Source organism: Neopelma chrysocephalum, unplaced genomic scaffold, assembly GCF_003984885.1.
Source record: "Neopelma chrysocephalum unplaced genomic scaffold, ASM398488v2 Primary Assembly neopelma1_128, whole genome shotgun sequence".
In the NCBI taxonomy this organism is placed as follows: domain Eukaryota; kingdom Metazoa; phylum Chordata; class Aves; order Passeriformes; family Pipridae; genus Neopelma; species Neopelma chrysocephalum.
In genome coordinates this window covers 366,613-648,520 of record NW_020897790.1, presented here as the reverse complement: position 1 = coordinate 648,520, position 281,908 = coordinate 366,613, and the positions used below count along the sequence as shown (strand labels likewise).

At 45.5% G+C, this 281,908-nt stretch overlaps 7 protein-coding genes and 6 long non-coding RNA genes across 40 annotated transcripts in view; 10 read left to right on the top strand and 3 right to left on the bottom strand.

Annotated features, from left to right (window-relative positions):
• The window catches only part of G3BP2 (G3BP stress granule assembly factor 2), a 19,893-nt gene extending 13,807 nt beyond the window's left edge, over nucleotides 1-6,086 (top strand). For both annotated transcript variants that reach the window (XM_027698535.1, XM_027698534.1), the window contains 4 exons: nucleotides 1,631-1,733; nucleotides 1,990-2,118; nucleotides 2,308-2,426; nucleotides 3,164-6,086. In XM_027698535.1, coding sequence (XP_027554336.1) covers nucleotides 1,631-1,733; nucleotides 1,990-2,118; nucleotides 2,308-2,426; nucleotides 3,164-3,436 — 624 coding nt within the window. In that variant the 3' untranslated portion in view covers nucleotides 3,437-6,086. The remainder of the gene's footprint in view (nucleotides 1-1,630; nucleotides 1,734-1,989; nucleotides 2,119-2,307; nucleotides 2,427-3,163) is intronic.
• An 8,172-nt stretch (nucleotides 6,087-14,258) lies between these two features.
• ALB (albumin) lies at nucleotides 14,259-23,936 on the bottom strand. The gene is made up of 15 exons (XM_027698450.1): nucleotides 23,793-23,936; nucleotides 23,461-23,521; nucleotides 22,515-22,647; nucleotides 21,582-21,796; nucleotides 20,891-21,023; nucleotides 20,621-20,718; nucleotides 19,716-19,845; nucleotides 18,609-18,823; nucleotides 18,335-18,467; nucleotides 17,425-17,522; nucleotides 17,146-17,284; nucleotides 16,264-16,487; nucleotides 15,645-15,777; nucleotides 14,671-14,727; nucleotides 14,259-14,440 (listed from the first exon to the last, which is right to left on the bottom strand). Exons 1-14 carry the CDS (start codon nucleotides 23,875-23,877, stop codon nucleotides 14,677-14,679), a joined length of 1,848 nt encoding a protein of 615 aa, XP_027554251.1. The 5' UTR covers nucleotides 23,878-23,936; the 3' UTR covers nucleotides 14,259-14,440; nucleotides 14,671-14,676.
• Nucleotides 23,937-24,262: 326 nt separating this feature from the next.
• Nucleotides 24,263-36,717, bottom strand: LOC113974907. 3 transcript variants are annotated; one of them, XR_003536689.1, is made up of 3 exons: nucleotides 36,345-36,717; nucleotides 33,730-33,857; nucleotides 24,263-25,175 (listed from the first exon to the last, which is right to left on the bottom strand). It is a non-coding gene; the product is annotated as an uncharacterized LOC113974907 (long non-coding RNA). The 3 variants fall into 3 exon arrangements; XR_003536690.1 differs by lacking the exon at nucleotides 36,345-36,717 and adding an exon at nucleotides 35,961-36,318; XR_003536691.1 differs by lacking the exon at nucleotides 24,263-25,175 and adding an exon at nucleotides 32,602-33,449.
• On the top strand, nucleotides 32,267-35,691 carry LOC113974911. The gene is made up of 3 exons (XR_003536696.1): nucleotides 32,267-32,316; nucleotides 34,170-34,236; nucleotides 35,579-35,691. It is a non-coding gene; the product is annotated as an uncharacterized LOC113974911 (long non-coding RNA).
• Nucleotides 36,718-53,004: 16,287 nt separating the features above from the next.
• ANKRD17 (ankyrin repeat domain 17) lies at nucleotides 53,005-105,812 on the top strand. 11 transcript variants are annotated; one of them, XM_027698426.1, is made up of 36 exons: nucleotides 53,053-53,097; nucleotides 68,560-68,691; nucleotides 71,220-71,373; nucleotides 71,929-72,085; nucleotides 73,341-73,488; nucleotides 73,774-73,921; nucleotides 74,972-75,205; nucleotides 76,288-76,382; nucleotides 79,497-79,734; nucleotides 79,906-80,097; nucleotides 80,475-80,584; nucleotides 81,405-81,492; nucleotides 82,060-82,187; nucleotides 82,406-82,549; nucleotides 83,117-83,219; nucleotides 84,751-85,506; nucleotides 90,460-90,608; nucleotides 91,696-91,807; nucleotides 91,984-92,129; nucleotides 93,147-93,289; nucleotides 93,725-93,938; nucleotides 94,308-94,483; nucleotides 94,726-94,888; nucleotides 95,624-95,719; nucleotides 95,910-96,026; nucleotides 96,522-96,693; nucleotides 96,943-97,390; nucleotides 97,482-97,637; nucleotides 97,849-97,998; nucleotides 98,475-100,126; nucleotides 101,081-101,278; nucleotides 101,918-102,166; nucleotides 103,582-103,689; nucleotides 103,891-104,066; nucleotides 104,178-104,342; nucleotides 105,218-105,812. In XM_027698426.1, the coding sequence occupies exons 3-36, from the start codon at nucleotides 71,262-71,264 to the stop codon at nucleotides 105,275-105,277; spliced, it is 7,503 nt and encodes a 2,500-aa protein (XP_027554227.1). In that variant the 5' UTR covers nucleotides 53,053-53,097; nucleotides 68,560-68,691; nucleotides 71,220-71,261; the 3' UTR covers nucleotides 105,278-105,812. The 11 variants fall into 11 exon arrangements, with proteins under 11 accessions (XP_027554225.1, XP_027554227.1, XP_027554230.1 ...); XM_027698424.1 differs by lacking the exon at nucleotides 68,560-68,691 and having other exon boundaries at nucleotides 53,005-53,097; XM_027698429.1 differs by lacking the exons at nucleotides 53,053-53,097; nucleotides 68,560-68,691 and adding an exon at nucleotides 53,273-53,291.
• A 1,382-nt stretch (nucleotides 105,813-107,194) lies between these two features.
• Nucleotides 107,195-111,283, top strand: LOC113974888 (cytochrome c oxidase assembly protein COX18, mitochondrial). The gene is made up of 7 exons (XM_027698420.1): nucleotides 107,195-107,255; nucleotides 107,369-107,553; nucleotides 108,355-108,455; nucleotides 108,648-108,811; nucleotides 109,713-109,825; nucleotides 110,171-110,281; nucleotides 110,983-111,283. The coding sequence occupies exons 1-7, from the start codon at nucleotides 107,195-107,197 to the stop codon at nucleotides 111,154-111,156; spliced, it is 909 nt and encodes a 302-aa protein (XP_027554221.1). The 3' UTR covers nucleotides 111,157-111,283.
• Nucleotides 111,284-120,185: 8,902 nt separating this feature from the next.
• On the top strand, nucleotides 120,186-218,669 carry ADAMTS3 (ADAM metallopeptidase with thrombospondin type 1 motif 3). Of its 12 annotated transcripts, none has more exons than XM_027698438.1 (32): nucleotides 120,186-120,286; nucleotides 122,081-122,300; nucleotides 126,023-126,158; nucleotides 127,046-127,161; nucleotides 131,328-131,498; nucleotides 132,524-132,587; nucleotides 134,291-134,392; nucleotides 139,491-139,623; nucleotides 150,644-150,763; nucleotides 150,979-151,159; nucleotides 155,726-155,865; nucleotides 157,235-157,495; nucleotides 168,609-169,009; nucleotides 181,404-181,560; nucleotides 201,630-201,820; nucleotides 203,927-204,010; nucleotides 204,118-204,274; nucleotides 204,845-204,950; nucleotides 205,335-205,478; nucleotides 205,881-206,013; nucleotides 206,442-206,555; nucleotides 207,194-207,339; nucleotides 208,092-208,267; nucleotides 209,108-209,241; nucleotides 209,675-209,798; nucleotides 210,836-210,916; nucleotides 211,589-211,752; nucleotides 211,886-212,051; nucleotides 212,461-212,593; nucleotides 213,028-213,235; nucleotides 214,420-214,537; nucleotides 216,548-218,669. In XM_027698438.1, exons 12-32 carry the CDS (start codon nucleotides 157,486-157,488, stop codon nucleotides 217,096-217,098), a joined length of 3,498 nt encoding a protein of 1,165 aa, XP_027554239.1. In that variant the 5' UTR covers nucleotides 120,186-120,286; nucleotides 122,081-122,300; nucleotides 126,023-126,158; nucleotides 127,046-127,161; nucleotides 131,328-131,498; nucleotides 132,524-132,587; nucleotides 134,291-134,392; nucleotides 139,491-139,623; nucleotides 150,644-150,763; nucleotides 150,979-151,159; nucleotides 155,726-155,865; nucleotides 157,235-157,485; the 3' UTR covers nucleotides 217,099-218,669. The 12 variants fall into 12 exon arrangements, with proteins under 12 accessions (XP_027554239.1, XP_027554241.1, XP_027554236.1 ...); XM_027698440.1 differs by having other exon boundaries at nucleotides 132,524-132,675; XM_027698435.1 differs by having other exon boundaries at nucleotides 131,328-131,504.
• Nucleotides 218,670-219,508: 839 nt separating this feature from the next.
• The window catches only part of LOC113974898, a 423,368-nt gene continuing 360,968 nt past the window's right edge, over nucleotides 219,509-281,908 (top strand). The window contains exons 1-2 of the mRNA XM_027698460.1: nucleotides 219,509-219,553; nucleotides 219,606-219,868. Of these exons, the coding sequence (XP_027554261.1) occupies nucleotides 219,522-219,553; nucleotides 219,606-219,868 (295 nt within the window). The 5' untranslated portion in view covers nucleotides 219,509-219,521. The remainder of the gene's footprint in view (nucleotides 219,554-219,605; nucleotides 219,869-281,908) is intronic.
• LOC113974901 lies at nucleotides 219,967-221,183 on the top strand. Of its 2 annotated transcripts, XR_003536680.1 has the most exons (3): nucleotides 219,967-219,994; nucleotides 220,255-220,380; nucleotides 220,930-221,183. It is a non-coding gene; the product is annotated as an uncharacterized LOC113974901 (long non-coding RNA). The 2 variants fall into 2 exon arrangements; XR_003536679.1 differs by lacking the exon at nucleotides 219,967-219,994 and having other exon boundaries at nucleotides 220,002-220,380.
• Nucleotides 221,745-227,290, top strand: LOC113974903. The gene is made up of 3 exons (XR_003536681.1): nucleotides 221,745-225,788; nucleotides 226,677-226,789; nucleotides 227,208-227,290. It is a non-coding gene; the product is annotated as an uncharacterized LOC113974903 (long non-coding RNA).
• LOC113974906 lies at nucleotides 228,683-230,117 on the top strand. The gene is made up of 3 exons (XR_003536688.1): nucleotides 228,683-229,042; nucleotides 229,768-229,835; nucleotides 229,968-230,117. It is a non-coding gene; the product is annotated as an uncharacterized LOC113974906 (long non-coding RNA).
• LOC113974905 lies at nucleotides 267,983-268,787 on the bottom strand. Its single transcript, XR_003536687.1, has 2 exons — nucleotides 268,246-268,787; nucleotides 267,983-268,101 (listed from the first exon to the last, which is right to left on the bottom strand). It is a non-coding gene; the product is annotated as an uncharacterized LOC113974905 (long non-coding RNA).
• Nucleotides 269,192-281,908, top strand: part of BMP2K (BMP2 inducible kinase) — a 41,873-nt gene continuing 29,156 nt past the window's right edge. The window contains exon 1 of one of the 3 annotated variants that reach the window (XM_027698447.1): nucleotides 269,192-269,579. In XM_027698447.1, the coding sequence (XP_027554248.1) occupies nucleotides 269,429-269,579 (151 nt within the window). In that variant the 5' untranslated portion in view covers nucleotides 269,192-269,428. Of the gene's footprint in view, nucleotides 269,580-271,711; nucleotides 271,836-274,601; nucleotides 274,821-281,908 lie in introns of those variants that run through there. The other 2 variants (XM_027698449.1, XM_027698448.1) reach the window with 2 other exon arrangements.

The window sequence follows — 281,908 nt, the reverse complement described above, 5'->3', positions numbered from 1 at the left end:
TTGAGTGTACTCTGTGCTGGCAGATGGGAGTTGCAGTTGGCTGCTGCTTGGGCTGTGAGTGGCAGCCCTGATCAGGGATCTTGGGATGCTGCTAATAATGGCAGGGGTTTGGGGAGCACAGTTTGGCACCAGGGAGCACTGAGGCAGTCTTCCTCTGTAGAAAAGGATGATGCTGATTAGAAAACAACTAATGAGATTAGCTGTTTGTGTGCTAGATGAGAAGTTCGGTGGAATGCAAAGCAAGCAGGTACAAGTTAACTGTTACTCAGGATTTAATAGGAGGACACTAAGTATCTGAGGAATGGGAGTCTGAATGTATTAAATTTTGCTTTTGAGGTATAATTTATAATACATTAAAGATGTGTGAGTAAAAGATGGCAGAGGAGCTCCAGTGACCCATGAGGGAATATAATGGAACAAGATTTAACAGGAAGGCTGATTTTTCTAGCTTATTCTTGGAATTGAAAAAGTGATCCTAGAAGCATTTTAAAGACAGAATAAGGCTTAGCTGTGTACAGCACAAGCGATAGGAGGGCTGAAGCATTCATTTGGTGTGTAATACCTGCGTGTTTCCTGTAAAATCCAGCCTTTTTTCCCCTGGGAGGTCCTGTCTGGCTGGAACTGCCAGTTGTCTTGAGTGCTGAAAGGAAAATAAGGGAGATGTTTAACATAAACTACTTCTCCCCAGCAGTGTGGGCCTATAGCTGTTCCCCTTGTGTTTCATCTTACTTGCAGGCTAGTCCTGTATTTTTATGCTCCTTTGTTTTTCTAAGATAAGAACCCAGCGCAGCAGCAGCTGCTTAACTGTTGTACAGAAAATGGTATTTAAAAACTGTTGAGAATTGCTTCAGTGACCAGCAGTCTGCATAAAAATATTTTTTATTGTTCTGTCTCTATTTCTCAAATTATCTCTAGAAGCATTTTTTCCTGGCAAAATATAAATGGAATAGGTGTTGTAGTACCCAAATATGAAGGGTGTACTTTGAGCATCGTGGTCTTGACATCAGCAAAGTTGAACAGTATCCTCAGCAGGGTAATCACTTCAGGTGGCTTTATTGTATCAGAAATACTTATTACACTTCCAAGGGCTTTTCTTTCGTTCTTCTCTTTCTAGTGGGTAGTTTTCATATAGTTGTTCTACACCGAAGGAAGAGAATTCCTCAGGAACTTGGACAGAAAATGTGGTTTTCCCATCTCTTGGTGTTCATCTTGGACTGCCTCCTATCTGTGAAATTTGAGCTTGGCATGAGGAAGCTTTATGTCCTCTGTGATTTAAGTCAGGTTGAGGGATTTGTGAATAATGGAGCATTGGGGTCTCAATGCCTGGTCAAACATGGAAAATTCACCTTAGCCATGTTCTGGGGAGATGCTCTGGTGGAGAGATGTTTGCTTTGCACCTTTTAACAGAGATAACTGAACACTGCAGTCCTGGATTGGTACAGAGGAATTTATAGAGGTGAAAAAAACATATTCCCAAACACATTGACATGGATGTATATCTTCTGGAATTCATTTTGTGCATGCCCCTTACCTATGCCTTGCGTTGGGGGGGGTTTGTTTTGGTGAGTTTGGGGGTTTGGGTTGGTTTTTGTTGGGTCAGTGTTAAATAATGCACCTTCTCCTGTTTTAGCCAAGAGTGGAAACTAAACCTGAAGCTCAGTCTCAACCTCCTCGTGTTCGTGAACAGCGTCCCAGGGAAAGACCAGGTTTTCCACCCCGAGGACCTCGACCAGGTAATGTGGATTCAGCTTGGACTAATGTGTCTGCTTGGGACTAGTTAATGAGAGGTGTCTCCTGGACAGGCCTGTGTTGTATTTGGCTGATAATTAACTGCCTGTTCCTGCTGCCTTCCACTAGAAATGAGGGAATGTGATTTGGAGTCCAGGCTGGTTTGAGTGAGTGTGCTTGGGGCTGTCCGTAGATGTGTTCATCTGAGGTTATGCACATCTTCTAACCCCAGTGGTTCTACCTTCCTTCTGTTGGCCACAGGGAGAGGGGACATGGAACAGAACGAGTCGGATAATCGTCGGATAATCCGCTATCCGGACAGCCACCAGCTCTTTGTGGGGAACTTGCCGCATGATATCGATGAGAGTGAACTGAAAGAGTTCTTCATGAGTAAGTAGTGATTTCAGCTGCAGAGACTGAGACAAAAAGCTGTGTTAAAAAGGCACATAGCAGTGACTTAGGGCCACACGGGGAGGCCTTTACACAGTGCAGCACTGCAGAGGTCTGGAACAAGCAGAGCAGTCATACAACTGGCACTGTGGGTTTTGGTAAAGTGCCTCTTCCTTTGTGTTTTCCTAGGCTTTGGAAATGTGGTAGAACTTCGCATAAATACTAAAGGAGTGGGAGGAAAACTGCCTAATTTTGGTTTCGTGGTATTTGATGATTCTGAGCCGGTCCAGCGAATTTTAGTTGCGAAAGTAAGTATTGGCATTGAGTTGCCTCTTCCAGGGATGGACTGAGTGCCTGAAACCCCAAGTAACGTGGGCCATTCTAGTTTGTATTGCTGTTGGGTCTGGTATTCGAAAAAGAGCAGTAAGAAAACCAAAGTTTTGTCATTCTCATTGTGTCAGAAGTGCTGTGTAGCTCACAAAAGCTGTGCCAGTGTTCCTCAAACCGCATCATATGAATTTGGGTCTCTTACCTCCACACATAGACACCACACTGAGCTCAGCGCTTGCTCTTAGAGATCCTTTTGAGATGAAAGTGGAGCAGGTAACCCTTCAAAGGGTATCACCTGGATGTCTTGAGTTCTGCACTCTGGGTCTGAGAGAAAGGAGCAGAGTTATTTGCAGTTTTCACTGGAGGAACTGGAGAGGAGAAAGCAGCAGTTTTCGTTTCTATGATGTGATAGTGAGACCTGGTAGAGAATTCTTCAGGAAGCTTAACCCTAAAGTGAAAAGGCTAAAGCTGGATGTGAAAGAGGCTAAAGACAGCCCTGCTTTTACTTGAGACAAACACTTTATTCCTTGCATGCCAAGTGAATGTAAAAGTGGTGTTGTGCAGGGCTCAGGCTGCGTGCTGCAGGGAACCTTTCCCGGGTGCTGTTTGTGCCGGGCACGAGGCGTGCAGCCAAGGCAGAGCTCTCGCGTGCCTCGTGTCGGTGGCCTGTGTGACGTGGTGACTAACGTGTGCCTTGACCCCTTTTCCCCATAAGCCCATTATGTTCCGGGGCGAGGTGCGCCTGAACGTGGAAGAGAAAAAAACCAGAGCTGCTCGGGAGCGAGAGACCCGCGGCGGGGGCGACGACCGCAGGGATCTCCGCCGCAATGAGAGAGGCCCCGGCGGGCCCCGTGGAATCGTGGGGGGCGGCATGATGAGAGACCGGGACGGAAGAGGACCTCCCCCCAGGGGGGGCATGGCACAGAAACTCGGCTCTGGACGAGGAACCGGGCAGATGGAAGGCCGTTTCACTGGACAGCGCCGCTGAAGTCTCCACTGGGGGCAGACAGTCTTGTCAGTGGTACATTATCCATCGTGTTTGCATTCTTGTTAATTTTTTTTGGCTTTGGAATGTGACACAGCCCTTCTGATCATTTCTTTGATGTGAAAGCATCCTTTGGTTTCCAGTTTGAATTGAGGTGGACGTTCTTTCCCCAGTTTCACAACAGGAGTCACACCGTTAATTTATAAATGTAGACTTGGAGAATTGAGGACTGAAAAAAAGAAAAGAAAAAAAAAGAAAAGAGAAAAAGACCGGTTAACTATCTGCAACAAAAGTGAACTAAAGGACACGCCCAGTAGCTTTCAGGTCCTTCCAATCAAAAACCTTCTGCTGCACATTTTGTGTAAGTGTTGCCGTTTCTGCCTACTCCTGTTGGAAACACAAATAGTGCAATTTGTGCAATTGGAGAAGCTTGCCTTTTTTTTTTCCTTCTTAGAACACTCGGCTCCAAACCAACTCGTGTTTACGCACTCATCAAAATGCACTAATGGGTCCTCTGAACTCATTCATACTGACAGCTGCGGGAGGCATCGGAGGGAAAGCCTTCATCCTCTTACTCAGACAGAATAGCTTGGGGAACGGTGCGGGCGTCCGCTCTGCTTGCTGTGACCAACCTCTGAACACACACAAACCTTAACAAGACTACACCCTTGTTCCAGAAGGAATCCATTTAGCTGTAAACTAAACAGAACCCAGAGTTTCCAAGTCGTAGCCCTGAGTACGCAACAAGTTTGATAGCTCACGTCAGATTTTTCTATCTGCCCCTCTTCAGTGCAGGGATGGCTGCTCAACACACTCCTCCTTCCCCTTTCCCCTTCGAGAAGCGTTGTACAGTGAAACTTGTCTTGACTGTATTTGAGTTCTCTGGTAATGTAATAAGCATGATGGTGCCTTCTATGAATACATCATTCCAGTCTTGCTGGTGATTTTGTACAGTATAGTGTATGAATTACTGTGCTGCAAAGCCAAGTGGCTGCAAAGCATTTAAAGGAAATAATTGGAAAATTGTATTAAAAAAAAAATTGCAGTATCTTTCAATGAGTAAACGTTGCTAAAATGATCATCCACCTTGCTCTTCAATTAACAAGTTCGCCTGTGTTTTTGCAGAGGGGGGAAGGGAGGAAGAAGGCATCCAAGTAGACTCCAGGTTGTCTCTTCTCTTTAATCAGTATCAGAGTTAAAGGAAGCAGAGTTGCAATCTCTCTTGGACATGAATTGCAGAAGTCAGTCCAGAACGGTGGACGCTTCTGGCCAGCTCCTAGTGGGTAGACCTGAGCATCCTTTGTGAAGATGAGCTTCTAAAACGGGGATACTGCAATTTTCAGAGAACTAAACAGCAGCTCTTAAGTTCTTGCATTTTCCAGTTGCACTTTTTTAAAAACTCGTACTCATGTTGCACATAACTCTCAGCTGAAGTTGGCACTGATGTGGCTCTGGAGCGAAGGATAGCAAGGAGACCTCCTCTTCTGCAGTTTGACCGGTGGGTTTTCCAGCAGAGAGCTGTGTTCCTGGCTGATGTGGAGCGCATTCCTGTAACCTGCAGCTGGAGCAGACAGTTCAGCTGGGCTCTGCCAGGGCACGCGGCCGGCGCCAGCTCCAAGGTGTCAGGAGCAAAGGGGGGGTGCGTCTGTGCGAAAGTGTGACCACTTGAAGCTGCTGCTGAGCACGGGAGACCTCAAATACAAAACTGGCAATTTCAAGCAAAAGCAGAGAGGGCATGCTAGCAATCTGTCTCTGGATTATGCAATCATTTGCTGGTTTCCAGTAAGCTGGAGGATTTTGCACATATTTTCTGTTACGCTAGGCAAGGTGGAGTGGCATCTGTCTGTTCTCTGCCAGACTTGAGGTCTTCTGTGTTCCATGGTAAGTCTTGCACTATTTTCATACGCTTTTTTTCCCGGGATGCATTTACCAGTTTGCATTTTCATATTTCAGTTTTTTTGTTGAAGGTCTCACAATTTCAGCTGTTACCTGGAAATCTGTAGTACTTGAACTGCTGGCCACACAACTCCACTCCTTAGGTTTGAAGCCCTCGGACAAATTGCTGTTACCAGTTAGCAATTTGCCACCAGTGTGGTTTGTGTAGCCTAGAGGTTATTTTTCCTTCTATAGTGCTGTGGTGTTTTGCTGCCACCTGATTCACTCGTACGGCAAATGGCACTGGAAATAATCAAGAACAAAAAGCGAGTAGTAAAAAGAGCCACTGAGCCATTCTGCTTTTTGGCTTGCTTCTTGTTTAAATGACACGAACCCTTGGAACATCATCCAGAGAAGTTTACATGGTGATAGCTCACCTGCTGTACTGTGGACTCTTATGTGTTCTCGACCCTCTCAATAGTAAATGTATCTCTTAGAGCAAAGGAAGGGATTCACTGACCATTACTGTTAGTTGCTGATTTGTGAATGGTGGGAGTATTTTGTCATTACGGTTCCATTTCAACAAACTTGGCTGACCATCTTGGCTTTAGTAGGTATTCAAGACAGTGGATTACCATCTTTATTGCTGTAACGTGTCAAGCATTATATGCTAGTAGATTCTAGTTTAATTGTTGCAGGTGGAAAGTATTTTTAAGTTTCCATTCTGAATGTGTTTTGACTAAACATACCAATAAACTACTGATGTCTGCAGCATTTATCCATGTCCCTAATTCTCTTGCATGCAGGTGCTGTGGAGCACTGTCACCCCTGGCTTACAGGAAAGCTTGTAAGAACATTGGTGCTGACCTGGCCAGTGACAGTGGGAACCCACAGTACCGTGGCCTCGTGAACCTTGAAGTATTTGACTTTGGTGGCTTCTCTCACCTCAGGGTGTGTGTGGTCCGGGAAGGTCACGAGCTCCTCTCAGAGGTGTCCCAGGTGGCATTCCTCCACACCCTGCCAGGCTGCAGCATCTGGCTACAGGATACAGCTTCCATGGATGTTGTGGTGGTGCTGGGAGGATTGTGAGCTGAGTTATCTTAAAAACATCAACTGGAATTGCTTGCTTTGCACTTTAGGGCTTCTTGCTCTTGATGGCGCAGAAGTGATTGTCCCTGTTTTGTCACTTCTTGTGTTTGTTAGCAGTTACCCAAAAAGGTTGGTAAAAGGGTTATTCTCACCCTGCTCATAGATGAGGTGTGGCTGAGTCATGGAATCTGGAGCTCTTCAGGGCATGTTTTGGCAGTAGCATTTCCTGATGAATGGCAGTTGGGAAGTGTCTGAAAAGTGGTGCAGTTGTGTGAGTTGAAACACTGGAATGGAAAACCAGGATCCCGTAGGAGCCCCAGATCTGGAGTCACCAAAAAGTCCTCAGAGGAGCAGCCTCGACAGCTACAAGATCTGCTGGCACCAAAGATGCCCGGAGGAGCACAATCCCCTGTGCCACTGCTGGGGGCCTGCAGCGTTCAGGCCTTGGGGCCTTGGCTTGTGAGGTAAATGGTGCAGACTTGTGTTCTCTGGGGCTGAGGGGGAGGGCAGGACATCATGGGATCTGAAACCAAACAAGGTCGGCCAGGGCCTGGTTTTAGTTGTGCCACAAAGTCTTGCATCTTTAAAGTTGTTCAGGAGCACCTTTTATCAGCACCGGAGTTGATGTTTAGGCCTGTAGTGGCAGTAAAATGTGAGGAAATGCCGGGGCAGCTGAGGGATGCGACAAAACAGCGACCTGCTCTGTGCTGCTGAGGCCTTGCCTGTTCCCTTGGCAGTGCCCATGCTCAGGCCCAGTTAGAGAGTCCTGTGGTTTCACAAACGCCTTTGTGGTGCATTTCATGTGGAGAAATACAGCATGGAAAAGTGATTTATTGGATAGTGGAGCACTAAGGACCAGGGGGTGCCCTGCAGCCTGCACAGCCAGCGAGTCCCAAAGTGTAGCTACACAAGTGCTGCTCTTGGCAACGTGTGGTCAGCACATGTGTCCTGACGGACCAAGGACAAACTCAGAGCTCTCGTGTCACCTCTTGGCCACTGTGACCTGCCAGCATGGAGTGGGTGTGCTCTGCCTGGAGTGCACGTGAGGGAGGTGAGGGGTCTGTTTGGGATACAGGGTGGGTGATTGTTTCCATGGTCAGGACCAAGTCTGCTCTCTGGCTCAGGGCCCCTCAGCAAAGAGGAGAAACAAGAAGAGTGTCTCTCGCAGCACATGCAGCGAGAGCTTCCCCGGGCAGGAGGAAGCGCCTGGCCTTTCCCTGGCGCATCTGCTGCTCTGCTCCTGCAGGCGGCACGCGGGCAGCGCTGGGCCGGGGTCGGGGACAGATGGGCTGTGCTCAGCAGGCATAGGATCGGGCGGAATTCCTATGGAATCCCTGTGGTACTCGCAGTACCGGTTGGGATTCCATTCCCGCCCCTGCAGTACCGGCTGCAACTCGCCAGGCGGCGCCCTCGCGGCTCGCGCCGCCCGCGGCACCGCTCGGAGCTCGCCAGGGGGCGCTGCCGCCCCAGCGCCGCAGCTCCGCCTTGGGCATGCGCAGTGCGCGGCCGCGGCCCGGCGGGAGCTTTGGTGTGTGCGGGCCGGGAGGGGCCGGCGAGTGCCGGGGCTGTGCGGGGAGGGGCCGGGGCTGTGCGGGGAGGGACCGGGGAGTGCCCGGGGCTGTGCGGGGAGGGACCGGGGAGTGCCGGGGCTGTGCGGGGAGGGGCCGGTGACTGCCGGGGCTGTGCGGGGAGGGGCCGGCGCTGCCCGGGCCGGGTGTGGGCGCGGGTGCGGGCGCGGGTGCGTGTCTGGGCTGCCGCGCCGTGAGCCCGGGTGTCCGTGCCCGGTGGGGCCGTGTGTGCGCAGAGACCTTGGGGCACCCGCGGGACGGACGGTGCGGAGCTCGGCCCGGGCTCGGCCCGGGCTGTCCCGGCTGCGGCTCCGGCCGGGGGGACTCGATCGACCGCCCCTGGGCCGTACCGGGAGCTCGGCTGCGCTCGGGCCGGGGCCGCTCCCGGAGGGATGTGCGGCACGGCAGGGAAAGCGCCGGGAACTTTGTGGTGCGTACGCGAGTGTTTTCCCACTGTCTTTGCGCAGGTTCAACTCTACGGGAACTGCCCGGGGGGCTGCCGGCCAGAGCCCCCCGAGGATGGGGCTCCCCCCGAGCACGGGGCAACCGAGATGCTCCAGTTGATTTCAGCTCTGGCTATGAGATGTTTCAGTTCATTCCAGCTCTGACTCCGAGATGCTCCAGCTGATGGCTGCTCCAATTGGTTCAAGCAGTATCTCCAAGATGCTCCAGTTGATTTCAGCTCTGGCTTATTAAATGCTGCTTCTTGTTGCAAGCCAATTAAAGCTCTAGCTGCTTGGAGTGATTTGGGCTTTTGGCCAAGTTGTAAATCACTCACTGTCATCAAGTGTATATGAATATGAGCTGTCATAATTGTGCCTTGTTTCAATGTAATAACTATAGTAATTATTGTAGTAATTATTGTAATAACTATTCCGGTGTTTGTACAAACAAACAGTTGGACAGTTGGAAAAAGGGCTGGAACACTTTTTTCGGCCTGGTGCACGCCGGCATCCCGGAGTTTGGGGACCAATGCGACCAGACCCCCCCCTCCTCTGGAGAGGGTCCTTATGCCCAGCCCTCCCACCAAAGTCCCTGCCCAGGCCTCTCTTTTGGGGGCTGGAAACAGCTGGCTGAGCTGCTGGTTCCAGCCTCTAAAACAAGGCCCTGAGTGACTTTTCTGAGGCCCAGAAATGCAGCCCTGAGGCAAAGTCTGTATATGCCTATGTATCCAAGGGTACCAAATTACAAAGGATCCCTGTTAAATATGTCAGGCCTTGTATTAGCCCTCCCCTACAACAGAAGCAATCAAGCAGAAAAAATGAGTGAAGAAATTAGATTGAAAGAAACACAACCAACAACAGTAAAAGGAACACACCACACATTAAGAAACGTACTCTAAAAACACAAAAAAGAGGGGGAAAGAGGTGTGGATCCAGTCCCTATATGTGTAAATCTACATTAACACTTCTTCAAAACAGGAACAATCACAAAGAAGCGATAAATGATACAACAGAACCAAAAGAAACACACAAACAGTAACCAACACAAACCCAAACTCCATGATTCAAACACAATAAAGGGTTTAACAATGCACGTGTGAGGAGAGAATGAAACGGTGGCCACCGGAGTGTGAATGAGACAGTGGAGTGGACACAGGTCTGTGTGTTAACGCAAATACACTTTAGAGCCAGACATCTTAAACACTGCCTCAAACAAAAGCACCTCGAACACAACATCCACAACCCAGCACATTTCCCTTTTAAATAAAGATGATGCCATTACACAAAATCACCCTCAGATAAAAAGTTATACACAACTACAAACGCTGGGTAATTTGAGGGTGCTTGAATATTGCACGAACTGATAAAGTTGTAAACAGTTCAATAAAGGCCTTGTGACAACAGGCCCTGTTTTTTATAAATAGTTGAAATAAGATTGGTCATGATAAGAATGTTTAAAAATGTATTGTTTCGCAGCTTGTTAATTATATAGAGAGAGGGGAGATGTGGCAGGAAGAACGTGACAAGGAATCATGGGAGTTGTAGTTTTCCGGGTTCTCGCGCACGCTCAGACAATACTCGATTGTCATTGGGTGGGAGATCACGTGACATCTTTAAGCGCTGGATTTAAACCGAAGTGTTTGGAAATAAACCCCAATTATGCCCCCGGCACTTGGTTGTGTCACCGGCGGGGTCCGTGCCATAAACAACAGCTCCCTGGGGGACCCCACAGTGACAGTGTGTGCGGTGTGTGGAGTTCCCTCCCACCCCGGGACCCCACTCCTCTGGAGGGGGTCCCCCTGTCCTCCCTGCCCCCCATCCCCTGCCCCCCCGGCTCCCCCCGCCCGCGGAGCCCCCCGTGTGATGTCGGGACGGGCCGGAGCCCCAGCGGTACCGGGCGGTGCTTGGGAACTGCAGGGGGGGACCCGCCGAGCGGGCCCGGCCCCGGCCCTGGATCCCCGGGGGATCCCGAGGGGGCGCCGGCTCCGGCCCCGCAGCTTTATTAAAGCGGCGCTTTATTAAAGCGGGGGACAGGGGGACGGAGGGGACGGGCGGGGGGGGGCAAGGACGGAGCGGGGGTACGGGGGGGGTCGGGCTGTGCAGCGGAGCAGCGAGGGGAGAGCGGGGGGAGCCCGGGGGGCCGTGCTGGGCAGGGGGGCAGCGACAGGGGTCGGGGGGAGGCGGCGTGCGGGGACAGGCGGGGCGGAGGAGCGGGAAGGAGGGCTGGGGGGATCGGGGTGTGCAGCAGGGGACGGAGGGGGAGAGGGGCCAGGCGGCATGGGGGGCCAGGGAGGGCGGAGGACGGAGGGGCAGGAAGGAGGGCTGGGGGGGTCGGGCTGCCTCTGCGGGGCAGGGAGGGGGCGCAGGGGACGAGCGGGTTGGGGAGGGAGGGGGGGACTAGGGGGGAGAGGGAGGGGGAGCTTGGAGGGGGAGGGCGTGGGGGGGAGGGGGAGGAAGGGAGGGAACGAAAAAAAGAGGAAAAAGTGAAAGAAAGGTAAAAAGAAAAGCAAAGAAAAAGAGCCGCGGCAGCGCGAGGCCCCCGCGGCGCCGTTATCGCTCCGCGTTCTGCCGACTTAACAGGGGCGGGGGCGAGTTCCGGCCCTCAAATAACCTCGGGTCCTTAAATCACCTCCGCCCCGCCCCGCGCACCTGTGCGGGCCCCGCGGCGCTCAAAGCCGGCAGAGCCGGGCCCGCCCCGCGCCTGGGGAGGATGGCACCAGGACGGGCACCGGGACCAGGACCAGGAGCGGGACCAGGACCGGCACTGGAGGACTGAGGTTGGCGATGGAGCTCGGTACCAGGACCGCGACCGGAGGACGGAGGTTGGCTCGGGGCTGGGATGGGGCTCGGCATCCGGACGGGGACCAGGATCGGTGCCGGGCTCATCCCAGCCTGGCCTCGCCGCCTGTGTCCCGGCAACGCGGGCGGGAGGAGCCGCTCCGGGGCGGGCGCTGGGGCCGAGCCCGGCGGGGCCGCTCGGGCCGGGGCTCTGCCGGGGCCTGGGAGGGGGAAAACGGCGGCGCTTTCCTCGTGCAGACGCGGAGCCGGGGCTGGGACCGGCCGGGGCGCGGGGACACGCCGGGCCGGTCCCGGGACCCCCCCGGGCCCGCAGTGCCGCCCGCACCCCCCGTGGTATTGGAGCTCCCCCGCTCGGGCCCCCCCGAGGTCACCGCACCCGCTCCCGGGGAGAACATCATCCGCCTGCCCCTTCCCTGCGGCCGCGGTTCCGGGGGGGTCCCACCCGCAGGGCCCCCCGGGAACGAGGGGTCTGGGGCCCGCCGGGGCTCCGGCCACGGGCCCGCTCCGGCCGCGGGGAGCCGGGGTCCTACCGGGACAGGGAAGAACGGAGGCAGCCCTTTCCCTGTTCCTCCCACGCTCCGGGACCACCAGCACAGCTGTCAGTCTGTCCCCGTGTCTGTCCACAGGCAGCCCCAGGAGCTGGCACGGACCGTGCCGCGGGTCGGGCACAGGCTACTCCCACCTCTGCTTTCAGAACTTCGGGAATTGCTAACAGCAGTTTTTTACTCCCTTTGGCATCCCCTGCTGAAGGGTGGGAGCTGCCCAGAGCCAGCAGCATCCAGCTGGAGGATCCAGGAGGATGCAGCTCATGTTTCCCGGAGGTAAGAGGTGGGGGTGCAGGAGCTGGCAGGGGTGTTGTGCAGGCAGAGGGAGGGCAGGAGCAGGAGAATTGCAGCTACAGCAGCTGTGTCAGTGCTGGATGGAGTCGGGGCTGGGAAAGGGCCCTGAGTGTCAGGGCAGGGAGAGCCCAGGGTGGCCCTGGGAGCCCTGGGGCTGTGAACAAGTGCAGTGGGCAAAGGAACGGGCACTGGAGAGCTGGGCAAACAGCTGGAGGAGTTGCAAGGAGAACCAGGAGACTGGACTCCAGGAGCAGCAGCTCCTTGTGTGTGTGTGTAGAACCAGGTCTACTGCAGCCCTGAGTGAGGTGGGAAATGAACCTCAGGAGGCTGGGAACGAGTCCCACAAACTGGTTAGAATGGGATGGACTCTTCCCAAGTGCCTGAAAAGCTTTTCTTTGGTGTTGCTTTATCAATTGAAAACTGGAGTGATTGTCGAGGTGTTGGCACTTGTTTTCCTGTGTCTTTGGTGAGGTGCTGACTCAGTACCTTTCTTGGAGCTGCTGTTGGATGAAGAGGTGCCCCCAATTGACCTGTAAAGTCCTGGTTTTCTTCCCTGCTTCTCCCAGCTTGTCCAGGAGATGGAATTCCAGTGCTACGGTCTAGATGGTTTGTGGTGCTCCCAAAAGGAGCCTTTGTGCCTTCAGGACAAGTTCTGTTGCCACTGGAGCTGTTGGGAGAAGCGGAGGGTTGGCGGTGAGAGGTTTGGAACGACGTTGTGGCACATAAGAAATGAGCAGTGATGGTACAATTTGCTATTTTCTTTTCAACATAATGGTAAGAGCTCCAGGAGTGCCAGGTGTGTGTTCCAGTCCCCAGCATTTGGATTGCACATGTCCTGGTCAGACACAGGTCCAACTTACATGGTGTAATCCAAACCATCATTTGTCTCACTCAAAGGATCCGGTTCAATTTCTTTTAACTTCAGGGAACAAAAAGACTCGTCCATGTCTGTTTTCTCCCTTGTCTTCAGTCACTCTGAGGTGTTTTGTGGGGCCCTTTGCTTTGATGTCAAGTGGCAGAGTGTTCCCCGTGTGTGGGAAATCTAATGAGAAACTCAAGGTTTTTGACAGATTTGTGGGGTTGGTGCTGATCTTTGTGCCTCAGAATCTTCCCTGAACCCCTGCCACCAACAGGCTTAACCTGTCCCACTTCACTACAGCCTCACCATCCTAGAGCAGGTTGGTTTTAGCTGCAGGGAATGACTGTCATGTTTTTGGATTAATTAGATATGAGAATGGTCTTTCTAAGGACTGTTTGTGCTCCTTTAAACTAGGGGGAAAAGCTGAACTGAAACTGCCAAATGATTCTTCCTCAAATTCACAGAAATTGGCATCTTGATGTTTGTGAAAGCCTTGGGGTCATGTCAACTCTCTAAACCAACACATAACTATGACTCAGAGTGATTGAACGTTCAAACCTTTCAACTGTAACAAGATTGATGAGTCTTTCTGTTCAATTTTCAAGCCAGTACCTTAAATACTTAATCCTATGGCCTGGAGAGCGCTCCCAGTTCAAGAACTCCAGGCACAAAGCATTTCAAGGCCAAGAAACCTGCCCTTGTGAAATGCTTTGTTACACAAAGGGCTCTTTTAGCAGTGCAAGGGTCCTTGTTAAAGTGTTGAAGACTTGGGGGGATTGTGTTCATGGACTGACAAGAAATATGTACTAGAAAATCACACTGCTTTGGTGGCATAGAACCAGGAAATGTCTCCCTTGGGAGCTTCCTGCAATGAAGGACATGATTTAGGTGTGGTGGGCTTTTCAGGAGAAAATTTTAGAAGTTTTTTTAAAAACAAGACATGAAAAGTGTTTAAAATCAGTCCTGTTTGCAACTCTTTGCAAGTGAAGAGATACTTGATTTGTGGCTGATGTAATAATAATCCTTTTTTTAATAAGAGCTCCTTGCTAATAAATTTATTTAGACTAAACAGTACCTTTGAATCTTCTCTTAAGTATGTAATTATAATGGCCGAAGTAAAGCCTAAAATGAACCTGCAGTAGAATCAGAGTATTAAAGTCTGGCTAAATGTCTTACCACCTTTCATATTCTTTCTTACAAACTTTCCAAGAGCAATAAAGAAAACAAAAATCTGGAATATGGAATCCTCGCCCATATATTCTACTTAGAGCTACCATTTGGTGTAGGGAGCACTGCAGAGCTGTGCCTTATGGTAGTAACCAACAGACAAGGTCAGATGCAGTTCTATAAAGCTTTTATTTTTATTTTTATTTTCAAAGTAAAGGAATTGAAAAGTTTCTGGAAAAGCCCGTAGTTCGACAAAAACCAGAAGAGTCATGAAATATTCATTCAGTACCGAAGGAAAAAGGGTAAGGGGTGGGAGAAGTTACACAGAAGGGATTTTTTCTTCATGTTTTTCCCACTGGCAACCTAGACTGGAGAGACAAAAAAGAGCATTTGGTAAAATGGCATCATACTGGTAGTACTTCAACTTTTTGTGTCCTGTGCAATGGCAGGTGGTAAAACACCCATTAGGGGAAGCAAAGGTGGTGGTGAAAGGGAAGCTGGATACTTTTTGGGGACAGAGGAGTTAAGTGGATGGAAGGGTGGGCGTTGGGGGGCAGACAGACAGACAAAGTTAACGTGCATTATTGCTGTCACCTACCTTGGGTTAAGCACCAATTCCTAATGTGGCTCTGCTCTGGACTATCAGGGCTGCACCCTAGGAAAAGGAACACACACAGTGATGAGAGAGAAACCAAGAGCAGGAACTGCTATAAACTTAAACTTGTGCCTGAATTATGGTTCAAAGGATAATTCTAATGGTACCTCCTGACCCTATAATCTATCTGCTCCTGGATGTTGAGTAACTTTCGTTTTTGCTAAGGTAGAAAAGAAGCTTTTGGAGTGGATTAGAGACAAAATAATTCTTTCCTGAGTCTTCCTAATATGTTTACCTGTGCAATACTTTGGGTACAAATAAAAGAGGATTCAATCAATAAGCAGTTTAAGATATTAGTAGTAGAGTTCTATGCCTTACATGATAACGAGGCTGCTATTGGAAACTGTCATTTATACTTCCTAGGAATGCAATATGGCTCCATATAAAACTTTTCCTGTGGCATAATCAGCTGAACTCCCCCTGCCAATATATCTGTATTTGCTAAGCAGTTCTGATAATTGATCCACATGCAATTTTTACTGGTAATCCCAGAGTTCTGTAAGGATCTGCACCACAAAAGGAAGTTCACATATGCTAGAGATCAAGTTGAAATTAAATGGATATTTAAATTTAAATGGATACTTTTCAACTGTAGCTTGTAAATACTCAACTCTTCTGATAAGGTCCTGAAGAACTTTATCTAATCTAGGATTTAGATGTGCTTTGAGCAGATGATTGGACTAGATTACCCTTAGACAACCTTTCCAATGAAATTCTTTAATGACTGCAATCTGGGCAGCCAAGGTATATGTTGTGCTCTGCACATGTATTGTAAGGGCACGCAGACAAGTGGTCAGAGCAGTTTGCAGAACCACTTTTCCAGCGCACAGTTTCCAGCTTCCCCTATGTGTTTTTGGATTGGGGTTTTTTCTGTGGTTGGGTTTGTTGTTTTTTTTAAAAAAGAAGGTGGGAATTACCTCCTCCCCGAGGCACGTGTCAACATCTGCTGCCTTGCAGCACTTTTCCACCATGGCAGTGAAACCCCCAGCAATTGCCTTTATTTGATCTTCTGTCATCTGGGGCTTGCGCTTGATGAGGTTGATGAGCAATCTGGAAGCAAAGCCACAGGACACAGTTAATGCTGCCTGTTGTAGCTGGGTGCCCCATTTCAAAAGACCCCATTCTAACCGGGTACAGCTCACTTATGGGTTTTTTTTGGTCATGCCTAGAGGAGCCTGTGCCTGTTAGTGACTCCGAACTCCCAGTCTTACACAACCACCTCTTTGTTTTGTGTTAACCCAGTTACGGGGGGGAAAAACTTAAGGAAATGATCTGTATGTTGTCTTATCTAAGTACATCTTAAGACTTGCACTGGCAGTGGACCTTCCTAAAACTTGTCAGTTAAGAGAGTGATTTTATTTGAAAAAAACCCCCTATTTTGCCTCTTCCAAATTGCATGATGTTACACATCGAACCAGGTCAGTGCAGACACACAGTTCCATCTGCTTTTCTCTGTCACTAGTGGAGCTTCCTTCTGCACCCCCTCAAAGGGCTGTGCTTCCCAAGTTTTCCTACAAAGTGTTTCTCGGTGCTTACTTGAGCTGGCCTTCTTCCCGCTCGGCAGGAGGAGCGCTGCACAGCTTGTCATCAAAGTTGAACATGGTGGGGTCAAAGGGGGGAGGCACATATTTGGTGTCTACGCCCATGGCAGTGAAACATGGTCTCTTGTAAGAGTAGAACTCGTTGCAGCACTGTGTAACCTGGTCATTGATGGGGGTGCTCTCCTGTTTCTTGCACATTTTTTCAATCACGATGCTCAGCTGAAAAGAAAAGGACAAAGGTGAACTACACTTTTCCCAGAAACAGAACAACTAGGTGAGGTTTGTGTCACAACAGCAACCCTGGAAGTGGAAGCTGTTGGATCTAACACCTGCTGGGAAATGGCATTGGTTTAAAATTTAAAATAAATAGATATTCCTGGAGTTGGGCATTTCTTATCTGCAAACAGTCTGGGTGTTGGGCTACAACCAGTAAGTCTGGGATTTTTAAGAAACTATTTTGCTTTTCCAAATGCAACCTGCCCCAGACTCAATCATAGAGCTCTGAGCAACCTGGTCTAGTGGAAGATGTCCTTGACCATGGCAGGGGTTAGAACTCAATGATCTTTAAGGTTCCTTCCAACCCAGGCCATTTGATGGGTTCGTGTTCTGTGACTCATGATTCTATGATTTTTATGAACTTACTTTTGCTTTCTGAGGGAGAGAAAAGTTTAAGCAAAATTTTCCCAAGCTACCTTCAAACAGCTATTGAGGCTCTCACATCCATCAAAAATGAACAGACTTGGAATTCTGCTAGGTGGACGCTTAGCTCGGTGTTGATGAAAAATCACTGTGAGTTTGCTCGCTCACCAGAACTCAGTATTTTTGAGAACTGGAATCTCCAAGAGGAGAAGGGAGAAGAATAAATGCATGTACTCACGTAGTGCTCAGAACAAGACAAGCGCTTCTCCTCGGGAAGGCTGCAGCACTTGGTGCCCACGGCTGTCATTTTCCTCCCAATTTGAAGCAAGGTGTCAGTTGATACTTGGGGCATTTTCTTAGTGTAGCGGACCAGAATTCTGACAAAGTCAAATCAAAATGACTGTCAGTAGAGCATTCTTCAAATGTGAGCAGAGCTAACCTCTGAAGACAAATCAATTTGCCCAAAGCTGCCAGCATAGTTGATTACACTCCAGAATATTTATCAGGAAATTCTCACCCTTTAAGGAAGTCTCCCTCGCCGTGGGTATTGTAAAGGTCACAGTTTGTCTTCACAAGCTCCTGAGTTTCCTTGATATGCTTGTTCAGTTCCTCTTCCTGCAAACAAGCACAAGTTTATCAGTAACATTAGAGCAGGACTTGTTGGTAAAAGTCATACAAATACCTCCTCTAAACCTTATTAACTACAAAATACTCATTTTGCAAGGTTGGTCACTTCTGTACAGCTAGGATAGCATAGGCAGGACTTGATTCCCTTGCAGGTCTTAAGTTCTAACAGAAATTCCCTTCAAGAAGGCAGATACATTTTTGAAATTTAATTTATATTAATTATCTGTTGGACTTACTTTCTAAGCAGAGGGGTTTTATGTTTGTTTAAATCAAGTTAATATTTTTCAAGTATAGGATTATCAGCCATGAGGGGAACTCTTTCTATCTCTTAGCCAAAATTGTCAGGGGCTCAACTTGTGTTGTGTCTTGTGTGTGATTGAGTTGAAGATTAAGAGACCTAAGTTTAGGTGTCTCTATGTGAGCTGGTCCTGCACATTCCCATCACAATCCATGAGCAGCCACAACCCATAAGCAGTGCAGGCCATGGAGCCCATAGAATAATTCAGCTATCAATTGTTGTCTTCAGGACAAGTAGAATCACTTTAGAGAGACAGAGGCATCAGACAGTTGAATCACACTAGTCTGAAATGTTACTCTGTGATTTGAGAAAAACCCTGTATTCTTGCCATTGGCCCTGGTCTGCTTCATGTCCTATCAGAGCACTTAATTTCCCCTGGGATTAGACTCTCCAAAGCTTTCTGTCTGCTCTTCCATAGGAGCTTCTCAACCCCAGTTGAGTACTTTCATGGCAAGTACTAACCAAGCATTCCAGTAAGCTGCAAACAAAGCTTTACACTTACAGCGTGTCCGTAGCACTCAGCAGGGTTGTCTGTCTTGCAGCACTTATCCAGGAGTGTTTCATATCCCTTAGTAATCCTCAGAATCACTGTTGTGGAGAGCTCGGGGTGTCTCCGTGAATATTCATAGACAAACCTGCAAGGCACACGAGCAGGCAGAATTAGAGCTCCTGAATAACGGGCTGCTTTCATCAAGCACAACGCAACAAGGACAGCTCCGCAGGTGAGATCCAGCCAGGCAGACAATGAGCTTGGAATGCTGTTTGGCACTACTTACTCTGACAGGAATGCATCGTGGCCTGCCTCATAGCTTTTACACACTTCCTTATCTTGAATGTATTTTTCAACCAGTGAAGGAAGATTGTCAGGCTTTTCATCAAAATCTGCTTCCATGATGCACCTGGTCCGTTCCACAACTGGCTTCTCGCAGCAGGGTTTGAGTTTACTTGAGAAAACATCTTGTTTAGCGCACAAAGAGTTCACGAGTTCTGACTGTAAAATTAAAACATAGTATCAGACAAGCTATAAAATAATAATTTAAAGACATTAATTAATCAATCTCCTCTCTCTGCTTTGGACTCTTCCATTTTCATTCAGGTCACCTATTTAGTTAGCACTTTCCTAAAGAAATGCTGTCTCCATACAAGAGGGAGGAGCACGTCCTGTGTGTGCTAAACACAACGTTCACAGGCTCAGGGTGAATGGTTCCCTCCCTGATCTTAGAAACTCAGAGAATCCAAACTCTGGAAAACCAAGGCAAGTCACTGAGTGCTCTGTCACAAGGATGCCTGATGGATCTTGTCAGTCCTGACAGATGCCCAGCTCTGGCAGAGGACAAAACATGATAAAACCCCAGAGCACTGGACACCAGCTGGTTCAAAAAGTGTGCCCAAGTTTCAGTCAGCCAGGATATATTGAAATCGTGTCACTATTGCACAGACTTGTTAATCTGTTCTCTGGCATTCATTGGCACTACAGGAAAGCTGGATTAATGGCAGTGCACCTGACAGGACAGGAAAAAAATTGTGGCCCTTTTGCCTCTGCTGCCTTTCCCTTTGTTTATGATTGATTTAAAGGGAGTAAATACCATCAAACAACTTCCCTGATAAATGTTTTGATTTCAGCCAAACACACTTGCTGCGAGCAACAGTTCCTTGCCCTCGTGATCCTTAAGGGCTAGATCCAGAACTGGGCCAAAACCTACTTCCAGTAACAGCTGAGCTGACCCTGAGTTTTTCAGTGCCTGAGGAACCTTCCAGCAGTGTTGAGTACAAGTGTGAGTTCCCTGCACCATGAATCCCTGCACCATGAATGCCTGCACAAATTATTATCTGTCTGAACATTTTTCAAGTATGTAAGCATTTGTTTGAACTAGTGAGCTTACCCAGTCATCCACGCACTCGACCATGTCTCCTTCGCAGCACTCTTTGTAGACACCCTTCACCTTCTGGACCATCTTGACAAGTTCTGCAAATGAAGCCTTGGGGTATTTCTGGCTCAGGCGAGCAAGTTTGCTGGGTAGAAAAGGAGAAAAATACCCTTGTTTTAAAGCAGTGTGGGGAACAGAAACCTTGCAAGTCACCAACACGTGATATGGTAGGTCACGATTCTTCCAATGAAATATTCATTCTTCTTATCTAATTTCTGGTGGCTAAAAAAAAAGGCATTGACAGCTGCTAGAGTAAACCACAGCTCCTTAAAAATAGCCAGAAAGAAACAGGTTTCTGGTGGTTCTTGCCTGTGTAAGAATCGCACCCTAGAATTCCCCATCACTCTTGAGTGACTGGAAAGCACTCCAGATTACTTGGCACAGATGGATACAGTCCTGATTAAAACTTTAAATCAAAGCTGACTATATCTGTAAGGTAATCCTAGTCAATGTTGGTGTACCAGGCTGGTCACAGAAGCAGTTCTCTGTGCTCAGGCAGGGGATTCACTTATTAATTGTAAAAGTTTTTCTTAATCTTTTAACAACTGTGATTCTGCCAAATTTGACTTTCTCATTGCTTTAAGGTTCAAACTAGCAACCTACTTTGCTGATTAGTGATGACCCATCACTAAAAGCTGTGGGCATTGGAATGGGGCACAGCTTTGGAACAAATATGGATTAAACACACTGTAATCTCTGGTTCTGAGTGACATTCCATCACTTAACTCTGCATCTCCTGGATTTGTTCCAGACACAATTTCATTGCTCTGCAACTCCCACAGCTGAGCTTTTTCGTAGTCCTCGCTCTCAGGCTGACAAGCCCACTCTTTATAAAGAGGTGAAGAGCGACTGGAACTCACTTTGCCTGGAAGGTTCTCTCGCCGTACTTCTCGAGGATGCGGCACCCGTGCTGCTGCTGCACCCCGATCAGCTTGGCTCTCTCCTTGATGACAGCTGCCTGTGGGGACAGGGGGCACATCGTCACATTCAACAGATCGCACCCAACACGTGGGATCACTCCTGACCTGTCTCTGCAAGTTCTTCATGCCAAGACTTGCATGAACAGCAAAATCCTGCCTGTCTCTCCCTCAGTAGCTTGGTGTCCACCCACAGAGACAAATCTGCCGTACCTTTTCATCCAAGCAAGAGCCAATATCACTCTCTGAGCAGCAGGTTTTAAGGGCATTTTCATACTCAGCAGCCAGGCCCAGGACTGCTGGGGCGTGCAGGAAGGGGTTTCTTCTTGCAACAGTGTAGACGAAACTAGAAGGAAGAGGAAAACCTAAGTTCCATGTTCCAAGGACAACAGCAAATAGCCTTAAATCTCTTGAAGCTTCTCTAACTTTTTTTCCCAGTTTAGATATGCAATCTACTTTCCTGACATAAAGCCTGAAATGCTCTGCTAAACCCCACAGGACTCAGTAAAGTGAGGGAAGGGTGAACTCCTGATGTTGTCTGCCACCTGGCTTGATGTATGTCTGCTTTTTTAAAAATGCATTGTCAAATATTTGAAAATTCTGATTTTCAGTGTGAAAAATTCATCTGTGGCCCTTTCACCAAGATTTTATTGCCAATTTTTATTCTTTGTACTGTTCTCTCTCTTCATTCTTGCCAATTACAATGGGGGTAAGTGGGAAGCTGGAGTAACCAAGTTATTAAATAAATGTTGAAAGGCTGTGGGCTTTCAGTGGTTTTTGGAGAAGAAAAGTCACACAAGGTGTATAAAATGTGATCCCTTAACCCCCATTCTGAATGGAAAAGCCTGCATGCAATGAGAGAATGTAATAAGTGTAAGGAAGCAGAAGCATCCATTTTCCTTACTTTCCCAGGAGTGCCACCCGGTCGTCCCGGTACTGGGTGCAAATCACATCGGCATCAGGTCTCTGGTATGGAGGAATGAAGTCTGGCTGGTGAACTTTGAAGGACAGGAAGCACTGGTTTCTCTCGGGATCAGCTTTCCCACAGCAGTCAGCCATCTCACCGTAGGAGTCGCGGAGCTGGTCGACTTGGCAGATTCTGTCCAGGAAAATGGTGGGCTGCAAGGGAGATGCCAAGGGTCAGGATTAGTGTTTACAGACAGGGGGATGTATTTTCTATTTATCTGCAAAAGAAAACCCAGGCTGAATAGCAAATATGTTTGTACTGTTTAAGATTTAGACCATAAATCAAAATAATCTACTGTTTTTCACGCAATCTTATGAAGTTTTATTTTATGTGATCTGATATCCAAACCGTTCCAATGCTTTATTGAAAAAACATTAATTATAATTTAAAATACTCTGTGCAAGACAGTGATCTCCTTTTACTTATAATCCAACTAAAAGGAATTTTCAGATTAATCAAAGAAAGATTTAATATTCCATGTAATGAGCAGCTTGGGAAGCCTTTAGGGAGAACCAATATCCAGGTGACCCACATGGTTGGGTCACTTTAATACCTAGAATTAGGCCTGTACTTTACAGCTGGGATTTTGTACTAAATGCCAACACTTCTTTCCAGGCAATGCTAAAGTTAATGTGCCAAACTGTGGTGTTTGGTCTCCAATATAAGGTCCCACAGATCATTTGGGTGCTTCTGAAAGGCAGAGTTTCAGAACCCGACAAACCCAAGTTCTTTGTTTGAGCACTAAAAGCTGAGCACTGGCTGATGGCAGCAGCCACACCTGAAAGGTTAAGGTATAAACCCTCAGCAAGGGTGATCCTGGCAGCTGCACAGAGCAAGGAGAAACACAACACTGAAGGATTCACTGCCTACCAGTGGCTTTGTGCACTCGGGAGCGTCCTCGTTGGCCACACACTTGTGTGCCAAATCAACAATATCCGTCACCAGCTTAGACAGTCCATCGTAGGAACATTTCTGGAGGTACTGGGCAAATGTGATCATGGCACTGAAATACAAAACACAGTTGAGAATATGAAGCTGAGAAACATCTCAGTCAGGATTTTCAAAGGTGCTTCTGAATTAAACTTGTTTGTTCAAATGACATGCACAAAGGTCAACCAGGGTACCAGGAAGAGCATCCTGCCAGATCCCACATCCTTCCTCTTCTCACCTCCCTTCTGAACAGGTTTTTAACCTTACTTCCCAAAACCAGAATCCTGAATAATAGATTAGGAATAAACCAGAAAAGACTGTTGATTGGAGTTTTCTGCCACTTTTGCCAGCATATTCATAAATGCCATAACCTAAACTGGATTTGGCCACTGTTACAAATTATGATCTTCAGGCTGTCTTCTTTCACTACTTATGTTCCTGTCAGAGCCCTCTGCCTTTCCCAAATCCAGTTTGAAACAAAAATCACTGAACTGTCTCAGAAAACCCATTGCAGGTTTGGTTTTTGAGGTTGGTGGTTTGTTTGTGATATTTCTGCAATGTCTCAATCCAGCATAATTTCTCTTCATTCTAAGGATATCAAACCTATATTCCTCATGTCTATTTTATTTTCACATAAGGAAGTGAGGTTTTTCCTAAGGTTTGCAGGGAGTTCTTTTCCCAGAGAGCAAGAAAGTCATTATGACTTTTGCAGGTCTTAGAATATTCATAGGCTTTGCACAGTAACAGTAAGAGGCTAACTCAGTGTTTCAGTGAGACATCCACACTCCTCACGAGCTCATACTGTGTGTCTTAGTTTCCCTTTTTGGTACAATATCAACAGAGACAAAAAAACCAAGCAGAAAATGGAAGCTGAATGTTCACTTACACTCCCTTAAATGTCTCTTCCTTCAGGTCATTGTAGCGATGGGCAATCTGACTCTTGTGGTCTAGGAAGGAAAGTAAAGAGAACAGTGATGCTCTGCCACTCTGGCTGGGCTGCACATCCTGGGCACCACAGGCCAGACTGTCACAAGAGTTCAGCATTCAGCCAACTTTTATAGTCAAGAGCATAAGAAATTCAACTCAGACTTGGTTGAGGCAACCTTTCTTGTCCGTTTGTCTGCAGATACCCAACTCTTACTTGTTTGCCAAACTGCATTAAAGGCATTAAATTGATAGAACAAAGACTCCCAAGACAACTAATTAGTCCTTTCTTACCTGCATCTCGTGCAGCTCTGTGCAGATTCCTGGATCTGGCCGAACTTAGGAGGAAAATAAAGGAAATTAACGTTAACCACTTCATGGTTTCAAATTATGATGTGAGCAAAATTGCTCAGAACTGCTAGGAAGATTGAAGGGAGAGCATGTGCTTATATACACTTTACTAGCTGTGCCTGTAAAATATTAACCCTTGAGCTGGCATTTGTACATTTCCATCTGGCCCGAAGAAGATTACAAAACCTGGGCTGCCCTTGCCAAAAATGAATTTGATATTAGTTATTTATTAGGTGTTGTTACTCTGGGCCTTTTCGTCCCGAAGAGGTCGAACCTTCCAGCACCCAAAAAGATAAAGTTTTGCGTAAATTTCCTTATCAAATGACAAACAAGGAGTTCAAGGCATCAGACAAAAAAGTTATCAGGGCTAATCCTATAGCCTTTTTTTTTTTGCTGGTATTTGTTCAGAAGCAAAGCAGGTTGGTATTGTACAGTAACAACTCACCCAGACAGGACTTTGTCCACTTGAAATTAGAGAATTTTAATTTTAATTCACTTTAAGAAGATGAGATGGCTCATCTAGACATCTAGGGCTGATCTGAGAATCTGATTTGTTAGGTCCTGTTCTGGTTTTCTGTGGGTGCTGCTGCTCACCAGGGTCCATAAAAACAGCCAAACACATGGGTAGATGTGCAAGGGCTGTCATTTCAGAATTTTTGCAATTCCTCCTTTGTACTGACATCCTCCCAAGAGTAATCTCTTAATTAAGCCCCACTCTCCTCTCTTAAAATGTCCTATTGATTAGTCAGTAACTTAGGAGATCAGACACAGGAAGAATTGTGCAGTTTGCACAGAGCCCCCGGACATGGAATAAAATTGAAATGATTTTTCTAGAACACTCAGTGAGAGGCTTCAAAAAAACCCCAACAAGTATAAGGTTGGATCCTTACTGAGCGCAAAGCGATGTAGCTCCACAGTGGGGAATACTAGGATTTATTTTCATGAATTTAGCTCCCCAGTGTCTGGATGTCAACCCACACAACTGGAGGTCGTGTTCTGTCTTGCAGCTCCTTGCTTTGTCCTTAAGGTTCCCTTTTCTACTCTGTTTCTCTCCTCAGCTGGGCATTTTTGCTTTAACCCTGTTTTATTCCTAATGGAAGTAGCAAGAACAGATCAATTTTCAGTTTTCTGGAAATCTGAAAAAATAAATTAAAAAAATACTTCACTTGATTCCTGAGAGCAAACTTTTAAACATGCCTGAAATAAATCAAATGACTTGTCTAAGCCTAAAATACCTGAAGGCAACCTCCACTGAGGAAACTGCCAGGGCAATGCATCTTGTGTTTCAGAAAGGCCATTCTGTTCTTTAGGAATAACCCCATGGACCTTAAATGAGTTCACAGAACAGTTTGATACAATGAATTTCTACTGGCTGCTGCTGTTTCAAAAGAGATTTGTATTTTGCCAAGTCTGCTCCTGAGATTTTTGTGGGTAAAGAACAGCATTCCTGTTAATGGTTTAAAGGAACAAGGCTCTGTTTTGGGAATTAAAGGTTATGTGGATACCTCTTACATGAAGGATGGTGGAGGGAAAGCCAGGCTGGCAGAAAAGCAATGTTAGAATGTCATAATATTAGACATTGGGATTACTTTCAGGTAATTGTAGCAAAATCCCACATTCCTGCAGAATGATGGGAATTATGATAAACAATTTGGACTTTTCAGGCCTGTGCTGCTTTAACCTAACAAAATGCCAGGAAAGAGCTGGTTAAATGATTCAGTCTGTAATTATTTTACTGTCCATATATCAAAGAACCATCTCCTTTCATATCTTAACAGAGCATTCAGTTGGACAGAAACACATGTTTAGAAGTCTTGTGGACAACCATGAAGTGGCAAAAAACTGTGGCAGTGGCGAGTGATTACTTGGAACAGCTCTTGAGATGCTCTCAAGCTGCACCAAAGAACTCTCCAGAAAACTACAGTCAAAGGTTGGAGGGGAAAGCTGAAATTTGGGCCAAGAAAAAACCTCAATATGAAATGTTGCATCCTGAAAGCTCTCTGGAATTTTCCCCTGCAGCATTATGCAGTGTTAGCAAGAACACTCCTGGTCCCCTAGAGTTAATATGTAAGTTTGGAATACAGGGTCCATGTTTATTTCTAGATATCTTCTGTTGTCTGTCCTGTACTTCATGCCAATGGTTCATATACCTGCTGAGAGGGAGCTGAACTCCAGTGCTCATGTTTGTTTAACAATATTAAATATTCTACTGAGCTTCCTGTTACACAATTCTTTCATACTGTGTGGTGTACACTCCACCAAAGCTGTCCTGTTAGTAGAGAAAGGAATACATCAATGGCATTTTAAGATGAATCCATTTTCACACACATTTGTGTCTAAAGGTACAGGTGGTAACTAGTGTTATTCCAGGTGTGGGGGATCAAAGAACAGGAATTCCAAGAGTAAGTGACCTGAGAAAAAAGGGATGCACAATTTTTAAATGTTCCATCATACCAGCCTGTGCTAAGTGAAAGAGTAGATAAGAAGTGGACCAAAATGTACTATAACGGCTCGAGTTAACAAATGTGATATATCATCATAAGAACAACTGCCAGAGCCCTTTTGGAAAGTAAGTCCTTTTCAAAGTGATGTCTCAAAACCAAAAGAACGTCAAGTAACCCCCTCAATTTTATTTACTGCTGTTTCTTCTTTGTTTTCAAGACCCAAAGTTTTGTTTGTGTGAGTGGACCACGAGGCACACACCAAACCCAGAGACTCTCTAGGACATACTGTGCCAGTAACCAAAGCTCTGTTTCAGAGGGGGTTTTGTTCCTGGCTTTGCTTTGGCTTTTTACATATCTCATGATAACAGGAAGGAGGGCAGCCAGCCAGTGATCTTTTTTCTTCCTCAAAATGTAAAACTTTCTTCTGTCAAAGCAGAGGGAACCAGCAAAAAGAATGTTCCTTTTCACCTGTCTGCAGGTGGAGGTGAGGGAATGCTGGAAAAGGTGTTGCCAGCTCACATTTCCAGTCCTGTGCCTACAGACATGAGCCTTGCTTGTTTTCTTTTTTCCGTTGGACAGCAGCTCATTTTTTAATAACTGTAATGATCAGCATTTTCTAAATAAATGTCTGTAGCTCTGGACACACGGACAGGTATCAGGTATCATCTTTTTTCCCTGCTCTAGTGCATGTTTGCTATTCTTATCACTGATGTTTAGCTCCCACGTAGAATGAGTCAGAGATCTCAGATATATGGCTTTTATTTGAACAGAGATGGACTCATCAATGTAAAACAAGCAACCATGAAGATGGAAAGGGTTTGATCACTGTGGCAGAACAGGCAGAGCCCTGCTCAGGTGTAGCTAACAGCACTCCAGGACACGTGTATCTCCTGGGCACATCCTCAGTTCTGATGCTAAACTGTTCATCTTGGGGTATCAGCCACTCATCTGCAGTTTTACAGAGTTCTTGGTCATTAAAATAAGGATTTTTGAATCAACTAGAATACTGTTCTTGCTAACCCTATACATTTGATCCCTAGGGAATTCTACCATCCCTACCCATTTGCCTCAAAAGTCCATAGTGTGGTGATGTGGCTATTTTCCTTACCAAGTACCAGTTGCCAACATCATCCTTTGGCAGCAGGTACAAGTACAGCTTTGCTTTGCCTATTAAGCACCCAGTTGCTTGAATGTACCCGAATTCAGAGCCTTCGGTGCTTTGGGAGGGTGTCAGCTGGCATGTTCTGGGACTTATCGAATATCTCTCTTCTCTCCATATCCCCAAGACTCTTTTTTCTGTCAGCACAAGTAGGTAATCCGCAAACTAGGTGAGCAGTGGCTTGATCTTTTTAGCCATTTGTAGTTACAAGGTCCTTCAAACAAAACTAGTGTGATGTTTTGGTACGGGCGTATCCAAATATTGCATCTAAACACAAAACAGGGGAGGCAAAGAAACCCCCCGAGGTGCAGTGTTGCTCAGTTCAGCGGGTCCTTCTCAGGGAGTTCTCCTGCTCCAGTGTTCCTTCTGAAGCCTTTGATCTGCTCTCTGGAACCCCAGTGGCTGTGGTGGTGTGACTGATGTTTGGTTCACGATACCACTGTCGTTGGGGATCTTTTTTCTTCCTCTTACATAACTGCCCGGAGGCCTTTGGAGTCCAGTGAGTTCACTTGTGCCCTATAAACTTTTTGGCACTCAGTTCCCAATTTCTTTGCTGCTCTGCTGTGCTGCTTGATGGCCTTTGGCAGGAGAGAAGAGCCACGGGACGTGGTTCAGTCAAGAGCCAAGGCTGAAAGCTTTTGTTTGGTAGGAGATTGTTAATATTTCTTCCCTAGGTCTGATGCACTTCGGGTTTAACAATAAAAGATACTGAAAACTTTTGAGGAACAGCAGGAAATGTTGGGAGGTTTTTTTTTGTGTTAATTCCTTTAAGTCATTTATCCAGGATCTCCAATCTATTTAAAAACATGGCTACACACTTTTCTTGTAAGTGTAAGCAGGTGTATTTGCTAAAATCAGAAGCAAAGCAGTTTGAAAATGAACCAACGATTTTGGGAGCCCCACTGGGTTTGCTCCCAACTTGAAACACTTCCAGAGTTGAAAACATTGCTGTATGTCTAGAGGGCCTGAAGAACTAGTGGAAAATTTGTGCTACTGTGCAGGTGACCCCCCTGACATTACTGCATCACTGACAGTGCTGACACTCTTATTTTGTCCTATTTTCATTTACTTTCATTGTAAACTCTCAGTTTTCCCATTCTGGCCTAAAAACTGCCAAGCTAAATAAATATTTTCTCTTTCATGTCCATCTCCATAGAAACAGAATCTGTGTTGCTGCTATAATTGTTCTCTTGTGCTGTTTTTTCTGTTATGGCCTTAGGTTTTTTAATATTGCTTTCTTTTTTAATATTGCTTTCTTTCTTGGGAAGGTACCAGTTCATCTACTTAAGACAACTTGTAAATGCTCAAGCATTAAGGAGAAAAGAGAGTGATTCTTTTCTTATTCTTTCCTCTCTTCCTGAGCAAACAATTCCTGAAGATAAAACCCTGACAACTTTGAAAAATGGAAAGATAGTAATTTTAAATGAAGTCCTGGAGCAAGAATAGCATTTTCTACCTCAAATATTCCCTACTGCCTTCAGTATTTCTTTAGCTGAGAGTCATGGACTCAAGTGGCACCTTAGCAGGAGAATAGAAGTTTGTAAAGCCATTTTAAGTTCTTGTTACTGGAGCAGGCAGATTAAGACATTTTAAAATTGGCACTGTCATTCACTCACTGAGATAGAAAGATAATCCACTTGTATACTGCTATAATGAATTCTGAGACTCCACGAATGAAATGTGGAGCTTCCTGCCTCCCCAGGTGAAATCCAAAAGCCCAGTAAAGTACTTCCACATTTTTGTCTCAGCCTCAGAAACAACTGTCAGTTAGTCAAACCTAAGGACACGTACTTTTCTGTTGTAGATACCAATTGTTTTTAACAGCTCAAAGTTTTTCAAGCAGCATTCAAACAGACCGCATTTATTAGGTGAGCTCTGGCTTGTAGTTCCAGGTCCAGTACTGCCCTAACTGTGAGTCGGATTCCCAGGGATATCACCAGGATGTAACGATCTCTTAGAAGAGAACTGGATTTGCAGCAGCAGCAAAACGTTGTCTTTCTTCCGGTTGCTGTTTTCCTTCCTATGTTCTCCTTTACCTGGATTTGTCACGCTATGACATGTAACAGCAGAAGCCTGGGATTCCCAGAGTTAAGGAAATGACTAAAAATAGCACAAAGCAGAGGAAATGTTGCTTGCTTTGTTTGTTTGTTTGTTTTTCTTTGGAGTAGTACTCGCAAACTCTGATTTTCAAAGGAGGCAAGTGATTAGGATTTGAAATTCAGTCTCCCTGAATTTGAAAGCCTTCAGAAAGATCTGATTTTAAAAGAGAGGTTCCTCAGTATATTCCCAGAATCAGGACTCATCCGAGACCAAAAGCTGTGTCTGAGGTTAGCAATGATCTGTACGGTCCCTGTGGTTCTCTTAAATAAGCAATAAAAACATGGGCCCGCACATCCAGGGAACTATAAAAAGGTAGCAGGCACAGTGGCTCTGCACAGCCTGACCAGCTATGATGTTTGGTTTTTAAAATTTGAACACGAACCCGAGAATCCTTCTCAAGCCATGCAAAGAAATATTACCAAGCTCTTTGCCCACGAGGCTTTCAGTGTTGTCTCTCGGATCAATCAGGCCGAGGCCGTTCCTCTGTGGTGCCCTCCAGCCCCACTGACAGTCCTTGATATTTGCTCTCTGCCCAAAGGCCTTTCCTGCTCATACCAGCAGCGCTGCAATATTGCCAGTCAGGCATATCTGTAACCTGTCCACAGGCCTCAGAAATAACTCAGGAAATTCAATTGTAACAATTAATTTGGAATTGCCCTTATCTGGCACCTTCACTTCTGAGTGAACTCGGGTTTCTGACTTTTCTCCTTGACTTTTGAGTGCTGGAAACACAGAGTGGGGGTCTGCAGTACAGGCACAGGAGCTATTCCATGCAAACAGGATTGAGACTTCCCTTAAAATCGGTGCAGATCTAGGCAGGTTGCCTAGGACTGCCAGATTCCTGGCTCCCTGGGCATGGAAGTTGGAAGCTGTGCGAATTAGGCGTTGAACCACATTTCTCACTGGCAGAGGGGAGAGCGCAGCACTGAGGCAAGACTCAAGACTCTGTTCCAGATAAATCCAGCACGGCTGAAGATGCTGAGAGCCTGATCTGAACACGAGTCTCAGTCACCAAGGCCCTGCTGCACAGTTGGGCACTGCAGCCTCATTGCTGTTAGCACTGAAAGACTTTTGGGATGGATCCTTTGACATTCCAGAACACAAATGTTCTTGGATCATCTGACAGAAATCCCTCAAGCAGAGGGTCTGCTTCCCTGGGGGTTTGTCAGAACCAATATGGAAATATAACCACTGATTTCATGAAAGTTTTTCAGAACTCTGATGTTTCCAGTGAAACATTTTGGATACAGCTAATTGACACGGTTTATTGGTGCAATTGCCTATTGGTTAATGGTTGGACTTGATCATTTTAAAGAGACCAGACAAGTGGTGATTCTAAAACTGATGTTCAAGCCTAATCCTTTCCTAAAAGAGAGCTCTGGCAGGGAAAGCTGCGGTGTGTCCTGAGTAAACAGGTACCAGCATTCCATAAGAACTAGCCCGATGAAGCCTTTTCCAAGCTCTCACGTGGGATATGTCTGCCACCTACTGTTGACCAAACTATTTGCACAGAGAGGCCGTGGACCACGAAATAGAAAAAAATTTAATGTTCCTGTGGGCAAAGAAAGAGCCAGGTTTAGAGAATTTGCGATAATGATGTGTCTAAAAATGACACCAGCTCTCTCTGGTCCTCGGAGAGAAAACTTGGCTTGTTGATTAATAATAATTAACGTGGGATTTATTTGGTGCTTCTATTGCAAAGTATTTGTGTAAGGCTTTTAGAAGTACTCTTGTTGAGAAATATTTTCATTGTCCTCACATCGGTCTCTTTAAACTAAAGAAAGACAGCTGAAATAGAGAAGGTGAGAAGTTCCTTAAGATACCAGGTAATGCTGATAAAGCATTCCAAAAATTCTCAACAGCTTTCCTGGCTAGTGACTGTCACTATTCAACAAAGAGGTCTGCAGGATTTGGAATTAAGGTACCTAAAGGCTACATGTGAAGTGCTTTGCTGAATCCAAGGTAGTTTAAAGTTCACTGAAGTGGCATTAAAGAGCTTTGGTGAACATGGAGACACTGTAGCGATGTCTGAAGGTAAGCTTGGGAATTTGTGTTCAAACTGAGCTCTGGAACACAATGTTAAATACTGGAAATTAATACCTTGTCTATAATTGAAAATGACACACTGGGTCTGTGTGTATCAGAATTTATGAATGAGAATAAAAGATCCAGACCTACCTTTCAACACACTCATAGGCTCACTCACCAGACAGCTACAGGTAAATGTCTGGCTGACTTTTGAGGTACTTCCTCTTTTAGAAATATAAATTAATTCATATTCATGAAGGAGAAAATGAGAGAATGACAAGTGACAAAAAGGAAAATTCACCCCATCAGCATTTTTTCTCCTTATTGAAATGGTCACTCATTCAGGAATACAAAGCTGTTGAAGGCAGCTCCTAATGTTGTAATTATCTTGCATTAAAGTCAATGGCATTGTAAATGTCATAGAGGAAAAAAATCCCTGTATAGCCTGCTGAAATAAATCACACAAAAAGAATCACTTTATTTTTACTGTAGAATGAAAAAATACATCTGTTTTAGGACATATACATTTAAGACTCAAAAGCTTTAGTAAAATTTCTTTTCCACAGTGGTGGAAAGGGAGACTAGTTTTAGCTGTGAGTGGATTGCCAGCTTCTAGCTCCATCTACTGAGTCAAACTGAAATAACAGAAACATCGAGTTTTCATCTTTTTCTAAAAAAATGTATCCCAACTGCCCCCTAACACAGATCAGGAACCAGCAATATGGAGCATGAGCCAGTAAGTAGCACAGCACACAGTAAACAAGGCAGGGCAGGCTCTGTTGGAAAACCAGAGACTCCCTGGGACCCTGGGGGTTATGGAATTATAGACCACTAAAAGCTTGTAGACAGTTTTTCTAGTTCTAATTTGAACTCTGCAAAAAAATGTTCTTATTCCACTTGACATGCTGTTTGGAGATATCACAGGCATTTCTTACATTGCTTTCCCTGAATCCAAGGTCTCAACAAGTTTTACACGGAGATTCTCACTCCCTTCCATGTCCAGAGATAAATTACCCTGGGAGGATAAATATTTTCAAGGCACACTTTATATGAAGATAGAAAAAAACAGCTTGAACCTCGTTGTTCTGCATGTCAGCAGAAGGCTGCTTGCACTGAGATCTCCCAGGCTGCTCTAAGAGAAACCATTTCAAGGACTAATTTCAGAACTAATCAATTGTTTACTTAAAAAGCGGTTACTATAGAAATTATCATTATGGACTGGTAGAACTCCGGCAAAACACAAAGTGTAAGAAATGTTTAACCTCCTAGCTGACTCCTGTGCAGTCCACAGTTGATGCTGCCTTAAATGCCAGTAATAAAACAAACCTCCAAGAGCAAAATATTAATTTGACACATAAACTTTGATATTCAAACACAGGCGAGGTGGCTTTGGCTTGCGAGGTCTCATTTACACTTTTGGATTACAGATCCATTATGCACAAAATGGACCAAAAAAAAATCACTTTATCTTATGATTTGTCTTGTCTTTACTTTTACCTCTGACAGCATTTGAAGAGAATGAGAAAGAATCCAGATGCTCACCCAGATGCCCTTTGCCTCAATTTGACATGGTGTTTTTCAATTTTATACTCACAAAGGATAAACATTTTGAAAGCCTGTGTAGCAAATTAGAAGCCTGAAGTACACTTTGAAAAATCATTTGTGCATGTTAAAATATAAGTCTCACAGAGTACTAACGCATTTTAGGATTTCAGGTGCTCAAGCCATTTCCTAACTAAGACTCCCAAAGAACTAAATATATTACAGAACAAATGTTTTATTTTTTAACGGAGCACTTGCAGATTTCTTCAGCAAATCAATTGTTAAAAGTGTTGCTTTCTGGACTTGTTTTTCCTTTCCCAGTTCTCCCTGTGAGGAAGTGGTCAAAGCTGGCACAATGTTTTAAGGGCAACTACCAGAACATGTAATACTGGTATTTGAGGTGGAATACAAATGATTCTCAAGACATTAGAGCAGGACATATATGTGTATTTGCAAGTGGCATTTATGATTAATAAGTATACCAAAAGGCAGAATCACCTGGCTTACCACACCAAACTGCAGGCAGAGGTGATCCGGAACCAGTGTGTTTGTGTGTTAATTGGAATGTAAATGCAGAGTTTGAGTGGTAACAGCAATGTAAATTTACCTTCTGCTGTGACTCCAGGCACTGCTCCCCAGCCAGCACCACTGTTCTTGAATTCTCAGTCTGTCTGGATTGTCTTCATTTTCTTTACTCTCAAGGCCACACCACTTGAGACGCTCACAGGAACCTTGCTGTAATGCAGAAATAGAGATGGTAAAAAAATAGAATTTAAAGCAAATGTCATGGCTACATAAAATCAGCTTTTAATAATTATTTTCCACATGTAATTTACAGGTATTCGAACAGAGTGTTTTAGACAAATCTTAAATTGTATATCCCAGAAAACAGTACTTTGCTGAAGTAGAGACATTTGTGCTTTTTTCCTTCTTTCTCCCTTTGCTTTGGACAGCAGTCCATCATTGTTGAACAACTTTGATTTTATTATTTCCATTAAAAATAATTCATGGTGGGCTAACTTTAGTTTATTTTGACTCCGATTTCAGATGGATCTTCCTTTCTTTTGGGAGACAGCGCTATGCATCAAGGAGGTCCAGTGAGCCAGTCCCTTTGGTATGTGTGTTGAAACAATACAATTTGGGCTTCAAAATTCCCAGAATGATATGAATAAAAACAGCAGCTGCAAAACAGTATGTGTCAAAGATAACAATGCATTCACCAGTGAGAATGGCAGGCTTTGGGTCTAGGATTAATTTTATAGTTTATTTGATTAATCATCTTGGTAGCCTTGTGGCAAATGTAGCAGCCATGAGTTTGGGTTAAAAATACAAGAAGTTACAAACTTTTTCCAGTTCCTATATTAATTGCAAACAAATTCACTCCCCCTGCTTCCTGACCTTGACGATGACACTGCTTCCAGCAGCTGTATATGAAACTGAAAGCAGATCCCTGTGGATAATTACACCACAGAAGAGGTTTTCAATGTGTTGGTTGTTCCACGGAGCCTCCTGTTCTCCAGGCTGAGCTCCCCCAGCCGCTCTTCATGACTTACCTTCTAGACCCTTCCTCAGGCCCTTCGCCCTTCTCTGGACACATTCCAGCGCAGAAGGCTCAAAGGAGGGTGGCAAGGAGAGCAGGGATAAACGGGATCTTATAAAAATGGAGGAAAAGGCCTTGCTCTGCAGTGCAGGGTGAGGAGGTGCCATTCTTTGAACAGGACAGAGGTCACCCCATAAAAGAAACGGAACAAACAGTCTCCGACAGGCCACGCTGCCTGTGCCAACACAAGGGGTGCTGGTAATAACTCCTCCATCTCAGCCGGGGCTTATCCTTGTCACACCACACAGTGAATCTCAGGTGGTAGGGCTGAGCTTACCTATACTCACTTACAGTTCTTTTTTCTGCCTCTTGTGATGACAACAAATAGCGAATAATGTACAACATAAATGCTAAATAACACATACAATATCTTATATATTATATATAATAATAGCAAATGCTTAATCTGTGCTTGTACCCCAATAGAAGCCAGTAAAAATCAAGGCATTTACATTATTTTTAACGAAAAAAAAAAAAAGTGGTGCTCTCCAACACCAGCCAAATAAAAGAGGTAACAAATAATCAAATAATGACAGTCTCTTTCCATTTCTGAACTGGACTAGTTATAACTGGAATTGGTGTTTCTGGCTTGAAACACCGATTCCAAACCGTCGGTAGTGTACCAGTGCATTAGTTATGACTGACCTTTCCAACACGTTTCTGTGGTTAGAATAATTTTTATTTCAAACAGGTCTGAAAATAAACAATGGAAAAAAAGCCCATTTCTCCAATGAGCATGCACTGATTGCCCAAATTTAAATATTTGACATATTTAACTTAACTGTATATTATATATATTATATATATATATTTAACTAACATTTATGCTTAACACATTTAACTTTTGTTACTGCAGGACTTGATCTGCCCCAATGGAGGTGATGGTATTAATATCCTGAGGACATTTTAAGGGTGAAAAGTCTGGGCTGGGGGCCTGAGGGAGGAAATGTGGTGTAGTGATACAGTTAACAGGGGTCATTAAAGGAACACGGCCGAATTCACACAGGAATTTTGATGTTTCTGGCATTTTCAGTAGCGTTGTTTTAAAACAGGGTTTTGGAGGTTATCTTTGAATGCACAGTGCCCAGTGCGAACGAACTGGATGGAAGAACACAGAACTCCAGAATTATTTAGGTTGGAAAAAACCTCGGAGACCATCGAATTCAACCTTTGACCGGCCACCACCTTGTCTACACCAGGGCACCGAGTGCCACGTCCGGTCATTCCCTGGACATCACCTTTAATTGGAATTCTGCGCGTTGCGGTTTCGCCACCGCACGTGCACTAATTTATTTTCCGACATTTTCAGCGACGCCCCAACAGTTTCCTTTTTAAAAGGGGAGTTGGGAGGTTACCTTTTAATGCAAATTGCACGCATGGGTGCGAGGGAACATCGCTTTTAACCGGGATTGTGGGTGTTGTTGGCCGTCCCTGCCGGCCGCTCCCTCAGGAGGGTTTCCCGCCCATGGGCGCGCGCGCCCTCCCTCACTGCCCGGGGGGCAGCGCTGCCCCCACAGACCGCTCTGACCGGGCACCGCCGCACCCGCCGGAGGCCCCCGGGCGGCACTCCCGGGGGACGTTCCCGGGGGGGCAGGCTTGACCGGGGGTGCCGTTCCCCTCACCGAGGCGGGTCAGGCTGAATGCTGAGGGGTGAGGGCTGAGGGTGATGACGCGTGCGGCGGTTCCGGCGCCGGGGCGGTGACCGAGGCGGTGGCGCGGGCGGAAGGAAAGGAAGGAAGCGGAGGGGGGGCGGGCTTTCGCCGCCGCCGCCGCGCTCTGGTTGCCGGGAACGGGAGAGGGGCGTAAGGGGCGTGGGCTCGCGGCCGGGCCGCGCGAGGGCAGAGCGGGAGCGCGCGCGACACGAGGCGAGCGGGAGCGGCGCGAGCGGCGGCCGCAGGAAGTATCGCGAGAGTTGGCGCGGCGGCGGCGCCGGCGCTAGAGGTGACCGAGGCAGCGGCGGCCGCGGGCGCCTCCTACTCCTCCTCCTCCTTCTTCTCCTCCTCCTCCTTCTCCTTCCTGTCCGGCCATGGAGAAGGCGGTCGGCGCGGCGGTAGCGGCGGCGGTGACGGCGGAGGAGGGAGGCGGTGAGGGCGGCGGCGGCGAGGCCGGCAGCGCCACGGCGGGGCCCGGTCCCCCTGAGGGGCCGAGCGGCCCCGCCGCGCCCCCCTCGCCGTGCGGGCCCGGGGCGGCGGGGCTGGTGCGGGTGTGCGACCTCCTGCTGAAGAAGAAGGCGGCGCCGGGCAAGGCGAAGCGCGGCGGGCGGGCGGCCCGGCCGGCCAGCAGCAGCGAGAGCGGCGGCGGCGGCAGCGAGAGCAGCAACAACGGCAGCGACGACGACGACGAGGAGGAGGAGGAGGAAGACGAGGAGGAGGAGGAGGAGGAGGAAGAGGAGGTCTCCGAGGTACGGCGTGGGGAGAGGCCCCGGGGGTTTCCCCGATGATCCGGTTTCATAATTCCAGCCCGCTGCCGGCTCCCCCCGCCCGCGGCCCTGCGGCACCGCCGGGGAGAAGGGTCAGCACCTCGTGGCGCGGGCACGGCCCATCCCGCCCCCGGGCACCCCCGCCGCGGGCAGCGGCCCCCGCTGCCCCCCGTGGTTTTCCCCGGGGGTCGGAGGCTCCCTGGGAGCGGCAGCCAGAGGCCGCCTTCCAGCCTGGTGTGGCTTAATGCCGAAGGGAAAGGCCCGGGAGCTGCAGCAGGTGCCCTCTGCCGCCGTGCTGCGGGCCATGTGCCGTATCGCGATGGGTATGGGAGCCCGGAGAGCGAGGGCTGGGCGGTGGGAATGCTGCCGGCACGCCTGGGATGGGGCTCTGGGGATAGGCCGGAGCACTGGGTGAGTGTCTGGGAAGGTGTGGGCGCTCCCAGCCGTGGGAATAGGTCGTCTTGGAGAGAGTGTGAGGGAAAGCAGGTGAAGGTGCAGCCAAGGTGAAGGCTGTCGGACAGCCCGGGGTGTCCCGCTGTCGTTCAAAGCCCCCTCCACAGCTGCCAGCAGCCCTGACTCCAGGTAAAGCAGAGCCAAGCCCAGGGAAGCGTTAATAACTCGGTTTTGTCTAATGCTCGGTTTCTCAGGTAGGTATCTCCGGGAAAGGCCAGGTGAGGCTGGAAGGCCCTAATTTACATCCGTGCTCACACACAGGTCTTTGCTGGGTGGTTTTGATTCTGTAACCCCCTCAGCTGGACCTGCACTTCCGCTTTTTCTTTTTTTTTTTTTTGAGTAGTGTCCTCGAAAACGTCCACTTGAAGTTTGCTGGCTTTTCTTTGAACTCAGTTTGGCTTTCAAGTGGTACATCTGCATTTCGGTTAAAAATTGAGCAGGAAGGAAGAGTCTGATAGGTTCGAGGAAGGGCTGGGCCAAGATGCTGATAGGTTTTTCCCCGGTCAGGCAGCACTCTGCATTTTATCCCTGCTGAAGTTGATACAAGAAGCATTTTATCCACATGCTCTGAGATAAATTGCACGCAACAAGCGCGTCACAACAAGTCCTCGCACCCGGCATTTTGTTTCTGTAGTGTTGAGTTTCAGGAAAGTGAACATCATTGTGTAGGTAGAAGTTTTTGAGGTGTAAAACTTGTAGGATAACTGTTTCGGTGCTGAGCTGTGGTGTCCAGCAGTCCTACAGATGCTTGGAGAGCTCTCTCTTGAGCAGAATCCTTTGAGTTTTGCTGTGGTGGTGTCTGGCCCTTGAGTGACTTTGCTGTATCTGTTGACAAGCCCTGAGATTATTTGTTGTGATGGAAACAGAATTTGTGTCCAATGATGCTTACTGAGAGAATCACAAGTTTATTTAGTGGTCCACGGCCATTCTTCCCACTGGCTCCTTATGCTGGGAGCTCGCAGGTGGAATCACTTGTGCAGCCTGACGAGAAGGGCAGAGACAGCCAAGGAGTACAGGTAGTTGTTGAGGAATTCCCTACATGAGGTGAGCCTTTGTCTTCCTGTGGTGCCTTACGGAGCCTCAGGCACCTACTTCACATGCTTTGAGACCTGCAGAGAGATGAAAAAAAAGCAAATTATTAAATATCATGAGGCAGAATGCTTGGCTCTATTTTTATGTTTTTTTGACAGTATGACATGTGCTATAGATACTGATAGCTGGGAAGGCAGTTGGGGCATCTGGGAGCTTCCCTCATGGTTTCATCATACAGTAAGTGGAGGCTCTGCCAGACTGGGTGGTCTGGGATGAAATATTAGGCAGTGCTAACCAAGCAAGTGGATAATACTGAGTTTATGAAGTTCAGGATTCGTGGCAAAATGTGTGCCATCGGTGTCATTTGTAATCATTCTTTTTCTTGATCATGCAGGTTGCTTGCAAAAATCTGTTCTAGTCTTTCTCCCACTGACTTCAGGATAAAATGATGCAGCTTGTGGAACATGCACAGCTGAAGACCCTGTTTTTGGGAATGTGAACGTGGGGATGGCCTGATTAATGGAGCAGAGCATCCAACTTCAAAGTCGTTCCCAGCAGCTCCTGGGGAGGAAATGTGTTTTGAGTGTTCTAAGCAAAAGGGAGGTTTCCTTGTTTGAAAGCAACCTCATGGTTAGTTTTAGCTTTTAGAAGCCTAAAAAAAATCCCACAGTAGAAACAAATGGGTTTTTAGTTGTTTGGGGTTAATTTTTTTTTTTTAATTTCAGATTTACTTCAGTTGTGCCCAGCTCTGCAGTTGGATTGTGGTCTTCTGACCACTGTCAGTCTGGAAGGCACATAGACTGAAAAACACAAAAGAAATATAAGTTTCTGGTTTTGCTGTAAATGGAAACTACTGTGGGAACACTGCAGGCACTGGTGTTCCCTCCCAGCCATTCCCTTCATTATCTCTGTAAACTTAAGACAGTTTGTCTTAGGCTATTTTTTGCCCTTCCCATGCCTAATACATTAAGACTTCTCTAATCTCTGAAGCAAAGTGCTTCTAGATTTGACTGCTAGTGAGGCAGCTTCTAAAAATCAGGAGTACAGTAGCAACAAGCCCAAGGTTTTCTGAGGGGAAACCTGGCAGATCTGAAGTCACAGAAACCCCAGGAGCGGGAAGACATTGTTTGGCTCGTGTGTTGCTGAGCTGATGGAACGGAATAAAGAGTTGTAATCGGATGTTTTCATCTCTGTGTCTAAACTCCGTCAGATGTCCGTGTGGAAGCACAGGCACTGGAGAGAGCTTTGGCAGAAGTTAAATGGAAATTTCGAACCAGCAACTTAATGAGCTCCTACGACACCGTTCATGGCAACCTTCAAGGTGGATTTTTTTTAAAACTGCAGCAAATTACTGCAAAAAGCCAAGATCTGAGGTAGCGTGGTCTGGTGCTGTCTGCAAATGGCAAATTGCCTTTTTCCTAAAAACGAGTTAGTAAAAAAATGGCAGCTTTTCTCAGTACACAGGAAAAGGAATCTAAAGGTATAAGAAAAATAGCAGGGGAGGTCAGCTTGCAGGTTCCTTGCAGGTGTTCTTATACATACTGATTTTGTTCCGTATTTGTCTTCAACAAAGAGTAAAAAAAAAAATAGATAATTTCTGGTAGCAAGTTGCTACTTGAAAATCTGATGTCCAGAGTGCACAGAGTGCATTAGGGCTTCTCTTGTTTAACACAGAAAGGTTGGGTTGTATAATAAAAACTGTTCTCAAGCTGATTTCTAGTGTTTGAACTTAGAGGAGGCTTGCTGCTGGCAGTTAGGTTTATAACTGCTCTTTCCAATATTTTATCCATCTCAAGAGTTTGTAAGTTCAGTTTTCTCCCTAAGTTTCATGATGATCCAAAGTGTAGGTCCATCTTGCATTTGTGTTTATTTCTGTACTCTCTTCCATTTTATTCTGTGGCTGGATTCTTAAGTGACGTGCAAATTAGTTTCCCAGGACACAATCCTCCATTAACTCCCTGAAGGTGCTGTCCTAGGCAAAGGGTGCTTTTTGAGATGCTTTGGCTGTTTTTTAAGCATTCTTGGTTTCACTTGAGCCTGCTGGAGATACAAGGTCAATTTTGTTTTTTCAGCTGCAATTGCGTTAGTAATTGAACTGAGGTAGTAAGATGAAGGAAGTAGAACAGTAAAACACCACAGGTCCTCTAAAATGTCTTCATATAGGAGAAACTACTCTTAATTCTTCAGGTTCAGATTTAAGGTGTTAATCTGGGAACTCGGGCTTCCTGGTGTGGTTTCAGGAGCGTTACTGGCACAGGGGTGTAATACTTACACTGGAAGAGGCTTGCAGAGCTTAAGTGTTCAAGTGAGCTGATTGGAAACACAGAATTTATGTTACAAATCCCTGGGTTTTTTTAGGCCCCAACTGTCTTAATTAGAGTCCTGGAATAAAGCCTTTGGATTCTGCAGGGCCAGTAAGTCTGGCTTGACCACTGTGTTCACTCTGCTGCCATTGCTTTGGTGTCCTTGGGGTCTCAGGGAGGTGACTGAACGTGCAGCTCATCGGGCCCTGTCCTTGGGAGTGGGTGACATCCCGAGGTGCACTTCAGTCTCGGGCTCTGCCACATTGTTTATGTTGGAATTCTCTTTTTTCCTGTCTGTTTTGGCTGTTTTTTTGCCGGTGCCGCTTTGTTTCCTCCCTTCCAAAGACAAAATAATAGTGAAATCCCTTAGGATGGTTCTCAGAAATCCCTGAAGTATCAGGGCTGATCCCAGGGCTGTTAAAAGGTGAATGCCGCTGACCCCAGGAAGCATTAGGCAAAAATGTTTTATCATCCCTTTCTTACTGTTCCTAGGCTAGGCTCCAGCAAAATCAGTCTGAGTACACCTAGCACATAAGTTTTTTAAGAAATCATAAATACTTTGAGTTTTCTCTTACCTGCTCTACTTAATTGAAGTAATTACCAAATATCTGGGTTGAAAAAAGAAGGCCCTGCATAAAGTGACCACTGCAGAAGGTGGAGTTCAGCATTGGTGGCACCATGTGAATTTGTTTACTTCCTTAGATATTTCTTCAGGAAATGTCCCTATAAACATAATTCCACTGTGCAGGCTGGAGCCAAACACCCCATATTTTAAACCACTAATTCAGTTCTTTAAAGAGAACAGGTTCTCTGAAAGAGATTTGGCTGAGAGAATTTCCTCATCTGTCAAGGTTGAAAGCAAATGGGATTATGTGTGTTTGGTTTTTTTTCCCCCTCTGTCTGTGTTTTAAAACCAAAACTGTTGGTGCTTATTTAGGATATAGGTGATTTGGCAGTCGGATTTGGGAATTGAAAAATCAGTGCTGCAGGTCCAAGGCAAGTAAGAAGCCTTTGTTTCTGGGGTTAAAGGGAACAAGTCCTTTTAACTTGGTGTCAAATAAAAATTGCCCAAATTTGATATTAGTAGTTTTAGGCCATTTGAGCAGAATCCTTGCTGGGTTCTGCCTTGTTTTTTTTTTTCTGAGATGGTGTTCTCCTGGTTTGGTGGTGGGGTGGCTTTGTAGGTGACTAAACTGAAATGGCATCCTGAAGATGTGCTGTCTGTAGAGCTTCTGCACCAATGTGGGGCTTTTTTTGTCACGTCCATAACCTTTGATCTTTTAAGAAAGAAAACTTCCTTAACAGAAGAAATCCCAGGGAAGGATTAATGCTGGCAAATGTTTTGGGCAAGGTCATTCAGCTAACGTGTACTTAAGGGAAAAGTCTTCCTTAACGTGAGGTTGCCTTTGCCAGGGAATATCAACGTCTTGGTGTTTGTGTGGGAATTCTGGTGACCTCCATCCAGTCATTGTGCAGCGTCCACAGGAATTCTGGAAAAAAAAAATCCCTTCTTGACCAATGAAGGGCAGCATTTCCTCTCTGTTTTCAGCAAGCAGTGCTTTTTGTAAGTCAGTGCTTAGAGAGGTTATCTCAGTATCCCAGATGTTTGTCAGCCACATTGCCCCCCCTGTGCCGTCCTGAGCTCATGACTATCCAGAGCTACGTGGAGGTGTCACTTAACTGTTGTGTCACCTCATTTTCACAGGAGGTAATAGTTGTACACCAGGCTAAAAATCAGCCACGAAGCCAGGCATACATCTTTGTGTGTGCTTGCAGTGTTTTCTTTTAGGCTGCACGTTGTCATTAGGGTGATTTTGTTGGCGTTGCCCAAAGCAGTTTTTGACAAATTCACATCACTGGTGTTTGATGTACAGCCGGTTTTCCTCTGCTGTACTTCAAGCTGCATCCTCAAGCCTTAGGAGTATAATGGTGTATTCTAGGAAATGAGCTGAAATGAACCTTGATTTTATGTCTTCCCTGCCCCACCCCAGTAGTTTATGTGGCGTTAATCATCAAGAATGGATAACATGTCCAAATAGGCAGCTGCTCAGATGCTAGAAAAATGTTGGAATATTAAGAAATATGATGAAATATTGCTATTTAGAATATCGGTTTGGGGTTTTGGCCTCCATTCTACTCAAGTTCAAGTTGAAACAGTCAAAAAGTGAAGTGTCTAGATTTTATTTTCTTTTTAAGTAAAAATTGAAGGCATCCTGCACACCGTGATATGAGTTCTAACTGCGGCTACGGAGTCTGCGTTGTGTTTGGGCTCAGGTTGGATTCCCCTTGTCCTGAATGGTTGTTTCTAAGCCTGCACATCTGTCCAGCTGTGCAGGAGCAGTCCTGGGGGTTACAGCCCCAGCAGAAAGGGAGTGTGTGAAACCTCTCTGGAGGGCAGGGAGTGATTCAGAGATAAGAGGAGGAAGGTCGTTTTTTTCCTCCTGGCTTTACCTCCCAGTTCTTCCCACACACCAGAGCAGAACTTAACACTTTAGGAGAAGCTCCCTCGTGCATCTGTGTCTGGCAGGTGACTCACATGTTTTCCTGTCCCGGAGCTTTACCGTTCCCAGACTTCAGGTGTTTGTTGTTTTTCGTTCAGTCTTGTCCTGAAATGCTTTGCCAGCGGAATTTTCCTCTGGCTGCTGCTCTGCAGGTGCGAATTGTTCTCCTCCCCAGAATGGGGAACGGTGCTTTAATGAAGTTGAACATTTCAAGTCATGATGTGACTTACTGTTTTGTTTTTTTTCCTGAAGTGCTCCGTGTTGTTCAGCCCCTGTGTCAGCATGGGTACTAATTCCACTGAAGTTGGGGGAGTTGGGCTTGGAGGAAGGTTGGAAAAAAAAAAAAAGGCATTCATTGCTCCTCCCAGCCCCTTGGGAAATGATCTCGTTGAAAAAAAAATCCTCAGCAACAGAAAAACCACGTTTCCAGTTGATCAGTTCCTGGATCCAGTTTGTCAGGCATGAGAGCTTGTGCTGACACAGCGAAGAGCCAGGAACAGGCAGGGAGGAGGATGAGCACAGACTCTTTCAGGGGGATAATGCATTTAAAGGCCTGTCAGAGAAACACTTGCATTGTCTCCGGGGGCTCCAGTTGGTAAGAATGGTACAGAGCAGGGAGAATTTTTGTCTTCAAGGGCAAACTGGTCCTCTTGACACTTCCTCTGGATCTTCTGTTTGGAAGTGGCTGGCACAGATAAATCACACGGAATTCTTTTTTTGCATGTAGCTCAAAAACTTCAAGCTTCATGAGATAAAATCAGCATTGACTTTTTGTCTCTGGTATTTGTTCAAGTTCTTGAAAGCAGCATATTAAGAATAGGGAGAAAGGGAAGAACAAAGCAGGATTTTATTCAAATATTGCAGCATCTTGGTTTACGACCCTCGCTTTTGCGTTGCTTAGTGCGGTGCAGCAAAGGAGTCACTTTGAACACTGACTGAAAAAGTCACAAAGCACAATTGTGATGGTAACCATAAGACAAACCGAGCTGCTTTAGAGGAAAAGAGCACTTTGAACATAGCAGTCTGCTCCATGGATGAACATATGCCTTCTGTCCATCTCTGCCACTAACAGAACTGAAAGTTGGCATAACAGCACTCTGGTATTTTTGTGAAGCATCAACTTGATCCAGGATCTCCTCAGGGATAAATATAGTGGCCAACTTTCTGTGCTGAACTTGGGCAGAGGGCTTTTCTGGAGCTTGTATGCAGGGGAAATGCCTACAGTTCTGTGTAAAATCACTCTGCAAATGCACTTGTGTCTTGGAGTTGAGAAACTTGTGTCTCGGAGTTGAGGTGGGTTTTAGAAACATTCCAGTACCTGCGCCATGGTTGGGTTCTGCAGAATTCCTTGGGATACGGGATGGCACAGTGCAATGAGTTGTGTAACAGCTTCCTCTGTGCCCCCTTTAGCCGAGCGTTGTTGGAACAGCTGTGCCAAGTGTGGCGTTTGTTATGAAAGCTGATATGGATTCTAATTCCTCCCGTGCTTGGGAACACTTGTGTTGTGTCCCAGCACTGCTTGCTTATGTCAGAGCGTGGCCAAGACCTCTGTTAGGCCTCCAGTGATTTTACTGTTACTGCTTTTGGAGGAGTGTGTGAAGAAGTGACACCCAGTGACACACACTCACTCAACTCTTCCTTGAGTGAGAATTAGACTTGAAGTAAGGTTACTAGTAAAACTCTAATTTAAAATATATATTTTACATTGAGAAAACCCCACCCCAGAATTTGTTCAAGAAAGGCCTATGTCCTTCACTGGTGGCTTTCATTGTAATCCAGAGTTGGCTGTTACGGATTATGCAGCCTTTTGAAACCATTGGAATACTTGTCAATAGAAGTAACTGAAGCAATTGATTTGTAACAAAAGTATTGTGCACCCAGTCTAATTTTTCTGTACTTTTTGTGAACTTCCAAAGCATTTCTTAAGTTTTTGTCATACTGACACAATTCTTTAGGCTCTGTGCGTGTGATGTAATTTAAATGTGGTGGAGGGGAAGAGGTGCTGCCGTGGGAAGGGGATGCACATGTGTTGGGTTGACAGGGGACCTCAGCCTCACCTCTCAGGGCACTGAGGGCTTTAGTTATGCCTTTGAGGACTCCTGGAGATTTTTTGGGTTTGGACTCTCGAAAGTCTTTAGGGTTAGTCTTGGGCTAAAAGCAGGCTCTTGCTGCAAGCACATCTTGGACTGAGGGCAAACGTTTGCGGGGTAATTGTTGTGTTATATGGTAACCTGAGATAAACCCAACCTGTGATTTTATTGCTGAAGACCCAGTGCAGAAGAGATGGGGGAACAGGAGGTGTTGGACTCCAGTGTTCAGCTGGAAGTGTTTCCATCTGGCAGCTGGTGCCGCTACACTGACAGGAAACGTTTGGAGTTGTGCTGTGCTCCCCAGGTAACCTCAGATGAAACCAGAAGTGGGCAACCATATTAAAAGAAAATAGAGATCACAGTAGTATCTAGGTTTTTTTAATTCAGTTTATGTATTTTTCCTTCTTTAGCCTTATCTAATGGCTTGCTCTCTGTTAAAGTCCGGGCTTGATATTACTGTCAGTGAATGGAGTAGGGTTTCCAACCATTTTAGTCTGTGAAGTTGAAGATGCCAGCTAAGTAACTCTGATTATTGAGTGCTTTGTTAAAGAAGGAAACATAAAGTGCATTGCTAGGGGTCCTGCCTTCGGGATAGGATTCAAAATCTGGTATTAACCAAGTTTGAATTCATTGCAAACAGCATATCTGAATGCAGAGCTGCTGAAACAACCACCTGGTTCACGGCCAGGAGAAGGAAGGCAGGGACATCCCAATCCAGCAGATCTTGGATTAGAATGTGACGTGGAAATACTGGATATAATGTTCACTTAGTTGGAATTTATGCATAGAAGTAAATGATGGACGAGGCCACTCAAAGAGGAGGAGGAGGAGCTTTGTTCTAAAAAGTGGCTTTTTCTGGTTGAAGGGTTTTTTAACTCTTGGCAGGGAATGTGTCTGCACTTAAACTACTCAAGAGCTTGCACTCAAATTTCCACGTGCTAATGTGGAGATCTCTTGGATTGGTACCTGCCTGAGGATTTGAGAGGTGTTGCTGTGGATGTTTTTGAGCTGTACATGACTTTATGTATGGCTTATAATGTACATGTACATTATACATGGCTTTTCTGTCACCAGTATTTCACATGTGGAATGAAAAAGGAATATATATTCATTTGTTTGAAATAGAATTTTCCCTGTCCCAAGTTGGCTTTTCTGAATGTGTTTCCAGTCTACTTGTGTTTATCCCAAGCCCAGAGTTCTTTAGTGTGTTCAAAGTCCTTGGACTAAAGGCTTGGGCGTTGTATTACCCAGTGAAAACATGGATTACTTAAAGGAAGATCTTTTATAGAAAGCTCCCCTTGGACAAAAATTTGTGGCAGTAATCTTACACTTCAGGAAATGCTTATGTAATTTTGTCTCCCTTTTTCACCTTTGTGTCAGGTACATTTGGATTTGCAGTGGGCAGTTCCTCTGTATAGCAAAATCATAGAGACTCCTTGAAGAGGAGAGAAAAGCCACTGGACAAATGGGAACCACAGGAATGTATCTTCACACTGTTGCTTTTTCATAATGTTCTAGTCCAGTTCATCTTCAGGGCAGTGCAAGGGATGAGTAAAGATATTTTCTTTCCTCCTTTTTCCATGCTTTGATTTTCCTTAGAGAAGTGAAATCCGAAAGAATAGGGCTGACCTAAGCACTGAGTGGGGTGGAAGGCTCTGGCTGATGAGCAGGGCCTGTCTCTCTCTGGGCCAGGGTGCTGTTTGCCTGCTGGGCTATAAAACTGCCCAGGTGTCAGCTCCATTTAGGCAGAGATAAACACTTATTTCAGCAGTGGTTTTGCATCGTGCATCCAGCCTCTGTTTGGAGATGGATGGGGTAAGAATAAGAGGCTGCTGATAGAATTGAAGGTGATTAGCTTATGATTCTTGACTGGAGTGTTGCAGTCTCACTCCAGACAGAGCTTACTTTTGACATTCCTTGTCTTCCAGTTCCTGGGAAACGTGCTGTAAGCTGAATGCTTTTGGTTTGAGCTTGTATAATCTGTTGGTGAATCCCTGTATTTCCCTTAACTTCCTGGCATGATGGTGCTGACTCTTAATTCAGTTGTGGAATGGGTCACCTTTTTTTACTGACCCTTGAAGGAGGAATCTTCTGTGAAATGGTAATGCAGTTTGGAGGCTGAAATTCCCAGTTCCCCAGCTACTACTGGAAGGACATAACACCTATTTGGGAAGGCATCTCTGGACATGAAGTCCTCACCTTCCCCAGCCACACCACAACCAGATAGTTCATGTCAGCTCTGACAGTGTAGTGCTTTGTCAGGGGAGAACAGATCTGAGAGGGGTTTATGGAGGGAATTGGGCAGGTTGTTCCATCAGGCAGGTCACAACCATTCAAGAGTCTTGCAGATAGTCAGTCTTGAAACCTTTGTAGTGCTTTGCAGTCTTTGAAAGGGACATAAAAAAACCAGGATGTGTTAATCATGGCACTTTCAAAGGTAGTTAAGTCAGACACATTTCAAAGATCCTACTTTCCCTGGAGCTGTGGAAAACCTAGATCTCAAGGATACCACAAGGAATAGAATTTCATCCTCTCCAGCTTTGTCTCCTTCCTGAAATAAGTAACACCAAATGAACAGAAAACACTGAATGTGTCAGAAGGGTCTGGAATTCCTTGCTGCTGCCCTAGGCCAAGGAAAGAATAGGCTGGAGAGAAATGAAAGATCTGTCTTGGCAGAGAAATGTGTTTTTGAGTGGGAAATCATCTCGGATGGTCAAAGAAGTTGCTACATGGTTGTTAGAGAAGGAAAAATATGTGGATTTGTTATCGGAGTTTCCTTGTCTGTGGGAGGTAACGGAACTGAAGTGAGGGTGGTGTGATAGTGGGAATGGGCAGCAGGGATCATCTTGTGACTGGAAAACTCACGTGAAAGCTCCACTGCAGCTTCTGGCAGGGAAGTCGGAAAGGCTCAGAAAGAGACACCAAGTTATAAGGATAAGGGACTAAAAAGAAAACAGAATAAAAGTATGTGTTAAAGGGGGTAAATTTTTATCAGGTTAAAGCCCATCATCCCTGCATGCCCCCACCCCAATAATGAAAATAAAGGAAGAAGGTAGGTTTCTGTTATTTGGAATTCACCAAAGCACCTGCCTGAAAGATGTTGGAAATTCAGTCAGGCTGACAACTGTGGAGCTGTGATTGCTGCAAGAAGTGAAGAAAAAGAAAGCAATATTCAGTATGAAAATAGAAAAAGCAGATTAAGGTCATGACTTCAGACTTGAACTGACTGGTTTTTATGGAGTCACTAAGCACTGAGGATCTAGAGGAAGGAGTGGGGTGAACCTCTCTGGAGAGAGGAGCTGGAACAGTAGGTTTAAAGCTCTTTTTAATTGGTATTGACGTAGAACTGAGCGACCTTGCAAATTGCACAAGTGGGGACTGATGCAAACTTCTACAAAGCAGAGGTCACACTTTTGGGGTATCACATGATTTTTCTATTTAAAAAAGAAAAGATGATCCGAGAAGTAGCAGAGAAGAACATTTGTAGTGTCTTGGTGGTTATAGTGATATGATGGAGTGCTGAAAGCTCTGGGCTGTAGTTCCTAATGAAGGTTGATAAATCCTAGTGCAGTTATCTGGAGCAGTGAGTACCCTTAGGGGGGTGTGTTTGGGGGAAACATTCAGTTCTGACTTAGTTGCAGAGGCTTTTGAAAAACTGTTTTTATTCTAGGAGCAGATAGGAAGAACTGGGCTCAGTCCAGCAAAATGAGCGTGGGTGGGAGTATCATCACTCTAAAAAGGGAAGAATTGGGCCCAGCACAAGTTTGAAGCAGCCTTTGAAAAATATCTGGATATTCCCTGCACCATCGAGTGCTTTCTTGCATATAAACAACTGTTCTAGTATCTTATCATGGGTTTTTTATTTCATGTTAGAAGAGGAAATTTGGTCATTTGAACATTTTAATGATGGAAATTTCCCCTTTAGGGATTAATAATTTCAAGGGTATTTCTAATCCGTGTGAAATGTCAGTCTTCTCTTTGCAAGTGTGTCCTGCTTGGGGTTTTTATTGTGGTGGGTACCTGAGTTCTCAGGGTATTCCATGTGACAGTGGTGGGAAGTTTGCCTCCTTGCACTCTACACTTAGCAGATAAACAGAGTGTCACAAACTGGGGCTGGAAACCCACCCTGCTTTTTGGTCTTAACTGTCTCGGGAACTTTTGGATTCTCTGCGGACTGCCTGCCTACTACTGAAAAGGGAAATACTTGGAAAAGCCATGGTGGAGGGGATAACTGAGTGATCATTTGTCCTGTATTGAAGGGCTATTTTCAGCTCTTTATGTTTTCCATCTCAAAATAATTTGGGTTTTTAGTAATAAAGCACCTCCTGATTTTGCTGAATAAGGTGTTACCAGCTGCGTGGGACAGGGTTTAAACATCCCAACCTTGCCACTGTGCTCTGTGGCTCTGAAAACACACAAAAAAGTGTGTTTATATGCTTTGGGACAGTTGGTGACCAGTACTGCTCGATCAGCTGGAAATAGATAACAATGTGCTTTTGTGATATAAGAGTGGGAATTGTCTGATCAATTGTTCAATGCTCACATTTCTGGGTGCCAGAATCTGTCTCGGATCAATGGTTGAAATGCTTGTGCTTCAGGGTGACGTGATGCCAGCTCAGAGTTCCTGGTGGCCCGTGTGGTACTGGAAGATGGAATGAAGAATCTGCTGGAAAACTGTCTGAGCTCTTGAGCACTTACAGCTCCACTCTGCGTGAACAATTGTGTTCTTGTGGAGGTTTTTATTCTCCTTTTGGTCAAATACTATGCTTTTTACTTTATTTTAGTTACCAGTGCTGTTTGGGTAGTTCAGAGTAAACCAACCTTGATTTGTACCCATCCCTGGCTTTGCCTTTCCCAGACCACTCTCAGGATTCCTTCTGGTCTAACACATTTCAGTGTAGCTTGAAATAGGACTTCCTTCCCTCTCTTCTTAAGGCTAAGATTGTCTCCTCAAGCTGCGCTTCAGATGTTGCCTCTCCCACCTTCTGTGTGGGGAGCAGAAGGGATTTGTTTGTGTGTTTTAGGCTCAGAGGCTGTAAGGGACATGATGGATGTGGGCAGCTCAGACAGCTGCAGGGGTTTGAGGTACCTCTTGGTCAGGAGAAAAGGCAGATTTTTGGCAGTGGATGGTAATAAATGAAGGCACAGACTGGATCGTGCCCTTCAGAGTAAAGCTGAGATGCTTCAGAAAGATAAGGTGTTTTATCTTTTCTAATCAAACACTTCAAGTAATTCCTAGAGCTTGACTTGAAAGTGAGGAAGAAATGGGTTTGTGTTTACCTGTGCAGAACTTGAAGATGTATTCCTGGCCTGCGTGTAAAACCCAGAAACACACAATAGATATACAACAGAACTTAATCACAGACATCTAAATATGTTTTGGTTTTTCCCCTAGAAAGTTCTTTTTTTTTTGTTTCATTTCTTTATTTTTCAGGCACAGAATGGAAGCCTGCATTAAAGGCTTTACTTTGCACCATGAGATCTTCAGTAAAACACAGAGGTGGGGATGGGCTTTTTTTGGAAATTGGTGTTCCATACTGTAAATATTTTTGAAGCACAAAGGGAAGTACGAGGTGTCATTTGGCAAACAAATGCTTCTCTGTAAGGCAGGACCAGAGAGCTGTGGATTAAGGTGGGCCAGGAGAGGGGAGGAGGTGAGGGAACAACAGGGGGACAAGGGGGATTGGGGCATGGGGGGTTTTGAGTGTGAAATTTGGAGTGTTTTGTTTGCTGCCCTCAAACAAACGTGGAGGGTGACGTGCCCTCATGGCTCACGTGTAGAACCTGAGTCCTCCTGGTGTTTCTCACAATGTAAGAGAATGTCTGAGTTCTTCACTGGGGTAGGGGCTTGGAGGTGAAGTGATGCTGTTGCAGACAAGCCATCAGTTGGCCCTGTGTGGAGCAGACAGCTGCTTTTGTTCCTGTGTTAGGCTGTCTTTCCATTTGAAAATGTTTTCAGTGGTGTCCTGTGAAGTATCTCGGTCTCAGCGCTAAATTGTGTGTTTTATGCTTTTTTTTGGTGTGATATAAGGTATCTGTTAATTCTTTCTGAGGCTCAGAAGACTGAATAACTAGTCTTTTGAGACATGAGTGTTATGTGGGAGGTGGTGGCTGGTTTTTCTCTTTTTTTTATATATATACAAAGAAATCCTTCAAGCTGGCAGGGACAGCTTTGTGCTTGGGCTAACATTGGTGTGTAATTGCTGGGTTGCCTGTACACAGGAGCTGTTGCAAGGGGCTGCTGGGGATGTTAGAAATGCTGCCCTAAAAGTGGGACTCCAGAGGAATCACAAAATACTATCCTGTGATTTCTTCCTTGAATTAATTCTAGTAAACAGTGTAAAATCTGGGGTGTTCCTTAAAATGGAAAAATAGTATGGGCAGCCTGAGCAGGTATTGAATTTGTATAAAATGAGGTACTTTGTGATGGGTGAGTAGGATGTAATTCCCATTTTAGGTGATTAAATAACATTATTTTTTAACAGAAGAACATATCTATGCCTAAAATTTAGACTGATAACTAGAATTTCTGTTTAGGATGTTATTAGCCAATCTAGTGAGCTTTCTAGGAATTAGGTAAGAATATTCTTGTTGTTTGGAGAGTGTTTGTTGAAATTAGAGTGTTATTTGGGAAAAGATGATGCTGATTAAACCAAGCGATTACTGTAAGCATTTCTTCCAAGTCAGAATGTGAATTTAATTCTTTTGGCCATTAGACCCCTTTGTGCTCTGCTAAAATGAGATCACGAGAGAGGAGACATTTGTGGGGTTGACAAGATTTTTTGTCCTGCGTGTTTTGAACTGGAAAACGAATTATTTTGACAGCCACAGACCTGACTGCTCAGTGTGCAGAATGGGTATCACTGTCACCTGTGTTGATGGAACATATAAAATTTCATTTTTTTGGCCCAGTTGATGTTTTGGGTGAAGCAGAGACATGTGTCGCTAAGAAGTTGATGCCCGTCTTGGTGGATAGATGACGGTCCTCAAAGCTGCACTGTGGAGATGGGGTCAGTACCTTCTGATATTGGGGTCACAGCCTATTTCTGGAATTCCTGCCACCCTGGAGCAGCAGAGGAGGAAAGGATGGGGCGGCTGGAAACGCAGCAGTTGATGGAGCAGCATTTAAAAGCAGGTTGGTTAGGTTAGGTTTTGCTGTAATAGGAAGCCGGGTCACAGCACAGAAACAAATGTGCCACGGCACGGATCTGCCTCATCCGAGGGCTGGGGTTTCTGCGAGTTCACGGCGGGGAAGGAGGTGAAAGGATCCGTGAGAAAGGTGAAAAGGCGCCGGTTCCATTCGGGTTCTCCACGTCTGTCGGTGCATTTCCCCGTGCCCGCGGCGGAGGGGCGCGGGGCGGGCGTTGTGGAGCGGCGCGGGGCCGGGCGGAGCGCGGCCCCCCCCGCGCGCGGGTGGTATGCGCCGGGCGCGCACGGGGTGGAACGGTCCATTTCCTGTTCCCGTGCCGCCGGCGGGGGGGGCCCGGCCGTGAGGGAGGGGGCGGCGGGGCATGGCGGCGGCGCGCTGAGGCGGGGCGGCCGCGATGGAGGCGTACGTGCTGGAGGACATCCTGGAGGTACGGCCGGGCCGCGAACAAAGGGGCACGGGCGGCGCGGGGGGGCCCGGGGCCGCCCCCCGGCCGTTGGGGCTGCGGCGCTCGCTGGGGCCCGGGCGGGAGCGCGGCCGCACGGGGCCGGGAGGGCTCCGGGGCGCGCACCCCCGGCGGTGACATTGCGGGCACGGTACCGGGGATTTCGGCCACTGCCTGCCGTAACTCGCGCTTTTTAATCCTCATTTGTGCCAGTGTTTCATTTTTGTGGGCTCACAGAATCAGGGAATGGTTTGGGTGGGAAGGGACCTTCCAGGTCATCTGGTTCCAGCTCCCTGCCATGAGCAGGGACACTTCCACTATCTCAGATTGCTTCAAGCCCCATTCAGCCTGGCCTTGGACACTTCCAGGGATGGGGCAGCCAGAGCTTCTCTGAGCAACCTGTACCAGGGCCTCCCCACCCTCACAGGGAAGGATTCCTTCCTAATATTCAATCTAAACCTCCTCTCTTTCAATTTGAAGCTGTTTCCCCTTGTCCTGTCACTCCAGGCCCTGGTAAATAGTCTAACCCCATCATTCCTGTAAGTTTTCTTCAGGGACTGGAAGACCGCAGTTATGTCACTCTGAAGCCTTTTCCAGGCTGAACAGTGTTAATTCTCTCAGCCTTTCCTCACAGCAGAGCTGCTCAATTCCTCTGATCATCTTGGTGGCCTTCTCTGGGCTCACTCCAACAGGTCCATGTCCTTCCTGTGCTGGGACCCCAGAGCTGGATGTAGCACTGCAGGTGGGGTCTCACCAGAGCAGAGGGGCACGGTTTTGCACCATGTAATTTCTCTTACTGCATTTTCAGTTGTCTCAAGCATAGCCTGCTCTTGCTTCCTCTGCAGCAGCAGATCTCCCTCTGCAGCAGTGATTTATTATGAAATAAATGACATTATCCTTTCCTGTGAGGCTGAGTTGGAAATGCCCTTTCAGCCAAATGGAGAGGCCAGCCTAGAAATCATAAAGTGAAACTCATGTTCCAAGTGACACAGGTCTCTATTCCAGGTTATATTCACTGTAATAGTTCAAAGAAGTGTTCACTGGCACAGGCTGCCCAGAGGAGCTGTGGCCACCCCATCCCTGGCAGTGTCCAAGGCCAGGTTGGACAGGGCTTGGAGCAAACTGGTCTAGTGGGAGGTGTCCCTGCCCATGGGAGTTGTAACTAAAATGAGCTTTAAGGTCCCTTCCAACCCAAACCATTCTATGATTCTATGAAATGCCTTTTTCTTGTTCCTGTGGTTTTTCAGGTTTTGCAAGCAAAAACACGATTTCGTTGCCAGATGACTTGTCAAAATATTTGCATGTATTCTTTATTGTAACGAGAAGCTGCTGCCTTATTAACTGCTGTCAGAATTCACACGAAGCAGTTCTCCCAGTGATGCTTAGCTCGTAGGCTTTTTCCCTTAGCAGCCACACTTAGGTTGCTCTAAAATTTTCAATCAGTGGGAATACTTGGTGTTAACTTCCGTGTGACCCTTGGAATTGTTTGACATAACTGCATCCAGAATATTAACTCAGCTGTTCACTTTGTGCTGAAGAAACCAGCGCAGATGTGTGAGCAAGGCATTTCCACCAGTGTCTGTTTGTGTGGCTGGGGTTGTGTGGGGAGGTAGGAAGAGCAAGAGTGAACTGGGCTTTGTGCCACCAAACAAATATTTCTTGTACTTCACTTGTCTCATTGCATACTGAAAGCTTTTTCTTTTTTTTTTCTTTGTTTTAACCACAATTGTTATGTGAAGCTTCATTCTATGTCAAATTAATAAGGTGCGTGGTGCTTATTAATAGTCCTGTTTGGGAAGGCAGTTGGGAAGTTAATTTTGTCCGTATAGCAGAATTTGGGGGTTGTTGTGTGACTTGAGCAATTATGTCTTGCTTCTCAGAGTGGCTGTGGTAGCTTTGCTTTTGATAATTTCGTCACATTCTCTTCCTGGTCACAAGACCAACCGGATCCAGGTAAAACATCCTCAGGAATCAAGCACGGCTTGTCTGGCCTTGGTTGTGTGTGAATGACTGGTTGAATCAGTCCATGAATCCCTGGTAGCAGTGGAAGCTGTTCATAATTTCTTAGCACATCAGTGGAGGCAAAGTAATTGTCCTGCATTCCAGGACGTGTCCAGAAATACAGCTTCATTCCCTCAGAACTTCTTTCTGTTGTAACTTAGAGCAGTGTGTTTAAGGTGTGTGTCTTATTTTCCCATTTCAGGGCTTTTTATCTCCTGTGGAGCAGTTTCTGGTGCTCATTCCAAGACAGCAACGTGAAGGTTGAGAGAACTGCTCTTGCTTGTGCAGCAGGATCTGTCACCTCTGTTGCATTGAACATACCAGGAATTACATAGTATGTGGTGAAAATGGGGGTGATCAGACCTTTCCTCTTCACAAAATCTTCAAGAATGGTTTCCCTCTAAGTTGGTTATAATTTAAAACAGGGAAAAAAGGTGTTTTCTATAGAGTGCCAGTTCTGTTGAGGTAGCGCAGAGACCGAGGTTCAGATGTTGTTGAGGTCCTTCCTGCAAGGGGTGTGTGAGTCCTTCTGGGGCCAAAATCCCTTCTGAGGGATGAAACAGAACTAAGTCTTCGGCAAATTGAATGCAGCTTCAGGCAGGCATGGCTGCCAGCCCAGAGGATTTCATGCGGCGTCCTGGCCACCCTGAGCTCAGACCACCTTCAGAGAAGGTGCACTTGGTGCGGAACTGGAGCTGCTTTGCTGCTCTCAGCTGAAGGTGAACATTGTCTTGGCTCTGGCATTGCAAGCTTTGTGTGGGAATACAGTTGAGTAAAATCACAGCACCGTGGGGTAAATGTGCAGTCAGCTTCCGTTCACTCGGTTCTTCTGCTCCTGGATCCTGGCCAAACTTGTTTGTTGATGTGTGACCTTACTGACACAAGGCTTTTTTTGTTAGTGTAACCTTTCGGGTTTTGGCTTTTGTGTGCCACTGAAGGAATAATTATGTTACAGGAGACGTCCGTATGGTATTCAGAGTGGGTGTAAACCTGTAGTTGTGCTTTTGCTGCTTGAGTTAGTCAACAGAAACATTTTCTGGGGTGGGAGAATAGGTTCTGTCCTGACAGATGAGGATGTGGTCTGCATTATTGTGTGCTGAACTCGAGCTGCCAGCTCAGAAGCCCACTTAGGAAGCTTAGGACAGTGGAGGGGTAAATTTATATTTGCTCTGTTGATTTGATTTATATTTGCTATCTTTTGAAGAGAGCAGCCACGTGCTCTGACCTTCAGGTTCTTTGAAAGCTGGTTTGTGCTTGGCTTTAGGGAGGCAGAGTGGAGTCCAGCACAAGCCCATACGTGGCACTTCCTTTGTGTCCTTACTAACTGCTTTTATGTCCTTCAGCTTTGTCGTGTAAGGTAAATATCTTCCACCTGCCTTGAGCTGAAACACGAAATCAGACCAAAAAAGTCTTCATTTGTTGCTGTGATATTGGGAGTATTTCCTGACTGCTCCATGGAACACCGATGGAAGGGAGAGCAAACATGGAATAGCAGAGTCATGTCTACAATGCCCGTTCAGAGATCAGGGAGGCCTCTGCAATGCAATTTTTCTTTTCTTTAACGGGCCAAGGCTTTTAATATTTATAAACATTGTAGTCTCTTAGTCTGAAGATTAAAATCAGCATTATATTGCAGTATTTGGGCATTAGTAGCTTTCCCACGTTCCAGCTCTTAAACAGGCTAATCCTTTCCCTGTTTTCTTTCTCACAGTTTCTCTTGGTAATCTTGTCTGGTTTACTTTTTACCTGTTTTCCTGTCTTGTTAAAGAATCTGCCCATATGAAGTTGGTATCAGCCACTGATGTGCTCCAGCGTTCCCTGGTGATTTCAGTCATAGGATATCCTGACTGATTCCCTGTCCCTTGGAGCTGCTCTGCTCATAAAGCCTCGTCTACCCATTTTTGCTGTGATGTGAGGCAAAGGGCTTGGAACAAGCATGTGTTGAACCTTGTAGAAAAACAAATCCCCTCCCAGCTGATTTGATCAGACTGTTGTGCAGGGCAGGGAGCAGGAGCTGGGTTCCCTTGTGTGGCAAGTAAAATGGGCAGTAAAATCTGGGAGATGCAATTTCTCTGGGTCTTAAGCTGTTTCTCCTTGACTTGCAGGAAGAGGATACAAGCTTGATGGCATAATTTGGAACCATTCTTGTTATTTATGCTTTATTGCTTTATCTTTTTCAGTAATGGTTTGTTCTTGGTGCAGTAATATGAAAAGGCAATTATTATGCGAGAAACCTCTAAGGCAGTAAAGCAACTTCATACTTGGTAACTGCTGCTGAAAGGTCAGTGTTATTCAGTGGTTGTGTCTGCCAGGGAGGGCCTTGCTAATTGGGAAAGCTTAACCAAGGCCTAGACTAGTGGGTGGGCTACGTGATTTGCAAAGGTCTCTTTGGACCCAGGCTCTTCATCTTTTAAGCTGTTTGTTCAGATGGAGTCCTTAATGAAAAACATGTAGAGAATTGAGAGAGGTGTTTCAGACCGGTGGATTTATTTAGCTTTTTTCCCCCCTTTTTTACACCCTCCATATATCCTGTCTTTAAACTTCCATGGAATGTGTAAAAAAGGTTGTTTTCATGGCTAAGGTACTGGTTCCTTTTTTCCTGCATGTGCCTGAAATCTCTTCAGATCTTTGCCTTGCTGGAATTTGCTGGCTGTGTTGACTGATGGGAAGTCACATGCTCTGAAGCTGTAACCCACACTCAAAACAACCTGTTGCACTGCCTCAGCATCAAAATCCTGGGGGAAGGAAACCCAGGGAACTGCCTGGTATAAATAGTGCTTCTCTGTTGCTTTATGCCCGTGTAAACATGGAATAAATATAGGAAAATATCTTTGTGGAACAGCTGTGACTGGAAGTATTAAGAGGAGACTAGACATCAAAATTATGGTGACTTGAAGGAACTTGGCATGTGATGTTTATATCTAACATGGGAAGCCAACAGTGAAAAGGAAGGACTCCACTTAAATTGTTTTCATTGCCCTTAAACCTTGACTTACTTTTTTTAATAGAGCCTGGTTTTGATATGATGGGAAAAATAGATACATTTGGATTTAGTCATACTTGTGCCTTGCTTTAGCTACCTTCACAAGTCTGTTCATTTACCATATGTAAAAACTGTTCAAATCTGTTCAATATGCAGCAGCTTTCAGTTGGGTGTGCCAAATAGAGCAAAAAAAAATTATAATTCATTTATTAGGTATGCTTAACAGTAGTTTGTATTGGTGGAAGAATTCAGTGACTGTCAGGCTTGTCAGAATTTTAACCAAATGAGTCCAAATTATTAGAAATAATTCCTTCTGTGCTCGGTTCCCCAGGCGGTAACAATAGGAATTCTAATCAGATACTGAATCCAACTGTCTCCTGCTGTAACTTTATCATCCTGCTTCTCTTTGGAAGAGAAGCAGGATGAACTTGGCCATACTGGTTCCTTCATTGAAAAAATCCTTCCATTGTAAATGCCAAAAAAGGGAAGGAAATCCACGTTCCGTTTCAGCTGGTTCATTGCACTGCTTTGTTGGGCTCAGTTCTGGGCAGTGTCAGCGTGGTCTGTGGTTTGGGACAGTGGCACAGCTGTTTATCCAGTGAACTTTGTAGGGCAGGAAGAAATACCAGTGAATTAAATGGGAATAACTCGAGGTAATGTCAAAGCTCTTGACCTAACTAGTCATATCCTCCTGAACTGCTTTTGGTTAACTTTATAAATATCTCTACATAATACTTTGACTTGGTTATACTGCGTGATGAGAGATACCAGCAATTATTACTAACAGTAATTATTTCAGCAGGATAATTACATGGAGAAATGTAGATGTCCTCTAAGGACCTCTGGTTTCTGCTGTCCCCTCCCTGATCCTGGTGGGTTAAATTGAATGTGGGCTGCAGAACTTCTGGAGGCAGGATACAAGTAAATTCTTGTCATCTGCACAGGGGGAAAAAATAAAAGGATTTCTATAGCTTGCTCTGCAGTTGAATGGCACTTGGCATTTGGTTTTCTTAGGATGAACCCTTTTCCTGTTCTTCATTTGAAACACTTTCCTTACAGAACCATTCTTGAGTCTCCAGGCTCCACTGGATGGTGAATTTTGGGCAGTAGCAGCTTTGCTGGTGCCTTGGCTGTTTCCTGCCTTGGGAAGTTAAGGTGAGGGGAATGGGAGCTAAGCCTGCATGAACTAAACAGTCTGACCATTTCACTTCAACTTTGGGCACGCTGGAAACAAAACGTGTGTCTGCCGAGTCTCCATCTTTTTTTTATCAGTAGAGAAATGTTTGACGTCTCCATCCTTCCAGGAACAATAATTTCCTCTGCAATATGTACTTTTTCTCGTTTCTAATGTGTTTTAGTGTCCACATGTCACTTAGTGTAGCATGGCTTGGGTAAAGGAGCTGGCGCCTGCCATCAAGAAAGACAAGTTATGGGACAAAGAAACCACATTTCTTTGGTTCTTCCGGACCCTGGAATAGTGTTTTGCGTTGGGACTGTGAAGGGAGGGGTGGAGTTGTCTCGTGGGGTGCTGTGTCAGTGGCTTGATGCTCTAATTGCTCTGGTGGTGGGAAGGCAAAGCTGTGATTAAGCCAAGCAACACATGGCATTGCTCGAAGAAAAAAATTTGTTCTCACATTGCTGCTTTTTGCTTTCCATATCTGCTCCCCCAGTAGATACTGTATTGCTGTGAAGAAGCCCGTGCACATGTCAGTGTTTCATTCATGCCAGAGGGAATTCTGAGTTGGACTGGAACAGAGTAGCTGTTTGTGTGTTCATGCTGTCCCTCCTCCACATGTCCTCCTTCCCTTCTGCTGCCTCATCCTTCAGTGCAGAGCACTTGCTGTTGTGAAGAGCAGCCGACCAAAACTACTTACAGAAGGGAAAGATTTCCTGCCAAATTTGTGTAAGAAAACATGTGGGCAGCTTTAAACTATTTCTGTTTCAAGCCCAACTGGTGGTGTGCAGTTCAGGCCGCTCGCTCACTGCCTTTTATGCTCAGTAGCCACAGTGAGTGAATGAGTAAATCTGTGTGTCCTTTGGGTGACTGCTGCCTGAAGTGCACATGGCAGAGTATGGGCAAGAGTGGTCAGAACTGAGAGTCTGAGAGGGTTTCCTTTTAGCAGGAACACTGAGGAAGAAATAGGCAGCTTAGGTGCATTTGCAGTAATGTTTTTCAGGGCTTTTATTCTGCAGTGTTGTCTTGGAGGAGAGAAACGGTTCTGGAGGGAGAATGGGTTATACACAGTGGGCAAAACAGGCAGACTGGAGTGGGAGGAGAACAGCTTTTCTTCCTTGCAGTGGTGGGAGAGATGGATGTCTGTCAGGGACGTGTCTTTTCCTCCAGAGTAGATCTCCACTTTCCTGAGCACAGGCAAAGAGACAGTGTGCTGCCATGGAGGGGACAGGGAGGGCTGGGGAGGGGCTGTGTGACAGTGCTTTTTTGTAGAGCACAGCAAGGTTCCTTCAATCCCTGCTGCTATTTTGGACTCTGTTTTGATTTGTGCCCTTCCCAGCAAGGTGGTGGAGAGGGCTGGGAGGTGCAGTGAGGTGCATGTGTTGCACCACAGCTGGGTCATTCCCTCAGTATTCTGAGGAAAACTCTCCAGGTGGTTTTTTGACATGAGAAGGTGTTTGAGGTGCTGCTACAGCAGTAAAGGTGGAGTTGTTTGTGCAGCAGGGAAATCAGTTCCCTTAGTTTTGCTGGTAACTGAGGGGCTTTGTGGTTGGGAAGGGGAAGTCTCCGAAGCATCAGGTTTGTGTGCAACCTGGATCCAATTGAGCAGTAAATTGGTGTGATGCACAGAGCCTCTCAAGTGTCTGCTGGATTCACAAAGGTTGGTCATATTTTCATGGAATGGTGGCACTGTGGGCTCCTTTTCCTGTGGCAGGAATGCGTGGGAGCCTCATCTCTGCGGAGACAAGGACAGCTGGTCCTGCTGGGTGGGTGGCTGTGGGTGCTGCTGGTGGGTTCCTACAGACCCTGTCATGGGGGCTACATTCCAAGAAAAAAACAGAGCTGTTATCTGGAAACCTTTGGGTAAGGCAAGGAGTTTCCTAGAGACAAGGAGGTCAAAGGAGAGCATTAGGAATCAGAATAACTTGTGACATAATACAAGGTTTTTAATCCTTTGTTTCTGTTCCCATTATTTCTCCTGTCCTGTGATCTTATCAGTCTGTATATCTCAGCATCTGTGTTTGGGGATGAAAATATGTGGACAAGCGTGGATCATTTGCCTTCTGATATTGTTGAAGGAAATTCCTGTTGGCTTTGTAGCTTGTCTGCATGTCAGAACTTCCATGGAATGGACATGTGTCTGTCTTCTGCTGGGAAGCTTTGGGGTGTAAATGAGCATGTGAGCTGCCCTCTGTTTTGAGGCAGATTTGACTTTTAGATCAGAGTTGGGAAACAGAGAGAAATAAGTCATTTGCCAACTGTTAGGGCCCAGGAGTATACTCCTGGTGGGAATTGTAGCTGCTGTCCCACTGCTGTAGTCATTGCAGCCGCAGGAGGAACGTGGCCAAGCTGACTAGGCTGATTGCTGAAAGTCTGTGCTGGCTGTGAAATGCTTCCTGGCACATTTAGTGTAAAAATCTAAAGCATCTCTTGGTGAAGACTGGGAAAATCCGTGGTTTGTCTCTGCTTAACCTTAGAAATGGAGCGTACTCTGTCAGGGAAAATGCACCATGTGGAGGCTTCCTTGGGGGAAATGTGTTTGGAATGGTAGAGGTGATTTGTGATTGAAGGGTAGGGAGGTGGTCTTGCCTGTGACTGACACTATGAGCTATAAATCCTCTGGATCTGCGTGGATTGCTAAGTTCAGCAGCTTCCTTGGCATGGACTCCCAAGCAGAGGAGCTGCTCTGGGTCATGTGAGGGCTGGCTGTGCTGCGAGGAGCGAGCACGCGTTGGGGTCGGAGCTGCTCCCGCATGGACACCGCAGCTCCCTGTGAGGAAATCTGGGGGAGGGCAAGGCCCCACAGCTCTCTGCCCAGGGCTTTAGTGCTGCTGCCTTTGTCCACAACCAAGTTGAGATGTCGTGTTCACATTGTTCAGCTGGGCTGAGCTGCAGTCCTTAGAAAAACAACTTGTTTCGACTGGAAATGGATGGGTGTGCACAGCTCTGAGCTGAAACTTCGACACTGTGTGTCGGGCCAGGGAAAGCAAAGAAGGGAAAAATATTCCAGGAAAAAGCATTTGGGAGAAGTTGGGCCACCTTTAGTGGTGCAAAGCTGCTGTAAACTCCCTTCTGGAAGGATTAGTGAAGGGTCTTGATGTGTTACAACAAAGGCTGAGAGTGACAGAGAAATGGCTGCTTATTGAGCTGTGAAAAGAAAGCTCAAGGTGCTTCTCCTTGAAGACTCCACAGGCAACAAATGTGTAGACAAGCCTCCTGAAGTTAATCAGTAATAAAGATGATAGATTATCATTGGGATTTCAACCTTGGCTCCTGTAGAGATAGCACAGAAACAATGCATTTGTGCTTTTAACAGCGCAGGGTTTTGGGGGGTTTCTTTTAGGTCTTCACCCTTGGCTTAGTTGTCACTTTACAGGAAGATGCTCCAAGGATCCAAGTCAGTCGCTGTGGATCTGTCAGTGCAGCAAGGTGCTTCACTGCAGGCTTAGAAGTGCTTGTACTGAGAATTAATTAAATCTATCCTTGGAATATACAGTCAAGGCAAAAGGTGAGTCCGGTGGAAAAGGAACGTGATCAACTGTTAGAGAAGGATTTTCTCTTTCTTGGGAGCTCACCTTCCTTAAACAAGGCTTAAGAGAATAATTAGTCCCTTGAAAGTAGGGCAGTGAGGAATAGGATGTAACAGTGCACAGCAGGACTCCTCAGTCCCTTTTTAGCAGTGCCCTCGCCGTCTGGAGATGCTGGTGTTGCTGTGACTGAGGTGTGCTCCAGGTGGATGCCCAGAATCTTCTGTTAGGAGCAGAGTCATGCCTAATGTGCTTTCCAGCTTTTACATATTGAATGACAAAACTGGAACAACTTCATACAGCAACGGTGTTCTGTACTCCTTGTGTTCTTTACAGTCCTTAGTTCTTACTGCTGGATCTGTCAGAGCTGGCTGTGTCATGAGTGAGGATCTGTCTGAGTCTGTGGTGGTGGGTCCTCGGGGTGTGTTTGTCCGGGAAGGTTGAGAGTCCTTGAGCTGTCCTTGAGGAAAACTCTAAAATGCCGTTTCTGTAGCTCTGATTACCAAGCCCATGGCACAGCCTGGGGGATCAGAGGAAGTGTAACCCCCCTAAGCTTTTCACACCTGTGGTGAGGAGACTCTAGTTTAGTGGCCCTATAAGTAACTTGGTAAGTAGCTTAAGTGATGCTTAACTCAGGTACTTGAGAGGTCTTGGGGGGCTGCAATTGCTGTTCAGGTGTGACACTGGAGGATTTTGGCAACGAAGGGAGGAGGTGATTCTGGGAAGCTCAGTTGGACCATCTCCTCCTTCGTGGTTCTGTGCTCCCTTTGCTTTGTCTCTGCTAAAGAGACTCAGCAGTGAGGAAGATGTGACAGGTGACTTGCTAAGGGTGGCAAAAGCTGCCTGCACAGGCTCAAGCTGTCCCTTTAGTATCCCTCAGTTGTCAGGGGTATTTTGCAGAGAGCAGTTTCCATTTTGGTTCTGCACCAGCGTGGGAACAGCCCTTAATAAAGGTGTTACCCGTTTGTCTGTGACTCTGAGGTACAACACCACGTCTTGGCTGATATATATAGTTGTGTAGGAGTTATTTATACACTGTCAGAGCTTTGCTTTGTGGTCACTTCTTTCCAAGCCCCCTCCAGAAGAGATGGTTTCTCTCAAAAGTTCAGCTTTCGTGGGGTTTGGAGGGAGAGTGAAGGTGCAAACCTGTGTTCAGGGAGTTGGATCAGAAATGTGGCAGCTTTTTATTTTTGAGTTAACAGTGTTGTCTGAAGCTGAGCTTTCAGAAGCATGAGTATGTGTTTCAATGGGTTTTTTAGTTGTGATTTTTATATCTCATTATTCATGTCAGAGACTAAAATGTGTATATTCCCCCCCCCCATGAATGTGAAATTGGGGCAGGGAACTTAAAACAATGGTGAGGCGAGGTGTTGTTATTTTTACATTGGCATGACATTTGTCTCGCACGAATGGTTGCAGCTGAATACCAGCTAATGCATGAATTTGCTTAATGTGAAAGCGTGCCAAGTGCTTGGAATTAGGATTCGAGACGGAAAAAAAAGAATATTATTCCTTGTAGTTTCCCAGCCTTCTCACAGGCACAGCTTTCAGCCTGCCTGCCTCTGTTTTCCTGGCTGTGTGCGCTGCTGGGGATGCAGCGTGCGGAGGAGAGAGGGAATTTTCCTGTGAATGCCTCAGCACCTGTCTCGTCATCAGAAGCACACTGCAGTCCTAATGCAGGTGTCCCTGCAGCAGAGACTCCGCTGGTGCCAGCCTGGGGACTCTGTTATGCCATTTCAGCAGCAAGGACTGTTACTCTTCTCACCTCCCTCCCCCTTGGTATTTTTTTTGGCAGCAGCGAGAGAAATGGACTGTATAGTTGAAGGAATAAAATGAAAGAAGATACTGTTGAGATGTTCCAGCTGCCAGACTTCAGATTTCTGCTGAACGAGGCGTTTTGGTTTGGGGAGGGTCAGTCCACGTTTGGAAGACAACAGCTGTGATTGTGCATCCCAGATAAATGGGAGTGATCCTCCCTGTGCAGGGAAGAGATGGTGCTGTCAGACGGAGTCTGTGCTGACAGTGCTGCTGTAGTAGCGGGGTAGGGCAAGTGAGAACCACACAGCTTGTTCCTCATGGAAAATAGATTGGAGGAAAACCCACCAAAGCTGCAAGGCTGAAATAGAGTGGGCAGGATCATCTGCTGCACTTGACTTCCCTGTCTGCTTTCCCTTGCAGTGACCAGGGAGCTGATCTTTAGATAAAGAAAATGGTGTCTTAAGGAGCCAGGAAACCATCTCTTTCACTTCAGAGCTATGTCATCTAAATTGGCTGGTAGTGACGCTCTGGTTTGATCCACAGAAATAGCAGGCACTGCCAGAGCCTTGGCTTCAGGAAAGCTTGGATGGAATTTTTTCTATAATACATTATTAATGCTGTGAAGATCTGCATCTTAAAATGCCTTGAAACCTGTGTAGCTAAGTGGTAATTTCACCTGGAAACATGTAGGTGAAAAGGCAGAGCCATAGACTTTGCCTTAATATTTAGTTTGAGAAAGCTCAAATACGTCCCCACTGTTTTATTTGAAGACACGTTAAGTTGATTTCTCTGTGTTGATGTTTCAAATCAGAGTATTTTTTCTGCTGAGCTGTCTTGAGACTGAGATGGGTTTATGTATTTTGAAAGCATCAGAGGTGATATTCTGGGGGCTTAAAGGCAACAGGGTGAGGGAGAGCAGGCATGAAGTTCCTGCTTCAGTATGGTGTATTATACATCACAATTTGCAGGTTCTGGGTTGCTTATTTGCCTGTTGGGTTTTGGATCCTGAGGTGAAAAATACTTGACCCGGTTTGCCACGTTCCAAATATATCATCTCTCTCTTCTAATCCACTCTTGCCTCAGGAATCCCTTGATGTGCATCAAATGGTTAGATATAAGACATTAAAAATACCTACCAGTGTTGTGCAAAAGGAGCTTAGTTAGTTACCAGTCAGAGCTGGACTTTGTTCTTGCACTGGGAAGGGATTTTATTTCCTCCTGTGTGTTCCAGTTGCAGGATAATGGTATAAACATGGCTATTTCTGGGGGAAGCAGAGTCATAGGGTGCATTCCTGGAGTGAACAGCGAAAAATGTTGTTGTAAAGAAATGCTCATCAAAGTTGTATGAAAGGCTGAGAGAGATATATATGTAGGGGGGTTTTTTTGGTGCGGTGTCTTGGAGGTGTGAGAGCTAAAACTGTTCCGGAGTGAAAGCTGAGATTATCTTGGACAGGAGCTGCTGGAGCGCCAGGGGAAGCAGTGTGGCTGGGGGTCAGGCATGAGGAGTTCCTCATGGAAAGCAGGATTAAAGCTGCTCGCCCTAAGGGAGTCACTTCTAGCTGAGTAAGGGAAGAATCTGGAGTGGGACTAAAGTCAGCGTAGTAGGGCTGAAGTTTATATATATATAGTTTATATATAACTGACCTGGCAGTGGTGGTGGTTTTGTTCTGAAGGTGGCTTTGCAACACCTGATGGCCTCAAAAATCCTTATTAAATTTCATGTCTTCAAAAACTTTTTGCTGCTCTACAAAAATTTGGGAGCTGGGAAAAGTCGACTGTTGCAGCCCTTGCTGATTGGCAGTGAGTAAGTACCTCGTGAAGAACTAATCCAAAAGCAGTGTCAAGTAAGGTTTGTTTGGGGGGTGCAGTTTGCTACCTGGCAATAGCCACTGGCTGTTCCTTGTCCACAAGGTTCTTTGGAAAGGCTTTGTACTGGTGCTTATAGGATCCACATGGCACCCTGTGGGTGTCAAACACCAAAGACCCGAGTGCCAAGGTAAAAATTTAGCAAATTCTATGTTGTATTCAGTGCCTAATATAAGGCAGAAGTTATGGGAGTCATCTGAGAAAAGCTTTGTTGGATTGTAAACCTGAAAAATAGGGACCAGCCCCAGGAATGAGGACAAAACCTGCAGAGAAAAAAAATTTTCATAAAAGGCAGGTTTTTTTTTTCTTTTAAAATACTTGTCTAGGCTACTATGGTTCATCCCAGTCGGGTTTCAGATGCTGTTGTTGTATGTTAAAAACACTGAAGGTTAAAAAATAAATCCTGTCATGTTAATGAGCCCGAGTTGCTATTTCCCAGCCTGTGGAGAGCTGTTGTGAGCCTGAGTGCCAGACACCTCACTGCAGTGCTCTGCTGCCGTGCTGCTGCCTCAAGAACTGCTTAGTGCTGCTTTGGAGCATGTCTTCCAGACAGAGAAATATTATATTGTCTGTTTTCTTATTACACATGGCCAAAATCCAGGGAGATGTCACTGGATGTTTGGCCAGAGGTGCCTTTCAGGGTCTCCTGAGCAAGTGTTTGGGCTGGGCCATGACACTGTGTGCCCAGATGTACCATTTAAGCAACTCTTTGCTCCTCTGCACATGTTACAGCCATGTTATTTTAGTTTGTGGAGTTTGTATGTAGTTTGTATGTGATGTGGGGTCTTGAGTGATTGCTCTGTGTTCGTTCCTGGCTAAATGCTGGAGAGCAGGAGCACAGCAATACTGTGTGCCTGCAGGATGGCCTGAAGGAGAAGGAGCAGGGAATGGGATTGGCAAAACGGGCACTTGGAATCAGGCAGGGGACCTGAGATAGGAAGCAGAAAATGACTTTTTACAACCTTTTCTTAATGGCTCTGGGTTGTCCTTATAGCACAGCTGTGATTGAGCTATAACTTGGCGATAACCTGATGCTAGAGATGCTCTGTTAATTAATGAGCAGAGCCATGTATTTATTAGGTGGATAAATAATGGGCTTGTGGCATTTGAAGTGAGGGTGGTGGGTGCTGGAAACCAAGTGTCTTCTGCCATTAGTCATACAGGACATGTGAAAGAGGTGATTTTATTGTTCTGTCCTATCGATAAAGTTCAGCTCATCATAAAGCTCTGTGGTAATGGTGGCGGGTTCTTCTCCTGATAATAAGATTAGAGTTGCTGTCATTTTAAGCTTGTTATGTTAATTTAGGCATTGTATACCCATTTTGGTATTTAGGAGACTTGCCTAGGGTGGTAGCTTAGTTGATGGTGTGGTTCTAGAGGAGCTGTTTGGTGTTGGGTGCTGGGTTTCTATCTCCGATGTGAAGAGACAGTTGTTTGTAGGTGGAATGTTTCTTCCCTCCTCCCTTCCTGGTGTGATGTAAAATTGGGAAAATGCTAATCCATGTTTAGCCTTATAAGTAATAAATTTGGAATCAATAGGTAACTCAAAGCTTTTCTTCAAGCCCTTAATGCATGGATGTTTTTATTTTTTGGGTTTGTTTCTGTTTTTTTTTTTTTTCTGTGTGTGTAGTTATTTGGGGTTTTGTTGGGTTTTATACTGTGAGGGAAACTATGGGAGGAAGATTCTTGTTTGACCTCAGTTCACATCTCTGTGAGATGATGTGGAAGCTTCTGTATGGACTTGTGTCCACGGTGGGATCTGTGCTGATGGCAGTTTTCTGTGACTGGCTGAAGGTGGAGTTAGCATCAAGAACTCAGCTCTGTCTCTGTTGGATTGAGCACTCTATGGTGGCAAGAGCCGTGTCAGAGCAGCTCAGTTGTGCTTTGTCTTTGTGTCCTAACTGGGCATTTCTTAAAAGGCATGTTCAGTATTTTGTGTTTGGCAGTCAAAGTATAAAATTATTGACATCTTACAGGGCTGTCTTCAGGGTGTACAGACATGAGTCCTGTTTGAGAGCATCTCAGATATTTGGGAATTTTGGTCTGTTTGATTGTGGAAGCATCAAGTACACTAGACATGATTATGAACCAATTAAACTTATGCAAGTACAGAACACGAGATTTTATTTTTTTTGCAGGATGAGAGAGGAGGAGAAGTCTTGTAAAAGGGCTTGTGTTGGGGCCTGTCTGAACAATTGGGTTATGTCAGAGCATTGTTGGATCGGAGGAATACTGACGGAGAACGCAGATGAAACATTCTGATATGTGAGGTGGAGCATTTGTGTGCTATTCTACACTTTTTTTTTTTAGTTAGGGGAAATAAAATACATCTGAAGCCCTTTAAAGGAAATGTCTGTTTACTTGGCTTGGTACATGGAAATGCTTTGTCTTCAGTCTGTAGCTTCTGTGGAGAAGGCAGGATTTTCTGAGAAACCAAAGAGGAGTTTTCTACCAAAACACAGTTGTGTTCCCCCACTGTTAGACACTGAGTCTTTTATCTCTATCCCCTGTATGGTATTTGATACAGACAAAACTGTAACTGTAAGGAAACTCTGAATCTAAATGGCAACTTTGAGACTACAGGGGAGTGTAACTGGACACTGGGTGAGAAATCTGAAAGCTGCAGGTTGAAGGTGTATCTCTTCTACCTTGGAAAGATTTTTAATCTATATTTAATACTATAAAGTAGTCTAAAATGTTTTTTTCAGTAAATGAATGTCCTGATGTTGTTCTGAAATGGTTTAAATGGCAGCACATAATACAAACCTTTTCGAAACTTTCTCAGAAGGAGGTTTTCTCCTGGTCCCTCGTGGGTGTCTTGGTGCTGTGTTGTTTGTGGGTGGATTGCTGCTTCTCCCCATTCTCCTTGGGTTGTTTATTTTTAATCACACCACGTTCATATTCTTAGCTGGAAGGAGGATTGGAAGATTTTTCCGTTTGAAACTTAAACTGCATAAAAGACCTAATTTTGGGGAGAGGATGTGAGTGGGGGAGAGACATTTTTCTATTTTGACTTCGTTCTTAGCAAATATTTCATAGTGTTAGGAAGAACCACGACCAGCTGTTCACTATCTCGCTGGGAGGAGGTTTTTTTCAGTAAGTCTGAGCAGTTGGGATTTTGCTTGAGTTGGGTGAGCCAAGAATCCTTCCGACGGCTCCGGGTTCGCCTTTCCAGTGGTGAAATCTGTCACTTGGCTCCCGAGCAATGCAGCGGTTCCTCTCCCTTGCTGCAGCAGCCTGTCCTCTGCAAGGAGACAAATGGCGAGTCCTCAGATGAACCAAAACTGGCCTCAAATTGGTGGTGTAGGTGCAGGGAGCAGTGATGGGCGAAGGACCTTGGTGAGGCAGCAATGGAAAGTTCTTAGGACCGGGCAGGAAACTGGGAATTGCCCTCACCAGTTTGCCAAACTGGAAAGAGCAGCCTGTGTGGGTATCGCTTGGAAAAAGTAGTACCGAGGAGCAACGAGGAATGCTGCAGGACTGTCCCACTGTTGGCATCAGAGCCACTGGGATCTGAAACTGGAAGTCCTCCCCTTCAGCTCCATGTTCCCAGGTTTGGAGGAGGCGGAGGAGGGCAGAGAGGCTGCAGAGCAGCAAAGGGAGGTTTCAGAGGTGCCCTTGAGATGAGTATTTGTGTTGCCAAGAGCTGACCGGAGGTTTTGTTTCTCAGCGATGCCGTTGAGATAAAACAAAGAAATTTGGGGAGTAGTTCTCAGCCTGTTTTCTTTAATGAAAAAGGTTGAAGCTGAACACATACTAGGAAGTGTTGAGCAGGAGGCAGAAGGCAAAGTTGTCTGAGCTCTGCCCTTGTGACAAGAGAATGGATGGGAGGCTGGAGAGACCTTCTGGGAGGCCTGAGATGAACCGTTCGCTTCTCTGGTTCATCTGCCCACACAGATGGATTCTTGGGGCATTTATCTGCAGGGATCTCAACTTGTGATGCTCATGGGACTGCTTTGAAACTTTAGAGACACACATGAAGCTGAAGAAATAAAAGAAATTGTATTTCTGTCTCGATGAGCAGTATTCCATGTGGAAATAGATGGCTGCTGTACTACAGACAGCGCTGCTTTTATGCAGAGGTACTGAAGTGTAATCAGTTGTAGGGGCGGCTGACCCATGTGGTTTGTCTATCAGGCAGAGTGGGGTTTGGATTGATTGTGATTTTGGATTATGACTGGCTTTCATTTTTTAATTCTTTTGGGGTTTGAAACTGGGAATTCTGGAAGCTGTTGAGTTTATAGAGGGGTGATTAAGCTAGGTCTTTATAATTTAATAAATGTTACAATGACTACTTCACAGGCTTTAGAGTGCGTTTGTGGAACTCTTAGAGAAGAATCTTCTCTAAACTGCTTGCCTCCTCTGACAGGCAGGCAACACAACTGGATATTAGGGGCTTTGCTCTCTAATATACCCCTCTCTTCCTTAATTTCTACGTGTTTCACAACAAATGGAGGGCACAGGGAAGTGGAATCTTGAGAAGAACTTGGACCACTCAGCGTCTGTTTTCCGAAAAAGGCAGATATAATGGGTTGCACGTTCTGTAGACAAAGTTTTAAATCAGGGTTTTCTTGAGCAAGAGTCTGTGAAGCTCTTGTGTGTTGCGTTGGAGCTGATGATACGTGGAAAGTGCTGCTGGTCCTTTTGGTTGTTTTCTTTGGATGTTGCATTAGGAGGCATCAGACTTGAAGTGAGATAGCTGAGGCCAACAAAGTACCTAAAAAGCAAATGCTTAAATGATAATTAGGTCTATTTTGGTCAGTTATATCACTCTTAAACCAAATCTGTTACTTTCCAGGTGGAATCATTTATCTTGGATCAGGATGACCTCGAAAACCCCATGTTGGAAACAGCTTCCAAATTGCTGTTGTCGAGTACTGCTGATGGTGCTGACCTGAGAACAGTAGATCCCGAAACCCAGGCAAGATTAGAAGCTTTACTTGAAGCTGCGGGTAAGTCCTCGTGTCCCGTACAGGTTTAACCCCGGAGCCCTTACCCGAGTCCATCCTGGAATCGCTTGCATAAGGCTAATCCATGGGAGCATGATACAGCTGCAGCTGTACCTCGGGGGGGGCTCAGCAAGGGTGTCAGAGAGGGGAAAGGAGTTTACAGAGAGCATTTCCAGGTTTGGAAAATTGTGCGAAGGTGCTTCTGGTCACATTCCTCCAATGTCAGATTGCTAAAAGCCTGTGTCAAAATGAACACCTGACCTCTGCTTGCACCCTTGTATCAAACCCTAAATTGCTGAGTGAGGGTTTATTTTTTAACAGTTGCTGTATGAAAAGCTTTAGTAGTTGCTTATATTAAGTAGTTGTCACTAGTTGAAAAGTGTTGCCTTCTGTGGATTGGAGGGCTTTAATCTGGTGCAGCTTTTAAACTAGTGTTGCAAACGGTTAATCCCATCACGGTGGAAGCTGGAGTTGAGTGTGCTTGGAATGTTTCTGCCGAGGGATCTCACAGGCTCAATTTGCACTTGTCTGTTCTCTCCCTCTCCCTGCCGATGGAAGGAATCGGGAAGCTATCGACAGCGGACGGCAAGGCCTTCGCAGACCCCGAGGTGCTGCGCAGGCTGACGTCGTCGGTGAGCTGTGCCCTGGATGAAGCTGCCGCGGCGCTGACCCGCATGAGGGCCGAGAGCACGGCCAACGCCGGCCAGACCGACAAGTAAGGCAGCTGCTCACGGGGGGATGGAACTCTTACTCAAGCGGAATTGGTGCCAGGTTATCACCTGGGATTCTCCTCTTAAACATTTCTGGACTGGTAGGTCTTGCAGTGGAGAGTGAAGCAATTAATGCTACTTTGAATTCAGAAATCACACTCCAAGGAATTTATTGTGACCAGCTATAAAAGCATTTCTAAGCTCTTCAATAGTACAGGCCTTAGAACTGTACCAGAAAGTTGCAAATCCTAGAATGGGTCATTCAGTGGCAGCATGAGAGTAGCTTTAGAATCAAAACCCACCTTTTAGGGAACTTCAAAAAATGCCTTTTTAATTGAGGAAGGAAAACAGTCTTGAGGGACCGGGGCTTCGTGGTGATCAGCATCACTTAGGACCCTGGACAGAGCCTCAGACAGGGAGTCGCTACTCCTATGCTGGACTTCTTGGCTTTATTAGTTGATTTCGTCTTGCTGGGTTGTTTAGGAGGGAAATTAAAAAAATTATTTCCTTCTGGGCTTTCATTAAGCTTCAATAAAGTGGAAACATAGTAGGAAGAACAAGTGCTGCTGTGCTGGCTGGACGTTTGTTCCTTCTACACTGAGTAACTCCAAAGGAACATTCCTTGATGAGGGAACAGTACACATGAAGAGCAGAATTATTTTGGGCTGTGGCTGCTTCTGTTCTGTGTGCATCCCTCCTTCTCCCCAACCTCCTCTTTCTTGGGAGCAATGACTGTTGCCAAAGTTTTTACTGGGACAGAGGATCTGAGAAATAAGAATAAAAATCGACACACTGTGAACAGACATATTTGAGAACTAATTCTCCGTATATTAAAATTGTGTCTGGTTACAAGATTCTGGTGTTTTCAGCACAGCACAGAGGGGAACTGGTTTATTTTTTTCCGGGAGAAGAGTGATGCAGATGATTTGTTTTAGTTTCATTACCAGTTACAGTGCTGAACAAATAAAGTTTTCCTAAGATGGACAGGTGATTTCCATGTCCTCTGGTCCTGGAGTCTCCTGGAAATGTTTCTCCTGGAAACTTGTATTAAAAATTATTCACAGGAGTGGATGTGGACATGCCAGTTTTCAGCCGAGTTAGCTGGGAAACCTCAAGTGTAAAACTGGCACCTCTTTAATTAGCAGTTGGCAGGTTTTTAGCTCGTGTTTCCTTTTTTGCTGACTGCATCCTCATGGCACGTTGGATTCCAGGCATTTCAAGCCCAGTCCGTTCTCACAGCTCAATGCTCTCTGTCTTTAGCCGCAGCTTGGCCGAGGCTTGTTCCGAAGGAGATGTAAATGCCGTGCGGAAGCTGCTCATTGAGGGCCGGAGTGTGAATGAGCACACGGAAGAAGGGGAAAGCCTCCTTTGTCTGGCCTGCTCAGCAGGATATTATGAGCTTGCGCAGGTTGGTTTCCAGGCTCTTTGTAGTACGTGTGTGTCGTACAAGAAGAAGTGTGAAATGAATATATTCCAGGCTTGGGCACCTGGAAGGGGGTGTTAATGGAGCGGGAAATGTCAGTTCACTGGCAGACGAGTCTCACACGTAAACTGAGTGTTGCTGATGCGTTCTGGGTGCTTACTTTCTGTAGGGGTTTCTCACACAACCCCGTGGGGAAGGTGGGGGCTCGGGGTGGTGTTTGAGGCACCCCGGTTTGTCCCTCGGGTGTCGTTGATCCCTGTGTGCTGGCAGGTTCTCCTGGCAATGCACGCCAATGTGGAGGACCGGGGAATCAAAGGAGACATCACGCCTCTCATGGCCGCTGCCAACGGCGGGCACGTCAAAATTGTCAAGCTGCTGCTAGCTCATGGTGCTGATGTGAACGCACAGTCATCCACAGGTGAGCAGCGTGCTGGGAACCCCTGGAAAGCTGGGATTTGCGCTTGGTGGGGAGCTTGGCTTGGAAATTTGGGAGGCGTGGCTCCCAACCAAGCAAGGCAAAATGCTTCCTTGTGGTTTTACTGTTTAAATTCTTCTTTTTTTTTTTTTTTTAATGAAACTCTAAAATGTTGTTGGAGAAAAAATACTATTGGGTGCAGACATACAAAGGTGGATCAGGTCAGTTAGTAACTTACAAGTGTTTGAGTACATAGGATTTGTTGTCACATTTTAAGCGCGGTTTGGGAAGTTTGTGTGTACATGTAAAAGTTATTTGGTGGCAGGTCTAGGAAACAAAAGGGAAAATAGGAAACGTGAGAAAATGGCCCCCTTCCCCCTCTTCCCATGAGAATTTGGTAGACATTTGTATTGAAGTGACCAAATTGGGAAATCGTCTGAGTTTCTGCAGCCTGGAAGTGGAGTGCTGGTGTGGAGTCAGCAGGGATTGACAAAGGGAGAGATGGCCCTGAGTGAGGAGGAGAGAGGGGTACCAGAAGGCACCTTATTTACTTCAATTATATTTTTTCAGGGAAGTAGTCTCAGTAACGATACTGCCTTGACCTTTAACTCTTTTCAGGGTATCTTTCACAAAGGCAGATTCTTGGACTGTTTCTGTTCAGATTGATGTTTTTGTGGTTTGTCTAGGGAGACGTGAAGATGATGGGCATTTTGGATCCAGCCCTTTAGAGGTGTTCAAAACTTGATTTAGAAGCAGCAGTTCATTCTGCTCCCTGTTTTGAGCTTGCTTTCTTACAGCATAGTGTGTCCCTGCTGATTAACAGGAAAATGGATGGGATTTTGTGGCGGAGAGGTGCATCAGCAGAGGCACAAGGAGATCCTCAGTCTGTCAGCACTGAGCTACTTGGTGCCATTATTTATTTTCCCCTCCCTGTAGCCTGGAAAACCCTGTTCCATCAGGTATCTGGGTAAAAACAGAATAGAGCATCAGGTGAGGTTCCCGCTGTAGGGGAATGCCCTGAAATTGTTTTTCCAACCCTCCTTCTGCCTTTAGGCAACACGGCCCTGACCTACGCCTGTGCCGGGGGCTACGTGGATGTGGTGAAGGTGCTGCTGGAGTCGGGCGCGAGCATCGAGGACCACAACGAGAACGGGCACACGCCGCTGATGGAGGCGGGCAGCGCCGGGCACGTGGAGGTGGCCCGGGTGCTGCTGGAGAACGGCGCGGGCATCAACACGCATTCCAACGAGTTCAAGGAGAGCGCCCTCACCCTGGCCTGCTACAAAGGTACGGGGGCACGGCCGGAGAGCTCGTCTGCAACATGGGGTCCCTCAGCCCTGCTGTCTGGGACCAAGTGCGTTTAAAGGCTGTGAACGGACACTTTGTGATGCTTTTACCCTGGCTGTGATACCCCACAGCATGTGTGTGCCACGTATAAAATGGTCTGTGTGGAGAGTTTAGGTGTCAGGATATAAACCTTTGGTCTGAGTTATGATGCTTAAAGATGCTCTGTGAAATGAATTAGGAGACAAGGAACTAGTACTGTAGAATAAGCATGCTAGACCTTCTGTATTGTAGCTGTATTATAAAGAAAACTCTGCTTACATAAAGAAATTATTTAATTTTATAGGACTTAGGACTTGAAAAACATGCAGAATCAAAGACTTTGCCTTCTAGGTGTCAATGCTTAGGCAACAGCCCTTTGTTGCCTGCCTTAGAGCATTAGGCAGCAATCTTGCATCACTCAGTGAAGAGATGAAGATGTTTAATTAAGAGGCCAAATACGTTCCCTCAGCTCAGCAACTGCTGTTATAGTCACTTAGGACATGTTTTATTGGAGCTATTAGGGTGGCCCTTGGCATCACAGAGTAGTTGATGTTGGTAGCAGAGGTACTTGTGTGGCACCTGTGTAGAAGCTGGGTCTTAGCATTTCATTCGTGTTTTTTATCTGCCTTGATAAATTCTTGGTTCACTGTTGCTGAAGGCTGTCATAAACCATGGGGATTTTTTTGCGGTGGCTGTCAGAGCAAAGACAGCCAGTGTTTGAAGGAGAGAAGTGAGACTCCAAAACCCTTCCTCCCTGAGGAAGTGTTCTTGGCCTCTGAAGCCTGAAGTGAGGCTGGAAAGCAGAGGTGAAAAGTTAAGACTGTGTGTGTGCAGTGAATTGGATCACATTTATAGGAACTACACTGTTAAACCCTGTGCATATCGATTGCAGAGATACAAACACGCCTTTCCAGAGGAAGTGGGTATTTTGTGTTATAGCATGGCCATCCATTACCTTCATTATGTACTTTAGACGCTTTCTGTGAGTTGTGAAATGCACTTTCTCAAGCAGTTTCTCTCTCTGAACTGTTTTCTCCACACAGGCCACCTGGAAATGGTGAGGTTTCTGCTGGAAGCTGGTGCAGACCAGGAGCACAAGACAGACGAGATGCACACTGCACTCATGGAGGCTTGCATGGTGAGAGACCATGGAATTTACAAATTACAGAACTTTAAGTGGAAGCTTTCTCAGTATTTGTTGAAATACTTTTAAGAATTCTAATGTGCTAAACATGATGTGCTGTTGAAGGCATTTCACATACTACCTAGATGATGTGGAAGGAATTTGTAAGCTGTCTGTCAGTGTAGGTGGTTACCCGTGTAACATGTTTCAGCGTGGTTCATATAGCCATGTGCTCCTTGAAAACATACAATCAGAAGCTGTTTGGGAAGCAACTGGGAAGTGGAAGGGGAAATTTTTAACTTCTTACTAATCAGTGCTTTGATGTTGCTGCTTTGTCCATCTAAGGCAGTTGTATTCATCTGAATATGTAATTTTGCTGTTAAACTGAGAATTCGTCTCTTAAACTTCCTTCTTCTCCTTCTCTCCAAATAGATTCCTCATGGGTTGGGTTTTTCATGCCATTAGCCTTGTGTAGTGTCACATTGTGAACCCATGGCCATGGAAGAGGGCAGTAAATCCCTGTTTAGCCTGCCCTTCCCTGAAACAACTGCAGTGGTTCTAAAATCAGCCAGTTATGTCTGTTCAGGGAAGGTAATGGCTTTGGATGGGAGAATCATTAACAGAAACCATTATACTCTCAAAGTTGTTAGAAAGAAAGTCACGTAGATAAACAGGACTCCAGCTGTCCTTTATCTCACCCTGAAATCTTACTAGAGCAGCCACATAAATATCCTGGGCCCTGGCCTGGCAGGTGATGATAAAATTACCTTGTTTGATGTGTCAGTCATATTCTCATCAGGACATCTTTTTGGCACAGCTGTGGATCAAGCCTTCCTTTACTTGCCACTGTTTTCCCCCTCTTTTACCTCCACCAACAGACCAGGAAAAGGCCATAAGACTCACAAAAATGTTGAGACCAAATTTTTATTAAAAATTACTGAGCAATAGGAAAAAATTGTTCTCTCATTTCTGGAGGAAGCTGCTCCTAGGGAGGCATTTCCACACTGCTACTCAGAGCTGGCAGACAGTTGAGAGTCTCATACCTTCATCTCTGCTGCAGAGAGGAGGCAGCTTTCTCCATCGGTATTTAAAGAGCTTGCTGTGTGAAATGAAGCAGAGCAGGGACTCCCATCTCCGCATGTTTTTTATGCAGAAACAGTTACTGCTCTCCAATAGCACAAGAAAACCTCCTTCTCTAGAACAGCATTAAACTTGGCTGTGTGTTACAGAGCTGTTTATCTGTGGCGTAGCAGGGGAGGGTTTAAACCTTGTCCTACAAGGCGTTCAGGAAGAGAGTTTCTATAGACTGCAGCTAATATTGATTTAATGCAAATGAGGTGTTGGGCAATGGCACTTGCCTTGTGGGAGCCAAAAGCAGGTTGGTCTAGTTTGCGTTTCCTCTTGCCGAAGCACCGATGCCCCCAGAGCTTCGTCTCTAAAATCCAGCTGGTGCTCTTGTGCAGCTCACTCAGGGACTTCTTCTGCTCTTTTAGCAGCTGGGAGGCTTTTCCTGGCTGTTGTAGGAGAGCTGAACGGCCCCACCCCATGGCAAGGTTTATGAAAGCGTGGATCCAATTCCCTTGTGTGGTGAAGCACCAGCAGTTCTCCTCCAGGCTGCCTGGCCCACATAGGAAGCTTTGAAGCCACCCTTGGTGCTGCTGTGTGCCGTTCTCCTCCTGGGTCGGGGTGAGCACTGAGCTGTCTTGCCAGAGCCTGATGGCTGAGGTGCCGTCTCTGCGATTCCCTGAGGAAAGATTCTTTATGGAGTCTTGGAGTTTCTCCCTAAAATAGTACTGTCATTTCATGTAAAAGGTGAATATGTCCTAGTTAATGTCCTAGATATTTTTCCAAGAGGAAATCGTGTTTTGCTCCCTGGATATCAGAAGAAGGTATAAAACACTTGGGAAAATGAAGCGGAAAAATGTCAGATGCAGTTGTATTTTGTCTGGAAAAGAGCTTTTTGGAGTTGTGGTTTCCAGCTTGGCAAGGACGGCAGTGGCTGCGATTTGCTGCCTCTTAGGACTTAATCTGAGATCAAGGTGTACTTAACCTTGTTCAGAGACAACCTTGGTTCCTGGGAGCAGCTGTTTATTCTCTGCAGCCCTCCCTGTTTGGTGTGTCAGGTTGTGGTTACTCCAAGTTGGAATGATGGCAATTTCCTCATGGAGAAAACCAGCTTGGAGGGTTTGTGCTGTTGTTGGAGCACAGCGACCAGGCCAGTCCCTGCTTCTGTCTGAACAGAAGCAGAATGGAATGGCAGTTGGATGTGTCACTGTCAGGCCTCCAGTGTAAACACAGAGCTGAAAAACCACTTCAAATAGCTCCTGAATTTATGGCATACTGAAAACATGACTGAGATCCTATGTTCAAATATTTCTGAAGGAAGAAAGAACTTAGGAGCTACCTTTTGGTAGAACGAGTTTGAGAGCGTGGTCATGGTACCTGGAAAACCCTGCCAGGATCCTGCCAAGGGAAGGCTGTTGCTCTGGTGGCTCCTGGGATGTGTGAGAAACCCCTGACAAATGGTTTTGGTTTGGCTTTCTCTTGGAGGGAGAAAGTAGGTCCTGACTGCTGTTAAATTGAGCAGTGAAATAGTTTTGCAGGAGCCAAGAGGCAAGCCAGGTCAGTGTGCACGGCTCCTTCCTGAGAAAGGAGGGAAGCAGAAAGATTTTAGTGTTGTTCTTCTGGAGGGGGCCAGCTTCTGAAATAGTGGTGAGCTCCCTCTCGACTTTCTGGGCTTTATTTTGGGGTCCCCCCCTGAAGTAAGTTGATCCCAAACACTTGAACTTGAATCTGATGTGAAGAAGTTGTCCAGCTTGTTACTTGCACTATCAACAGGCAGTTTTGATATGAGGTTCATGGCATTTTAGTTTTGAATTGAACCCTATTCAGTAAAAACATGCTTGAGGTTTCCTCAGGTGGTTGTTTAGGAGGAGATCTTTAGCCTTTATCCAAGTGCTTAGAGAAAATAAGAAAACTGTTAAGCAAGTTTAATTATATTTTTGGACTCATTTTACTCACTTCTTGCCTTCCGTGTCTGCGGAGGGAAGTTGAGTCTGTGACAAAGCTGTGGAGAAAAGCAGTTGTTCTGTTGGCCAGTGTGTTGACCTTGGTTTCTGGACTCCCCAGGACGGCCATGTGGAAGTGGCGAGGTTGCTGCTGGACAGCGGTGCCCAGGTGAACATGCCCGCGGACTCGTTCGAGTCCCCGCTGACCCTGGCAGCCTGTGGCGGGCACGTGGAGCTGGCGGCTCTGCTCATCGAGCGGGGGGCGAACCTGGAGGAGGTCAACGACGAGGGCTACACACCACTCATGGAGGCAGCTCGGGAGGGACACGAGGAGATGGTGGCGCTGTTACTGGGGCAAGGTAACTACTGGGGGGCCTTCCGGGGGCTGGAATTCCCCAGGACTTCTCTGGGGGGAAAAGCACTAAGTTGTGTGATTTTCGTTTGCTTTGGTGACAAGGTGCCTCGTGAACTAGGAAATGGTTTGTCTGCTGATCCTGCTTATTCTAACTGGAGTTTTTTGTTGTTTTAAGGAGCAAACATCAATGCTCAGACAGAGGAGACGCAAGAAACCGCCTTAACTCTGGCTTGCTGCGGAGGGTTTTTGGAAGTGGCAGATTTCCTCATTAAAGCAGGAGCTGATATAGAGCTTGGGTGTTCCACACCTTTGATGGAGGCTGCTCAAGAGGGACATTTGGAGCTGGTTAAATATTTATTAGCTGCAGGTATGGAGTCAATTTGTTAACAGTTTTGTAAAGGCTTAATCTGACTCAAAGAGAAAAACATCCTTTTTGATATTCATTACATTTTCATTAGCAGCTTCTTGAAGTTGACTGCAAAGGTCTGTGGAGCCCTAAATAATTTACTGGATGGACTCTTAATTTAGCTTTTGAAGATTGAATTGGTGTAAACTTGCTTGGAACTGGACTTAGAGTTTATTTCTTTATTCCTATAGAGTATGATCAAGTTAACAATTTAATAGCTGTTGGATTGGAAGGGGGAAGTTTAATTGGCTCTCTGATCTTGTAAAGATTATGCAGACTTGCATGTTTTCTGTACTGAACTTTGTAAAGCTTACATGGTTTTGCCACCACTTTTTCAGGGGCTAACGTGCACGCCACGACAGCAACAGGTGACACGGCGCTGACATATGCCTGTGAAAACGGCCACACTGATGTAGCAGATGTCTTACTTCAGGCAGGTGCAGATCTGGTAAGTCATTACCTTGGTAAAAAAATCAAATTAGGAAATAAAATGATTGACATCTAATGATTTGTTAAGTTTTTTGTTGTTGTTTTTGTGTTCATTGCTGAAGATTTACACGTTTGCTGTAAATTTGAATACAGCTATAGCAATTATCTTTTAACCTTTTCTTCTAACTCACTGAGAATTGGTGATGGTTCTCTAATGTATTTTAGGCTGTTTAATTACCTGAAAGTGCTGAGGTCAGTTACACTAACCAGTTACTCTGATGACTGATGTCTAAAGCATTTCCAAGCCATTCAAGGTTGCCTGGACAGGCAAATAGGGGATTTCGTTCTTTTGTCACGGTATTCAGCTTCGAATTGTTGAGCTGATTCTGGGTTAGTCCTTTTACCTGCAAATTTGTTCTATTCCTTATGCAACAGACAGTTCTGTTTGGATATGATCTATTTTGGTGTACTGTAACAGAATTAAGACGGTGGAGGTAAATTGATTTATACATTTCAGTAGGCTTTTACGTCAATGTGTTGCCAGAAAGCGAAGTTAAGCATGGCAGAAGACATCCTGTTGAACTAAAATCCCCACCATGTGCCTCGGTGCTTCTTGTCCAAGAGTCTCACACCTGTGCAGAGACAGGTGGTAGATGGCTTACCTGCCTTCAAGACAGCCTCAGTTCAAATCTTAGCTGGATATTTACGTCTGAGTTTGTGAAACACTAAAAAATGATGTTCCATGTCTAAGACCTTTCCATTCAAAAAACCCCGGGGCTCACTGGCCTCCTTTCACATGCAGTATTTTGGATTTTGAAGCCTTTCTTTGTCTGCTCTAGGAGCATGAATCGGAAGGTGGAAGAACCCCTCTCATGAAAGCTGCCAGGGCAGGTCATGTTTGCACTGTTCAGTTCTTGATTAGCAAAGGTAAGAGCGTGGAAAGGTTTGGGATCCCCTGATGTTAGAAATACTCTGGGTTAAGAACATGTCAGAACTAGTGTAACTTCCTTGGATTTGTTTCAAATGTCTTAACTCAAGTAGGTCATTGATTCTCAAATGAGCCATGTAATGATCACCTCTGTTTCTGCTGAGATTAGTGCCAATGCAACTAGTGATAAAAATAGTGTATTCCAGTCTTTAATTCCTGGTAAAAGCATCAGCACTAGAGGTTACTGGGGGTCTCCATGCCCCTGGTGCAGCCTTGGAGTACTGTTTTCAGGAGTTTTAGCTTCAGGTGCCTGTAGGTTTCCAGGTTTGGACTATAACTTGCTTGATGCTTTAATATAGAGCCTGGAATTCTTACTTACTATCTCTTGAGCTGATTCTGATGGTTTTTTCTTGTCTCTACCCTGTATGGAGCAGGACAGCCAGCAAGATGGAATTTTCCCTGTGTAGATTGCAGAGTAGTTAAATTTTGTTGCTTTTGGTAGAGTTGTTTTGATGGAGCTGTTGAAGTCTTTTTTTACCTGATCTTTTCCCCCTTTGTTTTTGCAGGAGCAAATGTGAACAGGACCACAGCTAACAATGATCACACAGTGTTGTCACTGGCCTGTGCTGGAGGTCACTTGGCAGTTGTGGAGTTACTGCTGGCTCATGGTGCTGATCCCACACACAGACTGAAGGTTTGTTCCTCAGCTCCCTCTTTTTTCCTCTTAGATAATTTATCATCAATCTTAAAAACTAAGGATACCCAAGCGAATTCTCTCCTTTTGTATTCTCTGCAACTGATGCAGTACCAGGTACTGCGCTGTGTCTCCCAAAATGCTGCGGTGTTGTTTTGGCGGTGTCGGTGTTGTTTTGCTGGAGCTCTTCTCTAACTATGTGATCTTCATCTCTCCAGGATGGATCCACTATGCTCATCGAGGCAGCCAAAGGTGGTCACACCAGCGTGGTTTGTTACCTTTTAGATTACCCAAACAACTTGCTTTCTGCTCCTCCACCCGATGCCACTCAGCTGACCCCACCATCCCATGATCTAAACAGGGTAAGATTGCAGGGCCGGTGGGCTCTGGGCTTTTTTGCAGTTCTTTTTGCAGCTTACTCAAGAGTTTAAAGATGAGAGAAGAGTCAGTCATGTCATTTCATGAACTGTAGGTGAACACACTGAAAATTACTTTGAGCTGTCATGAAAACGGGGAAGACTTTTGAGCATTATCGTATAGCGCTTTCATAATTATTATTGTTCTCTAAATATTATTAGAAAAAGTGTTGAAAGGGGGGGAAAAAACAGCAAGAGTAAAGGTCTGCTTTAATGAGGCTCTTCAGAATTTAATTTGTGACCCATTGTGGCTTGCATTTGCTGTACCACAGTATAGCACTGTGCCATGCTGAGTGTGGTTTGGCAAGTAATTTTTTAGGTTAAAAATGCAAAGTGTATGGAGATCAGATGATCTCCAATTGTTAATTATTGAACTCAGCATATTAAAAACCATATTAACTGTTCTTAGTGACCATTGGAGTCTGCTTTTCTAACAGGTTTTGCTTACCTTCTATTGAATTATAACTAGCATAGAGTATGAGAAAAGTAATCTGTTAGTCTCCGACGTTTTAGGCTCCTCGAGTACCAGTGCAGGCGCTGCCCATGGTCGTCCCACCCCAGGAGCCCGACAAACCCCCTGCTAATGTCGCCACCACCCTTCCCATCAGAAATAAAGGTCAGTCGTAGTTCTGCAGCTTATTTTCTACAGATCCTTCCGAGGCAGAAGGTAGAGACTTGCACTTGTAGCAGAGTAGTTCCTATGAAGAGTGTTTATGCATTCAGTCAAGGAAACTGCAATTTTGAATTTTTTTATTTATTTATTTTTTTTTTTAAGGATTTGCTTATCCACCAAGTATCAGTCATCTAACCCTGTAATCACAAAGCGTCAAGAAATCTGCCTAAGTAAATACGTTAAAATCTCTATTAGTCTGACATACTGGACTAATGCAAAATGTCACCCAGAAGCCTATAGAAATTGGATAATGGAAGTTGCAAAAATCATGTTAATCTCCATATTGTAGTTGATTTGATAACTTGTGTTTCCTTAGGCTAGTAGTCTCGGAGTGGGTTTGACTAATTGGATTGAAGGCGGAATTTCTTGTGCTATAAAATCTTTAGTCTGATGTGGCTCAGGTCCTCCCAGGACTAAATTTGCATCTATTTTGCTGTTGCCATTTTGACACTTAACGCTTTCTGTACTTAAGAATTCTCTTTCAAAACCAATTTTTATCAAGGATCAGCAGTAGGAAATACAGGCGTGCATGTCCTAAAATTAATCCTGTGTGTACACTTGTATTGTTCTGGAGATACAGCGAGGATGGCTGGAAGAAGCCGGGCACCTCCACTGCCTCAGATCCTGAGTTTTGATTTGCCTTTCGCCCTTCAAAATTAACCGATTGTTGCTTCTCCACCTGGTATGGCAGAGCATGTCAGCTGTGTTACTGGGGACTTCTGCATAAAAGACCAGTTGGATTAGTCCATCGCTCGTTCTTGCAGGAAGGCTGAAATATTTGCCTTGCTTGGGCAGAGAGCTGAGTTTTGACACAGGCAAAATCATGTCTGCTATGGATAAAATGTAGTGGCTAAACACACCCTGTTAGATCCTGCTAAATCTAAATGACTATCCTGGGTTCTGGCGCTGTTTGTCACCTGAGCAAAGCTGGATACCTGGAGCAAAAGGATTCCTAGTCCTAGAAAGCGTAAATGTACCGAGTACTAAAATGTACCGAGTCAGTCGCAAAACCGGTGGCCTAGGCCAGTCCCCAAGATGTTTTTGCATCCCTTGGGCTGTGTTCATCCCTAAGCATGTGTTCATGACCTAACAGCACACCAGACACAGAACACCAAGTAAAGAGACAGCATCCCCTTGCTTTTTGCTCCCAGTTTTCTCGTAGCACCACTCGGTCACAGCGGCTCGAGACAATCGCTTCCTTTGGCAAAAGCAGAACGATTGTTGGAGTAGACCTGTCACCGTAGCGCAGGGATACCTGGGCTGTATGTGCAGAATTGTGTCCTGTTAAATTGCAATCCAGCTGCCGGGTTCCAGTGGGTAGGTGTTCCTGGAGGGCCTTCAGTGCACGCTGACCTCCTGTGGGTGCTGTGCCTCGGTGCGGAGCCGGCCGGGCAGGGCCCAGCAGTAGCTCTGTAATGAGGATGCCATTCGTATGCACTTCCATTGGTTCTGAGGGGGTTTCTTTTTCACACAGCTGCTTCTAAACAAAAGTCCAGCAGTCATTTGCCAGCAAACAACCAGGATGTACAGGGTTACATCACCAATCAGTCTCCAGAGAGCATTGTAGAAGAGGCTCAGGGCAAGTTGACAGAGCTGGAGCAGAGGATAAAAGAAGCCATAGAGAAGAACGCTCAGCTGCAGTCCCTGGAATTGGCACACGCTGACCAGCTCACCAAAGAGAAGATTGAGGAGCTGAACAAAACGAGAGAGGAACAAATTCAGAAGAAACAAAAGATTTTGGAGGAACTGCAGAAAGTGGAGCGAGAGTTACAGCTGAAAACTCAGCAGCAGCTAAAAAAGCAATATCTAGAGGTAAAAGCGCAAAGAATTCAGCTCCAGCAGCAGCAGCAGCAACAGTCTTGCCAGCATCTGGGACTACTGACTCCCGTTGGGGTAGGAGAACAACTCTCAGAGGGAGACTATGCACGATTGCAACAAGTGGACCCCATCTTGCTTAAAGATGACCCCCAGCAAGCTGCTGCGCAGACGGGTTTTGCACCAATTCAGCCTCTGGCCATGCCACAAGCTTTGCCTCTGGCAGCAGGTTCCTTACCTCCAGGGTCCATCGCAAACCTTACAGAACTGCAAGGTGTTATAGTTGGACAGCCAGTGCTGGGCCAAGCACAACTAGCAGGGCTGGGGCAAGGAATACTCACAGAAACACAGCAAGGGTTAATGGTAGCCAGCCCTGCTCAGACGCTCAATGACACGCTGGATGACATCATGGCAGGTGGGTTTACGTTGTTATGAGCAGGTATAATATTTGCTTGACCAGTTGAGGGTATGTCCACTTCTTTTTATGTGTGTGTGTGTGTGTTTGTGTATTCCCATGAGCTCTACAGCAAGTACCACTCGTCCTCTGATCCCTGTCTCGAGGAGTTGGGAAAACTAGCTTTAACCTTTCAATTTGCAGGGCTGAGCTAATGGTGCCAGTTGGTCAGGTTGGTATGGTGGAGGTGGCAGTTTTAACTCTTCATAACTTCTGGGGGCCAGTGCTAGGTACAAACAGTTTTGTTTTGGTCTGATTGTAGCTCAGGAACAACACATGGACAGTACTGGTTAGTACTTTGGACTAGCGGAGAGCTGACTGGGAGGAAGCTGTGAGCAACTGCAGCACCACATCAAGCCTAGAATGTGCGAGGAGCTTATCTTCTGAATAAGAGCTGCTCTAGTAGGCCTGAAATAGTCTATCTAGGGAAAGTTCTTACTCCTCTTTGGAAAAAATGATGATAATCCTATGATTTGTAAAAATATCTACTCATAAAAATGGCTGCTTTGCCAGCAAGAACCATGTTTAGCCCGACCAGAGGCTTGTCATCACTTCTGAGAATTCTTTGCCCAGTGACATCAGTGCTTTAAGGCCTTGAGTAGTAAAATAAAAGAATGAAGCAGGTTTTATATGTGAGTTGTTAGCGTTGCTTTACTTCACACCTTCAGTTGTGTAGCACTTAATCCCGTTTCCATGCTAAAGCAGTGGCTGCAGTGCTCGCTGTGACTCCTCAGCTGAACACAGATGAACTGGTAGGACAGAGTCTTGAAAAATGATGTCACTTGATGAAAATGTACCGAGGTGCTCTTGCTTAAGCTGATGCACTTCTGTTTTTCCCAAGTGCTGTCTGTTTGAACAAGTCAGCTTTGCAAAGCATGTTAGGATGAGGGGTATGTGCCAGAGAGCAGCAGGTCTCCAAAAAGGTTTTAGCCCAGACCTGGTCCTGGTGTACTGCAGGAGTTGGAGTGTAATGGAGCAGAGTGAATAGAAGGTATGGTAAAATGGTTAAACTACCAGGTGGGGATTGTTTAAAACACTTGGAACAACACTTTTTAAATTAGGCACCTAATGAGTGACCTGGTATCCAGGCAAAGCCTCATTACAGATGACAGAAAGTTAGAGGAGCTGCTGAGATTCTTTACTGGAATTCTCATGTTAGAAGTGAAGCCTAGACATAGACTGGAAGTGAATAAAAATAAATGGATGCATGACCAAGTGTATAAAGCTACATTTATCGCGCTCTGATAGTGAAAATTTCTTTCCTGTGGAGATGGTGGGATACAGGACAATAGCAGTTCAAGAGTTGGGATAATTACAGTTCCTGGTAACTTATTAAGAATCTTTGCAATGCTCTTCAGTTGTGTTTAAATATAACTTAAACCTGGAGTTAGGACATTTGCCATGTGTTTAACTGCATGTAACGTGTTGAGAAGGTGTGATTTTGGGTCACCTGCCACGTCCCCAAATTCCTGTGTGTGCCTTTTGGAGCATGGCAGGTATTTGCCCCGTGACTTGGAGTGAATGTTTTTGTACTGCTCAGCCCCCACTCATGAGCACGTGTGGGCACACATGCACCTGGGAATGAGGGCTCAGCTCACTTCTGGGAAGGGGCTGATTTTCAGTAGAGAACTTCAGTGCCAACCTGAATACACACGTCAGAATTCAGCGTGGAGCTGAAATGTGCTCAGTGTGACACAGAACATTTAAACAGCACCTAAATGTTTGATCAGTAGCTCTGAGTGTGGCTTTAATAGAAGCTTCTAGAGTATTGCCATGGATTTAAATTCCTGATTCTGAGATGCCTTGAGTTTAGTTCCATGGCAGAGCTGTGGTTACAGCACCAGTTACAGAAACAAAGCTTCACCTTGACTGTGCAAACTTGATTTAATGTGCATCTCTGTGCCTAATTAGTTGCAAACAGAGATTAAGTAGTAAATAATCTTTCATTTTTACTTCTCTGATCCTGCTGGAATTGAGGACATGCAAAAAGTTTACTCTTGAGCTTCAGGTATTCTTGTTTGCTGTGAGGCTTGTAAGAAGAAGTATTTTTTAGTATTAGTTATGTAAGTCTTGAATGAAAACATTTAATCTGTTGAGTGGTATGGTAAAGATATAGTAAAAAAAAAGGCCCTGTTTTTAACAGTGAACTTTTTTCCAAGTAGAAACTATTGAAAGGGTTATGTTGAGTCCCACAGCCTCACAAAGAACTTCAGGAATCTTGAAGCACTTGATAAGATGAATTCCTGGAAGCAACCTTGTGGGATGAGTCAGTTCTAAATGAACCTGTCTAAATACATGACAAAGAGTCTGCATTGGCTGTAGGTCCTTAAAGCTGTGGAGTGCCAGCATCCCAGGAAAATCAGGCTGTGTGCCAGCTGGGACCCGAGCTGGAGCTGGTTTGGTGTGGGACTGCCCTGCCACAGGGAACTAATAACCACCCCTGGAGCCCTCAGTCCCAGGAGCAGTGCTGGGTTTGCAGTGGAATTCAGAGCAGAGCTTGGGCTGTTGCAATCCGAGGCATGTTGTGCATCTCAAGTGCTCTGGAGTGACGGTGAGCCTGTGTGACAGGAACACGGCCTCTAAGAACTGAGGGCACCCCGCACACACCGGGGGCACGGGAGGAGCTGATGTGGAACAGGCCTGGAGAGTTGGCCTGAAACCAGTTGGGAAAAGCTGAGGTGTGCAGTGCATTTCTTGTAAGCTGTTTTTGTATTCAGTTCTTCATCCTGGCTTATTGCAGTGCAGTGTGGAACAGCCTTTATCCATCCACTGCTGACCTTCCAGGAGATAAGGAATGAGTGCCTAAGGACAGCGCTGTGCCCACAGTCAGGCAACACTAGTGAGACATGGAATGGTCCACAAGAAGAGGAAAGGGGAGTCTAAAGGTGTAAGACAAATGCTTCTCAGGAGGGGGAGAAGGGAGCTACTGTGAGGTGGCCTTTTTTCATTTAAATTATGAGAAAGTTGAGATGTGCCCAGAAAGAAATCAAGAGCAGCTCTAGTATCAGTCAGCACAAAACTGATAGTCTGAAACACTCTGCTAGTGAACTGGCTTTGAAGACTTGGTTAGCCCAGGCATGAAGTAATGATGTTTTCATGGTGGAGTACAGGCTTGGAGTTCCATTTTGCCACTAGTCCATTAGAGTAGGTGGAGGAGCAGAGGGAAAAGATAAATACTGGACTATCAGTGTATTTAGATTTGATGATCAAGCTAGGTGGCTACTCTTCCCAGTGCTCAGGGATGTCGTGAAAATCTGGCTTATTGAAAACTTTGAATGTTTGAGTTTGGGCACTGTAAAGATTCTGTTCGTCACCCTTGGCACGGTCATTATAAATTACAACTCTGCACAGGTAATGTTGAAATAAATATATTCAAATCATTACCCATAAAAATAAACCTTGTGTCCTAGTGAAATGTGCTGTAGGGATGTAAAGTATATTTGTGAATTATTGATGAATCATATATGTCTCTCTCTTTTTTGGGGGGAGGAGGGGTTGGGTTTTTTCCTCCCCCTCACTGCAAAAGTGAAGAATAGACTTTACCTGAATTAAGGCCTTCTGAACTCTCTTTTTTTTTTTTTTAAGTTTAAGAACTTTAATAGTGTCTCTTGTAACATAGCAGGTGTTCCTCAGTCCCCATACTGGGACAGGAACAGGAATTCTTAGCAACTCTTTAAAAACACGTGTGCTGGTTTTGACCTTACATCAAAATATTTCGTCATAGCTTCTTTTATGTCTCTTTAAATCCATACCAGTGGGATTTCTAAGGTGAGATAAGTTTTCAAAAGGCACTTGAACGTAAAGATCAAGGGAGTTTGAATCCTGAATTCTGATTTACCTTTACCCTTAAATATAGGGGTAATGATACTTTTTGCCTTAGAAGTTAGGGGTTCTTTGTTTCTCACAGTGACATTTATTAGCTGCTTTGCTGGGATTTTGTGTAGGAAGTACAGAAATTAATAATAAGTGTAAAACACAGGTGCCTTGCAGAGATGGGAGCACACAACTTGGAATATTAGGGTCCAGGTTTTGGGGCATCTGTTGGAAAACTTTGTTTCATTTTGCATTTCAAGGTGCTTTTGTCAACTGCACAGAAGTGAGCAGTGCTTCATTTGCTCCTTTGCTGTCACACCTGAGAAACACCTGGAGAAATGACAGGGAGAAAAAAACCCATTGAGTTCTTTTGAGGAGAAGTAGGAAAATGGGAGTTTTTCCCCAAAGGCTGTTTTAGATTCAAGTTCTCTCTGTACTTGGAAACCTGCTGTGTATGGAATGAGTTTCGGGGAGTGTGGCAGTGGGTGCTCTCTGTGTCATGTCCACACACTGTCATCCCTGTAAATGGTGTTACCTTTGCTTACCTAACACCTTGGCAAAGTCTCTGCAAACTGGCTGTTCCGAAGCTTCCACTTCTCTGGTTTCAGCAAATTCTGCCATGTGAGCATCCTGACCCTCTTGCTTTTTCTTTGTGTTTATGGGGGGGTGGAGGGTGAAGGTTGGACAATATGAAAATATTTACACTGTTTTAAGAAAAATGTGTAGATACCCGTTGATTGGAGTTGTTCTGCAGCCCTGCTTCTAAAGGTATGGAACTCTGGTCCAAATAATGGCTGATTTGTTGGAGGAAAGATCATCGGGTTAAAAAAACCAAAATAATAATTTTTTTCTTGTGGTGGGCTTCTAGAAAACACGTCAAGCTGATACTTAACTCTTTCTTTGATTGAATACAGTAAACCTTTTTCATAGTTAAATTCAAAGAGTTAAATGTTCAAAGACTGGGTTAAATGTGTGGAATATATATGTTGGTAGAAAATACAGTTTTCAGGGAGCTCTGTCTGTCGGTGGGAGTTCCCTTTATTGTCACGTCAAACTTGGAGGTGTTTTGCTTTGACTAAGCGTGGTTCTTCTGTCCAACAGCAGTGAGTGGAAGAGCATCTGCAATGTCAAACACTCCTACCCACAGCATTGCAACCTCAGTGTCCCAACCTCAGACGCCGACTCCGAGTCCCATCATTTCTCCTTCAGCCATGCTGCCCATCTACCCTGCTATAGATATCGATGCCCAGGTGAGCCTGCTGCTCTCACAGAGCCACAGAGCTGTTCTTCTCTGCACCCTGAATAATTCAGCAGTGCTAAACAGCTCTCTTGCATAATGGATTGGGGTCTGGGGACTGGATTTGCTGCTTTTGGAAAGCCCGAACAACTCCCTGGAGAGTTGCAACCCACTCTGCTCTGTGCTCTCACCAAACAAAAGAGAAGGTCTCTGAATGTCTGAACGCTTGTATTTCTTTTGTTGTCAGGTTTATGAGAAACAGCAAAGTTGTCTACTGACAAATTAAATATGTTTCTGACCTGATGTGCTAAGACAAAAATAAGCCTTAGAATGTTGCACACTGATTTTTCTGGTTGTGCTTCAAGTTGTTGGCCAGTGATCACAGACCTATAGAAGTCTTGAAACTAATAATTTCTGTGAATTTTTTTTTTTACAAGAGGAAGTAATTCAAGCTCTCATTTCCACTAAAGAAAGGGCTTTTTTGCACTAAAAATAATTGTTCAAAGGGCGACTTTGTGTTGACTTAGAGCTAGCTGGCCATCAGCAAAAAGCATGCACGTACTACCTGGGCATACACGTGTGCAGAGCTCTGGGCTGTACATAACATGGCTGAGGTTTGGGCAGCATGTAGTAGAGGAAAGGCATGGGATCTTTGTGGAGGAAGGGAGAGAAACCTCTGGAAAGCCAGTCCTGGGTACCTCAGCTGCTTGTGGCACTTGGCTTGGTTTCTGCTGTGACCAAGCCTTTGGTTGAACTGGAGTGTTAAGATTAAAGATAGAATTCTTCCTTCTAAGTGTGACCATCTAAAGGTCACAGTCAAGCAGTGGTAAAGAAGTTAATCTGGTTAGGAGAGCACAGATGACAGCTCAGTTCCTGAAGAATCTCAGTTCTTGTCAGGATTTTTCCTAAATCTCCCAGCAGAGCTGACTCGAGAGGTAGAATCCTGTTAGGAACTAGCACACGGAAGATGGTTGTAGGGGAATCAATAAGCACATCTTTAGCTTACAAATTTTTTTTATTGTTTTGGCTAATGTGCAGTATCACATGGGCTGTCCTTGGAAAAGCAAACCTTTATCTTGTGTACGTGGTGTCTGTTTTAGACTGAAAGTAACCATGACACAGCCCTGACACTGGCCTGTGCTGGAGGCCACGAGGAGCTGGTGCAGACCCTGCTGGAGAGAGGAGCCAACATCGAGCACAGGGACAAGAAAGGTGGGTGTCTCACCATGGCAGTACAGAGCCTCTCTGCTTTTCCAGCCTCTCATCCCAAATAAATCCCCAGTAAACCCAGTCCTTTTGTGAAGCCTTTAGGCTTGATTTTCGGGTGGTTTAACTCGCATCACTTGAGCTATGAATGTGGACTCTTTACACATCCTTTTCCATTTCAGGGTTTACTCCACTTATTTTGGCTGCTACAGCTGGTCATGTGGGTGTTGTGGAAATCTTACTGGATAATGGAGCTGATATTGAAGCCCAGTCTGAGAGAACCAAGGACACTCCCTTGTCTTTGGCTTGTTCCGGAGGGCGACAAGAGGTGAAGTAAAACTTAAGTCTTCAAAAGCAGTGTGTGAATTATATATTGTGTCAGTATAGCAAGGCAACCTTCCAGAAAAGTTCCAGTCACTTAATTCAGTGCTCTTATTTCAGGCCGGTGTGGTTTAGAAGGATGCTAAGAGGTTCACATTGTTCCCATTTTCCAGTTTATACTTTAAAACATGTCTTCTATAGATTGCTTTCTCTCCTTTGATAACTGTGCAGGTGTCCTCATGACTGCAGTCATTAGTGCCTCTTTATGGGCCTTTTGCCAGCATAATTAGGTATGAAAGTGAATGTGATGAGTGTTGTTGAGAGCAGGAGTTAGACACAAGTGGGTTCCATATATGAGCCACATCATGGCTTTTGGGAAAGAAAATGGGAAGACACTGGGCTTAGGGCAGTAGAGGTCATGTCAGGATGCCCTCCTGCCCCAAATTTAGTGTTTGACATTATATTTGTCCTGTGATTTTATGGGAAAACATTCTGATTGAGAATTGTGCAGGTCTAATCTAAACATTTTTTATGCTTAAGAACTGGAAGTGGAGCAAATTAAACATTGCACGAGAGATGACACAAGAGGTTTTCACCTCGGTGTACATTGTGATTTTAAGTTGCCAGACAGTTGAGTTTCTTGTGAAGTCCTCTGCAGGGGAGGACAAAAAGCAGGAGTACTTTGTAGGCTGCGTTCACATTGAATCTGTGGCTTTGGCAGTCTTTAAAGACCGCTGAAATAATCATAAAAAGGGTTTTCTTGCTATGTTGTGCAACTTGGTATGAATGATTGAAGCATGCCAATGAACAGAAGATTTTTTACAGGAAGTTTTCCAGGGCCTTTGGGAACATGGTTGCAGCCTCATCTGTTCATGGAGGCGAGGAGTGTAGGGAAGCGAGTGACTGAAATGGCTTTCTTACCACTGCCATCTTCCAACAGGATATTCAGGCTTGGAAACCATTTGTCCTGGGTAGATTTGTAAGTTCTGGAGAAAATCAGATGTTCTTTCTTGACACCCTGCAGGTGGTGGAGTTGCTGCTCGCTCGAGGAGCAAACAAGGAGCACAGGAATGTTTCCGATTACACACCTTTGAGCCTCGCCGCCTCGGGTGGCTACGTGAACATTATCAAGATTCTGCTGAATGCTGGGGCAGAAATCAATTCCAGGCAAGTTCCCTGTGCACCCCTCCTCTCCTGGTCTTAGCTGTGAGTTATGTGAAGGAAGTGTGTGTGTTATCCCTTTGTTTTCCCTGCATGGTTTGCTCTTTGTGGGCACGTAGGTGATGCTTTTGCATCCGTTGGGAGGTAGAAAGCAGCTCAGGTGTGCACTGCACAGGTCAAAGGGAAAGGCCAAGCACAAGTTGTGCTCCTCATAAATTTAAAGCAATTAAAAAGTGACATGTGTGTTGTTTCTAAGTGGAAATACTAGTCCTGTGTGGTGCTACTGTGGAGAACCTCTCGTAAGTTCTTCAACAGTAGTTGGTGTGTAGCTGATTTTTCAGTCTTGGATAAGTACTCTGCTTTCACTAGTTAATCATAATCACGTTTATGAAATGACTTTTTTAAAGAGTTTTGGGGTTTTTTTTCGTCCTTCTCTTTCAGAACTGGTAGCAAATTGGGCATTTCCCCCTTGATGCTGGCAGCCATGAACGGGCACACTGCTGCTGTCAAGCTGTTACTGGACATGGGCTCTGATATAAATGCCCAGATCGAGACCAACAGGAATACAGCTCTGACTCTGGCCTGTTTCCAGGGGAGAACTGAGGTGGTCAGCCTGCTGCTCGACAGAAAAGCCAACGTGGAACACAGAGCCAAGGTAAGGAGCTAACACTGCAGAAGTCTCCAAAAAGAGCTACTTTTAAGTCTTCACTTGGCTGTTGTTACCTGATTTTCTTGCCTTTTTGTGCAAGTTAACTTCTCTAGTTCAGGTCTCCAGGCCAGTTAACTGAACTGAACCACATTTTGTATGGAAAAAAAATGGCTGCATTTAAGGAAGAGGGTTTTTGTGGTTACACGGTTCATCAAAAAGTGTGTCTTCTGAAGCCTTTATTCATCTTGAGGTGCTTATAAGCATAAGAGTAATAAACTATTATGTTCCTGGAAGTTGAAATAAATCCTGACTCTCAAGTGAACACCCCCCCCACCTCCTGAATAATTGCTTCTTTTTCCTGCCTGCTTGTCCCAGACTGGTCTCACTCCGTTGATGGAAGCAGCCTCGGGGGGATACGCGGAAGTGGGCAGGGTCCTGCTGGACAAAGGTGCAGATGTGAACGCTCCCCCGGTACCTTCCTCCAGAGACACAGCTTTAACCATTGCAGCAGACAAAGGGCACTACAAGTTCTGTGAGCTCCTCATTAGCAGGTACTGTATTTGTAAATGAACAGCTTAAAGAGAAATATGGCCTTACTTAGACTAATTTTCCCGATACACAATAATATTTCCCAATATACGCCACGGGGTAGGAAATGGGAAAGGTTCTGTGTCTGGGACCATTATTGTGAATTTGCATTTATCACAAGTGCTCAGATGAAGTTCTCTTTGGTGTCAGAGTGCTTCCTTTTGCCCAGAAGCAGGGGTTTGAAGGGGTGTGTTTGGCGTTGCAGGGGAGCTCACATCGACGTGCGGAACAAGAAGGGCAATACTCCGCTCTGGCTGGCAGCCAATGGGGGGCACCTCGATGTCGTCCAGCTGCTCGTTCAGGCTGGAGCTGACGTGGATGCAGCTGATAACAGGAAAATAACTCCTCTCATGGCAGCCTTCCGAAAGGTAGGATGTGAAGTTCAACTTGGCTCTTGTCTGGGCTTGTCTTGATCATCCCTACACAGTTGTTAGAAGTAGAATGTGGCTGTCAGACACTATGTCAGTTCATTTTAATACTTGGCATTGAATCTTCCAAAGTAAGTGTGTGTGTCACCTGTGTAATATCTGTGTTAAATTCTAGTAGGAATTTGCTTTATAGGCAGTTTACTGAGGCTGGTTCTGGAATGTGTGAGGGGTGAGAATTGCAGGGTGTTTGTGTGTGGTGGAACTGGGGGGAAATTGGATTGGTTCTTTATGCAAGAGAGGATGAGGACTTTGGTCTAAAAAAGTGCAGTTTAGCCCAATTTGAGTCTAGAGATGATTGTTGTTAGCCAGGGAGTGGAGTTGAGGTGCTGCAATACTGGGAGGGTCACAGATGAGTGTAGGAGCCTGCAGCTGTGAGAGCTGGGCATCTGAAAACTACCAAAAAAAAATAGAAGCAGAAGTTTGTGGAAGTACAACTGGAGCAAGGGCGATCTGACGACAGGTACTGCAATTCTGTGCCTTCTCTGCTGTCAGAAGTGTGCAGAAATGTGCCCTACTAGTTCAGGAGGCGAGAAAGGTGTAAAAAAGAAGGGTTGAGAGCATCATGTGTCGAGGAGTTGAAAGTAAATATTTCTGGAAGAGCACTGAGACTGGAATGTTTGTCAGCAAACCAAAGGCAGCTGGGCTGAAAGAGTCATCCTTGAAATGTGTTTGCAGGGGCACGTGAAGGTGGTGCGTTACCTGGTGAAGGAGGTGAACCAGTTCCCATCCGACTCAGAGTGCATGCGATACATAGCAACCATCACTGACAAGGTAAGATGGGAGGGCGGGGAAGATGTGAGAGGGAATAGTGCTGTGCCTCAGCTTTAGAGACTGAGTTCTCTAAAGGGAATTCTTGAGAAGAAACATAGCAAAAAAATGGTTACTAAATTACAAGAGTAAGCTGGACATCGTACATCCAAACACTTTGGAAAGCTGAGGGTCGGTGTACTTCCCATTTCAGGAGATGCTGAAGAAGTGCCACCTGTGTATGGAGTCAATTGTTCAAGCCAAAGATAGACAGGCTGCAGAAGCCAACAAAAACGCAAGCATTCTGCTGGAGGAACTGGACTTGGAGAAGGCAAGTGGGAAGAGTTTGGAGCTGGGAATACTTCTTTGGTAAAATTCCAGTTTCACGTTCCTTCAGGACGATAAGGTCGGTGAAAGTAGGTACTGAGCGTATAGGGGTTTGTGTGATTACCATAATTGGAGTGTCTAGAGATGAGCATCTTGTTGTTCAGGTAATCTTTGATCTTTGCTATTATTCAGAGAAATAGGATCAGGAAACACCAGTATAACCATTTCCTCTGGAATAATATTGTACCGAAAGAAGGATTTCTGAATATGTGTTTTTGTCAAGTGCAAGACAGATGGGCATTTTCCAGTCATATTGATTTTAGGTCTAAACCCTGTTTTGTGTCTTAAGTAAAATACACTAATTTACTAGAAACCGTAATACTGTAGTAGGAAGTTAACAGAAAAATCCAAGTGTAGTGTCCTAGGAAATAGAAAGCATTTGGATTTCTTGAAATGCATAGGAAATCTTGTAATGCTGTTCCATGTGCTTGACTTGTAGCTGAGGGAAGAAAGCAGGAGACTGGCTTTGGCTGCCAAAAGAGAGAAAAGAAAGGAGAAGAGGAGGAAGAAAAAAGAAGAACAAAGGCGAAAACTAGAAGAAATAGAAGCAAAAAATAAAGAGAATTTTGAACTTCAAGCTGCTCAGGAGAAAGAGAAGTTAAAAGCTGAAGGTGATTTGTTAAATTGCTACTGCATTTATTCCAAGGAAAGAATGGAATTCTGTGTGAGTTGATATAAAAAGGGGAGAAGCTCCATGTTATGATGTCCTGTAGCTTTAGAGATGTCTGCACAGTTACTGGTTTTGAGTGGTGTTTGGAGCCTTGTGAAGTTACTCCTGAGTTGTTTGATAGGACAAGTATGATTTGGAAAGCTAAACCACACAAGCTGACTTACTCCTGCTTTTTTTATTCTTCCATCAGATGATCCCGAAGTCCCAATGGAGCCTCCCAGTGCTACCACCACCACCACCATAGGTATATCTGCCACCTGGACAACACTAGCAGGATCCCATGGGAAGAGGAATAACACCATCACCACAACAAGCTCCAAGAGGAAAAACAGGAAAAACAAAGTAACCCCTGATAACGTTCAGATTATATTTGATGATCAGCTCCCAATTTCCTATAGCCAGCCCGAGAAGGTGAATGGGGAATCCAAGAGCAGCAGCACCAGTGAGAGTGGTGACAGTGACAACATGAGGATCTCCAGCTGTAGCGATGAGAGCAGCAATAGTAACAGCAGCCACAAGAGTGACAATCATTCTTCCACGGCCAGCACTAACACTCAGAGCAACAAAAAGCAACCGTCGGTGCTTGTCACTTGTCCAAAGGATGAGAGGAAAGCAGCTCCTGGCAAGTCATCCATCAAGTAAGTCCCTGGGACCCTGCATGCAAAATACAAGTCATCCTTTTTTTTTTTTTCTTCCCCACATAATAACAGCATTTCATTTCTTTTACAGGTTGTCTGAAGTTATTAATGAAGTGACGAGTAATTCCTTGTCTACTTGCACAAAATCTGCTCCTTCTCCCCTTTCTTCTCCAAATGGAAAGCTAACCATTGCTAGTCCCAAACGTGGTCAGAAAAGGGAAGAAGGGTGGAAGGAAGTTGTGAGAAGGTAAACAAAATTCTCCCCTATTTTCCCTATTTGCTGTCCTTTGTGTAGCCCTCCCTGGAGTTACTGAATGACCTTCTTAGGAGGGCTGAGATTTCACAAAACCGCTGCTATGTAGCTTGAATCAGGAAATAGAAGATTATTTTGACCAACCTGCCTGCAGCTTCTTGTCTTGGAAGCGTTTCCCACTAGATATTGTTTCTTTTTTATACAGATCCAAGAAGGTTTCTGTTCCATCAACTGTAATTTCCAGAGTCATTGGCAGAGGAGGATGTAACATCAACGCGATCCGGGAGTGCACGGGAGCGCACATAGACATTGACAAACAGAAGGATAAAACTGGAGATCGGATAATCACGATTAGGTGAGCAGGAGCCTTCATTTGCTCCTTCCTGTGGGGATCTTCTCATTGTAGAACACTTGTCTGTATAGCAAAATGTAAAGGCTTGATCTGGTTGCTCCTTGGAAGATCACTTTGAGGCAGGGGAGGTGAATGGGGAAGCACGAGTACAACCACCATGTGTTGGTACTAAATACAAGTTGTGAGATAAAGCAAAGCATAAACGCTGGGACATAGCTAAATATGTAGACTTGTTTAGGGAAGTAAATATTTTAACCATTTGGGGTTTTGGGGAGAGTCAGAGTTTTGAACTTGAGCTTCTTGAGCAGTTGTCAGCAGCAGGAACCTGCCAAGCTCAGCTTTCAGGTGGAGAGAAATTATTTTCCTGTCTGTGTTAGCATGACAGAGGAGAGACTGGATTGTGGATCGTGTGTTGGAGGTTCTTGGCTATAACGTGTGTAAATGCTTAGATGTGCTTTCCCCTTCCTTCCTTTTCGTAGGGGTGGCACAGAATCAACCAGGCAGGCCACGCAGTTGATCAATGCTCTGATTAAGGATCCAGACAAGGAAATCGATGAACTTATTCCAAAGAACCGTTTGAAAAGTTCAACCGCTAACTCCAAAATGGGGTCCTCGGCGCCTGCCACCACCACAGCTGCTAACAGTTCTCTTGTGGGCATCAAGGTGACCACTGTAGCTGCTTCGTCGGCGTCCCAGCCTGCCTCCGCGCTCTCCGTGCCTGCCATCTCCTCAGCCTCCACTCACAAGAGCATTAAGAACCCCGTGAACAACGTGCGGCCCGGTTTCCAAGTCTCCCTCCCGCTGGCGTATCCTCCTCCGCAGTTTGCACACGCTTTGCTCGCCGCTCAGACCTTCCAGCAGATCCGTCCGCCTCGGTTGCCCATGACACACTTCGGAGGTACTTTCCCACCAGCCCAGTCCACGTGGGGCCCGTTTCCCGTTCGGCCGCTGAGCCCCGCGAGAGCCACGAACTCGCCGAAACCTCACATGGTGCCTCGCCACAACAGCCAGAACAGCAGCGGTGCTCAGGGGAACCCGGCGAGTTCTCTGACCACGAGTCCCACGGCGACCACGACTTCGGTGGCCTCCACTGTGCCTGGTTCTTCCGCGAGCGGCAGCCCGAGTTCCCCCTCGGTCAGGAGACAGCTCTTCGTCACGGTCGTGAAGACGTCCAACGCCACGACGACCACCGTGACCACCACGGCGAGCAACACGAGCACGGCGCCCACCAACGCCACGTATCCAACTCCTACTGCCAAAGAACACTACCCCGCCTCTTCCCCCTCGTCTCCCTCTCCTCCCGCACAGCCCGCGGGCGTCGCCAGGAGCAGTCCTTCCGACTGCGCGGCCGCGGCCTCTCCCAACAAAGGTGCGCCTTCGTCTGACGCGGACGCGGGCAGCCCGCCCGCGGTGGAGGTGAGCGGCTCGACTGGCAGCAGGCAGCCCAACCCTGGCACCGGCAGCTCCTCCGTGCATCCCGCTCATCAGCAGCCCCCGGGAGCTCCTCTGCCAGAGGCCAGGCCCCCTCTCCAGCAACCTCAGGTTCCTGCTCCAGATCCTCGGCTGGTCGTGCCTCCAAATTTAGCGGCGACGAGCTCATCTGCTCCCGTGGCGGGTCCGACCAACACCCCGATGACCTACCCCACGTCCCAGACGTCCATGGGGTCTGCCCAGCCCGCAGCCAAGATGGAAACCCCGGCCATCAGACCGCCTGTCCACGCAACCGGCAGCGTCCACAAGAATCCAGCTCCTGTGCAAAACTCCTCCGTCGCAGTCCTCAACGTCAACCACATCAAAAGGCCCCACAGTGTTCCTTCTTCAGTGCAGCTTCCTTCTACCTTAAGTACACAAAGTGCTTCTCAGAATTCGGCCCACCCGGCGAACAAGCCCATGGGGAACAACTTCAGTGCTACTCTGCCTTTCGGGCCCTTTAGTACATTGTTTGAGAACAGCCCCACATCTGCTCATGCCTTCTGGGGTGGGTCCGTCGTTTCATCTCAGACACCACCAGAATCCATGCTCTCCGCAAAGTCCTCATTTTTGCCAAATTCAGATCCGTTACATCAGTCTGACACTTCCAAAGCCCCAGGTTTTAGGCCACCGTTACAGAGGCCAGCTCCAAGTCCCTCAGGTAAGTGTGTTTGGTGTCCACACCTTAATAATGCGGTTTAATCTGGATTTTTCAAGCCTAGTAGAGCTCATTTTCCTTTTTAAGTGCCCCCTCTCAAATCTAATAACTGGGTGGCAGCTGATGAGCTTGATAAAAGTCACTCTTTTTGCCATTGCAGTCTGCTCTGCTCTGGTAGCTGAGATAATAAAACACTTCACTGTTGTTTCTACCTCCCTTCCCTACCACCTAATGCCTGTTCTGGTTTGTGGTGACATCTCCTGAGGCTGTCTTCCAGGTGTGAACTTGTAACTTAAACTTATTTACTAAATTTGAGCAAAAAATGTTATTTCCTTGACTGCCTGAAATTTGTAGGGAAACACTGAGCCCTCTGCCCAAAGCAGAGGCCGGGGGTTGTCACAGAACCTGTTCTGTAGCTTTCAGAAAGTACAGACGTGGTTTGGACCATCTTTGCCTGTTTTTGTAGGACCTCTGAGTTGTTTATGAATCAATACAACAGCAGGTTTTTTTTCCTGTTTTGTGAATGTGATGGTGTTGAATTTTGTCAGTTTAATATACTTCTCAGCATTTTGATATATGACTGTATAACCATAAGATATACAAATATATAAATCTTAGACCCCTGAGATTTTATTTTCCCCTTTCGTCCTTGAAGAGAACATGAAGGGAGCAGTAAATCTTGTATTTTGAATATCTTGGCTAATTGTTGCCATTTGGTGTTAATCAAATGGGAATCATTCTTGGTTTATATGTACAGCACAGTTGCCACATGCAGGCCAGACTTGCAAAGTGGAAAGCTTGAGACTCCCAGTTTTCTTTGAAAAATAGTAACACACCCCCCCAAAAAATCCACGGGATAAAAGTTTTCCTTCTTTCCTTCCTATTTCCATAGTATGGGCAAGCTCTTGAGGGAGGTGCTGGAGTCCTGGGAGTCACTTGTGCCTGTTTCTCTCATAGGTATTGTCAGTATGGATTCCCCCTATGCTTCTGTAACACCTTCTTCTACACACCTGGGGAACTTTGCCTCGAACCTTTCGGGAGGGCAGATCTACGCGCCCGGGGCACCTCTTGGTGGAGCACCTGCAGCTGCTAATTTTAACAGACAGCATTTTTCCCCTCTTAGTTTATTGCCCCCCTGTTCATCAGCATCCAACGGTGAGTTCTGCTCAGCAGGCAGCGGGTGAGAAGCTGCCGTGTAAATACAGGGGTCTCACAGAACTGCGTAAGGAATTTCGAGGGAAAATCCTTAGGGCAGGTTCTGGTGCCTTCCTCCACCTTTGGCCCCTGCAGTTCTGCCTGTGAGGGGCAGTTTTGTGGGCAAAGAAATAAGAAGCTGTTGAGCGTTGGCTTATTCAGGGAATGAGTGAATCTGATTTATTGGCAAAAATAATGATAAAAAGCCCACAGGGAACAAATCAGGATTTAAAAAAGGAAATAAAAAAAAGAGGAAAAAATAAACCCAACGGCAGCATGGATTTCTTAGGGTTTATTTCAGCTTTGGTTCTGGCTATAATCCTCAAATCCTCTGCTTCTGATAGAGAGTGATGCTCAGTTAAAGTTTTGTCACATGTGTCCAGTGGCTGGGCTGCCAGGGCTTGATAAGCATTTTATATAAGGGACTGAATCAATGGTAGATGTCTCTCTGATCTGAAAGTAAGACTTGAATTTATCCTGAAGTGTGTGCTGGATGAACCTGGCATTGACCAGCTCCCCATTGCCAGTTGCTGGATGTTCAGGGGTGGGTTTGTGGGATCTGGCTGCCACCACTAAGTGCTCCTGTTGCTCTCCTTGCAGAATCTCCTGCTCAGTCCGTGTCCTCTGGAGTACGAGCACCCTCTCCCACCCCTTCAGCAGTGTCCTTGGGATCAGAAAAGCCCAGTAATGTTTCTCAGGACAGAAAAGTTCCTGTTCCCATCGGGACTGAACGGTCTGCACGTATTAGACAAACTGGAACGTCTACTCCTTCTGTTATTGGGAGCAACTTGGCTGCTCCAGTGGGACATAGTGGGATCTGGTCCTTCGAAGGTATAGGTGGCAGTCAAGGTATGTGGTGTTCATAGGTGCACTTGAATTGATCCCAGTGTTGTGTTTCCCAAACTCACTCCAGTGCTGGAGGATGATGCAGAAGTGAGTGCCTCAAAATACAGGAGTGCTCTTTCCGAGGAATTTGGAGCGGGGACTTCTGTTTGTCCTCCTGTCCAGTTACTTGTGTTTTAATGAGGTCTCAGAAAGCAGTTGTGAAACGCCCTGGCTGTGAAGATCTGGTACTCCAAGTAAGAAGTAACAGGAAAAATAAAACCACAGGGTTTACAGGGGTGAACTGGGTGAGCATCATTGGATTTAGGAAGAGGGGAAATTAAGGTGTCTCAAGATAACTGTCTGGGTTTTTTCTGTTGATGAAAGAGATTGTTTGTACAGTAGGAGATAATATTTAATTTGTAGCCAAGATAGAGCTTTTTGTGCTGAGGATGGTGCTTCTCTTAAGTGGTCATGTTCTACATATGGGTTTTTTTTGGTTTTTTTCCAGCCATTTGCATTTTACCAACACAAGCTCTTGGCTCTCCTGGAGTCACGTAGAATCTAGTATTTCATAATTTATTAATAACTTCATCAAACTCACCAGGAGTCTCAGATGCAACTTACAGGAGACTGATCAATTTTTGTCATATTGATGGGGGGAGTTTGGGATTGATTGTTAGTTTCTGTGGGGTTTTTTTCTTGGGATGGGAAATGTGAATCATAAGACCATGTTGAATTGGACCTCTGGAGGTCCTCTCAGCCTCCTGCACAAAATGGGGTTTGCCATTAGGCTGGACAAGGTTGCTCAGGGCTTCATCCAGTCTGCCTGGGAAAACCTGCAGGAATGGGAATGGGAACTGCTCAGCCCCTCTAATAACCTGTTCTGCTGCTTGACTGAGTCCAGACAGCTTAAGGTTTTAACTGACTGACTGCCCTGGGGTTTATCCCCAAATACAAACCTCATTTTACTTCCCTAGTGGTCTTCTCCCAGGTAAGGCTTTAGAAATGCAATATTTGTTTATATTGCCTGGCTGTAAAAGTTGTCCTTTGTGCCTGTCTTGGCCTTCAGAATGCTTCTTGCTTTCTACTTTTTCCAATTACTTGAATATTTTGATTTTCAGTTCACAACAGGATTGGCTTTTCTTGACTATTGGGATGCCTCAGAAATGTTTTTATATCCCTTCTCCAAATACAATTTCCTTATGTTTTGTTTTGAAAATTGGCTTTATGAATGTCTGAGGTTTGAACTGTAGCACCAATACCAAGCTCCCCCTGGTGAATTCATGTAATTAGTACACGACCATGTGTCTGGAGCTGGTCATTTTCTGGTTTTGCTTTGCAAAAGTACTTCTCTGTCTCTTAGAATATTAAATAATAAATGGAAGAATGGTAATGAAGTGGAGAAAATAGTCTTCGTAGCATACATACCATTTTCACAGCACCAAAGGCGCAAAGAATTGAGGTTTTTGGAGGAGGGAGAGTTACCCCAAATGCCAGCTTTGCTGTTGAGTTGGAGGAGAATGGCAGGGGCAGCGCCCTGGTCACAGGTAACTGTTCCCAGCTCCTGGCACCGCCTCAGAGCTCTGGCTGGGGGCTGCAGGGGCCCGGTGTGGTGCTCCCCATCCCACACGTGCCAGGGTTTGGGTGGGTGCAGGAGCTGCAGGCTGAGCACAGGGCACAGCTGAGGCTGGGCAGTGCAGGAGGAGGGGGTGTCCTGTGGGGGTAACGCTGTGTCTCTGTGCTGTCAGATAAAGTGGACTGGTGTCACAGCGGGATGGGAAGCCACATGATCCATCGGCCCATGTCTGACCCGGGCGTGTTCTCCCACCAAGCCATGGAGAGGGACAGCACGGGAATCGTCACGCCTTCCGGTACATTCCATCAGCCCGTTCCTGCAGGATACATGGACTTCCCAAAAGTCGGGGTAATGACCTTGGGCCTGATAGGCAACACAAAGCCCTCTGAGCCCTTCTGTCTGTGCAGGGATAGCAGCATCCATGAAAACATCCTGACTGTTGCTTTTCCTTGCCCTCAGGGAATGCCTTTTTCTGTGTATGGGAACGCCATGATTCCTCCCGTAGCCCCCATCACAGATGGTACTGGAGGCCCCATCTTTAACGGGCCTCATGCTGCTGACCCATCTTGGAACTCGCTGATAAAGATGGTTTCAAATTCCACAGAGAACAACGGGCCTCAGACGGTAATTGTTCCCTTTTTTTACGCTGTGTATTTTACCCAAAACCATCGTGATTCCTGTCTGTGCAGTTCTGCATTTGGGAAAACAAATTTTTGGGCAAAATTTGGTAGGAAAAGCCATTTATTTTTGTTGTTAGTTAAGCTTTCCCTTCCCAAAAATGGGAAACAGCAGGGGGTTGTTGCTGGACTCCTGACTGCATTAGGAGTGCTCATAGGAAGGGAGTAAGTAGCTCTTTGCTGCTCTGATCTTGCCTGGTTTGTCCACTAAATATAATTTAGGCAGCGCGTTTAATTCCCCTAAACCTCTTGCTCCTACTCAGCAACTAATACTCTAATGGAACATCAGTGGCTCTTGTTAGACTGTATCCTGTGTTTATTTTTAATTAGACAGTGAGCTCTGTTACACTGTTACTAAATAAAGATGTTTCTAGGCTTAATTTGCTTGGGAATGATCCAAGCTCCAGGGAACAGCTCCCAGCTCTGGCAGACCATAGGTGTGTGGAAGAGGGGGTTTGGCCACCGTTCAGGTATTGCTCTGAAGTGGCTCCTGACCACAATGAGGTGATTTCTGGTTTAATGAGGAAACTTTGTCCCCCAGAGAAAGCTTTACTTGGTTAGACTTGGGTTTCCTCAGAGCTGAGGGTGCTGGGAGGAGATAAGGTGCCAGAAATCAAGTTATTGATTGATATCAAATCTGAACTGTAATAGGAGGATGAGTCTCTCACTCTGGGAGCTGGAGGGATTCAGGCACTGGCCTTGCAAGTACTTTGGCACGTGCACAGAGTCCTGTTAGTTCTCCTGGGCCCCGCAGTGTCCCTGTGACTTGTGCCCTGCTCTGAGCAGCCCCGAGCAAAGGGTTAACACAGGTCTCTCTTGCAGGTGTGGACTGGAACTTGGACACCTCACATGAACAGTGTGCATATGAACCAACTGGGCTGAGTGGGATCAACGTGCTGGCCTTGAGATTCCTTGTTTTGCAGAGGAAACCACAAATGGCAGAAACAGTTTATGTGCTCCCAGATCATTCTACTGATGTGCTTGACTGAAGTGTGTAGGCTTTTTGCAGAAGAACTTACTAACTGACCTTTTTCTGTGAACATTGTGACCACCCATTCCCCACCATCATATGTTTCAACTTAGTTAGACTTTCTTCTTTCCTTTCCTCCTCTTTTTTTTTTTTTTCTGACATAACTTTCTGTTGAAGCTGTTCTTTGGCTGGTTGGTTTTAGTACTGTAAACTGCTTCTGAGCAAACACAGAAATTTAGCAAAATTATGTAAACTTGATCCTGAAGTTTTAGAATGGCAAATAAATGTACAATTGTTTACATAACAAATGGCTAAGCAGAAAGTAAATTTCAATATGTCAGTTATAGAGGCTCTACTTTATGTAGACTTAAATTAATGTGAGATATGTACCTTCATATTCAGAAATCTGGATGTTTCCTTCATACATTAAACTATTAATAAGCATAACTTTTCTACTTGTGTAATTTGAGTACGTTATAAAAACAAAAAAACCCCTAGGCATTATCAGAGGGCTTTTCCCAAATAAATATGTGTTGGATTTTTTTCAGAATACATACATTATCTGCTTGAAATGAGAGCTTCCCTGCTGAAAGCTCCAAAGGCAGGTTTATTCCAGAATAAGCCCTTTGAAGGTTTATTTGGAGAAGTCCAAGTGGGAATTCCCTTCCAGCCAGGAGCTGTCACCTGTGAACAGCAGTACCAGGAGGTAAAGTCTGCGGGGGTCCTTTGAGGCCAGACTGGGTGAGCAGTTGCACTGATCCAGTCAGGATTCCCCTGCAGTTCCTGTACATAGTGTTTAAAGGAGATGTACAACTCAAATTTAAGAAGTACTATTTGTTTTTATTATGGTGCTCCTTTGAAAGCCAGAAAAAATACCCCACTTGCCTTTTACACACTGGTATTTGAGGTGGGCACAAGCCTTGTGCATATACCTGCCCTTAGGTGGTGCTCTAAATAAAAGCAAGCTCCTTTTTCCAGCTGCAAATACATCGTGTGAAGATGTGGTGGGAACAACGTGGATCCTGAAATGAACTGCTCAGAAAAAGGACTGCAACTCCATCTCACACCTTACTGTGGTGGTACTGTGTCCTTCCCCTCTGCTGTGTGACCAGCAGCTCTCTGCTACATCATTTGCTCAAGGCTTTAGTGCTGTTTGAGGTTACTAATTGTTAATCCTACTGAGAAACAGTACTCAGTATTGATTAAGACCATGAATTCCAGAGTATTTGTTGACCTGACAGCTCAATCCCTGTGTGGGGCAGCACAGGCTTGATGCCACCCACTGTGGCTGGACAATGGGAAATCCTGGGTGGAGGGAATTGGACCTTTTTTTTTTTTTTCTCTCATATATTTTTTTTTTTTTAATTCTTCCACAATATAATGCTTTTTATTTGTCCAGTAAACCAAGGAACATGCTCTTTTGGGAGCTGGCAAGTGCCCTGTATTTGAGAAAAGGGAACAACCAGGGTTAGGATTAACATGGACAGGAGAACATGGTGCAGAGTGTGTGGTTTAAGGGTTATTTAGACCTCTCCTTGCTACACAAGAGGTGAGGAGACACAGTTCAGAACGTGGCTGGGCAGGAGAACACCGCTGATGTGGAATGAATAATTGCTCATTAATGAATATAGTTTTCAGGCTCAGAAAGCTGGGGCTGTTCAGCCCGGAGCACCTCGTAGCACCTTCCAGTAGCTGAAGGGGCCTTCTGGGGAATTGTAGTGACAGGACCAGGAGTAATGGGTACAAGGTGAAAGAGGGGGCAGACATTCTTTCCCGTGAGGGTGGCGGCACAGCGGCGCTGGCTGCCCTTCCTTCTCCCCTTAGCCGCCATGGCGGCCGCGGCGTCGCGCGCTCCGCCCTGGGGCGGGCCGCGCATGCGCATATCTGGGTGTGGGAGGGGGCGCCGTTGGCCATGTGGCGGCTCGCGCGGGCGGGCGCGCGGGCCCCGCGGGCGGCGGCGGCAGCAGCGGCGGCGACAGGAGCGGGGCCGGGCGGCCGCGGAGGGGACGGCGGCTGGTATGAGTGGGCGGCGAGCTCCGAGCCCGTGCACTGGGCCGAGGGCGGCCTGGCGGCGCTGCAGGCGGCCACCGGGCTGCCCTGGTGGGCCGCCATCGCCGGCGGGGCCGCCCTGCTGCGCACCGCCGTCACCCTCCCGCTGGCCGCGCACCAGGGGCGGCTGCTCGCCAAGGTCGGGGCGCTGAGGGCGGGGCAAGGGGCGTGGAATAAGCGTCTCTTAAACAATTCTTAATAACAATTCATTTACTGCAGCGGGTCTTGTGATTTTGGGGGGTTTTGCTTTTGGGGGGCTCAGAGGGGCAGAGAAAGCCATGAGGGGTGGGCTGAGGGGTCTCTGAGGGGCGGGAGGGGCTGTGAGGGAGAGGCTGAAGGGGCCGAGGAATAAACGTAACAATTCTTTTATTCCACCGGTTTTCGGAGGTTTTTAAGTACTTTTGTTAATTACCGTTTAGGTGACATTGAAGTTGGTGAGTCTTTGTAAGTAAAGTAGCTGGTCACAAGTCCTGAATGAAGGCAAAAAGATTAATTGTTAAGAATTGCCCTGATTTCAGCTGGGATAGAAACAATTTTCTTCTTAAAAACGTATAAAATCTGATAAAATTCTGTCTTCATGTAGCAGTATCTTAGATTGTTACTGTAAATACTTGTCCCTGTTACACTTGCCACTGTTATCTTCACATGGTTATATTGTTTAAAGATCAAAGGTGTTCACTTACCTTGTCTGCAAGACATTCAGGAGATTCCCTGTCCTTCACAGGCGTGTTTAATACCTGTACAGGTATTAAATTACACAGTGGTAATTAATATGTTTAATATCTGTACAGTTGTTAAGTTATATTATAGAGTGACAATGAATATCGTTAATGTCTGTACAGGGTGTTAATTACATAGGCATAATTAATAACAGAGGAGGGAAGAGGAAGTGGCTGTTGCCTGCAACTTTGCCCAAACATTTCTCGTTTTCTTTAGCTAGCTGGAAAACTTGCAGCCTGAGATTAAAGGACTCGCCGAGCGCCTTCGCTATGAGGTTTCAGTGCGTGGAAAGCAGCTGGGCTGGTCTGAAAAGGTGGCCAGGTATGAGGGGGATTGTACACAGCTCACAAATCCATTCCAGAGCCAGGGGTGGCAGGAGGGAACAGCCCACAAAGAGTCTGCCGTTGTGCCCAAAACTTAGATTTTTTTTTTTTTTCCCTTCCTATTTGCTCTTTTCCCTTTCAGGCTTTATCCATTTTAAAGCTCTGAACTGTTTGTTTTTCTCTCTCAAAGGTTCCACTTCAAGAAGAACCTGCGGAGGATTGTTACAGAGCTGTACATTCGGGACAACTGCCACCCCTTCAAAGCCACCTTGCTGGTGTGGGTGCAGATCCCCATGTGGGTCTGCGTGTCCCTGGCTCTGCGCAACTGCAGCGTCGGTGCCGTGGGCTCAGAAGGTGATTAACATGCACAGGGGGCTCTTTCATTGTCATGTTTTACTCACTTACTGTTTGCACAGACCCTCTGTTGGTTACAGAACACCATCTCTTGAACTGGATGTATCAGCTGATATAAAAAGTCAGCTACTGAGTTTTTAAACTTAATATAGTTTGAGCTTAATGTAGTTTGAACTTAGTTTTAAATTTAATATAGTCTGATAATCCTATTTAGCAAGTAATATTACCCATGCCACAGCACACTCACTATTAATCTGTATTATTTTTCTTCCTTGTGAAATACTATAGACAAGGTGAATGTGTGATGGTTTTTAAATAAAAAAAAATTATATATATTTTCTTTAGAGATGAGTTTTAGTTTGTTCTTCTAAACAAAAATGTAGCTAGTTACGCAGTTATTAATAAAAATAGAATTGTTATGTTTATATATACTATATAAATTTATATATAATATGTAAATGTTATACTATAAATATTGTGGATATTTATAATATATTATGAATATCATAAATTTATATATAATATATAAATATAAGTATATTATATATAATTATTTCAAAAACATGAAGTAAACACTATAGGTTACTGCAGTCTTATTTTCCTCATTGACTTGTAAAGTGGTGGTTGAGATCAAAGTAGTTTTTACTACAAGTTTACCTCTCTGTGGCTGTTGAGAGCTAAGCTGGCTCTCAGCTTTTATCTCCCACCAACTTTCACTTGTATTGATAGCAGATTGTTAAAATCTGTTGAACCAAAGATTTCTGCTTTAACAGCATTTATCACGTAGCTAAAATGTACCTAGAAAGTTGTGTGGTTGGATTGTAATGCGTGGGACGGTTCTGGCTCACTTGGGGCAGCAAATCCTACTCAGTTCTGTACTTGCCTTAAATTATTCTTGTAGTTCAAGAGCAGTTTTCATCAGGAGGAGCACTGTGGTTTACAGACCTCACAGCACCTGATTCCACATGGATTTTGCCTGTTTCCCTGGGGCTGGTGAATCTGCTGATAGTGGAGGTATGTTAGTAGAATAAACACAGTGATTGCAAAGGGATAATTCTTTTCATGGAATTTTTAGATGATAAAAACATAAGGGTGGTTCCAGATTATTTCTGCTTTAAATGCACTGGGCAGAACTGAACAATAACCTCTTCATTCTGTGCATTTGAATGTGTCGGTGTCTTGTTCAGAGGTGACAAATTGTGATGTGACATGTTTCAGATTTACTTGAACCTCAGTAAAATTTACTTTTGACTGAAATTTCTCTTAGAATGACGTTCTAATGAGCTTTCTGGGTGTTAACCCTCAGTTTGGTCATTTCAAAAAGAACCTGTTTATAACTGTGAGTGTCTCCTCTTTCAGATCTTTTCTTCGCAAAAAAAAATGCAAGTGTCCAGGTTCCAGAAGCTTGTGACGAATTTGTTCCGCGTGGTGTCCGTGGTGATGATCCCTGTGGCTGCCACAGTCCCCTCTGTAAGTACTGAGGTGACTTTTGTGGCTCTTCACCCGTGACTGGTGTGTTGTGGTGCCTAAAGGGCAGCCCCAATGCCTCATGGGTTTCGTATTTCTGCTGCTGTTTGCCCGAAAACACATCAGATGTTTTGTCTACAAGCGTGTTCAAATTTGTCATGCCTTTGGAATATTTTTGTCCAAGAGGGAAGAATTTGCAAACTTGGAAGGACGTTCAGAGCAAGTTAATGTCCTTTGTGTGGTCCCTAAACTGAGAAGAAAACTTTATGTATAAAGTCATATAGGCAAGAGCTTGTTAAGTGAAAGAGGAAACCAGCCTAGTTTTAAATGGGGACATGTTTCAGAGTTTTCCTCAAACACTTCTCATTTTTACTGCAGAATGTTCTTAGCAAAAACAAAGTGTCTGGTTGTTTTCTCATCAGTTTATAGTCTGGAATACAGAAGTTGAAACAAGTTTAACATGCCTTAATTTATGAACTGCAAGCCTCAGTGTAGATGACACTTTTGCCCAGAAGAGTTCAGAGACACAGACAGTTACATTTGACACAGGAGCCATTGTTGTTATTGAGAGGAGGAGTGGTTTAGGTGAGTTATTCCTGTCAGTAACTGGGGGTAGCCCGTGGCTGTGCTTCGGGAAGAGCTGCCCAAAGCTGGTGTTCTCCTCACTGCAGGGAGCTGAGCGAGCTCTGTTTGTCTCTTTGCAGTCCATGGCTCTGTACTGGCTGTCCTCGAGCCTCGTGGGGCTCTCCCACAACCTCCTGCTGCGCTCGCCCGCCTTCCGACGGCTGTGCTGCATTCCAAGGACCAAATCCGACTCGGATACTCCTTACAGGGACATTGTGGCTGCCTTGGCTGCCAAGTACAGCTTTAAGAAATGACATCCCTGAACTGCAGGAAGAGCTGTCTCAGGAGTGAAGCAGTGCTGTTTTACTGAGATGTACTTATTTGCTGTGTATTTATTTTCCAAATAAAGCACTGAAGGCCATAGAGAGGGACTGGTCTGCACAGATGTGTCTTCATTGGGAAGCTTTGTTTCAAAGGTGGTTGTTTTGCAACTACAGCAGTCCAATAATCCAGGTTTGTCTCCTGAATTATTGTAAGGAGCTGTGCAGGTGAGTGTTAAATAAAATGTGACTCATATAAGCCTGCCTCTTTTTTACTGTAAGTCCTAAAGGTAAAGAGGTTGTTTGGGGTTTTTTTGTTAAAGTGGTCATGAAATACTTGTTTAAGTTTTTTAATATTCCAAGTTAATATTTTGATGTAAACTAACAAAAAATGGGGATTGGAATTTTTAATGCAGAACTGGAAGCATCTATTTGAATTTGAAACTCAGCAGATAGGGCTGAGATACAGTTTCTGACTAAAAACAGCAGTTTTGGAGAAAAAGTGCAGATGTCACGGTACGAATAACGCTGCCCTTTACCTGTGGGCATGTTTTCACTGTCTGGTTATGAATCTCAGAACATCAGTGTTAGAGTTACATCTGGATGCTGGCAGGACATTCTTGCACCAAAAAGTAAAACATGTGAAACTGCGAGTCAAAGCAAGCAGCAAAAAGCATCTCGTCTAATGGTGTCTTAAAAATTCAAAACCCACAGGCAAGGAGGTTAGAACCGATGTGATAAAGCCTTTTCCAGGTCTGCAGCACAGGTAGGAAATTGTTTCTAGATTTTTAAAGGGTGTTCTGCGTTTCTCTGAATGTCATATTGTCGTTTTGCTTCCGCTGAAGGTGTTGGAAAAAGTCGGTGCAAAGGTGGAGTGAATTTTTATCTGGGAAAGTGTCAGTAGAGGGAGCTGGTGCTCCGTACAGCTCTGAGGGAAGTCCCCTGCCTTCCTCAGCAGGGCTCACCTGAAGGGTTCGTGTTCCCAGCCTGGGAACAGGGCATGCAGAAACCAGATACATCTTCTTTGTAGTAAGAAAATAACATGAGACTTCTTGGGAAGCACGAAGAGGGCCATGAAACTGGTCGCTGAAAAATACCTCACAGCCCTGCCACGACACCAAATGTTCAGTGCAGGAACTTGGCTGTGTTAGATTTGCACTTGTCCATTTATTTATGTTCGTTTTGCACCCTTTTTATCTTCCAAAACCACACCTGAGATCTGCCAGTGCCAGTTAAAAGGGAATAAGGTTCCTCCAGCAAGTGTATTTTGGAGGTGGATTTCTTACAGCATTATTTGAGGTGAACCCTGACTCTGGAAGAGGGTTGTTGGAATACTGCAGGTACTTAGGAGGGAACTGAAATGAGTGAAGTACAAGTTCCCTGAATAGGTTCTGTTGTGGCAGAACTCAAAATTGCTGAAATATCCTAGCTGGGTTCCCTTTCTATGCGTATAGCTGGGAGAGCACACACTGCACACTTCTTAATTTGGGATTAATGATCAAAGAAATATGTAGTGAGCTGTCTCAGGTCGAATGAGGTTGGCTGTGGAAGGGCTGAGGAGGGTTTCTGGAGGAGATATCAGAAAAACCTGTTGCTGTGTTGTCTGAGAAACACACTCTTGAGAAAGCCTGTGCAGGATTCTTTGTGAATGGCACCATATCACTGCAGTGACATGATCTAGAGCTCTGTTTGGCTTAACTGTGTCACCACCTCTTCTGTTTGCTTCCTGTTCTGGCTTTGCTAAAAACAAAGAAACGGTAAGTAAACGATCCAAAGCCAGTAGTAATAAAAGAATTGAGGTTTTAGAAAGGAGGTCCATTTCCTTCCTAACTTCCCTCTGCTTATTAGCCTGAAATACTGCTGGAAAGAGGAGTTGGTCCGTGTCCCATTGAGGAGTGAGATGTCACTGATCCAACACCTTTTCCAGGGTGCTGGAGGGGAGTGCTGCTGTCTGCCAGGGAACTTGGCACCCTGCCTGTCCACCTGCTTGTTCTGTGGAGGTGTTTTAGTGGGGAATCCAAAGTCGAGTCACTGGGGTGGATTCCTTGAAGTGCAAGAATTTTTTTCGAGGGTAAAGTGTGTTTTTTGGCATGGTTCCATGGTTTCTGGAAAGAAAAAAGGGCTGAAGTACTGTTGAACGTGCTGCTGTACACAGGGGGGTGCTCCAGCCCCTGTCAGCTGTGGGGCTGCCAGGTTCTAAAATCCAGGGCAAGCAGGCATGGGATTAAAACATTTTTCTTCCTCTGTCTTTCATCCTGATGCTGTTTCAGAACTTAATCAGCCTGTCCTTCCCAGTGTACACTGCTTTTCCACCTCGCTGCTGTGCCCCTTTGAAGTAGCCCAGCGTTGAACACTGCTGAGCTTGAAAATAATGGACAGAACTTGCTCGCTGCTCCCTCTTTGTGGCCGAGGATGCCAAAGGGAAGCAGGCAGGTGTCAGGACAATCCCTGGTTGTCTTTGCAAAGCCCTCCCTTTGTGCAGCCATGTGGCCAGCTGGCAGCAGGACTCCTCCTTTATTCCCTTGATATATATTATTAGACTACCTGCACTTAATTGATCTGATTTCTAGCAGTAAATAAAGTACCTTGTTCCTTTGAAGCTCAGTGTAGCACTCAGCAACAGCAGCTGCTGCTCTCCTGAGTGAGGGGTTTTGCTCTGTTTATCAAGTTTGAGGGATCACAAAAAATTGAGAATAAGGGATTGCAGCTTTTCATCAATGGCATTGTGATGGTTTTGATCAATTTTTGGTGCACACATCTATCCTCTGGGCCGTGGGCTTTGGGTCTGGGTAAGAAGCCTGTGTAAACTTGGTTCATGATTAAGGTGAGTGCACACATCCATATGTTCCTTTATTTAAGGAGCTGAGCTTTGTGGACTCATTTGTCAAGCTGCCAGCTCATAATCTGACTACCTAATTACCTTTGCAATTACAGTAATGGTAAATAACATTTTTTAACCTGCTTTACTTAATATAATCCCCTAGTTCTGTTTCAAAGAAGAAAGGAAAAGACTGCTGCTGCCTTATTTTTAGGGATTTGGCTTTGGAATGAAATCTTCCAGCCCTCAGAACCCCTGGTACTCAAATCCCTATGAAAATGTGGAGTATTGTACTGTGTGCTCTGAGGCTTAATAATACCTGGTCCTTTTAGGCTTGAAGGGTAGGGAAGGAAAACACATTTCCCTGTGCCAAGTACCCTGTCTTCCTGCAGGGAACCCACACTTTTGTATGCACACCTGAGCAGTAAAAAAGATGGGTTTGGTACTTGTTACTGAGTCCAGCTGAGAACTTGGGGTGCTGTCACAAGTTGTTGAAATGTGCTTCTGCAGCCAAGTAAAGCAAGCCAAGGAGTTGCTTTTCCACTCTCGTGTTTTAAGATGGCCTGAGATGGGCCAGGAATCTTCAGGCAGAGACTTGGTCAATTTGGAAATACTTAAACTTGAGCAGGGGAGATCATCTGCCTGGCTCTGGTCCTCCTCCCTGTTTGAGGGCGGTGCTGGGTTCCCATTTGTCCCTGGATTCCCATTTGTCCCTGTGTGTGTGTTTCACTTTGGGAGCGTGTCTTAGAAAACAGTGAACCCTGAGCTTTTTCTGATAGGATAACATTTTTTCTGATAGGATAACATTTTAAATATGGATTTCCTGGAAATTTTAAAAGGCTGGACTGGATTTGAGAGGTCTAGTGGAGGTACCAGAGCACTTAAGTGCAATGATTTTCTTTCAGCACCTCAGTTTGAACAGAAAACTGACCCCAGTCCTGCTGGGGTTGCTGACAGAGGCTTTTCAAACATACCTTAATGGGAGCTGCTGCAGGCAGAGAACACGTTCTTCTGGATGAATTCCTGACCTCGAGCCCCTTCTATCTAGAAAATAAACAATAAAGTCTCTTACTGGGGGAAATCAGTTGCTTAGAAATGTATCTAATAAAATACAAATAGTGGCAGTACTCTAGGCGTGTTATTTCTGCTTTGAGAAGGAGTTGGAAATTGGAAGTTGGCAAAGAGGAACTTTTTAGAGGTTCCATATCAGTGTAGCCTAAACCTCGTGGGTACTAAACTAAAGGGATTTTAGTTTAGACTTAGTTTAGAACTTGGGTTCTTTGTGCATTTTGTTGAAGTCCAGCTGGCCATGTGATGAAACAAGATACTTTTTTTGAAGGTTCTGTAAAGCAGAGGTACTTAAATACTCACTCAGCTGTTCGGAAATATTTCTGTTCCTTATTTTTAGGAATTTCTTTAATGCATGGCCAGAATTACAGTTGAGCACTAGGTCCTTATCAACTTTTGTAAGCAGAGAAGGTGCAGCTTTGTCAGAAGGAAAATGGGAAGGGAGGGACTGGAAGTGGGTCCGTTGATTCCCAAGTGGGGGCATTTGCCAAGAATCCCTGATTTTCCTCTATAATTGCTGTGCATTTCATGGGTTTTATTTCATTACTGCCTGTTTAAGTGCTTGCTCCAGAGTGCAACTAATAATTCTCTTGTATTTTACAACATAAACAAGCTCAGATTAATTTGCTAATAAAAGCTTTGCTAGGCTTGCATTTTTCCACTTTAAATGCTGTTGCTGGAAGGCTGAGAGATAAGCTTTGTTTGGAGATCTTTAGAGTAATGGTTTCTGCAATAAGTCCCCAGAGACTGACTGTGCACACGACTGCGATTTTTTAAAATATATACGGTGGCCTTTCCCCTTTCTGAGGCAGATTGTTTGAAGTGAACTAATTCTAGAAGGCGGGAGAAAATAGGAATGATGATGCTTTGAAATGGTTTAATGCAGCATAACCATTCACTAACAGCTGGTCCTGGAGGTAATTCCCATTCCCAGTGCTGTGTTTGTGTTGTTTCCCAATGTTTCCCAGTGCTGCAGGACAGGGATGTGAGTGCGTCAAACCGGACCAGAGTGTAGCTGTCAGACTGTGAGAGCGTGGAGTGAAGCTCCAAGTGTGTTTGCTTTTCTAGTGCTGCCAACTCCCCAGGGATTGGATCCCAAAGAAGAACAGTCTGGCTCAGGAGCAACGCTAGATCAGGTTATTTGCTGTCAGAAGCTGTTTGCTCTTGTGGCAATTCCAAGTTTGGATTGAAGATGTGGGTGGAAAATTGGGCTGAAATCTGGGAGGCGCTGAAATGCAGCAGTGAGGCCTTGACCACAGTATAGGCTTTAGAAATCCTAAAGATAGGGAAATATTGAATATAGGGAAAACTAACTCCCGTATTCTGGCCAAATGAAATCTCTTTGGTGCTTTAGGCTTTTAGAATCTTTCTCCTCCACATCCTGTGAGGCAAGAGGATGTTCTTACACAGTTAAATAGTGCAAACACAGATTTGGGGGCTGACCAAAGAAGCTGTTGTGTTCCTGTGCTGTCAGAATCCCTAGGTTTGGAATGGGTTTTGTTTTTCCTCATTGCCCTTTGGATGAGCATTACTTGGACCTGTTATGGGCCAAAGTTTTTCCAAATTTTGACCAAGTGTGTTGATTTTTGTGCTTCAATTGATTGAATTAATCTAAATTCATCCTCCCAGAGAGTCTGAAATCTTGAACCTGCTGCTGCCAGCAGGAATTCTGTGACTGATTTCAGTGGCATAAAGATTTCATTTATCTTTTCTCCTTTTTCTCCATTTTCTCCCTCCAAAGAGTAGAATGATATTGTTTCTTTTTTTATCCCTTTGGTGATGGCACGATTTGCAAGCTATAGGGCAAAGAAGCATTTCTCCTGCTCCCTGTGTAAAATGATTGCCAGAAATACTGCCATGATTTAACAACAAACAGTTGTTGTTCCCTGTACCTTAAGGTTTATGGATAAGCATTCCAGCATGCTTGGTAGAATCCTTTCTTCCTGTTTCCATCTAAATATTTCTGGTTTATGGAAGGAAGTCATGCAAATAAACTGCTCCTCATAGTTGCTCTCTCAAAGTTTAGAATATCCTTCAAGCTGCAGAACAAAAGCTCTGAGAGGTCAACTGTGTGAGCTGTCTGAAGTTTATCACTGATTAAATCCCCAAAGACTCTTTACTTTGTTTTGGGAACAAACTTAATTGCTGTTCCAGGCTTGCAGCCTGCGTTACCTTTTATTGCTGAAATGTGCTGTTGAGATGCTGACTTTGTAAACCCCAGGGTATAACCACCCCAAAGCCACGCCAAAGGCCTGATTCTGATGCCATAAAAGCTTTGTGTAGGGGAGTAGAAGCAAAACTAATGAAGGAATTTTGAAATGCAGGTTTTATTTGTAGTTTTTGTACTCCTTCACACCATGAACACAGCCATGAGACAGGTTTTTCTGCTGCATGGCATAATAGTTCACTGAACCCTGGAAACAGGACCTGACTTCTAAGAGCTGTTTTCCTGAGCGCGGAAGACGGTTTTGCTCTAAGGAATTTACTCAGGGAACTTCATTAATGTTACATGTGACATGAATTCACCTCTGGAGGTGTGTAATCATCACCTTGGATCAGTGCATCTGAATGACTGCAAAATTCTTTTATAACATCCACACAGAGGTTGGTTTGTATTGAATTTTAGTTTTTATGTAATAGACTATATGTTGATATATATTTTACTCCAGACCCAAAGAGGAAATGTGTCACAGTGCAGTGTTAAATGGCCACAGACTATGTCACTCCTGGCAGCTCTGCCTCAGTGCACAGAATAATGGATGTTCAGGGGTTTATGGGCTCTGGGACATGCTGTGGGGAATGAAGTTGGAATGAGATGCCGGTTGGGGTTGTAGGAAGGTTTTCCTAATGCTCTCTGCCTTCCTTGAGGAGCAATAGGTAGTTCAGCAGCAATCTGGACTTTAGGCATTCCACACTTGCCTTAAACTACTCCCACCAGCTTTAGCAGTGTCCTCCTGGAGGATTAGTGTGGTGTATTCCAGTTTTACTATCTAGATGCTGGCAGCTGCTCACCACGAATTTATTGAGCTCATTTAGACCCAAACAGGAAACACTAACTTGCCATTTGGAGTTTCCTTTGTGCTGCTCCGAGAAAAACCCGATGCACTCGGCTAAATGTTTCATTTGCTGTGGGAATTTGCTTTGGCTAATGCAGTTTTTAAGACCTGTTGGTTCACTCAGAGGTCGAGGAACATTTATGTAAGAGAGTCCTCAATAACATTCCTTTAACTTGGCAAGTTGAAAAAGCACAGCACCAATTTTTTCTCCTCCTTGGAGTATTAAATTTTTTGCATGGATCCTTTTGACTTCTATCCAAAGGGTGAAATTGCTTTAAAAATATGGATACAGCATCATGTAAAGGCAGAGACAGGAATTATGGATTAGTTTCCGTTGATTCTCCCATCTCCCTGTTAATGAGGGTTAACCCAAACCCCAGCACACTGAGTTTTCAGGGAGAAAAAGGTAAGATTTAGCTAAGCTTCCATACTCCAGCTTTCTGCTCTTAGGATTTTTCAAGCATCCAAACATTCTGGAGATGCCAGATGTGAGAGAAGACCCTGTATTCTATGTGTAGGTGCTTCTCTTCACTGAAAAATCTGCAGTATTTTAGGGTTTGCTGTGTTTCCCTCACACTTGCTAGGTGAAGAAATGCTCAAAAGCATTTGTTTTCTCTCAAATCCATAAAGCCCTCCACTTTTTGGGAAAGTCCAGACTGAAAGCATCAGGTTAGGAAACATTTGTAATTATTTCATTCCCTAGAAAGACAGACAGACTTCTGCCAGATGCAGCAAGGTGGGTTGAGAAGCAGAGATATGTATTTGATATAGCCAGAAAATATCCTTTATCCCAGGAGAATTAACTGCTGAAACCTGCTGCATTTCGCAGTTGTTGGGGAGGGAACAAACGAAAAAACCCAACACAAACTAGTAAAAAGACATGTGAGAGAACGGGTGGTGGAAAAAGTGCAAACTCTGAACAAACTTGTGATGACCTTGAAACGTGTTTGGCCTCTTTTTCTCTTACTGCGGTGGTTGCAGTTATACCTGGGGTGAATTAATCCCTTCGTTAGCCACGTCTGAGTGCTCAGGGAAATGGATCCCTCAGCGCCCAGCGTTCCAGCGTTGTTTTTATGCAAAGAGGTGTCACCACTTCTAATAGCACATCCCGGGGGTGGCTAAAGCTTCCCCCTGCTGAGAGAGACATGGCTGGGCTTTAAATGAAGTTGGAAAACACTGGTGTAATAGGTATATTCTAGTGCCTAAGTATATACACACCCCTCTGTCTGGGTCTGTACGTGTGAGCTTTAAGATGATCTGCAGTTTTGCTGCTGATCTAATAAGTGATTTCCTGTCTGCAACAGGAAAAATTGAGATTTTTTAATTGGGCTGTAATAGAAACTCATGTTATTATTCAGAATTATTTTATCCAGAATTCCAAGGGAAAACTCTATTGTAGAGAAGGTAAATTGTAGCTTCAAAACACTTCATACATTTATGTGCTTTTTTTCATTCTAAAATTCAATTTTTTGATAGTTACTCTCAACCTTTTTCTTGGGGCTTTCTTGTAATGACTATGAAGTGGCTTCTCAGATTTATTTTCAGGATGCTCATCTTGTAAGCAACACTTGATCCAAGTATTTCACTGTCTAGAACAAACAAATCTTTTTTTCAAGGTTTTCAATAATCAAAGGGCAATCCTGAATTATTTTTTTCCCCAGATTTTCCATACTGCTACTGTATTGGGAAAAAATGCAGTTCTCGTGGTCCTTTTTGATTTTAGGCCCTAATATAATGCTTTAGAAAAAAACTTGGTTTCTAGGTAAGACTTTTCTGTGCTTGACTTCCAAATTTCAGACAGTTCTTAGCTGAAATTGAACCCAGCCCGAGCAGAGTATTTGGTAAGGGATGGGTTATCCAGGAGTTAGCAGCTTTCCAAATATTTTATGGTACCCCAAAACCACATATTCCTTCTATCAGTGTTTTCTAACTGTTTTTTCTCAAAAACACTGATTTTTTTTTTTTCCTTCACAAACACTGATAGAATGAAGTGCCTTCTACTGTTTCACAGACTTTTCTGAGCCAGCTGCAAATAATTGGCCTTTTTTTTTTTTTTCCAAGCTCAGTTTTGGGAAGTTTCGGAGCAGAGGAGAGCTGGATGGGAAGCGCAGAGTCAGTGCCCAGGAGAGGGCACCCCTGCCCTAAGGAGCCCGAAGGTGCGGTCCCAAGGAATACATCGCAAGTACGTTTCTTTTGTCGTGGAAATAAAGTCTTTAAGGTTGGAAGAGCCCTCCAGGATCAGCACTGCCAAGGCCACCACTAACCCGTGTCCCCCAGGTGCCACATCCACATGGCTTTAAGTACCTCGCCCCACAGGGGAGCCAGGAATGGTGCACCTGGGAACACCGGAGTGGGATAAAAGGCAGTTTTTTATCAAGAGGCATTTACAAGATGAGATCTCCTTTCGGTGAGACCTGGGTTTGGTTTGGTTTGGTTGGTTCGTTGGTTGGTTGGGTTTTTTGAAAGAACTAATTTAGAATTAGAGATTGTTAAGCCTGGGCCCCTCAGCGGGCTTAGGGGGAGGTAATGTCATTTACTTTGGGCGGTGTGTGGGAGAAACAACAGAATTCTCAGGAGATTCGGTAACACACTTTTACTTGCAAACTTTAGAACATTAAGGTAGAATAAGGTACTTGGCAAATTTTAAAGCAACATCCAGACAAAATAGGGGCGCTTCACAAACTTGAACTTATCCAGACACAACAAGGCACTTACTGAGGCATTGACTGGAATTTTTTGGTCTGGCTTACAATGTATTTTGGGAAGAAGTTATGAGAGGAAAGAAACACAGAAAGAAAAATGAGAGAGAAAGCTATATATTCATCCCCTTGGGATCCAGCATGGACTCAGCTGCTTTTTAAATCCATTTTATTCATGAAGTCCGCCATTTTGGGCCAGACCAGGGGTCAGTCACCATTTTGGGCCAGGCTATTGGGTCAGTCTGCCATTTTGGGCTCTCAGAGGCCCTGGGTAACTCCCCACCATTTTGGGTCAGGCCCTGGGTCAGTCCCCGCCATTTTGGGGCTCTCAGAGGCCGTGGGTCAGTCCCCGCCATTTTGGATTTGGCCCTGGGTCAATCCCCGCCATTTTGGGGCTCTCAGAGGCCCTGGGTCAGTCCCTGCCATTTTGGGGCAGGCTGCGCAGACAATGCAGGAGCAGAGAGATGTGTATAATACTTAGGAAAGAAAAGATCCACCTGAAAATTCCACTTCACACCTGTGAGAAAAATCTCATTTATTAAATTTAGAAAAACGGCAAAACTTTGCAAAACAAAAGGAATAAAACGAAAAGGAAAAATTAATTACAAAACGTGTTGGGTGTCCTAGGCATGCAGGATTCCCAGGAACACACCTTCCAATTCAAAAGTCCTGCTTTTTAAACATTCTTAAGGTTCAACCCTGTTTACGTCATGGAAGAGGTATTCCCCTCTCCCTGGTTGGCTGTGTCGTGCTGGCAGGTGGAGTGTCCAGCAGCACGGGGGCTTCCAGGACCAGCCATGTGGTCTAAGGGGTTTCCTTACCAATATTCATTTCACAGTTCCCCTATTCCCGTCTGCATGTTTCCCTGACACCAGTTCCAGGCTGAATCAGGCGTCTTACAACTCCACGATACGCCTTATAGGTTAGTAAAGAAAAACTCTTACGTTAGTGATTTGTTTAATTCATTTGCTTGTACTAAAACCAATTCTTTATTTCCCACAACACTACAGTGGAATTTTCCGGAATTTACCCAGTTATCCAGATTATAACCCAGAACTCTTGAACCTTCCTGTTGAGGTGAGGAGAGAACAGACTTGTTCCACAAGGCTTCAGTGCTGTCTGCTCTGTAGCTGGAAAAGCAGCACTGTGATTTATAGTCTTTGGAGATATTTTGATGCATCCAAGATCAACTTTCTGCTTAAGTCGCACTAGACAAGTAGAGAAATCAGTAGATATTCTGACAGTTTGCAGAATGGAAATAAACTGTGTTTGTTCAGGTGGAAAAGGGATGGACTCGAAGGTGCAGCAGAAGGAGTAAAAGGCCACGGCGAGGCTGTCTCAGGTGGGAGGGAGCGAGGAGATGAGAGGGAGGCAGGCAAGAGGCGAGGAGTGATAGAAACACTTGGGGGGGAAGTGCTGACACATCCAGGCTCTTCTCTTTTACATGTCACCTGGCTGTGAATGATGCAATAAAAATGCGCTGTCTCTTACAGTCAGGTGAGTAAATCAGTTTTAAATTGCTCTTTTTTTTCCTCACCAGGTAGCACTCCTAAGCATTCAGGATGTTAACATTTTTCTGATTATCGTGAAACTGTTTTCTGTACCAACTGTCTCTAATTCAAGAGCAGTTTCCAAGCCATTCCAAGCAATTTTCTAACCTCTGCTAGAACATTTAGTAAATGTATTCTACAGCAGCACTTAGCTCAGCCAGACAAGATATTTACATCCCCAGCTCCAAGGTTTTACCACTCTCCAGAAAGGACACAGCAACTAAATCTTGTTGTGAGGAGGCAAAACTATCCCAGCCAAGGTTTTGCCTCTTTGTCTGGCTGATGTGTCTCCAGTAACAATTATTTAAGGCACCAATACTTCACTGTCAAGGGCTGTAATTCACAGATCTTTGTAAATAAAAGAGTTCCCTGGGGGTAGAGCTATAGCAGCTAATGGGGAAAGAGAAACTTGGAAAGGGCCTTTTAGTCGGTGTATTTCTCTGACTTCAGTTCAGCAGGACCAAGAATCTACCTGAGGAGTAGATTTACAGACTGTAGGGGAAAAAATCGCTGATCAGAGGAGGAAAAAAAGAGGGGAGATAAAGTTGGAAGTGTATAACAGTTTGATATACGTTAAAAGGGGAATGAATAGATACAAGGTGCTTAAACCATTTACATGTCTCAAAATTATTCATAATTAAGTTCAAGATTTAAAATTATCATCACAAATTCAGAACCTATTCTGGACTTTTATTAAGCTTCAATTAGAAATAGTTTAGCCATTTTTGTCTGGTAGTCATAAGCCCATTACTCAAATGAGGATTTCAGAAAGAGATTTTCCTTTTTTTTTTTTTTAATATTTATATTCTATATATATAAATATTCTTTTTAATAGCAATAATTTTCTATAGAAAATAATCTAATTCTTAAGGTCATAGAATGGTTTGGGTTGGAAGGGACCATAGAGATGATTTAGTACTGTGGGTGACAAGTGAATGCCAGATGTCAGTGAAGAGTCAGGAATTTCCCCTTGCTGGGGAAGGAAAGTTATGATGTAGCAGAGAGAGAAGGTTTGGCTTCAAAACTGCAGGTGTCATCAAGTGCAGTTTTATATTAGATCTGCCTGAACTTGGGATCTGGAATAACCTGGGAAGTGGATAAGAGACAGAATTCTTCTTTCTACCCTGGGGAGCTGGCTCGATTGCTGGAGCTCTCGCCAGTGATAGCACATGATTTTTAATGGCCACACCTCTTTAGGATTTGTGATTTTATGTCTCATCCAATAAAGGGTAGAAGAAGTGTTGTTCTGTTCCTGAAAAATACAACGTGCATGGTAAGTGCTTCCAAAACTTATAAGTCTTTAGAAAAATAACCATGTTCTGGGGAATAGCAGGTTCAAGTTATTTATTAGTCTAATGTTAGCATAACAGGACCATTATTAATTTCATTAGTATTTCTTGTGCTGCTCCGATTATAAAACATATACCATCTTCTTATGGGTTTTAGCAAGTTCCAAGGAAATGTAAGCAGTAAATTTTATCATGGAATCTCAGAATGGTTTGGGTTGGAAGGGACCTCGAAGCTCATCTCATTCCAACCCTATGCCAGGGGCAGGGACACCTTCCACTAGACCAGGTTGCTCCAAGCCTTGTCCAACCTGGCCTTGAACGCTTCCAGGGAAAGTGTTTCTGCAGTTTATATTATTGCATAACTAAAAGTTTGGATTTAGATGTATTGAAGTGACAGGTTTACTGTATTAACTTGCACCGTGGACTTTTCTGGGGTAGTTTCCAGCATTTCCTATAGAATTATACTGACATTCCTAATCCTTGAGAGAGCTTGAATTCGGACTGCCACACAGGATGTTAATGAAAGCATTCTTGATTTTTAAGGTTTTTTTTTGTGTGTGTGAAAGAGTTGCTGCTTTAGAGTGTGGTTAGAGGCTCCTTGGTGTCCTCACAAGAGCAGCCTCCAAACCAGCCCACTGGCTGATTTAGAGCCTCCGGAATTATTGCTGTCCCCAAACTGCAGCCAGCATCAGGAAACCACAAGAATCAAACAGACAATAGGGTTTGTTTGGTAAAAAAGATTTTTTCCTAACCCTGCAAGATGTCATTTGTTGTACATCAGGGATTAATGAGGAGGGAGGAGAATTCCACTGCTTTGAGGGCAGTCCCAAGGGAATGTCCGAGCATGTCTTTGGTCCTGTAAAGAACTTCTGAATTGCTTTAGGGAAGGCACACGCAGCTTAGGGACCGGTCAGGACAGCTCCCAAAACTGCTGAGGAAGTTCAGTGCAGCTCAAGTGTGACATGACTTCATCTCTTCAGCTTCTGACATGAGTTTTGCTTGTCCTGTGCTCATCCAGCACAGTGGTTAAAAGCTAACGGGATCTCTTTCCCAGTATTGTATATATTTCACAGCCTGCTGTAGGCTCTGTAACCCAAAACAGCTTGGAACTTTCCAAAACTTCCAGGATATCCTGGTAAAGCTTTCCATTACATGACATGATTTGAATATTTCCCAAGCATTTTTCTGAAAACACTTTTTTGAGTAAAACAGCAGTAAGCAGATATTTCTTCTGTCCTAAGGAAAAGAAAATAATTTTTCTAGAAGCAAGTATAGCTCAGAAACTCTTGTCCCATTTTGTACAGAATTAAAGGCAAATATTATTAGGCCAAAGTCCAACTAGAGTCTTAATGAACTATAGTTTTAGTACCATTCAAAACCTTAGAATACTAAAAAATAATGGTAAAACACTGAAAACAAACTTTGCAGAGTTGTAGAGGAAAAGTAATTGGCAGGACGTTCTCTCTGCCTATAAAAACCTTGAAAATTTAAGGGTACCAATAAAATCTTTAGAAAAAGAAAAGGGAAAAAGAAAAGGTTGGCCCAGGAGTCTGGTATGGGACCAGCAGCTCTTGGCTGTGTACAAATTCTTTCAAAGAAACATTTGGAAAAGTTCTTTTCAGCCTTTTTATTGTGTTTTTCTGCATCAGTTTCATTGCCAAAATAATTTAATGTGGGCTGAATACTCGCTGTCTCTTATTCTCTCAAAGTTCTTTGACCAAGAGCATCTCATCTCCAAAAAAAAGGTGACTCTTCTCTGTTAGACAGTTCAGGCTCTCCCTTTGGAGCAGAATGGCAGCAATGGGCTGTGATCCAGAGGGATTTCAGGCGGCCTCAGCCCAAGGCTGTGCATCCTGGGGACTCAGGAATCTGTTCATGGCTTCGCCCTGGCAATCAGAGGGGGCTGTTCCCTGGTTTGCACTGGTGATTAGTGAGGGTGGCAGGAGAGATCCTGACTTGGAGACATCCTGGGAGCCACAGATTGTAGTAAAACCACTGAAATGTCAGTGGTTCGAGTGGTTAGTGATTCATATGGCACCAAACCCAGGAATAATTGGGAATTTCTGTTGAGCAATGGTGTATTTTTTTTAAGAGTAGAAGAGTTGCAGTAGTAGAACAGATAATTGACCATCTGGCCTAATATTCCACTTCTGGATGCTTTAAAGCAAGGTGTTAATCTGCCTTTCCTCAATATCCTGTTAATTATCCAACACTATAGCCATGGTGGGCTTGGAGCAGAGGGGATTTCTTCCTGATCCCAGCTGGTGAGCAGCTTATCCCTTGATGATATGGATTGATAGCCCCAATAATTCTTATATAAGGCAGCAGCAGTTTGATAGTTATTGCTTCTCATAATGGAAATTGCATTTATGTTTTACAGGCATCAACCAGACGAGGTGGAATCTTAAATATTCCAGCAGCTTTTGGAAATTTGCTGTCTAGTTTGTCTCGGTAGCTTCGTTCACCCTCTTGTGAGTTTGGTTAAACCACAGCTGCACCGATCCTCTCATATAATGGTAAGAGCCAAATCTTTTCATCCATAATGAATGAAGTCCTATTATGTCTAATAAGATTGACCCCAATTTTCCCCCACACGACAGGCAGTGTTCCATCTGTACAAATTTCAGTCACCAGTATTCCTCTTCACTCCAAAAAGTCTCTGATTTTGTGGGTAACATGAGCAGTCACCGGGAGCACGAGCACTCCTGTTATTTGCTGGCTCAGTTCAAGGACACACAGAACTTGTGGTGGGGCTTTCTTGGTCTACAGAAACTCCAGGTGTTCTTCCATTGGTCTAGAAGAGTCATTGGAAGTTGGGATTAAATATTTTGGATTTCAAAGCTGAGATTTCTTTACAGAAGCCAGCTCTTGATCTCCCCTTCTAATTTACTAATGCTTTCCCTTCCTCCCGGTTTTTGGATTCCTTCCAGTCTAGTCCGAGCAGCAGCTGTGACCCAATGTATATCTTCATTAAGCTCATATTGTAAATCATTTGTGCTGTATCCCTGTTTGAATGCTGAAATGATGCTCTGCTCACAGTTGTCTGTTCCAGGTTATTAGGCAGTTTGTCTGGATAGGGAGTTTTCCAGTGCTGGAATGTGAATGGACAAACAGAACTCGGTTCTGTCTCGTTTGTGCTCAGTTGGCTGAAGCATCTGGGCAGTTCCATCTGTATATTCTCAGCCAAAGTCAATGCCTTCCTTATCTCCCAGGGAATGTAGGGTTGGACAAGGCCCCATGCCTTTGGAATCTAGCATTGCCCTGACTTTGTAAGAGAAAAAACAGGATCAAAACGTTGTTTGTAGCATTGGCAGCACCCACTTCAGTCTTGCCTTAGGTCACCAAGATGAAAAGAGAGAAGTGTCAGTGACAACCGTATCTTACATGTCATTGCACTTCACAGGCAGGTTCCAGCTGTCTGAAGGAGATCAAAGATGGAAGAGAGAAGCCTGGCTGCCTCCAACCTGCAAATTCAACGCAGTCCAGTTGATGTGGCTGCAGCGTCCGTGGGCCTTCAGGGTAAAGTATTCACCTTTTTTTTTTAAAATTGATGTAATGGAATGAGAATGTCCATATCAACAGTTATCATGTCTCACCTGCAGGCAAGAGCTTTTTGGGATGTGTCCTCATAAAGTTCCTTGTCCCTATGCAGGAATCTCTTCAGACTTGTGTCTATGAACCTTAGATATCTGATTTATAAATAGTTACAAATGGCCCTAATTTCAGTTCCTGGGAATGTTGACAAACTCTTGTGACAGGCGTTGGTTGGCTTTCTGATAGAAAACAGATACCATTTCTCACTCCTGGTTTTTATTTTCTATAGTTTGCAAACCCAGGGAACCTGATTCAACCTGTAGCAGGATGTTCATCAGGACCCAAGGCCTTATCATGTTCTTCTCTTTCCCTGTTTTCTGGTACAACCAGTGTTCAACAGGAACTATAAATCCACTGTAAATTTGGGCTGTGGCTCTGTGGAGATGTCTCTCACTCAAAATAGGGCCCAGTGCTATTTGTACCTAGTTTTTCAATCCTCTGCCTTCCCTTCTATCTTTCCAAACAAGATCCACATGGAAGGCCTCTAATTTTCTCTGTCAGACCTGGAGATGGGATCAAATGTCAATTGTTTGCCTTTTTCCAGCATGTGTTGCATTCACAGACCATGAAGAAGTCTCAGTCCCAGGGCCATGGGATCCATTGCCAGGTTTGGACTTGATGGACCAATTTTCATTTTCACTGCTATTATCGGAGTGAAAAACAATCCTTTCAGATGCCAAACCTGGCCCTCCCTCGGATTGCTACTAGGATTGGCAAGCATTCCATGAATCTCATGTTTTGACTTAATTCCAGCGTTCCCCAGTGCCTCAGTTGTTTGGTAGACAAATATGTTCCATTTGAAATGAAATGCTGGCCATGGTGGTGTGGGTTTGTGTAGCAGGTTTCGCCCCTAAAGCTCCCACCTGGTATATTCCTGACTGGATATCCGGGATGGCATCCTCATGGGCACAGCAGGGATGATGTGACTGGTGGTACTTCCCCTTGTACTGCCCACCCTCAGCAACCCCTTCTTTGGTGCAGTTGTTGGGACTGAAACCCAGCAGGAAAGTGGGACTGCACAGTGCTTTGGGAGAGGAAGTAGGAATCTTCTGGAAAAGCAGATGGGAGAGCGCAGGGGTGACCTCTCCCTCCCCTCTCTGTTTGATAAGTGCAAGATGTTCTTTGGCAATTAAACGTGATGAAAAGCAGTGTTATCTCACCCTGGGTCAGCCATCTCCCCCCCCCCCATAGGATGTATGGCTGGTTTAAACACTTTTTGAAATAAAAATCCCTAAGCTTCCTGAACCTCCCCAATTCCAGTCAAGTCCACAAGACCGGTCAACTGCAAGTTCAAGGTTTGTTGGGAATATGACCTTTAGAGAGTGAAGGAATAAGACATTCTGTTAATACTAGGTACTGTGGGGCTGGTCTTTATTTCTTCCTATTGATTTCTCTCAGGTAAACAGGAAAAATGCCTCTTATTTTATAAACAATAATTTCCTTGTCAGCCTTCAGCTATGAAAAAAATGGAAGCTTCTTTCATGCAAATTGCTTGTATATTTATTTGTATATTTACTTATTATTTATGTATCTGTTTATCCTGAGACTGACACCAGCCTGAGGTAAAACACCAAAAGGTCTATAGCAAGTGGTTCCTTTCTTCTCAGAATGACTCTCATCACTTAAACACCCCTGCTCTCAGCTCTACCATTTGCAAGGACTGGCAGGACACAAAGAAAAAGTGCCATTTGCTTTATGTGGAAACTTTGCTGCTCTTGGGATCAGCTGGAATGAAGCTGGAAAATGTGATACTGCTATTTTCCTAGCCCAGGTGGCACCGTGCAGCCAAGCACAGCGCCCAGCCCCACACTCTGCCAGGTTGTGTGGAGCCTCATCCTGGCTGCTGGAATGGGAGGAAAACTGGGGCAGAGCCGATTCCTGCTCCGTGTGTGTGTCTGTGGCCTGTGCACTCATCCCAGTGCTTTTCCTTGGGATAAGTGATGCAGGTAGGACAGAGCTGGGAGCTGCTGAGGACTTGCAAAAATGCTTTACAATCACACATTATACCCTTCAGGGAGAAATGGAGTTTATGTATACATTTTTACAAATACTTTGGTTTTCTGCTACATTAGAAATTCAGCATTATTCACCAAACCAATTAATAATTTACCATAAAGCCCCAGAATGACATTTCTAGACTTTGCATCTTTGTGTTCTTTACACAGGACAAGGTCCCAGCAAAGGTGGGACCAGCATCTCCTTTCCTGATACCCCAAGTCTTTGGGGTTTTGCTGTGCCTGGGAGACATTTCTACACAGAATCCCTTAATTTGGACTGGTTCTTTTATGAAAATGATGGCAAACCTGCAGGCTGCCTGCAGTCCGGATTTTCTCTGGCATTCTTCCTGTTGGTCCTGGAGAAGCAGGAGCTGGGATGGCAGATCAGATATGGACAGAGTGTTGTCTGCCCCTCATGAGTGTTTCCTCAGCCCCTCACGGCTTCAGGATATTTGCAAAGATGCTCTGACATGTCTTACAGTAAGTTTACAATCTTACCCTCCCTAAAAAACGGCTTTCCCTCAGTTTAGAACATATTCCCTTCTGGATTCTCATTTGAGAAAGGTTTTAGCATTCAGAGTAATCGATAACCTTTCCTGCATGTGGGCATTGCTGTGGCAAATTTAATAGGAAATGAGATCCTTAGCAGAAGGTTTGGTGGGATGTCGTTCAAACCTGGCATGATCTAACTAATTGTTTGATTTGTCAAGGTTTTATAATTTCTACAGAGCCTTATTAAAACCCATGACCAACATCTTGCTTTCATTCCTCATAGGTCTGTTCAAAAAGTCTGTGGTCCTTTTCTGCATTTCTACTAAGGATAAAATGGGTTAATCTGTCTGCACTTAACAGACAATTTACATTGATTTTAGCATTTAAAGGCAACAGGAAGTGACAAAACCCAAATACAACAAAAATCCTGGTATTTTGAAGTTTAATCAACACATTTTCAGATTTTTAGCCTATTTTTTTGCACATTTTATTCAGATCATCTACATTTTGCTATTGATGAGAAGCCTGTTTCAATAAAACGTTGTTTAAAAATAGGTTTACTGGATGGAGCAGGAATATCTAATGTCAGGTGAGTGAGGGCAGAGTTTGTATCCCATTATATTTACATGTTTTGGTGATGGGCAAACTTAAAATCGTGTGGATTGAGGCTGGTTTTGGACTCTGTTCCCTGCCATTTGGCTGCCTGAGCAGCACAATGTGGATTGAAATACCCAGGGACCTGTCCTAGGCAGAGCAGAACTGTGTTGCCTGGAGATTAAAACACACCCAGGAAACACAAGGTTTTTAGGTGACTTCATAAAAAAATACACAGAGTAGGTTTTTCAAGTTGTTTTTTAAATGCATTCAGCCCTCTGCATCCTCCCCAGCAATGACACTGGAACATTCCTTTAGCTATTACATGAGGCAGAATCTCCTTTCCAAAGTGTTGGAATGTGCAGTCAGTCCAGACATCTGATGGCTGGAAAAAAATAGCAGGGGCACTGTGCAAATTTTATTATTTTTATTAAAATCAAAATGCTCTGGGTTTGTAGCCTCCAAAGCACTTGGACTCCCTGCGATGAGCAGATAATTTGTAATTAAGGAAAGATATTTATGCAGATTCCATTGGAATGAAAACACACAAATGTTTTGATGTAGACTGCAAGAAGAGTTCACAGCCCATATAAAATTCTTGTGAAATACTGAAGTAAAAACCCTTTCCCTGGTGCTCTTTGAGCGTGTCAGCCATCAAGAGGTTGATATAATATAAAATACTATGTTAACACAGTGAAACCCAGTTATTAAAATAGGATTAAGGATACTCTGCTTGAAGACTGAGGCATTCTGCTTTGGTTTTTTTTGGTCACTGGACAATTCCAGGATTTCAGGGTTAATTCCAAATGTCATATTTTGCCACTACTCATTGACGGTTGCAAATAGCTACGCTAAAAAAAAAGGAAAAAGAGAACAAAAGAGGTTTCAGATATCCCAGCCCATTCCAGGAAAGCCTGCCAAGTCTCCAGAAAACTGAACTTAGTAAGTGAGACTATTAAAATCACAACTTTTTATAGAATTTTCTTTTCATTACACTTTCATCCTCAGGTATTTAATAGCAAATGTTGCACATAGGACGTTGTTCACTTTCCAGGCTTTATCTGCAAGGTCACTGTTTGTGTGACTACAGCAATTCCACAGCGGATCCCACTCTCAAGGAACAGCAGTTGCATCCCTTTAAAACTTTGTCCAGGCACTTGGGAATGTGCAGGCAACTAGGTGTGGGTGAGCACATCTCCACACCAGGGGAACTGTGGGCTCTCCCAGGGCTGTTCCTCGTGGTACAGAATGTGGGGGAAGGCAGCAGTAAATCCGAGAGTTGCACATGGAGTGTGCCACACGTTGTTTTAATAGTGCTGAAACAAAGGGAACCAAACAGTTTTGGAAAACATTGTTCTTGCTCTGACTGCTGGGGCTTCAATTAATGCTTTCCTTTTATGGGAGAGGAGTGTGGGACAGGAAAGGAAACAGCCTCCTTAGGTACAGTAAATTTTGCCCTTTAGCAATTATCTCTGCAAGTTAAAGGTGAAGGAGTAGGCATTATTCCATCATAAATCCCAAAGCAGCAGTGTAAGAATAAAATGATTACCAAGTGGAGGAGAGGACGAGTGATCAGAGCATTGGACAGACACTCCAGTTTCTTGGATTCTCTCCTTCCTCTCAGTACATCAGTTAGTCCAGGAGCTTCCTTTGCCTGTTGATTGCCTCAGGTGAGGGGTGACTCACAGCTCCAGGCAATCCTGAAAATGTGGAACTCGTTCCCCCTGGAGTTATGAAATGGGGACGGGCTCCTCTTTTTTACAGTGGAAAAGCGTGAAATCGCAGCCACATTGGCTGGAGTTGTTCCTCGTTGAACACTTACTCTTCCATGTTGTTTTACTGTTTGCTCCATCCCATTTTTATGGGCCCCAGCCTTATGGATTTTGCAGTTAACTGTTTGAAAAGAGGCAGAAGTGATTTGCCAGCAGTGGACCTTTCTCCCACTAATGCTAGGGTGATGTTTGTTTTATAATGCATGTGGGCATAGTGGGAAATGTAAATGTGTTAAGTTTTACTGTCTCAACTAAAAAGAAAATTAAAACAACCATATTCTGATGCTCGTCATTCTTTGCAATAAAAACTCACATTTCTGTACACTTCGTTCACCTTGGTCTGTGCCTGCTATCTTCAACTTATTAATCACAAAAAGTTTCCTGAATCAGCTTTGCTCTACCGTTAACTGGAAAATTTGTTTGATTTTGCAGAGGTTTGCACAGTGAAATTCTTCTCTGAGCGGCCCCTTTTCTCAAGGAAGCTCCAAGAAAGCAGGTGGGTGTGACAACATTGCTTTGGATGAGGCTTGGAGCAACCTGTTCTGATGGAAGGTTCCCTGTCCATGGCACCTTTGTGAAACCAGGTGATCCTTACAATCCCACTCCAAACCATTGGGGATTCTGTGATTCTGTTTAAATGTTCCCTGTCTATTGCTCACCACCTTTCCCATATGCTTTGAAACCCAGTTGGTGTGTAACAACCTCCACAACTCTAATCTCCAATTCAGGATAATCCCAGGGTGCAAAAAATCCAGTGGAGACCATGACTGTGCTGGGGCACTACTAAATAAGTTATTCCAAGGGCAGGCAGTCAACCGATTGTCCAGTGGGAATGAAGGGAGGGAGCGGGAAGCTGGGCAGTTTTGATTTAAATGTCAGATTGTTTTGAAGCGCCGTGTGTGCAGTATGTAGGTCAGGGCTGAAGGGACAGACTGGATCTGCAGAGGTGCTGAGAATGATTAATTTCCCTGGGCAGAATTCCCCGAGTTTTTTTTCCCTGTGTGCTCAAGTCAAGCTGCACATTCTCATGGACGACGGGCTCAGGTTTCGGACCGTCTGCCCAAAGGGGAAATTTATCCTGGCAGCTGCTGAAAGGGGAACTCTTGTGGATTGGCACCAGTTTGTGCATTAAAAGAATGATTTTTTTTTTTTGCTGTGTTTCGGGGAGCTTTTCAAGGATGGCTTGTTTACATTAGCAGCGACGAGAGGTGATATTGGGGTGCTTTCCAGCAGGCACCACGGAAGGGGTGGATCAGGCCCCTCTCGCTGCCCTGAATAAGCACTACCTGTGTTCCTGTGGAAAATTGTGCTAGAGAGGGACTGGTTCTGTGGGGATGGGCTGACTGTCCACTTGGTCCGAAGTGTTTTCAGTCATTAGCCCTTAGTTTGCCACCCAGCTCCAGTCTATATTGCCAAACGAGATGCTAATGAAGTACCATTGTTTTAAACACAATAAAATCCAGCCTCAAGGAATACTTAGGGAAGACTTAAAATCTCACTAATGCTCCTTTATATGAGCATGAGCCCTTCTGTCCTGTGATCCCACATAGTTTGAACTTCTCTCTACAACAAAACATTTAAAAACTCGGCTGACAGGAAGTTTTGGATGACAGTAGAACAAAGTCTGGAGAAATAACCTGATATTCTGAGATACTAGCTTTAAATATTCTCAACTACTGACTTTAATTAGCAACTTATTGTTTACTTTTTTGGCACTTTGGTGTTCCCCTACACAGGAACAGATTTTTCAGACAGGTTCTGTGACTGTTGCACAGTGCATCTGCTTGTGCTTCACACAGGTCATAGTGGTCCTGAAATTGTCCAAAGGAACGTGTCTGGAGGGCCTGGGTTTTGCTGGGATTGCCGGGATGCCTGAACACAAGCCCTGCCTTTGCCCCTGCTCACTCTATTGTCACAGAGTCCCTGAGAGATGAGAAGCAGGTGGAGGGATGCGCATTATACCCTGAATATTCTGTGCTGCAAGGGTGGTTATAAGATAGGTTTGTAATTAAATAATCATCTCAGCCATATTTCCTAACACAATTTTCTCCAACACTTCTCCTGGTACATACACACGTAACCTGTGCGTATCCTCGGAGTAGAGCTTCATCATTGGAAAGGAGGCTTGCAAACAGTGCTGTTTACTGCATCAAATGTGTTTTCCTGGAATCCTGATGGATTGATTTCTTGCCTCTGCAGTTTTTTCTGGAAGCTGCCCCATGGTGGAGTTGTGCCTTCTGGGTCAGAGATGAAAGGAGCTGGCCTGTAACCTTATGAAACCGAAACCCTTTTTTTCCGAAGGTACAGTAAAATTTTAGCTCTTGTGTTGAAATGCAGTTTTGCCTGCTCAGTAAAGCCTATTAATTCATATTTTTGCAGCAAAGAGACTACTTGGATTCTTTGTTGCTGGACACTTCTGGTTGCTGCTGGGTTTTTGAGTCTAAGTCAAAAATACTCTGTTTTAATTTTGACCTCTTTTTCATGGATCATGAAAAAAACCATGTCTGGCATTCTGTTTGTGCGTAACTGTATAATTTCCAAATAATTTCTTCTGACCCAGTAGAGTCCTGTATATGGGACAAAACCTGTTAAAGATACTTAAAGAAGTTTTACATTGAGAACTGTCAGGTTTTTTCAGACCTACCTTTAAAAGTTTGTCACTCTGCTGACAGGTCTTGGGGTCTGACACATTTCCAGTATTTATGGTGGGAAATGGCATCGTAGCATTAAGATAAATTCTTCAATCCTGAAGCAGAGCTTGGAAGCAAAGTGACAGGGAAATATACTGGGAAATGGCTGAGTTTTATATGTTTTTGTCACCGCTCAAATCACACCCAAGTCCAAGTGCTTTCTGATTTTCAAGCAGAAATTTCAAAAGCCTGCAATGTGCTTTAAAATTCCAGATTTCAGCTGAAACTCAAACTATTAAACCAGTGTAAAAGAATCTGTGCTGGAGAGGTTTCCAGCCAGCTTGAAACACAACCAATACTGGAATTTTTGAAAAATCTGATCTTGCAAAACTGCTCTGTGTGTTTCCAGGCCATTAAAGTCTGGACAATCTAAGATAAGCAACTAAACTCCATGGATTTCTTGCAGCTAAATCTGGCTTGCAGGGAGTCACACCACAGACAAACCTCCCATCTTAGAGGCTTGTAGAGACAAAAAATCCACAAACCCCAAAGTTGTTTAAAAGCACTTCATCTGGTTTGAAATAATTGGCTTTTTTCAATTAAGAATTTCCCTTTTTTCCCCCCATGTTTTGGATGGAGAAATTTTGTTGTTCTTAGTTGTATTTGTACGTGAATTTAACAGCTATAAATTAAGACTTTTTTTTTCTAAAACCACAAAACAAATTGAACTTGATTATTTTCAGAAATACCAGAATTTCTGGAACTATATTCAGAAATACAAAACTGGTTCATTTTTCTGGGATTTGAGTCTCCTCCTACCAAATTAAAAGGGAAAGAATTCTCCCAGAAAGTACAGACATGTCCATTTTCCAGGCAGACCTGTAATCACTTTAATCACTTCAGGCTTTGAGTGCAGGTTATCAGGGAGGAAATGACTTTTTCTCAGCAGTGACTGACATTCCCACAAAATGTCCAGGTTTTTTTTCCATGTTTAGGAGAAGAGGCTGAAAGGCAACATTGTGATAATCTTTTCTGATTTGCTGTTCCATTAAAAGAGGTAAAAGTGGTCCTGGATCTCACAATTTGGGAGATGGAAGTCTTCTAAGAACAGGATGCAATGTGCCAGCTGCTTCCTTATGGAATTGTCAGGAGAAGCAGAAGGAAGGCTCTTCTTTTATTGTGTTAGGTGGTTGGCTGAGTTGGGTTTTTTATTAGTTGGTTGGGTTTTTAATTCATCCAGGTTTTTCCTTCATCTCCCTCTGTTACAACCCGCTGGAGTTCCTGGAAAGGGGTAGCAGTGTGGAGGCAAATCTGAGGAAAAACGGGTTTAATTTGTGAACTTTTCCAATCTCTCGTAGTCTCTCCATACAGAAACTTAAACATTTTACAATTACATTTGCCCATCTTTTGGGGTTAGAATGGGAACATTCACCACATCCTCTGAATGAACACCAGGAGTTGGAAAGGTCCCAGATTTAGGGAGGTGAGTGCTTCTGCAGGTGTGCTGGGTTTTTTTGTCTGCCAGCAGCCATAAGAGCAAATCAAACCAATTTAAATCTGACTCTTCTCTTGCTTTGGGATCAGAAGACATTCCCTGAAATGCTTGAGGAGCTGCATCCAGACAAATCAGGGAGCTTTGGACAGTGTTGCTGCTTGGAGAATCCCTGGGAACCCTCACCTGGCAGAGCTCACCCCACTCTGAGCACCTTGTTTGCTTGAGTCTTTCTGAAGTTCACAGTCACAGGAACAAGGCAAAATAGCAGTTTGTCGTGCCCATGTCAATTAAGGAATAGAGGAATTAACAGGGTCTAATATTTCTGCTAATTTTGACAACATATATCAGAACTTGGAGAGTTCAATTCCGACTCTAAATTTGATTAACCATTTTTCTCACTTCTTTCCACAAAGGAATACAGAGCATCCTGATTTCATCTGAACTGGCTTGTTGTAAATTAAATTTCTCCTTCTGCAGGGAATCCACATCCTAAGTTCCCCTGTGTGAAATAAATTTTTCTTAGGAAACAAAGCATGTTTTTTCAATTCTTGCCCCCTCGGTACGTGATCAGATGGTCTTCAGGACTGCAGCAAAGGTATGTGAGCACAGTGGGCTACCTCTGAGGCAAGGCATGCCAGGGTTAAGATGGAGTGGCAAACACAGATTCAGAAATGTGCTGGTGAACACAGGGAATCCTGCAAATAATGAGGTTATTAAGTCCCACAGATATTAAGTATTTATTTTGCATTTTTTGCTTTAAAAGGAGAAAAAAAGTCAGCATGAAAGCAATGTCATTTTGAATGATGGATCTTGTAGTCCTCAAAAGAGTAACCACTTCAGTTTAGCCAGAAAAAAGTAAATATTTCCTCCTAAGGACTGGGTTCTTGAGATACTCATCAGTGTGTGCAAGAATATTACATCACTGTCCTTTGGGAATATCCATTTCCATCTTTTTCTGCCCCATTCTGTAAAACACTCTGTGAGAATGAATCAGTTCCCTGAATGAAATCTCGTTTTCTCTGACCTTTTCCACTACATACCCAGAGGAGAATTAAGCAGAACAGAGGAAATGAAGTTATACTTTTATATTTTAAAAATTATTAAGGCTTCTGCATCTGGGCGTGTTTATTCCCAGTCTGGAGAGTGGTGCTGGATTTTGGAGGAACTATGTCCCAGGTTTCCATATGTGTGGCAGTTGGATGGCAGACAGGAAGGGGCTTTATGTTTTGGTACCTTAAATGACAGGTTTGTCCTTGTCCTTGGGAAGCCCAAGGCCTTGATGGCAGAGATTCCTGTTGGATCCTGTTGTATGTTCTTCTGGAGCTGCTCAGCATCCCTAGCCAAAGTTTGCCTTGGAATAATCTCACTGAACTCATTCCCCTGTTGATCCCAGGGATGTTACTGATGCCAAGGGTGTGTTTCCAGTGCTGTTTATCCCTTTTAGTTGGAATCTTCATTTTCAAAAGGAAATCTGTCCAGTATCTGTTGAAAGGAAATACGATGTGGTCAGGAATGGTCATTCCTTCCTACAGCTTCCAATCCACTGTTCCCTCTGATGGATTTATACCTGGTAGAGGCCATGGAAAGCAAAGCAGTGAGGTTTCACCTTCTGTAGGAGCTCAGAAGGAACTGCTGCTGGGTTTGCTTAAAGCCAGGCTGCTTCAAGTCATAGAATCATAAAATAATTTGGGTCGGGAGGGACCTTAAAGCCCCTCTTGTTCCAAGGTCTTGCCCTGGGTGGGGGCACCTTCCACTAGACCAGGTTGCTCCAAGTCAAAAATAAAGAGCTTATAGCATGGGTTTCCTTGGAGAACTGGGGACCTCCATAAGCCACATGGAACTGGTAGCACTGCCATAGCGTTTCACTCATTTTCTGCACTGCTGGCACAAAATCTCCCTTTATAAAGAGCAGATGTTTTTGCTATTAAGACGCCCTTTTTCACCATGTTTAGCATTCAGATGTTCCTGTGGTTGGAGTCAGATAATGGCTCTTTTTTTGTTGGATTTTGGGTTTTTTTTAAGAACTGGCCTTTAACCAAACCTCACTGCAAGAAATGTTTCTGTACTGGATGAAGAGAGGAGTAAGTCAGGCTCTTTGTCTACTTTGGGAAGTATTATTGGAATATGATAGTAAGTTGTTCCTGGTGACTTCTGAATGTAGGTAGCCTGGGGATGTGGTAGGTCTGAGCCTGAGCAGGACCACAGCTCTGCCAGGATTATAGAGAAAACCTGTCTTCACCTCTTCCATTCTTAAAGCTCTATCTGCATGAAAAGGGAACTGTTATTTACAGGGGTTCAAACAGAAACTACTAAGGCCCATCCCTTCTCCTGTAGTACTCTGGATTTTGGCAACATGACATGTCATTTCTGATATTACTGCAGAGATTCAGCAAATCCCCAAACTTGGCTGAAGGATGTGTGACCAATCTTTAATCCACTTTATAGACACTCCACAAGAAAGTGTATCCATGTTGCCCCGGACATTCCAGCTGCTCCATGGAAAATGTAATTCTAAGGCTTATGGCAGATTTTAAGCTATTTTTATATTTGTTACAGATATTTTATCAAGCTATAATTTAGGAACTGCCTCTGGATTAAATTTATTCAGTGAGAAATCATGCTGGAAATTGCTGGTGAACAAGATTTCTCACAACTCCTGGTTTTGACAGCCTTGGAAGCATAACAGGAGTAGCCTTTCTGGTTTCCTACATTCCTTCGGGCTTCAAAGGGGCTTTCTGTCATTTTGGTTTGGCTTTTCAGGAGAACATGAACTCTGGTCTTAATTCATTTGAACTTTGTGTACATCCTCAGAGTGGGTTCTGTTGGAGAGAGCTTGGAGAATTTCGATTCAGTGAAACCTCTTTTATCTCTCTTTTTAAGTTCATACAGGAATAATGCTGAATAAGGCTAAATTCATTGTTTATGGAGCAGGCTCCAAAGGTCCCTCTGAACTTGCATTATTTCTGGAGCTGTAAGGTACAAGGTATTCTCTGAAGGTTGTGGTGGGGGATAGGTGTGAGCAGAGGCCAGGGCAGAGCAGCAGTACAAAAAAGAAGGCAGAGTCTATCTCAAAAACGGGAGAGCAGCAGCCTATGGAAGCTGTTCTGGCCTCAAGTAAGAGGATAAACCTATAAAGCCCAAGAAAACTAGGCATTGTTTCCTTAGGAAGGTTTGTTTAACTGATAGACTTAATTTGCCAATGGTTATCTTTAAATTAGAATTACAATCCTTTGCCTGATTGCTTCAAGATGTACTGTTTTTTTTTTCCTGAAAGGACTCTTAAATCCCAGGAGAATCCCGTTAAACATCTGTTCTGGCTACACAAGGGTGGCTTCAGTGATACTGTGATTAGAGGTGGCTCCTTGATTAATCCTTGGTCCACCTGGGGACACCTTTAATGGAAGCAAGTAAGTGCATCCAGTAAGTGAAATAAATGTGTCCATGATGTGCTGAAATGGGAGTCAGGGCTTGTTTTCCCAGCAAAATTTATCACTCATCAAAGCCTCGATTTGCAAAGCTTGGAATGCACATACAGGTATTGAACTTGTCATAAGGGTCACGTTAAGCAGGCAAGCATTATCTTTGAGGCAAAGCATAGTAAAGATACAGCATAAAAGCAAATGTAAATATTTTATGTGTATTATTTGTTTGATTTATTATCTACATATTATGGGGGTTTATATATTTGTATACAATTTATATATAGTATCTATATAATTATCTAACTTCTTTCATGTGTAATCTTGTGAAATCATCACAGATTAAATTCATGGTGTGGTGTAACTGCAATGAATCATGTGCATCCAGTGAACATTATTTTAACTACCTTTTTTTTTATGCCCAAATCCTCAGTCCTGATCTAATCCTACTCTATCAAAGGTGGCAGCCTGTTTGCCACAAGTTTGAGTGACAGTTGTTGTAAATTTGTGTGACCTTGTGTATTCTTCCTTACACCTTTTACAAGAAGGTTCTGACCGTTTTGTTAAGTGCATGGTCCTGCTGATGTTTAAAATGCCAGCCTGGCATTATTTAGCAGACTGAGCTCTTGTTGGAATTCAGTGGAAAACTAGGATTCTGAGTCCTGGACGATTATGGATGAGAGCTGGATGTAGCAGCTCCACCTCTGGGCAGGCAGGTCAGGTCTGAGCCCCCTCAGTTCCTGTGGCTCAATCTACAGATTGATCTGAATGTCTGTCACTTTTCTGCTTTGCTAGAGGAATGGGTGCAGCTCAGGGATTCCAGGGAAGTACCAGATTATCTCTGCTAATGCCAGTGGCCAGTTTCTAGAATAAAGAAAGAAAAATAATACTGCAATCTTACTTGATTGTGCTGATGGGATGGTGGTTGTGATGATGGGATGGTGACAAAGGAGTTGGTGAGTCGGTGACTTCCTTTTCTATTGGAGATGCCATTTAGGATTGAGTTTGGGAAAGGAGGGAATTCTTAACTAGTGGCTGCATCCTCTGTGCAGGGAAGCTGGGCTGGGCCATGAAACACCGAGTTCATATTCCAGCCTGCTCCCTGATCATTAAACACACACGAGGAGCTGGGACAGATGAGCCACATTCCACGTTTTCAAAGCATATTTCAGAATTAATTGTGCTGACAACATTTTAGAAAGAGCAGCTCCAGACTCTTTTCTCTTTGGCAACAGTGGCTTCTGGCTGCTGTCAGGCAGATGAACATGTTTCTCTGGGTTTATTATTTTGGGTTTGGCTCACATGCTCACTGTAAGATGACTGGGGGCACAGGGGAGCGTTACCTACGTTCATTAACCAGCCTTCAGATACTTGCAGCAGTCAACAGCTTTTTACCTGAGTGCCTGTGGGTTTGGGAGGGGGAATAGCACTCGGGCTAGATAAGGAGAGGTGGGAGGGAAGCCTGGAACAGGATCCAGGCTGTGTTGTTGTTTGTGGCCAGTAGAGATGGCTGTCAGGGATCCAGAGGGCTGAGGTCTGGTCTGTGGAGGATTCCAGTGTGGTTTAGTCTAGACTAAACATTTTTGGATGCACTGAGTCTATCACTCTTGCTCAGACTCCCCTGCCAGGGACTAATTGGAGCTGATGATTGCCTGCCCATGAGACTTGCGAATTCCATTTGGAAGGTGCTTTTTTTTTTTGTTCTTTTCCTTGTTTCAAAAGCATTTTACAGGTTTTGGCAAGAGGCTATTTTTGGCTCTAAAATGACGAAAAATATTTTCAGCACAGATTTAGGCATAACTGTTAATAGTCTCCAGATTCTTTCATTTAAAAATTATGCCAATTACAAACAAACAAAAATCCACCCCTCTCTCCAATTTAGCTAGCCAAATTTACTTTCTGTTCCTTTCTTTTCAGCCTATAAAAGCTCTTTCCTTCAGGCCTTGAAATGCAGAATGCATTGCTTCATCCTGGTTTTGATGGAGGTCCATTATATGTTTCTCATACAAAATTTGCATGTTGTGGTAGGATTTCCAAAGTATTCCCCCTCAGCCTTGTGTTTCTGTAGTTGGAGTCAATGGGATCAGTGGTAGGCTGACTCTGGGCACCTGGGAAATCTCATTCTTGCTCAGACAGTTTGGTTTTTGTTCATTCATATCTTATAAAACACTTTACCTGGATGGGCTTCGAATGCTTTTACTTCATTCTGAGTTTTCAACATATGTTACTTGACAGTGAGAGCAAAAGGAAGGTGATATATAGTGTAATATAATTAATTTTAGGAATTTCTTTCAAATCTTATGAGGAGTTTTGAAGCATCTCCTCACCCCATGTCCAACCTTAAGGGTAGACATTTTAATAGTAGCCAATGAAACAAAGAGTTTTTTGGAGGAGAGATATCAAAAGCCAATAATTATTAAAATTAAGGGGATTTTTTTTATAAACTCTTTTGTGTTTGTTTCCATAATGCTAATTCAGAAACAAAGGGATTTTGTAAAAGCCATGAAGTCCTTCATAATGCAGTTTTACTCCGTGTACATTTCCATATTCTTTTAAAATCAAAACCAGATCTAGAAGTAGCGGCAAGGGATCTGCAGAACTGGTGAAAACCAGAAACTTTGCAAAGGAAGGCGACCTTATCACATAAAGATCTTCAGGCTGCTGCCTCATGAGACGGTGTTTATAAGCATAAATAGGGATTGGAATCAGCATAAGGCTGTGATTGGGATGAGATGAAAAGCTACTACTTCTCAAAAATCCACCTGAAGCAGGGCAGAGTTTGAGGGCCTGAAGTTAAAAGATCCACTAATCACCCTTGCATATGTTGCTGTAAGAATCAGATAAGTATTGTCTTCTCTGTGTGTGGTGAAGGTAATTTCAGTATTTCTCTGGAAGTCCCAGCTCAGCTGTCTGGCTGGATGGGAAGAAATGCAGACTCCCAGAAAAGTTCTCCTCACTTACTCATGGTTTTATAATTTCTATGGTAAAACCTGTTTTGTGATGAGTCAGGCAGTTCTGGCTCCTGTTTTGTGGGATAAAACTCCTGACATCCTGTATTCCTCCTGTCCCAGTAGCAGCCCTAGAAATCGTGAGATCTTCCAAGCTCATTCCAGCTCTCAGTAGAGCAGCCTGGCTCTTGCAAAGAAATCTTCTCCTGGAGGGTCATATTCCTGCTTTACCCCTGCCTTGTCTGTGCCCTCTCATTCCTTGGAAAGACTTCTGAGGAAGTGGCAGCTGACTGACCCTAACAGGATCATAGGAATTGGACTCCTTGATGTTCCTCCTATAGATGAGGGAAATAGCTGACTGTAGGTACACACAGAGAAGAAATGAGCTGCAGTGAGAAATGCTAATTCCAGTTCTAGACTGTCATAGTCAGTCCAGGTGAAAGTCAAGGTAAAAGGCTTTTGTAATTAAATTTTTTTTAAGAGTCCAAGGCTGGTCTTTAAATAAAGCATTTGCACTCACTTGTAGGAGCTTAAGCCAGTTGTGTGCCCTCTAATTACATCAGCCCAGGAATGGGGGTGTGGGAACAGCACCAAGTACTACAGGAGCTGCCAAGAGTGATTTCTTCCAAGCATCCATGCGGAATGTCAGCCTGTGCTGAAGTCAGGGTGTATTTTAGCAGTAATGCTTTCACTCTCTGCCTTGGGGTTAGTTCAGTCATGGCCTTGTCACAGGCAAAGTGGAAAATGCTGGAGGAATGCCACGTTAAAATACATAATGCCAGGATGGGAAATATTGGGCTCTTACATTGTTGTAAAAATGAGGATATGAAAGACCTAAAACAAGGGCACAATGACCCATTTCATCTCAAATAGTAGAAACCGTGAGACAAATAATATATATTAGCATCACTCCATTAAATCAATGAATTTGTCTTGATTTAGACCAGCTTATTGTCAGAGCACATTTCTTATACTAAGGCAAACTGTACTTAGGAGATGTGCAAAGGATTTTCTCTTCAAGAAACCTGGGATTCAAAAGAAGCAATAAAAAGTATAAGAGGCCTTGTCACATAGTTTGAATTTACCTGGCCAGTAGCCAGTAGCCAGCAGCTACAAATCAGAGGTTTGATTTGTATCCCAGCAGGTCACTGCAGACCAGAGCATTTGTGCTAAAATGTGCTTAACTTTGTTAAAAGGCAGCACAGACAGACAGTGTGTGACCAGTTATCAATTTTAAGAGAATTCCCCCAAGTTGTCAAGAAAACTTCTGCATGCATCCACGTGGCCTGTTTTGCTCTCTCCTAATAGATTTTTTGTTTTTACTGTAATTAAATGCATTACCTAGTCTTAATTCTTTCCAAATGGCAAAAAGAGGGCATTTTGCATCATCATAATAAAAGCTGAAATGCATTGTAACGGAATTAACCCATTTATTAGAAAAAGGGTTTAAAAATCGATCAATATAATTATTTTAACTAAGTCCATAAAGGATAAACAGTGTTCCTTGGCTCAGGTGATGCAGGTGGTGAACAATCTTACAAACCTATAACAAGCTTTTTCTCTTACCTCAGAATAAGTCCAAGAGTAATCTCTCTTTTTTTTTTTTTAAATGCTCAGCACATTAGTTGTTTATTGTTACTTCTTGGTTTATCTCTGTCTTTAGCGTTAGAATTCCTTCAGAGTTTTGCCCTGGTTTCCACAGGAGCAGGATTAAACCTGCTAAAAGCCAGCAGTGGCATGAAAAAAGAGTGCCAGGCAGGCATTAGCCTCTTGGGAAAAGGAATTCCAGTAAGGAGCACTACCTCTCAGAGTATCCTAAAGCCTTCCTTGAAATTGGAAAGTTGTAATTTTAAACTGCTGCAACTGATGATGATCTTGGCACTGTCTCGGATGATCAGCTCCCCACAGGCTCTTCTTCATCCTTCTGGCTGTGACTTGATTAAATGGATGGATTCTAAAGGGAAAGCTCAGCAAACCACCTTTTGAGCTGTATTTATAGCATGGTGTTTTTCCAGAAACCAACTGGTGATAATTAATAGATAGCAGCAGCAGTGTGCTTCATTTTCACAGAGCAATAACTCCTCTCAGAAGCAGCCCAAATTTCAGGCCGATGACGGCATTATTGGGTGGCAAATGGAGGTGTCGGTTCTGTTGCACCTCTCAGACTGGGAGGGAAGTCATTTAGTGCTCACAGCAATCAGGAGTCATTAACATATTAATAGAGAGATAATATTTGCCTGTCTCTATCCCCGGCTGAGCTCTGATGCTCAGCCCACCCAGGCTCTGGTGATTGCTGCAGCCAAAGTCAAAATTCAGTCCCAAAGCGTGGCCAAGGGGTGTAAGAGTGACAAAATGAGTCAGAAAATCAAAAAACCAGTGAAACCTGAAGAGGCTACTGCTGTTCTGTTATCCTCTGCTGCAGGATTCAAACAGCGAGATTCAAACAGAGAGAGGAGTGAAGGAAAGGATGAAGCTCCAGTTTACCTGCCTGGTGTGGGAAGGATAAATGAATGGGATGCAAGTGATTAGATATAAAGTGATCAATGCTCCCTTTTGGATTCTTTCATCCTCTCACAGGTGACAAGAACAAAGACATACCTGAGAGAGTGCAGGGGGCTTTGAACAGATGCTGACTAAACATCTGTGGGATGTTGTGGAGCTGACCTCAGCATGGTGGAATGAAAGGAAACGCTGAGCTTGGGGTTTCTCAGGGAATGTTTGGTGGTTGCTGACCATGTCTGCACCACTGCCGTGTGGGGGACAGTTCACTCTCCTCTGAAGGGAATGTCTCAGTGACTTGTGCGGTGTCTGTGCTGCCTTTGCTCCATTTCACCAGCAGCCAACATGAGCAGAGGACGAGGAAAATCAGTTCTGTGAGTCAGCTTGGCCAGTTCTGAGTTTGTGTTGATCAGGGATACAAATTGTTGAATAAAAGTGATTTTGTGTTAATAGTGGGATGGGAGTTAATGTGTGGGACATGTGAGGCTTTTAGGAGAGCCGTAGGGATATGTTCCCTTGGGACAGAAGTCCCTTTCCATGTTATGTTGCAGAATGCTTATGTCACATGTGGGACAGTAAGAGCATGTTAATCTTCACCCCTTTCCATCCTCAGTCCTTGCAAAGGGAGACAGCTCTTGGCATCACTCTGGGCTCTGTACAGAGGGACATCCATTTTATGCTTTGTGCTTTTCTTGGGGAGAGAATAAATTTTGGGACTGTCACTGATTCCCTTTGTTCTGACTTGATTGGGGGGGATAGGACAGGGAAGGGTGACTTTTCTTTGAGATGACTAACCTAAGAAAAACAAACCCTGCTGGCACCAGAAAGGAGAGGAAATCAATGCCTGTCTGCTGTAAAGGAAGAGGCAGGAGCAGCAAAGCTGCCTCAGCAGCTCTGCCCCACCTCAGTCTCCAGTGCAATGTGCATTGATTGGGCTGTCTGCCTTTGGAACACTCCTTTGGCAATGCTTATGTGGTAAAATGGAGCTCAGTGGATGTGGAGGAGGTCAATGGATTTGAAAAAAATCCAGAACTTACTGAAGTTTGCTGGATTGAGGCCACGAGATGGATCTGTCAGTGTGTGTCAGGTATGAATTTTGCATTCAGTGGTTCATTTACTCTGGATAAATGGCAGCTAAACACAACTTAATGTTTCCAAGAGCAAACATTCTCCAGTTTAATGAGAGTGAGAAATTCTACTATTACCATTCATAGTCCAACCTTCCAGAAGTTTGATATTGCCCTATGTATACCCTGAGAGAAGGATCCTGTATTTCAGAGTCTTCATCATGGTACAGGAGCACCTAAGTTTGTTCTGCCACCTCTGTTTTCTTTTGGTGTGAAGTTGCTGAGATAATATCTGTGTTTAAGGGAAATGAAGTCAGAGTTAAGAAAATCCCAGCCCTAGGGGCTGTTCAGGCACTTGAATATATTCACTTTTACATCATTTCAGTAGGAGAACTTTGGGAAATGCCAGCTGTCTCTCTCTTAATTTTCTTTTTCTATGGACTCTCCATTTTGCATTGAGGTCCTCATCTTCCAAGGAAGTATCTCAGTCTTTTTTCATATTTCACTCTCTGCTTTGGTATTTCTGTTTCCCCTGCCATTCTCTGCTTATACTCTCTTCCTGGGGAAGTAGGAAGATTCAGGTGTTCATACCAGAAGAATTATTAGTGCTGTAGTTTCAGCTCTGAAATTTGCAGCTTTCCCTTGCTTTCCTTGAGCTGATGGAACCTTTTGTGTGGGAGCAGTGGCACGGATTTTCTGCACAGGTCACAGGGTAAGCAATTATTCTTAATACATCCAGAGTAAAATCCACAGTTGTATCATTGCAGCACAGCTCCCTGCAATTCCAGTAGGAACATCCAGCTGAAACGGATGGTGCTTTGCCAGGATGGAAAAGGAATCTTCCTTAGGACAACACTTCTACTTCTTCATCTGAAGTCGTGCCCTTTTTCTTTGTATTAGTACTGGTTTTTCAGCTTGTTGGTCTAACTCATTTTTTCTGAAGATCAGGAAGATTTCTGCATGGAGTGGTTATTTAAAATATTTTAATATATAAGACATACGGATCCAACTTGAGCCTCATTAAAAGATGTTTGCCAAAATTGGAAAGCCTTCGGAGGCCTATTAGAGTGAATTATCCTAATTAGAAGCATGAATTCTGTCTAACAGCTCAAACTGCTTCAGTGGATCTGGATTTTTTCCCAAAACCTGCCAAAATTTAAGGACCAATGTCTGTGTGGCTTCCCCATGCCTTGTAGCCAGGACAGAGAGCAGCCAAGTGCTGTCTCTGCCAGCTCTATATTCAGAGTATCATTGAAACAAAATGCTTAAGTAGCAGCAGAAACTGCTTTGGCTTTGCTGAGCATGTGTAAGATGTTTTTAGATAAGACTTCTCATTATTGCTGTGTACAGAAAGGACCTACTTTTCTCCCTGTAATAATTTTATACAGATGAGCAGTGGGAATTAAACCCCATATCTAGTCTCTGCTGTGAGCCACTCAGGAGCATGAAACACATGGAAATGAAGGTCCAAAGCACTCAGATTTGTCATTTTGAATGTAGTCTCCCCACTGTTCCTGGCCCAAGGTTTCAGGTAAATGTTCCCAAAGAAGAAGTCACTTTGTGTAAACTATCTCTACGTTGTCTGCTCTAATTATAAAAGCATCAAGGGGTGTTTTCTTCCCCATAAAATTCCCTGGCCTTACACTGCCAGATGTGGCCATAAGTCACACAGCTGTAAATCAGGCCAGTCCCTTTCTTCCTCTTGCTGAAACCTGCCATTCTCAGCTGCCCTTTGCTTTTGCTTTCCCCTCAGAATTAGAAGGTATTGTCACAATATGAACTGTCAATCTCCGGTTCTTACTCGGCTTTTCTGATGCTGATAAGCAGTTTGAAATGGTGATGTGTTACTGGCAGTGCTCACTTGGGGTTGGAACTGCCTGGAATGGTGCCCTGGAACCCATTCCCGAGGCACGGGAACCCTGGCCCCGGCCAGATGTGTGAGTCTTCTGGCACCTCCTGCCTTGCAAAATGAGGTAGGTTTGTGCCTCTCTGGTTTATGCTGTTTTACGTAGTGCACATGCTGATGGCATCCAGCTGGTGAGTTACTGTGATCCCGAGACCTATAAAGAGCTGGATATAAAAGCTGGAAAGGTAACTAATCCTTTTGAAACCAGGCACCCACTTCCAAGTTCAAGTGACTTTCCATGTCAGATTGCTGGATAGAGCAATTTTTCAATTCCAGATTTGACATGGAAGCCCCATTTCTTATTCTCTAAATTAGTTTTACTTCTTGATTAGCTCGTTCTGTGCAGAATATCCTTCTTCCTTGCTACCTCTGTGTTTTCTCCTGGGTAGCAATTTGCAAAGGGCTCATCTTAGAGCTCATTTTCACCTCTGAGTTGCTGGGAGTCTTCAGGGAACACCCACCTCCTCCAAAGGCGTAAGTCAGTGCAGGTTCTCTTGAATTCCGCCCATGCCAGCTGAGAATATTTGGATACTCGCTCCTTCCTGAAGAAAACAATCCTGGCAGCTACTTTAAACTTTTTATGTATTAGCCAGAAGTTGTGTTTGAATCTGGGATCACGTAGGAGACCTTTTTTGTAGGATACTCCCTTAGTTACATTTCTTTTGCCATATAATTTTTGCTAATAAACAGTATTATTCCTGCCCAGTAGCTATACTGTAGTAAATTATTACTGATTTTTCCTCTGGGACTGACATTTCCAGCAAAATGTGTCTGTTGCATTTTCTGTAAATGCTGTTTTACACAGAAGTTATTTATTTATGAAACCCTAAGGAGTTGATGGAGGGGTTTCTTCAATTCTATTTCATGCGGGAAATGCTGTCCTAAAAAATGGTGTCTCTGGAAGGGATGGAATCAAGCGATGTACAGGGAGGAGCAAAGGTGCAGATAAACGTAATAATGTCTTTAGATGGCTGTTTGAATGCGGCAGCTGCCAAGTAGGTTAAATAGCAGAATTTTGCAATGCAAAAGCTGCTTGAAGCTGATAATTATCGTGCCTTTGAGAAAGCAAAGTCCTCTCATTATAAATACGTAATGAACTATGATTCTCCATCTCACACAGAACTATCTGAGATGAAATCTTTTTCCAATTTGCATTGTTCAAACAATTATATCTGGCTGGGGTCAGGGTTTGGATAATGCATTCCCAGCCCCTGGGTTTATTCGCTGGCTCCAGGACCAGCCCACAATGTCAAACAGCCCAGAGAGGTTTCTCATTGTCTCTGTTTTGGCTGCTCTCAGCCGCGCTGCTCCTTCCTGCTGCAGTCTGAGCCGTGCCGCCGTCGGAGAAGCGCTTCTCCAGGCTGTGCCTTGCCTTGTTTCCTGAAGCTTTGCTTTCCAAACAGAAACATCCACTTAAAATGCAGAGGCTTCGTTTAAGCTGCATTCCTGGGAGTGATCCTCTTCCCAGTTCCAAGCAGTAACCACAGTTAAAGCAGGACCAGAGAGCTGGTGTGCGCAGCGAGGCGAGGCTCCGACAGCAACATCTGGATTTGTTAGGATGAGCTGGAGGCTTTGGGAGCAGCATTTGCTGTCTGTTGGGCGTTTTGGTCATGCTTTATCCTGTGCCTCGTGATGGGGTGGCCGAGAGAGCAGGGTGGGATGATAAGGAAGCTGAAGTATGGGGAGGGAGTAAAAAGGGCCTTTGCAAATGCAAATCCATGTCATTCCCAGCACCCCGAAGGTGCCCGAGGCAGTCGCCTCATTGTTAAGTCAAACGTGCTGCCTGAAATGCCGGATGGTTTCGGTTTGTGTGAGCCATTCAGAGGATGGAAAGCATGGAAATGAAGGTCCAAAGCAGTCGGAATTGTCATTTTGATTGTAGTCTCCCCACTGTTCCTGGCCTGAGGTTTGAGGTAAATGTTCCCAAATAACACAGTGGCTGTGTGTAAACTATCTCTACATTGCCTGCTTTAATTATAGAAGCATCAAGGGGTGTTTCCTGCCCCATTAAAAAAAAAACAAGTTTCATTTGAAGACCTCTTCCTCAAAGAAATAGGTGGAAGTTTTAAAATAAATTTCCTCCAGTCGTTTCAGTTGGGAAGAGGCTGTTTTCCTACACAGTTGTGCAGTGACAGCCCCCAGGGCACTGGTCCCCTTATCCCTGCTGGCAGTCAGAGCTCTAACATCACAAGGATGGGGCAGCAGTTCCTTCACTCTGAGTTTCCACGGGCATTAAATCCCTCAGGGAATTGGAGTGACCTCCTCAGGGTCACTTTTCTTTAGGTGCTGTGATGCCGCATAAATGTGAGCTGTCACCCGGTGCTGTTCCTACTGGTGACACCTCAGTTCTTCCCAGACCTGCACTGCCAATCCATTGTCTGTAGCTGCAGACAAATGAGCTGCCTCTGTGTTCCTGGAACTCCAAGCGACCTGGATGGCATTTGCTTTTATTCAGCAGCCTGTGCAGGTGAACTCCCAGTGAGTGTTCTCTTAAAAAAAAAAAGGGAACAGCAGCTGGCAAACTGCCCGGCACTGGAGGACACTTAAATCCTGTGCACCTTTAATTCCATTTTCTTTAAATTCTGCAGGGTTGTCACTTGTCCTGTGTTTTCATCCAGCACCTTGCACAGCAGAGGCACTGTCTGGGCTTGCAGCTTTCACCTCAGTGCTGATTTTGAGGATGGAGAATCACCTATTACCTTTCTCAGGTGAGGTTAAATGTCACTTCAAGTATGTTTGAGATCTTAAAGTAGATTTCTGATGAAGATGAGTTGGTTTTCTCTCTTGTGCTATATGTGCTTTAATGTGTCTAGAAGTGAGCATGTTTCCTCTTCTTAGAACACAGAATTCACAGATTACATCACTGAGTGACATTTTTTAAAGCTGATTTTGGTGTTCAGCAGTTTGTTTCTTTTCTCCGTAGCTCAAGGAAAGGACATGAAATGAGCCAAGAGCATTGTGTGAGTCAAGAGGTGCAGAAGTGCTGCCAAGCAGTGACTCCCACCCTGTTGGGAATGGTGAATTCCAAAGAAATGGCTCTGTGGTGCAGCTGGCACGGGCTGCAGCAGCAGCAAGGTCACCCACAGAAAGGAGCCAGGCAGCAGGTAAGAGTCTCAGCGTCTCACTTGTCCATCCAGACACTTGGTGGTTTCCCACTCTGTGGTGTGGGGAGCACATCAGCAGGTCACCCTTGGAACACTCTGGATGCTGAGCAAAGTAGGAAGAAGGTGAGAGTGAGGAGCAGGGAGGGAGGGAGTTATTGATTTGGGACTGCAGCAGTGAGAAGGGAGCCAGCCCTCTGACTGCAAGGTTTTTGCCTCGTTCACAGAAATAAGTAACCTGAGGTACAAGATTTTTAACACTTCAGCAAGATATTTCTTTGTCCTCTGTTGGCTTCTTCCAGTTCTAATTCCAAACTGATTCCAGCCAGTCTGCTGCTGTACTGGCACTGTTCCAGCCTACCTATGGCTGTGTGTGCCCTGAGAACTGAGTGCCTGTACAGCCCCAACGGGCAGAAGCAGCTGCATCACCTCCCCATTTGAAATTAGGTACTTGAAATAATCTTTATTTGGTGAAAAAATAAAGAATATTGCCTAATAAAGGTAGCTCTGACTCTCTGGCTATTTTTTTAACACAGTACCAGCCCAATATCTTTCTGTGTTTATTTAAATGGGAAAAGTTTAATCTTCAAAAAGCAGGACCTACTGAGACTCCCTCAGTAACAACCATTAGTTACTTTGCAAAAAACAGTGTTTTCAGCTCAGACTTTTCATGTCACAGTCTTGGCACCAAATGTCTTGTGGTAAATCTAATTTCATAGCTTGGACTGCACCCAACATTGGGATTATACCTTGACTATCCTATTGGAAAAGGCAGAGCATATTGTGCTGAGTACAGGTGCAGAAACAGCAAGCCAGCTTTGCTCTGAAGTGATGAAAACCAATTTCCTGGGAAGGTAGCTGTATATTTTCTCAGAACTTTAGGCAGCAGAATATTAAAATGTGTCACTTCTGGACATGCAGGTTTAGATTTCATTTTGTTTCAGTTCCTTCTTGCTAGATTGCAATCCTAAATTATGATTTAATTCCAAGAAAAGATTTTATACCAGTATCAAAACTGAAAAAATATCCAAGCCTGGATTTTTTGAAGCTTCAATATTATTAGGAAATCCCTAGTTCAGGATTTAAAATCAGTAAGACTCTGATGGGTATTTTTTCCATATTTTTGCTCCTAGGCTAATTCCTAAGAAAATTTAAAATCTTTTAAAATGGTTAACAGTTAAATCATTAATTTTTCTCATTTCCTGCTTTTACACTTTGAATTCAAATGATATGTACACATGTCCCCTGGCAAAGCACTCAGGAAGCTAAAAAAATAAGAGCACTTATATGGGATTATAGATGTTTCCTGTTCTTCACGTGTTTAAGTGTTTTACTGTAGCACAGCACTTCATAGATCCTTAAGGAAAAGTTCTGACAAGTATTTTAGGGGTAATCTGCTTTATCTGTATCACACTGAGTACTTTTGGCATTTAATCCAGAATTAATTTTCAACAGGTACCTGTGCAGTCAAAATCAAATCTTTCTGTTTTTCATTTAGGAACTGTTTCTGTGCATGTGATGGCATTGCTTCAATAAAGTATAAATACTTAAATAGAGGTAGTTCATGTATTTCCTTGGTCTGTTTTGAAGGACTTTTCTCCCTTCCAGGCTGATGGTGCAGCTTTTCTTTAAAGCCACTTGGACTCCTTCACCTTACTGCTTAGATTGCAAATTTAGCAGGAACAGTCTCCTTGACGAGGAGACTGTCTTGGAGATCTCCACCATTTGCCAAATTTTGCTAAAATTGGACAGTAAAACCCAAACATATTAAGGAAGCACATATGTACACACAGTCATAAAAGAAGTCTTCTTTATATAGTAAAATAGCAAAACAAAATACAATTATTTGCACTTTTCCATCATGTAGCTTCAACTTAATCCATTTTCAAGATGTCTTAGTGGCCTGTATGTTGATTTCTAATAAATGGTAGCAGTCACGAAGATGAAGAACTTGAAAATGTAGCCTGTACTGACAGTTCATCACTCCCTTGATTCTTAGATAAATCTGTCAAGTGAGAGGGTGAGACCAAAGATCTTTTCCCACTAAATTTAGACTTAAATGTTGACAATGGTGTATGGGAACGCCCTTAATGGGAGAAAAGGCCTCCCTCGTGGAAAATAATGTACCTTGGGTTGTATCCTCACTGGCAGGAGAGGTGTTTACTTTAAAAAGAGATGCTTTGAAATAAAAAGGGAAAGGTTGCTCAGCTTATCAGCCAGACTGAGAAGGCCAAGGGTCCTTTGATAAGGAGTTTCAGACCAGCAGGAGGGTTTCCAGAGTTGTTAACTTGGGCTCTGTCTTTTTTAACTGTCCAAAAAGTCTTCTTTCCTACCATACTTCTTCTTTTCACTTGGTGCCTCTTCCTTTTGTTTCTTCCTGCTGCAACAATATCCTTTATTAATCTGTATTTTAGGCTGAAATCCTGTAATCCCTTGGATGTACCGACCCTTTGGTGAGGTCAGGTACTTACCTGGTGGCATTCCAGTGTTTTCTAAGGAACTACACCAGTTTGTGCTAACTGGGGGTGTCTCCTTCTTCTGTATCACTGTACAAAAAACAGGAGTGCTTTGGTGTAGGTAGAGTGGGATTAATGTCAATAACTATGTTGATATTTGGCAAAGGAATCTTGAGTAAGTGTTGTGCTGCTGACTCACACGAGGTGGGCATTCCCAGCCCAGGCCAGCACAGATGGATCACATCAGTGGAAAGCTTGGATGAAAAAAAGACACGGATGAAGGGCTGGGAATGGTATTACAGGATAGATGAAAATGGGAATAAAGCATTGCTGTGCTGTCAGCACTCAGGAGCCATCAGGAGGGGTAAATCAAAGTCCAGGCAGGTTCACAGCCTCCGTTGCCTGCGATGGTCCTTGGGCTGGGCCCACCAAAGGGACTCAGTTTTCCTTCCAATGACTCACTATAAAGGCACCTCTTATCCTCCAGCTATTTTGGACCCTATTTTGGGCAAACAGACAAACATTTTATTGGACAAACGTGATTGTCACTCCAGAATATTTCAGGTTATTTTCAATGCTGGTTTCTCTTTTTTCCAGTCCTCAGGGCTCTCTTTGAGCCCTTCAGATGTATTTGCCTACTGTATTTGCCTCCCATACTTGAGGCACACCGAGGTGTTTTATACAGTGATGGGTTAAATATAGAAAGGGCCTTGGAAAGGCAGAACAGAGCAACCACTCAATCACTTCACACATGGAACGCTGGACAGTAAATGAAGGGCTTCAGTAGCAGCAGGGCTGGGATTCCTGACCTCTGGCAGGCACCCCTCCCACTGAGGGTGATTTTAAGGAGTTACTGTTGATTTCTTTCCACTCTGCCCCTTATCAGAGGGGACAGCTCACTGCTGGCACAGATGGCCCAGGAAGGTAACTTTAAATCATCCAGACCTCTGGAGTGAGAGCCAGATTTCAGTGTGGGAAAGCTTTCCTGTAAACTCGGTCCAATACTTAAAAACCTTTTAAATGACCTGAGCTGATGAGTGGTTTTGCTGTTTAAATCACATAGAATACAGAGCTTTACAGAGTTGTAAAGAAAAATAGATAAAATTATGCACTGTTTTATTTTATTTGTCTTTAAGGCGTTAGATTCAGTAAAACCTGCAAAGGACAAGGACTTAATGTACTGCAAAAGATAAAAGTTGTGTTACCAGAACATGCTGCTGCCAGCCCAAAGGGTTTAAAAAGCCAGCTAAAAATTACAGAGACTGACCAAAAAGTGCTGAGGTTAGTCACATTTTAGTATTCTATGTGATTGCTTTTTAGGCTTTCCACAGAAGGTTTTAAGGAAAAGGTTTAAATACTCACGTTGTAACATGTGAGCCTCACGTTCAGAAAGTCTTTTGGTTTTTATTAAGGAAAATGGGAAGACTGTGCCAGTATGTCTTGTAGGGCAATTAGAAACACCATATCCTAAGGGGGATAAACAAGGCTGAAGGGCTCAGCCATTGCCTGATGGATCCTGATCAGTGGTTTGGGTGAGTAGGAAGTGAAGGGGATCACCCACGTCCCAGAGCTTGCAGAATTAAGGAGGGTTTCTAATTTGAATATGGAATCAGTGAGCTGTGAGCTGGCACTCACTTTGCCCAGGGTTTGAATTCCCTCATTCTCCTGTGCTGAATTCAAGTTCTAGTTGAGCTTAGAATGAAGGCTGTGAAAAGACTGTGGTATCAAGTGTCTCTTCCACAAAGCAGCAAAGCAGCAAATAGCAAATTAAGAGACTAGGAAAAGGATCATGTGTCATGCTGCATGGCACTCTGGGAGAATCATTAAAGGAGAGCTGCTTTATTTTGTTTTACACTGAATAGTGATGGTCTAAGCCCTTTCTTCCTTTGAGATTAAAAACCACATTTTTCTTTAAGATGCAGTTCTTTTCTAATAAGAATCCAAGTTTACAAATTCTAATTATTTGGCTGTTTCACTAGAGGACCTTGCTCAGTACTTTCACTGAAGGTACTCTTGCTCAGGCTCTGACAAGGCAAAGCCAGGTGAGGGATGTTTGCAGGGAGTGAAGCAGTGGCAGTTACTGATATTTTAAATTTGGCTTGAACTTCCTCAGAGGATGAACTTCCCATTTGAAGCTGAACACTACACTTGTGTTTTGGACCTCCTGTAATTTGTCCTGAAGTCAGAACCTGCTGCACAGATTGGGAGGCTTGAGGGGAAGCTAAGATTCCCAATTAAAGTTGGAACTGTAAGGTAAGGAATATGCTTTAATTATGCTTCATTACTTCTCTAAGTCCACTAAAACCACCAGAATGCTTGGGCTCATGGCTGTTCATGTTCCTGCACAACTTCTGAATTTACTGCCTGAACTCAGCTGAATCCAGTAAATCCACAGAGGTATCAGGGCTCCAACAAAGGACACGTGTTGTGTGACTTTGCACACAACTTGAGGCTCAAGAGAGGGAAAAATGGTATTACTGGTTACACTTTGCAAAATGTACCGTGGTTTCATTTGGGAAATAAAGATGGAAAGAGGAGAGATTGGAATCCCTTAATTATGCTGATCTTGATAGTGTGATATCCTTTTAAAAATTCTGTTGGACATAAGAAAACCTGAGTGTTTTCTTAGTCTTCAGATGCTTTGCCATTTTTAATTGTTTTCAAAATGAAGTGTTGTGTGTTGCTGGGACAGACAACACTGTAGGGCACCTCCTGGAACCAGGGGCCACTTAAACTGAGCATTCCAGTCTGGATAAAGGTGTGCAAACCAAATAAATCAATAAAGAATTATATTTTTAAGCATTTCTCAATACAGTCATCATACAAAAGCAAAAGTGCACTTTGAAACGCTCAAAAGAGAGGGGCAATAGGACATAGTTTACAAATACTGCAGTGAGGAATTTCAGTAGGAACAAAGCTCAGCTTTTAAAATTGATTTTAACCATTTCTCCTTGTAACAACATAGTACAGATATATGCTTGTCTGTTGTGTTTGATGTCATAAACACTGATGAGCTTGACTAACCAACAGAAAAGCAGCAGGAAGCAATGAAGAGTCTGTGTTTATAGCTATTTCCCCACATCTTTTCATGTACACCCTTACCTGTGTGTAACTACACCGCTAACCTGAGGTGAATTTTCGGGTATTATCCTGCAATTTGTTGCAAACAGTCTGGAATGTAAATGAAATCCTAAAATAATACCCTGTGAAGTGTTATAATCCTTTTTTTTCATGCAGTTCAGAATATCTGGCCATCTCATGGTGTCCTGGGGGTTTCTGGAGTTGCAGCCCCTGTGCCATAGCACAGCTCTGGAGAATGCCCAGGTGGTGACAGACTGTCACACGCTGGAATTGGAGCTGGCAGAGCAGCCTCCATTACCTTCACTGGGATTTACAGATGTATTTATATACTTGAAACCAAACATGAGCATCCCCCAGACATGGTCCCTTCTGCTCGAGGTCTCCCTTTCCCTCCCTCTTCTTTGGTGCCTGGGATTGGAAGTCCCCGCTCCTTCTACTTTTGTTAAAAGTTGCCTAGAGGTTGAGCAAAAGTATCGCTGTGGTAGTTTCCCCTCTTCAGCAGCATCCAAGGTATTGTTTCCTCTTCTCTTCCTTTTCCCAGGAACAGCAAGCAGCTCTGTTGAATGGATTCCTCCATGAGGTTATTGTGCAGGTCAGGAGGTTAGCTCACTTTTGTCTTTTTACTCAACTGCTGCAGAAGAAATCCTCTGTGCGTTCTCCTGAATTGTAAAGGCTGGTAAGAAAGAGAAGCCAAAGTCATCCATTAATCCCCAGGCAAAGTCCTATTGAAGCAGCTGCAGTGAAAGCTCTCACACGCTGCCCTGGAAATAACCCCGGCTGTGACGTGGTGAGATGACCCTAGGTAAGGTCAGAAGCTCAGTTCTCATTTTCTTTTAAGCTTCTGGTTTTTAAACAGTATTTGGGGTTGTGCCTCGTGGATGTGTTGAGCTCTTAAAGCAGCTGGAGCCTCACGGAGAGCGAGCGGAGATGGGGAATCCGGACAGGCAGGGGTTTATCTGCTGAACATTGCTACTTTCTCGCCTCAAATTACTGCTGTTTTGGCTTAAATATTTAATGACCATGACCCCATGAGAGAGCAGCAAGTGGTATCAGGATTTTAGCTTAAGCCGCTTTGTGGAGACAAAGCACCTGTTTTAATTCCTTCTGGAAATGGAAGTGATTTGGAAGCGTCCCAGCAAATTCAAGTCAAAGTATTAATTCTTGCCTGCCTGTATGCTTTCCCAGGAAGTGTGTGGATTGGGAGGATCTGTGCACACAGCTCCTGGCTGGGATTTTCAGGAGGGCTAAGGGGGCCAGGGGTCTCTGTCCTGGCATCCTGTGATGCCAAGACGCATTTAATGGAAGGATAGTGGCATCAACTGTTTGCCTCTTTTCTCCATAGACACTAATACAATAATCATGCAAAGCTGATGTGTAGGGTTATGGTTAGGTGGGACGCAGTCTGCAACTTCCCCCGGTCCTGGTCAGCGTGCCCTTGGAGCCGCTGGCAGCTTCCAGGAACGACGTTATCTCTTGGGATCCAATGGCAGTGGTTATTAAAACATTATTAAAACATTTACGTGGGGACTGCTGGCAGCCCTCCTCCGGCTGCTGGGTTTGTTCTTGTGTCACGGAATGGCTTTCTGGGATAGAATCAAAGAAACTGCTGTGACAAAAACTACTGACGTGACGGATTTGAAGTATTTCGTGAGGTAACCAGGTAACATCCTAACTCTTCGGAGCGGGGAGCTGGAACTGAATCAGCCACTCCCATTGGCACTGAGGGAACTGACTTTTAACAGGATATTACTGATTTTTACTTTTCATTTTTAATTTCTGTGGTGCAGCTTTTGCCTTTTCTGGGTTTAGGGAGTCGCATCAGGAGAGCTGATTTTCATTATGTGTGAGAGGTAAGGGAGTGTTGGAAGTGTGCAACCTCCCTCCCTGCGAAGGGAAACTTGTTTTGTGTGAATCAGGGACAGAAATGCAATCACTGAAAAAATACTTACTTTCTCTCCCTGCAGTCATCCCCCTCCCCAAAAATTTCTATAAGAATGTGACTAAAACCAAAGCACTTGCTAAGTTACAAAGGAATAGTGTGGAGCTGGTGAAGCCAGAGGGAGGTGCACATAGAATCCCAGAATTGTTTAGGTTGGAGAAGACCTTCAAGATCATCAAGTCCAGCCATTAACCTAGACATGGAACAGGGTTATCATTTCTTTTGAGGATTCAGGGCGGGTTTATTTGCATTTTATTTGGCACACATCTTTTCAAAACTCACCACCTTAGAACAGAAATAATTTTATGGCATGTACCTATAATACAAAATTCACAAGCACTACCTCTTTCCCTTCCTTTTTATTTTTCACAATGTATTTTACAACTGCAATTTTCGTGTCTCACATTTTTTCCCTCCGGTTTCCTGTGGTTAAATCTTGACCATAAATCTTAGGCTGCTTTGTTAAAAATAACAGGTGCACTATATTTCTTCATGTAACAATCTGCTAGATTAATAGTGGCTTTAAAACAATTAACTATGTCTGTTTGGTTTAATAGTCCGTTTTAATGCGCCACGAAGGAGAAACTGGAGGCATTGTCATTTACAGAGTGCTTGTGTTTCATCTGCAGTCTGGTGATCCTTGTCTGGCACCTTGGTACTGGGATCCCCTTCTAACACAGATAATGCCAAAAAAAAAATTCTTGTGCAGGTTTGGAAATGAAATGACAAGTCACTGGGTGGCAAATGAGGTTAAAATTAATTTAACTGTGGTATCTCAGCCAAAAAGGCTTTAGGAGCATGACTGGAGTTGTCACACAGGGCAGCTGGAGAGGAGGTGGGTTTCTGCATTGTAATGGCAATATTTTAGACATAAAATTTGATTCTTGTAAATTCTACTTTTTATTAAGGCTGGAAACCTGAGCAGGTCATGGACACATGTTCTGGTGTGTCACAGAGTAGGATCTGGGTCTCCAGCCCTGCCTCATGGGGGATCCCCCCTTGGCTTATATTTCCATCCGGGCAGACTCCATGAAGAAGGAGAACCTGAGGCACAAGTTCATTAAAGGAAGGCAGGATTTTACACCAAACCCAGATTTCAGCAGAAAGAACAGAATTAATGCTTTCCAAACTGGCTGCTTGTAAGAAAGATCATCAAATGCACATAGCAGATCAGAAGCTCAGTAAATTATCATTATTCCTAAATATCAGGAAATGTCACTGGAAAATTGAGCATTAAACCACGTATGTGTGCAGGATTGGTGAAGACTGGGATTCGTCTGGACCACAGGTATTATTCCTAGATGTTATATTTAAGTTACACTATACATGAGTTTACAAGGGGCTTGTCTCAAAAAAATCAATATTTGAAGCCTGTATTAAGTAGCATTGCAAGAACTCCTGATCAGTAACTTCTCTTGGTCCTTTAAATTTCTCAGTTTGAGTTCTTGCTCCAATTATACCTTACTTTGAAATTGTTTTGAGTGCGAGAGGATGTGAGACCTCATGGAGATGCTGCTCCAGATAGGTAATGCCACGTTTTACTCCCCAGAGTATTATCCCTGCCAAGTCCTGCTGCAGCCTCCCTGCTCCAAACCTTGGCCCTGTGCAAAGCCTTCCAGATTTCAGTGCCTCTTTGCTTCAGGGCCCAACCTCAGGTTCATAAAATATTTGTGGCTGTCAGTCTCGTGCCTCAGCCAAAGCTGCACAGATGCAGAAAGCCTGAGGGATTTTAGAATTGCAAATGCTTAACAGATTTTTAACGGATATATATATGGACATGCATATGTAAATACATATATGCATATGTATGTATATCAGACTTGAAATACAACACAAAATCTGTGATTTCTTTGATAATAGTGGGGCCAAGCTGGGCTGTTGGAGATGAGAAATGGCTTTAATTGAACTTCCAAATACTGCCTCAATTTACATGTGTTACAGCTGTGGCACTCGGTCTTGTTTTTTAGTAGAAATAATGAGGCATCTAATTTTAACACCTTATTTTTGCTCCCTTACAATTCTGTCAAGCCTTTGACAGACCACAAAACAGAATATCTGCCCTGGCCCCCAACCCTGTCTGTTGTGTATCTTGGTTTCTTTGACATTTAGAAACTTTTTAAGCCAGTTTGGGAAAGTTCAAAAATGGAGGAGGGGAAGTAACAGACACAACACTGTATCACAAGGGTGTTTTTAAGAACATAGGAACAGCTCTCCTAGAGGTGAGGAGTTTGGATCCCTGTGTCTGTGGGAGGTGTCCCTGGCCATGGCAGGACTGGAGGAGGTGTAAGGTCTCTTCCAGGCCAAGGCAGTGATTCTGCCATGCCAGGGGCTGCCCCTGGGGAGCACTGGGGCTGTGCAGGTGTACAGAAATGATCCTACACGTGTAATAACGGATACATTCCCACTCTCTCAGAAAAATTCCTTTTATTTTTTTGGCTTCGTGAGAGAGCACGGTGCAGTTCAGGACCTGTGTCCTCTGAAACAGCAGGGCTGCTGTGGTTGGAATATTGAAGGTGTCTCCTGAAAATTGACCCTGGAGCTCTCCTCCTCTTTAATGGTTTTTTTGAGGCAACTTAGATTTAGTAGAACCAGTGTTTTCTTTTTCATGTAGATAGGATTCTGGTGGGCAGGGTCAACTTAAAACTCATAGTTAGGCTGTCACTGGCATTCTGAGAACGTTTGAGCAGCAGCAAACTGTGTCAGTAATATGTGAGGCCATCAGAAAGTGATTTGGGTTGGTCATGATGTCTCACAGGTGTGGTATTGCAGGAGGTTCAACAGAATGGTTTTAAACTGGATTTTATATTGGGATCCACATGTTCGGAACACTGGCTAAATCTGACCCTGACAAAATTCAGTCCTTGCTTTGAGTACTGTTTAGTCTCTGGCTCCTAAAAAGTGTTTGCAAAAGTTTTGTTCCACCCTTGGGGGTGGCACAGTGGTGTCTGTTACTAACTGGTTACACACAGTCTCAACTGTGTGACATCTAGAGAAAGAGAAGGGACCAGGAATATGCAGAGCGTGTTTGTGAAGATTTCTGTCTGTGGAAGGTCCTGTGCGAGTGGATTTTGGGTTCTGCCCAGACTGGGCACCGTTGCTGTTTGTGTTGTGTGCTGAGCTCCTGGCTGTTGGGGAGAGAAGTCACTTTGGTGTCGGACTCCAGTCCAGTGGGACCCTTGGGAACTGTTGTGACAGGACATGGGGTGATGGTTTTAAACTGAAGGAGCATCGATTCAGGTTAGATATTAGGAAGAAGCTTTTTATGATGAGAGTGGTGAGGCCCTGGCACAGGTTACCCAGAGAAGCTGTGGCTGCCCCATCCCTGGAAGTGTCCAATGCCAGGTTGGATGGGGCTTGGAGCAACCTGGGCTAGTGGAAGGTGTCCCTGCCCATGACAGGGGGGTGGAACTGGATGAACTTTAAGGTTCTTTCCAACCCAAACCATTCTATATTAAGACTCAGTAGCTTTCTCTGTGCTGCCTTGGGTTGATTGGAAATACGAAAGCTTGGGGATGTGGTCCCAGGCTGGGGAGCTGCTGTGGGAGTCCCTGCCAGGGTGTGATGCCAGCATCCCTGTGCAGGCAGCGCTGGATGGCGGGATGGACGATGAATGGACGGATGGAAGGGAAGGTTGTTTCTTGGTGGATTTCAGGCACACGTGCCAAGGACGGGGAGCACCAAGGATGCCGCGGGAGCGCGGTGGGAGGACTTCTCAGTGTGTGTCTGTGTGTGTGTGTGTGTGTGTGTGCGCGGAGCCGGGCGGGTTCCCCGGCGGTTCCCCGGCGCTTCCCGGCGGGCCGGGCCGTTCCTGACGTGGAGCGCCGGGCCGGCCGGAGGCGGAGCCGCCGCGGGTTTATCAGCGCCGCGGGTCGCGGCGGGCGCGCAGCAACAGGCGGCGCGGGGGACCCGCCGCCTCTCCGCCCGCCCGCCCTGCCGGCCCCGGCCCCGGGAGCCGCCGCCGGAGGGCAGGGAAGGAGCGGCAGGAGGAGGGAGCGGGCGGAGCGCGGCCGGGGCCGGGGCGCGGGCGGCCGGCTCGGGATGGTGCTCCTGCCCCTCTGGGTAGTGGCAGCCGCGCTCCTGGGGGCCCGCGCTGCGCCCGGCCGGCAGGTGAGTGACGGGACCCCTGCCCTGCCCGCCCTTCCCCCGGGGAGCCCCCCGGCCCGCGGGGTCCCTCTGCCCGCCGCCCCGGGATGCGCCCCCAGGTCCTCCCTTGTTCCCCGGCTGCCCCGGGGTCTGCGGGCGGCACCGGGCTGGGCTGGACCGGCGGCTGTCCGCCCTCCTCCGCGCCGTACACCGCTGCATCCGAGCAGCCCCGAGCCGGGCACGGCAACCCCAGCCCGGGCTGGCGACTGCAGCGGCAGCCCCTTCTCTCCAGATCCCGTCCCCCGGGGTCCCATTCCCCTGCCAAGAGCAGGTACCACCCCGTGGCATCAGGTCACTGCCACCGTCCCTGCGGTCACTCGGTAAGTCCACTTGGCTTTCCGATTCTCTAGCACAGATCCAAAGAAGCGCTGTCAGCTCTCTGCCCCTGCACCCCTGCTTCTTGGAGCTCATCCCTTTCCTGGCATTAAAGCCTTGCTTTGGCCACCAAACTTACTTTTTGGCACAGTGTCACAATACATAGAAGGGGTCATTCAGAATTAGGATTGCTTAGCAGCTCCCTTTATGTTAAACTTGCTACGGACTCTGTTAGTATATTGGTGGGAACAGCTGTTTATTCAGTTAAGGAAGAATTGCCATCCCAGGAAACCAAAAGCAGAAACGTATAAAATAGTGTAGCACAGACCAAGTGATTTTTCAGCCTTCTGCCGTCCCCCATTGCATAGTAATTGCACTAACAACTTGGTGCATGTGTTTCTTTTCTCTTCTGCAGGCTGCTAAAGAACAGCAGATCCAAATAGGTAAGTCTTTTTGGCTATTGTTGCTGCTGTCAAAGCAGAAATAAAAGAAGCAAGCTCAACAAACTAGTAATTTTCTGGAGAAATGATCTGTATGCAGGCGAGCATTCCCCACCATTGCCACCCAGGAGCATTTGTAGTTGCACGGTGACGTGGCATGGATTGAATTTGCATGTCCTCTCGTGCTGCAGTTTGGCATCCTGATGTCTCTGTGCTTCCCTTCTGAAATGTAAACCTACAGAAGTTACAAAATCTGTAGCTGTTCGCTGTTGCCTTGTGGACTGATAGTCCTGGGTAAGAATGTGCCGTGCAGCGAGTTTGGTGTCAGTGGTACATGCAGGTGCTGAAGGGAAAGGTGCCCGTGAGGTGCTTCATACTGAAACTTCAGCCTGTTGGACTTCTCCCACAGACAGGGAGGATGCACCCACTGTTTAGCTTCAGGTGCGTGTGTTCATTTAGACTAATGGGTAATTGGGTGCTCTATGGCTTGGAAGAGGTGGTGGGAGGATGTGGAAGCTGGCATTCCCTCTCCCAGGGTGTTAGTGCCAGGGAATGCCATGCTATGTGCTCCTTGCCTTACGCAGGATGAAGTGAGCCTTTCCCCGTGCTGTTGAGTGTGTGTCCCTGCACACGAGTGTGCTCTGGAGCTCTTCAGCAGTGGGAATGGACCCAGGCAGTTCTGCTTCCAGTTGCCGTTAGACCCCCCGCCCTGAGGTTTTGGTTCAGGTTTTGTTCAGAAAAGAATTTCAAGCATTTCTGTAAATTTTGGAAGTCTTGTCTCAATTTCAGTTCTGGCACTGCATCCTCCTGGGCTTAGGTTGGCTTCCAGTGCGATCACTGAATAATTGGAATGGAGATGGTGAGGTACATTTAAAGCTAACTGGCAGACAGAGGGTTTTTCCAGTGGTATGCTGATCCCGTGTTTTATTTCTAGTCCTTTCCATGAGAAATGGGTTGTATTTGAATTTCAGAAACCATAAGCTATATAGGAATGCATCTTTTAAATTACACAGTACATCAGGCAAAAACTCCCTGAATCTGGGAGACAACTTTCTGTCCTTTAATGTCTTCCTCTCTTTCACGGCCTCATCACTGCTGTACTCAGGAACGTTTGGGGCTCTATTTGGTCCTGTAAATTCTGATTCATAAAGCACAGAACCATAGAATTCCAGAATGATTCGGATTAGGAGGAACTTGAAAGATCATCCAGTACCAACCCCCTGCCATGGGCAGAGACACCTTCCACTTGACCAGGTTGCTCCAAGCCCCATCCAGCCTGGCCTTGGACACTTCCAGGGATGGGGCAGCCACAACTTCAAACTGTGGCTTCCTCAGCTGAGAGTTTTAATGAGTTGGAGGTAAAACCTGCACTGGGATTGTCTCAGATGTGCTGTCCTACTTCTGAGCCCCTACCAAGTGTCGGTTTGCATCGCTGTTGTGTATTTTGAGTTGGCCCAGGGCTGGCTGCTGTCAGCAGCTGATCTTTTCGCCTGAGAAGTCACTTAGGGCAAACTAAAGCACCTGGGGGTTTATTTTTGTTAAATATCAGCACAGACTGCAGTACAGGCACAGGGAGTTACCACATTTAATTACCTGCATTCATGCACAATGTGCTGCAGTGCCTGGGGGCTGTCAAGAGAAACTGGTTCTGTGTCACTCCTGGCACAGTCAGCCTGAAGGTGCTGATGCTTGGGGCTGTGCTGCATCTTCACTTCTCCTCAGCCTCCCACGCAGCAGCTCCATCACTGCTCAGTGCCACTTCTGTAAGAAATCTGGGATCTGACCTGTGACACAATGGTGCCAGGCCCTGCTGCCTGCAGAAAGCACCTGCAGCTCTGCAGAGGCTGCAAAAACACCACATCAGCCTTTTCTTGAGCTCTCTGTATCCCTGGGGCCAGTGACAGCAAAGTACAGCAATGAGGGCACCAGAGCCCTGTCCCATATCAACCTCTATCCTTGCAGTCCATGGCTTTTACTCATCCAGCTTGCAGTGCCCAGGTACAGCACAGTCTCATCCCTCTTCAGGTGCCGAGTTGTGAGGGAATTTTCAAGAAACCCATTGCCCTTTTCTGTCTTGTCTTTCTCTGTGGTCATTTCTGCCACCTAAAGGCAGCCAAAAAGAGCAAACAGTAGTTCTGGAGTGACCCAGGTTGTTGAGAGGCACCACAACTGCTCCTTTGTTTCTGGAAGCCACCAGCCAATGATGGGGACAGAAAATGGTGATGACAAAACCCCTGCTGGGCTTGTCTGGTGGTCTGCAGCCCATCTTGTCCTATAAAGCATTACTTTGCTGAGTGACCAGAGCAGCTCTGTGTCATCCCACTGTGCTTTTCTGCGTGGCACAGTCTCCCTATGGAAACTCGATCCTCTCCATCCCTGCAGCAGCAGGTAACTGTTTTTTCCCCAGTACTTTTCCTGCCATCCAGCAATCTGGTTGTGTCACAGCCTGTGAATTCCAGCCAGAAGGTGCCGGCACAGGAGGTGCTCTCAAGGTGTCACCTCACATCCAGTTCTCTTGCTGAGACTGTGTTTTTGAAATCTTCTCAAATAGATGTTTAGGCATTTGGAACTCTCCTGTGGACAGCCACGTTAGGAATTTTTGATCAATGTATTTCACAGAATCTTGTGTCTAAAAAAAGAATGTTTTTCCAAATGCAGGTGATAAAAAAGGGAAAAAGTTTAGGATTTTGGAGCCCCAGCTGTTGTACAGTGCAAAGACAACTCCTAGGAGAGCCAGCAGTGTTAATTCTGCAGTTTAATGAGTATTTGAGGGGGGAAAAAAAAGCCGGGACAGCTCTCTTCAGAGGCATTCTCTACCTAATTATGTTTTGGCACACAATGAAAGAATGTGATGTTCCTTCTTAAGCACTTCCTTTCAACTTAAACATTGTGCAACTGGAGCAGCAGTTTAAAGCCAGATTTAAAAAAAATGGAGAAAATGTGCAGTTAAGTGCTTTTCCTCTTGCTCTGATCAGCACTGTCAGCTTGGAATTAGCAGAGCAGATCGACTCTGAAATTTTAGCTTAGGAAAGGGAACACCTACAGCTGGAATAGCATTTCCTCGGAGCGTGCAGTCTGTGGAAAAAGGGTAATGTAAGTCAGTGGAGGAGTTCAGATGTCTTCGGGATTCAGTCATGTCCCATTTAATTTTAATTGCCTTTGAACAAAAGGCATTTCCTCTTCTAGCTCAGCATTTACAGGCTCTGGAAAGGGCTTTTGCTGACTCAAATCCTTGACAGTTCTCATTTTCCAGCCTTTGTTCCTACCTTCTTGTGGCTAGCTGGCTGCTCTTATTAGCAAAATAGCCTTTTTTTTTTGCCCCAGCCTGTGGAAATGTGGGAATTTATCTGTGAGATGTGCAGAACAGTTTCTCTGTTGTGCAGTAAGCACAGAATTCGATCACCAGACTGTGGTGCACTGAACCTCCTGCTTCAAAAGAAAAGAACAAGCCACAAGGAATCTCAGCAAGGTAAAAGGCGGAACATCAGCCTGGGAATGAAGTCCCAGCCCTGAAGCGCCGGGAATGTGAGGAGCAGTGATTTTACTTTGACCCAGTTAGGATGTACAACCCAGCAGCTCTGTCTTCTGTGCATGGCCTGGTGTCTAATTAATAAAAATTGCTTTAGAGTTTTAATTCGGTCCCTTCTCTAAGGAGACAGACTAGCAATCCTGGCTGAGAATTCCCAGTGCTTTAAATGGGAATTATCCTAAGGATAATGGCCTAATTAGGATGCCAGTTTTAGAACCTCATCTTGTGGGTGTGTGGCAAAGTAGGTGAAGTTGGCTGCTGCTGAAACCCACCCTGTGGGGTAGCAGTGGGCTTGGAAATGACTTGTCACATTCCTGGGATATAGTATTTCTGTATTAAGATAATTTGTAGTGCTAGAATTGAAATGTCTATGTTTGTCCTGCTAGTACCATACATTGTTTTTTGGTCGAATTCCTCAGTAACTGGCCTGAAAGAAAATGAAAAGCAGTTCTGTGAAGCCATTAGGAACATTTTCCTCCTGAAGTTACTCACTGGATGTTTGAGTCCTTTAAAAGCAGCAGCCTCTGCTACCAGGAGAGAGGAACTGGCTACTGAGCTTTTGCTCTGTTAATTCTCAGCCCAAGTGTGAGCCACACTGCGAGCAGGTAAAACTTAGCTCACTTAATAAAGTACATTTATTTGAGGAATTCTCAATGGCACTTAGTGCTACCATCAGAGCCACCCAATCTCGGAGGTTGCACTGAAGTGCAGGATATAGGTAAAATTTGTGCAATTCTGTGTTGTGGGTTTTCTCTGTTGTTTTTGATCTCTTGTCAGTCAGAGGAAAGGCAATAGCAAGTTGCTGGGTAAGGGGATTTGTAGAGGGAAAAGTTTTTGCCTTTACCATTGCTGACATGGATTAATTTATCAACGACGTGTGATATCCACTGGATTTTTTCCCTGTTTGTATTTCCTGAGTAACCTGTATGCAAATTGTGGTTGTAACCAAGCCTGGCACCTAATTTCCAAAACCTTAATGGGCATCCTGACACAGGAGCGAGCAGTTCTGTGCCAGGTGTGCAGTGGAGCTGTGTGGCATTTCTTACAGGGGAATTCGAAAGGGGCGCTGCCTCTCCTGGGGCTGTGGAGCAAACCTGAACCCCAGGGAACTCCCCGGATAAACGTCAGTGAATATTTCAAGGGTTTCTCTCTTAAGTTTTATAATTGCAAGTGATAGAAAGAAATCCTTCCCTGTGAGAGTGGGGAGGCCCTGGCACAGGTTGCCCAGAGAAGCTGTGGCTGCCCCATCCCTGGAAGTGTCCAAGGCCAGGTTGGACGGGGCTTGGAGCAACCTGGGCTAGTGGAAGGTGTCCCTGCCCATGGCAGGGTGGGACTGGATGGTCTTTAAGGTCCTTTCCAACCCAAACTATTCTGTGATTCCATGATAAGGGAGGAGCAGTGACATGTGCCTTACGTTTTCCTGTGTTGGTAGTTCGACCAGGAATCCTAGGTTGGGAATTCTGGAAGGGGAGGTTTGAGATAGCAGGGTCCTTGAGTCTTCGTGCTCTTGTTCTAATTTGAGTTTGATTTCGGGTGTTTCTCTTGGCAGAATTCCGCAAAAGCAGGCCGAGGCCATACGGTTTAGTGATTCCCATCAGCACCAATGCAGACGGAAGCTACAGCTCCAACATCCTGTCTGCGAGTCACCAAAGGCGAGCGCCGCGGGAGGTGTCCCAGAGCCCCAGGCAGCTCTACTTCAACGTCACTGCCTTCGGGAGGGAGTTCCACCTCCGGCTGAAGCCCAACACTCGCCTGCTGGCTCCCGAGGCCGTGGTGGAGTGGTACGAAGACTCTGTGCCAACCGGGAGCGATGGTGGTAACACGAGTCACGCTGGGACTGCTGCGGAGCGCTTGTGGAAGAGGGAGCCCCTGTGGACCAACTGCGCCTACGTGGGGGACATCACGGACATCCCCGGAGCTGCGGTGGCCATCAGCAACTGTGACGGGCTGGTAAGGCTGCTTTTGTGGGTCCTGGGTCTGGTGTTTGCTGCTTGGTGCACAGCTTCTGTGGCTTTTAACCACACCTTGCTAATGATGTGGTTTACAGAACTTAAATCCCTTAGGAAACACTGATGGGGACAATCCTACTGCTTTACTTTGGGATAATTCCTCTGAGGCTGATGAGCAAAGCCCTTCATGTCACCGGTGTGAGAGAGAGAAATAAAACCTGTGTCTTGTTGGGTGTCCTTTTTACTCTCATGAGGTGTTACAAACAGGAAAATTAATAACAAAGGCATTTTTAAATGTAAAAGGCGACCTCTGGATGACTGAATGTAGAATCTGGCATCCAGATCATCCCTCTGTAGCACTCTCAGGCAGCAAAATCACAGGTTCCCCTATAGTCCAAGTATAGCAGCTTTAAGTTTTAAAGAGTTTATTTATAAAGTGAGCACACTTTTTGTTCTCTTAGATGCAGTTTTGTTTCATCAGGAGGTGTCATATGAGAATTGAGTGGGTCACATCTGTTAAGGGTTCGTTCTCAGTCTGGTTGCCAACACTTGGGATTCCGTTGTGGCTCAGCAGATGCCCAAATCCCAAAGTGACAGGCTGAGCATATATGGATCCCACATACCATTCCTGGATTCAGTCACGTGGTAAAGCAAGCCAGCAACACTCACCTTGTGCTCCGTGAGGCGTGGGGGCAGCGGTGGAACACACCAGCAACATCCAGGGAGATGAATGTCCTGGCTACCCTCTTGCTGTCTGGGACAGCAGTCACATGGAAAGGCCTGCACCAGGCATCCCTTCTTGGCAGTGGGTTTCCCTCTTCCCCTCACATGCCACTTGGTCATGATCTGATTCCATTCTGTGATAAGTCCTTGCTAGGAAGGCTCCCACCTCACAGTGGGCTGGAGTCACTGTGAGAGTAACTGCAGAAAGGGCTCCAAATACCCATTCAGACTGCAATTCCTTGACTTCCCTTGCTTAAAGCAAGGAAATACTGGTGGTGGTTTGACCAGAGGTGATAACCTGTGTCAGTTTGGTGTGTTTTGGAGGGCTTTTGGTGGTTTTTTTTAGGAGAATCTGTTGTCAGTGTGCTATGTTTATGAAGGCCAAGCAGACATCTGCCTGGCTAGATGCAGCTTCTGATGGAATCCTTCCAGTGAATGAGACCCTGGGACTGGGAGCTGGATTTTAGCAGTAATCCTGAATGAAGTTGTTGTGTGGAGACAGCACGTGAAGACAAGCAATTGGATTAAATGGAATTAGCCTAAGGAGTGCAGCAGCTCCGGCAGAGATTGCCATGTGGCTGGCAAGCTGCTCCTGGGCTGTTTGCAGTTAAATGAAGCCACAAGAGACTTTTCGGTGGGGGAAAGGCCTCACACTGACAGAGGGCAGGGTTAGGTGGGATACTGGGAGGAAATTCTTGGCTGAGGGTGGTGAGGCCCTGGCACAGGTTGCCCAGAGCAGCTGTGGCTGCCCCATCCCTGGGAGCATTCAGGGCCAGGTCAGGTGGGACTTGGAGCAACCTGGGATAGTAGAAGGTGTCCTTTTTTTCTCATAGCACCTAGGAGAAGCACTTCATGTACTTTCCATGGTTTTAGGGACTGGACTAGGAGAATATGGGCTTTTTTCTTTGAGGAGAGGAGTGGATAAATGCTCCTGGGTCACTCTTGTCTCTGTTTGTCACAACCTGAGCTGTTGTTACAGCTCTGGGAGCGCTAATCATGTGAGTGTGACATAAATAAATAATCCTGAAGAGTTATTTAATGTTTTTTTTTTCTCCTGGCATCTCCAGAGGTAGCAAAAGGAACTTGCAGTTACCATTGCTGGCTTCTCTGTTGCTGTACTGTCTCTCTCAACCCAGCTAGAATATTTGATCCTCAGTGTTTCCCGAAGATGTGAAGGGTGAGATAATGTGGCTTAACAGAAACTGGAACAAGAGTGAGAAATTCTAAGGCCATGTGTATGTCTGTTGGAGAGATTTATTTTTGACTTCAAAGGAATTTAGACACTCTCCAGAGTAGCCAGCTGGGTTCTGAGCTCTTGGGAGAAAGTGAAGGGAATCACTGGAGTAGCAATTTGCACAATGCGTAGCTTATAAAAGAAGCTTGATATCATAAGTAACAGAAAAAGAGCACTTGGGAGCTAAATTTTGATTGCTTGTTTGTAAATATATGGAATAATTGACATTTGCATTAGTAAAGCAAGATTCTGCCCACAGTCTCTTCTTCAATCTAAACTTACATTTTAAAACCCCAAATATTTGGACACTTTGTTTTGAAATAGTTTGCATATCTACTTCTGCAGTGGAAGTTGTCTGTGTGCCATCACTTTTGCAAATTCCTATCTTCACATCTGCTTAATCTCCCTTGGAAAATAATCCTGTTTATTTAAAAAGCCCACATGTGCATGTGCCTGCACTTGTCATGGCAGAAGAACACTTCATTAGTCAGGGAGGAGCTGCCTCTTGTCTTCTTCACCAGGTGTCAGGAAGCTGGGGCTTCCACAGGTTTCTACTGGATATTTCTACTGTTGTTCAATCAAAGTAGTGATATTTATTGTCAGAATCCTTGGGGAGTGGAAGGTACCAGCCTCAAAAAACCACCACAACTGGTTCACACTGTAAATGAAGAGAAGGCAGCAGGCCTAACATTGACAAACAATGGCTTAAACCATTTTTCTACCTGTTGTTGTGGAGAAAATGAGCTCAGTTTCTCAGTCAGCTTCCTGAGCAGGTGTTGGTGTGTGGTGCCTTTAGCTTGTACTTCCACTGTGATGTTTTTGTAGACGTGTGCCTTTGTGTTTGAGCTGGGATCTGGTTTATGTTCACATCCATGCAATGCCAAGTGGGAATGTTGGTTTCTGTTTCTCCTAGAGCATTAACCTTGCTGGTTTGAAATCAAAGGGCTGGGCCCAGTGCAATGAACCTCTAATCTTTGACTTCAGATTCCGAGGAAAATGAGACTTATTTTTTTGTTTATTGCAAACTATTTTGGTTTTTTTTTGTTTACTGGGGTTCCATGGCCTTCAGGCCCAGTGCTGCACGTTCTCATTTGGAAGTACAGCTGTTTGCAAATGGAAGATGCTTGGGAGTCTGCCTGGCTTGCAGTGTTCAGCTGCCAAACCAGGGAAATCCTGGAAGGCAGACCAAACATCAGGAATTAAAAAAACCAAACAAAGCTGCTCAGATCTATCACTTGTGATGGATTATTCCTCACTTGCTTATTGCCATCCCTTTTTTCTAAGGATATGGAGATGTGAAGAAACGTATGTGTGCATGTTCACAGCTGCTTTCCTTTGGCAACTGCAGGCTGGAGTATCTCAGATGAGAGATACTCGCACAGCCTTTAGCCTTGCTTCAGGAAAAGCTTTGAAAATCTGCTGGAGTTGAGGCGTGTGGGATCCAAGGAGTTTCAGGGCATTTTGATTTGTTTCAAATGCTTTTTTGTTGCCCTTGTTCCATCAAGACTGAAGTATCAAGGCTTATTTCTTGTTCCTGTGTTGGTTCTAAATGTATTATTTCAGCCTGATTACCCCCAAGATGGCAAGACTAGAATTCCTAAATGGAGAAACAGCTTTCTAGGAGCCACTGGTGTTTTTTCCCAGTGTATTGGAATAGCATTCTGGAGGCAAACACTTGGATTGCTGCTGAGCATCTGCTTGTAGTGCACAGGAGACTCTTGCCGAGTTTTGGGTTGGGATTGGGACCGTCCCCTTGGGTCTGGAGGCCTTTCCCAGTCCAGGCTGGGGTCTGTGGCCAAGGGGTCATTTGGTAATCCTGGACCTCCTGGGAGGGCAGAGCGCAGGAAACCAGGATAAAGCCTGGGGAGATGGAAGCGGCTCCGTGCCACTCTGGGCAGATGGCAGCAGCGTCTTAGGCTGATTTACCGCTCTGATATTCCTGCTGCCCTGCCCTCCTGTGCTCTTCCCACAGTAATTCCCTCCCTGTGACCTGCCGTGCCCGGCCGTGCCTGCTCTCGCCGCTGGCGTTCCGCCGCACTTGGCAGGATTTAAGAACTGGGATTGATGGGCTGCAGCTGCACTCCATCCCCGTCACCTCTCTGCTGGGTGGCACTTCCCACAGGCTCCTACGGACTCTTCAGTCCCAGCAATCCATGGGAAAGAGGATTTCTCAAAGGGCAGGAGCTCCAAAAACTTGGAAAAATGCTTATTCAGGACTTGGGGATTCCTGTGTAAAACGCAGAGGGGAGAAGCACTGATTGAGAAGGGAGGCTGTGGGGCTTGAACTTGATAAACTCAAGTATATATAGTGTAAAATAAAATAATATAGACTTTTTTTATGTATCTGCTTTGCTTGTCCTTGGAGTTGTCGCTCAAAGCAAATGGGTGCTTAATCCTTACTTCTTGGAGTGCAGTCCAAGTTGATGCAGATGTTTGCTCAGGCTCCCTTTATCTCTTCTTGTTTGTTTTTGTAAGCTTTTTTAACAGGGCCAGATTTGGTCTAGTGATAGATTTGCCTCATTTCCAAGCCCTTCTGTCTTCTCCTCTCCTCCTGCCTTGCATTTCTCCCCTTCTCATTTACAACTAATAGTAGCAAGTAGTAAAAAGGGCAGTGCTCAGAGTTTCCATGTGGTTGTATCCTTTTTGTTTTGAAGGCTGATCGAACCGCTAAGTCCTCCTCTGAAATGATCATTTTTCTACAGGCTGCCACTCCTTCTCCCTTTATTCCAAATGGATTGTGGTCATAGGAAAAACTGGATAGGTATACAAGTAGCATATCTACTGCTGTCGACTTCATGTAGGCCAAAGTGGCCCAAAATACATCTCATAGCATGAAAATTTGCAGTCTGTTTGGGTAATAGGTTTTCCAAAAACAGGGACAAATTTAAGAATTCTGTTTTTCCCCCTCTGTTAGCCTTTCCAAAGTGTGATTTCTCAGGGGGAGAAGGAAAGATCCAGAAGGGGCCATGGAGCAGACTCCAGTGAGGGGTTTCAAATCTACCTTTGAAGTAATTCAGTTTTCCCCCTCATCGCTTTGACTGCAGTAAATCTTTGCTTAAAAACAGGGCTCGTGATTCCCAGCAAAGCCCAGGCTCTTGGAGCCTGAGTGGACCCTGCAGGGCCCTGGCCAGGGTTTGTGTCCATGGCTGTACAGACACGGGGATCAGTCCAGGGGTCTGGACATGGTGCTGCACAAGTTTTTAGTGTTTATTTTCAAGGGCTTGATTGCCACACCTTCACACTTTTATTTATCATATATTTGGAAAAATGGCTCTTTACAGCAAATCAAGGGTTTACATGTTAATTCCTCCCCTTTAAGCAATATATGTAGGGGCTGGAACTGCTGTTCCAGGTCAGTATGTGGTTTAAAATGATCTGGAACAAACTGCTGGTGGCTGGGTGCTGCTCTGGATATCTCTTTTGTAGCTGATATTGAATCCCACCTTGTAGTCCTGGCAGTGCATTTTCCCAAAACACCTCTTTTAGGGCACTTGGATAAAGAATTTCCTCTCTGGATTTTTTTGCTCTTTGTTCCCAGAGCAGTGTGCGCTTCTTAAGTTTTTTGATTCCTGGAGGCTCACAACTAACAGTTTATAAAATAGCCCAAGCTTATTAAAATGACTTAAGTACAAGCCTTTTTTATAGCTTTAGTAATAAACCGCAGATTGTATAAGTTGTGTGGAGCCTTGATAACACACACAGAGCTCATGAATTGGGCTCTCATTCCTCATTCATGTCCTGCCTCCACATGTCACCTGCGGGAAGGCGTGTGTCTCGGGAAAGGAAAGTAAATAGCCACTGAAATAGCCAATGTTCTCCAGCTTAATCCTTGGGGGCTCTCTCAAAGTTCCCATTGATGGTGGAGGCGGGGCCGAGGCTGGGAGTGCCCTCGGTGGGGTGGAGGGACAGAAGCCATATTCAGAGTGGCTGTTTTGATGGCCCGTGTTTATTCAGCGCTGGACGCACTTGGAGCTGGAATTTGGCTCCCGAGCCGCATGGTCTGGGGTTTGCAACAGGGCAGGAAACACGATTGGGAAGAAAATGCTGTGCAGGGTCATTGAGAAAAAGGGTTTATCTGCTCTTACCTCTTCCTAGTTTGTTTGGGAGGGTCATGCTGTAACCACTGCACTCCGATCCAGGCTCTGAAAGAGGCAGGGAAAGAAAAACTCGTTGGTTCCATCTCCTGCCCTCGTGTTTCATCAGGAGCTTCTTGAAATGGTGGCAAAAGCTGCAGCACTGTTGTTCCCCTTAAAAAGATCTTTGCTTTGACTTCTATTTTAAACAGATACTTCGTTTTCATTGAGTGCTTCTGCAGCTTGACTGAGAGCTTTCATAAACTACAACCACACAACAGTAGATTAACTTCCCAACTTCATACAAATCCCACTGTCACTTGTTGTTTTTTTCTTTTATACCTGATCAAATGTGTGAAACTACTTTTCATTTTCCTGTGAGAGATTTTACCATAGTTGTTTTTTTTTGGTTTTGGTTTTGTTTTTGGGTTTTTTGTGTGTGTGTTTTTGGTTTTGTTTGGTTTTTTGTTTGTTTGGTTTTTTTTTTCTTGTTGGGTTTTTTTGCACAAGAATATAGAACCAATTTCAAAGGAGTTTGATGTAAATACTACAGGCTTGGGTGCTTCCTAGCTTTTGATCCACAGAGTATTTCCATTCCAAGGAAATTACATCAGTTTTCTCTCCTTCTCTGACTTGTATCTGAGGAGATGAGCCTTTCTCGCACGTAATTTGGACTGATTTTTCTGTTACCTTGGAAAGGCAGCAGATAAATCCATGGTTCTTTAGTGTGCCACAGTGGACACAGTGCTGGTGACCTCCAGATCATGAGATCTTCATACTTTGGCACGATTTGATTTGCTTTGTAGTTTTGGAGCATTCAGTTCTCATTTTCCCCTCTTCGGAGGGTATCAGATGTCCTCGCTTTTGTGTTTTCCTTTCCACTTTTTAGAGGAATCTATGACTGGTGTCATCCCACGACTGCAGGAGCTGGGAAAACACAAGGTTTACCACAGCACTGGCAGCCCTGTAAGTGATTTCTGCTGTCCCCTGTGCCATTTCACCATGAAATAGTTCCTAGCAAAGCCCTGCTGTATCTGCTACAGAGACAAACGGTGTGCTCAGTAAATGTTTCTGCAGAGATATCCTGGGATCAGGGAGCTTGACTTCTCTGAGCATGTTCCATGCATATTTTTTTACTCTTTAATAACTGATATTTTAAACTCCTATTCCTTCTTTAAGGACAAAGCACTTGGCCTGCCAGCTCTGCGTGGCTGTTAAAATGAATCCCGGTAGGTTTTCCAAGAACAAAAAATAGAGACATATTTTTCCACATAAAAGCAAAGTTTGTTTTTTCTCTCTGCTTTCATATAACTCTTAAGGACTTCCACTGAGTTTTCTTAGACTTTATGAAAGGGAAAGAAAGAAACCCTATGTTTGGATCAAAACCAAGCATGAGAAATTTCAGCATAAAGGAATTTTCTTACGGATGTTCATAGAGGAGGCTAAAAAGACTCATTTCAGCCCAGTGCAGTGACCCAGTAATATGCTGCAATGTCTTTTTTTTTTTTTTCTTTCTGTGCAAAATTCAACAGAATTTTGGTTAATTTGGTGGCTCTCCCAAATGTCTTTTGCTTCGTAAAGTGATACAACAATGAGTGTGTTGAGAGGCTTTGATTCCTCTGGGCAGATGAGATTCAGTATTTTAGTATGAGTTTGTCTTATCTGCTCCTTCCTAGATTGTGCCCATAGTTTGGAAGAGGATATTAAACATTCCTATGTTTTCATCCTGTTTCTGAATCTTCATGCTGGTATTTGGTTGAACAAATAAGATTTTTTTTTTTTCTTCACAGCTGCAGAAGATTTTTGATTTAAAAATCTGGTATTAGGTGATTGGTCAGAAGCTGGTGCTGTGTGAGTAATTCAGGTGGCTGCGAGGCCTGAGTGGTGTTTCCTCTTTGAATATTTCATTGGACTCAGAAATGGGTTTCATGTTTTTAATTTGTAAGAAAAATCCCAATCCTCTGTGCTGTGTTCAACACCCTTCAAGAATGGAGCCTAAAATGATTGAGGAGCTCTTGCTTTAGTTCTGGGATGCATTGCCAGGATAAAACGTGATAAAACACGGATTTCATATCGCACCAGATCTTCCAGAGAGGGAAGATGAGCTGTGGAATTCCTGCTCGCTCCTCTGGGAATCACTCCAAGGGTGCTGGAGCTGGAGGGTCAGTAAATGGGGATGTTTTACCCCAAAACCATGGTGTCTGCCCCGAGCCCTGGACACCTCCATGGCAACTGAAGACCCATCCGTGGGGGAGGAGGAATTCCATCTGCAAACCTCCTCTGTAGGCACCCAGCAACTGGATCCATAACATCTGTTTCTCCAAACTGTGCAGAGCGCTGCCATATTACTTTTTTCCAGCATTCCTCTAACGTGTAGTATTTTTTTGTATGCCAAGTATGTTGAGGCCATAAATACTTTAACATGCAGAAGATGTGGAAGGAGGGAAGTATGTCCTTTTGGATGCCTTTTGCCTTCCCTTCCCCTTCCCTTCCCTTCTAGCAGAGCCTGGGTCCCTTTACCTGCCGGAGTGTGGGACCTGGGACAAGGGCCTGGAGTGACAGGACAAGGGGGAAATTCTTCCCTGTGAGGGTGGTGAGGCCCTGGCATGAACTGAAGAGGAGCATCGTAGGCAAACTCTACAACTTCAGAAGCTTCTAGAATATTTTTGAAAAGAAACCCAGAGAATCAGTTGATTCTTGTCAAAATATGGATCCCACGAGGCACGAGAAATAATATCCACCCAAGGAATTGAGGGTATAACCCTGGAGCTACACAAACTTAGGAGCCGTGTCCACCCACCGTGGCTCAGTTTTGGGGGAGGCAGGCAAAGGGAAATGTGCTGTGGGCGAAGCTTCTCTCTTTGCTTTTCTTCCAATCAATCAACCAGTGTTTGGTGCGACTCCAAAAGCTTTTCTCCTTTGGATTGGGAAGCGGAGCAGCAGGTAGGTGTGACGCAGGTTCTGCACAGTCACCGGCCTGAACCCACCTTAAGCCAACAGAGAGGGTGAAAGGTAGCAGTGTTTGGGGGCTGAATCCGTGTTTTCAGACGAGGCAGCACCTCTTTTATAAAAGCATGTTTCTCTGGACTCCTTAAGAAGTTTAGACTGGAGGGCTGTCTCCAGGACCTGCCCCCTCCCCATTCCACGGCCCAGGTGTTTGTCTTGGCAGGAGGCAGTGTCTGCTTGGCCAGGGCTGGGATATTAAACTGAGGGAACACAGAGCTCTTGATGCTTTTCAATAGGGCTTCTATTTAGTATGGGGCAGGATAGAGCTGTCAGCTACCTGTGATTGTCCAGCGGGGAAAAAGGGAGGGATGAGGAGTGGAGGAAGAGCCCTGGAAATGTTTTCCGATGCCATCGATAGAATGGTGAGAGGGAAGCGTTTTCCAGGAGGCAGAGCCTTGTGGTGGTTTGACTGCTGAGCTCTTCGCTGCAGTCCTGGCGTTGGTGGAAGGGGAAATCAAGGATGATGCTGGCTGGAATGACGTGGGATGGCACACGGAACTTCCTGAGCTGAACTTTCCATGTGCGGAGACCCTTGTTCGGGATTTCACTACGATTGATGTGCAGCCCAGAGTGGGAACTGGTTCCCGTGTCCTGGGTCTGAGAGGGGAGTGGGGTAGTGCTGATATTCCATATGTATTTCAGATACATATTTCTGCTTTTAATTTTGAATGTGTTTAGGGTTTAATTTTCATAGAAGGGAAATTTAGTTGGAATGACCTTAAGCTCAAGGAGGGAAGGTTTAGATTAGATGTTAGGAAGAAATTGTTTACTCTAAGAGTGGGGAGGCCCTGGCACAGGTTGCCCAGAGAAGCTGTGGCTGCCCCATCCCTGGAAGTGTCCAAGACCAGGTTGGACGGGGCTTAGAGCAACCTGGGAGGGTGGAAGGTGTCCCTGCCCATGGCAGGGGGGTGGAACAAGATAGGTCTTCAATATCCCTTCTAACCCTGACTCTCACACGTGCCTGCTTCATGTGTGCTCTGGTGAGAGCTGTGCTCTTGCCATGCTTCCCTTCCAAGTGGAATCCAACAGCACAACCTGGCTTTATTACTCCATATTTGCACTTGTGTGTGACTGAAGGGCCCCAAGTTGGAACTTCCTTCCAGAGGGAAGGGGATTTTGGCATCCTCGGATCCCTGTGCTCATTCCTGATTTTTTTCTTGCTCCTTTCTTGCCATGGATGACCAGTGCAGCCCAGCTTCCTATAGCCAGCCTCCTGCTGCTGAGCAAACTCAGCCTGCTTATTAATCTGCTTCCACCTTGTTGACAGCCTGCTCTGCTTGGACGTGAATGTAGAGCCTTGAATGTGATGTTAAACTTCAATTTTTTAAGCTCCTTATCTGCCCTGTTTCAAATCTTCCCAGCCAAGACCCAGCACGTGGTGTTTCCACATTACTGTGTGGGACAGAAGGGGTGTGGATCCCGAGATAGAGAAAAGGTGCCTGCAATAGAAATGAAGATTCTTGTAGGGGGATGCACAGGAAAGCTCTGTGGATCTTGAATTTCCAGGAAAAGAATGAAGTTGGCAAATATTTCCATATTGGGTTTCTGATTTGCTTAAAGCAGCTTTACAGTTCAAGTTCTCTCGCTGTTCAGAGCTGACTTAGGAGAAATAGCTGCTAATTAATGCCTCAGTTCCCTGGAGGATCACATCAGTGTTTGAAAAACTGTTTCTTTGTGGCACAAAGGCACTCAGCAGAATTAAAAACATAATTTATAGCATTATCTTCTCTGTGGGAGATCCTGTGTCTTAAAAGAACATCAGGAGTTCAGAATACAGATACCAGCAGAGTTTGGGATGGAGACTGGGAGCAGAACCCAAGGCCTTTCCTACTCACAGGTAACGCTCAGGTAACATCAGATTTAGCAGCACTTGATAATGGCCAACAGTGTGACTGCTGAACAAACCCTTTCACTTCCTGACACTGAGGGTGGCCTTTCCAAAACTCGCCTGGGAATTAACTGCCTCTCCCTTACTGCAAACCACTACAAACAGGGTGTTTGACTTCCTAAAATACTTCTGGAAATCCCACCCCAATGTGTAACACCAAAGTTAAATGTGGCCATTAATGGCCACTCCACAGCTCTCCATTGTGCTCCCTGAATGAAGGGCTCTTTCCTCTTTTCCAGCAACCACCCCATGCATATTTATAGGGAATCATGTTCCCCCTTAAATGCTGTTGATTTTGGCTGGGGAAGTGATTCCTTAGTGTAACCTGCCCTTGTAGGTTATTTTCTCAAGGCTTTATATTGTTGCTAATTCCCTTATTCTTGTCTGTGTCTTTTGCATGGGAAAAAACCCAACTACATGCATTTTCCCAGGTTTTGTTTTATCCGTGGACTGTCCAGTAAAGGATGCAAGGCACAATGTCCTCTGGGAGGTCCTCCTAGGTGGGCTGTCTGGGCCAGGCTGGGTTTGGCCTTGCTCCCAGTTACCTTTTATTATGAACTCCAGCAGCACTTGCTCCTGCATCGCTTTAATTCCACAGAATCCCCTCGGTTTGCTACTGGATCAAGAAGGATGGAAAGAGATGCTGGGATGAAAGGTTAATGTTAATGTTCAGGAGTCATTTAAAGACAAACATAGATGTTGGGGAGCAAGGTGGGTGCACATGGGGTGCTGACTGGACCTTGGGCAGGTTTTTTTCTGGGTTCTCCCCTGGGAGAAGAGAGTTTGTAGGAAAGCCAGAAAGTTAATCCACTTCCCCCAGCCTCAGGGCTGAGATGGTTCTGGGAACAGGCAGGTTTATTCCAGCCACTGTGCCCCAAAGGCTGCTTTTGGATTTTGGTGGTCCCGTTGTCTTCCCATTTTCCCAGAATACAGAGGACAGCTCTGGAGAACTCCACAGCAGCACAGATTCCACCCTGCTTCCTTCAGCGGGTGGAAATTCTGAACGTCCTTAATTTAGAAGAAGAAAGCAGTAAAATTAATAGCATTCCAAGATTGCAGACTGTGCTTTCCTGGATTGCTCCATCAATGTGTTTTTGTGGAAAAAAATTAAAAAATTTCCACTACATAGTTCTTTCTTGAAAATCCACCACAGCTTTTTCTCCAAGGGAGCCTTGAAAAGTACGTGCTCTGAGCACCTGCCTGGGGGGAAGGAAATGCTTGGTTGGCAGTACAGTTTACAGGGAAGATTCACTTAAAAATGCGGGACCTGCTTCTGCCCCTCTCTCTCCCTCCATTCACTTGGAAAATTTCAAGCTCTTTTTATTGATGAAATTTGGGGCAGGGGAAAAAGAAATCTGTTGGTTACAGTAATATTCCAAGTGTTTTATACTTTGCACCCCCTTGATATTTGCTTGTTGAGCCTCTTTAGGCTCTCCAGTGACTTGGACGTGCTTTCTCTCTTCCTCACTAGGCTGGAATGATAAGAACTGATGAGGATGAATACTTCATTGAGCCCTTGGAAAGAGGAAAGCAAATGGAAGAGGAGAAGGGAAGGATCCACATGGTGTACCGGCGGTCGGCGGTAGCGCAGCACCCGCCTGACACACTCCCCGACATCCACACAGAAGGTACAGTACCCTGTGGGGGTTCTTTGCAGATCTGTTCCGGGTGACTCCAGCCTATGGAAGCTTTGGAAAGAGGCCACACAACTGCTGTTTAAAGTTTGTGTCCTGTTTGTTTCCGAGTAACAGTGAAGTTGTGCCAATTTACTGTTTTCCTCCTCCTACCGGTTGCAGTTCAAGCGGTCTGAAGGCGCTTGTGTGGGGCGGATATATTTTGTCACATCCAAGGATTTCCCTCTGCCTTGAAGATAATGCGGTTGGTCCATCTGAGAGTAATTATTGTGTCTGAGAATAATTATTGTGTAGTTTAATCCCTTTGCTTGTATGTTTTTTTTAATTTTGCACAAACCCTTACAAGTCAAGGCGTTGCATAGGGGGGGACTGAGGATTTTGAGCCTCTGGGCTGAGGATAAAAGAGCAGCTCCGCTCCCTGTCAGTGCTCTGCCTGTTTTTCAGCATCTCTCAGCTTCTCAAATTCCTGTTCATGTGTTGTGTTCACATGTTGATGGAACTTGAAAGGGTTTGGGAAATAAAGAACAATAACATGCAACACACAGAACTAGAACTACTTGGCTTTTGGTGCCCCAGCAAGGTTATTCCAATTTAGCTCGTGCATCTGGGGGGGTTTAGCCCAGAGAAGAGGAGGTTCAGGGGAGACCTTCTCAGAAAGGAAGTCAAAACTCCCTGAATGGACATTGGAGCCAGGTGGGATTTGGTCCCTTCTCCCAGGTAACAAGTGACATGTATAGAGGAACTGGCCTCAAGTTGTGTCAGGGGAGGTTTAGGTTGGATATTAGGAAAAATTTCTTCATGGATTGGGCTGCCCAGAGCAGCGGTGGAGTCACTGTCCCTGGAGGGATTTAAAAGTCATGAAGATGTGGTACTTGGGGACATGGTTTAGTGGTGGCCTTGCCATTGCTGGGGGAACATTTGGACTCAGTGATGTTGGAGGGCTTTTCCAACCTAAACTATTCCATGACCAAGGTTATAGCAAGCTGTCCAAGCCTGTGGAGCCTGAGGAAATGTTTGCAGTGGTGGAGTTGTCAGCAGCATATCAATGCCATGGACATCTTCCTCGTTCTTCTCTGGCTCTGCTCCCGTCTCTGTGCCCGGGCCGGAGGCAGTGACACAGAGAACGGTCTGCTGGTGGTTTGGGAGTTCAGCCAGCACAGACAAAAATCCAAGTTCTCAGCAACAGATGACAGATGACTCAACAAAACAGTCATTAAGATAAAAAAGTACTTAAAGCTGTCGTTGTCACTGAAGAGGTTACAAAAGCTGGGAAATGCTGTGTGAAAGCCTTTCCTCCACGGTGACACGAGACACGCTGCAGCCTATTCTCCCTACAAAAAGCCACTTTCCTAATAGGAAAGCTTCCAACTCCAGCTATGTGGAAGAGCTTTCAGTCTGACAGGACATCTGGAATTCCTGCAGGATATTATAGCATTTGGGAATTGGTTGGACATTGTTCAAACAGTGGGACGGAGTGAGCGTAGGAGTTTTAAGTGGAAAACCTGAGAACAAGGTTTTAGCCATGATCACAGTGCAAGGGACATGAATTGGTTCATATACTGTGTTCTTGTGGAAGTCAGCACACTTAGGATCTATCCTTGTCTCTTTATTTATGGCTGTTCTTTGGGGTGAAGTGTAAGTGAGCTTTCTTAGCTGGGAACCAGAAATGTGGGGTTCTGGGGAAGATAATGGGATTCCTCAAGCTACTGGATGGTGTGGGTTCAGCCTTCACCCCAAAACAGCACCCTGTGCCCTGGTATCCATGTCTCTGGATAGCCTCTTTAGGAAATGACAGCAGCATATTGCATATATTGGTTTCATAATTTACTTTGTGTAGAGATTGGTTTCTTTAGAAGTGCCTTATATGAGACACTCCAGAAATCAGACTGGAAATCCTGCCCCATTCCTGTGGGGAATTGTTCCCAGTGTGTGTGCACACCCTACTCGTGCTCCTTAAAGGACCCCTTCATTAATTATTGCCTTTTTATAGCTCACTCTTTTCAATCATTCTGGTGTGAATAGGATCTCCTGCATATAAGTGGCCCTGGCTACTTGGGGGTTGTTTTGATACCAGGGAAAAGTGGATAGTTTTATATCTTTTATGCTTATAAAATGCCTCTCCTCTCAGTCTGTGATATCAGGGAAATGTGGATAATTTTCCATATTCTGACAGACTGGTGGCAGGATTGACTATTTATATGTCATGGGTAATCTGACTGATAATTCAGAGGGTCTTGTTTGACTGTATTCCTTGGAATCTGATCTGCCAAGTGGGGCAGTGCAGGGAAACAGTAGGTCTTGACCACTGATTGTTCCAATCATTTTATGAACCCCAAGTCCTTCTTGGTCCCTGTGACCTCCATCACACAGGGTGGGTCTGTTTGCTGGTTTGAAGTGCTGAGCTCAGGTTGGTTCCTCTGGACAGAGGAAGCTCTTCCTCTTCTGCGGGATGGAAGCCAAGGGGTCCCCTGGGAAATCCCAGCTATTGAGAAAACTCTGAAATGTGGTAGGATGAGACACTGGACATTTGTTTTTAAACATCTGGGATGAGCATCTGGTTAGGTCTGGTCTGGGAATCCTGTTACAGAGCAGGACAATGTCTAGAGTTCTCCACGGGTGTAAATACACCCGACAGTCTCCTGACAGCTTTTCCATGTCGGATTGCCCTGGGATGACATTTGTAAACTCGACTTCCCCAGTCATTTAAGTCTTGATCCTAAAGACACCGAACATCTGTGCTTCTCGTTTGAGTTGAGTACTGCAGGTACTCATGGTCAGTGTTCATGTTGTGAGTGTTGTTACCAAATAATGTCCATTAAAGCAAAAAATAGTTACTCTTAAGGGCAAAAAGAAATGAAGATCAAAGATTCCATGTCTGAGAGTCAGAGAGCAAGCAAGCTATGCAGACAGAAAAAAAATATAACAATGTGTGAGGCTGTCATGTTAAAACATTATTTAAATAAATCTTCAGGATTTTCTCACCAAAACAGCTTTTCATTTAGGAATGGAAAGACCTTCTCTCAGGAAAAGCCTGATTTTGGGAGGGTTTGAAAGAACATCAATGATATCATTCTGTCTGGGCAGGATGAAAAGAAGCTGCTCTTTGTTAATAAGCTGAGAAACATCACCAAGATGTGTGATCGTTAACCTTATTCCTTGAAAGCATCCAAGAAACAACAGAAACAGGCAAAGGGCTGTGGAATTTACAATCAGATTTGCACCCAGGAGGCCTTCTGTGCAAGTTCTACTGAGTCAGGCTCAGGAGTGTGGTAAAATAAAATCCAAACTGTGTTTCAGAAACGTAAAAGCCTGATCCAAGTCCTCTGGAGTCGGTGGGAAGACTCAAGTTGATGTCGGTGGGATGACGAGGCGGGGTTTGGATCATATTCTGCTCAAGCTGATCACTGAGAATTCGATTTATCCTTCCTCCTGTTCATTCTTCTGTGATTTTTTCCATGCGCTTTCTTTTCCTGTGGTAGAATGATGACAACCAACCTTGAGTGTGGAGGTTACACAGCCTGGTAATGTACTCACAGCTTTCCCATTTCATCCTCCTCTTCATATCACACTATTTTTTAAATGGCAACCTAGTCACCCAGAGAGCACTTGAGATGAAAGTATTTTTGTAATTACTAACTAACAGTGGGAAACAAGGAACAGGAGCCTTTATCTCCCAGCTTCCTTTCAGAACTTTCATTTTCCCCAAAGAACCAAAGTGCTTGTGTGTCCGATGGGGTTGCCATGGCACTGGCTTCGAGCGTCTTTGTCCCAGGTGGGAAACATGTAGGAGGAAGAAATGATTTGGGAATTGCTCCTGGTTGCCTGGGAATGAAACCCTGGAATAGAAGGTAGAAGAATGGGAAGACTATTGCCTGCTCGGGAGACCTCCCTCGGCACTTCCCCAGGCACGTTAGTGGTTCTCAGGGGTGCCGTCGTGCCGGAGGGTGTCTGAACTCTTTCTCAGCAGAATTTCTCATGACCTGTGTTCTGGTGGAGGATATTTTAGATACTGCCCAGCCCACCACATGAGCCTGTGCAATCAGGAATAATGGGAAAGATGGAAATGATTTCTGTGGGGACCGAGCACACCACATTGTGTAACATCCTCTGTTCAGTCCGGGCATTCTTGTGTCATCACAGAGTCAAAGAGTTGTTTGGGTCTGAAGGCACCTCAAAGTTCATCTCATTTCCCCCCCTGCCATGGGCAGGGACACTTCCCAGGTTGCTTCAAGTGCTGTCCAAGCTGGCCTTGGACAATTCCAGGGGAGGGGCAGCCACAGCTTCTCTGGGCAACCTGTGCCAGGGCCTCCCCACCCTCACAGGAAAAAATTCCTTCCCAATATCTAATCAAAAGTCTCTCTCCAGCTCTCTTGTAGTCACCCAAGAAAGGCCCTTCAAATAACTTCTGTTGATGGCAGTAACCTGGATTATCTAAAGACATCCTGCCTCTTATCCAGAGCTGCTGGAGCTTTTGCTTTTAATTTAGCCCTCTTCTATAAAATTGAAACTTAATTGGATTCTCTCAAGTTCTTGATTGAATATTGGTTTGTGGGATGGGATTTTTAATTCTTTTTTTTTCAGGTAACAGTTTGCTTAATCAAGGGAAAAGTAGTCAGCAAAATAGAACAGGAACAGCACGGCACGGTACAAAGGAGAAGGAGCGTTGGTGATGGATGTATTTAGGAAGGAAAAGCAAACCCAGACTTCATAGCTGAGGAAAAGCTTGTAATTTTTTTTTTTTAAGAAAGAAATTGGAGCAGGAATGGATCAGAAGTGTGAAGTGAGTGATGTGCTGTGTCTGTGTCGGGGAGGTTGCTCTTACGGCCCGATGATGGCAGTGGGGACATCCATCTGCTTAAGTCGTCTTCTCTTCTTGGCAATAACAAAGGAAAATGATTCTTAAATAAAACCAGGATAAAGGCTTCATTCCAACTGCAGGCACCCAATGCCAGAGTAGTAAAACACACAGAAGAATCTGTATGAAGGGAAAATTGAAAAACTGGAGACAGGTCAGTACATGCAACTTGAGGCCATTCCAGGGCTCGTACAGTTTTCCAGTGAAAACTCCCTGTGCCCCTAAATTGCATAGGAAGAAGAAAACTTTGAAGGAACAGTGGTGATAACAGGCAGCAGAGGTTTTTAAATACTGTGAAAGCAGCTGTTCCCACATGAAGAAGCCTTTTTGGTTTAGAGATGATGTTCTTGGAGAAGTGAAGACATGTCAAGGAGAGGGTCACCTTTTGGGTGATCCATGTGGGACTGAGTTCCCTCACTTGGGTGAGAACTGACTCATTTCTACTGCTGAATTTGATTAGAAAGGTGCACCTGAGGTGGTTAAAAGTGCTCTGAATTTGGCCAAGGGACCAGGGTGGTGTAAAATGGGGTATGTACCAGGATGTATGTACCAGAACATCCCTGTCTGGGAACATGGGAATGGGAAGCAGAAGAGACTGCCTTATCAGGGTGAGTTTATGTGAATTAGAGGTCCGGAACTGAAGGAAATGAATCCTCCCACAGCTTGCGGGGGCTGAGCCTTGTTTATGTGTTTTACATGAGCATCGTACAAATTTAGGACCGAAATGACAGCACTGAGAGACTCTTCCACGGAAAGGGAAGAGCCTTGTTTAATCAGTCTGTTCTACTTTTGGCTTTTTATTCTATGTCTCTGATGGGAAAATGAATTAAAATGTAGCAGTTTGTGTCCTAACATCAAATAGTAATCTCCATACCCTGTGGCTCTTGCTGGACTTTCTACCCCTGAATTTACTACAGTTTTGGCATTTTTCCCCACTGAGAGATACCTGTTTTTTAATGGGTTTGGTGCTCAGTGTATTTTTAGAAAGATTTTAGAAACAGGTAAGGATCAAAACTACAGGCAATTTAATTCAGTCATATCTTTGAAAATATCTGGATGAGATGCAGGCATCCCTGATTTATGACAGAAAAGGAAGATGGATCTGATGTGCTTTAAATGAGCAGTTTGGATGCTGTGCTCCTCCTTTTGGTGGGGTCCTGTGGAGAAGCTCCTGCTGTACCACATGTATTGCTCACTGCATCCTCCAAAACATGGTGTAAATGAGAAGTAAACTTATCTGGTTTGTCTGACGTGGGATGACCCAGAACTGGGCAGCTGGAGCTGCCAGGAATGCGGATGGGAATGACTAACGTGAGAACATCATCCTCGGAGTTCACGTTGCTCCCCATGGACCGAGTTTCTTCAGACCCATTTCTGGGTTACACAAGCGCATAAATCTTTCCACAACGCAATAGTAAAACACCACAGAGTAACAGCATGACCCAGCTGTTGTTTGCTAAGAAAATGGGGAGGGGGGGGGGGAGGTTGTCAGAATGCCTTGTCTAATCATTCTTTGGAGTATTCCAATAACATGGGACAGGATCGGCGAGATAATTTGAGTTCTGGAGGTTATTAAAAGTCACACAAGTCTGAGCTTGCAGTTTGAGTTGGAAAAGAGGGAACTGAAGTCTCAGGGAAGCTGGCTTCTCCTGCAGGGTGACAGTGAGAGGCTGACCTGTGGGAAATCTGGGTTGGATTCCAGCAAATACCGTGTGGTTTGGGAAGAGAACCCAGTGAGGGATGAAGAGCTTTGCTGGCTCAGACCGTAGGAGTAGCCAAGGGAAGCGTTTCACTGGTGCATCTTCCTTTGCAGCATGACTGGCAGGGCCTGTTTTTAAACATTCCCTGGAAAAGTTTGAGCACATACCTGTAGGAGGGATGCCAGTAAGGGCTTGAGTGCCTCTCTGGTGTCTCCTTCGGTGTCTTAACTCTCCACTCAGATAACAAGCAGGCTGCTGCCTCCCAACAGTTAGTGACATGCCTGCAGGGAATAGGTTTGCCCTTCCTCTTGTTCTTGCAAGGGGCACTGTCTGTCAGGTGCCAAGAAACCCCATATTCCTGCCTGACAGCAGATCTGGACACCTGGAGAAAGCTGGACTCGGGCACTCGCATCCTCCTTGGAGGACAGGGAATGATGGGGTGTGAGAACGTGGGAAATCATTAACAAGGGCTCTTTTTGTGTGAAATGAATATATATTGTAGTCATAATCTCGATCACAGAGTTTAAAGAACAATTTGTTTGCCAAATAATTGCGTTCTGTAATCCTACAGACATCAAATAATAAATCAGCACCACCTGATTATTGTAAATTAAAATGAAAACTTCTAAATACACTGATCATCTTGTGCAAAATCCTAATAATAACAAACCTTTCAGGTGCTAAAAACATCAAGTGCAACAGGTTTAAACACACTGTAAACTGAGCTTTTTCAGTCTCTTCTGGAAACAGTGACAGGTGATACAAGGCCATCCTAGGAAATTTGTGCTTCCTTAATGGAGAGCTCTGCTCTGCCGTTCCAGTTCTCTTCACTAGTAGTTCCAGGGAACATAAAGTCACAATTTCCAGGAGAAATAGCAGTTGTGCTTTTCTCTGCTCGACCATAAATCTGTCAGAGGTATTAAGGTAAGAGGTAGCAGTAACTCTGTTAGTGGTGTAGAGAAGTGAGAGTCAGTGACTGTGGCTGGTCCCTGCCCTCCAGCAGCTCATGAAGCCTCTGGGCCTCAAGGCTTTGGGTGTGTTTCCTCCCTTTCATGGCAGAATTAATGTTGTAATCGTTTACCCGTTTTCACTTAGGTTTTGGACTCCCTAACTGTGTCCAGCTACAAAGTAGTGCCTTCTGCTTTTTCCATTTCTGGGTGTAGATTTTCATTTGGCTTTGAGTATCTTTGATTTGATGATAAAGATTCTCTGTGGGGTTTTTTCACTTAGAGCAGAAAGGAAGCTCAGAGCCAACTCACGGCAAAAATGAGTTCTGATCTTCCATGTTTCTTCACAACATAGCACAAATATCTCAAACTTAACCTAGAAATCATCTTGTTGGACATGGAAAATTCAGCTGGTACATCTAGACTGAGAGCAATTCCAAGTATATCTCTTGCTTTCATTTCATCTGTGGCAAAAGCTGTTTTGAAAATATCTTAGAGTGAAAGGGTAACTCGTAATGCTCTGTGGCTTATGAGGAAAACATAACTGATACCATCACAGATGATATAACTAATTTCAGTAAAAGCCCTGGATTCCTTAGGTCTGTGACAGCAACAGATAACCAGTTCACAAGATAATTTATTTCCTAATTTTTTTAATTTTGCCATTCTCAGTTTTAACCAACAGGCAGAGAGTATCCACGGACCATATAATTCATTTTGGTAACTGTTCTAAATAGAACCTGTACAGTCCTGAACAGTCCTTGAAACTGCACTTCCATATCCCTGGGTTCTGCTCAGGTTCTTCCACAGCCAACTCCATGTTCTTTTTATCCCTGATTACAAGTGAATTTGCAAACAGATGCATTTAGGCTTGTGCTTTGGTATTTTAATGGTATTTCTCAGTTTGCTTTCACGGGGTTGATTCTTGATTTATTTCAAGCCCTTTTTCTTAATCAGTTTGCAGAGTTTTCCCTGCCAAGAATAAGTAACAATATATTTTCATTACTTCCAGCACTTCAAAGCTTCCAAGTTTCTGGTGCCGAGAACATTTACTACTAGAAGTAAAAAGCAGTCTTCCTTTAGTTTACAGTCTTCTTTAAGAGGGAACACAGGGGGAGATAAATCAATTAAAAGGATCTGGTCTTTGAGGGCTCGTGCAGCACTTTGCCATGGTTTAGGGGCTCATTAGACACTGGCTTAGTTGGAGGAAGGCTGATGAGGTTCTGACCTCCTCAGATCTGCTTCGTTTGCTCTTTTGTCAAACATGCTCTTTATTTTTGCTGGCGAGACAGACTCATCATTCATATTTATTTTTTTACATCTGAAGTTTGCTGGGCTGCTTGGAAAAATAGGACAATGAAAGCCATCTGGGCATCCCATCCACTTCCATTTGGAAACATCTGCATCGTTATTAGGAACGTCTCACCAGCACTGCAGTGAGCAGATGTGTTCTCTCTCCATCTCCTGGCTCACTTAGAATTGCTGATAGTGAAAGAAATTTGATAGGCATTAAACCCCAAATGCCTGTTTCTTGATCAGGCCCTTTAATACCACTGATTTAGGATGTTTGTTCCTGTGTAAAGAAGAAACTCGTGGCATTTGTGGGAGGAAGCGATGGAGACAAGCCAGCAGTGTCTCTCCTGCAGGTCATTCCTTGCCTGTATCTGTGGGATTGAAAGCTGAGCACTTGTATCCTTGAACCTTTGCCACGCAGGTTGACTCACAGCTGTTCCTCAGATGTAACACTCCGTGGAAACCCAGCGTCCTCTGCCTCCAGCTGCCCTGGCTCCCTTTTTAAAGTCTTTAAGAAATAAGGCTTTACATGTCTTTAAAGAGAGAGAAGTCCCTGTGTTGAACTTAACATCCCTTTTCTGAGGCTCACAGGTGATGACACCGTGCACAGGTGTCCCAGCTGCCAGTATCTCCATAGAACTCTGTGGTTTGCAATCCATGTGCAGGTTTACAGTGAGGGTAGTGAGGCACTTGCACAGGTAAAAGACAGGGTTCTGGCTCTGATGCCAGGGAAACTGAGGCAGCAGCTGGTTTTCCAAAGCAGGGAAAGGCAGTTTTCAGCTGTGCTGCTGGACAGTGGGTTCCCTCGGGTGATTTCCCTTGGAAGAGCAGAGTTGGACAACAAGAGCATCTGTAAAACCTTCAGGTACCTGGGACATAATAAGCTGCTTTTAGCACCTTCTGTGAAGGTTTACTGGGGATGGTGATAGTATCTACAGCTTGAGTGGGATATTCAAAGACACTGGAGGCTATTACCCTGAATAAAGTGGGTAAGCTGATGCCCAAGGTTTGGAAAAGGCTGCTCCACAGTGGCAGAGCTTCAATCCAAATTAAACCTCCCACATCCCAAGCAGATGCTCCATGTCACTAAGGACTTGAATCTTCCATGTTTTTTTCAGGATTTTCGGTACAGCGATACAGTGATCTCTGTGCTCTGGGTGGGTTACTGAAGCTGTTTGTTGTCCCAGCCCGAGACCCCCTTGGTGCAGATCAGCCTGGGGTTTTGGGGACCCCTTCCCCTGTGGATGTGGGATCTGAGGAGAATGGCCTCGTGCATATTTGTGCCCTTATCTTGGACACTCTCATGGTCCATGGACTGTTGGGAAATATCTCGGGTTTGGGACGTTTGTTGCTCTTGGAATGCTGACTTACAGTGCATTCATGGAAAAAAAAGCAGGAACCCAAGTTCAACAGCATTCAGTGACAGTTTATAGTTGGAGCTTTTCCTTTATATTTATGCCAGTGGAATTTTGAAAAACGGCTGAAATTCCATGTGGCAAGAAAGAGGGGCTTATTATCCATGACTAATGCTTGGATGGACTTTTTAAATTGGGATTATTTGCTGTCCTGCTGCTTCAGCTCTTCTCTTGTATTGGTTGGGTCTGTTGTTTCTTAATTTTGGACAGCTTTTCTCCCACCTTTGATTGTCACTCTCACATCACTTTGGGGATCCAGCTACTGCAACCACACTATCAAACTGGGATCCAGGGTTGGGATAAGCTCACCTTTGTGTTAGTTAGGGATTGAATCCAAGCTGAAGGCTGCATTTTTGGATGACAGTTCTACAAACCATACTCTTCATTTATTTTGGTGCCTTGTGCTGTCTCACTGCTATTTTCTACAGTATTCCTGCACTCCTGCAACACAAACAATATTTGACTAAGCAGTTCTTCCTTGTAAGTCTAAGTCATTAAATTTATTGATTAGCTTGAGAGGTCCTTTTATGTGTCTAAAACTAAACCCTCGGGTTGTTTTCCCTCCTTTTGAGGAGGAGGACTACCTCTTTTTGTCATTTCTAGTCAGACCCATTGTATATTCCATGGAAAATTCTTCCTAAATCTTCTCCCCTCTCAGGTTCATCTCTTTTTTTATTATTATGGGGTTTTTTCACCATCTCTGTTAGCTTTTCACCAGACTGAAGGGCTCGTTAAAGCAACACTGTGCAGGAAATGGAGAGAGGCGCAAGAATGGGACCCTGCTTGCCAAAGAGGGAAAGTTGGCAGCTCTCCTCTCACAAAGAAATTCCTTGGATTCGAGGAGCAGCTTCATAGAGAGAGTGTGCTACTGAAGGGGCACGAAGTGCTTCGTGAAGTGTCATTCCACAACTAAATGGCATTTTGGATATTCACGCATTGTGGTGAGGTTCTAGCAATAATGTTCAGATGTATTCAAATTAATTTTAACATAAGAGGTGGACATTTATGGTTTTATCTGAATGGCCTTGAGTGTCAGGAGGGAGAAGGTCGGTTCTGGGCAGAAAGAAGTACTAATTCCCTATGGAAGATGCCTCCAGCAGACCTCACCTCCCATGGCAAGCAGCAGGGATGAACCTTGCCGGCAAAACTTCCTCTCCTTAGTCACAGCTTTTTCAGGTCAGAACAGGAGAATTTATGATTATGACTCTGTGCTATTTTGGACGGGATCGAGATGGGGAAAAGGAGAGGGGAGTGATCAAAATATCCTGCGTGGAAACAGTGTGAGTTATATTCATAACACATCTGTGCGAGGTGCAGGCAAGGCTGGCGCGCTCGTAGGAATCTGGGGAGGTGGAAAGGAAAAAAAAGTGCCTCGTTGTGTAAGAGTCTATATGAAAAAAAGGGAAATACTGAGGGGGATGGATCCATAATGAAATAATTCTGTGGCAGTTTCTGAGGGCCTGTGTTTGGGCCTTGCAGGAAACTCTTCCCCTCCCTGAATGGCGACAGGAAAGCACAGGTGAGACTCTCATGTTTGCAAACCAGTTCTGTGGTGTGACAGTCAAAATTAACCCTCCTAAGCTGCCTGTTTGCTCTGTTTTTCCCTGAAAATCAGTGTCTGTAATGTCGGGCTGTGTGGTTTTTATAAGGGTATCACACTCAGGTTGTACTCTGTGTAATTATAGCCAGAGGTGTGGGCAGGAGAGCTCTGCTCCATAAGGAATTGGGAGGTTTGAGAGCTGGCTTTCAGTTCAGGATTGCTCCCTCCCTGTCAGCCCTTCCAGCTTTAAAATCCTCTCTTCCAGAAGATGTGTGACTAGGAGAGAGCAGAGGCTTTGACTGGCTTTCTGTGATTTCACAAAATCTGCCTGTGTGACATTGAATATTATTTTGCCACAAAGAACCAGAATTTGTCAACCTATCTGGAATATATTTATAATCCCCCACTCCATCTTCAGTATTCTGACCAATTCTTATGTATGAGTTAAAAAATTAAGCTTTTCAACTTGTGATGGGGTTAATGGGCAAATGAAGTTCTGCAAAACTTCAGTTTCATATACCTTAATACCTCAATATTGTAATGTACCATATCTGTCTAAATGTCGTGCATGTATCTCGTAGGATCATGGAATCCTGGGCTGGTTGGGGTGGGAGGGGCCCTCCCAGGCACGCAGACAGGGCTCTGCTGCTGCCTGGCAGTGGTGGAGGAGCCCTCCGTGGACGTGGCCGGTGTCGCTGCAGGTGCACGGGCTCATCAGAAGGCCGGGCTCCAAAAACCAGCTGTTGGCCTTTGTCCTGTTAGAAGGTTGGAATCCACTTAGTGCCAACTGAGCAATTAAGGACAATTATGCTTTCAGCTCCATTAGGGAGTCCCGGGGCAGTGAGACCTGGGAAGGAAGTGAGCCGTTGTCGCACACCCGCGCTCTGTGACTCACTAGCACTGGCAGGGCGTTTGAAGTTCTCTTTGTCTCGGTAATATGGACTGCAGAAATATTTTCCCACATTTTTTTCCAGTTTTACACACTCAGTTATTCCTTTTATGTCAGTGAATACTGTGAATTCCATTCTCCTGTCTCCTTTAAATGCTGATCTCAGCATAAACCATTGGACATCTGTGTCTGCCTGTGGTGTTCCCATCCTTGGCTTCCACCTGCTCTGGTGGCCATGCAAGGGAATCACACTGAGGGTGATGGACTCTAATTTTACCTTTTATACCTGTGAAGATGTTCACTGAGTTTAGAATGGAGCCAGGCCCAGGTATTCCTTCTGTTTTACCTCTTCTTTGAACGTGTGAGACCTGGAAAGAAATTGCTTCAGTCCCACTAAATTCAGAAATCTCCTTCGATTTCTTTATGTTCAAAACTTCTGGCTTTGGCACTTGGACAGAGTTTCATCTCTTCCCTTCTCCACTTCTCATTTGGCCTTTCAGAGTTCATGTGTTCAGTGGTTGGACTTGATGGTGTTTTCCAGCCTTAATGATTCTCTGTTTTGTAACAGGTCGAATGTCTACTCCAGCCAGTGTCCTCTAGATTGATTATCCAGATTCTGGAGCTCCATCATAAAGACAGGTCGGGGGAGGACTGCCAGGGCAGCGGGCAGGACGCAGGTGCCAGTGTTAACTGGTGCTTATGTTGTGATGGTGGTGGTCTGCCCTGTCTCTCGGAGACTCTGGAGAACTCGGAGCAAGTCAACGAGAAGCGTGTTCATGTCTCTTTGCTTTTACAGGAAAAGCATTCAAAGCACCTTTTTTGGTCTTCCACTGTTGCCACCAAAGTGTCCTTCAGCAGTTTTGCAGTAGCAGGTTGCCATGCCCCACCTTGTCACCGCTGACGTTCTTCCCTTGGATTTTTACAACGTGTTTTCAGTGTGGGTCATTAATGGAAAAGCTGAGCTGCCCTGACTGCTCCTGGCTTTGCTCTCCAGCTGGACAGCACTTCTGGCTCAGGCCAGGTGGGTCATGCAGAGCCCTTCAGCTGAAGCTCTTCAGCTTCTCCATAGGCAGGAGAATGCAAATCTGTCCCGGAAAAGAGCAAAGACTGTTCCCTGAGACTGTTGTGAGAGATTTCCCCTTGCATGGCTCACGGTGGGAGAGTTTTCTCCCTGAGTGGATCAGACTGGCAGGCCTCCACCACAGGGATTTTGTGTCATTTGTGGGGCTGCTCCAGAGCACAGATTTTCAGATATTTAGGTGAACTATTAACCTGCACATTGGTGGCTTGTACAAGTCCTTCCTCAGCAACTGGCAGGCTCCATCCTTCATCCCCAGGAGCTGGGCAGGGCTGTGTCTGTGCTGCTGTGTGAGCAAGGCACAGCTCCGTGCTCGGAATAATCCCCGTGGAAGGAAGCGGAGCTCTGTCCCGAGGTCCCGCTGTTGTGTCTGGACAGTGTAGCTGGCTTTGCCGACTTGCAGAGGCTTAAGGCAGATAAGGTGATGACTGGAGGGTAATTGCTGTTGACAGTAGGCACTGGGCTGCTCTGTGACAAGCAGGGCTGTGCCGGGGCCTGCACTGGCCGGGCCGTGTCCTCTCACACCATTCCTGTGGCAGTAACAGGTCCCACGTCTGTAGGAACACATTCCTTATACAGCTTTTAAAAATAAGCAGCTGTATGTAGACACAAGTCTCCCTTTATCCCAGAGAAATGAGCAACTCAAGGAGTTGTTAGTGCACTCACTGTGGAAACTGCCCCAGTTTGCCCCACTCTTTGCCACTGAAAATTCCTTTACTGGCTTGCCCAGAGGACCTGTGGCTGCCCCATCCCTGGAAGTGTCCAAGGCCAGGTTGGACAGGGATTGGAGCAACCTGGTTAAGTGGAAGGTGCCCCTGCCCATGGCAGGGGTTTGGAACTAGATGGTCTTTAAGCTCCCTTCAAACCCAAACCCTTCCATGGCTCTCTCCATGCTTTCAACCAGCTGGCAGAAGCTGGCTCAGATGCCAAGGACTAAGGAATCCAGACTGGGATTGAAATAATTTTAAGGCCTTGCTATAACTGCTTAGTTAATGAGCACTGAGGGGCAGCATCTCTGCCAAAGCAACTTCCTCAAACATTGAAAGCTCATAGTAGTGGTCAGCTGCTGAAAACACCTGTTTGAAGAGTTTAGACCCTGGAACTCCTCTGAAACCTGTTGGAATCTCAGGGAAGCTGCCTGAAAATGCTGAGAGCTCAGGCTATCCAGCACTTCTTCTTCCAATAAGTTCTGAATTAGCAAATAAATTATGAATGCAGCCTGTGCTTTCCAAATGTGATGGGCTTTAGGGGTACCCCCCTTTTTGGGTTGCTCTGTCCTTTTATAATGCATTATTCCACTTAGGAATCTGAGGATGCTTTAAGTGTGTGCCTTTGTGAAGTAAAAGTGATTTTGGGGTTGATGTAATGATACATGAAGGCATGAGTGCTTTTCAGGTTGTTAATGCAGAGCTCTGATGTTCCTGGGAGATCATCTGACTTATAAAGGCGGGGACTCAATGCTCTTAGGAGCTGGAAACTTTGGAAGTACAGGGCTGGCCACTTCAAGCTGTAGGAAATAAGCCCTCCCATACTCAAACTGGGTTTGGTTCCAGCAGCCCAGATACCCAGGTGTGCACCTCAGCAGTGGGCCGGGCTGCACATGGTTGCTGACTTACTCTTTCTCCTCTGCAAACTGAATTCCAGAGCCTCTGCAGATGCTTTTTTCTTACTTCTGGACTTTGATACAGCTGATGATTTTGCAAAATGGGACTTTTTCGTGTTATTTTTCACCTTTTTTTTGCAGTGGTGTTTAAAGGGCTCCACTGATATTGAATTGCAGAACTTGGTGTGGCGTGAAGTGACAAAGGAATGGATTTGCTTGGTTTATGTGTGTCTAATCTGTGACCCACAGACTTCTGTGTGTCCTCTTTTTGTATGTAACCACCAGCAGAAGGTGTCCCTCAGGTCTCCTAAAAAGCCAGACCCAAATGCTCGAGTCTTCTTCATATATCCCAATAAATTATGGCCTTTATCCAACAGAATATTCTCCTGGGATTAAAGTAGATAGATTCCGTTTACTGCTGGTAGAGTCTCTGAACTACATGTGTAAGTTGCTCCACTGGAGGAAGAGGGACAGCTTGTAGTAAAGACCTGGAATTGTCAGGAGACTGTTTTTATTACATTTTAGGAGATGCAAAGTCCTTCAGAATTCAGAGTCAAAGCAAGACTCCAGCCCTACCCACGATCCATGTAACCAGGGGGTTCCCCTTTCTGTGGGGAAAAGGGAAATTCCATAATTAAGTCTTTTGAATAATGACATGTAAGAATATATTTTTAACCTGTTCTAAAAAAAAACTCTAGAAACCAAAACTAACCAGCAAATCATCTGTACCTCCAAAACAAAATTATGATGGAATTCTTGCTAAATATATAGAGAGAGAAATAAAGAAATGTGAAAGGGGAGGATTTTTTGCCACTAGGAAAGCAGAAATGGCTGGAGATGTGGTTTATAGTTCTAGGGTAACTGTCTCTTGGCTAAGTTGGCTGTTAGGGCTAAAACCCAGCTAAAAATAAGGTGCAGAGCAGATGAGCCAGGGCAAGGCCGGGCAAGTCCCGAGGCCGTGTTAAGCCAGCGCGGAGCTGTGATCTGGTATTAGTGGTGTCCAGGCGAGGTGGTGCTGTGTCCGTGGGCTGTGCAGAGAGCAGGCTCTGGGCTGTCGCTCGGGGGCTTCTCCTCTTCGGTTGTTCAATGTCTCCCCTCAGCTTTTCATTATTAGAGAGCAATAGCACTTATTCCCAACAGGCTCGGTTTGATCCTGAGCCTTATTCCTCATCTTTTGCTTGCATGTTAGAACCTCACAGCGACATTTCCACCGCCAGCGCCATCACTACTGCATTGCCACAGGTCTAAAAGCACTTTCACCAGCAATCAGGTAAGTGCAGAGCTGTTGCAAACTGCCCAGGTGGTGTGTCAAGCGTGTTCTGCAGCACTGAGAACTCTGGAACAGGCTGAACTTCCTCCTTTCTTTTTGTATTCCCAGTTTCTGGTCATGGGATGGAAAAAGAACAGTTAATAGCTGACCTAAATTCAGGCATATTTAATTATAGTTTCCTTAAGTTCTGGCTATGTTCTGTGTGTGTTTGCTGCCAGGTATGGATAACCTGCAGTCCTAGAAAGCCTCATGCCAGGTAGGGAAGTGATGACAAGAAAATTATGGGGTAAAATCCCAGCCATTTCCACTGGAAAAGTTTATCCCGAGTTGGCTCTAAACATAGTTCAAATACATAGAGGATGATGCCTTTCTACGTGGCTCCCTGAGTGTGCCCTGGCATCGAGCCCTCGTGTGAGTGAGTGCTCAGAGCTGGTTTTGCTGACGGCGCATGGAAGGGAAGAGCCTTCCCGTGATGTCAGAGCAAGGAACACAGTGCAGGAAATCTTCCATTCTTCCCAGAATCATTGTGCAGCTGGAATTGCTCAGGTACCAGAGAAGCACATATTTCATGGAAGCAGTCAGCACTTCAAAATAGTTTGTTTTCTCTTTTAAGTCTAAGAACAAAGTGAGATGGGGTCTGTGTTTGTGGCCCATGGAGGCTGTGCATTTCACAGCTAATCCTGCAGAGCCCCAAGATTCAGACCTTCCTGTAATCCTTGTTTGTTTGTAAATCTGCCAGTCACTGTCACTCCCAAGAGTGGAAGAGAACATAAGCAGAGGTAATTCTCCAAGCTTAATGATTCTCAGGAAGGTGAGAGATACCCGGGCTTCTTATGAAGTCACAAGAACTTTTTTTCTCTCTTCATTCCTCAGTGTGGTGAAGTTGCTGGTGTCTGAACCGGCTTGCTGGCATTTTTATTTCCGTTAGGAAATGCTTTAGTGTCTGTCCTCCTCTGACACCAAGACACCTTTACAAGGGGTGACACCACCACCAAACCCTGTCTGCCACATCCTGAGACCCTCACAGGAGCAGCAGCACTTCCATGCCCACGTGGTGGACAGCATCCAGGTGATGGGGACTTGGAAATAATGGATGAATGGTTGGACTTGATCTGAAGGGCCTTTTTTAACCTCAAGGATTCTGTGGTTCTATGACAAGAGATTTGTTCTGGGTTTTTTTTTTTTTGGTTTGGTTTTTGCTAATGCTCCAATAATTGTTCCATGTGCCTTGAGGGGAATGTTAAATCCGATGTTCTCCTCTGTGTCACTGCACTGTGTTTCTGCAGCAGCAGAGCTGGCTTGCTTTGTGTTATCAAAATTTCTGAGATAATATTTATTTATTGTGAAATATCCCAGAGAGATGCCCTGCAGGGGCTTCTGGAAGCACTTCATGGATACAGCCTTGAACACACAGTGAAACACGGAGTAAAACTGTGTATTTTTATGGCCAACTGGCGCGGTTGGGGTCGCTGCAGAGACAAACTCTTTCCTCAGCCCCCAAAAACAAACAAGCAGAAGTTTTGGCAGCAGTTAAGCAAACAAACTCTCCTCCAGAGACGCTGACAGTATTAAGGCCCTGAATCCAGCGTCGAGACTGCAGGTCCCAGTGTTGGTGCTCCACATGGGAAGGGGCTCGGGGCAGGGTCCTTGGCACAGGACACATCCTTCTCACGCCACAAAACTGTGGTGGTAGCATTAGAAAGTCATTTGATGCTTCTGGAGTAAAAGGCAATTTCAGGCAATTCGTAAGAAAAGGTGAGGCAGAATGCATAACTTGCCAGAATTTTGTTTCTTAAGGACCTTATAAATCAAAGCCCACAAGTTCCAGCCCATCCCAGAACCTAATGAGGACGTGCTGTCATCGTATCTTAGCCCTGACAACCTGGGTGGTTTCTGCTGCCGATCGCTCCTAATGAGGCAGTGCCAGCAGCACCACACAAATGTTGCATGTACACAATTCTTCTGGAGATCAGTGAGAATTCTGTTGGAACTGCTTGGAATCTGCATTTGAACTAAAAGATTCTTCTTTTCTTCCCTGGTTTTTCAAAAGGCACACTTGAAAATAAGCCTCAGGAGGCAGCGACAGGACGGACTGGCCTAGTTTCCTTACTTTGAGAACTGCAGAATGGAATTTTTTAGCAGCTGCAGAAACACGTCTGTCAGTGGGGACTCTTTATACATTAACACACTCTTCGGCAAGGGACTTAAAATTGATCTCAGTTGGTTCCAAACCGATTTCTCATTAGTTTAATTTTGAATTAGTGAAGGTGTGGATCTTCCCTAGACACTTTTCCTAGCTCTATATTCAGGAAAAGGCTAAATTAAGCAATTGAGCAAGTGAGCACATAGGAGGACCATATATACAGGGATGGATTTAAGGGGCAGTGTGTGTGTGGGGGTGTGTGTGTATATATATAAGGGATAGTGCTGCTATCAGTGTCATTTGTAGCATAGAATTCAGCCCACGTGTTTTACAGTATAAAATAAGATGGTGAGTCTCCCATGTGAGCAATGCTGAGGGTTCTCTTCAGGTACAGAGAGGTTTGGCTGATGGCAGCGTTGATGGAATTAGATTTGGTCAGATCATGGCTTTTTTTAATAGCACGGAAAGAGCTGTAGTTCCATTCTTCTACAGTTACACTCCAGGAAAGATGTGCTGTAACTCAGAATAACCGTTTCCCCTGGCACGAGAGCACGGGCTGATCTGTCCCTGCTGATACCATCGGGATGTAAGTGATGCAGGTGACCAGCAAAATAAAAAAGGAAGACATAACGAGCCAGCTAATTCCAGAATGAGATTAGCACGGATTAGTCTGTCTAGCCCAAATCCCCAAACAGCCAGACTGGTTCTGTGTGCTTCTTCACTGTTGCCTCATGTGTTGTCTTTCTCCCAAGTAACAAATGTTTGGACAAGAGGAAACAGGCACAAGTTGTGCCAGGGGAGGTTTAGATTGACATGAGGGAAAATGCCTTCAGAGAAAGGGCTGTCCAGTCCTGGCACAACTGCCCAGGGCAGTGGTGTCACTATCCCTGGGGGGATTTAAAAGCCATGGGGATGTGGCATTTGGGGACATGGGTTAGTGGTGGCCTTGGCAGTGCTGTAGGAATGGTTGGACTTGATGGATTTAGGTGCTTGGCCGTGGATGCACACTGCAGCCTTTGAAACAGAGCTACTGGCAGTACGTGTAACCTGGGATTGATCCTCATTGTTTGACCCTGGAGGCACTGAAGTGCTGGGTTATGGAAAACAGACAAGAGAACGGATCAGCCGCTTGTGTTACCTGGTATTTTTTGGGCAGGGCACAGCAGTTATGGAGAGGACCCACTGCTTCACTTCTCAGCTGGGTTTCGCCTGAATGCTGTGCTTGGCAGCAATTTTTGGAAGTGGAGCTAGTCTGTGATATTCCCACTGGTGTGCTATCCCAGGGTGGGCATTCTTGAGAGCACTGACTGATACCTGACTGTCCTTGCAGGGTCCCTCCTGGGAGCACTGAGTTCCCTGCACGGCCACATGGAGCAGCAGCTGAACGAGACCCTGCGGCGCCGCCGGCACGCGGGAGACGACGACCACAACATCGAGGTGCTGCTGGGGGTGGACGACTCCGTCGTCAGATTCCACGGCAAAGAACACGTCCAAAACTACCTCCTCACCCTCATGAACATCGTGAGTATCTGCCCCAGCTTGTTTGGGAATGGGAGCTGCTCTTGGGGAGCTTTTGGAGGAGCACCTGGCTTGGGAAAAATAGCAATGGGATCATTTGGGCTGCTACTGGATATGGATTTCTCTTTTCAGGATGTTCCTTTCTTTCATCTTTTTCAGAGCAGTTTTCTAGGGCATGACACGTTCAAGGGTAATTCCAAGAATTTGGAAATAGTTGAAAAACAGTAAGGAAAAAATGTAAACTTGATCCATTTCTAGTAATTCCGAGCTCCTCCTGCAACGCAGTTCTAAAGAAAACCTGGCCAAAAAATAAACATGTAGAGAAAAAAGTGTTTTAAACCCCCTGTGGCTCTCTTGACAGAGCAAACCTCCTGGCAGTACAGGTAGAAAATCTATCTTAGAAACTGTGGGATCGTAAGGTTTTTCAGGAAAGAAAAACAGCCTCCTAAGGACAGAGATGAGGAATAGACTTCCCATTAATAATGACTTGATGGACATGGGAATGATTCTTGTATGTTTTACACTCACCTTTTCATTCCTGGAATTTTTTTTAAATAATTGCTTAGGCTTGCAAATAATCTAAATTCGAGAATTTAGAATTTGAGAGGAAAAAATTATCCCTATATGAATTTAACCCAACTAATGTGTTTTCCAGAATAACTCAGGAAATAATTTCTTTTTTCCCATGTACCCCATGGTACATCAACAATAAAGCTCCATTGCACATTATTGCAGAATACTGTCTTTCTAGTTTTAAAACCTTTATAACTCTGTGAGCAGGAGGGCTGATCCATGTCCCAAACCGCTTCCATGTTTTTTACATGCCTGAGGCTCCATCTACTGGGAGCAGCTGTAGGGCCAGAGCCAGGATGAGCTGACACCTCGCTGCCCAAAGCCATCCAGAGGATGGGATAAAAGGGGGTTATGGGGAAATCTTGAAGACTTGAAACCTTAGGTCGGTTCCAGGGTCCTTTTTGTCTCCAGGGAAGTCACTCCTGTCTCTGGAAAACTCCCTGTTGTCTCTTGGCACAGGAGAAGTTGTGAACGTTTTTCTGGCCCAGCCCTTTGTGGGAGTGATGCTTCTGCATGAAGGGAAGGAAATAGGAGAGGAATAACTGACCTTTGGGATAATTGCTGCACAGGACAGGCAGCCTGAGCTCTGTGCTCATTCCCTGTCCCACTGTCCTGCTGACACTGCTCTCAGCCCCAGGGATTGCATGTTTAAACCATGGCCTCAAATCCTCATACCCACAGTCTGGAAACCTCCCAGTGACCCTTTTCCCTGAGGGGAAGAGGGAAGTTCTGTTTAGCCAGACTGAAAAATAGAAACCCTTCTAACTCCTGCTCAAACCCACCAGCCTCTGAACAGCGGTGTTTATTTCTCACCAGTTGCCCACAGCATAATATTTATTTTGTTTTTAAGGGGATGAGGAGCTTCATTGAGGACCTGCAGATGTTTCACACTCTGGTGCCAGGATATTTCTCACCTTCCCAGACACAGGGAAGGGCCTCAAAGAAAGACAATTTTTGGTCCATCTGCATAATTCTGTTTTTCTAACTTCCACAAGGCCTCTTTCTAGTACAGAAGTGACCACAGAATTCTCATTGATCTTGAAAAAGTAGGGCAGCAGCATTAATTGCTTTCTAAAAAAACTACGCTTCAAAACAAGAAGCACTGGAAGTGTTCCAGGCTGGGTTGAGCGGGGCTTGGAGCAACCTGGTCTAGTGGAAGGTGTCCCTACCCGTGGCAGGGAGGTGGAACGGGATGAGCTTTAAGGTCTCTTCCAACCCAATGCAGTCTGGGATTCTGTGATTTGCAGCGTTTGAACTTCAAGTCTTTTCCCCGGTCCCCTTTTCTTTGGGCCCTGATCCATGAAACTTAAAAGGGAACCTTGACATGTGCTTCCTAAAGTTCCATATGAGGGGGTATGTGTTGATGGGAAGGGAGTCTACATTCCTCAATGTGTGGAAATGATCCGAGACTTGAATCCTCCTCTGAGAGGACTGTAGTGGAACAAGCACTTGAAATAACTACTCCGTGGCCTTGGAAGTTCCTTTGGTGCCATCAGTGGGTTGTTTTCTATTTAATTTTCCCTCTTTTCCCCTCAGGTGAATGAGATTTACCACGACGAGTCCCTGGGCGTTCACATCAACGTCGTGCTGGTCCGAATGATCATGTTGGGGTACGCCAAGGTCAGTGAGCCGGCTCTGCACCTTCATCTCCTGGGCAGAAAATCCACAGTCGTGTGGATTCCCTGCCTGTGGGTGGAGCTGCTGGGTCTGAGGTGTTGCTCCTTCAGTCCATCAGCCTGATCGAAAGGGGGAACCCCTCGCGCAGCCTGGAGAACGTGTGCCGCTGGGCCTATCAGCAGCAGAAGGCGGACCCCGGCCACGCCGAGCACCACGACCATGCCATCTTCTTAACCAGGCAAGATTTTGGGCCCGCTGGTATGCAAGGTAATGCAGCTGACCTGGAGCAGAGCTCTCTGGGCTCGGTGTTTCTTGGCTGGTGTCTGCCAGAAAAGAGGAAAAATTGGGAATTGCGTTGTTAGCGCTTCCTGCTGTTCGTTCCACAGGCTTTTTCAAAAGCAAGGAGACCTTGCCATGAGTCCTTGCCCTTTATGTGCAACTGTAGGTTTAATTTTTTTACTTGAGAGTTGTAAATAAACACCTCTTTACTCTCTCCAAGTTCCTATGTGTGCAGGCAGCACTGGGAACATTCGGTATACTTGGTGTTCCACTTCCCTTTATATTATTGCATCCTTCACTGCAGATTTCTGTTTATAGACATCCCAGCCACTTTGACACCTGCATCCATCTTTGGGACTCAGGGAACTAATGCTAATGGGCAGGATTCCCCAGGTGTGGGTTGTATCAGGGCAGGCACGGGTCAGGCTGAGAAGCTGGGCAGGCTGCCCTGGACTCAGAGAAATTATAGCTTTTCCTGAGGAAAAAGAAGTTTATTGGGGGGTCTCATTTAAAATCCACATCCTGGGCACAAGACTCAGCCCTGGTGTCTCTCCATAGGATACGCTCCTGTGACGGGCATGTGCCACCCGGTCCGGAGCTGCACCCTCAACCACGAGGACGGGTTTTCGTCAGCCTTTGTTGTTGCTCATGAGACTGGGCACGTGTAAGTGTAACTTTTACAATCAGATCACAACAAAACGTGGTGCTGCACCTCCTGCTTGCTCCAAGGGGGTTGGGTTTAATGGCTCTATGGAAGCTGTCCTGGTTTTATTTCCATCCCCTGGGAATGCAGCAGTGGTTGAGGCAATGAAGAGACAAGTGGTGGAAGAAAAGAAGGGGAGAGAGAGGGGGAACTTGTTTTCTCTGGGGTGAGGGGAAGGTCAGGAAGGCACCTGGGAGGCCCAGCAGAGACAGGAGCTGGCTGTTTGTCCTTCACTGCTTTCTCCTCCCCAGCTGCCTGTGCTGGCGAGTCAGACTTGGCACCTCTTGGAGAGCTGTTTCCTTACAGTTGTGTCCCAGTGGCTCTGAGAGGTATTCTTTGTTCCAGGCTGGGCATGGAGCACGACGGGCAAGGGAACAGATGTGGGGACGAGACGGCGATGGGCAGTGTCATGGCCCCCTTGGTGCAGGCCGCCTTCCACCGCTACCACTGGTCCCGCTGCAGCGGCCAGGAGCTCAGGAGATACATCCAGTAAGGCCTCCCCGCTGCACCCGGCTCTGATCCCTGTTTTTCCAGGCCCTTTTTCCCTTCAAATCTGTGTCAGAAAGGCTCTAACCCATGAACGCTGTGTGCTTGTAGGGGGCTGTCCCACAGCCCATCTGCTGGGGATGGGAAGGCAGTGGAAAGACCCCTCTGACTCCAGTGGGATTTGGAATAGGCCTCTGATTGTCATAGAATCCCAGAATGGTTCAAGTTGGAAGGGATCTTAAAGCTCATGTGTTTCCAACCCCCTGCTATGGGCAGGGACACCTTCCACTAGACCAGGTTGCTCCAAGCCCTGTCCAACCTGGCCGTGACCACCTCCCAGGGCGGGGCAGGAATTAGGAGTATACATTTGTTCATGCTGTTTTTTTTCCGTGTCTCTTCCCACAGTTCTTACGACTGTCTGCTCGATGACCCTTTTGAGCACGACTGGCCCAAGCTTCCTGAGCTGCCAGGCATCAACTATTCCATGGACGAGCAGTGCCGCTTCGACTTCGGTGTGGGCTACAGGATGTGCACAGCGGTACGTCCTGGGGGGGTCTGGCCTGACTGGGGAGCTGCAGTGTGTCATAACTGAATAATAATCATTGGGGGGCAGTTAATGGAGTATTTAAACAGAGCTCTGAAGAGCAGAGGGATACTTATGGGGGAAAGCCAATCCTGTGGGATAATGGGCAAGTAGGTGGCAGCACAGTCCACGTGCCACAGACTGGTGGGAGTGATCCCGAGGAAGAAAAGGAAAAAAACCCCTCAGTTTCCTCCCACTTCTGGCTGTCTCCTTTCTTGTCACTGGCTCAGGGCTGGGGGATGCAGGGAATAAGCACTGCCCTGAAGATACAGGACTCACTGGTGTGTGTGAGATGGATTGACGGAGTGGGTTGGATCCTTATCCCAAAAACTGTAAGTAACTTCAGGTTCTGCATTTCATCTTCTGCCTCTTGTGGGTTTCAGTTCCGAACCTTTGATCCGTGCAAGCAGCTGTGGTGCAGCCACCCCGACAACCCCTATTTCTGCAAGACCAAGAAAGGACCTCCCCTCGACGGCACAGAATGTGCCCCTGGAAAAGTGAGTCTGGGCTTTTGCACCGTGTTTGGCTTGGGGAAAAAAACCAACAGTGTTTTTCATCTGAGGTGAAGGGCACAGAGAGAAACAGAGGGAATTGCTCAGCCTCTCTTGGGTTGAGCGAGAGGATGGGAAGAGAGGGGGCTGTGCTTTCCTACTAGGATATTCCATGAGCTGTGCAGGGTCTGCTGTCACATGTTTTGGGCATAGAAACCCCAATGGAGGTGTAACCCATTCTGTGACCCTTTTGTTATGTTTTTTGGGTTCTTTCCTGCAGAGTGTCCATCAAGTGTCTTTAGGAATCCAGGGAAGCAGATGATGCCATTCCTGTGGGGTGGCTGCTCAGAGCTTGTGGTCCAGACCCCATGTGGCAAATGTTTGTGTAGGCTGAGGAGTAGCACTTGATTTTTCTCTTTAATATCTCCATTAGTGAGTGTCCTACTGCCAATCCATTTTTAGTTATAAAATTATACTCAAATACTTCTTTTTTTAGCAAATTCCCTGTATTTTGGGGTATCGGAGAGTCACTTTTACAATCTGAGTGTGCCCCAGGCAGCAGCAAAATGTTCCTGTACTGTGATGATGTGTTTGATTTGGGCTTTGTGTCTGTTCTCACCTGTTTCTTGCCCCAATTACCTCAGTGGTGCTACAAAGGTCACTGCATGTGGAAGAACACCAACCAGCTGAAGCAGGATGGACACTGGGGACCCTGGACCAAGTTTGGCTCCTGCTCCCGGACCTGTGGAACTGGGGTTCGCTTCCGCACGCGCCAGTGCAACAACCCAATGTAGGTCTGGGGGTTGCACCCTCCTGGGGGTCTGGGGAGGGGCCATTTGAAATGGTAATTAGGGTTCGGGTGGAGATTCTGTTCAAGACCCTGGAAATTGGACCATTTTCATGGAATCAAAGAATTTCACAGAATCATAGAATCATGTAATGGTTTGGGTTGGAAGGGACCTTAAAACCCATCCAATTCCAAACCTGCCCTAGACATGGACACCTTCCACTAGATATAATTATATACTTTTTTTTTTAATACAGTAGAGCTACATTACATTAATTATTATTAACTGTACACCAGAACTGTATGAAGAGTACATGGAGTTCTATTTATTTTTTTTATGTGACATATTTCTAGGGGTTTTGGGCTCTGTAAAGAATTAAATGGGAAGCAAGCCTTGGAATGTAATAGAAGTGGGTGTACACATCATACAGAGGGAGAGGTTGTAAATAATATGTATTAGTCATCCTGGAAATTGTCAGAAAGAGTACCAAGCCCCCCAGGGTGCTCAGAATCGCACTGGAACTGTGGGATAAATGGATATAGAGTTTTACTCTCGAAGGAACTATGGGAAAGGCTACAATTTTAACCTGAGTAAAACCTATCTCAGAAGCCAGGCTTAAATTACCTGAAAATAAATCTGATTTTCTGAAAGATGAGGACCCCATAAGTTAAATTTCACCTAAACAGAGCCTTACTCCCCTCACAAGGAAGAATTTCTCCCTAATGAGAATCTCTGGAATGTTTTCTCCGCACAGGCCCATCAACGGAGGTGACGACTGCGCCGGGGTCAATTTTGAGTTCCAGCTGTGCAGCACCGAGGAGTGTCCGAAGCACTTTGAGGACTTCAGGGCACAGCAGTGCCAGCAGCGCAATTCCCACCTGGAGTTCCGGGGCAGCCGGCATCACTGGCTGCCCTACGAGCACCCCGACCGTGCGTCCTGCTCTGAGCCTTTAGTGCCACTTGAAAGGGTTTGAAGCCATTCCCCTTGGCCTGGATATCTCAGGGACAGGCCCAGAACTCCCAGAAAAGCAAATTAGTTGGTTTTTCCCCCTACCCCTTCTGTTTGTTTTGTCTGAAAATCACCAGTTTGGCCCTAAAGCCCAGATTTCAATCCCCAGATTCCCTGCTCTGACCCAGATTTCCAATTTTAAACCGAAATTACTCATTTCCCACGCAAAATTGCCCATTTATCCCTAAAATTGACACTTTTGACCCTAAGTTCCTCAGTTATGTCTAAAAATCACCAGATTTGCCCTAAATCCCTGATTTTAACCTCCAATTTCCCTCTAACCCACATTTGCCTTTTTTACTTTTAAATCCCCCCATTTTCCCCCAAACATGCCCCTTTATTCCCAAAATTGACCTTCTTGCTCCAAAATTGCAGAATTACATCCAAAATCATGAGGTTTGTCCTAATTTCCAATTTTACTCCCAAATCCCCAGTTTTACCCCCAAATTCCCCAGTTTATCCCTAAAATTCACCTTTATGACTCCAGAATTGCCGATTTATATCTAAAATTGACCACAAGTTTTGCCCTAAATCCCCGGGTTTCCTCCCCAGATCTCCCCATCCCACCCAAACTTCCCCATCTCCCCCAAATTCCCCACTTGTTCCTCCCCAAACCACCCTGTCCCACCGCTCTGGCCCCGTCCCCATTCCCAAACCTGCCTGTCCTTTCTCACTCCTCGCTCTGTCAGCGGGATATTTTTTGGGAGCACACCTGGATCACTGTCCATCCATGCAGTTCCTTCTCTTCCCTGGCTCCACAGCTCCCAAGAGGTGTCACCTGTACTGCCAGTCCAGGGAAACAGGGGATGTGGCTCACATGAAGCAGCCGGTGCATGATGGGACTCGCTGCTCCTACAAGGATCCCTACAGTATCTGTGTCCGTGGGGAATGTGTGGTGAGTGGCAGCTGCTCCAGGGGCAACCAATGGGAACAGCTCAAGGGCAGAGAGAGACTTTGCAGATGTCTCTAAATTCCATATTTGCGGCATCGCGTTCCTCTTAATTCCTGGAGATTTAAATTAAATTAGAGAACAGCACAGACCAGTCCCGTGGAAATGCTCCACTTCTCTTCCACTGATTGTTTCGTATTATGGAATCCCAGACTGATTTGGGTTGGAAGGGACCTTAAAGCCCATCCAGTGCCACCCCCTGCCACGGGCAGGGACACCTTCCACTAGCCCAGGTTGCTCCAAGCCCCGTCCAACCTGGCCTTGGACACTTCCAGGGATGGGGCAGCCACAGCTTCTCTGGGCAACCTGTGCCAGGGCCTCACCTCCCTCACAGGGAAGAATTCCCTCCTAATATCCAGTCTTTCCCTTTTTTCTGCAGAAAGTGGGCTGTGACAAGGAAATTGGCTCCAACAAGGCTGAGGATCAGTGCGGGGTCTGCGGCGGGGACGACTCCCACTGCCGGACTGTGAAGGGGACCTTCACCCGCACCCCCAAAAAGCTCGGTAGGAATAACATCTGCCTGCAGCTGGACGGAGTTCCTGGGGGCTCTGGGCTCTGTGTCACGCTCATGGACATGGGATAATGCCAGAGTCCTTCAAACTTTGACAGTAATGGGCTTAACACCACCCCTTGATCCCATTAAGGGTAGGCTGCTGCTCATCAGCCCCTGACTACGGGTGGATATGGAAGTGGTGGAGGTGTTCAGGGAATGCTGGTTGCTTTTCCCTAACTTTGGCAATCTGGTCATTAAAAAGACTAATAGACCTCTTCCAACAGGGAAACATTTAAGCAAGAAGTGCCAAAAAGAGTTTTGCGTTTCTGGAAAATGAAATCTGCAAGTATGCAACTTAAAAGTCCCCCACAGATTGTCACTGGTCCGACTTCCACTGACTGGTCACCTTGGCCAGATGTGTCCAGATGCACTGTAAATGCATTTGACCACAATGTAAATTATATTTTATGCTGGTAAAGTGACCCCCAGTCACTGGAATGACTGGATTGGTCTCCCAGGGCATTAATTCCGAGCGTTCTGTTTAAGGGAAGAGCAGAGGATTCCTTCCCTTGCCCAGAGGAGCTCACAGTGTTTCCCTGTCTGGGACAAAGGAGGCAGAAAACACACTGGGTCAGTGCAAGGGCTTCTAACCCAACAGCCTGGCTGAGGAGTAATTTGGGAAAATTGTGAGGAATATTTGTGTTTGTGCCCTCACGTGCTGAGGAACACGGGGAACATCTTTTTACCTGAGTTGTGGATAGATCCAGCCTGTAGCAGCATGGCTGTAAATATTAAACTGATCCTAGCTGGGAAGTGGCAAATTGTTCTGTAACTGGTGTCTCTTCTCTCCCTGGAAGAGAAGAGCCCAGGGAGGGCTTGTCCCACATGTTCCAAACCGATTGGCTCCGTGTCTCCCAGCCCTGCTCTTCGGTTGCTGGTGGATCCCTCTCCTGCAAGCAGAGCTGGGCCGTGCCCTGCGCTCCTGACCATGGCTGTTCCTTTCTCTTTCCATCCCTGCTGCCTCCACTGACCCTGCACGTGCCAAAGGGTACCTTAAGATGTTTGATATCCCTCCTGGGGCTCGACATGTGTTTATCCAAGAAGACGAGGCCTCTCCTCACTTCCTTGGTAAGTGTTTCTCTGCTCAGGTTTGGTTTGAGCCCCGAGGAGAAGCACAGGGCGCTCTTGAGGGAGAACCCGAGGGATGAGAGAACCCAGAGAAGGGGTTGGGTAAATGTGGGCTTTCCAAATGGCATGGTCAGGGCTGAGTCCTGCAGTCTCACACTTCAGCAAACAAACACCTACTGCTCATTTAAATCCTCCAAAATATTAAACTGACCCGAGTTTGCATGTTTACTAAGCAAATATTGTCACATGGAAATGGGCACTGCTGAGATGAATCAAATTCAGTATCTTTAATTATTATTATGATGTGTTGGAAAAAGTTGTATGGAAGAAAAGAATGGGAGTCCATATTTAAATGGGTGTTGGAATGGGATAATCCTTAAGGTCCCTTTCAGTCAAAACCATTCAGATTGCTAATGAGTTGGCTCCTAATCATCATTACAGTAATCCCCACTGTGCCTGGCTGCTGAGGTGTGCTGCAGGAACCCAAACCCAGGCTCTAATTCCTCATTCTTTGCTTATGGATTTTGGCATCTGGGACACACCTGTGTGCATAGAGGAAATTAAAATGGGATGAAAATCTGGCATTTTCACAACTTGATGGAAATACCCCTCCCTGTGCCACCCCAGTTGCTGTGGTGGAGGCACAACAGGCTCTGCTCTCACTCCTCCCAGCAATCAAGAACCAGGCTACAGGACACTATATCCTGAACGGGAAAGGGGAGGAGGCCAGATCCCGATCCTTCATCGACCTGGGCGTGCAGTGGGAATACAGCATCGAGGACGACATCGAAACGCTGCACACGGACGGGCCTCTGCACGACGCCGTGGTGGTGCTGGTGGGTGACGCATCGAGCCCTGGGAACACAGGGCTTGGGGTCTGAAAGGACCTTAAGGATCGTTCAGACCTCAGTGGCTTTACTTTGCAGAGCAGTCAGTAACAGCTCTGGGTTTGTGTCTGGTTATTTGTAGATCATTCCTCGGGAGAACGACACCAGATCCAGCCTGACTTACAGATACATCATCCACGAGGATTCGGTGCCGACCATCCACAGCAACAACGTGCTGCGGGAGGACATGGACACCTTTGAGTGGGCCTTGAAGAGCTGGTCCCAGTGCTCCAAACCCTGTGGTGGAGGTGAGCAAGGGATGGGGCACCTGTAATAAGGGACAAATTACAAAAAAAATAGGAGGAAGGGAATGATTTAGGATTCTTGGCGTTCCTTTTTTAACAGCAGCACAAGCTGTTAAATGCCTGAAGTGCCTGATTGTTCCCAAATGTCACACTTCCAGCTTAGGAAGGAAAAGGCCTTTTTAGATGTTTAAATTCAGCCCCCAAAGCCACCTTGGAAGTCCAGACTCAGACACCGATGCTCCTGAGCGTTCCCTGTATTCATGGTGTGTCCATGGCTCTTAGGCAAAGAATGGGCAATGCAAACCCCAAAATATATTGTCTTGTAAACCCATTTAATAGGCCAGGAAACTCCTATTTAACCAAACATTCTGACAAGCTGTGGTTTTCCTGATTTCTCTGACACGTTTCCCAGGGTTCCAGTACACCAAATACGGGTGCCGCAGGAAGAGCGACAACAAGATGGTTCATCGCAGCTTCTGTGAAGGCAGCAAAAAGCCAAAGCCCATCCGAAGGATGTGCAACCTGCAGGAGTGCACGGAGCCCCTGTGAGTGCAGCCAGGCACAGAGAGCAGGGATTGCTCCAGCCACGTTGGGTGGGATGAATCTGGTGGGATGCTGACGACTTTCCAGCCTGGAGGATATATGTAGGAGGATATATTTCCTGGAGGAAATATGTAGGGGAATTACACAGGTAGAGTGTAAGAATGGGTACTGATCTGACTGGCTGGTTATAGTATATTTAAATTATATATATACACACAGATATATATATACATTTACATCATAAAACCTTGGAATGGTTTGGGTTGGAAAGGACCTTAAAGCTCATCTCATTCCACTCCCCTGCCATTGGCAGGGACACCTTCCACTAGGCCGGGTTGCTCCAAGCCCCATCCAACCCGGCCTTGGACACTCCAGGGATGGGGCAGACACAGCTGGACAACAGGTATGATGGTATCTGACTCCATTTTCCTTTTAGCTGGGCAGCAGATGAGTGGGAACACTGCACCAAAACCTGTGGGAATTCTGGTTACCAGCTCCGCACGGTGCGCTGCCTCCAGCCTCTTCCCGACGGCACCAACCGCTCCGTCCATGCCAAGTTCTGCAGCGGGGATCGCCCTGAGAGCCGCCGGGCCTGCAACCGGGCACCGTGTCCTGCACCTTGGAAAGCTGGACCCTGGTCCCAGGTGGGCAGCAGTGCCAGGGGCTGGCTGGGACACAGGGATCTGTGCGCAGTGCTGTGACACGGAATGTCCTGAACTGCCCCTCAGTGTCTGGCAGTGCTCAGTAATCTCTAGGGGAGAGAATGAACATACTGAGGTAAACTGAGGCAGTCAGTTGTGAAAAGGGAGGGAAATTTCTGGAGGTAAAACTTGAAATGATCTGTAGGGTAGAGAATGAACATTTGGAGGTAAAAATGAGGTAATCAGCAGTGGACTGGGAGGGAAAATTTTTAGAGTGAACTTGAAGTAGTCTGTAGTGCAGAGAAGGAACATTTTGAGGTAAACTGAGGCAATCAGTAGTGCACAGGTAGGGAAACTTTTGGGGCTAAAATCTGAGACAATCTCTAGGGAGAGGCTGAACATCTTGAGGTAAGCTCGAGCAATCAGTATTGAACAGGTCAGGAAATTTTGAGGGGTCAAATTTGAGGTCATCTCCAGGGTAGAAAATAAATATTTTAAGGTAAAAATGAAGTAATCAGGAGTGGACAGTTAGCGAAATTTTGGGGGATAAAACCTGAAATAATCTAAAAGTAGAGAATGAATATTTTGAGGTAAAAATGAGGCAATGAATGGGGGACAGGTAGGGAAAATTTTGGCAGGAAAATCTGAGGTGATCTCTAGGGGAGAGAAGGGACACTTTGAGGTAAACTGAGGCAGTCAGTCACGGACAGGTAGGGAATTCTGGGGAGGGGAAACACTTGATGTAATCTCCGGTGTAGGAAACAAATATTTTGAGGTAAAAATGAAGTAATCAGTAGGAGTGATAACTTTTGAATTAAACTTGAGGTAGTCTATAGCACACAGAATGACTACTGTGAGGTAAACTGAGGCAATCAGTAATGCACAGGTAGGGAAAATTTTAGGGTTACATTTGAGGTAATTACATGGTAGAAAATAAATAATTTGAGGTAAAAGTAATGTAATCAGTAGTGGACATCTATGGAAAATTTTGGGGGTTAAATTTGAGATAATCTCCAGGGCAGAGAATGAACATTTTGAGGTAGAAGTGAGGTAATCGGTAGTGGACAGGTAGGGAAAATTTTTGGGTGAAACTTGAGTTCCTCTGTAAGGTACAATGACTATTTTGGAGGGAAGACCTTAGTTCATCTGTGTGGTCAGTCCTAAGCTGTCCCCTCTGTGTCTGGCAGTGCTCAGTGACCTGCGGGGAGGGGACCGAGAGCCGGCAGGTGCTGTGCCGTGCTGGGGACCGGTGCGACGGGGAGCGGCCCGAGTCCGTCAGGGTTTGCCAGCTCGCTCCCTGTGACGGTAAGAGAATGGGTGGAAGGGCTGCAGTGGGGGGAACAGTTCCTGCCTGCAGAGCACAGTGCTGGCAGTGGGGTCAGGCACAGAATCCAGCTTTTTTCCTGTGTTCGGTCTGGCAAATTCTGGATGTCACAGCTCTGGGCGGTTGGTGCTTCCCTACACTGGGGTCTCTCCTGTACATGTGCACAAAAAGGGTTTAACTGCGTTAGCCCAAGTTGTGCTTGCACAAATTGGGGCCAGAGATGAAAGTCCATCCAAAGCAAACCCTTCTCAACTTCTAAATTCTAGGATAATTCTACAAGCTGCTAATTGAGGGAGCAAAAATACAGAAGAAATGGAACCAAGAGCATTAATAGGGTTCCAGGGAATCCCATTATATTGTTCTCATAGAATTTTTAGCAGATTTTTAAGCTTTATAGGACAACAATGCATTTCTTCCTTTGGATTATTCACTCTGTAGGATTTGGGGTTTATCTGGATTTTAACTCCCTCACAGTGGCGCTGACACTGACCAGGAGCTGGTAGGAAAAACAGCCAGAGCTCCTGGCAGGTACAGAGTGTTTTCTGCCAGAATGGGTCCAGCTGCTGCCCACCAGCCTGGCCAGGATAGGGAATGGGGGACTGAGTTGTGCAGAATTCACCTAAAAAGTAAAAAAAAAGGGATTATATGAGTATATGACTTGCTTCAGAACCTGCTGGAAGTAGAAGAGCACAACCGCAAATCTCTGCCCTGTGGGCGGAGTCATGGAATCTAAACCAGTGTAAACCAATACCCCAAAATGAACCGTGGGAGAACAGGACAAAATAAAGGTCACTGTCACTATGGAAAGGCAAAAGGAATTGTTTGGGACTTGGTTTGTTGTTTTGGGGTGATGCTGGTTGCTGTGATTTATAGAATTCCACACATTTGACTGCCAAAATTTCCCAGCCCAGGGGCTTTCACTGATGCAGCAGCAGGAAAAACATTGTTTTCTATGTGGTGCCAAGATTTGGGTTTCAGTACCAGCTTTGCTAGTTTAGAGGAATTATACATATAGCCCAGAATTCCGTGCTGAATGCCTGCTGGAATAGCCTCACAGTGCCTCATGGAGCACGGATATTCCCCTGAAGAGCTGCTGCTTTAATGCCAGGTTTGTCAGGAACCAGCAAAGGATTCAAGGAAGCTCATAGGGATCAGGCCAAAGACAGGTTTATATTCCATAGGATCTGCTAATTATAACCATCGTTCCCCAGCCCCACTGATGTCCCTGTGGGGAACTTGGTACCGACTTCCCTGGAATTCAGCTGATTTTCACCCCCCGATGTCAGGCTCCAGTTGGTATTTTAAATCAGGAGAAGGTGGTGGCTGTACACATTCCTGGCACATGGTGAGGCAGCACCTGTGCACAGGTGAGGACGTTGCTTCATGCAGGAAGCTGATTTCATTTCAGAGCCTCGGGAGTGGCCTCTGGAAGTTCTTTTCCCAAAGGAAAGGGATGCACATGCCTGCTTTCAGGGCATCTCAGGTCTGACCCATCTGGTAACACTTTCCATTAGTTCTGCACTTCCAGTTGGTCCCTGGAAACTCCAAACTTCATCCAAACAGAACTTTATGCAACAATAACCTTTTATTTTAAGGCATCTCGAAAGGCTCTTGCTTGGGATTTAATTTTTGTGAGTGAAGGTTCCCTTGGCTTTAATGCTACTGCTGAATGATGTCCTCATGCTGGAAGGGCAGGGATTTGGGCTGGGTAGGATGTACCTGGTTGGTGTGTGGGAGCTCTAGGAGGTTTGGCACTGGGAATTGCTGTCTGAGTTCCTTGCAAACACAACGTGCCGACATTTCCAAGTGCCAGCGGGTTTTTTTGGGGCGTTGGTGGGGTCTGTCCAGGGCAAAGCTTCTCAGGGTGCCTGTTCAGAGCCACCCATGGCTGAGGAGCCGTGGGCAGACCTTTATCTGTGCCCGTCCGAGTGCTGCCAGGGCATCCCGGTGCCCATGGCCGGGTTCCCATCCCCAGGATGTTTGTTTTGCAGACGAGCCCTGCCTGGGAGACAAATCCATCTTCTGCCAGATGGAAGTGCTGGCCCGGTACTGCTCCATCCCTGGCTACCACAAGCTGTGCTGCGAATCCTGCGGGCAGCGCAGCAGCACCTTCCCACCTCCCGGAGCTGCCAGGACCGAGGGGGACACACCGTTGGATCCGGGCAGCCTGCCGAGGGCTCCGCCAGTGCCCACCCCTGCGGTGCCCCCCCGGGCTCAGCTCCTGCCCAGGAGCAGTTCCCTGGGCCGGCCGCCTCCATCGACAGAGGAGGCTGAGTGGCACATCCCACCCTCCAGCCCCGAGCCTAAAGGCACCGGTGTTCCACACCGGAGAGCTCTTCCGGCTGGGAAGACTTCCCGGCTCTTGGCTTTGCTGCACCAGGCCCCTGCCAACAGTAGCAGCCTTGGCCCTCGCAGGGCTCTGCCTCTGGTGCCAGCGGAGAACGTGGCAGCAGGGGCTCCTGCACCAGCCAGGACCTCCGGGAACAGCGAGGAGCACCTTGGGAAGCGATGGCCTCCAAGGGCCGGCCCTGTGGATCGATGAACAGGAAGGCTTGTGGAGGACAGCCATGGAAAAGGGGCTTTTTTGGGCACTCCGGGGGGGGATTCCCTGAGCTCTGGACACTCCAGAGTGCACTGTGTGCCCTGGGCAGGACACTGCAGGGCACAGCTCGTCCCCTGGATATACAAAGGACAAGAAGTGCTGGTTCACTTTCTGTTGCTCCGGCCTCCTCCTGCCCTGTGTTCCCTGCCCAGCTGGGATGCACAGAGGAAACCCAAATAACATTCCTGGCAGGGAGTAGGAGTCGCTGAGGGCTCCGTCCAGTCTGGGCCCAAAGGCGGCCCTGACCTCACCCTCCCCCATGATTTTGGGTTCCAAACACTCACCTGGAGGAAACACCCCACTGCAGGCAGGACCAGACAGCAACACTTGACAAAACACCTTTGCCACGGACCAAGGGAGCCCTCAGGACTTGTTTGGCTCATCTATCCCTGGAAAGGGATGTTGCACAAGCACCTTTGCAGCCGTTGAGTAAATCCTGGACAGGGCGGGAAATCAGGGTTATCATAAGAGTTTTGTGCTGTCACACAACTGTTTACCTGTGTTGTTCTGCCCCATGGACATTCCAAGGGGCTGGTGTTTAAAGCAGCATTAGCATAAAAGGAGGGGGTTCATTTGCATAGGAATTGAACTGCTGGCACAAGGGGCTTGGGGGGTTTGGGGCATCATCAGTGCGATGCTTGAAATACGGAAACCCTGTAGATACTGCAAGTGCTGTCCTGGTCCCAGGCCAAAGGGGTTCCCAGCTGCTCCCCACGTCTCTGCTGAACCAGCACCCAGAGGCAAAACAGGTGCCTCCAAGACTTCAAAGAGAGGATTTTTTTCCTGACAGGAAGCATGGATTTCAAGGCCTGAGAGATGTTTCTTTCCAGCATGGTTCACCTCCAAACCTCCCCGAGCACGGCGCATCCGACTGCAATCGTTAATTTATGCCAATCCCCACCTTGTCTCAGCCCCACCGGCCACGCTCCCTCCGGCCCATTGCTGTAAAGGACTTGTAGGGGAGTGAGAGCTACAGATATTTATTAAAAAGTGGATTTCTTGACAGTATTTTATGTACTAAATATTTACGCCGAGGGCAGGTGACTCTTCTTTTTGCCAAGATCAAATCCAGAGATGGAATTAGATGCTGTGTTGTAGGGACAGAATGGAAATTTAAGCTACTAAACTGCTGTAGAGAAATGGTTGATTTATATTCTTTAAAAATATGACAGGGTTTTGTCACAGGCCTCTCATTTCTCAGTGGGCTATTAAAGTTTCACATGCAATTGCTGCCCCCCTGTAAGGAATCCCCAGGACCAACCCATTTAATGCTGTGAAGTGATTGGGGCCCCGAAGATCCAATTCTGGCAACATCCTGGTGCCCCTGTGGGTCCCTCAGAGGAAAGAAGGGTGGCAATGGCTCAGCAGAGGTTTCCAGCCCCCAGTGCAGATAATCCTTGGACCTTTGGATTTCCTTTCTTCCAAGCTCATTGCTCAGTCTGTCAGGTGTCCACTCCTGATGCTGTGTGTGTATTGGGGAGCACATGACAATAAAACCTTCAACATCCCAAGTCTTTCCCTGCTTTGACTCATGTGGCAGGGCCTGGTTTTGGCATTTTGAAGTTTCCTCTTTTGTAGCCATTTCCATTTCAGGCAGGACCCTCCCCATCTGGAAAAAAAGATTAAATATTTCAACTGCACTTCCACAAACATGGGTTTTGCCACTGGGGAGTGTGAGTTGCAGAGCAATGGGGGGAGAGGAAGGAGAGGGTCAGATCTCACCTGGCAGGTGCTGTCAGACAAGCTGCACTTTATTGATTGGAGGGTAAAAAGTCACTGTTTGAAATTCCATGAGTTCTGAGGGCATGGAGGGAAGGGAGAGCTGAAGGCAGAGCTGGGACCAGTCTGTGCCCGACCTGCGGCACGGTCAGTGCCAGCTCCTGGGCCAGGGGTGCTCACGGTGCTGCCCGACGGACACAGGGACAGACAGGCAGCTGCTCGGGTCATGTGCCCCCGGGCGACCCCATGACCCCCCTGCGCCTCCCCCAGACAAGACGCCAGTTGTGATGCACGTGGTGACCCCGTAGTAGCTCTAGGGGGTCCCAGGTGACTGCAGGTGGTCCCAGGTGCCCCCTCCCCAGACCAGAAGATGGACACGACGTATATGCTGACACCCCTGTGCCCCTCGGTGAGCCGAGCGAAGGCTCCCCCTGGCGAATAAAACCCGGGAACTGCGGTCCCAGCGCGCCCCGAGGGCTCTGCCTGCAGTGCCGGGCGGGTTTCGCCAGACGGCGCCACCGAGCCCGTTGGTGCCGCAGCCCCGCCCCGCTCCCCCCGCCCCGCAGGTGCCGCGCAGGGACCGCCCCGGCCCGGCCCGCCCCGCCCCGCAGCCCTTTTCCCGAGCGCCGGCGGGGCCCCAGGGGATGCTTTGGTGTGTGCGGGTCGGGAGGAGCCGGTGAGTGTCGGGGCTGTGCGGGGAGGGGTGTTTTCCCACTGTCTTTGCGCAGGTTCAGCTCTTTGGGAACTGCCCGGGGGGCTGCCGGCCGGAGCCCCCTGAGGATGGGGCTCCCCCCGAGCACGGGGCAACCGCAGCCACCGGTGGGACCAGGTCAGCTGCGGAAAGGTTTCCTCATTGCTCCTATCTCCAAAGCAGCTGTGCCTCGTTCCCAGAGGCCCTGCCTGGGCAAGCCCGGCTCAGCACAGCACCAGGAGAGGCCGCACGGGAGGACGAGCCCGGCCAGGAACAGGACAGAGCACAGCCCCGGGAGAGGTGACACGGCAGGGGATGTGCGGTGAGTGCTCTGACACGGGCTGGGCTGGGGAGTCTGTGCTGGGGGTGTGCGGCAGGATTGGGCCCCTCGTGGCTTTGCGGAGGTGAGAGCGCCTTGTCCGCTGTGTTTATGGACTGGGGGAGCCGGGGGGCGTTTAGGGGCGCGTTGTGTTGGGCAGCGGGGGCCGGGTAAGCCCGTTATCTGCCGGGTGACCCCGGGGGGAGCCGTGGCAGGGCTGCGGGGCTGGTGCTCTCTGGGTGTCTCAAGTTTTGCTTTGAAATTCTAAACCCTTTCCCTGTGCAGGGTTGCGAGGCAAAGACTGCTTTAACTGGGTTTTTTTTGGTGCTGCATTAATGCTTTTTGCTCGTTCTGTGTCAATTTGCAGCCTGGCTCGTGGTTTCTCCTGGTGCTGGTGGAGTGGAGGTGAGTTGTGCTTCCTGCTGGGAGAGAGAAGGGCCTGGGGAAGCTGCTCCATGAACCACAGCTGTGCCGAGCCTGGGAGATTGTCCAGGTAAGAGCAGGGCTTATACTGCCAATGAGGAGCTGGGTTTTGCTGCTGGAAGATAGAATATGCACGTGCCTTTAAATGCAAGGACAGGCAGAAGCTGGGAGGGACCCTGAGCAGGTTTGGTGGCATGACAACAGTTTTAAAAGACCTTGAGTGTGGGGGAAGTGTCCAGGAAAAATGATTCCTTTTTTGCAGGGAGGCAGTTTGCAAGGACAGAGGGGTTGCTGTGCTCTCTAGCAAAAATAATCCCCTTGGGATGTACAGGGTGAGGAAATCTTGGCCACGTGTGGGCTGGAGCAAAGGTGTGTGGGTGCCTGTGTGTGACACCCGTGTGTGTGCAGGAAGGGGGTTCTGGTGCCATTGGAGCTGCCAGGGAGCCAAAAAGGGCACAGCTGTCTGAAAAAGGTGAAAGCTCTGTTGGCCTCTGTTGACACCAGCACCAAAGGAGATGCAAATTTTCCCCCTGTTGGTTGCAGGCTTCACAAAGCTCCCAGGAAAGGAAGGTTTAGATTCCACATCACCTTTATGCTAAAGGTTTCCTTGCTCTCTCAGCAGGATGTCGAGTGCCACCGTGTCCCTGAGGTCACCCTTTCTGCTGTTGGGAGAGCACGAGGTGGATGGAGAGGATCCCCAGGCATCTGCAGGCACAAGGGACTCGTACAACTGTGATTTTCCTACAGCCCTCATAAGGTGGACTTTGAGGGTACCATGGGTAATGTGCCAGCTCTCCTGCTGGAGTTTTTGTTTTCTGCTGTATTTGAATATAAAGAGTAAAACTAAAGTCAGGTCTGTTCTGGAGTATGTTACACTTGTGCAAAGCTCCTTCCCTCTGTTTATTTTCTGTTCTGGAAAGCACAGTCTGGGATTCCTGGGCACTTCCTATTAAATCACTCCATGAAAATAATATTGTACTAAAAGGGGAAAGGAGCTGTCTGTTTGAGATCAGATGTCCTTGATAAAAGCTTTATGTTTTTTCACTCACTAAGCTCTTAAAATATCTCACAGTGTGTAGGACTGCCTGGCTTCTAACACTCACCAATTGAGTTTTAGAGGTTTCTTTGAAGAGCTGATTTCAGGCAGCAAAATTGGCCCCCAGCAGGGACTCTGTGCCTGCTCTCCCGTGGCTCCAAGGGATCTCTGGGCCTTCACGCTGGCACCGAGATTTTCTCGGGAAGGGCCTCAGATCCCCGGAGCAGTCTGGGACACAGGCAAGATCCCCCTGCCTTTATAAATGAGGCCTTCTTGTGGCTTCCTACCCGTACACGTTGGTGGGTTCCAAAGAAGGACTCTTGAAATCCCTTTTGGGACCAAATTGGGCCCCCCTGGAGGGACAGTGCTGTTGGTGCCCCCCGGGCTAGGGCACCCTGAGGACTCCAGCGTGCACCAAAAGGATTATTCGGGGAGATCCTCTGGGTGCCCGGCCCTGGGGAGTTCAAAGCAATGTCCCTGGAATGGATTCAGGCATTCCTGAGAGTATCCCAGGTGTACCTGTCCATGCTAGACGTGGAGCTCTCTAATGGACTGTAACTGGGTTATAGAAGTGGTGCTCCAACTGCAAAAGCAGTGTGGGATTGGGACTAACAACTGAGCAGTGATGGTACAATTGGCTGTTTTCTCTTGAATGTAACTGTAAGAGCTCCAGGAGTGCCAGGTGTGTGTTCCAGTCCCCACCATTTGGTTTGCACATGTCCTGCTCAGACACAGGTCCAACTTCCTCAGAGGGAGAATTAAGGACTGGCGCTATTAAGGTGATTGGTGTGACAGGGGTTAAACTGGGAAAACATTGGGTAATTCCTCAGTTTCTATATTGACCAAACTCACCCAAACCTGTGCTAGGAAGAGATGGACTGGAGTCTCTGATCTCCTGGGCAGTTGTTCTGCATGACCTGGGAGCCTGTGGGATTAGACTGGACTGGGCAGACAGGGAGCAGTTTGTCCTGTGGAGTTGGGATGGGTTTGTTCAGAATGCCTTGGGAGGCAGGGCTGGAGAGGCTGCTCTGTTGGCTGTAGTGGTGGAAGGTTGTAGCAGGAGGGATGGAGCCTTTGACCTCCTGCTCCCCCCGTGAGCCCCGACGGGACCGTGCACTTGGCAATGGAGGGCCCCCCATTGCTGAGTCAGCGGTTCCGGGGGCCAGCAGGGATGGGATCAGGATGCCGAGCTCCGCCCAGGGCCAGGGCTTCAGATGTTGCACCCATGGAAAGAACTGAAAGCAGAGTGAGATGGAGGCCGAGCTCCAGCACAAGGATGGGTGAGAAAAGACCGTGGTCCTCAGGTGGAGCTTTGAATTCCCTGGAAAAATGGATCCTGTCAAATGGTTCAGGCCCTTGTGGGTGCTGGAGCAGAGGCCTCTTTAATTTATGGTCACCCTAAACAGTTGCAAGGACAGCAAGTTTTGACTGCAGGATGAGGTGGGAAACCAAGTGAAGTGGTACAGAGAAAAGCTGAGCTTAAAATTGGTCCTGTGGCAGAGCAGCCCTGTGCAGTGCTTGTTGCTGTCCCTGAGTGTCCCATTGCAGTGGATATTTCCAAGGGCTGCCTTGTGCTGGGGAACACTGGGGGCAGTTCCCTTTCCCTGGGCAGGGCAGGCAGGGCATGTTTCCCCCCACTCGAGGGTGGCTCCACAGTCCCACCCTCTGCCCTGGGAGCCTGGCAGAACACCTGGAGCCACTGTCCTTGCCAGAGAGGGGACAAGGGATGGTTGGATCGATGAGGGAATGGTTCAGGGAGTATAAGCACCATTAGAACGAGTAGTGCAGGACATGGAAAGGAAGGGGTGGAGTTAATCCAGACAAAATTCAAGCACCTGCCCAACCTGTGATATTTTAGGAACTCAGTGGCGTTGTGGTCACCAGGAAGTATTGCCCAGGACTAGGCAGGAGACTTCAGACTTGGTCACCCCCAGAGCAAGGTGGAGGCCCAGCAGTTTATTGGTTTGTTTGGGTTCTGGTGACAACAAGGTCCTCCTTTGGGACCAATCCTTGGCCCAGGCCATGAAGTCCCAGGACAGAAGTGTGAGTTTGAGTGGGAAATGAGCAGCAGGGAGGGTTGGAAACAGCTCAGGGAGCAATTCAACAGGCTCTGGATCTGTGGCCAATCTGAGGGGGAACTAAAGGTTCCTGCCAGTGATAACGATGCCAATTAGAGCCTCTGGCAGAAGTAGGGTGGGAAGGAAGCGCCCTTGAGGTTTGGGAATAGGAAGTTGCTGGAAGCCAGCCCAAGAGAGACCCTGTTGGAGAAGTGGCTCTGAGTATGTTCTTGGGCTTTAGTGGAAACTTAACAAATGGTAAGAGGGCCTGAAATCCCCATAAGGCCTTGGGTAAAAAGCTCCTCCCAGGACACACAGGCCAGGCCATGCTCAGGAAGGCAGCATCATGAAATGGAAATGGTGTATCCAAGCCAGAGCCAGAGCAGGGGTCGGGGCAGGAGCGAGGCCTCGTGAGGGAGTTGCCAACGGCCCTGTGGTTGAAGCAACAAGTGCAGATCCCCTGGGCAGTGAGCACGAATCACTGGGGAAATGGGGAAAAACCCCAGAGCAAGTGCTGGGAGAAGAGGAGCATGCATGGCTCACTGCTGAGTCAACCAAATCTGTCAGTGGGAAGCACTTTTGGAAAGCAGGAGCTTATAACCCATGCCAGAGTGGGTTCAAAATCACGATGGGGGGAGGCAAAAGTAGCTCGTGTGCTGAATGAGACACTGTACCTGTGGGAATTAAACAGGAAGAACTAGGGCAGTGTCAGATTTGTAGGGATTTGGGGTCAGTTGGCAGTGGTTTGGCTACTTGGCTCCCAGCTGTCACCATCACGGAATTAGGGATTAAATGCAGACAAGGAAAATGGGAATAAGTTCCTGTGAATAAATATTAGTGGAGGGAATGATATTGCCATGTTTTAGCTTGATATTTTACAGAAACTGTGGATCCTGGCCATCCTCATAGCCCTTGTGGTCCCTCTGGGCGATGCTGTTGGCCCCGGGCAGTTCCCTGGAAAAGGTGCCTGGGTGGGGTGACTTGGTTGGATTTGGATGGAGATGGAAAAGCAGCTCCGAAACAGGACACCGGGACAACGTGACCTGGGAAGCAAATGGACCTTGCCCAGGGGTCAGTGTCACTTTATGCCTGGGGGGACTCTATGGAAGGGCCGGGGTCTGTCGGGCTCATTGTGCAGGCAGCTGTTGGTGCCCCTCAGTGGGATTGTATGGATGTGATTCCATGGGCTGGGAGCACTGTTGCCATACAATGCTCTAGTTTCCCTTCCGGGGTCCGGGGGGTCTCCCTGGCATCGTTGTCCCCCTTGTGTGAGTGGTGCCAGTCACAGCCACAATGTCACAGCAGCGGTGCCTCCCCTGGGCTCTGCCTGCTGGGCTGTTCTGGGGAAGTGCTGCCAAAAGAGCAAAGGGATCAGCTTGGGCAGGGCATGGGACAGTTTGGCATCATCCTCCCGAGGAGAATATTGATCAGACTGTTGGGTACCTGCTGCCTGTGTCCTGCAGCCCAACATCATCAGGATAATAGAATTCCTTTCCCCATTCTTCTTCCAGTGCTCCCATCTTGCCCTAGACAGCGAGGCTGGGGGGACACAGGACTGGGAGGAACGGGAGCTGGTATTGGATTTGTAGACAGTGGAGACATGGAATCGCTTGGTAACCAATGGCAAAGAGCTGGGCCAGGTGTATCCCAAGAGCTGAATTTAGGAGCACAAGGGATGCCCACTGTATTTACCCCCCACCCTTCACTCCAGAATGTGATGGTGAGTTTGGGCAGCTCTGTAATGGTTCCCCAAGCTGTAATTGTTGTGCACAGGGGAACACCACTAACTTATGAACTGGGCTGAGTACACATGCCATAGTGTGTATATTGTAATGCAGAGAAATGAGGCAAGAACGACTTAATGAGAACCAGTGAACTGAGCTGGAGGACTGCATTCACATCCTGGATTGCAAAAATTAACTGGATTTTGTCTTCTGAATCGCTGCAGTGCACCAACTGATATCATGCTGGAAAAATAACACACTTCAATGTAAGTAAACCAGGGATTTTTGTATGTAAATACAAAATTATTGCCCTGCAAATTTAAAATAAAACTTGACTTGATCACCAAATGCAAACAGTAAATATAGGGGTCAATTAGTGACCTTTGGGCATCAGGTGGAACAACTCACTGCTCACCACTGGTGGGACATATTTACAGGATTCTCACCACCTGCTACAAAGTTTTAGAACACTTTAATCCATCCACTAATCACAGTCATTATACTGATTTTATGAACAATATGGAGTTGTTGTCTATGGTATCAATTACAAGAAGTTGTTTCTCGTGTGTCTCTGCCCTGCCCAGGGATCAAAGGACCAAAGGGAAAGGATGAGAAATTCCCTGAGAATTGAGCCCCGGGGCTGCTGCCCCTGAGGAGCAGGGTAAGGGCTGTGTGTGCTCAGGGGCCCTGGCTAAAGGCTGCAGGTGCTGTGAGCGTGTGCTGGGGAGAGGCAGGAAGGGTGTGTGCAGCTGTTCCGTGCCCTCCACCCTTGGCCCCACCGGGGCGCCTGGCCACCGCTCCAGGGGTGGCCAACGGGGAGCTCATGAGAACCTGCCCGTGCCCACGGCCCCACAGTGCCAGCCCCTGGCTCCATAACTTGAGAAGATGGTGTTCCTGCACGCCCAGCTGCTGTGGTGGTGGTCCTGTGGGCACCTCTTGCCCTGGCCTGCTGTGAATGTGTTTGTGTTGCAGCTCAATAAAGTCCCTTTCAGTGGTGATTGTGTCATTTTTGTGTCGGTTCATCTCCCCTTATCCCCTGCCCCAGTGGCTGCATCCCTGGCTTGTGCCTAAATGAACTCTTCCCCTGCAGCAGTTCCCTGCTGCTCCCAGAGAGGTGGAGCTGAGGCCCCTGAGCAAAGGGGAAAAGGATCCATCCAAGGCAGGCCCGTGCTCACCCCCTGCATTCCTCCAGCCTCCCTGCTGGACACACAGCCTGTTCCCAAACAGCCCCTGTTCCTGTTCTCTCTCTGTGTCTCCCCTCACAACTCCCCTCCTGTGATCTCCAGCTGCCCAGGCCCCTGTTTTTGAGGGGCATTCCTGGGCTGCTGCCCCCCCGTTCTTTATAAATGAAGTGCCAAGAGCCCCAAGTGCAGAGAGGTCTGCAGGGAATCAGTGCCAAGAGCTGCCTGTGTCTGCCTGTGTTCCCTGCAGTTCTCCTTCCTGTTCTCCCCTGGGCTGGAGAGACCTGCCTGCCCTGTGTTCATTGGAGCAGAGGGATGGGATTAAATTTGTCCAGAAGGTATGTTCACAGACACTCATTTTCTGACAGGCAGGACCATTTTCCTTTTGCCTTTCCCAAGTGCTGCCCAACACGGGGATCCGTGTGCTGGGACAGTGATTGGCAGGAGGAAGGGGAGCCTTGGCCTCACCTGCCCAGCTCAGGTGGGTGGCCCAGAATTGGGGTGGGCTGGCAAGGCATGAACATATTTCTGAGTTCTGGAGTGCCTTGAAACCTTTCCCTGTCAGGTTTCTCTCCCTCGTTTCCTGGGGTCCAGCATCCCAGGTGTCTCTTCCTTTGTCCAAAGTCCAGTGGCAGAGGATTGACTAACTCCCAAGGGGGGTTTGGAATGAAAATGATGCTGATCAAATGGGGCAAGGAATGCAGTAAGAAAAATGAGCCTCCTTTTAGTGCCTGAAGTAGAGAGAAATAAAAATGCTGGAGAAGGTCCCATTTTATTTGGTGTCCCCCCTGGATTTTTCATGGCTAAAAGTCTCTAGTGAGCAATTGAACAGAAGGGTGAAGGATAGGAGCCTTTGACTTTCCCAGTGCACTTAATTGCCTTGTTCTCCTCTCTTCCAGGCCAGGACAAAGCCCTGAATGCAGCCCAGCTCTGCCAAGTGCCTTGGGGTGTGAGCAGCCAAAGGCAAGAGGCTGCAGCCCCGCTGGCCGACGCTGGGGGCTCCTGGTGCTGCCCGTGGGGTGGGGGAAGTCAGAGGGACACATTTCTCTCCTCCTGGCTGTTGGCATTTGCTCCCTGGGCAGTGGATGTGTAAGGAAGGATGGAGTAGCAGGGAAGGGGAGTATTTCCAAACTGTATGAATGTTGCCCCCAGGTTTGGGATGGAGCAGTGATGGGGGTGGTTGGGTTTGGCCTGGGCCAGTCAGGATCTGCCATAAACGACCCACCAGACCCTGAACCCTCACTGGACATGTCCAGCCCCTCAAGTCATTAATTTTCAACAGAGGACAAATGATTGGTACTTGCTTCTAATCTGTGGAGAATTTCCTTTGGAATGATCAACCAGAGAGTGTGTCACTGCAAAGCATCTATTTGGGTCTTTTGTTTGTTTGTTATTTCCTCTCTGGCTTAAATGAGTTTGATGTCCTCCTGTTAAGGAAGCAACCTGTTTTTATCTTGAAATTTGGAGTGGTTTGGTTTGTTTAGGGTTTTTCCCCCACTGACTCGGGCCTTCCGTGCATAGTCCGTGTTGTCCTACAGGACTGCTTTGCTTCTGGGTCAGAGAGAGAGAAGGGAAGTGGCTTTTCCTCATCTTGAATGTTTCCAAGCAGAAGTGGGGCATTGTCCTGCCCCTCCCCAAAGCACTGCAGGCACCTGGGAGTAGCTCAGGGCTGGCCCAGTTCTCTGAGACAGAACCATGGGGGAGAGGTTTAAGTACTAATCACATCTCTGGTGTCACTTGGTTGCAAAGATTGGGTCCTACAGTCTCAGAGTGTTAAGGAAAACAAGGAACTTCTGTTCTTCATGGCAAACCTTCTGCTATTCCTTGTGCAGTCTTTGAGTTCTGTTGTCCGAGTTCCCATCCAGGATCTTTCTAAGAGAACCTGTTAGAAATTTAGAGGTAGGATTAGAATTTGGGTCTGCTGCCTACCCAACTGCCTCCAAATCCTGCTGGACTGGAGTGATGAGTGCTCTCAGCACAGGTTATTTCTTAATATTGTGTGGCTTTCCCTCAGCTCTGGGTGAGGAATTGTGCAAGCAAGGCCTGTGTGCCCGTGGGTGTCTCCCGTGTGTGTCCGTGTGGCAGGGCTGGGACAAGGACTCGTGCAGGGACCGAGTTGGCACTGGAGCTGCTGCCATTCTGAGCTATTGCCAAGGGGTGGGTAGAGACCATCTGGGAGGCTGTTCCCAGGATTCCATTGGTAGCTGGATCTCCCTCCAGCTGCAGCAGTCAGGGGAGGGTTCTCCTTGTCCAGCCCAGTGGCTTCTGCTCAGCCTGGCCCAGAGTGGGGCTGGGGCAGGTTCTCCAGGGAACTGGAGCCAGCCCTGAACGGGGCTCTGGAAAGCAGGGAGCTGCAGGGACTGATGTTTGCAAAGTTGGGGTGAAGTTTGTCAAAGCAGCAGAACATTCTCATTCTTGTGGGTTTGTGGAGTCCGTGTTGGTGCCCAGGAGAACTGGGTCAGACTGGGTTTTGTGGTCCGAGAGCTGCAGCCCTAAATTTGGCAGGCTGTGTGTGATGGAGGTGAAGTGGTATCCCCAGAGGCTGATGGTTTCTGTCTCCAGGTATGCCCAGGACACTGCTAATCCTGAGGGATCTGCTCTGGGTCCAGGCTGTCCGTGCTGGAGTGCCCTGGTGGCTGCAGTCCCTGAGCCCGCAGAGACAGAGAGAGCCCCGGCCCGAGTGGCCTTTGGCACCTTGTCCTGAATTTGGGGTGAGCCTGGGAGCGTGTGGAAGGTGAGAATGAGGGCTGTGTTTCCAATGCATCATCCCTGGGAAGATCCTGTTGTTCCAGAGCGCTGGGGACAGTTTGGGCTTGGCAGCTTCAGAGCTGGGTTGGAGCTATCCCTGGAAAGAATCAGGAGAGTGGAGTTTTGTCCCAGTGGTGCTTTCACACCCCACTTGACAGTCTGGGCTTTGTGTTTGAGGTTGTCCTGTATTTGCTCTGCAGATAATGTGCCCTTCCCAATTCAGCCCAGCAGATCCCAAGGGCTCTGACGGGAATATTTGTTCTTTCCTTCCCTTTGGGATAACTTCATCTCCAAACTGCCAGGAGCAATTCCTTAATTTCTCCTGGAGAAAACCAAGTGTCAGAGGCAGTTTGCCAAGGAGGCCAGAAGTGTCTTTGGAGCAGAGAGTGCTGCCAGCTCCGTGTGCCTGTCCCCAGCCTGGCACTGGCCACAGGGACACACTGGGCACAGACCATTAGAGGGAACAAAACCACTGCCTGCCACAGGGTTTGTCCTGTGCCAACCAGGCCTTGGGCAGGAATTGGACTGGGCAACTCCATCAGCTGCTCTTCCCCCACAAAGCACCATCCCCACGGGCATTAATGACGTGCCCTGTGCCCACCGCTCACCGTCCACCCAACTGAAACCAAAGCAAGGCTTGCTTTGCTTTGAACAACTTAAAATAGCTTTAAAACAAAATAAATCACTTGTTTCTTCTTTTTTTTCTTTTAGATGCTGGAATTGCCTCTCTGGGTGTATGCTGAGCTCTGGCTGCAGGGGACTGTCAGGCCTTGGTGGCTGTGAGTTCATGTTCTTCTCACTGGGAAACTGGAAATAGTTCTTCATTAGATTGCAGAAATGTTTTCTGAAACCTGTCCCCTTCTTTGTGCCTTTTGCTGACAGATCTTCTCTTTCTGCCTTTGCATGTACAGCTGTTCCCTGATGTCCATTCACTGGCCTGAATTCCTTGCAGCTCCCAGCTGGGGAAACCTGGGATAACATGGCAGGGACAGAGGTAACATTTGTAGCTGCAAACTTGGGGTAATTTCGAGGGGACACAGCAACTGTTTCTGTAGGAAAAGGTGAGGTGCTGCAGAGGGGAGGGAGGTGGCATTTTGGAGGGGTCCCACTGAGAGGGGAGTGGAGAGCCTGGGGCTGGAGTGTGAGTTATTAAACAGGGAACAAGGGAAGGATGCTTTGGAGGGAAACACTCAGGGAACGTGTAGGGATGGAATGGAAATTTGGGACGTCAGGAAGGGAAAATCGGTGATGTAGAGGAAGGGAAATGTTGGGGGTAAAACTTGATCTCATCTGTAGAGGGCAGAATGACCATTTAGAGGTAAAGTGAGGCAGTCAGTGTTGGGCAGGTAGGGAAAATTTCTGTTTGTAAAATTTCAGGTGCTCTGTAGCAGAGAGGATGTACCTCCTGATGGACACTGAGGCAGTCAGCACTGGGCAGGAAGGGAAACCTTTGGGGGCAAAACTTGAGGTAACGTCCAGGACAGAGAATGAATATTTTGAAGGATAAATGAGGTACTCAGTGGTGGAGAGCTGGGGAGTGTTTTAGGGTAAACTTGGGTTAGTCCACAGGGTGGAGAATTAACATTTATTTGTACAGAGGAGCTGATTACATGTGGGTAGGTAAGGAGAATTTTGGGAGTAAAATCTGGGCAATCTGTAGCAGAGTGAATGAATATCTTGGTGTAAAGTGAGGCAAGTCAGTGGTGGGCAGGTAGGGAAAATTTCTGTTTGTAAAATTTGAGGTCACATGGAGCAGAGAGAATGTACATCATGAGGTAAACTGGGGTAATCAGTTGTGGACATATGGGGAAAATTATAGGGGTAATGTCCAGGGGACAGAAGGAATATTTTGAGTTAAAACTTTGGGGGTTTTGAACGAGGTTATCTCCAGGGGAGAGAAAGAACATCATGAGGTCAGCTGAGGTAATCAGTGGTGGCCAGGAGGGGACATTGAGGGCAGAAATCTTTGAGGTAATCTCCAGGGTCCAGAATGAATCCTGAGAGGTGCAGAGGAGGCACTCAGGAGTGGACACCACAGCAGGCCCAGGGAAGGTTCTGGGGGTAAAATGTGTGGCAGTGTCTGGCAGAGAGAATGAACATTTTGGGATAAACTAAGGCAGTCATCAGTGGACAGGTAACACTTGAGAAACTCTCCAGGGTCGAGAATGAATATTTGGAGGTCAAAAGGAGGTAGTCAGAGGTGAGCAGGTGGGGAAAGTTTTGAGAGTAAACTTGAGGTGGTCTGTAGGGTAGAGCATGAACATATTGAGGTATACATGAGGTGATGAGATGTGGAGAGGTAGGGAGAATTTTGGGGGTAAAATCTGTGGCAGTGTGCAGCAGAGAAAAGGAACATTTTGGAATAAAGTGAGGCAGTCAGTAGGGGAGAGGCTGAGAAATTTCTGAGGGTCAAACTTGAACAAATCTGCAGGGCAGAGAATGAATATTTGTAGGTCCAAAAGAGGTAATCAGGAGTGTGCAGGTAGGGAAGACTCTGGGGGTTAAAGAGGAGGTAATCTCTAGGGCAGAGAATGACTCCCTATGAGTTGAGTGTGATTTGGATTTCTCCCTATACACACTCCCTATTGGGGCAACAGCTTTGCCTACCAGTATTGTCAATTAACTTCAACTTACAGAACCCAAGACAATTACGCTAATAAAAGAGCCAGGAAAAGTAGCTTTGCACTGAGCTGCACCAAAAAAAAAGGAGGTCACTTAACAAAAGACTCTACAGCAAGTCTCAGACTACTTACAAAATCTTCCACTCCTGCTGCTTTATCGCCCATCCCCCTAAATGTTTGTCAAGAGGTTTAGCAGTGGTTTTTCCAGTAACATAGGTCTATATACTTTCACATTTTCTACAGCACAGTCCACTTTAAACCAGATGCTAAGCAATGTCAAGGAAGCAGGTACCTGAATTATCAGGGCACCAGGATACAGCTCCCAGTTTCATTCCTGAATGGACTTAGTGTTAAGGCATTTAACAACTGTGTAAACATCACTAGAGTGCTCTGAGGGAATGATCTCCAGCAAAAGCCCATTTCTGTAGGAAGCTGACAGGTGCAGAATCATGCTAGCTAGCCAGCTTCTGGGAAAAAGGAGTTTTCCTTAACAATTAGATATGATGCTGTCCCAGCCAATAAATCCCAAAGCTTCCCCCTCCCTTAAGCACTTGACTGCTGACAGAGTACACAGCCTGTCATAGCAAATCACCCCAACTTGCATCCTGCTTAGTGAATACACCAGACTGCAGGAAACTTTAGCCTATAAGGTAAAATGAATCCCAATTCCCCGTTTCCCACACCATGAATACTTGGCAAAAACAAAGCTTGATGTCATTATTGGGTGGGTGTCAGCAACTTGTTTAAGTGAGCCATTTGATAAGATGTAGAGCTTCCTGCGGCGTTGCTGCTGTTTGGCAGTGTGTTCCTTTCTCACAAGGTGGGGGCAATCTGGTCAATTTATTACGGAGAAAAAAGGGCAGTTATTCTGCCTAGCAAGTACTTCTGCTCCCTGCAGGCCAACATCTGGATTGCATTATCACTGAAGCCAAACCACTTCACAGATTGGGCCTAGAAAAACATCAAGGAGCTACCAGACAGATGTGTTTTGCAACCCTCTACTATGGTGTGAGCTTCAGAATTTGTGCAAATACTGTTTTCTGTCATAGACAACCTTTACATATATAATATCGGTCATCTTCCACAAGTTTTCTTTCCCTAAGTCATCTGTTGTTTATAGCTCATGCTAAGGGAAATACAGCCTATCAATAAACAGAACAATCCCCCAACTATTGCTCTGATTCTCACCACGTTTCTCAACCAAATGACTCACCAAGTTCATGTGTGCAGCTCTAAATGAAATAAATCAAGGGACTAAATGAAAAAAAAAATTATTGCACCAAGCACAACTGTAAATTGAAAAAACTTTCACTTTGACAGCTTTCATGTCAGAGTTCTAGTGCCAATTCTTATTAATCTTATGAATAGGAAAGGAAATACAGAGGTGAGAGCCTGAACCAAGCCACCTGATCTAGATGAATACTTCTGTGTCCAAACAGGATGCTGCAAACTTCTGACGTGCCATTCTCTACATTGCCTGTGGAAAGGCAGCCCCAAAATGCAGCAGATATACTGCCCTAGCCCTAGAATCCAGCCATGCTTCAGGAAAGAAACAACAGGGCTACTAACCAGATTGTAGTCCAGAGGAATGGTATAAGATTTGCCTCTGTGGGAGTCTGTGATATTCTTTAATGCCTATCAAGTTTCCACTGTGTGGAAGTAACCCTTGATTTTTCAGTAAAAAGAGATGAAAATGTCTTTATGTATCTTTAGATCTTCATTAAGCTGCTACATCTAGCAAGAGATTTTTCTGAAGCACCTCAGAGGATTGGACCATTCAGTTTCTCTTGGTTTAATTGAGTATTCAAATCCCCAGCCACTTTTGAAAATTGTGTCTTTAAAGCTACATTCATGCATAGGTGACTCAGCTACAGAAATGGTAACACTATCTCAATTTATGAAAAGAAATTACTCTATTGAAGCCTCACAGGCAATCCCCTGGGGTGGGAAGGAAGCACAACCTGGTGTGAGTATGAAAAGAGAAAAGGTGTATGTAAAGCCTACTGAAAGCTACAAGTGTCACAGCAGAGCAATCATGGATTTCTGTTTGAAGTTCGCAAGTGTAATGCATTTCCACAAATTCAGATCTTATTCACAGACTTTATCTTCAGATTCTATCTCAAAAACAGAGTGAAACCATTTATGGAGCTCTTCTTTTATCTTCTTGCTTCAGATATGCACTGAGTGTTCTTGCTCTTTCATCAGAGAAAAGGTTTGCCTAATATCCCAAATAAGAAAGGGATAATAACATCAACAGTTAAATAAAACAGACACAGTGTTGTGTTCCAAGATTTACAGGTGCCTGAGAGGAAGATGTGTCCTTCCCTCTCCTGTCTTAAAGCAGAATGAAAGTGACAGGGGGAGATTCCTCTGTGGAAGAGACAAGGGGCTAGAAAGTTTGTCAGCTGAAAGGCAAATGAGACTGAACCATTTGACTTTTCATGGAGATCTCCCCCCACCTCTGGAAGGAGCCGGCACAGCATGGATGGGTGTCCTGTTAACTCCCTTGCTGATCTGCCTATAACATGGCATGACCTCAAGCTTAGCACATTCTGACTCTCAAGCACAAGCTGGGCACACTCAGGTAGTTGTGTTCTTTCATTTTCTTCTCTTAAAAGGAAAATTCTTACTATCAGTATTTAAGCAGTTCATATAGTGCCCTACTTCACTCAGGAGGGCTGATGACTTTACCACAAAGCATTTATAAACCAGAAAACACAGCTAAATGGAAGAAAAACTTCCTGCAACAAGAGAAGGATTTGTTCACCACGGAAAGAAAACATTTCAGTCTTGTGTTTGGGAACCTGTACTTTCTTTCATCACAAATGAGAGGGCACTAACAAAGCAGAACATGGACAGGATATTAATGTTGGCAAAACAGGGTGTTTTAGTGGTCCCCAAAGTGCTTTTTACCCCCTACCCTAAGCCAGCCTCTAAAGATGCCAGATGAGCAGTGCCTGGTCTGCTCACCTGGGTGCCTACCCTTCCAGAGTGTGAATGCCCTTTCCTCACTGCCCCCAGTCAGCTGTGCCTTGCTCGGCCCACGTGTCTGCTGGGTGCACTTAGTGCTGTTCTGCAGCTGACTTCTCCTGGGCAGTGGTTCTCTTTTCCAATACCAAATCACTGCCTTCAAGCTCTGCAAAATCGCTGTTTTCAGGGGATGTGAGTTTTCCGGCGCTGGCAGATACTTCAGCCTTCCTAAAGGCTCGGAAGACACGAGCAGTGCAGCACATGGGCAGAACTCTTTTGCAGTGGATCCTGTTCTGCCGGTGCAGAGTCACTTGTCAAGGACAATAGCTGTTGGCAGAGCATTAATATGACAGAGTTGGGCGTGCTGCCAAGGAAAACACTCTTTTGTGGTTTATGCAATGTTTTGCTGGCCTGTCATTTTGAGATCGCCATTGACGGCAAACTGAAAACTGCCTTTCACCATTATTAGAAAGAAAAAAGAGACTACTCAGCAAAATGGGTAATGGACTTTGCTGAAGCCCCACAGCAACAAAAGCAGGTCGGGTAGATCATGCATGTGTGTGTGTGTGTCTAGGCTGCTGTGAGCCCTCTGTGTTCCAGGAGCCCTCCACGGTGGGCAGAAAAGGTTTACCCTCTACAGAATGAGGCTGCAGGGAGGCCCTCTTTACAGTGGCTTCTGAGAGAACTCTGAGATGATGCTGGTTGCATGAGACAAAGAGCCTTTCAACTTCAAAGATGTTGGCTATAGGGCCATCTTTGTACATGGAAATTCTGCCTCTGTTGCCCCAGGGATCGTGGGATTATCTAAATTGGCCTTAAGAAGCTGACTGGCTTTTGCACAAGAGGTCTCCTGGCATTTAACAAACTAAGTGGGCAGTTACAACTGGGGACCATGAGGTTTCAATTATTTCTTGAGATGTCTGAATTAGGAAGAATAGTGCTTATTGATTCTCATCCTGTCATTCATCCATGGGAAGTACCATTGGATGCTTGGAGAAATGCTGTGTCTGAAAGGCTAAATGCCTGGAACAATTTTAAGTCACAGAAAGGAAGGAGCTGTGTGGCTGTGACCATGCCAAGACATTAGTGATATCTGTGACTTCTCTGATGTCACAACCTGATACTCAAGGATTGCTCTTCTCTCTAGACACTTGCCACTTCTAACCTTCCCCTAGTACTCACGCTTTTGGTCTCCTAACCCTTAAAAAGGAGCCTGCTTCCTCTCTGCTTACACAGGCACTAAAATAAGGTAACACAGATGAACAATACTTTAATTCTAAATGACAATGTTCAGACAGATTCATTGTGATCCAATTAATCCATTTTATCTTACAGCCTGTATGTCAGGAGACTCTGAAAAGAGTCCTGAAGAACCCAATCTGCTGATGAAACAAAGTATCAGCTGAGGCTTTTGAGACTGCCACGGTACCGCATTCCCCTGGGTAGGATCCTGCCCAGAGATGGGAATGATGCTGCGTGATGCACCTGATCTGATCACTGGACAAGCTGCTTGCAAACAAGTGGAAGCACATATGCCACTGAGGGATGGCAGCCCTGCCTCACATACTCCTAGAAACCCCCTGAAATGACCCACGCAGCCTGTGCAAGTGAAATTAAGTGCCTGTGTCCGAGGCTGTTGTTGGGAGGCTGGTTCCTCTCTCTGGCTGCTCAAACAGCAGCAGCACAAGCTCTTCAGGGAACGGGAACACGGCCTGTGTGCGGCAGGGCATGAGCTCTAGATTGCTGAATCAGCAGAAAGCTGCTTTTCTCTCATCTCTCTGCAGCCTCCTGGAGTTCCATAGCAAAATGTTTTTAAGACAGCACTGAAGCATTTCCTTTTCAGATGGAGCTTCCTGTTTTGCCTACGTGGTCCGTGTCTATGCTTTGCACTGCCCCCTCTTTTCCCTTCCCTGTCTGGGATGGATGTTGCTTTTTGTACCTCTGGTGTCCACGTGGTCAGTGCACGAGAACTGCAACTGCCTCTCTGTCACCTAAAAAACAGCCTTCTCAAATACTGAACTCTCTGCACAGTTGAATATCAAGGTGGTTTCAAAAGATAAAAACAAAAATTTTCTGTGGCTTCCAACAGATTTTAAGATGTCATTGCTAAGCCATTTTTTCCAGATATTTGATTTGGTACGTTATGAAGAGAACTCACTGGGATAAGCAGGTGTTTGTGTCTCCTGGGTGCAGGTGTACAGAGAGACTTTGAATTCAGAAGGCATGAAACAGCCTTCACCCATGCTTAACCAGGTGACTTGGCTTTCAGAATAACAGGATTTACATGGCACTGGATGACACATAACATGCTAACCTTTGTGACCAGAAGACTGCCACTAACGTTGTGCAGGTCACTTTATTTAGCCATGTCCTGGCTAGAAAGCACATCAAGACCTCGGAAGGGAAGATTATGCTACAGTTACAAAGAAGCTGCTGATTGACTCTATGGCTCAAGAGCAGTGGCTACCTATGAGATGGTGCCCCAGTTCTGGAAAGGAATTGCCTTTGGCTACAGCTCCTGTTCTTCAGCCCAAGCACCCTGCACCCTGTAACCTGCATAAAATAGCACATGGGACATCTGACAAGCTGGTATGAAGGGATAATGGTTTTGTGCTGAGAGCCAAGAGCTCCAGGAATGAGAGAAGCTGGGCCTACCAGTTATACAGGTGTGTTGCACTAGGGGGGCTCAGTGACGTGATTAAGTTCAGATCTGCTCTACATTAGTGAAAAAATGCTGTTCTTCAGAGATTGAGCTGTGATGAGGTGAGTATTGTACCAAGAAACTAGTGAGGTGACACCCAAGCCATGGATGACTTGTGCCTCAGATCAGAGTGGCTGGTCATGCTGGTAAGAGATTATGGCACGCTGTTCCCTCCAGGCTCCAGGTAAGGCTTTGCTGTAACTTTCCTCTGGCAGAGGGACAGCCAGACTGCACTTAATACAAGTTAGATTTCCCTGAAGGACTTATGTAAGTGGGGAGCAAATGCCTCCTACTTCAAAGTAGCACTGCTTCAGGGACAAAGCTAAAGGAGCTCAGAGAGGCAATTGGGGAGTTAATTGCACCTTTGATGTATCCTTATCTTATCAGGATATGCAGATATAAGACCTCTGAGAGGCTAGCCAAGTGCTAAATTGTTGGCTATGTAAAGACTGAGTCGATGGGCCTTGTTTCCTTAAGGTGAGCAAGTCCTGGAGGACTTTAATCCTAGAGCATTAAGAAAATAAACTGACATTGCAAACTATGAACTGTAACTCTCCTCCATAAAGCAGCAGACGTAAGTACATGGGACAAAGGCCTGGGATACACAGAGCATGTTGCACCTCTGGGGATATTTCAAGTCGTCTCTGCTTCTGAGGTTCAAGGACATCATCTCTGAACTCAAGTGGCTGCTCTTTGTAAACAAGATCCTGATCCACTTGCTTCAGTTCCTGCAGAAGAGCCTGCTCTGGGGCTGCCTGCCAGCCAAGAGCCTGCATTTTATTATGCTGGAATACAGAAAAACCCTCTTTAATTTTCAGTACAGGGAGGCCTGTCTTTGGGCTTCGTGAGGCACCTGCCCTTCCATCTGTTTGCTTGTTTCAGCTCTCCTGAAGAGAAGTGGTTAGGGAGGGATAAGCACTGTAAGGCTTGAAGGCTCTTCTTTTTTTCTTTGCCTATATTATCTGCTTAGCAGTTAAAACCAAGGAGGTTCTGACTACCTTTGTGACTTTGAGATGTTGCCACTTTTAATCTGAGCCTAGGACAGGAGGATAGCCATCTGTCAGAAGTGTAATTTTGATGAATATCAACTTGGCAGACTGATAGGGGAAATGCAATCACTTGCCCCCAGACCTCCTACTTGAGCAAAAAAAGGATGACTTAGCAGAGCACTTCTGAAAACGGAATATCCTGGTTATCTACGTTCTTTCAGATCAGCTTAATCTTCCAAGTGCCCTCCAAAGATAGCCTGAGTGACTCTTTACAAACGGTGTGATTGAGTCCTGAGCGTACAGTGCTTTCTCCAGCTGCCTTGACCTTCGACAGCTGAACTGGACGGGCAGCTATCAGTTCTCCTGGGTGTTGTGTTCTTGGCTAATCACTAAGCCCAAGCACTTAAGGTTATATGGGGAGCAGAGGGAAAGGCATGATTCCTGCTGCAGTGCAAAGTAAGAATCCCTGCCTCACAGCCTCTGATTTTTACACTTCTATTTCTGTCAGCTCAGGCTACCAGAGGGTTCCAACAGTTCACTTCTCTCCATATCAATTGTAAGGTTGAAGAGACTGGAATGTTCGCTAAAGAGGATGAGTTATGGGACAAAACAAACTCCTCTCTCTCAGCAATTGTGAATTCAAAATTAAGGGGCTTTAATCGAGGAAATGTGGAAAAAAAAGGTATCGGTGAATACTTCTCTGTCCTTTAGCGCAGTGCCAATCGTGGCCCGCAGGGGGCGCTGTTGGATCGCTGAAGTTCACCCCCAACAGGACTCGCTGCGGGTCTCAGGTGATGGTGCCCCAAAAGCTCCTCCTTCTCTCCCAGCGAGTGCAGAGACCCTCCGATGAAACACAGCAGATCCGGGCTGGGGACAAGAGACAGCTCCCAGGCCAAGCTGAAGTCAGCAGTCCGGGCTGACCAGGACGGGCGGTCAGACAAACAGACTTCCAGGCCTTCTCTCCAAATGCTCCGCACACAGACCCTGTCTCCATCCTCCAAAGAGAACTCAGCAAACTACTCTCTCCTGTCCGAGCAGAGCCAGCCTTCGAATGGGCCATTAGCTAGGAATGTAGCTCGGCTGGCTAAATCTTTTGTGAAACTAAAAAGAACTCCGTTCTTTTCTTACAGTGAAGCAGGGAAAGGAAAATTCACCTCTCAGAGTCATAACCTATGACAAAGGTAAAAAGGCCTTTCCTTCCAGTTTGCTGGAGCGGTGTGCCCAGCAGAGGCTGAAGGAGTGGCATGGCACATGGGTAGTTAACAGTCTTGTTTTCCCATCTGCATGGGAACACAACTGTTCCTCTAAAGCTACCGCTCTGTGCAATAGGCTGCCGTCCTTCCTGACTCTCTGCATCCGGCAGCAACTTCCTCCCTTCAGATAAAGTGAACTTTATCTCCAGAATTCTTAGTAACTAGAGGAACCAGCGAGAGGGGCAATCACAAGATCTGCTGGTATGAGCTAGGCTCTCCATGCTGAAGCTCAGCATGCCTTCCCTCACAGTGCCCACAAGAGCAATTTCCCCTTCTACAAGGCAAGCAGCAGGGGCCACACAGCTCTGAGTCCTCGCACACAACGTTGTCATGCAAACAGGTTTAAAGTAGCTCCTTAAATGCAATGCAGCACAAGTGTCAACACCACATTCTCAGGTTTGGTTTATGTACTCATGGTGGGGTTAATAGATAGAGAACTTAAGGGCTCATGTTCTGCTTGTTGCATTTGGATTTTGTGACACATTTTATAGTCCTTAAAGTGCACTGCTTTAACCACATATATAAGCACAAATTATATACACATGAACTGTGCACTCAGTTTCTAGTCCTACTGTTTGGTCATGAGTCAAAGGTCAGAATTATGGATGATGGTACAAGTTCAACTCTAAATTATTCTCTAAAAGACTTCCCTGTGTGTGTCTATTTGGAGAAATTCTGGCAAAGAACATTGGCCTTTAATTACAGAAGGGAAAAAATGAAACAGAAAAATGTTTTGAAATGCTATATAACAGAAGTAGGATTATTTTGAATCTGGATTTTAGAGTTTCTGAAACCACCTTTCTGACTGAACAGTGAAGCTAACAATTATCTGTTTGTATGGAGTTCATATGATACCAATGTCTTTAGGAACAAGACTTTAGGGCTCACTAAGCCAGGAATTTCTAGGACCATTGGGTTCTCTCTGCAGATCTGTAACAGTCTTTATGTCACTTAGCACCAATCTGATCCTGCCACCTCTTCTCTGTGCAGACTTGAGACTGCTTGAAACAGGTGTTTCTTCTGCTGTGCTAGAGCCTCAATGTCCTTCTAAAATAGTAAGTTGTCTCAAAAAAGGCACCATAATTTACTTGATGGAAAGAGGATGTAAATCAAACATACACTGACATTCTGGCATTACTTTGTCTAATAGAAAATAAGTGGCTTTGTTCGGACCATAGAGCACTCTCATATTCATTTTCTGAGACTGGGATTAAGAGTTGTACCTGACATTTGGTGTTGTACAGTGGATGATCAGTCCCTGCTGCACCAGGTGCTATTCAAGGCAAAAAAGCAATTAGGTAGTAAATAGCTCCGAGGTTCCCGTGGCTGTGCTCCAATGCTGTCAAATGTCCATTGTTCTCCAGTGTCTGACAAGCTGAGAGCTTTTAGTGGGGACTGTGAAAGGGTTTCTCTCTTCACTGCTCCTACTAGTGACACAAGTGTGGGACCCTGATGTCTTTGAGACACCTGTCAAGTGTGAGTTCACCTTTCAAGCCATCCTTCATGAAGACCTTCCTGTGCTGGCAGCCAAAGAGGCCAGTGTCAATTCAAAGTGGGAAGGAATCCAATAAGCAGCTTGTACTTGTTCTTTCTGTCCCTGGGTAAGCTGGATTCGTAAGTTATTGGAGAGGGAGGGGGAGGAGGTAAGAAATGCAAACAGCTCTAACCAGCTGGAACTAGCTCTCTCCTAGCTGGACAGTTGCAATTTGTCAAACAGAAACAATGCCTAACTGTTCTCCTTGCGAGTAAACATGACCGGAACAAAGCCCAGCTGTATGTGTGTGTGCTGGTGAACCTCCTTGCACTTACTTGGCTGGCTGTCCACGTGCTGGTCAGTGTGTGGCTTGTCTCTTTTAATCAAAGACAAAAGGAGAGGGATGGGCAGGCAGTGACAGGCAAACATAACCCTTGCACGCACTGAGAGACCTGCAGTTTTTCTCTGCTGGGCCCGTGGTCTCTCTCTGGTGTGTCTGAAAGATTTCTGCACACAGTTCCATGTCCTTTCTGACTGTGGAATCTCAAAACAGTAACAAGATGTAACTTGTTTTGTCACTGCTCCTAGTGATGGGAGGGAAGAATGAGGGGAATGTGTCCCATGGTGCCCAAGTGAAGTGGAAACAGAACAGTGAAGTTCTGATGAAATGAAATAAATTAGGCTAATTAGCCTGTCCACTTAATTAAAATTAGTTTCTTTGTGTCGGTTTATCTGTGTTATATGCCATGGGGGGGAAGAGCTGATGTGTGTCTGTCTAGGAGCATCCTGAAAACTCTGACATTAGGGAGGGAAAACAGGTGGGATGGTGAAGTGTAGGACAGAGAACAGGAATGCTGGAACTAGAAAAAGAAGCACTGGGGTGATGCAGATTGGACGCTCAGTTTAATTTACTTTCAGACAGTGAAGGATTTCTCATCAAGATGACTTGATGCTTCAGTCTGGATACAGCAATGAGAATAACAGGCAAAGGAATTGCCTTCCCCACAGGCACAGGGACAGGCTGTGTCATTAAGTCCCTGCAAACAGAGCATTAAAATCCCTGCTCATTTTCTGTCTGCTTTCCAAGAACTGTGAGGAAGATGAAGCACCGTGTTCTCCAGTTATGCCCTGGCTACACTATTCTCTCAAAGCCTTTCAGTGCCAAGGTCTCTGCCACGACAGTGGTCTCCTCAGCTGCCACCTTTCAGTTTGTTCTGACCATGGAAGACAATGCCAAATGGCAGCACAAACTGATCCTTGGCTCACAGTACTTGGCAAACCAACCCTGGAACTGATTAGCCTTTAACTTCACTTATCTGCTTAACAGCCCAGCCCTCTGAAGTCAGAGACTGGCACTGGTGCCAGCAGACTCGGGCCGGTGACGCTGTGCTGGCTCATACCGAGTCTATATCCCAAAGGTTTCCTTTGGGGTGTACGGAAAGCGCCTCAGGAAGGCCGAAGAATGAACGGCTTATTTTCTGATGCACAGGGGACTAAGCTTGCCAATACCCAAAGGCAGGAGAGGTTTCTGAAGCCCTCTGTGATGAAACAAAAGACTGGCAACATTTAAATAGCCAAGGGTATGCTGTAATGGCCTATAAGAAGTTCCCAGTTAAAAGTGAAACGTATCCTGATTCCCCTAACTTAATATCTTAGACTTCAGGAGACAGTGCTCATGCAGAATGGGTGGTCTTCACAGTGTCCTTCACTAATCCCCCCTTAGGTCAGCCCTACCCTTTAAGGCACTTGCATCCCGTTTCCAACTTGTCTGTTGCAAATCTGGGGTTGTGAGGGTTGGGGATTTTGCTCAGTTGCTCACTGTAGAAAAACCAAAAAGCTTTTGAAAACTTCCAGATAAAAAGAGGTAATTGTGTCAGAACTGAGAAACAGGGCATTGCCAGACTCCTGTCATTGAGGGGAGCAAGAGCAGGACAGGGGAGGAGGGGACAGGGGACATGGAGAGAGAGCACAATGGCAGTCAGTGGCGAGTCCTCCTGTGGAGCAAGACAGTCTCCTGGCAACGCGTGGCAATCAGTGGACGGAGCAAAAGGAGCCTGAATGAGGTGCCAGGGTCCATTTCAAGTGTTTTGGAGAAATTTGCTACTCATTTATTGCAGACCTGCCTAGTTTATTACTAACGTATTCTTCTACTGTAATCCTGGCTGCTACAGCAGCGAAGTGTATGTAGGGCACAGATCTGCCCACGGAAGAGCTGGGCAGTGCTTTTGCTTGGCCCTCTTCTGGACCCGTTCCTTGGCCCTGACATTTTGTTGCCAAGCATTTGGTTGCCATGCCAACTTTTCAGCATTAAATCATAATCTAAGCACAGCAGGAGGTCAAAAGCCTTCTCAGGTCTAACTGTGTGAGCAGGATTGGCTGGACACTTCCATGGTTTGTCAGCAAGAGCCCAGGTGAAAACTTACCAACAGGGCAATGACAGTTCCCTTTGGCAATAGGAGTTATGCCTGGAAGATTTCTGCCTTCCCAGCTCTGCCACCGGTGTGAAACCAAGCCCTGTGTGTCACTGACACTATGCTCCACTGGCACAAGGTGCTGTGCAATGCCAGAGGAGCGCTGGTGCCCAGGGCCCGCACGGGTGCTGGTGAGACAGAAAAGGCTTCCGTGTCTCAGGCTTCCTCAGCGCTGCACTGTCCCTCTCACAGTGGGACTGTTCCTGGGCTATTAGAGACACGCTTTGGATTGTCGGGATTGAAGTATTAAAACAAGAAATATGCTGTTGATAAAGATGTGTACTAGCTCATTACCATGTTGAAGTGTGTTGAGTGCACAGTTCGTGTGTATTTTCCTCCCACAGCGGGTCAACAAAGAGGCACAAAGTAATTGCTGAAATGGCTCAAAATGAAGAATCTTAAAAGTAAGGCTGTGTTTTGCAGAGAAGAGATGGAGCCTGAGTTCTCTCTCCTGACCTTTCACACCACCTTCTGCTGTCAACCAGCTCAAAGAGGGGGCACAAAGCACTTGGGCTGCTCTGTGCTCCTCCCATGCTGTAGTAAAGCCAAATGAATTTCCCTGGCATGATCTGGCACGGTGGAAAGTAATGGAGAATCTGGCCCTTGTGCTGCAGAGAATAATGAACTTTTCTTTTGCTCTCTTGTCTGAAATGTCATCTTAGATGTAAATAGAGAACGGGAGAAGGAAAAGGACTGATGAATATGTAGGACAGAACGGTTAAGTGAGTGCATGTCAGATGTTACCACTCTGATCCAGATAAATTTTTATGCCTCTGGTATAAATGACTATACAAAGAATAAGATACATGAGTCAGGGACAAACCTGTTAAATACAGATACTCGTGGAGGCCCAATATTTACGGTCAAATGCAAACTGATAACTTCTGGACCTGGCCCGCTGCCTCGGGTCAATGAATTCACGCCATGTTTACAATGAACACTGTACTTGCTCTCACTTTCCAACTCTGTTCAAGAATATTCTAGCAACTGCTGCATAGGAACAGTGAGCTGTGTTGCAGGCCTCAAGGGAAAGGGAGCCTAACACTGTGTCTTTTCTTAATGGTAGCTTTTATTTAAAGTACTGGTAAATGAAAGGGTTCCGTTTGCCCCTGTGAGGGACATAATCCAGAGCTGTGCAAAATGCAAGATCCTCTGAAGGACATAATTCCCACACTAGTAGATGCCACTGGGGGACTTGTGGCTTTTTTTAAAAGACAAACACTGTGTCAGTTTACAGGAGCTCTGGTGAACCAAGACCTGTTGTACTGGCTGCTATACCAACAGAGAATAAAGACACTGTTTTGAGTGTCCGAATTCAGTTTGGTTTTGATTCTAAAAATACCTATTCAAAGGTTCCAAAGATGCTCCCACTTAAAAACATATGTCCTCAAAGAAAGTGCTAATTATGTGGTGGATGTTGACTGTAAAGGCACATGTTGGGAAGCTCTGATTTCATGCTCTCTAGATAAGTATAGTTCAGTAGCTTGGACGTGGTTTGTTCCTTTCAAAAACAGAAACATGCTAGTGAAGCATAAGTAGTAAAAGGTTCTGGTAGTTTGATCATAATTGGAAGTGAAAGTTCACATGCTAGTTGTACATATATTTTTATCTCCCTCAGCTTTCATCTGTGACGTACAGAGGGTCTCAAGTAAAACAGTCATTTCTGTTTGACTCTGTATTCCACCTGTACTTTTATACTGTTAATCTTGACATATTTCAATGAATACTGAATTAATAACATATTGGATGTACTTTAATGAGATACATGGAGCTTTTTATTATATGAATTAAGGGGGACTTTTGACTTCAAATGCTTTAAACCCCCAGTGCTTGTTTCTTTTCTCACGACTAACTTTCTTTGTTAATACACCGATAGGAAAATCACAGTTACTGTGTTGAAAAGAACATGGCAAAAAGGTTCAGAAATGTGGTTGATGCTTACCTTCAGGGCTCTGAAGAGTACCAGAGGGAGAAAAGAGCTGAATTTTATTAATGTTGTCTGACCAATGTCTTCAATGACTGTACTCTGAAAGGTTGATACTGGCATGAATGCCAGCCCCTGGAAGAGACCACTTGGAGTTTTGCCACAGCTTCTGGCATAGCCAAGTCAGATCTTGGCAAGGGGTGACTTTTCAGGACAAGGTTTCCTACTAGACTTTAATTACTTTTCAGTTCTTGTGCAACATAATACAGTACTGAAAATATAGTGAGAAATCAAGAAAATACCTGTAACATGGTGTGGAGTACCTGCTGCCTGGGCTGTGTGTGCACATTGGAGATCACATCTCACAGGTCACCTGCACTCTTCTTCATTTTCTGGCATCCAGGTGGAGCCCCTAAAGCCAGAGAGCAGCCTGGCTTAGTCAGCCCTGCTTTGCTGGAGGGGAGCATTTCTAGGCAATGTGCTGGGCAAACACACAGTGATGAGCTGAGACTGTGCAGAGCTCCCCAGCTAAAGCAGCACATGGGAAGTACTCAGTTCCTTTGATTCCTGACCGGTCAGGGGCTCCTCACCTGCAGGGCAGTGTCCTGCCTCCTAGTCAGCACTGCCTCCTTGAGGCAGGGGTCCCCGAACTTAAAAAGAAATGCTGCAATACAGAGGTAGAGACTGTGGAGAGGGAGGTGCGGGGGGTTTCTTACTATGTAAAAATAAAAACCACCAAGCAAAAATTCCATCAGAGTTAAAAAGGAAGTGAGAGGGAGATCTCCTTATTGCACCAGCTCTGTTGTTCTGTTTTGCAGAGATGCTGGCATGATTACACAAGTGTAAGGAGGATCAAAGAGGCAGTCTTGCAGATGACAGCACCTCTTGCCAAATCCTACTTCTTTATAGCCTTTGCTTCAGGGAATTCTGACAGCCGTGCTAAAGCTCTCTACTTATCAGGTGGTAGGTTAAAGGAAAACTTGTCTTGCAGGCTTCACATTGTAAATGCAAGTGCTTTCTTTGCATGTGCAGTGCGGTGTCTGCCTTAAGATTATACACTATTATTCACCTGATTACAGGGACAACTTAAACAGATATTCCTGGAGGATTAGTGCTCCTGGACATGGGACCTTCAGGAGAAACAACATGACAAGTGAGAGGCTACAAGAAGCAGAACTACCCTGTGGGACTGGGCTGTTTGAATGGTTGGTCGCTGATAGTCCATCACCAAAACTAGCTTCAAGACAAACTCCCAAATTTTGTGGGGGCAGAGCCAGGCAGAACTGGCACAAGCTTTAGCTGGAAGTTACCGTAATCCTCACCGTGTGGATCGAGGCATGAACAGCAAGGCCATGTCAGTAAGGAATCATGGCTAACCTGGATATCTGTACCTTGGTGAGCAGAGGAGATGACTGCAACTGGTTAGCTTCCCATCCTGAAATGGGTGGCAAGGCCTCGGTCATACAGGCCCCAGGAGCTGAGAAGCAGCGCTTACACCTCGCATTGCTAACGGGGGGGTCTGTTACTAGTTGGAGGGAGGGGGTGCTGCTGCAGCATCAGCTGTTATGGAACAGTTGGGCTACGTGAAGATGGGATGACTTTTGTTTTGTCAGGCAGCTTGGCTGCAGAAGGACTGTCTCTAGCTGGGTACAAAGTGCTCGCTGTACACTAAGCTCCAGAAGGCTGTTTTGGAAAGCAGCTGTTGGAACGTGCACCCATTTTTTCCTGTGTGCTTCCCCCTGTGTTGGTAGCAGCTGTCCCTAAGGCTGTCACCAGGCACCGGACACAGCCGGACCACAGAACGCTGAGCAGGGGCAACTTCCAGGGCAGGAAGAGAAACACTGGAAACCACCAACGGACGCTCAGCAACACTCACTTAGCAAGGAGGAAGCTACCCTTGGGCAAGGCTCTGTCAGCAGAGCCAGGATCCAAGCCTGGTTTTCAGCCCTTGCAAAATGCTGTGTGCACTTGACCTGGTTGATCCAGGTGGGAGTGGGCCTGGTAGCGTTGCTGGTCTAGGCTCTGGCTGGGCCACACGATGTGGAGCAGGCAGCACCTTCATTATGTGAACTAGTAGCAGTGGACAGGTAATAGTTCAAAGGTAAGACGTACAAGGCTTCATTCCAGTCTGGCACAGAAGCAGTAAACTGCACACCCAAGCAAGCTGTCAATGATTGCATGGGATATGTAACCTGTCAAACCCTCCAACAGTAGCTGCTGCTTGCAGGATATGTGGGGTGGTGACAGAGTAATTAAATCTGCAGGGAAGGAACAGGTGAAAAGGAACTGCCTGGACAATGCAAAATAACCTAAAACTAATATGCTTGCTCTTGAGCTCAGGTAAAGGAGGAATGAGGGAGAGGTTGGACTGGCCAGATAAAGGGGAAGTATGGGGCTGGCCGAGCACTGTTTTCTAAAAACATACTTGCACCCTCATTTTCATTTGTAGAAGAAAGCAGGAATTGAAGCTGCTCACCATTTTCAGTGTTTTCTCTAGACTACAAGGTAAGTCCCAGGGGAATCTCAGAAGCTCATCATGTTTCTTCTCCTACCCCAGAGCAGGATTAACTACAGCTGTTTGTTCAGTCTGTTCTGAAAACCTCACTGTGCTGGAAACATCACCATCTCCCCAGGCCACTCATTCAATGCTTAATTATCCCTGCAGCTACAAAATTTGTCCATGATGTTTAACCTAAATTTCATTTGGTATAATTTAGGTACCCCTTTATCTGCCCTGATTAAAGGGAACATGGCTGCACGGACTGTCCCCTTCTCGTTTGCTATTTTTATCAATAATAGGCTACTCACCAACTCTACCTTCTCTTTTCTGGGCTAAACCACTCCTTCCACTTAATATTTACTCAAAAGCCATGTGGTTTCCAGACATCTGCTGGTTGTCACTGACATGCTCTTTGTCCACACCTCATCTGGAAGTGCAGTATGCCACTCAAACACCAACTCCTGCGGATGTGGAATGGAATGGAATGGAAGGGTTACTTCAAACCTCTTGGATGCTCTATTCATGTTTTCAAGTTACACTCAAATTCAGTTCTATTCTTCTGTAGTACAAGCAGCCCTCCTGGCCAGTGTCAGGTGTTAGATGCATGATATCTACCAGGTTGTAGAGGCACGATATCTAATCTTCTTTTTCCCCATTAAAAGTATCACCACATTTCTAAGGAAATATTTGACAGCACTGAGGTAGGAAAATACCTCTCTGGAAACTTGCAAAATGCATTTTTCCATCTGGACAGTGAATTATTAATAACTAGAGTTTTCTAGCAGTTTTTGCACAACCATTAAAATATTTCCCCAGATACCATTTCTTTTGCTTGTTTAAAACATAAGACAGCCAAGGCTGGACTGGAAAGGGAATGCTGCCCTGTCCTCACTTATCTGTACTCTCTCTATGGAGTTCCCAGGATATGATTCATGGCAGCTGCTGCTTTCCAGGCAGTGCTGTGCTGGCTGACCCTCACGTGCCTACAGACTCCGGCCCATGAGGATTTTCCTGAGGCGCAGCAGGAGGACAACAATTGTTTGGGGAATTGGGACTCTCTTAGCTATTCATATCCCAACCAAACCTTATGGCAATATTTTAGGGGTGGGAAAACGTGGAAATGCTATTGTGCAATGGAGGTAGAGCTCTCTTTTAAAGGTAGGTTGTTCCACTGCAGTGCAGCAGAGCAGACCAGCCTGCTCTTCCTTCTCTAGGGATGTGCCTTAGTGTAGATGTTTTAGCACTCCTTACTGGACTGTAATACTAGTATCATTATTCCTCCTGAGCTTAAAACAAAACCACTGTATGACTGCCCAAACTAAATGAGAAGATGTCACTTTGCAGCATTTCTCAGCTGCTGGATCTGAGACCAGTTTCCTTTCATGGTTGCTGAGTAATGGGTTCAGCATTTCACAGAATCCTTGCAGTTTTTCTTAGCCAGTGTCTCAGGCTTCTCTCAAAATGAGTTTCTCTCTCCCAAAAGGCAGTCAATGAGGAAGAAGACTTTATATGACTGGTGAAGCAGAGCCCCATACCAGTCAGCTTGTAGTGAAACGAGGTCGCTCCTGAAGTACTTACATAACACTTGCTAAAGAAGTCACCAGAGTACAGTAAATTTAACCATCTGTTGGTTGTAACATTTCTGCTCTACTACAGCCACGAATGCAGAAAATGCTGTCCATCCCTTGGGAACACTTGAGCATCCTAAATTACTTGGCTGAGGCCGGGCTCAGAGCTGAGTTACTGCTCTGTGACACTGCTCCTCACTTTCCCACAGTTGCTTCCAGATGTCCCTTGAAGAGAAGGATTTTGATGCCATTTCCAAGCTGGCAGGCAGCTGGGGTGGTCAAAACCCTATCATGTTCATCATCCACAGTGGGAGTTTCACACTGTGCTCTACTGAATAGTTTCTCAAAAAGCCTGTTTTAGTCAGACAGTTGTGTTAGAAGATTTGAAATGCAGTCCTAGTCTTAGAAGAGACTGATTTTAAAAAAAGGGGGACACTCTCCCCCATGAGGAATCAAGTGTTGAGCAGTTAGTTCCCAGTGTGTCTCCCTCCAGCAAACCCCAGCAGCTGACAAACAGAAAATTTTCTCTTTTTCTTTAACTGTCAGGTTTGAAATGTGGGAGCTGACATTTCAGCTAGGTTTGCTCACACACATCCTGAACAGAAAAAAAAATCTTTCTGAATTAATTAGCATCTCTCACAGGTGAGATGGCGGCGCAATAATATTCTGCATGCTGTGAGTAACAGCACCACAAGCCATGCCTTGACAATGGGAGATGAAAAAAGTCTCAGTCCTGTTACTGTGTTTGCACTGCAGCTCCAAGAGCAGTAGGGAAGCAGAAGACTCTCCTTTTGATTATTCAGTAGTTCTGAACACCCACAGCAAGGAAACAGAAATAAACATAACTTCATATATGGACTCACTCTGCAGGTGAAGCTTCCACTCGAAGCTGCAGAGAGAATTTAGAAAATTATTTTGTTTGGAAGCAGGCGTTAGAATGAAGCTAAAGTTGTGGCCTAAACAGTTTTTTAATGAGTTGTGCACATTACAACATGACATGAACAGCTCGTGTATCTGACTGGGACTGAACCCTTTTGCCTCCCACATATTGTAGTTCTAGGATTTGTTTCTGATAAAGTAGTTGCTCTAACCTAAAACTTGTTTCCAAAACAGTACACCATGTGCAAACTGCTTTAAGATGTGAATCTGATTGCCCACTCTGGACTTGATGTAAAGGAAAATTTCCCCATGGAAATGGTGTCTGGTTCATTTTAACACTTTTATTTTCAGCAGTGTGGACTTGATCACTGATGTAGCTGAAATGTATTAAGTGTTTATGGAGATGTTTCTTTCTGACAGGTCACTAGAAAAGCCTCAAAGGAAATGAATCTGGCCCTATTTCTTTCAGTGTCTTTAAGCTAAGGCAGGAAGTAAAGGTTTTTCTTCTTGTGAAAAGTTATGAAACAACTGTGAATCCTTGCAGGGGATCAAACTCTGGAACAAGACCATTCTTTACAAAAGAGACTTTAATTGCATGTCATCAGTTGGTCTTTGCAGCACTGCTCTAGCTGACCTTCAGTTTATCTTCTGTCCAGACGTGACACATTGATGTGTCCTGCTTGGCCCCACATTTACATTTGCATGTGTTCTATATGAACGAGCTGTTTCTTTTCTCCCTCCCCCTTCCTTCAGTGTTTAAGCTTTTCGAGTCATCTGCTTCCTGTCCAAAACTCCCAGAGCAAACTTTTGCACCGCACTCTAACACAAACAGGTATCTGAAAGTTCTGTGGCTCTGCCGCCTTCCCAAGTGTTACAGCTCTGAGTGCACAGAACTTCCAAATTAGCCGATCAGATGGAGCGTTGATATTTTTCAACTGTTTTTGCTGCGTGTCAAGTCTTGACACTGAGCCAGCCTGAATTGGCAGCAGATCTCTGGAATAAGCCACGGGGAAAGCTGCAAAACACAGTCATTTATCTTTGAAACAAAAGCCCTGAAGATGGAATGTCTGATTCTCTTCTCGTTTGGACTGGTGTAAAGCAGGCACAGCTCCTCTGAAATTGAGAGCAGAACTGCAGCAGGAAATATCTTAGCTCCTGCACTGTATGCTCCAGCACAAGTGAAACAGCAGTTTTGTACGATAGAGAAACGTCTGCTACTTCCCTGGGTGAGAGGGGGCACAGGGAAAAACAAAAACCTAGCATCCCTTGGAAAGCTTTTTTAGATTGGCTTGGGTTTTTTAAGGTGTATGTTCCCTACACTGCTGGTGGAACTCCGTGGTCACTGAGAGCCTCTCTGCATTTCCAGTGGTGACACTGACAGAGTTTGGCTAATGCAATTCCATTCCCCTGATAGCAGGATTTCTTGTCTCAAAAAGCAACAAAAGTCAATAATTTGCAGAGTGTTGTTCTGTACTTTTCGCGAAGGAGTTTGGCTCAGCTTTCCCCCCCCTTCTGCCCCAGTAGCAACGCAGAGCAGCTATTGAGTTAGCAATGTTTTGCTGGCTCACTGCTGGTGTGAGATCAGCCCGGGCACCAAAAACTTTCCTGTGTTCAGAAGGGCTATTTTGAAACAATCTGATCATGGCTGCCAGGACGCACAATGCGGAAGTGAGAAAATGCTGAGGAAGTAAAACGAGCTGCTGAATGACACAGATCTCATCAGATCTTAAAGGGAAACTCCAAGGTTTCAAAAGAGCTGTTTTGAGCAGCTGATGACTCAGAATAACGCCTGCGAAATACAAGTCATTTATTACAGGCTGATACAGGGATGGAACCTATACTTATTCAACTCGTTGTCAAGCACAACTCCCACTGCTGTCAATAAATGAGACTCCAGAGACACGGATCACTTTCATTTGACACAGAGGCAGTCACACAGGGATCTTTTCCAGTGTCACCCAGTGAATAAGCAGCAGAGGCAGTGCTGTGTCTCAGCAATGGGAGTGCAGCACATGCTGCTCACAGATTTACAGCCCGAGTCTAAGCACACGATGCTGTCTGGTCTGCACTATGGGTTAGTTTCAGCTTTTGTTATGTAAGAAATGTAACTTTTCCCTGTGTGTTTGTACGCATGCGTGTGTTTATATACACACACCAATAAATACAGTACCAGAGGAAAGGAAAAAATCCAAAGGCAGTTTAAGACAAATAAACACATAACCAAATTTTTAGTTCAAATATGTCACGTATGTTAAATACATCAAACATTAATGAACAGTCTTAAAAGAACACTTGACTTTTTGGGGCTTTATGTCAATTTTCTGGCTAGAGTTAAGCAATATGGGTGAACTCTGGTGAGAAAGCTGTATGACGTATTTGAACAGAGAAGCACATAAAAATCTTCCCCGTTTGTGTGCCTTGAAGGGACCTGAGCCACGTTTATAGTTTGTTCTGAGGTGCTGTGGCCTGTGCTTAAGGCTGGCCTGTATGGCCATAGCACCATTGTAGCATGGTTGCTTTGTTGAGCAGATGTACCTGATATAACACAAAGCCCAACCAGTAACAGGCCAGTTATGCTTTCCAGTGGATAAATGTTTTGCTCATCTCCAGCAGGAAGAAACAGTGGGTCTTTTTCCAGTCTTGAACAAATTTTTTATTTACAGTTTGAAAATAATAACTAAGCTGCACATTTTTCATTCTGACATGTGAAGGCAAAAATAATTCTGCTTTGTATTAGTAGGCCAAGATGGTAATATGCTTCTATTGTCTGGGCTCATTTTGAGTTCAGGTTAAAGAAATTCCTTTGCACTGCGTTGAGTGGGTTGAAAAACTGTATTACGGACTTATCCCTGTTCCCATTACAGTGTCAATACAGGCTGAGAGTAATTTTGGCCATGTCTAGACAGTGGTGTAAGACATCATGTTGGCATGTGCCACAACAACCTTCCATTTGAAAACAAGGTCAGTGAGTGCTGCTGGCATTGCTACATATAATTATTATCTGAAAGCTGACAGCAATATCAACAGACAAAATTTTTTTTATATAAAGTGAGGATGTAATTTAAGCAGCTGTTTATTTGTTTTACTTGGTACCTCTTTCAGGGAAAAAAGCAAAAACTGTTTTCTCTTACTCTGCAATGTGACTAGAATATCACTTCCGTGCCAGAAGGGCAAATGAGTGGTATCACAGACAAGAGAAAATAGAGTATGTTTTCTTTAAGAAATATCTGGCATGTTAAACAGAAAAACCTCTGTTTGAAAATCTGGCAGCTCACCTTAAGGCATCTTAAAACATGCGAGTGAGCACATTAGCAACTTCCTGTTGCTGGCAGAGCTGTCTAAGTGTACCCTAACAGTATGGAGAGATAATGCAAAGCCCATCTGGAAAGCATGCAACAGCCTCTTCAGAAAACACTTTGCCTTGGAACAAATCACATACTACTGCTCTCAAAAAGCAGAGGACTAGGAGACCAAACTGTCTTCAGAGATTCTGTTCCTGTGGCAAAGATGGGAGATCATTTCTCCTACTAAAACCACACGACCCTTCTCTATATTTGCAGATCTCATGGTGGTGAAGTAAAGTGATGCTGGAAACACTTTTTTTCCGTGTAGGCAGCAGATCACTGACCTGTCAGTCTCACGTCACCGCAGAAGCAGGAAGAGCACCTACCTGCATCCCGTCACTGTGAGTCCCATGCACAGTTCACTACACTCTGTGCTTTTCTACCTTAAATTTCCCGTGTAGGAAGTGGGTGAATATGGGTCTTGCCTCTGCAGCCAGTGTTTTTCACAGAACAGAAATCTAGTGCCTGTGAGCATGAAAAGAGTGTGGCCTGAAAGGAGCCTGCAAATAACAATTTTTTTCCCAATGCAGTCCTGTCAGAGAATTTGTGATCAAGGGAGGAACTAAAAGCACTCCCTGAAGGAACAGAAACGCTGTGACATATGAAAGATCCTTTCAGGAACAGTTACCGCACTGTGGACGTTCAGAGCAGCATTCCCTACATTTGACAGCTACTCTGCATTTATAACCCTAGCAAAAGAATCACTTTTTTTGGTAACTTCCTTATCAGAATAAAATGTTTGTTTTAGTCATGACTGCTGGTCCTTGATGAGACCAAATTCTGAGTTACTTTCAGGGAAGCAAAAAGTGAACGTGATGAAGTGTTGAGCCTCAGCCAAGCTCCCTTTGTGAGGTCTGCAGTGCTGCTGCAGTTCTGCAACAAGGTGTTCATGCTGATTTGAACCTTGTGGGATAATTTTAACTGGCTTAGGGAGTTATTAACCATAGGCAAATACAAAAAGGCACCATGCTAGACTGACTTCTCTTACCAGACAAAGTCTTTGTAGAATCCCTCTTAGCACTGCTGTTGGATCTGATACCTTGGAAAATCACTGTCCAAATCCTGTGGATTTGGCTTCTAAGGTGCACTTCAGTTTGCTTCTGCTGCTTCTATCTGCAAAATTAATCCCTCAGGAGACAGAAGTTACAAGGAGTTAAAGGGGAAGTGCAGATTAAGACCAGAGAAGCAAAAGGGAGAGTCAAGATAAAGGGGAGAAAGCAGAAGGTAAAGTGCAAAATCTATGAGAGCTAAGGAAGAACAGTGACGTGCGAACAACTAAAGAGAAGGATGACCTAGGAAAGGGCTGGATCAAGAGTTATAACATTCAAGAAGGTATAGCTGAGAAAGAACAATGGAGGAGGTAGTGCTAATTGATGGAGTTTTCTTCTTGGAATTCTTCTGTGATGAGTTATCCTAAATATTCTCTTAAAGAGAGACAGGAAGGGAGCAAGAGGAAGCGGTTTCCTTAGGAAGATGGGAGGTTCACTTTGCTGTTGCCTTTATGCACTTCTGACCTCCCACCTCTTCCCCACTCCCCTTTTAAAGTATCCTAATTATTACCATACTGCTTGCCCTACCATTGAGAGATTTCACCCTCCTCCTCAATGCTACAGGGCATTTTTCCCTTTCAGGCAAAACCATCCTGTCTGTGCTTGTAATTGTGTCTGTGTTGTTATGGACAAGGGTCTTTTCATTCCAAAATTCTGTGAGCTATTTTGGCCAAGCACACTGAATGAAGCATTTATTGCTTTCCCTCTAATGCAGTTTCCTTTTGCAGGACACTCCATTTTAAAAAAGCTGCGATTAAATAGCCCAGGAAATGTTGGACCAAAATATTACAGAAGAGATTGCTTGTCACAGCATTTAAAACATTCCATGATGCTGTCTCATGTGGGACACTGATACTCTTGCTGGCTCTGAGGTAGATGAGGATCAAGAGACACAAACATTAGAGCACACCACTTAAAATAAACCAAATGTGTTTTGATGAAAAGGCAGTATGGAAGGAACCCAGTTCTGGAAAGGACTTCTGAGTGCAGAGAACGGTTTGGTGCATCTCTTTGGGAATGAACAACTGCTATGTGTACATTTGTTTTCAAGCCTTCGAAATGCAGTTATTTTGGGAAGTATCCATTTAGAGAGATCTGTGATGGCTAACTAAACTCACTTCTTAATAATTCCTGGGATCCTGTGGTGTAGCATACACACCACCTTCCTCACAGAAAGTTTCTAAAGCAACAGAGGCACCGCAAATTAGCAGGGTACCACAACTCACTGGGAGTTACAGGCTAAAGGAGAGAGGTTTGGTCTTCTGTCTCCTCCCAGCCTGCCTTGTGTCCAGCTGGAGTATCTCATCTGTACAGGGCATGAGCCAGTCACTCACTCTGTCCCTTTTTATGTGCCCTGCTGAAAGCGTGCTGCATTCAGGGCCGAGGGGGTCTTCCACAGGCAACTGGACCAGAGTGACTTGGCCACAGTGGCTGGACACATGGGCCAGGGTTAGGCTGAAACCTGCTATTGCTGCACCATCAACCTCTTTTAAAAAACGGTGCTACATGAAAATCAACACACGTGAAGAATTATCCACGGGCGTGTTTTGTAATGTTGTTGCTCCCTCTCCACCCAAGCTGGACCGAGGGACTCATGTTCAGGCTTGCATCAACAGGCAGTGCCTCAGAAGTGCAAGTACAGCGCTGCTTTCCCAGACAGAGTTCACTGACAAGTCAGGCAGAAAGATGTGCCTCAAGAGCCACAACTGGAAGCAGGATTCGTATGTTAATATCAAATTTGGAAATAACCAGGTAGATACACTGCTGGTGCAAACAGCCACAGCTGTATTCTACAGCCTCATGCTGGTCTATGGCACAGCGTGGATTTAACTAACTTCATTAGAGTTAGGTTGTAAAGGAACTCCTCCTATTTGAATGACTTAGAGCTAATGTAATATTTGTGGAAAGCTGAGCATTTTGTACTTCCTCTATTTGGGGAATAACAAGAAAGAGCACCTAATTTTTTCAACCTCAATGTTTATGGATGTCTGATATTTTCTTTGCCATTTGCATTGTGGAGAAAAACTGTTTCTGAAGATACTAAGAATCCTTCAATCTGCAAACAGTAGAGAGTCTCCATATATTTAGTGTCTGCACAAAATTTATGTCTGCAAATTGAAAGAATAAATTTATATAAGCAGAAACCTCACAGTAGCATAAAAGGCAAATAAAGCCTTATAATTTAAATGGGAAACAAATAAAGAAAATATTTTCCAACTTTATCCAGCTCTGCCCTGTGGCAATGGATTTATGGAAAAAGTCCTGCCAAAGATGGACTGGTGAATCAGGAGTTTTTAATGTTGTTTAAACATGTATTAAGATGGCTTTTTGCATTTCTGCAAAGTCACTGCTCCTTCTTCTCGACACCCTCTGTAAAGACCCCTTATCTCCCAGGCAGGAGTGTCCTGGGAAGATGTCCTAAGGTGTTCTCATTGGCCTTTTGTTAACCCTTTCCTATTGGCTGTTAGCTCCCTACCTGATTGGTTTTTTTGTAAGACCCTTCACCTGTAATTGGTCCCCTGTGACCCTCCCAAGAGCTTTATAAACCCCTACCCCACATTAAACTTCCTCTTTTGTCCGTCCCTCCCTGGTGGTCTGCGTGTGTGCTCCTTGCGGGGTCACAGGGTCACGTGGCGGGGGGCAGGGTGGATGAGCATGCACCTTTCCAGGTAATGGACTGACTCCCAGGGCCTGAAGGTTCCCCCCTCCAACTCATCCACCGTAACTGCCCAATTGGTAAGCACTAACAAAGGTTGACTTTTCTTTTTGGAAGAGATGCCTGCTGGGGAATGAAGAAAACACTGTGTTGTGGGAAGGATAAACCAAGACAGCTGTTTAAATTGCTTACTGTAGTATTAAGCTGTTCTTTGTACTTTTGGTTTATTGTTTGTGCTTTTTTTTTTCCTGGAGTTGCCTAACATGGTGTATGAGGATACAAAAAAATGGCTGGAATTATATTTGTGAACATGGCTTAATTCTCCACTGGAGCAAGCAGTGGAAGAAGAGAAGAAGTTTGAGATGCGCTGTCTGGTTTAATCACTGCAAGCCTGGCTGGGCAAAGGGAGCTTTGCTTGTTACTAGGATAGCAGTCATGGAAACGAAAACCAGCCTAACAGAAGCGAGCTTGTGTGTTGATGCTGGCGGAGAGAGACACCAGAGACATCAATCTTCTTTGTTCAAAGTAGAAATGGTTCACAGGAGGTCAAGTAGTAATTTTGGTCTTAAAATAATGTTGCACATTTGCCTGCCTTATGCAGCCTTGAAACCTTCTTTTAACTTTCTATCAATTAAAAGCAGACACTTAGACAAGCTATTGTTGAGCTAAGTGATAGAATAAAGGTCATGGAGCTTCAGGGTAAGGATGGCTCAAACTCGACATCTCCTGAAAAGCCAAAAAAAGGGAATTGACTCATTACAGATATTTTCTCTGGGAATTACAATAGTCAACAGTGAAATTCCCACTGGGTCCTGCAACAATAATATAATTATATTTGCCACCCGGAGAGGGAAAGCCTAAGAAATGATAATGCCAAGTTGAGTCTGCCACCTTAAGCCTGTTCTTTTGTGCATTAGTGAGTCTATGATAAAGTGACATATTGTTTCTCCTTTAGAATATACTGGGCAATTTATTCTACACTCAGATATGCTGTGTGTTCTGCACTTCAAAGGACATCAAGCCGCTCTTTATCTCCTTCATCAATGACAGGCAAGTTTGTATCCTGCTTTTAATGATGCCGCACATGCATTTTTCCAGAGACAAAGCACGTTCAGGGAAGAACTGCGGAGCCCAGCTCAGCAGAAGATTCGTGCTCCCATCAGACCAGGGTTACTGGGGTGGTTGTTTATCAGGCTGGCACTCCGTGTACCTCTTGGACTCCTGTCAGTGGTGAGCAGTGACAGAGTTTCTGACTCCCCAAACCACATTTATTGGACATATTTGGAGCCAAGTTGTGCAACTTAAACCTCATTTCAGATAAGCAATTATTTCATTTGATAATAGAATGTAGCTCTGAACCCCAGACAGTTGCAGAGAAAAAAAAAGCTGTGCTGCAGTTAGCTGGCCTCAATTGTTTTCTGTCATGCAGGGTTTTTAGTGTATGCTGCTAGTGACTTCTGCCCTGAGCATGCACACGTGTTCCCATGGATATGGAAATTTTTGCGTTCATGACTTGTTCTCCCCTTTCTCAAAGAGCTCAGTTAGTATCATTGCACAAATGGCAACTTAGCTCCTCACACCTAATTTTCCATTAAACAAGAGTTACATAGCACTAAAAGAAAGAATTCACTTCTTCCCCTCTGCAAAAAGAGGCAACTTGCAAATCTCTGTATGAACATCCAAAATGCAGGAAACATCCCACTTTAGTCATTTAGGCTTCATAAATGGGTTCTCCGAGAATAAAGGCCTGGATCTCGTGTTTGTAGGTTACTCAGAAGTCATAGCATGAAGCTGTGCCTTCAGCCACACCGTTGTTTAAAGAAGTGCCTCATAATGTGGCAGACATGGGTGCCTTCAGCAGCAAGCCTTTGCTAAGACCATTCAGGCTCTGCATTCTCCAGGTCTTAAAGCATTTCATGTATAAAGCCCAGTGTTCACATATGGAATCAGAATCTTCTCAGAAGCAGTTAAGGCTGGCAGAAGCCCAGCTAGAGATTTTGGTACCTTATCTAAGGAATTATATATTCCACGCTGCATATATATTAGAAAAGAATATATTTAAGCCTAGATGCGACTGTCAGTAAGCACCCCTTGGTGACAGAGACAAGCCGAAGGAAATGCAGGAAGGCTCTGCTTTCCCAGGTAACAGCCAAGGTCTTTTATTTCCAGATAACTCCAGAGTTATTAACTGAAAACTGTCTGGCTTCATAATGACAACGGGGCTTGAAAATGCTTCTGGAAATGGCACTTACTGAATCAATGAATTCAAACTAAATGAAGCACAACTGGGACAATTTTTCTCATTTCTCAAACTGTATCAAACATGAGAAAGCTAAGAAAACAATAACAGCATTTACCTTGAGAGAAGATAAATCCTGCCAACAGATTTTGCTTTCAAATAAATGGACTATTTTTTAAAGAAAATGTTTACATCTGAACACTGCTTAAAAAGTCCAGCACAGGCAGATACGTGTTCTGCAGACAGATGAGCTACTTAGGTAAATCGGGATATTTATACAGTGATATTAGGATATATTGCTATATGAAACATTAGTTTGGGACTCATCCAGACTTTGAAAGTGAACCACACCAGATGCTAAAAAGGAGAAAGTAAACAATAGATATAGAAATAATGGAAACACTTTTTCTATCACCTGGAATGAAGCACTGAAGTTAATAGTGCACATTAATGACTGAATAATTAATCAAGCTGCTTGAGGTAATTGTGAGTCTTCTTGTTATCAAAATAGACGGCTCCTTTGCATGTACCTGAGGTATTAATCTCCATCTTAGTGCCAAAGGGTTCGACAGGTTAGTCCACTGTACCTAACATTGTTTCTGTGTATATTCACATCTATCTGCTGTTGTATAGTTATATCCTTTTCCAGAAGCAGTTTAAACTGTCTGCTTTCGGATTTAATTAGCCACCTTATTTTTTGAATACAAATACAGAGCATACTAAATAAATAATTTAATCTTATTCTTTGTTTTATATTCCAGTATCGGGGTCATGGCCTTATCAACACTGCCCAGTCCAATCTCTACTAAATTTTCTCACACAGGCCTTTCCTGCGGTATCACAAGGCAATGCTAACAGACAGCAGCTATGGATAAAGCTGCCTTAGGTTTGGATATGGCAATTGGCAGATTTTCTAAATGTTTGAGTTTGATAAAGGGCAGGATAGCAACAAATGAACATAAATGCCCTGCTACACTTTGCATATACCCAGAGCTCCCAGGGAAGAGGGAGAAATGATCTCTTTGATCACAGATGAAGTACTTGAGCAAGAGTTTGAATACAGACTCTGCCTTGATTGATTTAATTAAATCAGTTCAGAAACTGCTTGAGCAGTGTGCACACCGCAGTGATTTAATTAAGCTCACATCTGAACTGGTCCTGCTACGCTGGAGTGAACATGAGGCCCCAGAATCCAATCACTCCAGGCAGTGGCAAATGTCTGAGGTATCAGCTGACGTGGAACACATTTCCATCACTGCCAGACACTGCTGTCAAACCTGGGCTGGCACAGTGAACACCTGGGCTGTACTGAACATCAGAGGGAAAGAGCAAGCACAAGAGCTTCCCCTTGCTCCCACAGGACAATCAGCTGTCCCAGGGTTCGATCTTTCTCTCCTAATCTCCCCTCTGTATTGATGCCCCTTTGATGGTGTTGGGAGGCCTAGAGGGGAGTAGGAATCACTCATGAATGATGGAGGGCCAGGCTCTGGTGGTTGCAGTCTCAAGTTCTCAAACACTATGCCTTTTTGGTTCTTTCTGCACTTGTCAGAAAAGTGTTTACATGGGCAGTGCCCAGGTTTGGTTCATGGCTCGTTGGATTGCTTTTACTCATCTCCTCTCAAGGACACTGCAAGTCCGAATTCATCACCCTTTGTAAAGACTAAAAGCATTACTATTATTTGTGACACTTCGTTTAAACAGTAATGACTAGGTGTAGGCATTTCCTAGAGGCTAATCAAAGGCTAGAAGGAAGTGATGGGCCAGGATCCCGCAGAGAAATTGTTATTGCAATTGTGAACCGAGGGAAAAACCAAGGAAAAAATGCAGAAAGGATTTTTTTAAAAACTGGTTACACAATTTTATTGGCATTGGAAAGAATGTATGTCTTGAAAGTTTGTCAGATTGTTTCAATCATCTTTCAATTTCCTAGCCAACTTAAAAAGTGAACTTGAAAAACATTTTACACTTTTGCTGGGTTTAGCTCACAGTCCCTTCTTCCAAACGTATCCTGTCACAAATCCTGATTTATGGTCCTATGCAAGCCCTTCTGCCACATGAGCAGTTTTCCCTTCTATCACTGAATGCAGTTTTCCTGTGTTCTGTAAGCTAATCTACAGTACTTCATTGACTTTGCAATAAAAATTGGAATGATTCCCCCAGTGCAGTCAACATTGGAAGGCCCACTACAACTAAGCATGGATGAACACAAGAGGAAGTTAAAGCAGCCAGCACACTGTGGGCTGGAGCCATTGACTCTTAACACCTCTGCTACATGTCACATTAAGTAGCACTAAGTTGGTGTTTCCTTGTCCTCAATGCATAAAAACACTGAGTTCCGTGAACATCCTCAGCTCCTCTACGTGTACCTACTAATTCAACTTTAATCTTGTCTGTTTAGACTTTAAAACGAATCAAACAAAACACTGAAAAGTTCAAAGCTTCCACAACCTCTTTGATAGGGGTACTGTGTTTAATGGGTTTTCTACTATTGATTCCCTGCCCTAAATATAGGAAAGGGTTTCCCACGGTCTAGTTTAAATTTTCTCTCCCGTAAATAAAGACAAATTATTCTTCCTAGTAGTAAACACTGAGAAACGGTGAACAACTTCTTGAACTTAACACCCTCTGCATCGCAGGAAATTAACACAGCTCCAACATAGTTCTTCCCCTAATAATCATCTCTGTTATCCAGGACAGAGAGTTACTCCCATCTCGTGCCAAAGACTCCTCTATCCTATTTAACATGCACTTGGGCTGCAGAGCATGAGATGACAGTCATTAGGACGTGCAATAGCTCTGCCTTCACCTTTTTGCATTGTGGAATAATGGACAGCCTATTTCAGGAAAAGCTACTGCAAAGTCATGAACAATCATTACAATATTCCTGTTCCTACTTAGATCTGGCATAAACTTGCAGCAATTCCCTTTTCTCTGTCTTTCCCACTTTTGTGGCACGTATCTTCAACTATGCTGGTGGCAAGCAAAATCTTTCCCTCTCCTTAGCCTGGATGCAAATGCCACTGGCTAAACAACTCACTGAAGCCTTGGTGATTTTTCTAACCAAACCAAACAAAATCTAGAGTTCATGGCTCCACAGCATTTGAAATATACTTTCATCTAACAGCTTGTGAGTGGAAATAACCTGTCCGCAAAATCAAGCAATTTACAAACAACAGATCTGTATTTATAGGTGAGCCTTTAAAGGCAGGAGTCTGCCAGCAATGACATCTGTAATCAGTGTAGTTAAACCATTTCAGTGGTTTAGTGGGCAGCAGCACAAGGACTGTTCACTTGTGACCCAAAAGACATTCTTTCTTCCCAAGCTCTCAGTTCCAGGGATTTTTTTTCCCCTCCCTTGAAGCTTATAAGACTATATAAAGAAGTAAGTATTTTTAGCATAAGCACTAATGACCAGGGATATTTTTGCAGTTCTCTAAGACTCAAAAAATACATGGGGAGAAAAAAGGCCATTGCTCATCTTATAGAACAACCCTTAACAGTAAAACCTATCTCTGCAAATAGGATAGAAGAAAAAGATTTGAAATAAAATTATTTCTCAAACCTCAATGGCTGTGGCTTTTCCAAAACTTTTTACTGCTAATTCACAAGTAATTCTGGCATGTACCAATGCCTCAGGGGGGTTTTGGTGATGCTTGGATTTTTTTTCACTATAAAGTACTGTATTTACCTCTCATAGGTACTTAAACAAAGGTTGCTACAGTCTAATTTGTATGCTGCTGAAATTAAGATATTATGCAGGCTGTGCACTTGTGCTTGACCTTCACCTTTTGTCCTTTTAATCTCAATAGCAGTTGTAGAAGCAGCAGAGTAGTATTGGTGCTGGAATTTGGGCAGTTTAGTGTTCTTTTAACAAAGTTTAGCTTTCAGGACTGGGAACACTGTACCAACCAGCCAGATCTCTGTGTACTATCAGCAGGCCCTTTATAAACAGTGCCTTGAGGTTTAAGAGTTGCTGAGAAAGGCCACGTGTTTCAGTCACGTGTAACTTTTTCAAGGAAGAGAGCAACTTTCTAAGACTTATTCATTACATAAGTTGGGATGGTGGCCATCCTTCGAAAGGCTGCACAGAGCACACTTCATTTCTATAAAAGAAAATCCTTAGATGTTTTTAGGACCGCAGAAGTTAGTTGTTAAAGAAAGGGTGAGAGCAGGCTTTGTTTCTAGGAGAGAATGAAATCAACTGGACTCCTGGGAAGCTGGGAATAACCAGGAACCTGGACAATGGAAGGCAGGGAAGAGGTTCAACTGCAGGAGGCCCAATACAGATCTAAGACTGCTCTTACAAAGCAAGCAGGAACATGTTACCCTATCAAACAAAGCCAGAGGCCTGGTCATCAGCACAAACACAGGAGACTGTTCTGTTCCAGAAAGGAAACAGATTAATATAAATGTAAAGCAATTTACCAGGTCAGATGCGAACAATTCTGAGCCTGTTACCCCTCTTTCCTATTCCTTCCTCTCAGATTTTCACCAAGGACTCTTACAGACACAGCTGCTTTGTGTTTTCCCCACTTTCCCTTACTGTTTTGAAGTGGACAAGGGTTGTCATCTCAACAAGGAATTTGTATTTTGTTTGGTCTCAACGCTGGCTGTGGTACAAGTGACCGAATCTCGTGTTGCAATAAAAGACTCTTGACCTCAGTGTCAATGAGAGCTGCGCTGGGTGTCACCAAAGCTGATGTCAGCTATTTGCACCTTGACTATTTTCTCCAGCTGGCTCCTCAGTTTGTTTCCATTTCAACTTCAGAAATCAGCAACTTAGTTGCTTTCCACAGCTCCCTTTGTTTCCTCCCTGATTAGAATTAGCTGATAGAAACTGAAAGGAATGAGAACTTTTCTGTGTTCCCAAGGTCAACGCTAAGCATCCAGCGCTGCTCAGACCCTCTGAACCAGGGGAGCCTCCAGAGGATGCACTTGCTTTCTGCCTGATTTGTGCCATCCCTCTGCTCCAGTGACTTCAGTCTTTTTGGTTTTATTCCCCCCACGTCAACATATTTTCCATGCCAACATGTTTCACAACATACCAAGCTCTTTCTGCTACTTTGTATATATAAGTAAGCAAAGGAAAAAAGCCTTTCATTACTACTCCTGCCTCTAGGATGTGGAGCTGGGATATGACTTCATCCTAGAAAAAATGCAAAACCAAACCCAAACCAGTTGTCTCCTGGGGTTTTCTTAGCTTTTAGCTCATCATAAACATTTTGTGTGGTTTCAGTAACCGTGCCTAAAACAGACTCCAGCAGGGTCAGCAGTACAAAACTCAGACACAGTATTTTCTGAGATCGGGAGATTGTATAGCCTACTTCAATGTGTAAAGTGATGTTTCTCACGGCTCTCATGGGACCAGAAGCAAAATAAACATGCAACAATGAAGCGATAAGAAGGGAAAATTAAAAGAGCTTATTGGGCAAACCCAGTCTCCAGCAGTGCTTTGTTCACACTGACTAAATTATTACAAAATAGAAAATAACCCTCAAACCCCCAAATTTACTGACAAAAATTTACTGCAGTAATTCCTGAACTTGAGGAACCTTGAGAGCCTCTATTACCAATTTCTTTTAAAGTTTTAATATATAAATAACATATTTCTGTAAGAGTAGATTTTTTCCTTTTGTTTCTAACACTCAACTTGGGTAATTAGAAGGGAAAGAGTTTATCCAGAAGCACCGAGACATTTCCAAAACAACACCCACACAAAGGAAGTTCCCTACTTCTATTTTGCCTTAATAACTACTTTCTGTAAGGGATTTTTAACTTTTTTGCAGGAAGTTGTTTTATTCTCATGTGATTGATCTAAAACCAATTTATGTATTGTATAGAGGAAAGAGTTATGAGTAGGGAGAGATGTAAGGAGAGAATTGCTTGAGTAATCAAGGTACAGGCATTTGAACTATTCAGCAGTTTAAAGAGGATTAAACCATCACGTTTCCAACTCCAAGTGCATGTGAAATATCTGGTGTTTCATTTTTTAAGCAGTGTTCTCAGCTAGAGCTTTCCTCCATAAATCTTCAATGTATTTTGCAATGGAGTAGCTAATTCCTACATTAATTTTATATGTGGGGAAATAAAGTCACTGGTACACCCTCTGACACCAGCAATCACTCTAACACTCTGGACACTGAGAGTACAGCTGCTGCTGCACTAAAAACCCCTCTAGGCCTGCTTTTGTGACACTAACTGGGACAGGAGCTTCAAGATGTATGTTAAGTGCTGAATAGAGACAGTAAGTGGAATCATTTATACACCATATAGCTCTGCCATTACACAGCTATTAGAAAAGGAAAAACATGTTGCTATTTTAGACCCCAGGCAATAAAAGGAATGAAGAAGGCAAACGTTCCAATATTGTGGTGGAGACATACACAGCACATGGCTGGGACTTTTTTGTTGTCTCTCCTGTTTTCATGCAGTGGAAGTTCAGTGTGGACTCCACCATCATAAAAAGCAGAAGCTGACCTTAATTGCTCTTTTATTTTTATTTTTTAATAATGAAAGCTCAGTATCTCCTATGATTTCACGACTCATCAAGCTGAAGGTTTAAGAAGCAAAACATGATATAGACCATCATCCCCCACTGCCCCGAATGATCACCGATATCCCGGCTTCAGTGCAGCCTCTGCATTACGATCCCACACGTCCTCTACCTTTTGTAGCTGATCTCTCCTTACCTGAGGATTCATCCTTCTGATCTTTTGTTGCCACTGCATTTTTCTTCAGACCATCTACTGTTTCACATAAAACTGAAAATAACTGTGCTTGTGGGTGCTTTCAGGGTACTGAAATTTGTTTTGTTTGTTTTTCAAGCAGTGCAAAGACCTTTCTGATCTTTTACCACACACATTCCAGATGCAGGAGACAGGAGACCGAGGCATCCCTGCTCTGCCTGAACCAAAGGAGAGTTTTCATTTCAAAAAGGAAGCACAAAGTTTACTTTGGGTTTCATACCTTTGCTGAAAGAAATCTCACAACTCTTCCTTTTTGGAAATTAACTCAGCTTCTAGAAATATCAAAGCGTTGTTCTGCTCAGGTAAGGAATTAAAGCCAGAGAACCTATATACACATTCAAAATTACCCCTGTCACCTGCTTAGAGGGCCAGGCCTGTATTTTTTAAGTGAGCTGTCAAAATTGTCTTTATTACTGAACTTCCTTTACCTCTACTTAAATAAAAGGGAATCCATAACATGAAACCTCCTCACAACACACTGGTGTCCCAGGGAAAAAGACCATTTGGTGCAAGGTTTGAGGTGGAATGGGCTGTGGAACAAGGCAAGGGAGCTGTGCCATGGCTCCTGGAAATCACTGGCAGGAGGTGAGCCAGCCCTGCAGCCACTGCACACTCCCAGCTCAGTGTGCAGTGCTGATACACTGCTCTGCCAGCTATGCCCAGGAGCTGACCTCGGTGTCCTCCAGGATGCCACGACAGAGATTAGCAGCGTTAATCCCAGTATAACAAGAGGGCTCATTTTGTCTGGCCTATAAATAAATCCAGTGATAATATAATCTCTTACTTTAAAAAGAATAAAAACACATGGGTGGGGATGGGGACCCCAAAGCCAAATAAAAACTCGCCAGGGTAACCTAAAAGCCAGTCCTGCTCTCAAAGTCACAGTGGCTTTTAGCAAATACATTATTTTTACTGAGGACCAGCAAAATTGTACTACTCAGTGGCACTAAACTTCTGTGCCTATAGCCTAGCTGCATTTTTTTCTCTAAGATATCTCACTGTAGGAATGCCCTCATTAACAAACACTGCTGCTCATGCCATCCCTCTCACAGAACTCTGTTCCTTTCATCTGAACTCAAAATACCGTTCTCTCCCAAGGAAAACTGTGAATTAATCTCCGTATGCTGCTGAAAAATTGATCTGTTGTTACTGAAAGGATGGCAATGACTACAGAAAGGGGACTGCTAGTGCAAAGAGCTTATTGGTGCTTTTGATGTGTGACAAGTTGTCACTTCAATAAACAGTCATTTTCTTACCCACTAAGAGTGTAGCAATATGATTAACTCGAAACTAATTTGGTTACCGGCACGTCATCCCAAAGATTTACACTTCTGACTTCTCCAGAGTTTTTACTGAACTGATGGCTGTAACTGATATCCATCCAAAACCCAGGTGTTCTGTGGGAAAGGCCTTGTTGGTAAATTCCCATTGTAACTGCCAAAAATGCAGCTCCATTTATTCATATGAGAGATTGACAGAGTGTCCCATATCAGTTTTGTTTTTACTGTATGCTTGCATTCGGGAAGGGGAAAAAAAACAATACACAAGTACCACAGCTTTATTTAGACAGGGGGGACTCCCAAGGAGAACAGGCTTGGAATGAAGTCACCTTTTCAAGGCTTGTCATCTCTCACCATTTTTGGATGATGTTCGGCTTCAGTCTGAATGTGGATTTGAAGGGGAAACTTGAGATAAGTGATTTGTGAGTGCAGGGGGTTTTTGTGGTGTTGTCTCTATGGAACTGTGACAAGTAGTGCCCTCAGCAGCCAGGCTGGCCGTGGAGCAGCACACTGTCAGTGACGTACCTCTGTCTGGGGCTCCCCAGCTGCTGTGGCTCCAGCCTTTCCAATCAAACTTCAGCGAGGGACCGCGGGACACAGGGCTTCCTGTGGTTCAGAAATGGTTTTATAAGTACAATTCTTATTTTCCTGAGGACTTCACTCGGGAAACAAGCTTGTGTTAGTAAATTTCCAAGTTTGTTTTGTCAGTGTTAATAGGGAAATTTACGTGGTCAGTACATTTCACAGTGGGAAAACAAACATTTTGCATTTCATTGATGGTTTCCTGTCCAGATCCATCCTTTTACCTCTTTTCTGCCAGTTCCCTTCAAACCTCTGCATAGTGTATTTGTGGAGACACACCACTGGAATTCATACTTGTCATGAACGCTTTTCACAGTTATTTCATAGAAACCCAGAACTGTTAGGGTTGGAAGGGACCTCTGGAGATCATCCAGTCCAACCCCCCTGCCAAAGCAGGGTCACCCAGAGCAGGTGGCACATCAGCACCTCCAGGTGGGTTTGGAAAGTCTCCAGAGAGGGGGACTCCACGACCTCCCTGGAATTCCCCTTCAGAAAGCATGCCACAGACCCTGGAGGCTCCCACACCCCGGGGCGTGGAAAGCCATTTTTACCGCCGCGATCCTCACCAGATCCTGGCAGACTCCTTCCCGAGGGCACGTCCCGCTCCGGGCTGTGCCGGTGAGGCCCGAGGGGAGCGGCGCTGCGGGGCTCTGCGGGCTGTGCGCGCCCCGCCGGGCGCGTCCCCTCAGCGCCTCCCGCCCTGGCCCCTCAGGGAGCGCGCGAGGGCGGGGCCCTGAGGGGCGGGGGGGGGCGGTCTCGCGCCGCGCCTCGCTCCCGCCGCACGTGCCGGCCCGGCCGCACTTCCGGCCGCGCGGGCTCATCTGCGAGGGGCGGGGGCGGCCCCGCGCTTGCGCTCTGCGGCCGCGCGCCGGCGGGGCGGCCGCTCCCGGCACAGCGCGCGCCGTCCCCTCAGCCGCCCCGGCCGGCGGGGCTGCGGCTGCTCCGTCTTCCTCCTTCCTCCTCCTCCTCCTCCTCCTTCCTCTTCGCCTTCCTCCTCCTCCTCCCCTCAGGAGCCGGCGGCGGGTGAGGAGAAGCGGGGCCGCGGCCGGCATGTGAAGCGGGGCAGCCCCCTCGCCGCCTCCTCGCCTCAGGCTCTTCCCCGGCTCTTGCTGGGGCCCCGCTCGCCATGAAGAAGTTTTCCCGCATGCCCAAGTCCGAGGGGAGCGGCGGCGGCGGCGGCGGGACGGCGTGCGGCGGCTCCGGCAGCGGCGTGGCCCTGGGCAGGGCGCTGGCGGTGGGGCGGTACCAGGTGACCCCCGAGGAGCCGCTGGCCGAAGGTGAGGACGGGCCGGTGCGGGGGGTTTGGGAGTTGCTGTTTCGGCCGGGGGCTCCTTAGTGCGCTCGGAGTTCCCCGGCACGCTGCCCTGGGTGAGTGAGGCGGGGTGAGGTGTCACCAGCGCCTGTGTCAGCCTTCTGCCAGCTAATATGAAAAAACCACAACAAACCAGCAAAAATAAAAGGCATGGCTTTCCTTGGTGTAGGGCAGCTGGTTGCTGTCAGGGTCACGAGTGGCGGTGCGGTGCTGGCAGCTTGCGCTGGAGAGCCTCCCCTTGCTGCGGGGTGCTCGGCTTGGGCTTCTTGTGGTCAACATGCACTTCGTGGTGTCCGACCTCCTCTGGGACTTCGGGAAGGGTCCTGTGAGTTTATGTAGTCGTAGGATTGTCTAGACTTTGTTAGCTGTACGACTTTGCTAGAAGCTGGAGTGGGTCACCAGCAGATCAGCCATACTTGTGTTTTGCCCTCTGTGTGTGTGGGAAACAGTGTGGTCTTCGTTTCCCACAGCTGGTAACCCGTGCAATGGATAAAATGCATAAATTCACTTCCCAGGTCACTGAGCTCAGGGTTAGACCTGTATAGCTCATACTTACTGAGTAGTTACAACACATGCTTTGGATGTTGTGGGTAAAAATAATTCACCTCTGTCACTTTTATGTGTGTCGCTCAGACTAGTTTATGTGTAAATGTACTTGTAAACTTTGGTTGCATATGTGCATTTCTTGATGAAGATTTTAAGAGATAGTTTTAACAAGTGCATGCAGATAATAGTACTGTTTAAAATAAGAACATATAGTAAGCACTTGTATTTTCATTGCTATCTTGAAAAGGTTATTGTAGAATGGCAGATTTGGAGGTTAGTATTTAGAATGCAATATTTTGTAATTGAGGTATGAAGATGATGTCAGGGCTTATCCACCAGCATAGCTGATGGCCTAAAGCATGAGTGATCCTTGCTGAGAGCTACTTCCAAGTCATTGTGGTCTGACAGACCGGAATTTCTCAGCAGAGCTGGTGGCAGGATAGAGACTTTTTAAAAAAAGTAATGACGATAAGCTCATGGACAAATTCAAGAGGTAACACAAACCCCATATATGTAGTGGAAAGGAGAGAAATTGCACAGTGCTTGATGCAGTTTAGCATATTATTAAAACGTTTTCTCATATTGTGCTGTTTTAAGAGTCACTACAGATCACTTTATTTCTTTCTCTAGCTGGCAGAAACAAATTGATAGTCCTTAAGGGCTTGGGGACAGAGGGAGTCCAAATTTTAACATTTGAGTGTTATGCAAATTATCTTCCTTACTTTAGAGTCTGAAATAAAAGTTGCATATGGATGCTTGGGACAAAAACTGATAAAAGTCAGGGCAGTGTAAGCCTGCTGCATCTTTGGGAAAGTCCCCAAGCCAACACCAGAGCTGTTCAGCAGAGAGGATCCAAAGAGGCCTGGAGGGAAGGAACAGGTGGGGTAACTGCATGGTTTGGGGTCACAGGGACATGAGGGAGCGGGGGGGGCTGACTGGCAGCTCCCTGATTGCCAGGGAGCAGCTGGGCTTTAACAGGGTGTGTCCACTTGGGTGCTCCTAACTGACCACAACAGTTTAGGGATCAAAAAGTACCTTTTCATCTAGGAATTACTTGTTGACAATCAATCCCTTGCCTTAGTAACCATTAGTAGTAAGTATGTTACTGCTCTTACATGAGTCATATTGGTATCTGTAATTAATACTGAACACTGTAAATCCCCTGTTTAGTAACTCCTCTTGGGAGGGCAGAGAACAAACTTTTTTCCCCTATCCTGTTTGCACAAGGCATTTCTTTCTTTCAGTTTCTGAATCCCAGTTTAACTGAGGCTCTTACACTTGTCAGGTAGTTGCTGATACTCAGTGTGGATGAAATCCCATTTAAGAGGTTCATATCCAAGTTATAGCTTGTGCTATGAAGCGTTAATGACACGTGAAGTTAATTAATCTAATGAATTTAACCAATCTACTTCATAGGGGATATGTGATGTTCTGATAGCAGTGGTATGGTATATTGTATTTTTTTTTTTTTTTTAGCTATTGGGATTAATAGCATTATGTGTCTGATTCATATTGTTGAACCCCATCCTCCTTCCAGGTTTTTCTGAGTGTTCTTAGGAAGGCAGCTCCTGGTTCTGTAGAGGGTTGAGGCTCCTGGTAATTAGAGTAGCATCAGTGGTGATGCTCTAAGGCTCAAGTTGTGGTGACCTTGTTAGGCTGCAGGGAGGGATCTTTGGTAAGTTTGCCACGTTGATACAAAATTGCTTTCAAAGTGCTTTTCCTGTAGTCTTTGATAAGATGATTTTATTTCAGTGTTTTAAAGGCAGAAGTATGGAGCATTATAATCTAGTTCTTTTGAATAAATATAATGTTATCTAAGGGAACAGCATCCTTTTAAGTAAAGAAGCTATAAAGTTGAAGTGCTGTAGTTAGGAGGCAGTTGGGTGGCTTCTTTTGTTTTAAACATACCTATCCTGTGGTGACTTCTTGGCCTCCATAACCCAATGGTCAGTGTGTTGTTGGATGGAGGTGTTGATTTTTAAGGGTTATTTCTCAGATACGGGGGAAAAGCAGTTAGTTTGGGTTAAGGTTTGATGTAGAATTCTTATCCATTTCAAGGGAATGGTAGAACTATATGGAATAAAGGACTGATAGAGAGTGAAGGCTTTCTGTTTTTGTGGTTTTGTTGAACAAGAATATCTGCAATTCAGCTGAAGTTTGGAAAATTTAGTGACAAAAATATGGAGGGTTCTCTGCTGAAAGTTACAGGTGGTGCATGGGGACTTCAGTATTGAAGAAGTTCAGAAATGGCAGCAAACCGAAAGTGGGCAAGTATGAAACATGCTTTTAAACAGACCTCAAATGTTAATGCAAAACAGTTAATGTTGTGAAGAGTGAAAAGGAAACTGAAAATTAGCAAGTTCCCCAAACATTTTTGGCTTAAATAAGGAGGAGGTAGAAAGTTGTGACTTGATATGTGGAAACGACTACTTCATTATTTGCCTTGATTAGACTTCAATAACTCCTTTTTGTTTAAGAACTGCAGTAAAACTGATTTTTCTGCATTCTGTAAGGGTAGGCATTGGAAGATGCTAATTTGTTTTATTGTCTTGATTGCCTGGCAGGGCTTGAGATGTTTAAACTGCATAAATAAATAAAACCTTGCCAGGTTTCAAGTTCTCTTAGTACCACGAGCAGACCAAAGGGGTTATGGTAAGTGTTGTAATTTAGTATGGGGTATGTTTTAACGAGTGCATGTAAAGCAGAGACAGTTGCAAGTGTTAAAAAAGAGACTGCATGTGCAATGTGCACTGGACTTCCCAGCTTCCCTCTTGAACTTGACTGACTTTGTTTGGAAGCTCATTTGTGGGCAGGGAAAGACGGTCATCTGCTTTTCATTTTCACTCAGGCTGGATTAATGGAATCGTGGGGCATGTGCTGTTGCATCTTATAAGAATAAAGCAGTGCTGTGTCCAGCTCTAGTACAGTTGGTAAACTGCCACCAGCAGTTCACCCTCTCGCCAGGCAGTCCACGCTTAGGAGAGCAGAGGTGAGATGCCAGACACTGACACAGGAGGAATAGGGTGACACTGTGCAGCTTGCTCTGGAAGTACCCAGAGGGGATGGAAACTACCTCTTCAGTGTCAGGAAGCTCTGGATGGGATGGGGTGATTGTTGTGTGTTACTGCTCTTGTGCTGTAACTTTATCTCTTTCCTTTGCCCCAGTACATGTGCAAAGAAGCTGTGTGGTAGTGGGTATACTGGTTTATTTTTTATCATTCGGGCTGATAAAGTGGTGAGTCCGGAGCTGTGGAGAGTTGAGCTTTCTGCTGCTGTAGCTTAGGAAGCTGTTGCTTTTTTAATTGACCTTGTGTCTAGGACTAGAGAAGAGGGGAAAAAGCCACTCAAGAGGTGATTGCTTATAAGTTCATTATTTAATGTTTGTATAACACAGAATGTTTGCTTCATATAGTTTTCTGTGAAAAGGAGCCTTTCAATAGGGAGAAAAAGTGAAAGCCTTGAATATTCCCTTTATAAAATTGTAAGTGGCATGCTCTTTCTTTTATAGTTTATCTCACGGGGCAAGCTCTCAGAGTAAAGCCCTATCCCACTTGGCAGGTTTAGGGTAAGATTATTGATTCACTCTGGATCATGTGTGAGAGAAACAACAAAATTCTCAGGAGGCTCAATAACAAACTGGTCAGAGGGTGAATGTCTTTCTTCCCTTTTAGCCCCTCTGAGGGTCAGCTTGACTTTCTCCCAGAGAACCTTTCTACAGCTCTGGGTTACACCAGCCCCTGGGGCGCTCCCCGCCATTTTGGGGCTAACAGAGGCCATGGGTCAGTCTCCACCGTTTTGGGGCAGATCATGCTGTTGGCTCCCACCACGTTGGACTGGACCAGAGATTCGCTAAGGCTCCAGGGACAGGGAGGGAGCAGTGGCTGTCCTACCTATGCAGAGCTCGCCCTGTTCCCCCTGACTTCCCACCTGGTTATTTTGAGCCAGTCAGTCATTCCTCCAGTCTCTTACACCAGTGAAGGAATGAGCTTCTTGTGAGCTCTACTGTCCTTACTTAAATTGAGTGTGTGTAGTCTTAGCAACTACTTTGACAATACTTATGATTTGGTTTGTCTCTTAAATTCACACAGTTTCAATCAAGGCCTAAGAAAACTGTCACCCAAACGGAGAGGAATTCAAGTCCTGTTTTGTGAGATCTTGTGCTGTGTGTTTGTAGATTTTTGTGCTGTTTAATTTTCAGTGCAAGTGTCTTTTCCTGGAGATTTTTCTTCAATTAGTTGTCTGAGGGAAGAAGGGGAGTCTTCAAATAGGATCAACATCACAGCAGTGCTGAAGGTGGAATGGCTTATTGTCCAGACAGGAGGTGTACCAAGTTTTTCAAAATCATTCCTGGAATAAGGGTAGTCTTGGAAGTTTTGCTGTGACAGTTTTGGGGTTTTTTCTACCTTGTGTCTTAGCAATAGAAGTTCAGTTAGTAATCCAAATTGACGAACTTTGTGTTGTGAATAAGGTTCTCTTTGCTTTTGCTAAGTCCCACTTCAATTAACCTTTCATACCTTGATTTTTAGGTCTTTAGAATGAGTTAGGTGGAGGATATGCCGCTCTAGCAGCTGCTATAAATTCGGAAAGGTGCTGATGTACAACAGACACTGCTTCATCTCATACATGGTGTGGCTTGTTTGTTGTGCTGTCTCCTGGAGAGGTAAATAAAGAGAAGTGCCATTATAAAGGATCTGTGAACTTTAGTACTTCCAAGTGTTTCGATGTGGCGTGGACCGAATTTTTAACTCTGTACACTGGGACAGCTTATCTTTGTGGCAGGTTTATGAATACACCTGGTGCAGGGTCACTTCTGTTGCGACTGGGGCATGGCAGTCTCCTCCTGTGACTGACGTGTTCATTATTGGTCGTCTTCATTAATTTAGTGGTTATGTTATGTTACTTGCTGCTCTTTGCAGTAGCTGCTGTTTTGTTTTCAGTTGTAATCTAGTTCAGTTGTTCAGGTGGATTATGAGCTGGAAGGCTGTCTGGAAAGATAAGTTGTGGAATTTGAGTTGGGATTGGTCATGTCGATATTTTTCCAGAGTGTAAGATTTCTGAATCTGTGTTTGCACACGACTCTAAAGGTCAACCCTGTTATTCTGTCTCAAACAGTTTTACTTTGCTAATATTGGAGTAGAAGATATAGTTTGTTCAAGTTGAAGATGTAGAGGACAAAAAGCAGCATCAACTGCTTCAAACTTTCTGATTTCCATTTTGGCTGAAAGTATAATACAATACACATGGATCTCTTGTGCAGTCCCAAAAATAGGCATGGCTGCCTTATGGCAAGTGTAGCTGCAGCTTGGCAGGTGCAGAGATCCTGGACCAGCTTTGGATCTCTGGGTGATGAAGGATAGGGAGCCTGTGCTGTTGGGCTTGTGGTTCATCCTTGCTTTCTCAGGCCTGGTGGAGACAGATCACAGCTCGAAACAAGAGCATTGTTTGGCTGTTGCAGGATGTAGCTGTGTTCTGTGTCAGGAGAAGGCAAACAAACCAGGAAGTGGTTGGGGATTTGCATGTGATCCCGGTCTCACATCAATATGCAGGTAAAGGTGTCTTTTTCATGTAGTGTAGTGCACAAAACGAAAGCTCTAGTTCAGTTTAGCTCATCACATAGCTGGTGTGCTCAACACTGTGGTGGTACTTGGGGACAACAGTCACTCCAGAGCTCTCTTGTGCCTCTGGGACACAGATGGGGAAATGAACACATTGGGAAACATCTGTAGGCTGACAAAGGCATCTGTTGTACGGCTAAGACCAAGTTCATCTCCTAGGACACATGGTCTAATGCTCTTGATTATCCAGTTATTGGTCCTTGCATGCCTTGAGGACACTCCTTTCTGCATTGTGTGTATGTGGACAGGTCATGTTACACCTCTGAACTGCACACAATTGTTATGTTCTTTTTCAAGGATGTTATCCATTTCATTTTTGAGTGCCCAGAAGTAGTTAAATACCGAGCAGGTACCTGGGAATCTGGTAATCCTGCACTAAGTTTTCAGGATAGTGGCCAAGAGTCACATGATTACAGGAGAAGGAACTTGATTTGTAGTAGTGTCACGGTAAGATGATGCACAAATTCAAGCCATCTTTCCTTTGCCGCATTTTGACAAAGGACAGATGTAACCAATGCATATGCCATCTACCTGTCTTTTTCCTTGCAGAGCTGTTTTGGTAAAGTATGCTGATGCTACAGTAGTCAGAATGGGAGGGTGTGTGTGTGTGTGTCGCACTAGGAAGCTCCTGGACACCCTCAAAGAGTAATGTAGCATGAAATAATAGAGGATATGTTAGCTCTGTCTGGAAAAGAGAAGGCCTGGCTCTAAAAGAAACTGTGCAGGACCTTAAATTTTTTTGTTATGTTTTATTGGTTTAACTGAAAGGGGTTTTTTTTAAGTTAAATCTCAGTATTTTGCATGCCAGCATGGAAAAGACAAATGTTAGCTAAAAGCAGTGGAATTCCTTTTCAGACAGGTGTAAACTAGAAACCAGTAATTCTGGGAAGAGGATATGTATTTCTCAGGGCTGTTGTTAGTGTAATAGCAGAGCTGCCAGTCATTAATTAGTATGTTCCCCGTGTGGAAGGGTTTGTACAGTTGTTCTGTGCATGGAGAACCGGAGTTACTACCAGAGATGGGACCAGATCTCTAGGGAGCAACGCAGTTACAGGCCTGTACTGTTACAAGCATGTTAACTGTATGAACTTCCATGTCTTTCCAGTTGTAGATGTTGATTGTAGCTGTAAATGTGCACACACCTGCTCTCTGATGGGTGTCTCACTTCTTGCTGAATAAGGTTTCACCTCAGGGTCAGAGGGAAAATATTGCAGGTGCTCAGAGAGGTTGTGCTGCTTGTCTCTGGCAGTGCTTTGGTTTACAGTGTTTTGTTTGTCTTGATTCTCCTGATTCCCTAACCTTGTGCTATATTTTACTTGCTGCAGCTATTTTTTGCCTCTGTAACATTGTAGCTGAGCAGGCTGCCACAGTCTACAGAGCTGGTGTTTGTAAGCAGAGCTGTGTTAACTGACACTATGAATGCTCTGTGCCTGCCAGCCTGGAGTGTAAGAGTCAGGTGACAGGCTTGGGACTGACCAGCCACACAGGCGTGGTCAGTCGCCTCATTGCATCCTTATCGCCCGAGGTGCCGTCCTATGCAGGCATCTGTTTTGTTTTCCTCATCCCTCTTCCCTTTAGCTTAAAAGCTGTTAATGTGGTGGCTGAACAGCTGCATCCTGAAGTGTTAGGAGCATTTGCACAGTTCTGGTATCCGGAGCTGGGGGTCTGAGGGGAGTTTGCAGGTCCCAGTGATGCCAAGCAGCCGTGCACTGATGCAGGTCACATCATCTCTGGTCTGTCATTCTGCTGCAGCAGAGTCGGCTCGCCCTGTGTTCTTCTCTCCAGTGGAGAAAGGCAGGTGGTGAGCGTGAAACCTCTTCTCTGAAAGGAGACGGTCTGTGTTTTTCTTTATCATTGTCTAGCTACTGACAAGAGAGGAACATGAATTCCTCTTCTCCTGCTTTCCTGGTTGTCTTGGGAATGGATTTTAGTCTCTTGGAGTGTTTGTCTACTGGTTAAGAAAGTAGAAACCTTTGCCTTCCTCTCTTGCTTCGCATATTCCTTGCTCACGCTTGTCTAGATTGGTTACTTTTAAGTAGTTGCAGTGGGATATCTTGGGTGTGGGTGGGGTCAGCTGTGAAACTGGGTCTCTGAACAGAGCCAGGGTGGAGGAAAACACGCAGGAAAGGGCAGGTTACCAAATGGAAATAAAAAATCAGTTGATCCTAGGGGTCTGTTTTAGTGAAGTGGAGAGTATTTCTTTTGGTTTGAATAGCAAGACCTTGAATAGCTTGGTCCTTGAGCAACATAAACCCAGGTGTTACAAAACACTGTCTTGTGGAACTTGAAACTGGCAGACTTGGAGTGTTCTCCCTGTAAAGGTACGAGACTCTTTGCTTCTTCTTGCCTCTCCTTATGTCTGCCTTGCTTCTGAGGCAGGTGGTGAAAGTACTGAAGAATTGATGATGTAGGCTCACGGGAGAGTGAACACCTCTGAGTGGTTTTTGTCGTGCTCTTCAAGAGGTGTCAAACCTGGTATTGCTGTGAAGAGCATCACATTGCCTCGGGGAGAGACATCATTCCACAGACAAGAAACAAAGGAAGATGAAGGGATTTGCCCCAAGTCATACAAGTCTGTACAAGAGATACAGGTAGAGTGTGGAACATCCTGGTTGTGAGATGGTTTCTTCCTCATAGCTTCTGTAACCTGCTATGCCTTGATTGCCACACAGAACTACGAAAGGAATTCTGATATTCCAGGGCTTGAGGAGATTTTATTCAGAGTCATGTGTATGTTGGGCTTCCTTCCAAACTTGCACATTATTTTAATGGATGAATTTGTTCCTGTGGTGCCTAGAAACTAATGCACAAGTCTCTAGGAGTTATGTACCAACACAGAGGAATGGTCCAATTCCTTGTTTATTTTGGGTCTGTTGTACTGACTCATTTCATTTGTCATTTTTTTTTATTTGCTACTTGGACTGTGATTTTCATCTGTGCATCTTGTCTTTCAGTAGCAGTTCTAGTGAGTAATTGTTGCAGGACTTTGCCTCTTTTCTTATGAAACAAAAATAGCTTCGGAAGTCAGTGATTAATATGACATTTAATTACGTTCTTTTGCAATTGCTGTAGGTAGAAAAGCTGAATGTGCTTGTATTTAGAGAAACTGTTGCTAAACAAGTTTTTTTTCTTGTTTTGGCTGATTTCTTTGTGTATAACTATGAAAGCAGTATGGAGCAAATAGATCACTAAACAATATAAGGCACTAAATTACTCTTCTGACATACATGTGTGAGGACCTGACTGAACACAGCATGTGTTCATGAGAGTAGAAGAGTGAATGAAATTTGGTATGTCAGCATTAGACAGAGGATCAGTTGTGAATTAGTGCATGATGTGCAGGAAAACAAGCTGTTTGGAAAAAAACAAATGAAATAATTGCATCCTGCAAAGCCCTTCTGTCTCTCCCTAGAGCTCAGGAGCACAGTCTGTGTCTGTAGAGTTGAGACCTTCACCTTGAGGTGAGTTTAGATGGGTTATCGCTTGGCCTTTACTTCATGAGAACTTGTGGAAGCAACAGGAGGATTATTTTATCCCAGAATGAGCTATCCAGAGCTTTCTTAGGCACTCTCAAGATAGAAAAGCAAGCTTGTATTGTTATGGTAGTTCTAAAAGCAATGTAACCAAACAGCAATTCAAAAGGAAGCAGTGTGCTGCATCTGATTTGGTTTGGGCTTGTAGATGTCTTCAGGTGCCTCCAATCTTGATGTGAATCCACAGTATTATTTTTTAAGTCTTTCATATGACTTGCTCTTCTGTAAAATTGATATGGAATTGTGTAGTGGGATTTGTAAGGACATCTTTGAGTTTAGGTCCTAGCATTTTAATTTTTGGAGACTTACTCACAAACATGAGTCTGCAGCTTGGTCCATATAGCGAATAACTGCCTTGCTCTGAGTTCTTGCTGTTGACTGGCTCTGCCTTGAAACACGGTAGGTGTATGAGAAGTATTAAATGATTTTGATAATCTTGACTCTGATACTCAGAATGCTCTTGCCGCTGCAGCATAGTGACCAAGCTGCTTATATGGTTTAGAAGTTTCAGTGTCTCTTTTTAAGTTGTCAAATGTCACAGTAGTCCAGTATGTCTGGAGACTCTTTCTAGCAGTGAAGAGATGGGTTTCGTTTTACTAATTCAGTATATGCAAGATGCCTTAGACAAATAGCAAACCAGAGAATCTTCCTGTGACATCTGCCTTAGTCTGAAATGGTTCTGGCATTAGGAATGGCTTTGTTTGTCTGCATGGCCTGGTGGCTCTTGTCTTTGTGTTGCAGCCAGAGGTGGCACTTGGCCAGGGTGCCATGGAACAGCCTTTGGGCTGGACACTGTGTGCTCTGCCTTGTTTCTGTGCCATGGCAGCTTTGGGACATTCAGTGGACCAGTCAGTCATATGTGAGCTTAGAGATCCCTTCTCTGACTTGCTCTGCTTTGGATTTTTGTGATACCATAAATCACAAGTAAAACAGTGATTTTAAGGAACATGCAAAGCAAACTATATAGCAAATAAGTGTGTGATGTTTGTTTTCTTAACTGGTTGGTAACCATGTGGTATGACAATGGAATTTAGTTCCAGAGAAGTCGTGGTGGTTGCATAGTAGCTGTTTAATATATCTGTACCCACTGATTTAACCATTTTGTGACTGGTTTTGATTTTGACATTTGTTGATTATACTGGAGTTAAAATCAAATTTTAGGAAAAAGTAACTTAGCAAATGACATTGGAAATCCATCTCTAAAGTGAACTGAATTCATGCTCCTCAGTGTTGTAGAATGGGGAACTTCGTGTTTCTGTCCAGCCTCTATGCATAGATCACGTCATTGTTGTGGTTTCCCAACTCCCTCTTTTCAGGTCAGGCCAAACGACAGAGGGAGCTGAGTTAGGTGGAAAAAGTCACGGGGGGGGGGGGAAACGTTGAAGATAAAACTGCTGTTGAAATTTTTTTTTTAGCTTTTTGGTCGTTGGTGGGGTTTTTTTGTTTTGGGGGTGGTGGTTTGGTTTTGTTGTTTTTTGGGTTTTTTTTTGTGAACTGTGATAGTGGATGTTCATTGCAGGTGTCTTATCTATGTCTTGGATAGGTTGAAAAGCTTTCTTATGAAAAGTTGAGCAGGAAGCACATCCTGCCTAAAGGCATCACCTTGGTTACATCTTCAGTAACCTGATGTGTCTAGTGGACTAAAGTTTGGGAGACTAAAGCTTTAATGGCACAGTGAAATGGAATTGCATTAACACTTCTGGCCTAGATTACACAGCGTAATCCCTTTATATAAAAGTTCAGTCAGAGTTTTGACCTGACAAAAAATAGTATTCAGGTTGGTTGTTAAGTTTCTGGTGTACGTTAGTGTTTGGTTTTGAATCTTAGTGTTAGGAAAAAAAACTATTGGTGACATGAAGCTCTGTCTCTTGGAGAAATATCTTGGTTGCTCCTGCAAACAGCTGTCGCTCCTGACAAGTGTTTCTTGGCTTCAGAGATGTGGATTGTTTCTTGAAATTTTTTTTGATTGCAGAACTTGTTTTGTGCCAGCTGGGGACATGCTAAAAATGCAAGTTAGGGATATAATTATGAGGATTGTAATGCAATGTGGCTGATAAACTCAACAGAACTTCGTAGGACTGTACAGAGGAAACTCTCTTTAAAAATGCTGATGTGCTATTAAAGTGAAAGCACATGTGTTTAAATGTACTGGGATGTGCGAGAGGTGCGTTTGCAAAGGCAGAAAGAATTGGAGAAAAATACATGGGTTGATTGCATTACTGTACATCTCCAAAGTAAAAACCACCCCAAAGATCCTTGCTTTGTTGGAACTTAGTGTTGTTTCCAGGCTGGAAGATGGTGCCACGGGCACTGAAGTAGAAGATGCCCAGCCTGTACTGTCTTTAAACTGCGTAAGGTATCTGACACCTCTGTGCTGAGCTGAGGTGTTTGCTGCTCTGCACTGGGGCTGGGAGCAGACTGCATTAGTGTCTGCAAACAGAAATACTCGGACAGGTGTTGGGAGCAGAAAGCTCTGATGCTTTTTGTTTGCAAAAAGTACGGTACCCTTCACTGTGTTGCATTTAGCTTCTGGTTTTAATAACTCGATAGTGAGTGTCTGTATGATAGCACAACCCTGGAACTTTAAGAAATGTCTTTGA

Coding starts and splice junctions, on each gene's coding strand:
- ANKRD17 (XM_027698422.1), top strand. CDS start 70,438: ATGAGCAGTATTCCATGTGGAAATAGATGGCTGCTGTACTACAGACAG. Junction 93,290..93,724: donor GGGGCAGAAATCAATTCCAG/GCAAGTTCCCTG, acceptor CTTCTCTTTCAG/AACTGGTAGCAAATTGGGCA. Junction 96,027..96,521: donor AGGAACTGGACTTGGAGAAG/GCAAGTGGGAAG, acceptor CTTGACTTGTAG/CTGAGGGAAGAAAGCAGGAG.
- LOC113974888 (XM_027698420.1), top strand. CDS start 107,195: ATGGCGGCCGCGGCGTCGCGCGCTCCGCCCTGGGGCGGGCCGCGCATG. Junction 108,812..109,712: donor CGGTGCCGTGGGCTCAGAAG/GTGATTAACATG, acceptor TTATTCTTGTAG/TTCAAGAGCAGTTTTCATCA. Junction 110,282..110,982: donor TGGCTGCCACAGTCCCCTCT/GTAAGTACTGAG, acceptor GTCTCTTTGCAG/TCCATGGCTCTGTACTGGCT.
- ADAMTS3 (XM_027698434.1), top strand. CDS start 162,671: ATGGTGCTCCTGCCCCTCTGGGTAGTGGCAGCCGCGCTCCTGGGGGCC. Junction 204,951..205,334: donor GCTCATGAGACTGGGCACGT/GTAAGTGTAACT, acceptor TCTTTGTTCCAG/GCTGGGCATGGAGCACGACG. Junction 212,594..213,027: donor CAGGAGTGCACGGAGCCCCT/GTGAGTGCAGCC, acceptor TTTTCCTTTTAG/CTGGGCAGCAGATGAGTGGG.
- ALB (XM_027698450.1), bottom strand. CDS start 23,877: ATGAAGTGGTTAACGTTAATTTCCTTTATTTTCCTCCTAAGTTCGGCC. Junction 20,719..20,890: donor GCTCTTGCTTGGATGAAAAG/GTACGGCAGATT, acceptor CTGTCCCCACAG/GCAGCTGTCATCAAGGAGAG. Junction 18,824..19,715: donor TCGAGTGCGTGGATGACTGG/GTAAGCTCACTA, acceptor TTAATTTTACAG/TCAGAACTCGTGAACTCTTT.